Source organism: Lithobates pipiens, unplaced genomic scaffold, assembly GCF_037356315.1.
Source record: "Lithobates pipiens isolate NorthernLeopardFrog02 unplaced genomic scaffold, aLitPip1_a1.2 Scaffold_16, whole genome shotgun sequence".
Lineage (NCBI taxonomy): Eukaryota > Metazoa > Chordata > Amphibia > Anura > Ranidae > Lithobates > Lithobates pipiens.
In genome coordinates, this window is record NW_027507748.1 from 165,557,446 (window position 1) to 165,829,665 (window position 272,220).

A 272,220-nucleotide genomic window follows, 5' to 3' on the forward strand; every position below is an offset into this window, starting at 1 on the left:
AACCTTTGCAACCATTGAATCTAAATGTCTGTGCAAATATACTGTGTACATTGTAACTGGTCCTCTTCTAGTAAACAAACGCCAGGAAGTAAAGACTTCAAAAATAGACATTTTCCACACAGAAATAGACATTTTCCATCTACACAGTCTGTAGATTAATCATATTTACCTTATTATGAGCTTTTTTGAATAATGGTCTATTTAAATGTAGCGGGGTCTCTTTAAGGACTAAAAAACTACTGTTCCCAGAACCCCGCTGGTTCCCAGGATGTTTGGAGTTATGCCCCAGAGACTCATGGGGGAGGGCATATAAGGAGGGGGAGAGGCCTAGTTCTCTCTCTTTGGACACCCCCCCCCCTCTCCTAGCAAGAGGAGGTTTTGTGCTGAACTGCTGGAGGCACAAGGCCTGAAGCCTGGGCCTTTTGCTCTTTTCCAAAGAGCCCTTTGCCAGCCTAGCTGCACCTGAGAGACATTTTCTCATCCTTGCTGCAGTACACCAGAAGGATTGAAGACTCGGAGGTTGGTGGATTCCTGTTCCTAGACGAATCGGTGGAGAAAAACGGACTTGGACCTGTCCGGGTGGTGAGAGCTGTTTAAAGACAGATACTTTATCTTTGCACCACCGAAAGATTGCTAGCGAATATTGTTTCACTGGACTTCCATCTAGATCAGTCAGGCCTGACTGCATAGGTAGATAGTGCTGGGTGTTAGTTTACCCATGCGGGGAAGTAGCTGAAAAAGGGCAGCGCTAGAGTTGCATAGCAATACTTTATTATGCTGATTACTCTGTTTATCTTTATTACTGGTTACTGCAGGGACCTGCTTATGTGTTGCAAACCAAATGTTCGATTCATGTTATTCCTTTTATAAAACAACAAGTAAAGTCAGTTATATACTTTCAAAGATTGTCTATGAGCTTGAGTTATCCACCCACGCACACACATATTTAGAGTATAAGTGATTTAATGTGTATTGCTATATACTAACTGTGCCAGAGTGGGTAGAGCAGATTGCCGGGGGGGTTGGCGGAGTGGTGCTCAGGGCCCAAACCAAACTTGCGGCCCTCTTAAGTGAGGGTATCGCTATACGTGGGGGCTCGTAAATCCGGGATTTCAGAGACAGCGGTGAACACGCCAGAGGTACCGGCATGGACCCACAGGGAGTCAGAGCGTGGTGTGAAGTGGCTAAGGCCGACCCAAGTCAGTCAGTGGTCATTAGCCTCCCAGGGGAGAAATGGTCGACTGAGACCGTAGAGGAGTTAATGAAGTCAGTGTCCCCAGACCATGAACCATGGGTGATGGAGGTAAAATCAGACCCGGACATCTCATATCAGTACGCGCTAGTGGAATACTGGGATGGGATGCCGGAGGCTTGCAAGCGCAACTGTGTACGGACACAAGACAACAGATCCTATAGGTTGACGCACGCAACAAAGGAGGAGCCATCGCCAACGGGATCACCGCAGGCTGCGGCCCGTACCTCACCCGAGAGTCTCAGACCAGCACCGGCCACCCTTATCGCAGAACTGTGTGCTGTCCTGGGGGAGATTGTGGCCCAGTGCAAGAAGGATCCCACAGATTACCCGATGTCGGGGTACAGAAAACTCCGGATGTTTTCAGGGAGGAAACCTGTACCTTCGGAAGAAGAGGGATTTGAAGAGTGGTTAGATAGCGCAACTCAGGCACTAGAGGAATGGGAAGTTCCAGTGCAGAAAGAAGCAGAGGATTGTGGAAAGTCTAAAGGGGCCTGCTCTAGAGGCCGTACGCAACCTGAAGATGAGCAGGACAGACTGTAATGCGCAGGAGTACCTAGATGTATTACAGAATGTGTTTGGTGGGACAGAGAAAATCTCTGAGCTTGCTTATCAGTTAGAGCATTGCTACCAGAAGAAAGGTGAAAAACTATCAGACTACATGGGACGTTTAGATAAAATCCTGCATAGGATGATCCTAAGGAAGGGGATCAGCCCAGGGAAAGTAGATGAGGCCCGTGCTCAACAGGTACTGAGGGGAGCTCAACCCATGGATCCTATTGCATGGACACTGCGTGCCCGACAGGATGGGAAGAATCTGGAGTACACTGACCTCATCCGAATGATCAGATAGGAAGAGGCCCTACTGGAAGAGAAAAGGGAAGAACATCCCATCGAGCCCGTCGAACAACCGGTAGCAATAGTTACACCGGCCATGACTCCCGCTAGAGATAAGGAGGTGGACACTTTGAAGTTACAGATGTCCCAGGTGATGGAGATGTTGACTGCTATGATGGCGAAAGGTCAAGGGGGAGCCGAGAAACCAAGTCCTAGGAAGGAGTTGTTTCCAGATACACCAACACCAAGCCCCACTCGGGACCGAGAAGAGATGCTATGCTACAACTGCGGGGGCAGTGGCCACTTCGCCAGTAGATGTTCCAGTCCCAAGAAGAAGAAGATAAATAACCGCCAGCCGGCGGGAAACTCCAGAGGGCCCCGGTGAGGGAGTCAACCGGGTGCCCATGCCTTTCAGTGAACTCCAAACTGAATAGAAGGAAGAGAAAGAGAGAAAACCAGACCCCTCAGAAGGAATGTCTACAAATAAGAAACAATAACATCCCTCAGCGGGTTTGTACTCCCATTACTGTCGGGAGGGTCAATGCATACCAGGCTCGAAAAAGAATAAAGTCAAAAACCAACTGGATGAAGACGGGTCCCCAGAAGAAGGTGGCCTCAACCCGGCCCTACCCAGAAGAATTGGTCGGCCCGTCCCCCACTGTCTCCATCCAGGTGGAAGGAGTCTACACGAAGGCCCTCCTGGACACTGGAGCTCAAGTGACTTTGTTGTACAGAGACTTCTATGATAGGCACTTGAGCCATTTGCCTATACAGAAGATAGAAGAGCTGGAGATATGGAGCCTGGGAGCTCAGAGTTTCCCCTACGATGGTTACCTGCCCATAAAGCTGAACTTCGATCCATCTGTGGGGGGGGGAAACAGAGGTGTTTGACACCCTGGCAGTTGTGTGTCCTAGACCGCCCGGGGCCAGCAAGATGTCCCTCATAGGGACCAATACGGATCTGGTGCGAAGACTTCTGACCCCCCTAGTGAAGACGGGAAACCATCAAGATCCCAATATCCATCCCATGCTGAAGACAGCCTACCAACGGTTGGTCCTAGAGCAGAAGACCCCAGGAGAAGGGATAGGGAAGGTGTGGAGACTTGGGAGAGAAGGAGTGGTGCTGCAACCCGGAGAGATATCCTGCCTCAGGGCGACGGTGAAGCTTACCTGGGAGCAGCCTGGCCCCTTTGTCATGCTGGAATCCGATCCAAGGGAGGACCACTCAGGCCTGGAAGTGATACCGGAAGTGATTCCAATCAAGGCCCTGAAGAAGGCTCGAGGAAGAGTCCCAGTGAGTGTGAGAAACCCTACGGAGAGACCCATAGAGATCCCTGCCAGGATGCTGTTGGGGCAGGTGAGTCCTGCGGCCCCAGTCAGCTGGTCAGAAGTAAAAGGGACGGGTGAAGGAGGAGATGTTTGGGAAAACTTTCCATGGAGAACCCGGACCTACCTGGAGCCTGGAAGGAGAGAGCCAAGGCCCAGCTGACTAGATGGGAGAGGATTTTCTCAAAGGATGAGTTTGATGTGGGATGTGCCAGGAGTGCCACCCACCGAATCCGCCTCCACGAAGACAAACCCTTCAGGGAAAGGGTTCAGGCGGGTCCCTCTAGCTGATCTGGAGGATCTGAGGGAGCAGCTTGCGGAGTTGAAGAAGACGGTTGTGATTCGGGAGTCTAGAAGTCCCTATGCCTCCCCCATAGTGGTGGTCAGGAAAAAGAATGGGTCGTTGAGGCTTTGTATCGACTACAGGACTCTCAACAGGAGGACCATCCCTGACCAGTATACCACACCGAGAATAGAGGATGCACTACAGAGTTTGTCTGGTGCCAAGTGGTTCAGTGTAATGGACCTCAAGAGTGGGTACTACCAAATCCCCATGCACCAGGAAGACCGAGAGAAGACAGCTTTCATAACCCCAGTGGGATTCTTTGAATTCAACAGAATGCCTCAGGGCCTGTCTGGAGCCCCTGCTACCTTTCAACGCCTCATGGAGAAGACCGTTAGAGACATGAACCTCATAGAAGTCCTTGTGTACTTGGACGATGTCATTGTCTTTGGGAAGACTTTGGAAGAACATGAGGCCAGGTTGGAGAAGGTGTTGAAAAGACTCAGCGAAGAGGGACTCAAGCTTTCTCCCGAGAAGTGCCGGTTTTACCAATCCTCTGTGAACTATCTGGGACACATAGTGTCTGGAAAGGGAGTGGCTACAGACCCTGAGAAGTTGGAGGCAGTTACCTCTTGGCCAAGACCGACAACAGTCACAGAGCTCAGATCTTTCCTGGGGTTCTGCTCCTATTATAGAAGATTTGTGGATGGGTTTGCCCGGATTGCCAAGCCACTAAACGAATTGCTCAAGACTGAAGGAGAAGAGGATGGCTTGGGACCTAGGAGGGCCGGTGAGTCGGTTCAAGATCAGTGGAACCCAAGGTGTGAAGAGGCTTTCCGAACCTTGAGCAGAGGAGATAGGAGTCACCGCAGTGGGAGTCCCTCAACCCTACTGTGGGGTAACTCAACTAGCAGAGGAACTCCTGCCAAAGCTGTCCAGAAAGGAGCTGAGCTATGACCAATTGGAAGACCCCATGGGGAGATTGGTCCTTGAAGCTTTGGAGAACGAGAATCCAGAGGGACTTCGACATCACCCTTCCAAGGAGGCTGAGGAAAGAGTTGGATAAGCTACAAGTGCATCAGGGAGTGGTCTACCGAAGGGGCCCCTCTGATAACTCAGAAGATAAGTGGCAGTTGTTTCTCCCAGAGAAGCACCGAGAGACGGTACTAATTGCCTTACATGACCAGCATGGCCATCTAGGGGCGGAGAGAACTTTCCAGCTTGTCAGAAGCCGGTTCTATTGGCCCTGTATGAGGGCAGAAGTGGAGGAATATTGCCATTCTTGTGCACGATGCATCCAGAGGAAGACTCTACCGCATCAAGCTGCCCCAATGGGCCACCTACAGAGTCAGGGTCCAATGGATCTGGTGTGCATTGACTTTCTCTGCCTCGAACCCGATTTGAGTGGATTGGGAAACGTTCTGGTGGTAACCGATCATTTCACCCGCTATGCCCAGGCTTTCCCCACTAAAGACCAAAAGGCCTCTACTGTGGCCAAGGTGCTCATGGAAAAATACTTTGTCCACTATGGATTACCACAGAGAATCCACTCAGACCAAGGAAGGGACTTTGAGAGTCGTCTGATCCGGAACCTACTGGACTCATTGGGAGTAGAGAAGACCAGGACTACACCTTATCATCCACAAGGAGATGCCCAACCTGAGAGGTTTAATCGGACCTTACTAAACATGCTTGGAACTCTAGAGACAGAGAAGAAGCAACACTGGAGCCAACACATATCAGCTTTGGTGCACGCTTACAACTGCACCACAAGTGATGTGACGGGTTACTCCCCCTACCGGCTCATGTTTGGGAGAGAAGCAAGATTGCCGGTGGATCTGGCCTTTGGCATTTCCCTAGACCATGCCTCTGCTACCTCCCACAAGGGATATGTGGACCGACTTAGACACAATTTGAAAGTGGCCCATGAACGAGCTCAGGCGGCCTCGGACCAAAGGGGAGCCCGCAACAAGAGGAACTTCGATCTGAAAGTTCGAGTGCAAGACCTGCAGCCTGGGGACCGTGTACTGCTACGCAACCTGGGGATCCCTGGGAAGCACAAGCTTGCTGATAGATGGAGATCGGAGCCCTATGTCATTTGCAGAAAGCTACCTGGATTGCCTGTGTATAAGTTAAAACCAGAGGGGAAAGTGGGGCCCTTGAAGACTTGGCACAGGAATCATTTGCTCCCGCTTACTGAAGCAGTCAGAATACCTCCAGTGAGAAATCCACCAGAATCTGTTTCCATTCTGGATACCCCGGGACCTAGCACTCGGTCTCAGACCTCCCGGGTTAGAAATGGACAAGATTCCCAACAAGGTGAAGGTGGAAGAGGAGAGCTTGAGTGGCTGTGGCCTTCATCAACTCCAGGAAATTCTGCCATAGATCTCCCACCTACTGAGGATACACAGGATGGGACACTGAACCCAGAAGCTACAGAGTTCATTCCATCTAGTGGTGTGCCTGAATGCTGGGAGGACCTCCCTAGCATTTACTCAGAAGAGGAAAGGACCGATGTTCCAGAACCAGTGATGCTGTCAGAGTGTGTTCCTGAAGTAGAGCCTGTGGCACCAGAGCCTGAAGTCCCAAGAGAACAGAGAGCTCGCCGAGTTGTGAGACCCCCCAAGAAGCTAACCTACTCTCAAATGGGGGAGAGCTCTGAGGACTCTGTTGTGACTGCTAGAAGAAGTGCTGAACGCTCTAATCCCTCCACTGATCATTTGGTGGAGGGCAACCCCAGCTCACTCTCTGGCACAGTTAGGCAGGTCACTCATGCCAGTGTGACCTGTGGGACAGGGAATCCCACCTCTGAGTTCTGGTGGAAATTCCCTGTACCAACATCATACCCAGCACTTTCAAAATTGGTACAGGATATGTGTTAAAAGTTTATCTTTGGGGACCAAAGAGTTTAAGTGGGGGGAGTGTGTAGCCGGGTCTCTTTAAGGACTATAAAATTACTGTTCCCAGAACCCCGCTGGTTCCCAGGATGTTTGGAGTTATGCCCCAGAGACTCATGGGGGAGGGCATATAAGGAGGGGGAGAGGCCTAGTTCTTTCTCTTTGGACACCCCCCCCCCCTCTCCTAGCAAGAGGAGGTTTTGTGCTGAACTGCTGGAGGCACAAGGCCTGAAGCCTGGGCCTTGTGCTCTTTTCCAAAGAGCCCTTTGCCAGCCTAGCTGCACCTGAGAGACATTTTCTCATCCTTGCTGCAGTACACCAGAAGGATTGAAGACTCGGAGGTTGGTGGATTCCTGTTCCTAGACGAATCAAGGGAGAAAAACGGACTTGGACCTGTCCGGGTGGTGAGAGCTGTTTAAAGACAGATACTTTATCTTTATTATTCGTTTGGATTACAAAGTTGTTCTTCAAGTGCACCACCGAAAGATTGCTAGCGAATATTGTTTCACTGGACTTCCATCTAGATCAGTCAGGCCTGACTGCATAGGTAGATAGTGCTGGGTGTTAGTTTACCCATGCGGGGAAGTAGCTGAAAAAGGGCAGCGCTAGAGATGCATAGCAATACTTTATTATGCTGATTACTCTGTTTATCTTTATTACTGGTTACTGCAGGGACCTGCTTATGTGTTGCAAACCAAATGTTCGATTCATGTTATTCCTTTTATAAAACAAGTGAAGTCAGTTATATACTTTCAAAGATTGTCTATGAGCTTGAGTTATCCACCCACGCACACACATATTTAGAGTATAAGTGATTTAATGTGTATTGCTAGATACTAACTGTGCCAGAGTGGGTAGAGCAGATTGCCGGGGGGGTTGGCGGAGCTGTGCTCAGGGCCCAAACCAAACTTGCGGCCCTCTTAAGTGAGGGTATCGCTATATAAACAATTCCATTCATGGAAAAGATAGAATATAAATGTAGCAGCCATAACCCGTTGCAGGGCGACCTTGACTTAATGGGCTTACCGGTTACCTTCTGCTGGCCTGCTCCTCCGCATCTAGGGGTTCCCAGGGTTGATACCCAACAACTTGTACACTGACACAGATAAAGTCCTCTCAAAAGGTTTTATTTTGCAGTAGAACTTTCACAAAACACAGTCTCTTTGGGAACAGAGGGCACGGGTGAAGAACTCAGGTACCTTGAACTGCAGGTTTAACAAAGTCTCTACTTCCACCCAGAGAGTAGCCACTCGCAGCTGGGTATTTCAAGGCTAAACAGACCTCTAGCCAGAGGTCATGGCAGTCAGCACGTTGACTCAAACTTGAACAATCAACTGAAGATAAACAGGAACCTTTTTCCAACTGTACCTGGAACGTTTTCCGCTTCCTTTGATGTACTGGAAAAGTATCCTTCCCAACTCAGTAACCAGGCACTTCTCTGGATGCCACTTGTCGGCCCTCCTCTGAAGAGTCCTCCCCCGGTCACTTGCACGAGCTGTGGTGACCCTCCAAGCAGATAGCACACCCCGGACACTCTGAATCCTCCCTCAGTTACAGCACCTCGGACGAGCAGGTTCCGAGACTCGGGAACAGACGGGTCCCTACCCCAGACCAGTTGGGTCTAACAGGGGCCACTGACAGGAACATGTTGCGGGATGTCAAACACCCCGTGACCGGGACCCCTCGTGGGGCTACCCCGGTCCTGGAACCAGAACAGACCACAAAAGTCTTACGAACAACTCCAGAACCCCGAACACGTGACCCACACCTGCTTAAGTACCCCCTCCCAGACTCCTCAGCAGGCCCGGCACTCCCTCTGATTGGCTCCGAGAGGGCCATACCCAAACATCCACCGCTCACATGACCAGACAAAACATCAATCATGGCTTGGCCAGACTAGTGTTAAAGCTTACCTGCACAATAAACCCTCAGTACTGTAAGGTCCTGAGGCAAAAACGAAATTTACAAAGCGCGTGACATTCGGTCCCAAATGTCATCCACTACATAAACAATTAGATTAAATAATAGTGCACATCCTAATATATTTATTGTATTGTACTGTTGCGGTGCTGCTAACACATTCATTCTTTTGAACACATGAAAAGAAATGTTTTATGATGATATTTCTGTGTTAAGCCCATGGTTTACTTACCCACTAAATAGGTTTCTACATTTAAAATATGTACCAGCATTAGATAAATGCTAGGCAATTACTAATGAATTTGTAATATGAATATTGTAATCTGATTGTAATTGTTATAATGCAGACAACTCTTGTATTTGGGAGCGTATAGTGGTTTTATACATTACTTTAGTACATTACTTTAAGTATGGTTATCCTTGAACTGATGCTTCCAGCACCACCAACCTATGTGCTATATGTACCTTTCCTATACTAGTATATCTTTCTTTATTCTACCACATACAATCTCCATCCATTATTACAGTTTTTTTTAGAAAGCATTGCACAGTTGGCCTGATTTAACAAATAATGTGTGCATACACTGTCACGTCAATTGCACACAAGCAAAACTTATGCAAAGGATTTAGTGGAAGTTAAAGTGTATCTATGATCAAAATGTAAAATTTGTTATTCATTTTCACATCATATTTTGGTTATTTCTAGCCTATGCCTATTAATCTGAATGATTTTGAAGCTTATTAACATACTTTATGAAGATCCTCACACATTCACGTCCTTGACTATTCACTATGCCATGAGAGTATGCACTGCTGTGTCACACATTCCCCTGAGCCTGCCTTCTGAACTACAGAGGTGCCGAGAAGAGGGGTTTCAGGAGGTGGACTCAGTACAGGAATCATTGCTTGCAGAGAGCGTGGTACCATGGGATATGTGGGATGAGACCAGTCTGTAACGCCCCCCCTGAAGAGGGGTGCATATGGGCTGTGTTACATGACATTATCTCACACAGGGCATGAGCTCACAAAAGGCTGAGTGGTAGAGCCACCTGTTGGGTTGAACAAAAAAAAACTAGTGGTGTGTACTAGGCTTTAGAACAAGTAGGGGAAAAACCCACAACAAGCGAAGGGACCTAGAACAGGCTTGTGATGCATGGAAACTCAGAGCTATGTCTTAAGAAGCTAACAGGTCAACAAGCCCCAAGGACATGAACTCCTTGCTCAAGTTATCACCAGTTTGGGCTGTTCGCAAAGATGCTACGGATGCGTACAGGTAACCTGCGGCAGCCACCGTTTATTTAGGGAAAAGATGTTACTGCATGTTGTACATGTTCTGCTGAGAGTTCAGTAAAGTTGTTTCCACTACTGGAAGCCTGGTCTAAAGTTACTCAAGGGGTGTATGTGGGGTCCTGGCATCTCTCTATTGAACCAGAGTCTGAAATAGCACATTGAGGTCTGTGAAACATCACCACAACAAAAGGTTAACTTGCAAGGAAGTTGCTATGGGTAACCTGAAAGGAAGAACAGCAACCAGTCAATGGCATGGTACCTGAATAGGTGACAGGTTCTCTGGTAGTGAGGGGATTCTGTGTTCGGCTCCTTCCCCAGCCATGTGTCTCTGTTGATCACCAGGGGAGGATTAGCGTTCCGGAGATCTAATACTTGGTCATTTGGTACAAAAATAGAAGGGTTAAGTGGAACATGGATGAGGTTCATGCTATGTGCTCTGCAGGCTGCCACTCTGTTACTGGGAGTGAGGTAGCAGAGGTACGCTTACTCGTGGAGTGGGCATAGGCTCCTCCTCTGGAGGAACTCCACATAAAACACTACACATAAGTGGCTCATCTATGTACTTAGGGACTCCTTAGTGTTTGACTTTCACTTGACAGTAGCCCCTGCCTGGTCCCAGGGCATTGGTGAGCATGCCTTTGGGCAAGGTATTACTCTTATGCTAGGACGAGCGGCCATGTTCATCGTCTGGTAAAACCCAAAAGAATCCACCCTGGGGTAGCCCTCCTATGTGACCCACACTTGGCACCCAAGGAGTTAATGAGCATGTAGGAAGTATCACCAACCTGCCCCTACACATTTTATATATTTGAATAAATTGAGAAACTGAAAGTAAACAATAAAGGGAGGAAGCAGTAGAAAATGCAGGGAATCCAGAAAATTGTGTAAAGAGATGGCCACCAGGCAACACTCACAACATGAAAGGAGATTTTTCAAGTACACTTATATTGTATTGTCAAATATACAATATAACTGTATGTACAATATATATATAACTATTGTTGGTTATTTCTCTATTACAATGCTGATATTATAAAATGAAAGTCTATGCTGGGACCCCCAGATCACCTTTATGTGTCTTGATAGCAGCGTACTGTAATCCCCTGTGAAGCAGGACGCATGCTGGGAGAAGGAAGGTAAGCACTAGAACCCATCAGGTTCCTTTGCAGTGCACATGCTGACCATAGAGAACAAAGAGAGCAGAGAAATGACTTAGTCAGTATACCGTTGCTCCTTTATTGGCTAATCAGCATGCTGTAGGGCGTTCTTGAACTAGCTGTGCTGATGCAATGATGGTTAAAGATCTAGTTATTTTGTTTGGCAGGATTGCCTGAACCACAAAACTGGCTACACAGATTTACAAATTCTTTTCCTGTTGAAAAGGTTCCCATTTAGGAATTTCAACTATGTGGTAAAGAGATACCCCATTTTGAGAAAAAAAAAAAAAAACAATATTGCTGCAGATGCCTAACCTTTGTTTTTCTACAGAAGTAGCTGTTTGTTGGTCTGTGTCCGTGTTCAAAGTAAATGTGAATGAGAGGGACTTTGTAATTATCAATGAGCTGCTGCACTTGCGATGTTCGAAAGAGGTAAAAGAAAGGGTCTGAATCCCTTTAGACATTATTGATTAACCCTTTGGAAGTATCTCACAAAAACTGATTTATATCTTAGTCATAGGCGTGCACACAGGGTCTGCCAGGTATGCCTGGGCACACCCTAATCACCTAGTGCACATTAGCATTATCGCTCTGTGTAGCAGTGGGGAAATGGGAAAGATCTCCCTTTAACCGGCTGTGCCATAAGAGAAGTACTTACGTGCTTCTCTTTCACTGTGCTGGCAGGGAGGTCAATGTGCCAGGGCCGTATATACAGTATATAGACACACACACAGATGCATGTGTGTTTGAGCTTTGGGGTGCACACCCTAATGCAATAGGCTGCGCACACCTATGATCTTAGTGCAGACTTCAGGGAAAATCAGTGAGCCAATCATATACGTGGGAAATTTAATTTCTGGGGTGGGGGTACAACATCTGACAACAGAACGCCTCCAGGCAGCCATATTTCAAACACCATCTGAGCACAGAATGCCTCCAAGTAGCCATATTGCATTGCATTTTACAGAAAATTAGAGTTGTAGGTTGAAAAGGAAAAATAATAGAAATGGACTACCGCCGCACAAGGTACTTCCTATCTAAATTTCTTTGTTTGCTGCAACCTGGTGTAGAAGTGTCACTCTGTGAACCAATCTAATTCAAGTGTATATAAAGCATGGGTTGCGCTAACTTTTCTTTTTATTTAGCCAAAAGTGCTGTGCTCAAATGAAAAACATTCTTGCCTATAAAGAAAAACTCCTCTATCACAATATTGCAAATGTGCTGAACAGAAACCAAAAATGTTCAAAATATTCAAAAAGTATTGGTACCACTGCAGAGCTAGCCCGTCACCTGGGCTGGTCACCCCTGCAGTGATATCAAGTGATTAAAGTGCCTCATCAACAGCCTCTCCAAGTAGGAAATAGAAACCTCTCGTGCTATTTAGCTCACAAAAATATATAAGGGACCATCATAGTGCAGCAAGTCAAAACAAATTTATTAAAAAAGTTTTTTTAAAAACAGCCAAATTCACACTCACATATGCCTGTGCCGGCACCAAGCATGTCCAGCCATGTACGTAGGAATATGGATATGGTCTACCTCTCGGTATGCTCAAAGCCCTCAGCAGTGATCCGTGATTTTTGGGAATACGTCCCAATCCTCTTCCTCATCCACCGAATCTACTCAACGGGGGTCCCGACAGCCACTATGCGTTTCGCAAATGTAATTGTTGCATCATCAGGAGGCTCAAAAAGGTCGAAAAGGAAAGATACTTTCCAATAGTGTTACGTTACAACAGTGATTCTCAACCAGGGTTCCTAGAGAGGTTGCTAGGGGTTCCCTCAGCATTGGGCCATTTCTGCCTCTCGGATAAGTTCCCACCGACACCATTGATCTTTTTAGCTATCTGTAAGGAGGCAATTCTTCCCAATGGCCAAAAGTGTAATGCCGCGTACACACGACCAGACTTTTCAACATCAAAAGTCTGACGGAATGATTCCGGCAGATTATTCGATCGTTTGTGGGCTGCAGCGGACTTTTGATTTGCAAAAGTCTGACAGACTTTAGAAATGGAACATGTTTCAAATTTTTACGAAAGAACTCCGCTGGACCAAGTTCCTACCGAGAAATCCGCTCGTGTGTGTGCTAGTCCGACGGACAAAAAACGATGCGAGGGCAGCTATTGGCTACTGGCTATGAACTTCCTTATTCTAGTCCGGTCGTACGTCATCACATTCGAATCCGTCGGACTTTGGTGTGATTGTGTGTGGCCAAGTCCGTTCATTCGGAAAGTCCACCAGAACTCTGTCAGAACTCCGTCAGAACTCCGTCGAAAGTCTGTCGGACCTAAGTCCGGTCGTGTGTACGCGGCATTAGGACTATTCTTCCCAATGACCATCACACTAATGTATCATGATTGTAGATTCCTAATTTTTAGCTGGGGTTCCCCGAGACTGGAGAACTATTTCAAGGGTTCCTCTGTGTTGAAAAGATTGAGAAAGGCCGCATTACAATATGGCTGGTGTCTCGATTATGTATGCAATATTATTTTTTTTTTTTGTGATATTTTTTTCAATGTAAGTGAAGTTACCCTTTAAGCTTCCTGTCTGAATTTTTTCTTTATTCCAGTAACACTTAATACTTCAAAACACTCAGAAATGTATGTTCTGTGGCTGCTTCAAATTTTTTGCATTTAAAAATGTGAAAGTTTATTTTCATTATTGCTCAGGCTAGTTAAACAAGTTGTTCTAGTGTGGGTGCATACATATTTAAACAAGAACTGGAGGACAAGTCATATGTGATCAAAGGTAGTATGAGCTGGTGTGGGGAATACAGAACAGCTCATTAATGCTGTGTAGGCTGCCTGGACATTCAAGAAATAAAGAAGTATGAGAGAATGTGCAATCCCAAGCAAATCAAGTGGGAAGATGACCAACATGCAAGTGGAGAAAAAATTGGGGTTTGAAATATGTGCTGTTTAAATAACTTGATCTTGATTTTAAAAAGATGTAGCTATATTGGGGATTTAACTTTGTATAAAAAGTATCCTTTTAATATGCACATGTGTGGAAGGGGAAAGGACACCCATCCCACATTCCCTAGCCTGTACCCGTGTACCCATGCAACTAATAAAGGACTTTTATTCAAGAGCATCCGAGTCGCCAGCCCTTTTCCGATTCAAGTACTGCATTTTGGGCCTGAACATCCTGGCTATAGCACCGGTCCACAGTTCATAGATCATCATATTGGCAGTGGAGCTTGGGTATAATTTTGCTTCTCTAGAAAAATTACTTATTTACAAAAATGTACTGACAGAAACTAAGAAAAACTTTTTTTTCTAAAGTTTCTGTCTTTTTTTTTTGTAAAAAAAACCCAAATACCCAGCAGTGATTAAATACCACCAAAAGCTCTATTTGTGTGAAGAAAATGATAACAATTTCACATGGTTACAGTGTAGCATGACCATGCAATTGTCATTCAAAATGTGACAGCGCTGAAAGCTGAAAATTTGCCTGGGCAGTAAGGGGGTGAAAGTTCACTGTAGGCTTGTGGTTAAGCAGCCCATAGATGGTTCAAATCTTGGCCAGTTAAGCAGGAACCGGCCGAGATTCAAACCATTTATGGGCAGGCTGAATGTACCCAAGTTGATCAATCGATCAACGTGGGTACAACCAGTGTGTCAGATTTTACATGTAATTATTACTAGTGGCTGTTATAGCCTCTAGCAATAATCACTGTGTTCTCCCTTCTTATATAAAATCGCTCTGTCCATGGCTGGATTTAGAGCAAACATCAATTATGTGACAATTGAATTGATATTTGTCTTGCAAGATAAGGGAGATGCCAGAAATAAGTATTCTGTGCAAATACATGTATGCTTGGCTGGATGTGTGCATTATTATGTCATTATCTACAAAACAATTGTGAGACAGTTTGGCCCCTTTATTTTTCTTAGATACCAAGAAAAAAATAAAACTCATAAGATAAATAGAGACTAACAATTCTCCTCAAAGTGTGAATAAAAAGTAAGTGTGATAGTGCTTAATACTTAAAACTTATAAAGTTGCATTCAAATAAACATCTGATATATAATGTGCTTGTGCATCATTCCAGTGTCTAAAAATAAGCGAAGATGTGTCTAAGGCTATAAAGTGCATATAATTGATTAATATTGCAATATAGAAAAAAGGTGAAGCATCTGTGATTAAACTACAAACAAATATGTACCAATAAATCAATGTGATAAAATGATCTAAAAAAGATTCAATGGATACTTTAAAAAACGATGATCTAAAACGTGCAAAAAACAGAGAGAAGTAATATTATATTCCTTGATACAAAAGAAAACGGAGTAGCAGCAAAATAGCAATAAAAATGTGGATCTCGATAAAGTGTCCCATACACAGTCCAATCTATGGTGTATGGGACACTTTATCGAGATCCACATTTTTGTTGCTATTTTGCTGTTACTCCGTTTTCTTTTGTATCAAGGAATATAATATTACTTCTCTCTGTTTTTTGCACGTTTTAGATCATCGTTTTTTAAAGTATCCATTGAATCTTTTTTAGATCATTTTATCACATTGATTTATTGGTACATATTTGTTTGTAGTTTAATCACAGATGCTTCACCTTTTTTCTATATTGCAATATTAATCAATTATATGCACTTTATAGCCTTAGACACATCTTCGCTTATTTTTAGACACTGGAATGATGCACAAGCACATTATATATCAGATGTTTATTTGAATGCAACTTTATAAGTTTTAAGTATTAAGCACTATCGCACTTAATTTTTATTCACACTTTGAGGAGAATTGTTAGTCTCTATTTATCTTATGAGTTTTATCTTTTTCTTGGTATCTAAGGAAGCGCAACACACCCCCTTCCCCCTTCTTTTCTATTTTCAATTGAGAGTTCACTCAAACAGTGTCTGCTGCTCCGATCAGAACATACTTTTTACTTCTTTTCCAAAATTATTCTTTTTGCCATAGAGCGCAGGAGCCCCTCTACATACATATTGGCCCCTTTATTGCCATGGTGTGGCATACAATGAGTTGCACACTAAACATTTTTAATGCCATGGTGCACATTATTATTATTATTATACAGGATTTATATAGCGCCAACAGTTTATGTAGTGCTTTACAACTTGAGAGTAGACAGTACAAATACAATACACTTTAATACAGTAGGAATCAGAGGGCCCTGCTCCTTAGAGCTTACTAAGAGGGAAGGTCAAGAGATACAAGAGTTAATAACTGTGGGCAATGTGCTGATTAAGAAGATAAATGTACAGTTGTTAGGTAAGGGCCAGATAGGCTTCCCTGAAGAGATGAGTTTTCAGGGATTGTCTGAAAGTGGATAAAGTAGGAGAAAATCGGACAGATTGGGGTAGAGCATTCCAGAGGATGGGAGAGGCTCTGGAGAAGTCCTGACGGTGCGCATGGGATGAGGTAACAAGGGAGTTTGAGAGCAGGAGGTCTTGGGAGGAGCAGAGAACGATTAGGTTGGTATTTTGAGACTAGGTTAGATATGTAGCTGGGGGCCCGATTGTGGATGGCTTTGTAAGGTATAATTAGTATCTTGAATTTAATTTGGTGACTGAGTGGCAGCCAATGGAGGTATTGGCAGAGGGGTATAGCAGACGCTGAGCGGTTTGTGAGGTGGATGAGCCTGACAGCAGCGTTCATGATGGACTGAAGTGGGGATAGCCTATTTAGAGGTAATCTAATAAGGAGGGAGTTGCATTAGTCGAGGCGGGAGATGACCAGGGGTGGATTAGAAGCTTTGTGGTGACATTGGTTAGGAAGGGGCGTATCTTGGAGATGTTGAGAAGGTTGAGGTGGCAAATTTTGGATATCGATAGGATGTGGGGCCGAAAGGTTAGTTCAGAGTCCAGGATTACATTGGCGTGTGGGGACAAGTTGATAGTTGAGCCGTTGATATTGACAGGGAAATCAGGGGAAGCGGCACCTGAGGGAGGAAATATCATGAGCTCGGTTTTGGATAGGTTGAGTTTGAGGAAGTGATGTGACATCCAGGCTGATATGTATGGCAGTAAGTTGGTAATGCATGAGGAGACAGATGGAGAGAGCTGGGAGGTGGAGAGATAGATTTGGGTGTCATCAGCGTAGAGATGATATTTAAAGCCATGGGAGGCAATCAACTGACCCAGGGAGGTGGTGTAGATTGAGAAAAGGAGAGGTCTAAGAACAGAACCTTGGGGAACCCCAATGAAGAAAGGAAGAGGAGAGGAGGAAGTAGAGTTGTAAGTGACACTGAAGGAGCGGTGGGATAGGTAGGATGAGAACCAGCGAAGAGAACAGTCACGGAGACCAAAGGAGTGGAGTTTATTGAGGAGGAAGGGGTGGCCACTGTGTCAAAGGCAGCAGAGAGATCCAGGAGAAGTAGTACAGAATAGTGTCCACTGGTTTCAGCTGTTAGTAGGTAATTTGAGAGTTTAAGGAAAGCAGTTTCCATGGAGTGTTGAGGGCGAAATCCGGACTGAAGGGGATCAAGCTGTTTATTCATGGTCAGATGGTTACTTAATCGGTTGTAGACCAGTCTTTCAAGAAGTTGGAGGAGATGGCGAGATGGGAAGTAGGTTGTTAAGATTGATGGGGTCCAGTGAGGGCTTTTTAAGTATGGGGGTGACTAGCACATGTTTTACAGAGTTTGGGAAGATGCCACAAGAGAGGGAGAGGTTGAAAATGTGAGTTAGAGAGTGTAGAATTGAGTCAGAGGGTGAGCGTAGAATTTGCGAGGGGGTAGGATCCAGGGGGCAGGTGGTTAGATGAGTGTTAGATAAAAGTTTAGAAACCTCATAAATAGTAGCAAGGTTGAATGAGGGAAGTAACAGGCAAACGGGCTATTTAAACTCGGCCAGTGCTCAGTGCTGCTTTGTCTTCAGCTTTCTGTTTATCCTGTGTTCCTGTGGTTCTGTATCGCGATTCCAGTTGTTGACCAGGCTTGTCTTGACCACTCTATGACCTCTGCTTACACTGACCCCAGCTTGTCCCCTGACCTCAGTTTTTGTCTGCTCCAATGGCTCCTGCATCTCTGATTGGTTCCAGACCCAGCTTGTTTTCTGCTTGTGCCCTGTACCTGATCCATCCTGTCTGTGTATAACCTGGCCTGCCTGACCCGCCTACTCTGCCTGCTGTCAGTACCCACCTACCACCATGCTGACCTACTATCTGCTACCAGCAGCCATCTCAGCTGCCCACTTTCACCTGTGCCAGCCGGCCTCAGTCTGCTGCCCACCAGCTATCTACCAGCGCTTTCTTACTGGAGCCTTCTGACTTCTTCAGCTGCCCAGCATGGACACCTGCCCTGCTGCTAGCAAGACTTACAGGCACTCATGCCACTCTGTACTTCTCCCCCTCCTGTCTACCCTATCAGGAGCCTTGAGTCAGAGGTGTAAGAAAGACCTTCCTCATCATATCAGGCTCTGCTTTCAGGTAGGTGATACCCCTAGTGCACTAATAATAAGGCTGGCCTGCCCTGGAACATTACTTATGGTGTCCCTGTGCTGTCCATTCCTTGTCCTATTGCTGCAGGGACTGTTTTAGGAAGTAGCTGCAAATAGAAGAGTGTCCTCCCATTACTGTTTATTATGTGGACTATCCCACAGCTTCCTTACGCCCTATCCAAGTTAATCTGCAATACACTTTAAAAAAGGCAACCCCTATACTGTTTACTGAGCCAGAAGAATGAATGTTGCTGTTTGCCTGGCTGCCACTACACTAGTGGGGGGAAAACCTAGGACAAATCCAGCTGCCCCTGCGAAGGTTAGTGCTACATAAAGGTCAGTTTATAGACTACAGAGTTAAGGGGTGCTGCACTGTGGCCAGTGGGAGTAGAAAATGTCCTGACATCAGTGGAAGTAAACAATGCCCCATCATTGGTATTAGTGGGAGGAATAGTACTGCTGGTGTCAGTAGGAAGAAGAATGCCCATCATTTGTGTCAGTGGGAGGAAGAGCACCCCATTGTTGATGTAAGAGGAATAGTGCCTTGTATCACTGGGAGAAATAGTGCACCAAGGGCCAGATGAAGGCAAACAAAGGGCTGTACCCAGCCCGCAGGCCACAGTTTGGAGACCACTGGCATATATGAAGGCACTCTACCACCATGAGTATTAATACAGTATATGTTTGTTTTTGTGATGGAAATCTTTTTGAAAGTAATACTCCTAAGATACTAAGAGAAAATTGTCACATATAATGGACACACTGCACATATATTGATAAAAGGAACATCAAAGGGCCTGATTATCTTACATGACAATAAGGAACCAGTATGGTTTGGGTGCACAAAATAACAAAAGATGGTAATAAAGCATGCACTCATGCTCTTATCACCAAAATACTTTACTTCATCTATTATAGCCTAAGCGTATATGGTGTATTGTGTATCTCTCAATAGGAAGGAGGAATATCAGCTCATATGTATAGGGTAGTGTGTAGCATTTTTCAGCTGCATTAACATCAATATAAAATGGACAGGAATTAGAGCGATGAGGACATTTCTTGGTGGGCCAGTAGCCTGGTGTATTTATAAAAGATGTCAAGAAGTATAGCTCAAGAGGTAGTGGTAGAGGGGTGCTGGGCAAAGATTTTCACATTATCAAAATGTGGACAAAGTCATTACTTAAGACCAATTGGCCTGTATTCGGCAGCTCACCATGAAGACAGGGATCCCCCCCAGAGAAAACGTTCCCCAAGTTGAAAAACAAGTGTAATAGGTCAAAGAGAGTGCCAAATTACAATATCCTTAGGAGTCTAAAGTCTATATTGTTCAACTGGTTACAGCAAGCAGGGCAAAAGTCAATCAACATTTGTGGGCCACAAAATGCTCCTTCATCAATGCTGGGTGAATTGGCAGAGTGTTAAATGCACTCAAATGTGTTCCTAAGCAGACTGATCTGCAGGCAGAAAAAAGCCAGATATATTCCTAATAACATGTCAGTATAAAAACGTATATGGGTTCTAAATCCACTCTATACATACTATAAAACACAAAGTACATAAGAAAAAAAAGATTTATAATGATAAAAGTAATATTAATAGTCTTATAAAGTTGCATAAATACATTCTACATAATATATATATAAAATTAATCAATATGATAGATTCTTTTGATTAGTTAAGTAAATTCATATACATGCATATATACAACAGTATAAATATATACAATGAAAAATTAATTCTTTAGGTTGATCTAAAGGCTTTCAGTACCTAAAAGATACTGTCATCAAATAATAAATATCTATCTATTCTCTATAAAATATACTGTAAGTAAATAAACACAACTCGTGTATGTTGATTTTCCAGATATATTAGTGTTGGTATACAATTGATAATTATAAAATAGATTTTTAGTAGCATTTGTTTTTTCAAAATACATATAGACAACTATCAGCTGAACCTGAACGTAGGTCTGACAGATTGTTCTGCCAGGATCGTCTGATGCCACAAAAGGTCCTTTAAAAGCTCTGACCTTCTGATAGTTGTAGGGTCTGTAGTGCCCCTACTCTTATCAGTTTGTGTATAGAATGTCACATGGGTTTTACAGTGACTTCTGTTCCCTGCTTAGCTTATCTGGATAGCGTTATTACCAATACAGATTGTCTGTACAGATTGTTTTGCATGGTTTCCTGAAATTTCTGTCTATACTTGTTTTTACAGTTTTCATATGTAATTTTGGTTTCCCTTGAAACTTGTAGGAAGCTGATGTAAATGTGACTTTGCTAGAAGGAAGTGATAATTCGGTGTTATTTGAGATTGTGGGCTGGTACAACAAATGTGTTGCCTTGCGGAAATAAGATATCCAACAATTGTACTTGGCGGTAGCTAAAATATTAACTCATGACAGTAGTCAATGCAAGCATCATAGAAACAGCATAAAATTTCAGGATTTTGGCTGGACAAAAAAACGAACAAAAAAACATATAAAGTACATCTCCCCTTTGTTCTGTCTCTTTAATGAGGCGCTCCAGAAAAATGAAAAGTCAGCAGGTACAAATAGTGTAGCTGCTGACTTTTACAATAAGAACACTCACCCAGTGATTAAGTGCTGTCCTCAACTGAGCCAATTTTGTGGCCTCACAGCCGGTTTCCCACTGCACATGCACAAGCAGCGCTGTGCTTTATAATTGGCACTGCAGTATTCTGGGGCCTGTGGTCTGTCCCAGAAGGCTGCTGGGGATGGGGGGGGGGTGAATTTCCACTCATATCGCTGTAGAGATCCGACCAGAAGTGAGTACCTGCCAAAACCAGTATAATTATACTCACCCCTTAACTTAAATTTTTCACATTGACAGAGGAATACTCTTCTAAAAAGTTGGCAAAAGGATTCTACGGTCGAAGAGTTATCCAAAAATTTTATCTCAAAACTAGACCTCTAATCATTAGTGAAAACTGGAGAGAAACACAGTTTAAACATATGTACAGGACGTTTATCCCATTCCTAATAAATAAAACGGATCCTTCTATCTCCACCTGTTCCTGGTGTGGTTCATTCTGTCCAACTTTACTACACCGAATCTCAATATTTTGGGACAAAATACTGTGATACATTTTTGGAATTACATCAGTGCATATTCCCAAAAACAAGACAACTTGCCTATTTGGCTACTTCGAAAAAATAACACATATCCGAAACACCTTGCAACTCTTACATCTCCAAGTGGGCTATGTTATGCCTTTTAGCTGCTCATAAAGCAATACTAAAAATTTGGGCATCATTTACTTCATCAATGATAACGACAGTCAAAAATTATCTAAAGGCTCTATTGTATATAAAAAGGTTTCGACGCGATAGTCCAATCCTTTGGCCCAACCAGTCCTTTTTTTACAAGATGTAAACTTTTTATTGAGCAAACTCTCTCAACTTAGTAAATCACACACAACTAATGGACACAGTTTCGATACATGGACTGGTACCACAAAGCAACCCTCTCAAACTCTTTGGGCAGATTGAAACTTCACTAGGTCATCGACCCCCCCCCTTTATTCAGAGACAATTACATTTAAAAACTGATAGCTACAGTATGAAATTAAAGAGACTCTATTTTGTATTTATTTTTCTCCTGGGCAAACTAAACTATACTCTGATTGTTTTCTTTTTTGTTTTGCTTTGTTTTTCACTTATTTTTTTGTTTCTAGCTTATTTGATGTAATTTTTCATGTGGCTCTTATGAGAATTCTGCTATAAATGCCTTACTAAAGCAATCCTAATACTATGGTACATTACTTTAATACATTATTCTTTCATGCTTCGAGATTAAGCATAGCAATATCTTCAAAATCAGATATTATTTTTATACCTAAACATTGGTGCTTGTACTGTCCGATTGCTTGTTATAGCTTCTTCTTTGTAATTATGTTATATTTTATTCTATTTTCTGTTTGCTTATATTACTTTGTAATTTCTTGGAAAATAATAAAAATTACAATATACAAATACAGTCTAAAAAAAAAATTCTTAAAAATAGTTAAAAAAAAAAACGAAAAAATACCCAAATATGTTATACTTGCCTGCTCTGTGCAGTGGTCTTGCATAGAGCAGCCCAGATCCTCCTCTACTCGAGTCCCTCACCAGCGTTCCTTGCCCCTCCCTCCTGCCCCCCACACCAAGCAGCTTGCTATGGGGGCACCTGAGCCGAGGTGCTGCTCTGTGTGACCATTCAGACATTGAACCGTGGCTTGGCCCTGCACCCTCTCTCTCCTTATTGGCTGACTGACTTTGATTGACAGCAGCGGGAGGTAATGGTGCCCACTGCTGTGTTTCAGCCAATCAGAGGGGAGAATTCCAGACAGACGAGGCTCTCGTGCAACATCGCTAGATCGAGATGGGGCTCAGATAAGTATTAGGAGGGCCGAGGGGGCATAGAATGCATTAAGATAAAAAAAGTCTGCCTTTAGAACCCCTTTAAGTACACCCATGTGAACGAGGCCTAACTATTTTAAGTCAAGACTTAGCTGAACAACATATATTTCATTAGGTGAAGAAATTATATTTTTAAAGCTCTTGCTTACTGGCCTTGGTTTTTAAATTTAACTTGCATAACCAGAGAAAGAAGATTGACAGACATTTATTAAAAAAGGTATCCAATCTTGATTGAAGTAGGGAGTTCCAGAGGATGGGATAGGCTCAGGAGAAGTCCTGGAGTCCAGCATGTGAAGAGTGCTGTATACATTTAACCACCTCCCGACCGGCGCACGCCGATGTACGTCGGCAGAATGGCACGGGCAGGCAAATGGGCGTACCTGTACATCCTTTTAAATTTGCCGCAGGGGTGATCAAATACCACCAAAAGAAAGCTCTATTTGTGGGAAAAAAAGGACGTCAATTTTGTTTGGGAGCCACGTCGCACGACTGCGCAATTGTCAGTTAAAGCAACGCAATGCCGAATTGCAAAAAGTGGTCTGGTCTTTGGCCAGCAAAATGGTCCAGGGCTGAAGTGGTTAATGTACAGAAGACCACTTTTCATGCTTTAAAACTTTTTGTGATTGTATTCTCTACCACTGATGAAGTGCTCACAAGACTGGTATGCTCCATGTTGTATTCAGGAAATGAATACAAACATTTTTAACCACTTGCTGACTGGCTCCTGTACTTATACATCAGCAGAATGGCATGGCTGTGCGTTACTTTGAATTTCCTGCAGTGCACATGCATGCCACTGGCGTCACTTGCCTGCCGCGGGGGATATTTATTATAGTAAAATATAATTAGTTTTTTTCAAAATTTACGCTCTTTTTTTGTTTATAGCGCAAAAAATTAAAACCGCAGAGGTGATCAAATACCACCAAAACAAAGCTCTATCTGTGTGGAAAAAAGGAAGTCAATTTTGTTTGGGAGCCATGCCGTACGACTGCGCAATTGTCAGTTAAAGCGATGCAGTGCCGAATCGCAAAAAGTGGTCTGGTCTTTGGCCAGCAAAATGGTCTGGGGCTTAAGTGGTTAAAAAGAATTTCCAAAAAAAGTTAGCCAAATTTTGAAGACTTTGTCCTCTTAGAAAAAAGTTTGGGGTTTTTAAGGATGCATCAAATCAACCACAGCGATCTCTTGCCAGTACAGCTCGTGGTTTCTGCCAGAGCTTTGTTTTCCTGGGAAAAAAGCTTTACAAATCTTCATTGATCACACATTTGCAAATATATTTCTTTCCAAACTGTGCTTATATGACTATGGAAAATTCTTGATTAGAAGATATTGATTATTTCTCTTTTTCTCTTGCCAAAGAAAAGAACATACTACTTTACAGCAGAAAAAGAAAAAAAAATATTTGATGTAGAGCTCCAACAAAGTCTCATCTACTGATTTGGGGCAGAGCTATTCTTCCATAAAGCAAGATAAAGTGGTTGTAAAGGCTGAAGGTTTTTTACCTTCATGGAAACTATTGTACTCTTGATGATGCGTGTGTGCGCAAAACAGCTGCAGAGGTTCACTTATATTCACCACTAGGGATGGCCTTGCAGTTCGTCCGGCGGTCGGTTAGCGGTGAATTTTGCGTGTTTGCGATTCACCAAACCGGTGGACTTCTGGCGCTGTTGGCGCGGCGGACATATGCGTTTACATTGTGAAAGAACTTTGACCCATGATGACACATCCATCATGGGGTACAGGACAGCCAATTGAGACATTTCAGCACATGGACAATTGGACATTCCCCCTACCTTATAAATAGACCTGATATGGCGGCCATTTTACATTCTGTTTTTTTTCAGTGTAGGGAGAGGTTTCTATGTGGAGCAGGGACAGACTGTAGTGACACAAATCACTAGCTATTAGGTTCACAAAAGTCCTTTTAAGGACAGGTATAGGTGTACAGTATATAGGGTTCTGGTGCACTGCTGCTGACTGCTGTGCTGCTGATTGCTGAGTGCACTGCTGACCAATTCTGCAGCTGTCTTTTGTCAGTGTAGGGACAGGACGCTGTGTGGAGCAGGGACAGTCAGTTTAATCACTAGCAATTACTATTAGGTCCACAAAGGTCCTTTAAGGACTGATATAGGTGTACAGTATATAGGGTTGTATACATATAATAATATATTCTTTCAAATATAGAAAGCCTATTATACTTGACTGCTGAGCTGAGTGCTGACTGATTCTGCAGCTGTCTTTTATCAGTGTAGGGACTGAGGGACAGTCTGAAAATCACTAGCAATTAGGTCCACAAAGGTCTTTTTAAGGACTGGTATAGGTGTACAGTAAATAGGGTTGTACACGTATAATATACTTTCTTTCAAATATAGAAAGCATATTATACTTGACTGCTGTGCTGAGTGCTGACTGATTCTGCAGCTGTCTTTTATCAGTGTAGGGACTGAGGGGCAATCTGCAAATCACTAGCTACCTGGTCCACAAAGGTCCTTTTAAGGACTGGTATAGGTGTACAGTATATAGGGTTCTGGTGCACTGCTGCTGACTGCTGTGCTGCTGATTGCTGAGTGCACTACTGACCGATTCTGCAGCTGTCTTTTGTCAGTGTAGAGACAGGACGCTGTGTGGAGCAGGGACAGTCAGTTTAATCACTAGCTATTACTATTAGGTCCACAAAGGTCCTTTTAAGTACTGGTATAGGTGTATAGTATATAGGGTTGTACAGGTATAATATACTTTCTTTCAAATATAGAAAGCCTATTATACTTGACTGCTGAGCTGAGTGCTGACCGATTCTGCAGCTATCTTTTATCAGTGTAGGGACTGAGGGACAGTCTGCAAATCACTAGTTACTAGGTCCACAAAGGTCCTTTTAAGGACTGGTATAGGTGTACTATTTGGTGTGCAGTATATCGGGGTGTAATACACGTATAAAATACTTGCACATATAGAAAGCATAGTATAATGGATTTCCACTGTGCAGCATTGTGACTGCTGAGCAGTTCTGCAGCGATACTACAAAGAGTGACAAACGCAATTAAAAAAAAGTGTTATAACTGGTGTGATAGACCAGTGGCCCCCAAAAATGACAGATTGAAACGGGGTGTTATATACCTTCTTCCACATATATACTGCACTTCTCAAGAGACTTTTGTCACAGGGTCATTTAAAAAATGAGGGGTAGGGCAAGAGCAACAGACTTGAGCCAAAGTGGCAAATTGCAAAAGGTGCATGTGATTACGTCAAAGGACGCACCAGACTTGGTTGAGTGGCTCACTCAGCCTTACTCTTCTGCACCCTCCTCATCCTCTTGATCTGCACCCTCTTCAATCTCTGCTGTGTGCATCCCCAAAGACACTACCACCAACAGTGCTCTCTATCACGGTGCTGGTGGAGTGTCAGTGCTCTCTATCTCGGTGCTGGTGTCAGTGCTCTCTATCTCGGTGCTGGTGTCAGTGCTCTCTATCACAGTGCTGGTGTCAGTGCTCTCTATCACGGTGCTGGTGTCAGTGCTCTCTATCTTGGTGCTGGTGTCAGTGCTCTCTATCTCGGTGCTGGTGTCAGTGCTCTCTATCTCGGTGCTGGTGTCAGTGCTCTCTATCACGGTGCTGGTGTCAGTGCTCTCTATCTCGGTGCTGGTGTCAGTGCTCTCTATCACGGTGCTTTTGTCAGTGCTCTCTATTACGGCGCTGGTGTCAGTGCTCAATCTCTATCACAGTGCTGGTGTCAGTGCTCAGTCTCTATCGCGGTGCTGGTTTCAGACAGTGAGGAAGATAGCAGCAGAGAAGCCAATCAGCAGGCAGTGCCAGCACCATGGCTGGGGATCAGCACTGAACTGGCACCTCCAGACCACCGCAGTGGAGCCCTGCATAGGTGGGGGTAAGGGCCGCGCAGAGGGAGGGGCTCAAGCACAGGTTGGCACACTGGGACATTGGCACAAGACTGCACTGCCCTGACTGTGGCACTGATCATCTCCTGCACCCCCTTCATAGCCTGCCCTGACCTTGCCTCTCCTCCATGGCCTTCATGCGCTCCTGAATTGTCAAAATTTCACAGAGAAAAAAAGAATGCTTGTCGATCCCAGATTCACTTAATACTTTTGTTATGTCAGTGTCCATGTTGTGGGACTATGTGTGCACAGCCAGTAAGTATTTTGTGTTATGGATGTAGAGGTCTTATGGAGGATGCAGCAAGTGCTACCTGACCTTGACAATCCTGTTTCTGCACAGGACAATCTTGGATGGAGGAATGCATCTGTCCAGCAGCCAGATAAGGGTATGGGAGATGGAGAAGCTGCTCATCATTTGCAGTTCAATGGCTCAGGAGAAGAGGAAGCCATCCTCATTCCTCAGCCACATATCACAGAAAGTATGGATTTAATCAACATTTCATTGAAGCATGTAACATGTACTGAAATTCAAACTGAAGTGTTAACAACAGGGCAGAGCTCTGCTAGCCTCTTCCTAGCACCAGCAATATCTTCTTCGTCCCCAGACACCAGTTCCAGAGACTGGGGATTTAATAAACTTTTCTGGTGAGAAAGAACAACCTGGTGAGCCTCCAGCAGAAGAGTTGGCATCAGGGCCAAACATCACTGAGCTCTGCCCAGCACCAACAGCAGCTTCGGCCTTCCTGAGAGAAGAGGCAACCAGCCTTTCTCCCACAATACTGACAGAGACATGGGATTTCCTGTCAGCAGCATCTGTGGAGTTACAAGAAACTTCTCCAGCTGAAGCGCTGACAAACAGACAGAGGGTCCAAGACTTCTGCCCCACACCTGCAGCAGCTCCAGGGGCCCATGATGAGAAGGTGATGGTCATTCCTCAACAGTTAGCCGGAGTGGATGATGTGGAGTCCTCACCCAAGCGCTAACAGGGCAGAGTGCTGTTGGCCTTTGCACACAACAATCAACTCCGCAGGAACTCTAGGGAGAGAATGCAATTGGCACCTCACAGCTGCAGTTTGAGCTGATATTGGTGGATGGGACTGCAGTCTCCACTGACAGCAACCCAGTAGAAGGCCTGGCAACAGGGCAGAGTGCTGCTGGCCTCTGCCCTCAACTAAAAGAAGATGGAGTTCCTGTGAAAGTGGATGGGACTTAGATCTCCACTGACACAGCTTCAGAAAATGGTCCAGCACTGAGACAGGAGGATGTCAGCCATGCTTTGCAAGCACTCTGGGATTTTCATCTAGCAAACGTGGATGGGATTTGGTCTCCACCTGTATACCCCAAGGATGCTGGGCAGTTGGCCCAGATCACCAACAGCAAGACGGAGTGAGCCCAGCCACCCTGTCTTCTTCCCAGCAGCAGACATGTTCTACAAGAGAGGCAGAGGTTGGCTGGGTGAGTAATGCTCTGTTTCGGACAATGTGTTTGGGGTACTGTGTGGGTATGGGCATTGGGGAACTGGAAAAACGGACTAACTATGAAGTCAACCTATTTAGGGTCTCCTTCTGTGATAGTCTTCTGCCAAAAGGGGAGATGTGTGACGGGAGTCACTTTAGGCTGGGTGCTTGTGGAACCCTGCTTACCTTGGAGAGCACTGAAATCTCCTTGTCCAGCTCCCCCTGGCCCCTCCTATGTGTAAGTAACCCTGTGTCTATTAGGGGCACAGGGTGACCGAGAACCCCAGTCTGATCTGCACTAGTCAGGCTCACTGTACAATCACACTGAAATATTATATATATATATATATATATATATATATATATATATATATATATATATATATATATATATAGTCTCATATACTTGTGCAGACACTTTACTAGATAGTTTGAGGTGTGAATGTATCCCATTGTTCTATTGTTTTTGTCTGCCTTGGGAGAAATTTATGGGGGGGGGGGTTTCTCCAGCAGCCCCTCCCAAAGAAAGTCTATTGATGAGAAGTTTGAATACAACTGTGTCATGCTACTGGTGGAGTTAAAGTCTACCCCGCCCTGTTTCTTCATGCAAAGAAGAGGAGATTGTCCCTGAATGCATATCTCTGTGTGCCTTTGTTCAAATAAAGAGTTTATGTTCCAGTTCAGCAACCAAAACGAGTACTGCTTTGTTCATGGTTGCAAACGGCTGTAAAATCTAATATCTATATTCAGGCTGGATGAAGCAGTATATGACAAAAGCACTCAAGCAGAGTGTGGGACGTTCTGTTACAGTTGTTTTCTAATTCTTATTTTTTAAGGACCTGGATGGACTAAACAGATACAAGTAAATTTACATCAACCTGCCCAGAGACCCACATGGAGCTGAAAAACGGGGCAGGCAGACCCGATCAGACATCCTGTGTGAAAGGGTCCTAATGGGGAACACCTGCTTACACTTTGCTTTCAGAAATCAGTGTTGTAACACATCTTTTGGACTAAAATATGAATTCTAAAATGTGTGCAAAAATGCAAAAAAAACCTCTGGCAGCTAAATGTTTAAGGGCTCCTTTACACTTCATTTTAGGGCACGATCAGTGGTAGGTGTTTGGCTGGAGTAAGCCACTGCGAGGGAGAGGTATTATGAGTGTTTCAGCACATTACACTATTTACTTTGTTTTTATTTTATAACTTTACTTGAAGAGCACAAAATTAAACTTCATTCATGTCTTGCACACTGTACTGCTGAGTGGTACTTGTGCGCTGCACAGCTCACTGCACTGCACCTGCCTACATTGCAGTGTGAATGGGGCACATAGAAAGCATTGATCTTCTATGCGCCCTAGCAGTGACTGGCACTTACCCAATGCTGAAAAAAGCCCTACAACATGACACAATTTGAAATTTTGCAGAGTAGAGTAAGGACTGGCCAGATAGGGAATGCATTAGTCAGCTTGAACATGTATTGCAATATATACAAACCAAGTATCCCTGTTTTTGTGCAAAGGGTTAATTCAGAATTTTTAGTGGTCATGTGTGGTTGAACCCCTTTAGCATCTCATATATGTAATATATATAAATATCATATGTAAGCTGTGTGGAATTAAGCACAGACATACCACCTCCATTTCTATTGATCTCTGTACCCTGGTATAAGTAGTGCCGCCTTATTTGCAGAGGAAAGCCGCAGCATGTTCTTGAATATAATAAGTGATTCACAGGAGAAACTTTCAAAGTAGCGGCAGTTGGAAATTGGTACAAATAAAGAGAGAGACAGAGAGAGAGGTGTTTGCTTTGGGAATGGTTACTGTGTGCTGGGTTTACCATTTAACCCCTGCAACCCCAGAAGAATTTACCCCCTTCCTGACCAAAGCACTTTTTGTGATACAGCACTGGGTCGCTTTAACTAACAATTGCGCAGTCATGCAATGTTGCACCCAAACATAATTGACGTTCTTTCTCTCCTACAAATAGAGCTTTCTTTTGGTGGTATTTGATCACCTCTGCCGTTTTTATTTTTTGCTATATAAACAAAAAGTAGAGACAATTTTGGAAAAAAAAGCAATATTCTTTACTTTTTGCTATAATAAATATCCCCCCAAAAATGTAAAAAAAAATTTTTTCCTCAGTTTAGGCCGATATGTATTCTTCTACATATTTTTGGTAAAAAAAAATCGCAATATGCATATATTGATTGGTTTGCGCAAAAGTTATAGCGTCTACAAAATAGGGGATAGATTTATGGCATTTTTATTATTATTTTTTATTAGTAAAAGGCGGCGATCTGCAATTTTTATCATGGCTGCGACATTATGGTGGATACATCGGACACGTTTGACACTATTTTGGGTCCATTGTCATTTATATAGCGATCAGTGCTATAAAAATGCACTGATTACTGTATAAATGACACTGGCACGGAAGAGTTTAAACACTAGGAGGCGATCAAGGGGTTAAGTGTGTGCTAGGGGGTGATTCTAACTGTAGGGAGGATGGGCTACCTAGGACATGACAGCGATCACTGCTCCAGATGACAAGGAGCAGTAGATCTCTGTTATGTCACTACTCACTAGGCAGAATGGGGAAATGCCTTGTTTACATTCTGCACTCCGTAACACTATTGCAGGACATCGAGTCTGCGGGTCCCACGGTCACAGAGCACGCGGTGTGCGTGTGCCCACAATGACGCTTATTAAAGGGGATGTACCTGTACACCCATTTGCACAGCGTGCCATTGTGCCGACATATATCGTCGTTCACTGGTCGTTTAAAAAACTGTAAGTGGATACTTTACCAGTTAAGTTTTGGGAATTTGTGATTTTGTGCATCAAAATACACAACGGAATATAGTGCACTGGTCATGACAATGAGAATTGTAGAGGCTACCAATACTGGCATATTTCTAAAGATGTCACTTCCCTGGACTCAATACTTATTTCTCCCAAAGTAAGAAAAAGTCGGAATTCCTAAGTGTTATATTTTTTCCAGGCTAGTTTCTCAGCAATGCCTTAGCATTACCACAGTCAACGTTTTCAGAAGCAGTAATGGCAAATTTATTACAAGCCTGAACAAATCAAACTAGGTAAAGACTTGTGTTTACAGATGGGAAGGTCTGGAAAAAAAATCCAGAAAAATGTATTCCTTCTTTTTTTTTCCAAAGCCATTTTTTGTTTTTCTCTGGAAAAATGTAAAGTGCCCATTAGTGCCCATCAGCGTAGCTTATCAGTGCCCATCAGTGCAGCCTCATCAGTGTAGCTTACTAGTGCCCATCAGTGCAGCTTATCAGTGCCCATCAGTGCAGCCTCATCAGCACACATCAGTGAAGGAGAAAAATTACTTATTTGCTAAATTTTATAACAGAAATGAAGAAAACATTTGTCTTTATCTTAGCTTATCTTTATCTTGTCTGTCTTTTTCCATTTGTTTAGCAAAAAATAAAAAACCCAGTGGTGATAAAAAACCACCAAAAGAAAGCACTATCTGTCTTAAAACAATGATAAAAAATGTAATGTAGGTACAGTGTTGCATGGCTGCCTAACTGTCAGCTCTGAAAGCTGAAAATTGGCTTGTTCAGGAAGCGGGAGAAAGTGCCCAGTATTGAAATGGTTAAGGCAACCAGCTCTTTTGCTGAGCTGAGTGGAGCGGGCAGATAAGAGGTTTGTGCCCACTTGGGTTATGCAGAGCAGACACAGCTCTATGTGCAGCAGGATGTAAACGGACCAGCTGTGTGTTTAACACCTTCCTGCCCCATCCTATAACGGATTGACGGCCGGGCAGTGGCTTTACATATGATATATGACATATAAAATCCTGCCGAATGGGCTGCTTGTGCACGCCCCTGGGGGAGCACAGCATGGTGCTTGGTGGTGTGGTGTGCCCCTCTGAAACACAGCATCACCAATCGCAGTAAAGAGCCTTTGATGTAGGCTCTTTAACATGTGATCAACTGTGTCCAGTCACAGTCCAAATAGAAAATGACGGTTATCGGCTTTCCTCTCCTCACACTGACAGCACTTGAGGAGAGGGGAGATGCAGGGGCGTACCAAGCAGGGGGCGGGGGGGGCGTTCTGCCCCAGGTACCACACATTGAGGGGGGTGTAAGTGGCTGGGTGGCATTGCTATGGGGTTCACTCTGCACTCAGATACTGTCTGACAGTATCCTGAAGGGAATCCCTGGCTCTGGCTGCTCTGTTTTTTGTGAGTTTTTTGTGAGCTTGAACACCCCCAGCACTGTGGCCGAAATAGTATGGTCTAGTTTCTGTTTTCACCTGCTAGCTCCACCCACCACTGCTGAGCAGCCGAGCTGAGTGTGTCATCATTCAGCGCAGGGGTGGTTGCTGTTACACTCTGTGTCCACACCATCTTCCAGAGTCTAAACCTCCCTAGCTGAAGCTGAGAGCCGAGGTGAGCTGGTGATAGGGGGTGTGTGAGCTGTGAGAAGAGAAGACGTTGGAGGAGTGTGTCTGTCCTGCCATCCTTACTGTGCTGTTCTGTCATAGAAGGGGAAGGGGGGGGGGGTTGCTGTGTAGTAGGTAGTGTAGCTGACCTGATGGGGGGGGTTGCAGAATACAGGCGTGTGCTATGTACAGGTTGTAGACTCCAGATTTGTGCTATATACAGGTAGCAGAATACAGGCGTGTGCTATGTACAGGTTGCATAATGCAGGCGTGTGCTATGTACAGGTTGTAGAATGCAGGTGTGTGCTATGTACAGGTTGCAGAATCCAGGCGTGTGCTGTATACAGGTTGCAGAATGCAGGCGTGTGCTATGTACAGGTTGCAGAATGCAGGCGTGTGCTGTATACAGGTTGCAGAATGCAGGCGTGTGCTATGTACAGGTTGCAGAATGCAGGCGTGTGCTATGTACAGGTTGCAGAATCCAGGCGTGTGCTGTATACAGGTTGCAGAATGCAGGCGTGTGCTATGTACAGGTTGTAGAATGCAGGCGTGTGCTATGTACAGGTTGCAGAATGCAGGCGTGTGCTATGTACAGGTTGCAGAATGCAGGCGTGTGCTATGTACAGGTTGCAGAATGCAGGCGTGTGCTATGTACAGGTTGCAGAATCCAGGCGTGTGCTATGTACAGGTTGCAGAATCCAGGCGTGTGCTATGTACAGGTTGCAGAATGCAGGCATGTGCTATGTACAGGTTGCAGAATCCAGGCGTGTGCTGTATACAGGTTGCAGAATGCAGGCGTGTGCTGTATACAGGTTGCAGAATGCAGGCGTGTGCTATGTACAGGTTGCAGAATGCAGGCGTGTGCTGTATACAGGTTGCAGAATGCAGGCGTGTGCTATGTACAGGTTGCAGAATGCAGGCGTGTGCTATGTACAGGTTGCAGAATCCAGGCGTGTGCTGTATACAGGTTGCAGAATGCAGGTGTGTGCTGTATACAGGTTGCAGAATGCAGGCGTGTGCTATGTACAGGTTGCAGAATGCAGGCGTGTGCTGTATACAGGTTGCAGAATGCAGGCGTGTGCTATGTACAGGTTGCAGAATCCAGGCGTGTGCTGTATATTGCTGTGTGACTACCACCCACCTATAGTAGCTGAGCTGTGAGCTTACCTGGTAAGGGGGGGTGGTGTTGCTGTGTTCACAAACCAGGTATAGAGTATCTGATAAAGGGGGGGACTTACACCCACATCTTGCAGCCATCAGATCCGTCCAGCAAGCAGCAGGTCACAGCAGCATCTTGCCATCTTCCCTGCGGCCATCAGATCCCATCCACGGTCCAGCAAGCAACACGCCTTGTCAGTAGGTCAGTTCCCAAATCTGAATCAAATCATCAATGCCAATGCTGTCCTTAGGGACAGATCCGATCCAGAGATCGCCATACAGTGGGATCTCTGGATCAGATCTGTCCCTGAGGACAGTAGATAATGCAAAGTATGGGCCATACTTTGTATTGTCAGCTGTCTCCCCTTCTCACTCTGATGTCTCCCTCATAGCAGCTCCAGTCCAGCTCTCCACTTTCCTGACCTTGGCACAATCTGTCCAAAAATGTGGCATCTGCTCACACCTGAGTGACTGACACCTCTGTCCTTTCCCGTTTATTGTCACTGGCTACCATGGATGAACAGCATCCGCTGTTATTACAAGGAGTGGGAGGGGACGTCCCCATCCCCCCACAGCTCCGCCCAGGTCTCCCATCCCACCCGCAGACCTGAGCCACCAGCCAGCTGGCCAGAAATCCGAACAAAGCCAATTTTGCCTTTGATCAGGTCTCCGATGTAGAAAACTGGAAGCGACAGTACAGTGTCACTTCCGGTTTACTCGGTAGCCAACAGCGCCATTTAAAAAAGAAAGCAGAATTAAAAAACGCTGATCTTGGCAGAGGAGGGTGTTTTTTTGTGGGTGTTTTTACAGTTGGGGGGGGGGGTGCCAGATATAGGATGGGCCCTGGGTGCCAAATGCTCTAGGTACGCCCCTGGGAAGATGATAACCAACTTTCTTCAGTGGGGACATCTGCACTGATAGTCCGTGCCCTGATCATCAGTGCAGCCCATAAGTGCTGCCTATCAGTGCCCATAAGTGTCACCTAGCAGTGTCCATTAGTGCCACTTACCAGTGCCCATCAGTGCTGCACATTAGTGCCTCCTCATCAGCGTTACCTTTTCAGTGCCCGTCAGTGCAGCCTCATTAGCGCACATCAGTGAAGCAGAAAAATTTATCATTCACAAAATTTTGTAACAGAAACTAATAAAAACTTGTTAAAAAATAAAATAACCCAGTGGTGATTAAATACCACTAAAAGAAAGCTCTATCTGTCGCAAAAAAAAAAATTTGTTTAGGTACAGAGTGGCATAACCAAATAGCAACAGCACTGAAACCAAAAAATTGGCCTGGTTAGGAAGGGGGTGAAAGTGCCCTATAAGTCGTTAAACCCTCTGATCTGATCCGGCCACCCGGAAGGGAACGAGACCCCTTCAGTTCTTTTCTTCACATTGGAGCCAGAGGTAGCCAGGTGTAAATGGACATCCAGCGCTCCATAGAAGAGAGTAGAGGGTCCGATTGGGTCCAGCTGAAAAATGAACAGCTGGACCCAATCGGATCTCTCCTGTAAAAAGGGCCTCAGCTGTGCTCAGGTGTGACCGCAGACTAATGCCCTGTACACACGATTCGAAAATTGGAAACAGATCGTCAAGTCGTAAGTAGAAATTTAATAGGTTACTAAAATCACAAACAACTTGCGTACGACAGAAAAAAAAAATCTGAAGTGATGTCATGTGTTGTGGTATAATTGTATTGTATTTTCAGATGACAACTGCACCGACTAAATGAAAATCGTACGATCTGGTATCATATGAGGACATTTTTTGCGCTTGTCCGATTGTATAATATCGGATGCATGTCGTGATCGGCTATCTAAAGCTCTGTACTAACGATCAGATTATCATACGATCGCTTCGAAAGTGGTATTTTATCATACGATTTTCAGATCGTGTGTACAGGCCATTAGGCTGCCCATACATTATACCATTTTCTTATTAAATTTCCTTTACATTTATCTTAAACTTTGCAGTGTAAAGGCCTACTTGATTGCATACAAATTGAAAATGTTTAGGTTTGAGCTCATATTATATGATTTTGGTAAACCAAAGGCCTGGTTCACACCTATGCATTTTTTTGTGTTTTTTAAGTTTTGCAGAAACACACTACAGTCCATATAACATGCTTTCCTATGGATGTAGTTCACATCTGTGCATTTTATGTAAAGGACAGGGACTTTTCTAGTTTTTGGTTCCATAGACTTCAATGGATCAAAAGCGTGTATTGAAAAACGTAAAATGCACTCAAAATATGCAAAATGCAACCTGCATAGGTGTAAATCAGGCCTAAAGGAACATTGTACAGGAAAATTGTATAATATATGGCCAGCCTAACACCACTCTTTCCACAGATTGACAGGGATGCAGTCCAAAGGTCTCCATTGCTCCCCCATCCAGAGTGGAGACACAACTAAGGCTGGCCATACATGTTCGAATTTCTAAAGAATTTCCTTTTGAAAATCTGAAAATGTGTGCGTTTAGTGATCCGATGGTGCCACTATTGATTTCGAAATTCGGCCAACCAAACCTTCAATTACACCTTATGTTGCTACAGAAAATAATTTTCGGGGGGGGGGGGGGATCTTCTTTTCTTTCCGGGAATTTTCTTTTCTGGCACATGCGCATTTCTTTCTTGATTACATTTCTTACACGATTCCCCCATCATTGATTAGAAAATCATTTGTTTTTCAAGAAATTTCCAACATGTCCGATTACTCAAATTCGATGGCTGCACGAAAATCGGCTGTTGCTGCAGCCCACTAATGCTGCGAAATTCGTACGATAATTCTTAGATAAGATTTTTGAAAAGAAAATTATTTCGAAAAATTCGACCCATCTAGGACAAGAAGTGCCAGATCAACAGGTGAAAATACACTGGGATAAAAACCTAAAACAATACAGCCACCACATCTAATAAACCATGGGTGCTCAACATTGAACCTGTGGCCCTCCAGCTGTTGAGAAACTTCAAGCCCCATCATGCCTCTGCCTTTGGGAGTCATGCTTTTAACTGTCAGCTTTGCAATGCCTCATGGGACTTGTAGTTCTGCAACAGCTGGAGGGCCACAGGTTGAACACCTATGTAAAAAACGGCAATATATTAAATTTTTGCTTTTTTTTTAAGCAGGAGAAAAAATAACTATAGCAGCTTTCCCTGTTCCGATAGGACCTAGGTTATTGGAGCCGAGGACTGCATTCTAAGTGTTAATGTGGCATTAGTCACTTTCCCAGGTGTTTAAAGAGAGTAGAGGAGAGGGAAGGTGCCCTCTGCTGCAATCTTAGCATGGTGTCATGGTGTCAGCTCTCTGTAGTACTGAGAGTGGAGAGGAGGCTGTAGTATTAGGCACACCCTGCACCTCCCCTCACTGCTCCTCCAGCTGCTGGACTGTAAAGCTGCTCAGAAGGGAACTCTGCACAGGAACGCCATCCACATACTACACCACAGCTAGGGAAGCCACATTACCAAGTCACACAGGGACAATCACACGCCGCACAATACACACTCACACAACTACACTGCATACTATAGCTTTAATACTAGTAATACACTGGAGATAAAACCGATTCTTGTCATTTAGGAGAAAACTCAGCCAGCGTTTCGAAGAAATGGATTGATTTATACCAACGTGGGACATGTCACCTGTCAGGTTAGTTCTCAACGTGACTTTGTTTACTTTATTTAGGGTCTGATTTCTGATTGACCTTTGATTCTATTTCTGGAAAAGCGGCGTAAGCAGTCGGTATTATTACTATGAATGAGAGCCTTTCTGATTTAGGGCTGCCTCGCACTATCTCCGCTGAGTTGTGTTGATCTGCAATGATTGTTTTCTTTGCGCTCTGTTCACGCCACAATGCTGCCTCGAGGTGGGTTGTGATGTGCTGCGTTGCATAGACTTGAATGAAGTGTCATTTTGTTACACTTCATAAATGTTAGTACAAAATACTAAAAAATGTTTTTCTTTTTTAAATGAACATCTTCATAGCAATCTGTTCCCTATCTGTAGGGGTTATTTACGAAAGGCAAATCCACTTTGCACTACAAGTGCAAACTACAAGTGCAAAGTGCACGTGAAAGTAAAGTCACTGTAGATCTGAGGGGGGCATGCAAGGAAAATTAAAAACAGCATTTTAGCTCGCACATAATTGGATGATAAAATCAGCAGAGCTTCCCCTAATTTCAGATCTAATTCTTAGATATACAGCAACTGTACTTTCAAGTGTACTTTCAGTGCAATTTCAAGTGCACTTTACACTTGAAGTTTGTACTTGTAGTGCAAAGTGGATTTGCCTTTCATAAATAACCCCCAATATATAATTTACTAAATACAAGCAGTCCCCAAGTTACAAACATCCGACTTATGTACGATTCCTACTTACAAACAGAGGAAGACAAACAGGAAGTGAGAGGAAATCTACCCCTGGGAAGGGAAATTCACTCCTTTTCATGGAAAAAGGTGTCTCTACTGAAGCTTTACCACCAATCCTTGTTTCCACTTTAACCCAAAACGTTCAAAATCCACTTGTCACAGGAACAGAAAGTGAGGTAAAATCTTCTGAACAGGGGGTCACAGACAGCAAAACAAACAGGTAGGGGTGCACCGAATAGAAATTTTGGCACTGAAAGCAGAACGGAAAATTCAGGATGCACTGGCCAGAACCGAAAAATGGCAGTTTTTAAAAAATATATATATTTGTATATATAATTGTATTACAGGCATACCCCACTTTTAAGTACACAATGGGGTTTATTTACTAAAGCTGGGACGTGCAAAATGAGTCTCACTTCTGCATAGAAACCAATGAGCTTCCAGGTTTCATTACCAAAGCTTAATTGAACAAGCTGGGGTTAGAAGCTCATTGGTTTCTATGCAGAAGTGAGCCTGATTTTGCACTTTCCGGCTTTAGTAAATAAACCCCATTGTGTACTTAAAAGTGGGGTATGCCTGTATATTCAACTTTTTCATTAATATCATGAATTTGAATTCATTTATTGTCGACCATTATCGGCACCTTTAGAACAAGAAAAGCTCAAGAAAAATGCATCCCTTTAAATTCAATGTATGTCTTCACACTCCGTTGCGCTTCCATTGTGGTGTTAAAAATCTTGCTTGCTGCATTTTTGGTTAGTTAAAAAAAAACACACCTACCCGTTGAAATGCATTGTAAACGCAGTAAGAACGCATCAATAGCGTTTTTGTTGTAGTTTTTGAGGTACATGACCCATGAAAAACACACTATAAGAGCAGTAAAATCGTGGTAAAATCGCATGTGTTTTCGACACCATTATAAATGCCAAAGATACAATTTTCAGTTGATATGTTTCTGTGGCCAAAATTTCAGTGCATCGCTACTTAAAGGGCTGTTAACCCTTCCTTATGCTATCCAAAAATCTTACACACTTTTTTTTGCCTGTTCCTACTTACATATTCAACTTAAAGCAGAGTTCCACTCATTTGTAAGCTTATTAAAAGTCAGAAGCTACAAAAAGATGCAGCCACCCGAAGCCTCGCTTCTCTCCCCCTCCTCTCTGCGGCACCGTCACTGCAAGTGTGGGCACCCAGCTGTGACAGCTTGCGGCTTTACAGCTGGGTGTACACTGTGCATGTACGAGTCACACTGCGCTCTCTTAGTGGCCAGGCAATCTTCTGGGACCTGTGACATGTCCCAGAAGAATGCAGAAATTGAGGGGCCGCCTAGGGGGAGAGGAGGAGTCACCTAGGCAGCGAGGCGATGGAATGGGATTTTTTGTTTTTTACTTTTGTACATTTGGGTGGTGGTGGTGGTGGGGGGGGGGGGGGGTTGTGATATATCTGGGGTCTAAACAGACCCCCATATCTCTTTTTTTGAGACAGAGAAAGGGACTGAAGATAATCATTTTCTCAGTGGCACTTTAATTTAATGAATGCATGGAATCTGTATAGAGATTCCATTCATTCATAAAATGACAGTCTGATACATGGGGGGGTTATTTACGAAAGGCAAATCCAATACAAGTGCACTTAGAGGTGCAGTAGCTGTAAATCTGAGGGGTAGATCTGAAATGGGGGGAAGCTCTGCTGATTTTATCATCCAATCATGTGCAAGCTAAAATGCTGTTTTTTACTTTCCTTGCATGTCCCCCCCCCCCCCCCCCGGATTTACAGCACCTGCACTTCCAAGTGCACTTTTAGTGCAAAGTGGATTTGCCTTTCGTAAATAACCCCCATTGCAACACTCGTGGTTTACTATGTATCAGCTGTCAGTGGATATAGGAGCGATCATTGCCTATATCCATTGTATGGGGGGCGGGAGGGGGTTGGTAAACATGTTTATCAAGCCCCCCAACTTCACCCCCACCTGCACCACTCCTCCCCCCTCCCGTGCCATGATCTCCAGCCTGACAGCCAAGTGCAGGGAGAAGATACAAGCAGTGGGAGGGAAGTAGAAATGCGCTCAGAGCAGGGATGGATCGGGGGTGCGGGGGCAGTACGGGGGCTATCTGACTGGTGGGAGGAACACATCTGGGTCTGTGTGGTGTGTTGCCATTCATCCTGAATAGCACCCCAACACACAAGTAGAGTAAATGCCAACCAGCCTGTAGCTTACCTCAATGTACATTCCATGGGTTTGATTTACTAAAATTAGAGTGCAAAATCTGGTACAGCCTTGCATAGTAACCAATCGGCTTCCAGTATTTTTGTCAAAGCTTTATTGAACAAGCTCAAGTTAAATGCTGATTGGCTACCATGCACAACTGCACCAGATTTTGAACCCGTCAGTTTTAGTAAATCAACCTCCGTGTGTTGGGTGTTTGCTACCTTATGGTGTTTTGGTCACCTGTTTATAATGATGTAATGCAAAACATATTCAAGCTCATGCAATAATAATACTATCATCCAACTGGATATCTTTCAGCTATGCTAGGCTGTTATTTCATAGGGAAAGCTATGTCAAGCCACTCCAAAATTAGATCCAATACTGCCAGGTGATTTTTGAATCAAGCTGTAGAGCTGCAGATGAATAATAATTTATGGTAAAATTCAATGAATTCATGTTAAATTTGCATTACTTACATTACTTATTTTGCCATATTTACTACTATTTGACAAATATTAAAATATACAATAGCTAAATATATATATATATATATATATATATATATATATATATATATATATATATATATATATATATATATATAACATATTGTATATACAATGTAATAGGTTATTTACAAAAGGCAACTCCACTTTGTACTGCAAGTGCACTTGGAAGTGCAGTCGCTCTAAATCTAAGGGGTAGATCTGAAATGAGTGGAAGCTCTGCTGATTTTATCATCTAATCATGTGCAAGCTTTAATGCTGTTTTTTATTTTCCTTGCATATCTCCCTCAGATCTATAGCGACTTTACTTTCAAGTGTACTTGCAGTGCAAAGTAGATATTCCTTTAGTAATAACCCCCATTGCATCTAAAAATGAGGCTGCGAGTTGCCTAGATTTCCTTTGTATACGCCTGCTATGCAGAATTGTATTTATGTTTTATCTTTATTGCTCTGTGTCAAGTTATTTCGTTTAAAGCTGAGAGTGATTACTTCAAACAACTTGCTAAACCAGAAAAAGAAAGGTGTAATTTGTATGAGTCACTATTTTTGTTTTCATTCTTTTTCACATTGGTCTTAGTGGAGGTGTAAATCTAATTTTATCCCTTGTAATTACACCTTTGTGGTGTCGGTCGGAGATAATTTGCAGCTTGTGTGCAAATTTCACCTCATTTAGCACTAATTAATGGTTATTATGATCGCCGGATGTCCCATTGTGATAAGATGACAGCATGTCAATCCAATTTGTCCACGACTGACAAAAATCAGATTCAGAAAACATTTGCATTAAATTAAATTTTGTAAAATTCACAAAACAGATATAAGTAAGGCTTGGTACACACGGGCAGAATATTGGCTAGTATTGGCTGGTTCAACAGAAATCGGTCAACATTTGGCCCCGGTGTACATCAGCTTGTCCGGCAGAAGCTAGCCGTACGTTCAGCTTCTGTTGAATGGGCATGCTGGCCGTACATCCAGCTTCTGTTGAATGGGCATGCTGGCCGTACATCCAGCTTCTGTTGAATGGGCATGCTGGCCGTATGTCTAGCTTCTGTTGAATGGGCATGCTGGCCGTACGTCCAGCTTCTGTTGAATGGGCATGCTGGCCGTACGTCCAGCTACTGTTGAATGGGCATGCTGGCCGTACGTCCAGCTTCTGTTGAATGGGCATGCTGGCCATACGTCCAGCTTCTGTTGAATGGGCATGCTGGAAAAAACAGAATCTGATCAGCACTGGCAGCCAATGGAATGCAAATGCTGACTGGTGTGTTCTGGTGGGGGGGCAGTTCCCCTGTCAGAACACAACAGCTCAGCTGGGAGATTGCTGTGCTAATGTCACATAGTTAGTACAGCAACCTCCTCCCGAGCTCCTCAATTTTTTTCCGTTCAGCCTGCTAGGTTGAACAAAAAAAAAGTTGATCGCATATACCAGGCTTTAAGCTGGCTTTCAAGACTCAGATCTTGTCCAATTCCTGCTAACTCACCAAAGCAATGGGTAGCCTTGATGACACCACCTGGTTTGACAAAGGTCAAATTAAAAATTGACTGAGCTGGGTGAAAAATTCTCAGTCGAAGAAGGATCGTAGCCTATAAGATGTAGTCACTGTTTGGGTATTCAAATGTCACAGCTGTTGAATACAATAGCTGTCAGTAGAGATTCTCCCATATATACTGTTTGGCATTGATGGGGAATTGATTCATTCTCTCTCTGAACAATAGAAAATAAAACCTGTGTGGCCAGCTTAAGGCTAGGACTACACAGGCGATTTTAATAGCTTAGTCACGCTACTAATATCTCTGAGCTCGATCACCTTATTTGTATTACATTACCTTTAATAACACCTACTTCAAAGACATTTTTCTTGCAGGCACTGTTAGGGATTTATTTCCCATCCTCTCTTTCACAGACTTGTATAGGAGAAAAAGAATAATGGCTCAAAAATTGCTCCTTTAGGAGATTTATGGCCAGTTTTTTTCCCCCAAATATACTCTGCAAAATCTATCCCATAAGACTAATTTCCTAAATGTTCACCCTCTCTCTCCAACCTATATATGGGCCTGCATTTTTGGGCAAGTGAACCCCTTCTGCCCATGCATAATATTTTTTGTCGCTATATAGATGATTTGTTGTTTGTTTTCTCTAAAGAGCTGGGGGACTCAGATGCCTTTTTAACATACCCCATTCCCCAATGACAACCAACTGAATCTAAAATTCACTGGTTAGATGAGTACTAGTTCAATCAGCTTTCAGGATGTATTGCTCCAGGACCAGGATGATCACATTGTTACTAATGTGTAAAAAAAAAACCCTTGTTTGGTAATAACATCCGGCAAACAGATTCAGCTTTAAGGACCATTCCTGTAGAACAATGTTTGAGACTTCCAAAGATATGTAGCAATAATGAGGATTTTGGGTTGGAATTCATACTGATGTATAGGCGATTTCTCCAGCGGGGTTATCCAGAATTGCTAGTTGAGCTATGAACCAGGCTAAAACCACAGAAAGACATAGCCTATTTAAAAAAAAGCCCCCCCCCCCCAATATGGGAATATACATATTCCCAATAACTTTGAACTGCAAGTGCAAACTACAAGTGCAAAATTGAGAGCAAATGGTAGGACTTTGTATGAAGCACACAGCAGCACAAAAGAAAGTCAAGTGACAGGGAAATGCTGTTTATTCATGTATAAAGTGCACTTGAAATTGCACTGAAAGTGCACTTAGAAGTGCAGTCGCTGTAGATCCGAGGGGAACATGCAAGGAAAATAAAAAATTTTTTTTAGCTTGCACATGATTGGATGATTAAATCAGCAGAGCTTTCCCTCATTTCACATCTACCCCGTAGATTTACAGCGACTGCACTTCCAAGTGCACTTTGCACTTGTAGTTTGCACTTGTAATGTAAAGTGGCTTTGCCTTTCGTAAATAACTCCCACAGTGGCATCCTATCTTCCCATATTGTACAATGACGGCATATATGCCTGTATATTGTCTAAGGAAATTTAAACCGTTTCTAGGTGGGCTCTCTTTTTTGGTAGTTGACTCTCCTCTAGCTATTTCTCTTCTTCAACAATGTGGGGTGGCAGTTGGTTCCACTTGAAAGGCAAATACAGGAGCAGGTTGGACAAATGTCCATGCTGTCCCTGTATTTCCAGGCGTGACAGCTTTGTGTCTACAGTTAGGAATTAAGAGTTTGAAAGATCTTCATTAACTGTAACAACGAGATACGTTATCTACCTCATTATCTAAAGTCTTTGCCAATTTTTATTTTTTTTCCATGCTGCACGAATTAACTGCTCTTTTTTGTCTAGGAGATTGGAGAGCCAAGATATACTCACCTAATACTTTCATCCTCCCAGTGCCAGACCAGTCCCCGTGGCTCCTGACTAGCCACCCCGTATTCCAGAGCATTCTAATGGTCTTGTGTGGTGGACTGTTCCTGAAGTCATCACGCTCATAGACCTACCTGGTCATAAAGACATCAGGAACAGTTCACTGCTGAATGTGGGGGAGCACCATTTTCCAGAGGATCAAAGGATCGAGTGAGTATAGGCACTGTGTTCACCACCAGACAAAAGAAGCAGTTTATCCATGCAGTGTGGGCACAGTCCACTGCATGGGAAAACATTTTTTTGCCCGCAGTTTAGCTTTAAACAATATGTGGGAGGAACAACAAGGAGGCTGAGAAATCTCCTCCATGATCACATATATAACATACAAAAAGCTCAAAATACAAAACGTTCTTCTAATATAGCGAAACATTTTAATGTGTGTCATGGCAGTGATCTTTTAGCCCTCCGTATCCAAGGTATTGAAGAGGTGTTGAGTCCCAAAAGAGTAAGCAACTCATTCAGGTTGTTATATAAATGTGAGGTTTACCAGATATTTTATTTACAGACACGTATTAATGATGGCTCAACTTCAAATGGGATCTCACACACTGCTATATAGAAATTTGCTGGCGTAGAACATCCTAAAATAATTATGTATTATTTATATTTTTTTATTTCCAGAAAAAATTTTTTTTAGATTATATGTGGGGATTTCTCATAGGCTTATGGATTGTTTTTGATGTATTTTATGTGTATTGTGTTTTCTGCTTTTCAAGTGAGTGGTGTTTAAATTTTACTTTTAGGTGTTAAGTTTAAACTTTGTTTCCTTTTTTGTTTTGTAAATACATGGGGCCTACAAAGTAGCTGATCTGCCTTTTCTGGATGGACCTGTGAGCATTTGAATGGAGGTGGTTCTCCCATATAGAGTAGGCATAAGATCCATCCAGCAGGTTATGATTGAGACAGGCGTGCAATGCGTCAACCTTCAGTCTCTTACTGTTGTTTCTGTGCTGCTGCTTGTGATTTTAAGAATATGCTGGAATAAAGGTGGTTTTATTATCAGAGTGCAGCCATTCGGATTACCCTTCCTTGTTCTCATGCTGTTTTGCGAGTCGGGTGGCACCTGTATTGAAGGACAGTGTGCCAAGTATATAGAACTGACCTGGAGCAACATCCATCGCTCTTTGCATATAGACTAATTTCCTGTTTTTTTTCAGTATCTAAGATTAGAAATGGCCCACGTATACCTAGCCAACTTGGTCGAGACTGGGACAACTGATGATCTGCTCCTTCACTTTCTATACGATACTAACACATTTTTGGAAATCTTACCAATTGTACAATGTAGGAGTATCACAATAAATGTGTGCATATTTGACAACATGCCTGGACTCATTTTGGCATCGAGAGGCAAAGTTTCCAAACCTTATCCCAATATCCAGAGCAATGGCTGCCAATGTATTTACATTCCAACTACAGTTTGATGGTTATGATTAATAAATAAATGTCCTACTTATATAAAGACAATCTACCATTTACAAAACATTGTGACATGTGGAGGCTGATTTTCTAAAGAAGTTGAGAATGGTTACATATATTGTTTGCATATTCACTTCAATTAGCAAATGATGAGAAAAAAGCAAGTTCCCATTTACCAAACCCTTCCTGCCGACTCCCAGCCCTTTAAGGGTTCTAAAAGCCAGGGGGAGGACATTCGGGTCATGTGACCACTGTGATTGGCTGGCAAAGCGATCACTTGATCAGACAGCTCCTGATCGCTAGTATGCATCGAGAGCTTTCCAGTACACGCGGGCTACTGTGCTGGGAGCACGCAGGGAGCGCACTTTCAGGGCTGCATATATGTGGCCACTCAGCATTAAGGCCCACTTGCAGAGTGGTCGCATATACACTATATTACCAAAAGTATTGTGACGCCTGCCTTTACATGCACATGAACTTTTATGGCACCCCAGTCTTAGTCCATAGGGTTACATATTGAGTTGGCCCACCCTTTGCAGCTATTAGTGCTTTAATTCTTCTGGGAAGGCTGTCCACAAGGTTTAGGAGTGTGTCTATGGGAATGTTTGACCATTCTTCCAGAAGTGCATTTGTGAGGTCAAGCATTGATGTGGACGAGAAGACCTAGCTTGCAGTCTCCGCTCTAATTAATCCTAAAGATGTTATCATATCAGGTTGGGGTCAGGACTCTGTGCAGGCCAGTCAAGTTCCTCCACCCTAAACTTGCTCATCCATGTCTTTATGGACCTTGCTTTGTGAAATGGTGTGTGATTATTTTTCAGGGGTTGAGCTTGGCCCCTTAGTTCCAGTGAAGACAACTCTTAAGGTGCCAGCATACCAAGACATTTTGGACAAATTCATGCTCCCAACTTTGTGGGAATTGTTTGGCGATGGGCCCTTCCTGTTCCAACATTACTGTGCACCAGTGCACAAACAAGGTCCATAAAGACATAGATGAGCGAGTTTGGGGTGGAAGAACTTGTGTCTGCAGATGGGTTTTGTTGAGCTGCAGCGAAAGAGTTAAAGGATAACTAAACCCAAGAACAAGAAAACACAATGGGGGTTAATTACAAAAGGCGAATCCACTATGCACTGCAAGTGCACTTGGAAGTGCAGTCGCTCTAAATCTAAGGGGTAGATATGAAATGAGTGGAAGCTCTGCTGATTTTATCATCCAATCATGTGCAAGCTAAAATGTTGTTTTTATTTTCCTTGCATGCCCCCCCTCAGATCTACAGCGACTTTACTTCCAAGTGCACTTTCAGTGCACTTACAGTGCAAACTGTATTCTCCTTTAGTAAATAACCCCCAATATGTAGCTTACAGTCCTTAGATGTGGTGGCTGCATTCATTTTTGTGTTTATTTGTTTCAGGCTAAAAACATTTTTGGCAAATACAGAAACCGTCTGTTGGTCTTGCCAAAAATGCAGTGTCCTTGTCACTTTCTGTGTGCTGCATCAAAGAATGTCTTCCCTACTAGTGATCTTCTGAAAACTACCAATTGCCCTCCTTCCATGTAATAGAGATGAAAAATTACAAACATGTCGGTTGTCATATCAGGAGAGAAAACTAGGGTGACAACTATGGCTCTTTCCATAGATACAGTGGAGTAGTTATGTAGCCACCCAGAGACAGGAAATGTGTTATATGTAGAACTACCATGTGAAATGAAAGCAAAAAATGCTTGAAAAAAAAAAAAAGCAAATGTATCCAACACAGTGAGGACTAGTAAGCTGTAAGCTGCAATATGTTACATTTTTGGGTTTGGGTTTAGATACACTTTATGGGACAACTTTACTTATTTTTGCTCTCCTGTGACCCAGATGCAACCAAAGCCAAGATGTCACAATGCTAGCACAAGCTGGCATGCGGTGGGGAGAGCCAAAGCCAGCTGTGCCAGCCAGGCATTCCAGTGAGCAGAGAGGAGACTGGAGATTGATAGTCACTGCTCTCCATTCGGAGCAGACCGAGAACTGAGTGATCAGTGATTTTTGTTTTTTACTAACTCATACATCTCCTTTAATTATTCACCCCAGTTTATCCTACCTGGTAGTATACGGTACTTACCTTCTTTTCTGTTCCACTGATCTTCACTGTGTGGCCATGCCTGACTCCTTCCAACCTTTGCAGCAAAAAAGGTCCCAGCTGGGTCCTCATTTATTCCAATGGTGTCTGTGCTCCTAGGGGCCTTCAGCTGTCCAGTGGCGTATGGCTAACCTGTAGGAATGAAGTGGTCCACAACACATATGTCCAGTAAGAAGATGACCCTCTGGGAACCTGTATGAGGTAAAAGCTGTGAGGCACCAGGCAGGACCACAAAGTGAATATTGCTGGAAGGTAGGTGAGTTTTCTACCATGCAGCTATCAGGGGATGAGGGATTAATTAAGGGTCAAATGCATTAAAGGTACAGTTGTCCTTTACAAGTGAATAATACCGGAGATATCTACTTTTTGAAGGTGCAAGCCCTGGACCTGCCATCCTTATCCTCATGCCACTGATTAGCGAGGTATTGACCAAGATCAGTGTTTCTCAACTCCAGTCCTCAAGGCGCCCCAACAGGTCATATTTTCAGGATTTCCATCGGATGAAACAGCTGTGGTAAAATTACTAAGGCAGTGCAACTGATCAATTCCCCAATGCAAAATAATGGAAATCCTGAAAACATGACCTGTTGGGGCGCCTCGAGGACTGGAGTTAAGAAACACTGACCTAGATCATGCAAATAGCTAGTAAAGTCGGAGCTCCTGATGCTTATTTTTGTGCTGAGTCAGTGGGTATAATATACAGAAGTGTGACTTTAATGTTCACTTTAACATCCATTATGGAAAAAAGAAAATGAGCTTGTCCTTCATATACATGGATGTTTAAAGTGAAGGAGGTATGCTTTACCTTAGCTCACTGCACTTCACATTAGTAAATCAGGCACAGTGCTTTTCTAAAAAATCTAACAAATATATATATATATATATATATATATATATATATATATATATATATATATTTTTTTTTTTTTTTTTTTTTTTAACTGAAAGTGTTATTTATTTTGTACAGTGTTACACAGAAAAATGCATAGTGCTGCGGAAAAAGCAAATAAGTATACAATATGATCTGTAGCAGTCGGTTGTTTATTTTGTACAGTGTTACAAAGAAAAATGCAAAGTGCTGCAGAAAAAGCAAATAAGTATACAATATTATCTGTAGCAGTCCGTTGTCAGACATAGCGATAGTACAGTTGTATCAACAATACCAAAGCAGAGTTGGATCAAATATTCAATAAAACGAGGGAAAGGGGGAGAGGACGTTGGTTTTAAAAGCAGGTCAGCAATACCATTTACCCCACCCTTAGGTTCTTCTGTATGTAAAGCACTTGACACTGTTCTGCTTTTTTTGCACGCCACAGAGAATTATTTAAATAACAGCACTTGGGCAGGATATACATTAGTCGGCTTTTTTCGTTCAACCAGCGGGTACCATTGCACAGAGCAGGTAAGTTTACCTTCTTTTGTATTTGAATGCAGTGCTACCCCCAGAGGGTCTCTGGATTTGTGAGTCCCCCTATTCCTGCACAACCAAGCAACACACATTTTTAACTCTCATTTAGAGACAAGAATCAGTCCATGGGCTTGCTTTTGTTATTTTATTGGGAAAAATAACTTGGATAAGGTAAAGGGATTATGGGATGCCAAACTTGACTTAAAGAAGAACGAGGACAACTTCCTTCTCTATGCGCACCACAAAAGTGAACAAATCCTTGACTGGCTGCATTCGCTCCAGGACAGCAACAGTCTTTTGTGGACTTGGCAAAGGAAATCCCCCTTCTAGTTCTGTGTTCCCTCTAGGTAGAACTTTAGCAAAGTCCCCACTTGTAGGATCTCTATGTCCCCTCTCTTGAATATACCAGCCCACCTGGCTACTTGGCGAAATGTGCCAGAACAAGGTATTGGGTAATAGCCTGTTAGCACAGTCCCAGAAAAGCTTGTTGGATATTACATCCTGTAGCTTTAACCCTTTTTGGCCCTGGGGGTTTCGAGGTAATCACCCTGTCCTGGGATATTCTGCTGCTTCACAAGAGACTGCTGTTAAGACTTCCTGCTGTCCAGGTCCTTCCTTGCAAGCCAGGGTGTCTTCTGGAAGAGACTGTAGGGTAGTGGAGATCCCTCTGTGCTTTTTCTTTTCTTAGCTCCCAGCCTGTTGGCATAGCCCCCCTCAGTCCCTCCCTGGCTACAGGACACAGCTTCCTCACACAATCTTCCACCCGACTACCCTGATAGCCAGGCTCCACCATATTTATAGGCTTTCTGCCCGGAGATTGGCCAGATTACCATAAATATGCAGATCAGTTCCTCCTGGCCTCTACCCACTAACTTCTAGAAACTCCAAGCTTCTAGAACCAGGGGGAGGTACCAGAGGCCTGACCTGTAGAGCCCTCCAGCCTGACCTACAGTAACCTCTAATCATTTATCAGAAACACAACTACCATGAGCCAGAGATATGTTTTTCTATTCTAGACTGAGCACTAGAGGGTGCTACATTAAATAAAAAAAAAGCCTTTACAACCACTTTAGGTGTCAAAAAAGAACCACCATCCCTTTGTTGGTTGCTCAGAGATAATAGTTTGATTCCCTGACACTACTTGTCTCAAACACTTACCTGAAGTGTCCACCTTGTTCTTAATACTCCAGTAAGATCATCACTGTATGTTTTTAGGTAAAGGTATGGATTTTTTAAATCCACTCTTATTCAATCCATGCATCTTTGAGGAGTTGATACAAACTCAAAATCTTCCTCAAAAGAACATAGGTTGATGACTGCACTCCAATAAAAGTCCTCCTTTATTATAATAAATCCATGAAACAATACAGCATGGCACGAGAAAAGCAACTTCCAAATCTTTTTACGATACAGAGAGCTTAATCCTAGCATGCTAGGATTAGGCACTCTATAGCATGAAACTCGTTGGCAGGATTTATATTGGAGTGCAGTCATCCACCATTTGATGCCTCAATGGCAAGCTGGGCTGGCAACCACTGTATGGGTGGAGTAATGTGGACCCACCTGGAGCAGTATATAGTACCTTGAAGAGGTACCCATACCCCTTGACATTTTTTTACATTTTGTCATGTTACAGCCACAAATGTAAATGTATTTTATTGGGATTTTATGTGATAGACCAACACAAAGTGGCACAGAATTGTGAAGTGGAAGGAAAATGATAAATGGTTTTCAAAATTGTTTACAAATAAATATCTGAAAAGTGTGGCATGCATTTTAATTCAGCCCCTCTGAGTCAATACTTTGTAGAACCACCTTTTGCTACAATTACAGCTGCAAGTCTTTTTGGGGATGTTTCTGCCAACTTTGCATATCTAGAGAGTTCAATTTCTGCCAATTTTTCTTTCCAAAATAGCTCAAGCTCCGTCAGATTGGATGGAGAGCGTCTGTGAACAGCAATTTTCAAGTCTTGTCACGGATTCTCAATTGGATTTAGGTCTGGACTTTCACTGGGCCATTCCAACACATGAATATTCTTTGATCTAAACAATTCCATTGTATCTATGGCTGTATGTTTAGGGTCATTGTCAGGATTTGTGGAGTGCACGACTAATAGTTGTCCTGTGAACAGATTCTCCTACCTAAGCTGTGGATCTCTGCAGCTCCTCCAGAGTTACGATGGGCCTCTTGGCTGCTTGTCTGATTCATGCTCTCCTTGCCCAGCCTGTCAGTATAAGTGGACGGCCATCTCTTAGTAGGTTTGTAGTTGTGCCATACTCTTTCCATTTTCTGATGATGGATTGACCAGTGCTATGTAAGATGTTCAAAGTTTGGGATATTTTTTTTATAACCTAACCCTGCTTTAAACTGCTCCACACTTTATCCCTGACCTGTCTAGTGTGCTCCTTGTCCTTCATGATGCTGTTTGTTCACTCAGGTTCTCTAATAAACCTGTGAGGGCTTCACAGAACAGCTGACAACAACCTGGACTGAGGCTGAAGCCTGGACTGACCTGGTGATATACGTTTTTGTTGCATGCCTTGAGAGTTACCTAGTGTAAAACACAATGGGGTTGATTTACTAAAGTTAATACGCTATTCACTTTGCAAGGGCATTTTCCTTTACTGTAACGAAAAAGATGAAGCTCTGTTGATTTTCATCATCCAATCATGTGCAAGCAAAAGTACTGTTTTTTTTTCCTCCCTGCACATAATTAGGTAGTTTTTAAAAAGTGAATTTTTCAGAGAAAGAAAAATTCCCTTTCAAAGTGAACAGCCTTTTTTGCCTTTAACCCCCCTGGCGGTATTCCCGAGTCTGGCTCGGGGTGGAGATTCTGTACCAAAAGCGGTAACCCCGAGCCAGACCCGGGACCGCATCCCTGAATGCAGGGAGAGGTTTACTTACCTTGTCCCCTGGATCTAGCGATGTCCCCGCGCTGTACGAGCAAGCCATATCTCACTCGATCTATCACGATCTATCACGAGCGCTGCGATGCACAGGGACGAAGAACGGCGCCAAATTCAAAAAGTTAAACACACACATTACATACAGTATAATGTAATCTTACAGATTACATTGCTGTTTGTAATTATTTCACATCCCCATTGTCCCTAGTGTTCTGTCCAGTGCCCTGCATGCAGTTTTATAATATAAAAACTGTTCTTTCTGGCTGGAAACTGGAGATTGTCCATAGCAACCAAAACTGTCCCTTTACATCAAAAGTTACATAGTTACATAGTTACATAGTTACATAGTTAGTCAGGTTGAAAAAAGACACAAGTCCATCCAGTTCAACCTTAAAAACAAATAAATAATATAAAAAATAATCGTACAATCCAGATACCCAATTTTATGCCCACAATTGATCCAGAGGAAGGCGAAAAAAAAACCCAGCAGAGCATGCTCCAATTTGCTACAGCAGGGGAAAAAAATTCCTTCCTGATCCCCCAATAGGCGATCGGATTTTCCCTGGATCAACTTTACCTATGTTAGTACCTAGTTATATTATGTACCATCAGGAAAGTATCCAAGCCTTTCTTAAAGCAATCTACTGAACTGGCCAGAACCACCTCTGGCGGGAGTCTATTCCACATTTTCACAGCTCTAACTGTGAAGAAACCTTTCCGTACTTGAAGATGAAATCTCTTTTCCTCTAGACGTAAAGAGTGCCCCCGTGTCCTCTGGGTTGACCGTACAGAGAACAACTCAACACCAAGTTCACTATATGGACCCCTAATGTATTTGAACATGTTGATCATATCCCCCCTTAATCTCCTCTTCTCAAGAGTGAATAAATTTAGTTCCTCTAATCTTTCCTCATAGCTGAGTTCCTCCATGCCTCTTATCAGTTTGGTTGCCCTTCGCTGCACTTTCTCCAGTTCCCCGATATCCTTTTTGAGAACTGGTGCCCAAAACTGAACGGCATATTCCAGGTGAGGTCTTACTAATGATTTGAACAGGGGCAAAATTATATCTCTTTCTCTGGAGTCCATACCTCTCTTAATACAAGAAAGGACTTTGCTCGCTTTGCAAACAGCAGCTTGGCATTGCATGTTGTTATTGAGCTTATGATCTACCAAAACCCCCAGATCCTTCTCCACTATGGATTCCCCCAGTTGTACTCCCCCTAGCATGTATGATGCATGCATATTCTTAGGCCCCAAGTGCATAACTTTACATTTATCAACATTAAACCTCATCTGCCACATAGTCGCCCAATTAGACAGTGTATTGAGGTCGGCTTGTAAATTGGAGACATCCTGTAAAGACGTTATTCCACTGCATATCTTGGTGTCATCTGCAAAGACAGAAATATTACTTTTGATCCCAGACCCAATATCATTTATAAAGATGTTAAAAAGTAAGGGTCCCAACACTGAACCTTGGGGTACACCACTGATAACCTTAGACCATTCAGAGTAAGAGTCATTAACCACTACTCTCTGAATTCTGTCTTCTAGCCAATTTTCGATCCATTTACAAACTGATATTTCCAAAAAGTGGTTTTAGACCAGCAAGAAAACAGCGATAATAAATTGGAATCACTTGCTGAATTAAGCGATAGTGATTTGTGGGGAGATCCGTCATCAAATACTGAAAAGTAATGACAGTGACAATTCTGCAACTGAGCAAATTTCTGTGTTTTTGATTTGATTACATTATTAAATAATTTTTATTATTGTTATATTATTATTTGGTATAATTATTTATAGTTATTTATTAAATTATAATTTATGATTTCATTTTTCAAATTTTATCATACCCAGGATGTCTGCTAGACTCTGGTTTGGACAGATTTAAGTGAGTTGTTCCTAAGAATTACAGACCTACAATATAAAACGCCAAATTTCCATGTAAAATAATTGTACCGCTTTCAGCACCTAAAATCTGAAATAATCGTACCGCCAGGGAGGTTAATAAATCAACCACAAAGAGTCTGGATGGAGACAGACATATTCTCCAAATGCACATTCGCTAGTAAAAGCAACAGCTTCCATGTGAGTACAGAATTATTTCTTAATTTGATGGGTATAATACTATTGCCAACCAATATAATAATAATAATAATATAAATAAAATAAATGATAACTCCTGTGGATATTTCCTTGTGTTTTTAAGTTTTGGAGATACTACAGCAGCTTATCTATGTTTGCATTTAACAATAAAGCTGATGATTCACACCATATTCTAGCCTACTGTAACTCCTAAAGTGTCACCATTGCCTGTTCTCTATAATCCATTTTGTAAAGAGCCTGTGACTAATTTGATCTGCGGGTGCATCCTCAAATGTTTCTCCTAATGTTTCCAAGTCTTCTCAGAAGTATGTGTACGTCACTTTCTGGCACATCATCTGCTTATGAAACTTCCTCATCCATTTTGCTTGTTCCCCTTTGCAATCATTGTACCATAGATTCTATACAATAAACATAACTACCAATTCGCTTAATTATCCAACATATGTAACACAGCTTCAATGAAAAGGGAAATACCATAAGGTGTCAGTTGGTTATTTCCCTATTATGTACTTCCCTTCACTTCCCGAGTCACTTAGTTCAGTCTCATTGAAAGATAATCCCTGCTAACAACCTGTCAAGATTTCCCTGTTTTACTTAGCTGGACGAATTCCCAAATACATAGAGCTTTACGTAATGATTGATAATGAAAATATTCCTACTGAAAACCACAGATAGCAGCAGGTATGGCTGGATAAGATTTTTCAAATTGTTATACACATAATAATATTTCACATGAGCCTACAGAGGTTTGCTTGTTTACATCAATATGATAGTATGTGACTATAACACATTTGTGATTATATTTTTATAAAAGTTTGGTAAATGCATTAGATGCCAATGTTTTTTAACCTCCCCGGCGGTACGATTATTTTGGATTTTAGGTGCTAAAAGCGGTACAATTATTTTGCATGAAAATTTGGTGTTTTATATTGTAGTCCTGTAATTCTTAAGCCGCGTACACACGGGCGGATTGTATGGCCTACTTAGTCCGTCATACAATCCGACGGACAGTACGTCATACTTTCGAATGAACGGACTTGACCACACACGGATGCACAAACAGTCCGTCGAAAGCTTGCGCGATGACGTGTACAGCATGTACGACGGGACTAGAAATAGGAAGTCCAATACACAGCAATGCAACCTTTCGCCGTGTAAATCCTTTCTGAGCATGCGCCATTCTTAGTCCGTCGAACTAGCCTACTGACGAGCGGATTGTCCGCTGAAACCAAAGTATGACGGACAGTATTTCGGAAATTCCGAAATACTTAGTACGCCAGACTGCACGTTGAAAAAGTCCGCTGAAGCCCACACATGAGCGGAATGTCCGCTGAAATGTGTTTCGACGGACTAAGTAGGCCATACAGTCCGCCCGTGTGTACGCGGCTTTAGCAATAACTCACTTAAATCTGTCCAAACCAGAGTATAGCAGACATCCCTGGTATGATAAAGTTTGAAAAATTAAATCATAAATGATAATATAATAAATAATTATAAATAATTGTACCAAATAATAATATAACAATAATAAAAATTATTCAATAATGTAATCAAATCAAAAACACAGAAATGTGCTCAGTTGCAGAATTGTCACTGTCATTACTTTTCAGTATTTGATGACGGATCTCCCCACAAATCGCTATCGCTCAATTCTGCGAGTGATTCCAATTTATTATCGCTGTTTTTTAGCTGGTCTAATAATAATCTCCAGTTTCCAGGCATAAAGAACAGTTTTTAAATTATAAAACTGCATGTAGGACACTGGACAGAACACTAGGGACAAAGGGGATGTGAAATAATTACATACAGCAATGTAATCTGTAAGATTACATTATACTGTATGTATACTGTGTGTTTCACTTTTTGAATTTGACGCTGATCTCCGTCCCCGTGCGTCGCAACGCTCGCAGGGCACAGAGATCGGCTCCGTGATGAATCGAGCGAGACACGGCTCGCTCGTACAGCGGGGGGACATCGCTGGATCCAGGGGACAAGGTAAGTAAGCGTCCTCCTGGATCCAGCGATGCGGTCCCGAGTCTGGCTCGGGGTTACCGCTTTTGGTATAAAAATTCCACCCCGAGCCAGACTTGGGAATACCGTCAGGGGGTTTAACCAAATGTTTTAAATCAGTTTTGTATGGGTGTAGGACCCCTTTGTTTGTTTGTTTGTTGTATGTTTGGTCTGGAGTACTATTTCGTTTTTCCTCTCTAGGGGTCTCCTCTTTCCTAATTATAGGTTTTAAAGAGTAATGCCCCATACACGCAATCAGACTTTCTGAAAACAAAACAGTGGATTTTTGTTCGAAGGATGTTGGCTCCAACTTGTCTTGCATACACACGGTCACACAAATGTTGGCCAACAATTACAAACGTAGTGACTTACAAGACGTATATGGTATCTCCATTATGAATGTTAGTTTTACAAGACCGAGTGCTTCCGGCTCGTACTTGATTCAGAGCATGCGTGGACTTTTGTCTGACGGACTTGTGTACACATGATCCGAAAGTCCGACAACAAACATTTGTTGGCAGAAATTTGAGAACCTGTTAGCCAACATTTGTTGGTGGAAAGTCCGATAACAAATGTCCGATGGAGCATACACATGGTCGGACTTTCCGCCAACAAGCTCACATCCAACATTTGTTGTCGGAAAATCCGATCGTGTGTATACGCGGCATAAGTGGGCTGGGTCCACGGAAGTCATAGTTGATGGTAGTACGAAAATGGAGTAAGAATTGAGTGTAGCGAATGTCTAGGCTATGAAGGGGGGTAAATCTTTTGGAGGTCAAGTGGTTAAGCTGTGTGTTTAGCTGTTTGTCTATAGTACAGCTTTAGGGAAAAATTGTGGTTTATAACAAGTTCAGGTTAAATTGATAGGATTTCTATAATGGACGCCGTGGCTGGAACAGTTCTGATCAAGCCTACGCATAAGGGACGGGGTCCTGTCTCCCGGTGGTGTAACATTGGTATAGGGTGGCTGCCCCCCCCCCCCCCCCTAGGGGGAATAGCTTGCTTAAACTAGCCATTCTTATACATATCTACCTGTAATGTTGATTGTACTACTGAATGTACTGTATATCACAGTTTAATGACTTGTCCTGTTCTTTTAAACACCAGAATGTACTACGGTACCTGACTGTCAATTGTTATGTGATGTCTTCTCAATAAAGACCAACCTTGTTGTTAAAAAAAAAAAAAAAGACAATAAAGCTGTACTACGTTCTAAATTTAACACAAGCATAAAAAAATGGATTTTAAGCATATTCATTATTGTGACTCACAGAAGAAGCATTTCCACGTCCTACAGTCACAAACCATTCCTCATAGCCATGAGTCACTCACAGAGTCTGTGGCCACCACCCAACATGTTGTTCTCATATTTCAACTACCTGATGGGTTTATAATTATTTCAGTTGTGGTCTTGAAGCACTCACAGAAGAAACCAAAAACCATTTTTTTTTTTTGTCTGAAGCAGAACTGTGGAGTGTTTATAGAAATGGTACCTAATAGGTCTCCTACTTTTTCAGCAGTGGTGTACGATTTTAACTAAGTTTATCATAACTTTCTGCTCAGTCTGGTAATTATTCCCAACTGTCCAGACTTTCCAAACGCTGTGATCTGTTTTTTAGATGTTATCTCAGATTTTCCATTTTATTTTCCGAAAAAAAGACCCATTCTCATTGTCTGTTCTTACCATAAGCTTTGCAGATTGCGTTAAGAGGATAAATGGGGCTTATGCACAGAGATTAGGTTGGAATTTGCTGGGCATCATTGCCCAGCGCAGCACCAACACTGTGTTACAGGGATGTGCGCTGAAAAAAAAGGCTGAGTGCAGTACTGTATTCAGTGCAGCAGGCTGGGGCTGAAATTATTGCATCCCAACACTGCTGTGCTGATAGAACCTAAAGCCTAACTCCATGTTGTAGTGGAGCAAGCTGAGCTACAGTATGTACAGTATACTGCACTGTGCTCCGGCAGCAGAATGGGGAGCAAACTGGTTTAAACAAACTATTGGCTTCACTACCACATGAAGCAGCTGTCAGCGCTGTATAAGGTGTACAGTGTGTAGCTGTCAGAATCTGGATATGAAATTAGGACCTCAGCTGTATCTGACAGGTGCTCTTCCAGCAGAGCCACCTCTGGACAACTCCCTGCTTGATCCCTTGAACAAAGTTACTTTCTATCTTGTTTCTGGTGAACCTTGCACTCCTTGCTCCTCCCGTGAACTTCCTATTTAAGCATTTCCTTTGCACTTCCTGTTTTCCAGATTATCATGCTCTTCTTCAGCCAATATATTGCTTCTTATGCTCCTGTTGCCATCTGCATCTTTATTTCCATTTATTACCAACCTTTAGCTTGTTCCTCAGCTACACTTACACTTGATCCAACCTGCACTTGTTGCTGACCTCTGTTTTTTTTACCAACTTTGTTTTTGCTTGAGCCCTACCTGCTGCATCTGCTACCACACCCTGGCTTGCTCACCTCATGGTGGGGCAATCCTGAGGACCACAACTTGGTATTAGCATGCAGCAAAAATCATCTCCACCATCAGAAGCTCTGGTGACCCCATGTCTTGGTTGAGTCCGCATCACCCACCAGGGGAATCTACTCATGAATTTATTCTGCTGATTTCTGTATGAGCCTTTCCACTGCTAAAGCCACTGGCCTCTGAGCCTGACCCCTGACTGTGACAGTACCCTCAGCTAGATACAGTAGACAGCGCTGTGTTCCAGCAGTGGGAGAATAAAAAGTTTCCTCTGATTGAGGCAGCGATTGTGATGTCATCCCCCACCGCAGCCTATAAGAGGAAGCCTAGCATTCATTCAGAGAATACAAAGCTTCCTATGAATGACTGACCAGTGCACAGCCTGACTGGATTTTGTTCCGGAAAGTCCCCATCCTGCGGCCGGAACACAACGTTGTATACTGTATGTAGCTGAGGCTATATACAGTTCATACAGCACTGACAGCCGCTTTATGTGTTAGTGAAAGAAACTGTTTAAACCAGCTTGGTCCAAGCTAATTATTTAAATTCACTAAAACATGAACAGCCTTGTTCCCAGCTAAGTGGGGTGGCATAAATGAAAATCATCAGAAGCGAGATATATTACTGCGTCAGGTACTGGCCCCCCGTGTTCTGTAGTTGAATAAATGTGGAAAACATGGGGGCTACAATTGTTGATCCCCTTATTAAAATGCTAGGTACTGACCATGAGCAATCATCACTCTACTGAAGTAAAAATACCTGAGTACTTGTTTCATGTTAGTGACTTGGAAATCACTGAAGCCAGGAAACGAACATGTTCTGAAGAGGGTAAAGGCAGCCTATGTACTTCTCTCATGACAGGTTTTCTTTAAGTGACAAGGGCTAGAGGGACACTTCTCTGTAATTTTTTTTAACAGAGAAGTGCGCTTTCAACCAAAAGTGCAATTGCCATTTTGCACCTCTTCTCTGACCAAAACAAGTGTCCCTGTTACCTAATGCGTATGTACCTCCACCCAGAGCCCCTACAGCTTGTTTGCATCCTGTTTTGACCCTTATGTGTCCTGAGATCAGAGATGCTCAGCAGACAGCCCAATGGAAGTCTACTGTATTGGAATCTACTATGCAGTGCTGCTGATAGCTCCTGTCATTTTAAGGGAGTAGGATTGACGGTAAGGGTTTGATGACAAGTCTGGTATTCAGCTGAATAGTGTATAAATGTGAAAAAAAATTGTATCCTTGTTTCACATTTGACATTGTTTTTCTGTATGTCTTCTGATTGTTTAAAATGATATCTAACTTGGCTACAACATGTTACAAACCATTTTTTTAGACAAATCAGCAAATGATGTTACCTTATTGAAAAAAAACAAAAAACAAAAACAATAAAAACATATTTTAAACTTTAATCACTTACCTACTGGGCACTTAAACACCCCTCCTGCCCAGACCAATTTTCAGCTTTCGGTGCTCTCACACTTTGAATGACAATTACTCAATCATGCAACACTGTACCCAAATTAATTTTTTGTCCTTTTTTTCCCACAAATAAAGCTTTCTTTTGGTGGTATTTGATCACCTCTGGGTTTTTTATTTTTTGCGCTATAAATGAAAAAAGACTGCAAATTTTGAAAAAAAAACAAATTTTTCTTACTTGCTGTGATAAAATTATGCAAATTATAAATTTTTCTTCATAAATTTTGGCCACAATTTATACTGCTACATATCTTTGGTAAAAATAACCCAAATTAGTGGATATTATTTGGTCCTTGTGAAAGTTAGAGAGTCTACAAGCTGTGGTGCGAATCATAAAAAATGTATCACACCTGATGTACTGGTGGCCTATCTCATTTCTTGTGACCCGAACAAGCCAGGAAGGTACAAATACCCCCAAATGACCCCTTTTTGGAAAGTAGACATTCCAAGGTATTTAGTAAGAGGCATAGTGAGGTTTTTGGTGTTGTCATTTTTTCCCACAATTCTTTGCAAAATGACGATGTTTTATTTTTTTCCCCACAAAATTGTCATTGTAATAGGTTATTTCTCTCACGTAGCATGTGTATACCACAAATAATGCCCCAAAATACATTCTGCTACTCCTCCTGAGTATTACGATACCACATGTGTGGGACTTTTTCACAGCCTGGACACTTAGAGAGGCCCAAAATGCAGGGAGCGCCATCACGTGTTCTAGGAGCATAAATTACACATCTAACTTGTTGACTACCTATTACACTTTTGAAGGCCCTGGAGCACCAGGACAATGACACGTGACACTGACGTGACACTGATGGCAGATGGCACTGATACATGGCACAGATGGCACGTGACACTGATGTGACACTGATGACAGATGGCACTAATACGTGGCACTGATGACACTTGACACCGATGACAGATGGAACTAATATGGGACACTGATGACACGTGACACTGATGTGGCACTGATGACAGATGGCACTAATATGTGGCACTGATGACAGATGGAACTAATATGTGGCACTGACAGATGGCACTAATACGTGGCACTGATGACACCTGACACTGATGACAGATGGCACCAATACATGGCACTGATGACACGTGACACTGATGACAGATGGCAACAATATGTGGCACTGATGACACGTGCCACTGACAGGTAGCACTGATGACACGTGACACTGACAGGTGGCACTGGGGACACATGGCACTAGGGACAGGTGGCACTGGGGAGATGTGGCACTAGGGACGGGTGGCACTGGGGAGAGGTGGCACGTGGCACCGGGGACAGGTGGTACTTGGGACAGATGGCACTGTTAGATGGCACTGGGGACAGGTGGCATTGATAGGTGGCACTGAGGACACATGGCACGGATGGGTGGCACTGGGGACACATGGCATGGATGGGTGGCACTGGGGACACATGGCATGGACAGATGGCACTGGGGACAGATGGCACTGATAGGTGGCACAGGGAACAGATGGCACTGATAGGTGGCACTGGGGACAGGTGGGCATGTGTGTGTGTTTTACTGTGTGTGTGTGTTTTACTGTGTATGTGTGTGTGTGTGTTTTACTGTGTGTGTACTCACTGTTACTTATGCTGCAGCTGCAGCATGGAAGCTCTCCCTCCTCACATGCTGTCTCTGTGTGGGGAGGGGAGCCGGCGATGAGAGATGATCTCATATGTTTACATATGAGATCACCGCTCATTGGACAGGCCGATCGAGTGCTAAATGGCTGCTGTGATTGGCCATTTAGCAAGATCTGTGATTAGCTGTGTCCGAGGGACACGGCCAACACAGAACTTCCCCGATGCGCGCCCGCTGTGGCACGCATTGGGGAAGTAAACAGGAGGACTTCCAGGGACGCTCTCCCGGCAGTTAGCGTCTGCTCTGTAGCTGTCTTTTGGCTATAGGGCAGACGCAAAGTGGTTAATAATGTTCCATGCACTCTGATATAAAAAAATAACAAAGCTATTCATCCATTGAAAAATTATTCTGTGTGACTGAATGTTTTTAGTCAAAATTGAATGTTCTCAGTCTATATTCTCTGTAGATCTAATGTTATTCATTTAAAAATCTAGCATGAATGGGGAAATACCACATTATGGCCTCTGGATGGAGTTGAAGAGCATACTTATTTACTATGATACTCCGTTCTCCATACGCCATTTAGTGGCAATAATGCATTTTTTTCCCCTCTAACATTTTTGCTCAATGAATAACATTTGATCTTCACACAGAATGATATGACATGTAGTTTTGAGGAATAAACAATGGTGCATATTTTCTTTATAAATATACCCCTAAGCTGCTTAAAGAGGAGCTTCAATCCCCCCCCCCCCCCAAAACAAAGTGAAGTCAGCACCTACAAATTATGTAGCTGGACTTTTAATATAAGGACACTTACCTGTCCAGCACTGTCCTCACACGAGCCTGTTCTTCACTGGGCTTGGGGTCTCTAGCGCCAGCATCTTAACTAAGGGAAGCCAGCTGGAAAGCCTTCACAGCAGTACACCTACTGCGTATAAGCAAGCTGAGCTTCACTATGTGAATGGTCCTGTAGTCTTCTTCGTAGTCTATGGGAAAAGAGTGAGGGGGGTTGACCTTCGAAGTGGGTACCTGCTGCCCCCCAAAAAACAAAGTGCCAAATGATAAAGAGAAGGGTGGAGGAGGCAAATGAGCAGAACTTCTCCTTCAAGGTGATGTTCCACTTTAAGGGCATGAGATAACAACAGAAAGCAAGTGCATGATCCAAATAGTGATATACAATGTACTATAATGATTGCAACTAATTAGTACTCTTCTATTCATTTTTTCTTATTCTAATTTCTATGAACTGCTGAAAGCTGATATTTGCTTGGTTGTTACAGTTAATGCATATAATACTACTACTAATTATTTTTTATTATTATTATATTATTATATTTTATTCTTCTTCTTATTATTATTATTATTATATTATTATTTTGTTTTATTTTTATTATTATTATTATTATTATTATTAATAATAATAATAATAATAATAATAATAATAATAATAATAATAATAATAATATATGAGTTATTTAAAGACTGAAGTATTATAATAATACTGGTTTAAAAAGAATTGTAGCCTAGTTGGAGTGAAGAAATAGACAAGAAAGCTGTTTTTTGTGAACATTCTGGTATATCGCCAAGGTCATATCAAACAGTTGATCCTTCAGTGCAGGAAATTGGGAAATGTGAAAAACGTGGAGTGCCCAATTGTTATTCTGGTTGATAAATATGTTTATAAGATAAGATTTGAAGTTTATAAAATATAAGATATATTTCCAAATACAGAACAGTCTGGTTTGTTTAGGAGCAGCTTGTCTTGGCTCATTGTCGGCTGGGAGACTCCAGGGTGGGCCCAATTTTTAAATTGGCCGACTTTTCCTTCATATTGCAACGTGTTTCACCAGAGGATTTAGTGTCAGATAATTGGTAACAGTGATGCTTATTTACATCAGGGAATAGGAAGCATACATGGACCACAATAGTTTTCTGTATACCAAGTTGTATATTTATTAGAGAATTAGGCAGACTGCATATTATCTGTTAAAAATTAAAGTGTAGTCATATAATGCTAATATATTGCCAGTTTAACACCTCATGCACAGAAATGTTTCAGGCATAAAATATGGCTAGTGTAAAAAAACATGGAGAGCCACAGGGTGAGGGTGCACAGCTGGCCATAGAAATGAATGGCTATACACTCCTGTACTCGTGTAAACAATAACGTTTCTGTGCTTCGGCATTTACCCATACATGCCCGTGCAACATTTTTTTTTTCTAGAATGCGGAAGCTGCGCATGCTTGTACACGCATAAACCGGCAAACGCCAATGCACAGGAGCATCATCTTTACATGAGCACAAGGGTTTACAGCCATTCGCTTCAATGGCCCACTGTACCTCCCACCGGTGGCTCCCTGACTGTGGGAAAACGTCATCTTTTTTATAGTAGGCATGTTTTATGTCTGAAGGCATCTGCGTGCTCTTAGCCTTATCTCTGACTTACTTACAAAGGCTGTGAGCAGGGTGCAAAGTGCAGAAACAAGCTCTTAGAAAAAAAATCTTTAGAAATGACTTTAGAAATAAGTAGAAAAAAATGTGAAAATAGAAATAAATCTAAAAACTGCTCTTGTTTGTCTTCATATCATATAATTCTTTCCTTTACTAGAATTTCTATGGAGCAGGACACCTATGGGTTCTAGAGACTTTTTTGATGCCTGGCATGTACTAATTAAAATAATAACATTCTTTTTATTGTAATACTGTAATATGCTTTGAGCTTGTTACCTTCTTTCCTTTACACTGGAAGAGCGTAGGTTGAGTCTAATGATTAGACCCCCCGCCCCCACAAAGGCAAAGGTTAAATGCTTGTTATGTCTAAGGGTGGCACAATAAGTGGTAACACAATCCTTGCCTTGTTCCTTGTTACAGGAACTAGTGAGTGCATCTAGTCTTCTGCAGCCTCCTCTCCAAGGTGCTCCCAGCTGCGGTCACATTGTTGCCCCGCCACCCACATAAAATACGGGGCTGATAGCCATGCATTGTACACAGTGATATCATAGGAGCATGCACAGGCTTTGAGGAGAGGAGGGCACCCCACTGCAAAGGTAGATTTCTCCTAATTTCTGGAGTATTAACATCTTTTGTTTTTGTTCTCTATTTGTAAGTAAATGCTCTATATATATTTGCATTATTAAAAGAGAAGTTTGGGAATTTTTTGTAGCAATCATACTCACCTAGGTGGATGCAGCATTGGTTCCGATGCTGCATCTGTCCCCCGGCGGCTCTAAGGCTGAGAATTGAGTGATCAAACACTGTTGGTCGCTCAGTTCTCAGTGTTCTGTGAGCAGAGAGCTGGTGCCTTTTGGTCACTGCTGTCTGCTCTGCCCCTTCCCCCAAAGCTTACTGGAGCGCAAGGCTATGGAGGGGCTGGCTCAGGCTCTCGACGGACCTCTGACAGGCTGAGACAGCTTTTGGGCAGATCCCGACCATATGGTTGGGATTTTTTCAGAGCTTGAACCAGCTCTGTGAAGTCAGCCGACAGCAGGCTGAAAATGGGATGCAGAACGCACTGCACTCTTGTGATCCACAGGAGAAGTACAGCCAAACGGCTTTGACTAGAATGACACACATTTATAAACAACACCAGTACATTCCAATAAACTAGGATCTCTCAGATGTTCTCTAATAAAGATATGTTGCCATTTGTTCTTGTTAATAATTACAGGGATATGCAATTAGCGGACCTCCAGCTGTTGCAAAACTACAAGTCTCATCATGCTCTGCCTTTGGGTGTCAGGCTTGTAGCTGAATCTTGCTATGCCTCATGGGACTTGTAGTTCTGCAACAGCTGGAGGTCTACTAATTGCATATACCTGATTTAGAATAAGTAGAACAAACACGTTCTGTTTAAAATGTAGCGGTATATTTCTTGCCATCATCATGACTCACCATCAAAGAACAATTCAAAATACATTTTCCCAATCCTGACATTTATGTAGGAGGGCCCAGAAAGTATAGTGCGCATTTTGTTTTTATTCTTTTATTCTCTGTAAATGCAATGACCCTAAAGCTGCCCATAAACTGATAGATTTTTCTTTTGTTCAGCCTGCAGGAATCTAAAACTTGTGGACGAATCCACCCTGCTGGAGGTTGTTAAAATGCCTGAACAGTGGCTGCATCTGATTGGATACAGCCATTTTTTCAGTCGACAATTGTTTGCCCTGCTCCTTCGATTTTTCAATTGAAGAAGGTTGGGTAGAAGGGGCAAAGAGAATTTCACCCGGTTCATCAGAAACCAACTAAAATCCACATGGTATATAGCCAGCACTGGCAATGACACTAAATATAAAACTAAAAATAAAATCTTTTTTTATCCTAAGATTGTGTTTTTTATTTTGAATGGGCTGCCCTATGCACGACAAATGCACCAAAAGAGCGTATGTATAGAGCTTTGTAGATTTTTACAATGCATTTTAGCACATGTGAAAACACAAATTAGCTGGTCACATTTAGGGTGCCATTAATAATGAATGCAAGTTTTTTGTGCATTCCGTGAACTTTCACAAAAACACACGTGTTTTCACAGAATGCACATATGCGAATGGAGCCTAAGGCCAGCCATACACGGTTCAAACTGTTAATGGGCAGGCTGAATGTATCAAGTTGATCGATCGATCAGTTGGCTGCTATAAATGTTAGCAGTAATCACTGTCTTCCCCTGATTCTTGCTAATTCCCCTGTCAGCACTGCCAGTGTTAATGGGGGAATTGTACGAATTTCTTTCCTGCAACCCGTGATTGCAGGAAAGAAATTTTCACCGTGTATAGCCTGCCTAACTGTAACCTAGATGAAACCTCTTATGCAACTCTTTTTGCTCCTAGCAAGGAGAAAAGGATGCAATGGGGGTTATGTACGAAAGGAAAATCCACTTTGCACTGCAAGTGCACTTGGAAGTAAAGGCACTGTAGATCCGAGGGGGACATGCAAGGAAAATAAAAAACAGCATTTTAGCTTGCACATGATTGGATGATAAAATCAGCAGAGCTTCCACTCATTTCAGATCTACCCCTTAGATTCAGAACGACTGTGCTTCCAAGTGCACTTTCAGTGCACTTTCAAGTGCGCTTGCAGTACAAAGTGGATTTTCCTTTAGTAAATAACCCCCACTGTATCTTTTTCTCTTTGCAGAGGAGAAACAGTACATGGACAGGTTCCATTCACAGTGATCACAAGAAAGGGAGCTGGTCTTCCTGGCTTTTAATCATTAGTCTCAGACTAGGAGCTGTGAGGGGATAAGTCGCCCTCCCAGCACAAAAACGTAACTTCCGCAATGCCGCTTATAATGCAAATAAGGCTGATTTACCTATCATTAAGAAAACCTATTCCACACAGCTTTCAAATAATTAAAAAGTACATATACTGTACATACAGAACATACAGTGGGGTTTATTTCCTTTTTAATTTCCTTTTTTTTTATGACATTATATTTATATAGAGTATCTCACAAAAGTGAGTACACCCCTCACATTTTTGTAAATATTTGTTTATATCATTTCATGTGATAAGGACCCCCAAACACACCTCCAAGGCGACCACTGCCTTGCTAAAGAAGCTGAGAGTAAAGGTGATGGACTGGCCAAGCATATCTCCAGACCTAAACCCTATTGAGCATCTGTGGGGCATCCTCAAGTGGAAGGTGGAAGAGCGCAAGGTCTCTAGCATCCACCAGCTCTGTGATGTCATCATGGAGGAGTGGAAGAGGACTCCAATGGCAAAGTATGAAGCTCTGGTGAACTCCATGCCCAAGAGGTTTAAGGCAGTGCTGGAAAAGAATGGTGGCCACACAAAATATTGACACTTTGGGCCCAATTTGGGCAATTTCCCTTAGGGGTGTACTCACTTCTGTTGCCAGCGATTTATACATTAATGGCTGTGTGTTGAGTTATTTTGAGGGGACAGCAACTTTACACTGTTATACAAGCTGTACACTCACTACTTTACATTGTAGCAAAGTGTAATTTCTTCAGTGTTGTCACATGAAAAGAGATAATAAAATATTTACAAAAATGTGAGGTGTGTACTCACTTTTGTGAGATATATAATCTCATTAAAAAAAAGGAAATTGCATAAACCTATACAGTGAAACCTTGGCTTACGAGTAACGTGGTTTACGAACGTTTTGAAAGACGAGCAACTTTTTTTTTTTAAATTGACCTTGATCTGCGAGCGCTGTCTTTATATTCGAGTGTTTTTTTGTTGTTTTGTTTTTTTATGTAAAAAAAAAAAAAAAGAATTACACTCACAATGTGAAGGAGTCTGCTGCTCATCCATGTAAAGCCGATGTGTATATGTACAGTGAAGCCGCTGGTGTACAGCTTACAGTACAGCTTTGTATGTGGCCAGAGATTTGGGGGTGATAGTGGCTCCCAGCGTTTCCTGGAGACACCCAGACATTCCTAGCAGGAGCGGGCACACCCGGAAGTGATGTCAACAGTTCCCGAGTTTTCTAGGAAACGCTGTGAGGTGAACTTGTGACCACATACAGCGTTGTACTTTATACCAGCAGCTTTACTGAACATACAGTACTGTATACAGAGCAGCTTTAAATAGATGAGCACCAACCACTTGTCACATACAGAGCTGTGTACACCAGCAGCTTTACTCTACATACAGTATACAAAACGGCTTTACAGAATCCTTAACATTGTGACTGTGGACATTCTTTTTTTTTTTACCTTACAACTTTTGCAACACAGAGGTATAGTACACTATTCCTGCTACTGTACAGTACTGTATTTTGAAGTGCAGTTTTTTTTGTTTTATGTATACAGTACATTTTATACTGTATTTTTTTTTTTTTTTGCTGTTATCATTTTTATATGAATAAATGGTTGTGGAATGAATCATCGGAGTTTCCATTATTTCCTATGTGGAAATTCTCTTTGATATAAGAGTGCTTTGGATTACAAGCATGCTTCTGGAACGAATTATGCTTGCAAATCAAGGTTTCACTGTAGAATGCTTTGGCAATGTATCACAACCGAGTTGTGCAAATGCTGAGTCATTATTTACTACCTTTAAGTGATCTTCAGCTCAGGTGCTAGGGCAAGTCTGGGTGAGGCACAGGAATTCCATAGTACTAGTTTTACACCTTAAAATATTTACATGTGATATTTTCAGGATTTGGATTTCCTTGTTGTACTGTGTGACACCGATGCATGTCTTTCACTGTTAATTAATGTCTTTTTTGTGCCATACCTTAAATAAAGTAAGAGCTCATGAATGATTAACTATTCTGAAGTAACAGCACAGAGAATAGGTATTTTCATTCTTAAAGTGGAGTTCCAGGCTTATTAAAAGTCAGCAGCTACAAAAAGTGTAGTAGCTGACTTTTAATAAACAGACACTTACCTGTTCCACGGTCCAGCGATGCGACCGAATGGGGTGTCGCTCCTCTCCCCCTCCTCTCCGCCAGCGCCTCCATTGCCACTCTGGGCACCCAGCCATGACAGCTTTCGGTTTCACGGCCGGGCACGCATGGCGCATTTGCGTGTCACGCTGTGCTCCCTGAGTGGATAGGCGATCTCCTGGGACCTGTCGCGTGTCCCATGAGGTCGTCTAGAGGAAGGGGCCACCTAAGGCGAAAGGTGGAGTCGCCTTGGTGGTCCCTGGGCGGAAGAAGGAAGTGGGACATGAAGTTCACCTCCTAACAAAGCCCCACCCCCCCCCCAAAAAATGACATGCCAAATGGGGCATGTAAGGGGGCGAGGAGTGCTTAAAGCGGAAATTCCATTTTGGGTGGAATTCCACTTTAAGAAATAACAGTTTGAAGTCTACTTAAAGTGGTTGTTAAGCCACTTTATCTACTTTATCCCATCATGTCTGTTGAATAACCCTATGTGCCCCTGTGCCTGTGTTCTATTAAAATAAATAAGTCGTACTTTACCATAGCTCAGAGCACCGATTGCTGCTCACGTGACCCGCTGGCTCTCTCCTCCCCGTCTGACAGCTGCAGTGAGTGGGGCAGAGGATTCCCCATTGACATCAGTCGGGAGGGGAGGAGGAGAGAGGCGGCAGGTCATGTGAGCAGCGATCACCGTTCTGAGATATGGTAAAGAATGGCCTATTTTAATAAAAAAACAGGTACGGGGCACATAGGATTATTCAACAGACAGAATGTGATAAAGCTTTAAACTTCAGCAGCAGGAGGGGAGAGGGGGCAGGCACTGACACAGGAGTAGACAGGAGAGCTGCAGGTGGCGGAGGCACGTAAACTGAGCAAAGTGTCAGGACTCAGCAGCCTTTGTATACCGTGGTCAGTTTACAGGGAGGAGGGCATAGCCAGGCAGGATCAGTCAGGTTTTTTTAGGTGATAGATAGGGCCAAATTACACACCACAAGCACTGTGCTGTATAACACGCTTTAAGGGAACAGGGTAATAGCTTTAAAATGTTATTTTGGCAAACAAGCATTCTTTAATAATAGTTTGTTAAATGGAAAATTTTCTCTGTTGGGCTTTAAGCAACATTATTCAACTAGTACCAACATGATCTGCAACAAAATTGTCCTAAAGCCCAACTCCTTCTAAGTTTCATTTAATTTTGGATACAGTGGGGAGAGGTTGGAGCTTCTGTCATGATTTTAGTGGTATTTATCTTCTTATTGTTGGAACTTCTTCACTCCTGTCAGGAGAAGAAAAATAAAGGTAAAATGCATAAATAAACACATTTTAAGTAGAGTGTAAGGGTTTGAATATTTAACATTGTTTTTGCAGCGTTTTCAACTTTTCTTCAGTTGCGGCTTCCTTTCAGGCTGGGTTCACACCATTGTGAATTGTATGCAGGTTGCTGGCATCCAATTCACAATAGCAGGAGATTTTGACTGGCTCTCTATGGAGCCGTTTCCCACATCTCTGCAACGGCTCCGGTGCAAATTTGCACAGGAGCCCTGTGCGTCTTTTGGTCTGTTTCAGGCCCGAATTCAGCCAAAAATTCAGACTGAAATCAGACCTGAAACAGTAAAAGGGGACACACAGGTCTCCTGCTGGGAGCAGCATTGGTATTAGGTGTGAACCCAGCCTTAAAGTATGGTAAAAGTTAAGGCACCCCAGCCAGAAATTTAAAAAACATAAATGTTACTAATCAATAAGGAACCTAAATCTGGGACACAACCACCTTGATGAAATTAACTTCCCATCTTATCAGAGGAGCCCCATAACAAAATACCCCATCACATAAGTCTGCCCATCACCACAGAGTCCCCCCAATCACAAAGCTCCCCCCCACCCCAACCCAGTCACACAGTGCCCTCATCACTTCAGAGCCAAACGTTTCTCTCCAGCAGGAGCTGGAGCAGGTACTAGTGGTCGGATTGTCCATCCTCTTCTGAATGCTGGGGGATGTATGCCACTGGTCCTGGATCAGATTCATGGGTTGCCTTAATGCTGGAAGACTGGCTGCTATTACTATAGCAATAATTGATGCTGTGCATCCTGCCCTACACCATGACAACTTATGATGCCGATCCAGGGCAAACTGGGTCCCGTGCTTGTCCCCTGGTTGAAACCAAAATGGAATTTCTGTTGAAGAACACTCGTCTGATGTATATGATGAAGATGCATTTACTAAGATGAGTGAACATTTACTTACACAGTAAGTTTATTCATCTTTGTAAACGCATACTCTGTGCTCACACATTAATGCTCATACTCTGTGCTCACACATTAATGCTCATACTCTGTGCTCAGATTATGAGCATTAAAGGTTTCACATATTCTTAACAAGCAAAACAGAAGCATTAAAAGAGAAGTAACTCATTTGGGCTACTTCTCCTGTGATCATAGGAGTGCACTTAGTTCTACACTCCTGTGAGCCATATTCAGCCAACAGCAGGCTAAAGTCCACTGTCTGCTGACGTCAATCAACTGGTCCAGGCTATGGAGAGATCCCAGCTTTATTGTCAGGATCCACCCAGATGTCCGAACGGCAGCTGGCTCAGCCTCACAGCATGTCACTGGGAGACTGAGGCAGACGCTCCCACCCCCTCCACTGTCTGGCGCTCCAGTGAGAACTAGAGGGGCTCACCGAAGACAGAGTTTTTAAATGCTCAGTTTTAGGTCTTAGAGGCAGCAGGGGACAGATGCGGCATCGGACCCATGCTGCATCCACCAAGTTGATCCTGGAAGTTTTTTTTTTCTTTAATTCCCGAACTTCTTTTTTGAAAAAAGCCGTCCCTGACTTTTACTAGCTGCTTGTACTGTGCAGTTATTAATTCCCAAATATCTTTAACTTCTACTCACCCTCTCCTGGTAGCCCTTTAACTTAATGCTTAACCTCCCTGGCGGTAATCCTAAGTGTTACTCGAGGTGAATTTTCCCTGAGCCACACACTGGATTGCATTGCAGTATCCTGGGGAAAGTTACTTACTTTATCCCCAGGATCCTGTGATGTCCTCCCTCTGTGTCCTCCGCCCATTGTACTGTGTGTGGGGCTCCATTCCCTGCGGGCAACGCAACGCACAGGGACGGTGCCTGGTGCTAAATTCAAAAAGTGGAAAAAAAAAACAAAACACATACAGTACACTGGAATCTTACAGATTACATTACTGTATCAAATTATTTCACATCCCTTTGGTCCCTAGTGCTTTTTCCAGTGCCCTGCATGCAGTTTTATATTATATATACTGTTCTTTCTGCCTGGAAACTTGAAATTGTCCATGGAAACCAAAAAGTGTCCCTTTACGTCAAAAGTGGTTTTAGACCAGCTAGAAAGCAGTGATAGTAAATTAGACTCTTGTTTGGACAGATGCAAGTGAGTTCTTCCTAAGAATCATACCGCTAGGGAGGTTAACGCTTAGAGGTTGGACAAAATTCCTGCTTACATTATCACTGTGATTGGCTGTCACAGTGGTCACATGATCGAGAGCTTGTTCTACTGGTTTCTGATCATAAATACTGCACACAGTAAAACGCACTCCCAGCACAGAAACCTCAGCCACCATAGTCACATATGTGATGTGCCGGTATTAAAACCAACCCTCCCTGCTGCTGCATGCATGGATTACATGGCTGGCAAGAGGTTAAAGATCACAACAATGACTCCAAAGTTGAGTTCCAGTTGGCTTCTTGCAGCTTGTGAAATAGGATATTCCTATGATACTTGGCACCATTTAGTTTCCAAATGCAGAATTTTCCATTTTACATCTATGAAAATCATTCAACCAGCACAGGAAATAGCCTAATAACGTTCAATTGCACAGAACAAATGTAGAATTCCACTGGGTGAATTGCTATGCAGATCTTTTTCATAAATAGGCCTCTGTGTGTACATTGTTTCACATAATTTCAGCCTTGGACTTTCAGTGCATGTATTTATTTCAAGCTATTCGTTTTGTCTCAAAGCAGGATTAAAAAAGACTTGCTTGATGCTATTTTATTAGTTAGTATTACGTGGTTTAATAACAATGATTCCATGCTATTATTACATTAGATATTAGTAATTATGTGCCAGAAAGAAGAGGAATATAATGGAGCTTCTCATTTCCTTTTCTCTTTTCAAGCAGACCATTGCTTGAGGCGCCCATTCGGGTCACAGTCAAATGTGAAGGTCTTTGTTACCTACCTATTCAATTTGAGGACCTGAATAGCAGAGATTATCTCTGTGTAGAAACGTTCTATTACAAAACATTCTATTACAAAGCAAAACGTATTGTTCTGGGCTTACCTATGCCTGAATTCTTCAGAAACAGTAGCCAGTGATGACATTGCTCATGAGAGCTCGCCAAACTTTTTTATACCGGGCTGCTTTGACTAAACAGATATTTTGGATTAGGTTGGTTTTACTCAGCTACATGGAAGTTTCAGAGATTACTGTAATAAAAAACTTAGATCATTTACAACGTCACATGTGATAAAGGAGTCATACAATTCAGGATGCCCATTTCAAAGTGTAGTTGAGATTGCTGGAAGCAGAAAATTAGTACCTACTTCAGGCAATTCGGACTGAGCAAATGGGAACAACTTAGATGTGCAGAGTTTACCACTTATCAGTGTTAATTTTGTCGACTAAAATATAACTAAAACTAAAACAATTCTGATGACTAAAATATGACTTAAAGACTAAAATACGACTAATGCCGCGTACACACGATCGGAATTCCGGCCAGAATAAGACCAATGAGAGCTTTTCATCGGAAAATGCGACCATGTGTATGCTCCATCGCAATTTAGCTGTCCAAATTTCCGCCAGCCAAAAATTGATAGCATGTTCTCAATTTTTCAGACGGAAAAACTTTCTATCGGAAATTCCGATCGTGTGTATGCAATTCTGACACGCCAAAAATCACGCATGCTCAGAATCAACTACAATACGGAAGCTATTGGCTACTGGCTATTGAACTTCCTTTTTCTAATCCCGTCGTACCACGTTCTAAACGATCGGAATTTGGTGTGATCATGTGTAGGCAAGACAGCTTGAGCGGAATTCCGTCGGGAAAACTATCAGAGCTTTTTCCGATGAGAATTCCGATCGTGTGTACGCGGCATAAGACTAAAATGGCATTTTTTTCAAAACACTATAACTAAAACGAAATTGAAATTTGACATCAAAATTAACACCGCACTACCATGTAATAATAAGTAGATGGCATCTACTAAGCTGCTGAAGGAAAAAATAAATTAGGAAAAAGGCTTTTCTTGTTTTTTTCTTCATATTTAATGTTGGCAATATAAATTTAGGTAATATGTGCAATGGCATTACAGCCAATAGAGTTTACATTATATATATATATATATATATATATATATATATTTTTTTGTTAATGAACCTTGGTTTTATTTATAAAGATGTTATATATCACAACCACTAAATCTGTGTCTGTAGTGCATGGTAAAACCTTAATATCATAAATAATAACATGTTATTAGATTTTTACTCCAGGAGTATATAATGAGCTTGGAAATTCTAGAGAAATGCTTAAATAATGCGTTACAGTTTAAGTAAACCCATTAGAATTTAGCTTATATAAAATGTACTGGAGATTTTAGTAGACTAAAATGTACTGGAAAAATGAGTCGTTTGAATTGTTTTTGTTTTAGTCGTAATTTAGTTGAATAAAATATGACTAAAAACTAAAATGGCATTTTAGTCAAAAGACTATGACTAAAATTAAATCAAAATTCGATGTTAAAATTAACACTTCCAATTATAATGACTAGCAAATCCAGAGATAAAACCAGCTCCATAATGTACAGTATATTGCGTTTTTCCCATAAAAAAACTACCTCAATCTCACTTCCTTCTGTGCCTTAAAATTCCCTATTGGTCAGGTGAGTTCACTCGCCGCATTAAGGCTAAATTCACACTAGCATCAAGGCTCTGTTCACATCTCCACTTATGGGGGACAACAATCGTGGTAAAAACGTGCAAATAGAATAGCGGGACGCCCGTCGCCCAAAAGAAGCTCCTGTATTTCTTTTGGGTGATGGGCGTTCCACAATTCTATTTACATGTTTTTACCACGATTGTCGCCGGAAGAATTGTGGGAAAATCTCGTTACATTTGGGGTGCTATTAGAGTCATTGGGCAACACACCGTGAACGCACAGGCGTACCGCGATTTGCCGCTTTTGCGGTTCGCGGGCAGAATCGCGGCTATTAGCAGGCAGAATCGTAGGGATTCTGCCTGCAATTCAGAACGCGGAGGTATGAATGTAGCCTAATGCCTGTACACATGGTCAGACTTTCCGACAGAAAATGTGCAATCGGATCGTATTGTCGGAAAATCTGATCGTGTGTGGGCTCCATCTGACTTTTTCCATCGGAATTTCCAACACACAAAGTTTGAGTGCTGGATCTAAAAATTTTCCGACAACAAAATACGATTGTTTAAATTCCAATCGTGTGTAGACAATTCCGACGGACAAAGTGCCACACATGCTCAGAATAAATGACGAGACGAAAGCCATTGGCTACTGCCCTCTTTATAGTCCCGTCGTACTTGTTGTATGTCACCTCGTTCTGAACGATCAGATTTTCCGACAACTTTGTGCGACAGTGTGTATGCAAGTCAAGTTTGGGCCAAAATTCGTTGGAAATATCCGACGGATTTTGTCGTCGGAATGTCTGACCATGTGTACAGGGCATTAGGGCCCATTCACACCTGAAAGTTTTCATTTCGTAAAACACTAATCTCAAAAGTTCCAAAACAAGCAAAATCCCATTAATTTAAATGGCCCCTGTTCACATCTGAGCATTCTGTCGCCTAAAGCAAAATGCCTGAAGCTCAAAAAAGTAGAGGAGCTTCTCTTTAGGCTGCATTCACACCTGAGCGTATCGTTTACAGGCGATTTTTGCTGTGATTTTTACCGCGATTTAGCCAATATTTTGTATAGGTCAAAATATCACCAATGTAAAAAAAAGCAAAAATATGCCTGTAATCTGCCTAAAAAGAAGCTTGTGCACTTTTTTGAGCTTCAGTCGTTTTGCTTCAGGTGACAGAAGGCTTAGATGTGAACAGGGGCCATTTAAATGAATGGGATTTTGCTTATTGGGCATTTTGGAAGTTTTGATATGAGCTTTTTCCGAGCATTTTAAGAGCTGAAAATGCTCAGGTTAGAATGGGCTCTTAGGCAGATTACAGGTGTTTTTCTGCTTTTTTCATTGGTGACCTTTTGACCTGTACAAAATTGTAGCAAAATCGTTGCAAAAATTGCTGTAAAAACACGTGACTTTCCGCCTGAAAACAATACGCTAAGGCTGGATTCACACCTATGCCGTTTTAGTGCTTTTTGCATTTTGCAGATTTGCACTACAGTCCATTTAACATGGTTTCCTATGGAACGTGTTTTGTAGTGCAAATCTGAAAAATGCAAAAAGCACTAAAACTGCATAGGTGGGAATCCAGCCTAAAAGCAGACATTTGAGAGGTGTTAAATATGCCCCTCAAATGCCTATGCAAATGATCAAATGAACAGCACAGTGCTGTTCACACTATCAAAGCATGAAGCGCTAGTGTTGCGTTGCTTCAAAATTTAAGTCAGGTGGCATTTGAAGCCTTTCAACGCCTCCCATTCAAGTCTATGGTAATGCTTTGTGAATGCTCTGGCAGGCGGGGCATTAAGATTAGTTTATTTTCTGTAATGGAATAAGCATTTTGTGGAGCAGTTTTAACACTCATAAAACACTTCAAAACTACCCATAAGGCGTTTGGGGAGCATTTATAACTCGTTATTAAAGCGGAGTTCCATCCATTTAAAAGACAGCAGCTACAAAAAAATGTAGCTACTGGCTTTCAATAATCAGACACTCACCTGTCCCACTGTCCAGCGATGTGGGTGCACGAAGCCCCGCTCCTCTCCCCCTCCTTCTTGCGGCACCGGTATTGTAACAGCCAGGCGCACACTGCGCATGCACGAGTCAGGCTGCATGCTGTGATTGGTCGGGCAATCTTCTAGGACCTGTGACGTATCCCATAAGATTGCAGGGAGAAAGGGAGGAGAGGTGATCTTCCTTCCAGCACCGTGGCGCCAGGGAGTAAGTGGGAGCTGGGTGCCCATAAAAACAGGGTACCCGCTCCTCCCCCAAAAAAAGACATGCCAAATGTGGCATGTCATGGGGTCACCTACACTTAAAGCGTAAGGTACATTTTTGGGTGGAACTCAGCTTTAACGCTTGTAAAATATCAGTCTAACGGCCATACTAATGCTATTAAAGCATATGTTAAGCATTAGAGATTTAGTCAAGTGTGAACAAGCCTTAAAGGTTCACTAGAAAGGATCAGGAAGTGGGAGGTAGAGGGGGTGAGGTAATACTAGACATTTTGGGCTCGCAGCATAAGCGTGCTGGCATATTTCATTGGCCTGGAGCCCCTGATCTTCGTTCAGGATCTTATGTCTTAGGCACTTTACGCAAGTAGAGGCACATACCTGCATCCACCTACACCTATTCCTGTCTATGGGAAGCTGTACACAACACCAGGGGTTCCCAGACCCCAAAATATGCATGTAAGGTGCAATGTGCCCGTGTGCATGTGCTGTTAACGGATAATGGAAATAGCAACAAACATTATCCACTTGTAAGTCTCTGGATCTACTGGTCACTTTTTCTATTTAAACATTTTTATTGAAGAATTAGCAGAATTAAGAATTTCAAGAGGTGATGCTCCAGAGCAGTGGGATATGATGATATGAGTACAATACTTGGAAGAAATTAAACTTGGAAGAAATTAAAATACACTGAAAGGGCACTTAATACGTTTGAGTCTACTATTCACTTTCTTGCGTGTTTTTTTTTTATTGACGGTAACCTTTTGCTTTGTTTTTTTATCTCATATTCTTCATTTGATTAATCTAGGTTTGTGATAGGCTTACTTAAGGACTCATTCATTATAATGTGTAACAATACCTCTTATGTGAAGAACCCTGAGTCATCTCATTATAATATTGAACACGCAGTGCAAAATGCATATAGTCTCTGAGCTCTCTTCAAAAATATAGCATAGGCAAAAGCCATTACAATCTAGCTTTTCTTAAGTATTAACTGCTAAGAATTAGGTAAACTGTTAAAAACTTAGGAGTCTGTGTAAAAATGATTTAAAAATGGTTTCACACAGGATTCATAAAACTGTCACCAAGGATTCATACTTTTTTTTTCAATTGACTCCAAATAGAAAAATATGGGAATCTTGAATAAAAACATTTATAAATGCTCCCTTATTGTTTAATATGCATTCAGTACACTTTCTTTTCAAAATAAATTTTAAATGTATCTCTAAGCAAAACGTATTTTTTAGTTTTGGCCAGACTGAAGAAGGTTTAGCTGACTGCACACGGAGTAAATTTGGTCTGGCTCCTAAAGAACCGAGCAAAATTCAAGTCATGGGTGGCCTTGTTGGTGCCTTCCCACCAAGCATCCTTTGATCTAAGAATCAAAGGAGCTGGGTTGGAAAACTGTTGGCCAAACAACGGATGCATCCAATCAGATGCAGCTACTGTCAGATCCCAATGGCTAGCAGGGGAGGTTCCTCCATCCAAGCTGTTTACAGTATGTGGCCACCTTTTGACCCTCTTTCAAGTTTTAACACTGCCTGTGTGTCTATTGGGGAGATTCATCTTTCTATTTTTACTGGGAACCTCTGTCAACGATTATGAAAAAAAATGAGAAGATATCCCTAATTTCAGAATTGTCCCCAGAACAAGAATTTAGGAGAAATTGTCATGGGGGAAAATGTCAAATAGAAACACATCTGTCTAAGGAGGGAATTCCTCTTACTTTGGGAGATTTCCTCCAATGTCCTATTGTGTCTCTGGGACAAAAACTGATGGGAAATCACCCCAGTGTTACACAGATAGTAAAATAAAAAGCCTGGCAGGGGTTTAAACCTACCCCCACTTTATCCAAGACCAAAAAAAAAAGTTTGTCTTTACATACACTTTAACATATATAGGGAGGGAAGGGGGATAAATGGCTAGGAAATTTCCATTGGAACCATAAAGTCAATCAATGCCTGGCCTGCACTGATTGTACTGGATTGCATCATGAAATGTATTGTTGTATTGATCAATTTGTTACATAGGTCATTTTGAAATGGGCTAATTCATTTATAACTGTTTGTGTCTTTCAGGATGTTGCTACATGGCTTTCTGCATGCATTTACTGGGAAAAGCAAATATCATCTTGTGAAATGTAAACCTATTCAGCCAATATGGATATTATTGTACATTTTGACAACCCAAGGAATAGGTAAGTAATACAACGCTCAGTCACAAGAAAGTGATCTATATACATTTGACATGATAATGCTCTGAGCATTGTTACAGCAAAAAGTGAAGTAATCCATACATACATTTAAGTTTTCATTTCACCTGACACCAGAACTAGGAAAAAAATGGTGGGTTGCAGCACTATGTATGTCGCCATTATTCCTTGTACAGCTTTATTTAAAAAGTTCAGTTCAGTCTGGTACCAAGTCATGTTAGCTGTAGAATTTTAGGGATTATGGGTCTGAAACCATCTCTGAGATAGCATAACCAAGTCTTGTGTCCAAGGTTTGATGTAGCATTTGGCACAGTAGATTTGTGGCTATAGGCAAAGAAGTACCCTGGGTATTTTGTGACCCCCCACCCAAAATATCAAATTATATTTTGGCTACAAATACACTAAAAGTATTATTAGTGGACACAAACACAAAAAAAAAAATCCTGCTAAAGCTAAAACATAAAATTGTATTTAGTTAATAAATAAAGCTCTGTGTGTAAATAGGTCTCATTTACATGGGTGCTGTGGGCTCCTGTACAGTGGGAATCAGTGGTTTGTCTATGTGGCCGGAGCCGTCTGACACACGGGGGGGCCCAGATATCAGGGGGTGGAGGCACAGATACTTGAATAGATCCCCCTGCAGCACATCGAGAGGGAGGGAGAGAAAGTGAAGCTGGCACTGCTGCAGGGGATGCCACAGGAGGGGGGGGGGGCAGTGTCAGCAATTTAGGCAGTACGGCCAGCCCTCCAGCTTGACAGGTGCCCAGGCCCCCCCTTTCAACTGATGGGGTATGCACCTGGTAAAGGAGGTGCGGGTGTACCGCCTTATCAGCGGCCCTGACTAAAGGCAAAAAAATGTTTTATTCGTTTTTGGATAGAGAATTAGAAGCATTGTGAGGTTTTAATTGCTGTCTATGTTACTATTAGGGAAATTCTCCCTCTCCTTTTTCCGGGTTATTCTGTTTGATGAAAGTAAAGGAAAATTCCAAGTTTTGGGTTGTCAGCAGAACAGTAGTAGAAGGGGAATTTTCCAATCGGGAAACTTGTCCTGGTGACTCTGGTGAAAACCAGTGATTTCCTTACTTTAGAGTGATTTCCTCTCACTTCCTGGTGTGTCTGTGGGACAGAAAGTGAAAGGAAAGGAATGTATCACAACTGCAGATGGGAATAAAACTGATAGGAGCTATCACCCTCCCTTACACTATACAAAAGATTAGAAAATAGATCTGGCTAAAGTGTGGGGCGCCATCATCCCTGGGGAATATATATATATATATATATATATATATATATATATATATATATATATATATATATATATATATATATATATATATAATTTATTATACAGAAAGTTTTAAAAACATGTACTGAAAAAATGCAATACAACCATAGAAATGCAAATATAGTTATATGTTACAAAAGAAGATACTTGAGGTAATATATCCCTATATTTGCCATTCTATGGTTGTATTTTATATTTTAGTACATTTTTTTTTTTTTTTAAACTTTTTGTATAAAAAATTATATATTCTCCTGACTATTACTAGTGCCTATATAGTCCCAATCCTAGGGCCTTGTCTTTATAGTTCTACTTTAAGGGTCATCACACACTCCAAAGATTTGCTCTATTGGGCTGAATCTGCTAGTCCAGTTCAGTGTACAACCCCAGCCAATCTTCATTTAACTTTGGATAGACTGAGGAACCTCTGTTTTTTTTGTTGCTGTGTTTTTCCCACTGGAAAGATTCACCCTCACACTTAAGCCTCGTACACACGTTTGGATTTTCCACAGACAAAAACCTTGGACTTTTGTCCGAAGGCATGTGCCTGGATTTTGTCTTGCATACAAACGGCAAGGAATTGTCGGCCAACAAATTGGACGAACACAGTGACGTACTATGTGGTTTTTCAGCTTTTTATCACCACCCTTTGGGCTTCTTCTGCTAATTTCATGTTAGTAGAAGTTTGATGAGTGTTGATTCGCGCTTTTCAATTCGTGCTTTTCATTTAGTGCTTTTCAGTTTGCGCTTTTCATTTCTTGCTTTTCAGTTTGTTTCTGAATGGCCGTTCATCAACCAGCCATGTTGCGGAATCGGAGGAGATAACGCGTTATTTATTATTGGCCTTGGAGTTTTTGCTTTGACCCATGTCCAGTCCAGGAACAGGAGGAAGAGGATTTCTTGCACCAAAAATGTGTTGCTTTTTTAATTGTGACCAATTATGTCATATGCCTTTGCTGCGGGAGCTCCAGCAGAATAATCCAGATGATTTTTGGAATTATCTGACAGACCCCTGCGTTCACCAACTCTTGGCATTGCTGACCCCCTATATTAACCACTTCCTGACCTGCGCACGCCGATGTACGTTGGCAGAATGGCATGGGCAGGCATATTGGCATACAGGGACGTCCAGTTTTAAATGCCGCCCTGCCGGTCGGGACCCCCGTGAGTCCTGTCACGGGTCCCGCGGACTCAATCGCCGCGGTCGTCTCATAGGGCAGCTGAACGAGGAGATGCCATTGTAAACAGCATCTCCCCGTTCTGCCTAGCAACAATTGATGCTGATCTCTGCTCCATGTAACACGCCCCTAGGAACACTTAACCCCTACACTGCCACCCACTGGTTAATCCCTTCACTGCCAGTGTCATTTACACAGGAATCACTGCATTTGTATAGCAGTGAGTGCTGTATAAATGACAATGGTCCCAAAAATGTCCGATGTGTCCGCCATAATGTTGCAGTCACAATAAAAATCGCTGATCGCCGCCATTACTAGTAAAAAAAAATTATTAATAAAAACGCCATAAACCTATCCCCTATTTTGTAAACGCTATAACTTTTGCGCAAACCAATCAATAATCGCTTATTGCGATTTTTTTACCAAAAATATGTAGAAGAATATGTATCGGCCTAAACTGAAGGAAAAAAATGTTTTTTTATATATTTTTGAGGGATATATATTATAACAAAAAGTAAAACATAATGCGTTTTTTTCAAAATTGTCGCTCTATTTTTGTTTATAACGCAAAAAAAATGCAGGGGTGATCAAATACCACCAAAACAAAGCTCTATTTGTGGGAAAAAAAGGACGTAAATTTTGTTTGGGAGCCACGTCGCACGACTGCGCAATTGTCAGTTAAAGTGACGCAGTGCCGAATCGCAAAAAGTGGTCTGGTCTTAAGCCAGCAAAATGGTCCGGTCTGAAAGTGGTTAAGAAGCAGGACACATGCATGAGGCTTTTATTTTATTTTTTGGTTGAATAATAATGATTTGATTCGGTATATTTTCTATATTTTTGGATGCATAGAATGCATTTTTTGATTAAGTTCAATTGGAAGATAGCATGTCTAATTTTATTTGATTTCTTTTTGTAATGCACAATAAAATAATTGTGGAGAATAGTACTTGGCTTCATGTAAAATTGACAAGGGACACCAACATAGTTGTATCTTTGATCTTAAAAACTATGGGATAATGGTGTTGTGGTAACTTGCCCAAAAAAAAACAGCATAATAATATTATTCTTGATATCACTAGAAAAAAAAATCATTGAAAATTTGTTTGCAATAAGTCCATCAGTATCACCAGCAAACCAGCTTCATTATTATCCTATTAAAGAAGAAGAGAATGTGTGCTGCATTTCGAGATTTCAAAATTTGCCACGTCACAAATGTTAATTCTCCATTACGAGTGCTAGTTTACAAGACCGACCTCTTCTGGCTCTTCCTTGCATGCGTGTTTGTACTTTGGACTTTTGTCCGATGGCCTTGTTTACACACGCTCGGAAAATCTGACAACAGACATTTGTCCGTGGACAATTTTAAAACCTGCCATCCAACATTTGTCTGTGGAAAATCCAACAACAATTGTCCGATGGAGAGTACAAACAGTTGTATTTTCCGCCAAAAGCCTGTCATCACACAATTCCTGTTGGAAAATCTGATCATGCGTACGGGGCTTTAGTGTCCCAGGGACAGTCAGTGATAAAAGATCTTTCCAAATAGAGCAGAGATAGCAACAATAACATATTATAAAAAAGTGGGGAAAGGTTATGATCTCTGTCAGGTTTTCATCACTGTCTGTGCTGGTGACTCCCATCCCCCTAAACGTTTTGTTCTGGGGTCACAGGTACAGGAAATGAAGGGAGACCACTACAATGGGGTTAAAGGCGGCAATTTTAACATGACTGAATTCTCTTCCTTTCTTTATCCAAAAAAAATAAAAATAAATAAATAGCACTTTAAAAATAATAATACCTGGCTCAGATGTACGTTTTATTCGTCAACAGTATTCTGTATACACCCTACTAAAGAATGTAGTGCAATCTGCTTTGAGGAGAGTTGAGAAGTGCTAAGGTGCAGTAATGTGCTTAATCAATATCTTGTTGAACCTTGGCCAGTCTGTTAGGTAATATTTGCAGACGGAGATTATTTCTATTCGGCAAGAGCTTCAGGGAAAAGATAGAATGGATATACTAATAAATAGAAGCATGATATCCTGTGATACAATGCAGTACAGAACAAATAAATGTTGCTAGTAAATTTAAGTATTGAACTGTCTCATCATCATACTCATCTGGACGGTTACTAAATATACTGAGTACATTATTCTCAGACAATGCACAGGTGTGTACCGCTTTGGTTACTGTTAAGCAGAAACACAAGTTTTTGCCACATCGAAAATGCGTCACATGCGAACAATGCTTTGTTCAGAATGTATCCTTTCTGAATGTTTGAGAAGCATTGGAATGCGGTTGTATTTAGTGTAAATGTTAGTTATTATGGGGTGGGACAATACATACATTCCAAACCCTATTTTCTAGGAATCCCTCAGGAAAGAAATGAGCACATAACCAATGAATGTATGAGCTTTACATATAACTTTGACATTCTATTTCACTCAAAATGTCATCTGTTATACTAATACTTTTTTTGAGTCTGCAGTTTGGTGCACAAAAACAATACATCAAAGTGAACCAAAATTGCACGGGAAAATGTTGTCATATTAGTTAGCGCCTGTTTACCCAATGGGGTAAACAGGGATGTTACTATACTGTTTATTGATGCTTTATTTGATCATTTGTATGACTATCGTCCATTACTTTGATTGCGATTAGTATGTACCGTATTTATCACGTATAACACGCGCCGGCGTATAACACGCACCCCAAGTTTAGGAGGGAATTTTAAATAAAAAAACTTTTAGGAGGGAAGTTTAAGGAAAAATTTAAATGCCCATTAATGCAGCCTTGTCAGTGTCATTTGCAGCCTTGCATTGCAGCCTTGTCAGTCATTTGCAGCCTTGTCAGTGTCTTTTGCAGGCTTGCCATTTAAAAATGGCACCGCCGAGATACAGAGCGCATGTCCTGTGTATCTCTGCAGTGCTCGGTAGCTCTCGGCCGTTCTCGGCAGCTTTGGGCTTTTTTAGGCTATTTTCGGTTTTCGAGTGCGACCAAAAATAGCCGAAAATAGGCGAAAGCCAAACGGCAGAAAAGTCGCAGAGAAGCTGAAAATCGGTGGAGGATCGACGTATAACACGCACCCCCGATTTTCCCCTGATTCTAAGGGGAAAAAAGTGCGTGTTATACACCGATAAATACGGTAAATGTTTTACTGCTATACCTGATTGTTATATATCAGAACCAGCTGCCTTTAATTTTTCTGTTATTTGTATGGAAATTTCAATAAAAAATTATTTAATGACAAAAAAAAATTGCATGGGAACACACACACACACAAAAGTTCACTAGAGTGTGTCAAATCATTCACTACCGCACTAGGCAGAGGAGCAGCCCCCCCCCCCCCCCCAAAGCTGGAGAGGAAGAAACCTAATAGTCACACATCCTCCCCCTAGGCTTCAGGGCCCACATCTTACAATACTTGAGTGAAAAGGTGACACAAAAAAGGCACAGTGACAGACAGTGAGTAAAACATATAAGTATCAAAGTGAAGCCTGGTAACAAAAATTGCCCTGGTCATGGCCAAAAGGTATGGCCAAAGTGCCTTTTCTCACAATGAGGACCCAAAACCCTTAGTGATAGACAGAGTACCCCAGGGATGTTACTCCCAGGGGGTGCTTACAGTGCTGCCATCAGGGGGGGGGGGCAGCCCATATACTTGTAGGGGGCCCGGGCATCTCAAGGGGCCCGCTTGCTGGCAAGGCTGGGAGAGGGTAGGGGCTGGTGCAGAGGTGCTTTGTGGCTGCGCTGGCTTTCTATATTATTTGCGCTACAGAAGAGTCAGCACTTGCTGCTGCTTTGTGTCATTGAGCCCCCATCAGGCTCATTACTGCCACCTCTGGCTACTTCTTGCAGGTGCACGCCTTGTGTGCTGACTCTACTGTATTCTGGACTGTACCTGGATTCAGCTCCACTCTGTTTCTCAGCAACATGTGTAAACAAGAGCTGGGACTAGGAAGACCACCTTTACAAGTGGGCGTTGTGTGTATGAGTAAAGAAAGGGGGCTGTTTGTGTACAGGGGGACCAGAGCTGTGTGTGTTTGTGGGGGCTGACATATATACAGATGTGAGAGGGGCTGAGTTTGTACAGGTGTGGGGGGCTGAGTTTTTATAGGTGTGAGGGGGGCTGGATGTATACAGGTTTGAGGAGGGGGCAGAGTATGTACAGATGTGAAGATAGGCTGAGTTTGTACAGATGTTGGGGTAAGTGTGAATAGGTGTGAGGGCGAGCTGGGTGTGTACAAGTGTGAGAGGGGGTGAGTGCACACAGGTGTGAGGTGAGGCAGAGTGTGTACAGGTGTGGGGGGTGAGTACGTACAGGTGTGAGGAGGGGCAGAGTGCACAGCATGTGAAAACAAGAGCTGGGGCTAGGAAGACCAACTTTACAAGTGGGGGCTGTGTGTATAAGTAAAGGGAGAGAGTTGTTTGTGTACAGGGGGACCAAAGTTGTTTGCGTGTTTACAGATGTGTGTGTTTATGGGGGCTGACATATATACAGATGTGAGAGGGGCTGAGTGCGTACAGCTGTGAGGAGGGGGCAGAGTGCGTACAGGTGTGCGTGGGCCTGAGTGTGTACAGGTGCTGGATTGGGTTGTCTCTTTGCTGAATATATAGGGATGTCTCTTTGCTGCATTGGGCTGTCTGTTTGCTGAATATATTGGGATGTCTCTTTGCTGAATATATAGGAATGTCTGTTTTTATATATGGGGATGTTTCTTTGCTGGATTGGACTGTCTCTCTGCTAAATATATTTGTTGTTTTGGAGTTGTTTTTGTTTTCTTAGATCTGCTAGGGAAGGCTAGATTGGGTGCATTGAAAAGGTAGTGCGGTTAGTGTTAGTGTAGGGTCCCGCTCAAAAGAGTCTACATTGTTATGGTGGCAGGCTTCATATTTTGTATCCAAAATATGATTCCCTACTGTTAAATCTTGAAAGCACTTATGATGGAAATGTTGGTGCTCAGTCGGGGGGTGGGTTCAGGCCTATAGCTGTATAAAATGTCTAAAGGCTGCCCAGGGTGCTTAACAGCTTAACATCACTGGCTCTCTGCCTTACCGACCCTCAGCCAGACCAGGTAGCACAGTTCAAATCAGGAGGCACTGGTCCTCTCTGAATCCTCAACACTAGAAAAGTACTGCCGAGCCCCGCCTTATGTGGGGGGTGCTTCATTCGGGCTCCTTCCCATGAGAGAGATCCTTCAGGACCCCCATCACACCAGCAGGGATACTATACAGTCCCCTATCCCAGCTGAAAGGCCAGAATAATGGCGGAGCACCAATCCTGGAATAGAAACAGATACTACACTTGATCTAAGCTAAAAGACAGAGAAGCGATGTACTACATACATAATTTAAATAGCATTGACATTGTACCTGTGGTGTAACAATAGTCATAGCAACCCACTGGGCAGCTATGTACCTGGGGTAGAAGGAGGCCCTATTAGAGAGGCTGTTAGGAAAAACTAAAGTGTGAAGTTTCTAGTATAGAGGTGTCAGACCTCAGGATTGACTTTTCACAGATTCCCCTCTGTGCAGTTGCTTTATCTGTCTTACAGTGTAAGTTTATTGCCCTATGAACTTCTGCTATAGATTAAAATTAACCCTGTATGCCTAATGCAGTCAAAAATCCCAGCGTCTATACTCTGCTTTAAAGGACAGCTGTGGTTTGTAGTTTTACAAAAATGTATAAAGAAGCTAAAGTTTAACAAAGTTTGTATTAGGGTTATGGAGTAATTTGGATCAAGGGTAGTGATTTTACCTTATTATAAAATATCATTATGATTATTGTGGTAATTATTGCTACAACATGTATAACTTTTATACCAATTATCGGGCACTAGCAGTGTGCTGACTATGTTGAAAGCTCTCCTGCTTCTCGTCCTTGATTTACCTTACTTTATGTTAAAATGAAGCTAAAGGTAAAACCTAACAAGCTTTGTCTCTTTTGTGATAAAGAAAACTTACCTGTCCGTTCCCATTATTCTTTACAATTCACACGGAGCTGCTCATTTACAGCTTGTGTACATTTTTGGCACTGTGCCTATGTGCTGGAATGAATGAATTCCTGCAGTGGCTAATCAAAACGACCAAAAACCCCACAACCCACACCAGTAGGAACGCGTAGAAAAGATGGCGTGGAACCTCGCAGATGTTGGATCATTGGTGGGGAGGTATTTGCAGCTTTAGTTCCACTTTATGAACAATTATGGATATTGGGAACAGTGATTAGCTGCTTAGTCATGGAAGGGTGTTACATGCCCCATCAAACCTGGAAGCACCAGGTATTTTGTGGCATGGATTGTAAGTATAAGTGGGTTTAGGAGGGTGAGCTTTAAAGAAAGAAATGGCAACATGACATAGTTTAAAAAAAAAAAAAACAATACAAAATAATGAAAGAAATATGCAAAAGTGTGAATAATTGTAATAACTAAAAATGTGCTTGCTAAGAATACACTATACATTACCTGTAACCTAAACAATGTTTTCACTCCAAGTACCAACCAACCTTTCTCAACTATGGATGAGCCGAACACTATCCAGTTTTGTTTGCACCAGAACACGTGAACAGGCAAAAGGTTCTAGCGAATATGTAATCCCTATTTAAGTCTATGGGACACGAACAAGAAAAATCAAAAGTGATAATTTTAAATGCTTATATCCAAGTTATTGCTATAAAAAGTGTACGAGGACCTGGGTACTGCCCCAGGGGAAAAAAAAAACGTTTTTAAAACGACCTTCTTTTCAGGAGCAATGATGTTAATAATAATGCTAATGTGAAATACTAAAAATTAAAGATTCCTTTCAATATCGTAACTGAGGGGTCCCCTTAGCCTGCCTGTAAAGTGGCGCATCTGTGCGATGAGTAGAACAGTACCGCAGCAAAATGACATTTCTAAAGGAAAAAATGTAATTTAAACTTGTTTGCAGCAGTAATGTATCGGCAGCTCCTGGCAATATAGATGAAAAATCAAGGAAAAAAACAGCGTAGTGCCCCCCCCCCCCCCCAGTCCATACCCGGCCCTTTGGGTCTGGTATGGATTTTAAGGAGAACTCCACGCCAATATTTTAAAAAAAAATTGACGTGGGGGTCCCCCCCAAAATCCATACCAAACCCTTATCTGAGCATGTAGCCTGGAGGTCAGGATAGGGGGAGGGACGAGTGAGCGCCCCCCTCTCCTGAACCATACCAGGCCACATGCCCTCAACATTGAGAGGGTGTTTTGGGGTCAAAGGGCCACATCCGGCTCCCAGGTACGCAGTTTGGAGACCACTGATTTAGAGGAAGGACTTCAAGTTCCTGTGTAAACATTTTGTATTTGTTTCCCAAAGTAACTCTGCTAGTTTTGGTTAGCAACACATTTTTTGGCTTTATAAGTTGTGTGAATAATATATTCTTGCTTTTATTGGCTCTGCAAAACATACTCTTAATAAAGATAAATACACGTTGAAGACCTAAAGTGTATTCGCACCTTAATGTATATAAATGGGTATCAGTTTCCTTTATCCCCATATTCATAGTAAGTCTAAAACAAGTTTTAGACTTTACACACCTAGTTGAACCTGCCAGTCCCCTCCATTAATGTTTTCTTAATGCATCCTTGCATGATCAGTGTTCACCGCTGCCATCTTCCTGGGAGCTACAAGACATTGTACACATGCACAGCAAGCCTGTACCTTAATGGTTAGAATGCTGATGATATATTCCCCCTGCCTGTTTAACCCTGCCATCTGCTTAAGCCTAGCACACACAATGCGATTATCAGACGAATGATCATCCGCTTTCTTTTTGCATGCTAGTCTCCATTTTGAAAATGAAGAGGTTTCTAAAGTATGAAAATTCTCGTATGACAGAATAAAAATTTGGAAGTGATGTAATGTATTGTAATTTATTGGTATTGTATTTTCGGATAAAACTGTACCGATTAAACAAAAACTGCACGATCTGGTATCGTACGTAAAAAAAAATTGTGCTTGTCCCTTCAGAAAATTTCAGATGAAAGCGGTGTGCTAAAAATCAGGTTATCGTATGATCACTTCAAAAGCTGTATTTTTGTACGATATTCTGATTGTGTGTACAGGCCTTTAGGGATTACAGGATGCTTTGCCTAGCCACAGCATGCCTGCTCTCTCATGGTCAGACTGCTGCTGACACGAGCCCACCTAGTTTAAATGATAGTGGCTGGATACTCGGCTGATCACTGATCACTGATCACTGATCCTAGTAAGGGGCCGGTCCCGGCCCCTTACCATGTGATCAACTGTCACCCAATGGCAGCTGATCACATGATGTAAACAAAAGCTTGTGATTGTTTTTTTTTCTCCTCACGCTATCAGAAAAAAAAGCCAATCACCAGCTTATGTTAAAGGGACATCAGTTCCAAAGAGGAAGGAGGTAAAGATGCCTCCTCTGTGCCATTCAATACCCCCTGCCACCTATTATTGTCACCTGCCAGTGCCCACCAGTGCCACCTATCAATGCCCACAAGTGCCACCTATCAATGCCCACCAGTGGTGCTAATCAGTGCCACCTAGCCGTGCTGCCTGTCAGTGTATGGAATCAGTGCCCATCACTGCCACCCATCAGTGCCCATCACTGCCACCTATCGGTGCCCATCACTGCCGCCCCATCAGCGTACTTTAATGAAGGAGAAAAATTACCTGTTTACACAATTTTATAACAAAATATAAAAAAATATATATATTTTTTTTTAAATGTGGTCTTTTTCAATTTTTTAACAAAAAATAAAAACCGCAGAGGTGATCAAATACCACCAAAGAAAGCTCTATTTGTGGGAAAAAAATGATAAATTTCATTTGGGTACAGTGTTGTATGACCGCGCAATTGTCATTCAAAGTGTGACAGCGCTGAAAGCTGAAAATTGGTCTGGGCAGGAGGGGGGTGTAAGTGCCCAGTAAGCAAGTGGTTAAAGTACACATTGAACGTTGTAAAAAACTTGCTGCCTTCACCAGATTCATCAGAATCTAATTATAAAAAACTAATAATTTTCAGGTTCAATTGGAATTTGTCATCACTTGGGTGAAAGCCAAACACCACATTTATAAAGGAAACATTAAAATTACAGCCTTCAATCACCATGTGGCTTTTGGATCCAGCTATGGCAAATTAAAATAAATGTACTAATCTACAATTTCCATTCCAGACCCAGGACTATTTCTCATGAATGAATGATTCTTTGATATATGAAGACATTTCTTTAGGGCTCTGTATCCAGTAGACTGATTCAGTGGTGTTCAGTGTACATGTAGTATAGTATGTATACTGTACATGAAACATGTTTACAGAAGATAGAATTAACCTTAATATGGTGATGTCTGGTTTGGTTTAAAGGCAAGAAAAATGTATTCCTTTTTTGTGTTTATATGACGTACATCCACAAATTCTAGTCTATTTTGTTTCCTTAACTGCCTGATATTCTACTAAAATATTTCCTTATAGCATTATGCAGACTGTGGCATGTCAAGAATTGTGGCTTAGAAGTGGCTTAGATGGCGCTGGCAGATATATTGTCGATGCAACATTCGCTATTTTACAGGAACCATGTGGGACAAGAAGTCTTAAAAAGCAGAAACCCACAACTTAATTTTAATGTACTCTCTATAAATGTGCAAAACATTAAAAAATAGTTCATGTGCTACAATTTACCACTTACCTTGTAACTGACTGTAGAAGGCTGCTAAATCTCTGTTATGCTCTCAATGCATTGGGAGCATGTTTAGTGCTAGAAATTACAACGTTTGGTATAAACCTGCCATATCAAGTGTCTTTAAAGAAAAAAAAGTTATAAAAGAACAAAAAAGCGCTACTCTTTTAATTCCACCTAATCGCGGTATTTGGGTGAGACAATGATAGCTGGAATGAAACCTGCGGGACCATCAGTTTCACTAAATTAATTAATTTGCTTGAAAAAATTAATTGATTGCCAGATGAATACCCAATATTAGGAGGGGGGTGGTTAGTTCTGCATCAAAATATCTACTCTCCTACTATCTACCTACCGAGAGAAAATGGTTCTAGGCCAAAGGGAAATCTGTATAGTAAATGTTATGAGATCCAAGAATATACTCTGACATTCCTAAAAGCTGCTTCTTCACACTGCTTCAGCCTCCTGGGACGCTGACGTTTCTGCGGTATAAGGAAAAACTACACACCTCCTCTCCTTTCCCCCGCAGTGCATGATTGCGGCCTGAGCGACATTAATTCATGTGCTTATGTTAACTTTGTTTTAAAAGGTAGTGAACATACAAAATTCTCAAAGATGACCAACTGATTTTTCAGGAGAAGTTTGTAAGATGAAGTCATCACTTACAGCTATTCATGCATCGTAAACCAGCAGATGCAAGAGCAATCAAGTCTAAAGCTACAGTAAAGATACTTTCTTTTCTTTAGCCACAATTAGGTTGGCCATGAACAAGCAGGTTTTTCACGAAATTCAACAAAAGTTCAAAGATAATAAAGGTTTCTCAAGAAACAAAATAACTGGTTTCCAACTAATAACAGCAAAAGCCTTGTTCCTTATGATTAAAGTCTACATTCACGTTGTACTAATGCACAACACAAGGGACCCCATTGCTTTTAAAAACAAAAAACGATTTGTAGCTAAATTTCTGAGTTTAATTTAAGCACCATACCTGTAGGCCCATTGAAGTATACCTACAGCCTGGATGAAAAAGGAATAATGGGAGGGATCCGAGCAGTGGTGGCCCATTCATTAGGGGCCCACAGGCGCCACCCTCCACCCATGTATCCGCCCCCCTAAATCTACATGCAGGGCGCGGGACTATGGATTTTAATGAGGGGGGGTTAAGCACGTGATTAGAGCCAGAGGCTCAAATAGACTTTAAAAAAGGATGGGCTTGGGGAGCAGAGCACTGCGCTCCGAGCCCACCCAGTTTTGGCCACACTGATCCTCCTCCCGGCCAATCAGGGAGACCCATCACCCAATTGGCTGAAAGGACAGACGATCCTATTGGACTATTGGATGCCTAGGAGTAGGGAGGAGATGCACGGCTGAAGCCACCATGATGCAGAAGAGGAGGAAAGGACACAGGAGCCACTGCATGCCACCCGGAGGAGCCCAAACTGAACAGGCACCTGTTTGGACGAGGGGGAGATCATGACCTCATCAGTCTTTCTCTCCCCCTTGTCCAATCAGAGAACGTCTTGCATTCATTGAAAAAATACAAGGAATTCTTTGAAGGGACCCAGAAGATTGAGGTTCTTACTAGCAGTAGCACCAGCTACTACAGTATTTGACAGCTTCCCCAGCAGCCCCTTAAGCCTGGTACACACTGGCCGAATGTCGGGCGACATTGGTCGATTCAATAAAAACTGTCTGACATTCAGCCCGTGTGTATAGCAGCTAGTCCGACAAAAGCAGCTGACTGGCTCCTGATCAGCATCCTCAGCGAATGACTGACTGAGAGCGCTCACCAGAGTGTTCTGGTGGGGCTTCCCCTGTCAGAACACAATAGAACAGCAGGGGAGATCACTGTACTAATATCGGATTGTTAGTACAGCGGCTACAACCAGAGCTTTCAGTGATGTGTACTAGGCTTTAGGTATGAGATACACACACATACTTACGTTGTTTCAAGCTGGACCAATGTTAGTATGCAATAAAGATCATACCCATAGTTCAGCTTTAAGTGCTAACACAGGAAACACATCAAGGCTTTGCTAACTTGATCTTTTGTAAGAGCTTTACAAGAAGCAAAGTTGCAGGAGAATAGAGGGACCTTATCTATTTTTTGAGTAACAGATGTCCGTTGAAATGTTTCTTTTAAACCATTCTCCATAAACATAGATATTTTAAAGTCATTTTGTTCTAAGTATGTAAATCGATAAATGCTGATGTAAAAAAAACAAATGTATATGATTTAAAAAAATTATACTGTATAAGTGAATATTACTATTACTCATTGACTCTCATTAATTCTAAGGATATGATAATGTCCCTATCTTACAGCAAACTATTGTTATGATTGGGCTTATATAGGAATTTGAATGTTTATTCTTGAGTTATTATAACTGTGCACGCTTATCCATGAAGCATTTACAGTTTCCCTTTATTTAGCGTTACTTACTTTGTCTGAATCCGGCACATTAGTTGAAATATCAGATATCACCTGAGGTTTGACACTTGCTTCCCGACAGCTGCCTAACCTTACCTACAGCACATTGAAGTGGTGAGGAAGCTCAGAAGGTTGACAAACCAGCAATTGTCAAACTTCAGTTAACCTCTGACCCTACGATGGCCCCAGCAATGGAAGCTTCCTAATTTCTGTCATAACAGGTTTCTTTTAAAGTGTATGTAAATGTTAACAATCAACGTTTCTTATTTTTACCCTTTTAGTTTGGAAAATATAGCATTGACAGTGTTTGTTGTATCTGTTAATTAAGTGGAAACAAATCCTGCCAGGAATTTTGTAAGCTTATAATTTCCTGTATACTCTGATTCAATACAGTTCCCAACTTTGTCTTTCTCTGTGGACTACTGAACACATTTCTCCTATGTTATAGAGCAAGGTAGGAGGTGTTTTAGGTGTTTTGTAGTCCTAAATAGAGATGGAAGGTCTGGGGGGAAAAAAACTGAAAAAAGTCTGGGATAAAAAAAAACCTGATTTTGTTGCCTTTTTTTCAAAGCTCTTTTTAATTTTTATTTTTATTTTTCGAAAAAATTGGGTAAAGAATAAAGTGTGGGATATGCTTTTTTACATGTATTATATATATGGCATTATATTCAAACTATATAACATAAAGTCCTTAATGAAAAATTTCTCAGACTTTATGTAAAGTCTTAAATATTGAAAGTTCTCTCTGTTGAAAACAAGAAAATCCTGGAATACAGTTCATGTAACACTGTACTTCTCAATGCAGTTCTCAAACAAGAGAAATATGCATTTCTGTCATTAGGGAGCACCGCAGGGGAAAGGCTCCAGTTTAGTTTGCTTGTGGGCTACATCTTGTACCTCCTATTGTAGGTAGGGATAAAGTAGATGATAGTTTCTGTCCTCTCTGGCCATAATTGACAGGTAAGTGGGTGAATTTGCCTGACAAATACATTTATTTTTTCTTATCTTTATTTATCTCAATTTTACATCTCTAGTTCTAAAACAATTCCTAAAGTGATAGTGCGGATAAGTACAGTCAGTGAGCATTGTCACCCTAGGACAGTTACTAACAGGATCACTAGGTGAAAAAGGGAATACATCTGAAAAAGAAAACTGATGCAGCCACCAAATCTAAGGACTGCAAAGATATAATATTTTAATAATTTATTTAGATTTAGAGATACTGTATTTCATACAAGAACATAAATGCATGGATTGGGTTTCCCCAAGTATGCACGTTTATGCTTTTAGAGACAGGCAGGAATGTGTGGCTAGGCACCCCCTGCTCCATCCAATATTGGGGATAGCAGCAATAATTCAAATTGAACCAGCATGATTGATAGCTATTTTGCACAGGAACAACTTGCTAGGGGTGCATGGTGTACTGTGTTGGAGTTCATAGCAAGATAATAGTTGACCCATCTGACTTAAATAGACCATGCTTACATTTTATCTCTAGTGGACTACTACGATGGTGAAATGACTAATACATATACTGTGTTATTTATTACTTAAATCCATTTTTTTTTTTTTTTTTTTGTAGCTCAGGCAGCAAATTTTGGAGAATTCAAAGCAGTCTTCAACAAACCATGTACAAAAGTCATGACTCGGATCTCCCCTGTCCTCAACTTAACAGAGTTTACTCTATGCACCTATATAAAACTAGACTCTTCTGATCCCTGGACTGCTTTCACCTATAAGCTGAAATCCTCTCCAAGCAATGTATATGAAATTGGTTTACTCGGTGACAGCAGCAGTATAAAAATCTGGATGTTTGGAACTGCAATCAATGTCTATAAAAGCCTAAACTTGCTTACATGGTATGAAATGTGTATTACCTGGAGTGCCCAAACTCAAAACATGGATTTCTATATTGACGGTACTCTTGAAGATAAACGCACACTGGAAAACTACACCGAGCTACAAGGAGGTGGCAATGTGGTTCTTGGCTGTTCAGACCTTGATGAAACAAATTCTACGATATCTGTAGGATTGGTAGGGGAACTGTACATGTTTAGGATGTGGGGAAAAAATGACATTGGTTATTTTCAAAAGTGCATTGACGGGGATGTTATAAAATGGGTCACTGGATACTGGATCTACATTCCAGATGTCGTACAGCAAGATCTAACTCTCCATTGCGGTAAGTTTTCTTTCATTTATGTTTTTTTATTATGCACATTCCCTTGAGTTATGCATAGGCTCAGAGGGCTAATGGGGTAAACTTAAACTCTTGTTAAAAGGTAAGATATAGTTTGAGCACTGATGTAAGCTTAAATATAATTTCTGTAGAACATTTTCAGTTTCTCCGGTCTGTATGGATGATGCACTTAGTCAAAAAGAGGTGCAACAGTAATACATTATGATATTCAAATCTATTGCGCTTGGGTTATTACAAGAATGCTAACATATAGGCTATATCAGCTAGCACAGTATTGTTGGAGACAATAAACAGTGATATGTAGTGATGGTGCAGCTATGAACTAAATAAAGTCCATGATAAATGAACAGTTCATAAATATTCAAAGTGGCGTTCTTATGCGTTTTTATGCTGTGTAACAGTGATAGATGGAAACTGTCACCAACAACTGATCACACTGACTCTTACCCTAAGGTAAAGACATATAGGCAATAAGTAACATCTGATGGCAAACTCAGCAATCCTCTACTCAAAGGATATCACCTCCTCCAGAGCAAGATATCGCTAGTACCGATAATCAAGCAATGGATGCCAATTGAGAAGTATATTCCACCAACAGCCCACACGAAAGTCAATTAGAGCTTCTACCACGACACGAGTATCATTGTTGTTGCTGCTTCTGAGACATTCGGTTAATTAGACGTGAATTCCGAGTGGCCAGAGTAATTGTTTCCTTGAACTGGTACTCATTTTACTGGACAGGCAAATTGATGGGTTGGGAAGTCAAGGTAATCAAGCACTTGATACCAAGTTGAAACTAGAATGAGAAGGTTGCACAGATGAGGTATGCATAGCTCTGCAAATTGTTATAGGGTGTAATTGTTATGGTGTTTAAGGTAGACTTCATATGCTGTATCAAATACTGTATAGATACCTTTTCAATTTGGAATTTGTGTGACTCAGATAAAGCATTTACCTTAAAGGTGGTCACATAAAAGACGTTTTTTGCCAGAAGTCAGCTCTCATAAATGGTCTGTCTAGTTAGTAGTTAGATAAAAAAAAAAAAGTTAATGTGTTTTATGAAGGCAGCCATTTCCTGTTTTATTGCACTGTTAGGAATTCAAAAACTTTAGTCATCTGACTAATAGTACTTAGCGCTGATTTATTCTGTCCTAAGATGGTGCCATTTTAGTAAATTTTTTTCATACAACACAAAAACGACTTGGCACAACACCAAGTCGGACATTCGGCCAATATGGCCGGCAAAATTGTACAACTGCCATTTTAGGAACTTCACAAGCAGACAGGTAACAAATAATTGATACACAAATAAATGATTTGAATATTTTGTAACTTTTACTATACTAGTGAACTATGGAGATGTGTTTGATCTGTCATGTATGATGACATGTGTTCACCCTATTCTGAATATGTTTACATTTAGGCTGTATCTAGTATGTAAGGATATAGATAATCTAGTAAAACAAATGTATTGGTCCTCTATTATTTGATACAATTCACGAGGCTCTACAGACTCCATATTTCTTATAAATATTTTTTATTTTTTATTTAATAAAATAGTTAATTTTTTACAATCGGTTATATATGGGATATCAACATTCACAGTATCAGAAAACAGAAAACATATCCAGTTAATGAACATTAAGAATTAAATATGTTGAAAGGAGAGCAGTAATCCGAATAGGATATCACAAAAAAAAGGCAAAGAACATATAAATCAGCAACAAAGTATCTATAGTACTGTACTTACACTTAGAAAAGTCACTCATTTCCAGGAGAAAAATATACGTGGACAATATGGAAGCAGTACAATAACATAAGGTGAAGTATATTTATTGATTTCCTTCTCACACAGTATGTAGAGATCATGCCATGCTGTCCATGTATATGTCAGCAGTGAAAACTGCAGCCCAGTAAACCTAGCTCACGGACCAATATCATTGCTTTCAATGAGATCTTTTCCACAGCTCACACTTCAGTATCCATGCCATGAGTGAGGACTGCACTTCAATACAAATTCAGCTCAGTTTCCAGCATCCACCTCACCAGTGGCATCTGTACTATACAGAGCTCAGAACCTCAGAACCCATACTTCCCTGTGAGGTTTGCACTCCATCTTAAACAATTCACCCCCCTGCACCCATGGTATTCATGTCACCAATGAAATCTGCACTCCCGCTCACTCAGGTTACTCCCAAGTATCCATGTCACCAATAAATACTGCATTCCAGCAAACTTCCTTTCCCTGATATTCATGCCATCTATGTTGCATATGTGCTAAACACTCTAGCATACATATCTCACTTCCCTGTGTTAAAAACCCAAGTGAGTGTAATGTGAAATAAGGAAGTGTAAGGTCTGACTTAGGCCTTGTTAAAGCAGAGCTATACTTACCTTCAATTCAGCGATGTGGTGCCCTGGAGCTACCAGCCAGCAACCGACATCTTCGTGTACTGATCACCAGACCCTTTCATTGGCTGGGATGATTTCACTCCAGTGAATGTGAGGAAGTTCATTCATCTTGGCATTGCCAGAATTGTACAATGAGCTGCTTGTGCACAGCTCAGTGTACAGGGGTGGAAAGGCAGGTATGTAACTTTTAATGTAGAAGAGACATACAGTACTTGGAAGCAATAAACCACTATAAGGAGTGCAAAAGCCCATTAAAGTGGTATTAAATGTGAAAACAAAAAAGTTATATATTGTTGCTTACCAGTCCTTAAATGTAGTGGCTTTCTTTTTTTTTAAGGCTTATTTTATTTTTACCTGGTGATCCAGCCAGTAACACACTGTGGGGGTGGTTTACTAAAGCTGGAGAGTACAAAATCTGGTGCAACTCTGCATAGAAACCAATCAGCTTCCGTTTTTTTTTTATTGTCAAAGCGTAATTGAACAAGCTGAAGTTAGAAGCTGGTTGGCTACCATGCACAGCTGATTCTGCATGCTCCAGTTTTAGTAAATCAACCCCTTCCTGTCGTAGGGTGTCTGGAAGAAGGTGTAACAGGATCGCCTTTGGACAGCAGCATTGTCAGCTTTGTTAGTCAACTACATCTAAATCTGCTAGTACATCTAATGCCGTGTAGATACGACCGGACTTTCCGTCAAAAAAGGTCCGTCAGTCTTCCCGAGTTCCGATGGCGTTCCGACAGAGTTACGACGGACTTCCGACTGAATGGACTTGCCCACACACGAATGGACAAAAGTCTGTTAATTTTGAATGTGATGACGTATGACGGGTATAGAAAAGGACGTTCAATAGCCAGTAGCCAATAGCTGCCCTTGCGTCGTATTTGGTCCGTCGGACCAGCATACAGACGAAAGGTTTTCCCAATAGAAATTGATTCCGTTGGACAGATTTGAAACATGTTCTATTTCTAGGTCCACTGGAATTTTTGAAGAAAAAAGTCAGATGAAGCCCACACACGATTGTAATATCTGACGGAATGATTCCGTCTGACCTTTTCTGCCCGAAAGTCCGGTCGTGTGTACGTGGCATTACAAATGAAAGTTGAATTCCAGCTAACACTTTTTCAGCCAATACAGCAAACACATTTTTTCTTTTTGGCATAAAGGTTTTACATAAATGAATAAAAGCCAACCATTATAAGCATACCTGTCAGTGTGATTTGAATCAATCCTCTAAGATCCCTTTCACACCAGGGCGTTTTGCAGGCGCTATAGTGTTAGAAATAGCGCCTGCAATCCGCCCTAAAAAAGCTGCACCATTGTTTGTAGTGTGAAAGCCCGAGGGCTTTCACACTGTAGTGGTGCGCTGGCAGGACGTCAGCGAAAAGTCCTGCCAGCAGCTTCTTTGGAACACACCGCTCCTTCACCGCTGCTCCCCATTGAAATCAATGGGGCAGCGCTGTAATACCGCCGTCAAAACGACACTATATCGGCGTATTGCTAGCGGTTTTAACCCTTTCTCGGCCGCTAGCGGGGCGTAAAAGCGCCCCGCTAGCGTCTGAAATACGGCACAAATCCGGCGGTAAAACGCCGCTAAAAATAGTGCCGTTTTACCGCCGACGCTATGGGCGGTGTGATGTGAAAGGGGTCTAACTGCAACTTTTTCTGGGTCTGTTAAAATGAGGATGAAAAATAATAGACTTACCAGGAGCTGAAAATAAAGAAAAAAGATTAAAAAAAGAAAACTCAAATGCCATGTACACACGACCGGTTTTCCAGTCGGAATAAACTCTGAAGGTTTTTTTCTATGGAGTTCCGCTGAAACTGTCTTGTGTACACACAATCACACCAAAGTCTGATCGTCAAGAACGTGGTGACGTACAGCACGCACGACGGGACTAGAAAAAGGAAGTTCAATAGCCAGTAAAAAATAGCTTCCGTCTCGTACTTGCTTCAGAGCATGCGTAGTTTTTGGTCAGTCAGAACAGCGTACAGACGAGCAGTTTTCCCGATAGGAATTGGAAATATTTACAACATGTTCCATTTCTAGGCCAATCAGGATTTTCAACGTAAAAAGTCAGATGCGGCATACACACGATCGGAATATACGATGAAAAGCTCCCGTTTCTGTCGGACATTTCACTCATGTGTACGCGGCAATACAGCCACCACATCTAAGAATTGGAAAGATGCAATGTAGAACATTGCGGTTGATTTACTAAAACTGGAGAGTGCTAAATCTGATGCAGCTGTGCATGGTAGCCAATCAGCTTCTAACTTCAGCTTGCTCTATTAAACTTTGACAAAAAATCGGGAAGCTATGCTATGCAGAGCTGCATCAAATTTTGTACTCTCTTCTTTTATTAACTCAACCCCATTTGGGGTTAAATACCACTGTATGTATTATGACTAAGGCCTATGTACGAGGCTGAAATGCGTAAATATTTACAGGTATTGATTCCTTTTAATGGATGGATCTAATACAGTCGTATATGTTTTATTGTTAAGACATCACAGTGCCGGAATTTTTTTATTTTTATATTGGACGTTTGAATGCCTGAGTACTGGGATTATCCGAGCACATGAGTCTCCATTTCGTCCTGCTTATTATTAAGGGCTATTTTTGAGTAGCAGCATGATTCTAGGAGAAGTATAGAGGCATATATAGGCCTCACAGCTCTGTGAACTTGTCTACTAGTCCACTACTTTGTTTCAAGTTCAACCCATTTAACCAATGAGATTTTAATTTACTTTATTTAGAAATGATATTCAATTATTTAATACACATCGCCTATCACTTTATCTTTAATAAATAAACCAATTTGTCTGTTATACAGTAAGTGAAACAACAATTCCCAGCCCTTCCAAGTACATGTTACATTTGATTGTCAGTCTACTAAGTATTTTCTAAAAGATTTTCTTCTTTTTACCAATCGGCTATAATTTAGTAACATGTACTAACCTTCAGGAGAAATTTCAGTGGAAAATTTCTCTTTAACAGAGCAGTGTTTGGCGCCATGGGTAGCGAAAGAGGTAAGTATTTATTATTTCATTTACAGGTACTTCTTTTACTGGCAAATTTATTTAAGTGACATAATCCACAAGCTCTGAGCTTTTGAAACACACTACTCAGCTTTGGCCAGGCTGAAATCGAATAAATGGTGCGTTCAGCTTAGGGGTTTGACGATTGGGGCCAGCGGGGAAATGTGTTATTATTTTATTTATTTTAGTTCCACTTTAATCACACTTTATTTATATAGTGGAAAAATTCATCATTGGCAGTACAATGTCAAGTGAAAAGTATACATACAACCATAAGGAAGATGCACAAGTATACTATATAAAGAATAAATCCGTCAAGACTTATTCATTTGAGGGTTACATAAAGATTCTGTTTAGTGTAAATACAAATAAACATTTTCAGCATGAAATCATGTTATGTTACACAAAAAATGGATCCTTTGCTGTAATTATTTTAAATTTTCATATGATGTAATGTAAATTCTAAGGATATACATTTCTTTTTAGTTATTACCACAGACATGGTTCTTGAAAGTATATTTTGCTTCAGCTGAGCAGACCACATTCTAAAACCACAGTAACGATATCCTTCCTCAACATTACTAATTAAAAGCAGACTGCGCTCAAAAACTCTCTTTGACGGGGAGAGCAAATGGAGAAGTGATATTATGGAGGGAGAGAATACATTCAGTGTGGGTCATGTTGTGCATGCCTATGTGTTACATAGTTGACATGAATAAATTCAAATATATGCAGAGGTCAAAAATGTCCATTATTTACTAAGGTAGACTTCTTTAAAAGCAATGTGTTTTTTTCCCCCTCTAAAATCAATTTAACGCAAATTTTTTAAATGATTTACTGATTATAGCAAGAAAAGTTGAAAGTGGGAAGTTAAATACTGAGTTTACGGTAACCTTGATTTTTTCAAAGGTTGGATCCTCCAACTTTCATGTCAATGCCTAGACTAAAGCCCCATACACACTATCAGATTTTCTGCTGATTTTTGTCTTCGGATTTACCAAAACTATGTAGTGCAAGGGCCTGCCTGATTGGATACAAATTGAAACTCCTAAGGTTGGACCTCATATGGTTTTGGTAAATCTGAAGGAAAAAATCAGCAGAAAATCTGATTAATGCCCCGTACACACAATTGGATTTTCCAACAACAAATGTTGGATGTGAGCTTGTTGGCGGAAAGTCCGACCGTGTGTATGCTCCATTGAACATTTGTTGTTGGACTTTCAGCCAGCAGGTTCTCAAATTTCCCGCCAACAAACGTTTGTTGTCGGATTTTCCGATCGTGTGTACACAAAAGTCCACGCATGCTCGAAATCAAGTACAAGCTGGAGATATAACTAACGTTCGTAATGTATGTCTTGTATATCACTACGTTTGTAATTGTTGGCCAACATTTGTGTGCCTGTATGTATGTAAGACAAGTTGGAGCCAACATCCTTCGATCAAAAATCTAAAGGCCCATACACACAATCAGACTTTTTGACAACAAACATGCAAATTAGCTGTTTTGGAGCAACATCCGACCGCGTGTACGCTCCATCGGACAAACTTTTTTGGTTTTCATCGGACTTTTGTTGGCTGTGCGAACGGACAAACTTTCTGGCAACAAAAGTCAGATGGAGCAAAGTCTGATCGTGTGTACAGAAAACCATCGGACTTTTGTACAAAGTACAAACAGGCATGCTCAGAACCAATGCAAAAGATCAGATAACAATACAGAAGTTGACCAAAGGTGGCGGTAAAGAGCAGAAAAACCACATGATTTGGTGAAAGTTGGCTGAAAAAGTCCTGCTGTGTGTATGCAATACAAGATCTTGGCCGACGCCCTTTGTACAAAAATCCAAGGGAAAGTTTGTACAAAGTCCTATCTTGTGTATGAGGCTTTAGTCTAATCGTGTGAATGGGCATCAGTGTTTTGAACAATTTACTTTAAGTTTCTCTATAGACAAAATATTTGGGAACGTTTGGATCGTATAAAGAATGTTTCGAACACTGCTACATTTTTATTGATCTCTGTGTCCCTGGTAAGGACATTTACCATTTCTTTTTATTCTAGTTACCATTATCACTAAGATAGAAAGTAATGGAAAGATATTTTACAGTTTCTACTGAAACAGAAGATAAGAGTAATCTTTCCATTAATGGCCTGTACATGACCTGAAAATCGTACAAAAAATAGCATGTTCAAATCGATCGTACGATAATTTGATAGATTAGTACAGAGCTTTCGAGAGCCGATCACGATGGTTCTTATGATATTATCCGATGGGACAAGCATGAAAAGTTTTCTTGTATGATACCGGATCGTACGATTTTCATTTAATTGGTACAGTTGTCATCGAAAATACACTACAAATACATTACAATACATTACATCACTTCCGAAATTTTATTCTGTCGTACAAGAATTTTTGTAACTTTAGTAAACTCTTCATTTTCGATATGAGATTAGCATGCAAAAGATAATGAACAATCATTTGTCCGATAATCTCGTCGTCCGTACTAGGCATTAGGCATGGTTCACACCGCCGCGACCTGAAAGTCATGAGACTTACAGCATGACTTTGACAGGTGACTTCAATGCGACTTGATGAAACACTGAAGTGACTTGAAGCAACTTTGTAGCAACTTCAGAGGGGGCCTGGGCAATCTTCCTGTAATCTCAGATCCAAATCACATCAATCAAGAGGAGGATCCAACTTAGAGGCGACTTCCATTAAAGTCTAAGGGCACAAGTCGGCTAGAGGTCGACTTTCTAAAGTCAGAGCGACTTCAGTAGCGCTAATTAAGAAAATTTTAATTGACTAAAATGGGATTTCACATGTCATGTGACTTGGAGTCTCACAAGTCAGATCCCAGGTCGCGGCAGTGTGAAACGAGCCTAAGAGGCGATTTCCCCTTGTTTTGAGAGTATTTCCACTCACCTCCAAAACAAGTGGTCAGGGAATATCTCCCAGTAGGACACAACAAAAATAACTACTTTTAATACTACAGATGAATGATTAACACAAACATTTCTATATGCGTATTTCACTCAGTATCCTCTAGTGATTTTTTTTCCCCTTAAAATGTGTGTATTCCTCCCTGCTAAATCTTACAGACATATCAGTTGCTATCTCCATAGCTGACTACTTTTAAGCATGCTGTGCTTTTTTTTTGTCACTGCATCCTAATCTGCTGAAAGATCGCCCTAAATTCCTATACACATTTGAAAATTTTAAGCAAGTCAAAACTTGTACGGAAATACACACAATCCCACCATTGCCACATAGCAATCCTCCAACCTGGTAGTTGACCACACAGTTGACCACACAGTTGACCACAGGATAGTGTTTTATTTTCTCTCATGCTTTAGAATTACTTGGCATGGGGGAAATTTCTTTTTTTTTTCTTTAAATCAGCGGTGGCGCAAAAATAAAAACGGTAAAACCATTAAGTGAACAAAAAATGTGCATGTGAAACACACACTAAAAATTGCACTTAAGGGTACTTTAGTCCACACCCCGAAGGGGTAGAACCTCTATCCTAATCCCCCATGGCGCAAAGGCTCCTAAAAATGACAAAGGGTTTCCATGGTCTGCCTAGCCAGAAGGCCTAGCAGACACCGTTCTTCTAGGTCAGCCTAAGCCGATCATCGAATACTTGGTCGAGGGACTCTACCAAAGAGAGAACCCCCCAGGGACAGGGGAGGAAGGAACCAGAAGGCAACACATCCTCCCCCTAGATGTCAGGGCAAGCCCCTTCATCCTGGCGAGAAAAAAACACACACAAAAGTAAAAAGTGAGACAAATAGTGGGAGAAAATAAATAAAAGAAATAAATGGCCCTGCAATAGTGCACTGGTTGGACCCTGAGGCCTGGAAGACGAAGTGCTTGCTTTGGCATGGGGGAAAATGTGTGACCTGATTGTGGTTTAGAGCCATGGCAGCCTTGTGAGAGATCAGGACAAAGCAAAAGTGAGTACAGACTGCTTGGCCTCGTGCACACAAACTTATAAAAATAAGCAGTATTTTTTTCTGACAGAATTTGGCCGAAAAAAGCACCTCTAATGTTATAATATGTATAACATGTGTGCGCATTACGCGCTCCAGTGTAAATGCATTCTACTGGGCAGAATATGAATTTATTCCAGCCAATAGAATTAATGTTTAAAAAAAAAAAAGTATTTTAGCCATTGAATACATTTACACGCATACGCGCAGGTTTATGTGTGTTTAAATGCATATGCATTTTTTTTTTGCTTAAGAGCCCTTTCACATTGCCAGAGCCCGGGCATCAGCGGTAAAGTGCTGCTAGCTTTAGTGGCAGTTTACCGTTGTTTTTTGCAACGCTTTCCGGGGGCGTTTTTAACCCCTGCTAGTGGTCGAATAAAGGATTAAAAGCTCCCGCAAATCTTTGTAGGCGCTCCTGCGGCACTGCCTATTGATTTCAATGGGCAGGTCGCTTTAGGAGCGATGTATACACTTTTTTTGACGTCCTGGCAGTGCACCGCTCCAGTGTGAAAGCACTCAAGCTTTCACACTGAGATTGCAGATGAGGCTTTTTTCAGGTGCTTTACAGGCGCTATCTTTAGCGCCAACGCGCCTGAAAAATGGTTCCAGTGTGAAAGGGGTCTAAAAGTGGATTTTTTTTCCTGCCTGTAAACACTCTTCTTCAAATACTCCTGTAAGGCCCAGTTCACACTGCTGCGACTTCAAAGTCACGCGACATCCCAGCACGACTTTGGCACGACTTCCATATGACTTCTGTAACAAAAGTCAATGCAAGTCAAGCCGAAGTCAGACCAAAAGTAGTGTAAGAACCTTTTTCTAAGTCAGAGCAACTCAAGTCACTCCTATTAGAAGGGTTCCTCGTGCCACATCTAAGTGCAAGCCCAGTTACATAGTTACATTGTTAATGTCATTTGTGCAAGATAGATATAATAAACATTTATATATTTTTGATGAACACAGTGTTCATCTTCTGACATTGTTGATTATTTGCCATAAGGTACCTGCTCTCTTTATTGTGTATGACTGTGTACTTTGAAATATTTGCCATACCAACATTTTTTGTTGTAAACTTGGAATCTGAGAAAAGTCTAATAAAATTTGTGGAAAGAACGGTTCCATTGCACTTAATGGGGTGTGACATGTGCTCTCAAAGTCGGATCGCATTTCGCACCAGTGTGAAACGTGCCTTAATGCCTATGTCTACCTGCCCACAGGGGCAAACATAGAGGGGCTTTTACAGGCATAAAAAAAACAAAAAAAAACGTTGAATCCCTGTACAATCTGCACTTTTCAAGTTTCATGTGCTTGAGCCCTAAAACCTATTGTTAGATAAACTCTAATTGCAGTCCACACCTCCCTCACTTTTTCATGTCACCTCTCTGCCATTTACTAAAACCAGAATCTGGAGCATAGTACCCAATCAGCATCTAGTCTTAACTTTTTAGATTAAAGGGGTTGTAAATCCTCCTTTTTTTTGTAATAAAAATAAAAGACATGCCTATACCTGCTCTGTGCATTCGGTTTGCACAGAGCAGCCCCAAGCATCCTCTTCTGGGGTGCCCCGGTGGCGCTTCAGGCCCCTTCTCTTCATCGGGTGTCCACAGGGAAAGCCACTTTACCTGGTGGACCCCATGTGGGCTCGCTCCCTAATCCCGCTGCTGTCCCCATTGACAATCGGCCCTGCCTCCCGCTCCCGTGTCACTGGATTTGATTGACAGCCAATGGCTCCTGCTGCTATCAACCTGTCCAATGAGGAGAGGGACATCGGCTGGAGTTGCTGCTCTTCTGCACATTGCTGGATCGGATCGGGCTCAGGTAAGAAGAAGGGGGGTCTGGGGGGAGCTGCAGCACAGAAAGTTTTTTCACCTTAAAGCATACAATGCATTAAGGTGAAAAACCTTGAGGCTTTACAACCACTGTAAAGTGGAACTAGACTCACCTCTACTCCAGTGATGCTGTGTTTTGCTGGCCGCTGACATGCTTAGCAGGTCTTCTTTTGAGTTCTGCACTTTGGCCATTTTGATTGGCCGGGCTGGGCCCAGGATTATGTCACTCTCACACATGAGAGGTCATTTGTCTCAACAGGTGCCAAAATTACACATAGTATGTCTCTTCTGCATTAAAAATATTGCCTGTTTGCAAATATTTAACTACTTGACCCCCAGGCCTTTTCTGGAACTTTTGGCTTACATATAAAAATCTGTATTTTTTGCTAGACAGTTTCTTAGTACCCCAAACATTATATATATTTTTTTAAAGCAGAGGTCCTAGAGAAAAAATTGGTGGGTTTTGCAAATTTTTATGTCACACGGTATTTGCACTGCGGTTTTTCAAACTCAAATATTTTTTTTAAAATACACTTTTTTTAATTTTAATGCAAAAAAACACAATGCATCACCCAATTGTTTGGTAAAACCTAAAAGATGATAATACCCCCAGTAAATGGATACCTAACATGTCATGCCTTAAAATTGCACACACCCGTGCAACAGTAACACACAATATATATTTTACTATCCATAGGCCATGTTTAAAGGAAAAGTCCAGCCTGAGCTAGTTTGGCTGGGCTTCCTTCTCCTCTGGGTCACAGGAGTGCAATTCGTTTTGCACTCCTGTGACCCGTTTTCAGCAGAGAGCATTCTGAAGACTGCTCTCTGCTGACATCACTAAGATCAGTCGAGGTACCGCATCATTCCGACAATGAAAGCCTAGATCCGCTAGGTGCTTGGACTGAGGGCTGCTCCCACCCCTCTATAGCTCAGTGCTTCAGTGAGCGTAGAGGAGCAGAGCAGGCGAAATGCTGACTGACAGTGATCAGCTCTCCGCTCGGGAGGTGAGAGAACCGAGCCACCGAACACCACTGATCGCTCGGTTCTCTCACCTCCCGAGTGGAGAGCTGCTGACTGTCAGTCAGCATTTCACCTGCTCAGTGCAGAGACGGTGGGGGACAGATGCTGCATCCACCTAGGTAAGTATGAATATGGGATAAAAAAAAAAACATACTTCTCTTTTAAAAGCCTTTACAGATTACCACTTTAGATTTTCACAGGGAGTATGGCGCTAGAATTACTGCCCATGATCTGACATTTTCTGTGATACTTCACATGTGTCGGACGGTCGCTGTTTGCGTGCATGCGGGGCCCAACGCATGTGTTCACCTTTGCGCACAAGCATATGGGAACAGGGGAACTTTACATTTTTTTTCTTTTCTTTTTCTTTTTTTTTTTACGCTGTCATTTTTTAAAATAAAAGGTTTCATCACTTTTATTGCTGTCACAAGGAATGTAAACATCCCTTGTAACAGAAATAGGCATGTGACAGGTACTTTCTATGGAGAGATTTGGGATCTATAAGACCCCCAGATACCGCCTCTGCCCTTAAAAGCATTTGATCACACCGAGATCAGTTTGATCAAAAGCTTTTAATTTTTAAAAATGTCACCATTTACATCCGGGTAAACCTGAAGTGATGCCAAGTCGAACAAGGCCAATTCGGTCTTTGTTCAACTCTATGATCAGCCGGTGGAAGCGCCAGTGTGTTGATCCGGACTCCAGGTGGGATGAGAGATCCCAGTAAACCTGTGGAGGGCGGCGGGAGGGGGACACTCCCTTCTGCTGCTTGTAAAATTAATTCAGTGGCTAGTTAGCTGCTAGGATTGCTTTTACAAGAGAGCCAACCTTCAGCCCTTAAAAAGCGGTACTAGGATGATGCCTGATCATTCCAGTATAACCACTTGAAGCCTATAACGTACGGGTAGGTTACTGGTCAGCAAGTGGTTAAAGCTGAACTCTCTACCTTAATGTAAATATATTCCTCATTGGTTACAAAACATTCCCTTTATAGATCCACTTTGTGTTCACCGAATGCCTTTGCAAACCCAGATTTTACCTTGTAATAGTAGTAGTGACATTGTAGTTCATTGCGCTGTAACAGACCCCACACACTACAGCAGCCTTTCTCAACCTTTTCAACACAGAGGAACCCTTGAAATAGTTCTCCGATCTTGGGGAACCCCTGCTAAAAATGAGAAACCTACAACTCATGATACATTAGTGTGATGTCAGTGGAAAGAATGGTCCTTACACTTGTGGTCATTGGGAAGAATTACCTCCTTACAGATAGCTAAAAAGATCAACGGTGTCAGTGGGAACTTATCTGAGAGGCAGAAATTGCCCAATGCTGTAGGAACCCCTAGCAACCTTTGGAGGAACCCTGGTTGAGAATCACTTCACTACAGGCTGCCTGCAGAAAACTACAGGAGGGGGTGGAGACAAGACCAGTCACCCTGCACAAAAGAGAACAGCAGTAACCAGTCTTAACTGCAGGATGGATTATTCACGCTGGAGTATTGCAGAAGAATACACAAAGAATAACAAGATTCAAGTAAGAATATACAAGAAAATACAGTATATGTTTCTTGTATTTAGAGAATATTTGCTAATCCCAGAGTTTAACTCTAAGTAAAGTTGAAGCTTTGAAACTTAAAGTTAGAAGCTGATTGATTGTCATGTTCAGCTGCTCCAGTTACTTTTTGCTCTAGTCTTAGTAAAGTCCCCAAACAATGTTTTGCAATTCTCATGTGTTTCTACATACCGTACAAGTCCTATATAGACTATACCAGTGTAGCGGATGACATTTTGGACAAAGTGTCATTCATGTGTAAATTTAGTTTTTGCCTCAGAACAGTAGTGGGGTTCTGAGGGTTAATTATGTAGGTTAACTTTGACATCAGTTTGGCTGGGCTGTGTTAGAAGTTCTGCTTGGTCATGTGTACAGTGAAGTGCACATGACAAGCCAGAACCAGGCCTGGTTGGACGTTTTGGGTATCAGCTTCCTCAGTACCAATCAGTGGGTGTGCCGGGCCCCACTGAGGAGTCTGGGGAGGGGTACTTAAGATGTTGAAGTCACGTGTTCAGTAGGAGTTCATGAGGACCGAGCGGTCTGTTCTTGTTTCCTGGACCGGGGTAGCCACATGAGGGGTCTCGGTCATGAGGTGTTCGACATCCCGCAACATGCTTCTGTCCGCATACCCCCAATGGACCTGCCTGGTCTGGGGTACAAGCTGGTCCGAGTCTCAGAACCGGCTGTTCAAGGTCAGAGATTTTACAAGTTATGGAGGTAACCGGTAAGCCCAATAAATTAAGGCCGCCCTACAAAGGGTTATGGCTGCTACACCAGGGAATGAAAAGACACCACAAATCAATCAGTTGTGTATGTGGGTGTTTTTTTTTTACAGTATATTATGCAATTGCAATCTGGGTATGTACGTGTGAGTGGACGCAACAGGAAATGTGATATTTATCGAATACCAAAGGTTAGACTAACATCAACGGTTTTACCCGAGACTTCTCATCTAGTACGTCTTCAAGGTCCCCACCCAGTACATGACATTTTGACATTAGAAGATTTTTTAGATTGTGAATGCACATTTTTTTATCTGGTGCTTTTATTTTGCACTAAATATTAGAATTCTGTGAGAAATACTGTAAATGTCAGAAGTACAGATCCAGGCAGAAGGACAACATCGGTCATCTTGGGTGGAGATTTACTAAAACTGGAGCACTCAGAATCTGGTGCAGCTGTGCATGGTAGCCAATCAGCTTCCAACTTCAGCTTGTTTAATTAAAAGTTGACAATAAAACCTGGAAGCTGATTGGTTTCTATGCAGAACTGCACCAGATTTTGCACTCTCCAGTTTTAGCAAATCCCTTTCATTCCATTTACTTACAACAATCTTACCCTGCTATACTGAATGCAGTCAATGTTCCTAATGTATGGGCATCCCTGACCACTGCTTGAAGATCTAAATGACACAATCAAGTATGCGGGTTGCCAATGCAAGTGCTCTTTTGAAAATGCTTGTTGCCCGGCTGTTGAGTCTCAGAATCAGACAAGGGTTTCAGTAGAACGTTAATTTTGAATCCCACCTCAAGGTACCCATACTGCAATACAACAGAGTGCTTGGCATGCACATTTGGTGCACTTTGTCAAAAAATAAGGTATATGCATGTCTTTGTCTGCATTGTGGTGAGCCTGCTCAAAATTAATGGATTGCCCCTAATACAATGTATAATTTTTTAATCTTTTTATTGAGTTTGAGCATATATACATAGAATGTAGAGCAAAAGTGCCCATAAATGGGGCAGGGCCACTATAGAGCCCACAATGCAAAAAACTATGGAAAAACAACCAAAAGAACTCACTAAACAAGAAAACAACCCTATAGAGGGAGGTGGGGCTTATTCAGGCATGTTAATGCTCAAACAGTGTACAAAGGAGTAAAGTAAAACTAACAGGTCATTGCTGCCCTAAGTGAGACACCGTGCCAGGGCTTAGACTCTAATGTGCATCAGCAGTCACCATTTCACCAGTGGAGGTATCTTCTAGCCAACAGGACCAGATGTTTTGGAATTTGCAGGGGCACTCTCTGTTGGTATATGTGGCTTGGTAAAGAGGCAGATTAGTATTAATTAAAGGCTTCCAGAAGGACAATGTAGGAGGGGAGCACAATGCATAGATCTGAATGGGCCATGTTGGAGAAAGTGGCAGAATTCCTTATTTCTATATTTGCTCCAGGTTCGAACTTCAGAAAGCATTCATGCCAAAGCATCAGCATGACAGCCAAAGAGCTAACATTAATAAAAGAGAAATCAGCAGTATCAGGCCCTGTACTTTTCTCATCACTATACTAATAGCAACATTTAGAAGTATATAAGTAAGAGAGGAATGGCGCTCACTAAGCCTCCGGGCCTCAACAGGTGCTCCCGCCATACTGTGAACTCTCAGGTGCTGGCTCTGCACAAGTATGTAGAAACAAGAAGGTCCAGGATTGCCGCATTCCATAGAAAAGGCATCTTTATTTTTTGTTTAATAAATGTTTATTAAAGATAAACAACAAACATATACTGTAAAATCCACATACAGCACCCAGTCCCATATACCAGGGGACAGAAAGAAAAGGCATCTTTATTGTGAAAAATAAGATAAAATCCAATATACAGTCAACTCAAACGTGGACAAAACAGGGATCAATGGCTAATGTGTTTGATATCGTTTGATGCTTACTCATAGCTATGAGTAAGCCTCAAACAATGTGAAACGCATTAGCCATTGATCCCTGTTTTGTCCACATTTGATTTGACTGTATGTTGGATTTTATCGTATTTTTCACAATAAAGATGCCTTTTCTACGGAGTGCGGCGGCAGTCCAGCACCTTCTTGTTTCTATTTACAAATATATACCTAGTAAATTCACATAAGCTAGGGTTAGATATTGTGTTATTTCTTAAGTAGATATGTGTTGCTTCTTAAAGCCGGGTTAACATATGCGCGGCCGCGGTTCACAGCACGGGGTCCAATGCAGGGGCGGACTGACAACTCATGGGGCCCCCGGGCAATAGGAGATTATGGGGCCCCCAGGCAATCAGATATTATGGGGCCACACAGTATACACACACACAGTATACAATCACACAGTATACACATACATGTACACACAGTATACACAGATATGTTTCTATTGGCTGAGAAGGTACTGGAGAGGTGGGGCAGCTATAATCTCAGGATTTTTAGACCAAAAGGATGTCAGTAAGGGGCATTTTAGAGACAGATGTAAAAAAAAAAACACAGATTTGTCCCTGGTTTTACTGAGGCTGGCAACCCTGATGGGGCCCCCTAATGGCCCAGGGCCCTCGGGCATTGCCCGAGTGGCCAAATGGTCAGTCTGCCCCTGGTCCACTGTGTTCCTGTACACTGGTTGTTGTGCGATTCAGGTCAGAATTTTTGCCTGAATTCGCAAATGAACCTGACCCAAAGATGCACAGGACCCATTCGGCAATCCGGACCGTAGCCGCCCCGGATCTGTGTAAACCAACTCCACACGGTCACACTTGCCTGTAATGCGAATTAGATGTGGGGAAACCTGCATTCAGTTTGCATATGTGTGAACCCAGCCTTAAAGTTTAGCGACAGTATTGTTTAATATGATTTTATGGGTGGCCAAAAATACTCAACAGTAAATAGATTGGCAGTTCGTTAGTAATCACACCTATCCAGCAGGCATGGTCTGTGTTCTCCAAGCAAAGGGATTTATTTGAAAAGCACACTCCAAATAGATTCTGAGTATGTTATAAAGCATGAGCCAACACTGGCAAATTGATTCTTATATAACCCAGGGGAGTGATTGAAGAACGTTATTTCTAACAAATAATGCGTCTCGGGATAAAATGTTTGACTCATACATAGAAATGTATTGACGCTGGTGGAACACATCCAAATATTGAACAATGCTAATCTGTGTGCAAGATTGGGGGCCACATGTAGTGGTGAGTAGGCTAATGTATGTGCTCTCATACTTCCTCATATTTTACTTCCTTTGGGAAAAATGGCCGTTCACTATAGCCTGTGCAGTCCACTTCAGCTACAATTAAAAATGTAATTTAGCAGACTGGTAACTGCATCCTCAGCCTAGGTTCACACTGATGCGATGCGGGATCCAGCACGATTACAGCGCTGGTTCCTGCATCGCATTTCTCCCACAGGCAGTTCACACTGCCTTCTGTGAACCGCTGCGGGTGTTAATGACACCCCAAGATTGGTTCACAGTGCGAACCGTGAACTCGCACAGGAATCGGATCGCATAGCTAAGAACACTGATGCGATCCGATTCTAATGCGGGGAAAAACAAGTCCCTGTACTTTTTTCTGTACGAATCTAATGCGAGTTCAGCCATACAACTGTATGGCTGAACTCGTATCTCACAGACTTTGCATGTGATCAGCAGCGCAGGTGCGGGTGTGAATCACATGCGACGTCTGTGATCGCAGTAGTGTGAACCTGGGCTAAAATTTGTCTTCTTCTCTTTACTGAACTGAAACTGAACTCCACTATTTGTTTCTAGTTTTGGACAGAGTAAAGGCGGCCATGAACTAGTAGAATTTAATTCCAAATTTTTCATTTGATTTTCTAATCGTTGTTTATTTTAGATTACAGTGATGAGAAATTTTTAAGGAGCAGGATGGAAATTCTTTTCTCAAATGAACACATTTCTAACAGTGTATGTGGTTTCCATTCAGGAAATTACATTCATTCCAAAATCAAATGTTAAAAGTAAACAAAATTTTGAAGTACTTTTTAATGACATTTGTCAAGTCATACTGGGAATTTTCATATGGATATTCATGTGAGTATTCCTAAATCCCAACCAAGACACTACCTGCCTGGAGTTTGCATGTTCTCCCTGTGCCTGCATGGGTTTCCTCCAGGTACTCTGGTTTCCTCCCACAATCCAAAGACATGCAGGTAGGTTAATTGGCTTCTGTCCAAAATTGACCCTAGTATATGAATGAGGACCTTGGATTGTGGGCTTCTTGAGGGTAGGAACCAATGTGAGTGTGCAATGTACAGGGATAGGGACAATTGTAGACACTCACTCAGGTTGAACTGGATGGACTGGTGTCTTTATTCAACCTTACTAACTATGAAACTATGAAACGTTTGCTCAAAAATCTACTCACATTCAAAGAACACCCCCAGTGCTATGATAAGTACTTCACAATGTATACAGGAACTCGCCAATAACTCATACACATACAACCTTCACTGACAGTGTGGCTCTGCTGCTATACGCATTATGCCCAACTTAAAGTGTTACTAAACCCACTACAGTTAAATCAGTCTGTTTGTGCAGTAAAGCATGCTTGTTATATTCACTGTGGAACCTAAAGGGGTTCATTCTCTGCATTGTGTAAAAAGGCTGTTTGATCCTGTCTTCTCTGATCCTCCCCTTTTACTGTCCCCAATCCATCTGCTGATAGAAGAGAGCCTTGGAGGTGCTCTGCACATGCTCAGTTTGGTGTGTATTACTAGGGAGTTTTTCTTTGGAGAGGGAGAATGTGATCAGCACAGGTCCAACCAGCACTGTCCAGAGAGAAAGTCAGGGGTCATGCAGCCACATAGGACAGTCAGAGCAGAATGCAAAACTACTCCTACAAGCTTTAACCGGTGCTCAGCCAGGCACAGATAAACATCACAAGACTGCTATATACTGCTGATAAGAAAAAGTATTTAGCAGTTTATATTTACTAAAATAATTTCATTTCCATGTTCTGTGTACTGGTTGAGAGCATATATAGTGAATGCAGGCCCCTGGGTTTAGTAACACTTCAAGTAGGGTTAGAACACCTCCTAGATTTTTGTTGCCATTTGTGAATATTTGTCCTTACTTCCTGCTCTACAACAAGTCGCCCTGACAAGAAGACACCGACAGCAATAATAGAGTAGCATTTTTTACATTTTTAACCTTTTCTTGGTTTTGTAACTGCCTGTGCTTGAGATATTTTCCTATCCTGTGACAGACACAGGAAGTAAAGGTAAATCTCTTCAGTCAGGTATACAGTATATACTTAACAGATGTTACAGCCCTTCCCAGCTATATCTAAACTTTAAAAATAAATTTGGCTAGAGGTGGTCTTTAAAAAAAAAAAAGGGTAATTTTCCCAAATGATTATTTCTACAGTTATGACAAAAAGTGCTTTCAAAACAGATACACCCTTTGAATATGCAATTCAGCTTGATTTAAATTGCTGTTGCCTAAGGAAATGTTAGACCAACGCCATAATTTGTATAATTGAAACTTGATGCCAGTTATATACAATCTTTCCATGACCTTACATTATACTTTTTACATGTCTAAATATAATGTTTATTGAGAGATAATGGCTTATTTAATTTTTTTGGGATTGCACCAAAATAGCTGCTATTATTATAGAATATTAAGAACATGTTTTAAATAGGAAATACTACAATTGCCTGGAGGACTGAATCCTGTTAAATTTGTAATCTATACCAGCTGAAACAAACAGTGAGGTAACATAGAGAATTAGGAGTTTTAGCAAATGCACTTGGTTTGAAAACCGCTGACACAGAAAGGACGCGCCAAGCATGCCCTATGAACCTTCTAAGATAGAATGCTCAGTGCTAATATAGGAGCTAGCAGACTTGAAATTGGGTCTCTTCCAGGTTTCCTTTGCATCCTTCAGGTTAAAGTAGAAGTCCATCCTAACACTCAAATCCCAAAATCCACTGGCATTCACGATCTAAGACTAACCTTCCTAGCCCTGTAAAGAAGAAATCGCTGTACATACCATTTTTGAAGCAACTCCAGTCCAGTTCCACTCTGAGCTGTCAACTGTAGCTTCTCCATGGAGGCGGGTGCAGAAAGGGCAGCCGATAATGAAAGCCCTATAGTAACTCTATGGGTGATGTCACTTGCTATTAATTTTCCAGGCTTTGTCAGCTGTCTCTTCTGCAGAGCTTCCGCCACTAGAGACCGGACCGGAATGGCTCCAAAAAAGATATGTATAGCGATTTCTTCTTTACAGAGCTAGATAAGTTAGTCTTAGATCGTGGATGCCAGTAGATTTAGAGATTTTAGTGTTAGGGTGGAGTTCTACTTTAACCTGAAGGATGCAAAGAAATCGCTATACATACCTTTTTTGAAGCCTTTACGGTCTGGTCTCCAGGGCTAGGAAGGTTATTCTTAGATCATGGATGCCAGTAGATTTTGAGATTTTAGTGTTAGGATGGACTTCAACTTTAACCTGAAGGATGCAAAGGAAACATGGAAGAGCCCCAACTTCAAGTCTGCTAGCTCCTATATTAGTACTGAGCATCCTATCTTTGGGTGGACTTCTACTTTAATGCTTTATAATAAAAAAAAAAAAAAAAGAGGCCTCTATTGCAGGGTGAGTACAGCCCAATTTAAAGCAAAGCCAGGGTTTCCTCTTGTATCCAATCCTTGAGCTTATATTAGGTCAAAACCGCTATTGGATGCGGAGTTGCATTTGTGATATGACGCAAGTCTTTAGTAGGTCATACATTGGTATATTTTGCTACAATCTCATCAGTACTTTCAATAATGTCATCAGCAACTTGACAAATGTTATTCAAGACCACTTAAAAATTTTGTTTGCATTCAACATTCAATTTTGGAATGAATGAGATTTCCTGAAAACCACTTTTATTGTTTGAGAAAAAATGTAATTTGTTTAAGAAAAAAATTCCTTCCTGCTTTGATTTGTTTTATTACTTCATCAATTCAACCTCATTAAAGAGGAACTTAACTCCACTTTCTAATTTCTCCCCTTCCCCTTCTAACCATGCTGTGAAAAAAAGCATAGTCACACACCTGGCAATCCAGCGATATTCTCTAGGAATCTGCTGCTTCCCACACTACCTTCTTCTTTTGACATCTCCATTGGAGTCCAGCTGTCTCTTATGGGTTGAGCAGTGCTTGCAGTGCATTGTCAGGGGGGCAGCTGCAAAAATAATAATTAGTCAGTTAGCTCCAACCCCCCCCCCCCCCCCTCCATTGATGGAGCACAAGCACTATAGATATATAGATATATTTTTTGTTTTATTTGGTTTATTAACACTCAATTAAGATTCTCTATGCTCAACACCTGTTTCTTAGTGTGTTGTAAGTAGTTCCCACATATCCCACCCTTGAAAAAGATGGGAGGGATTTTTAAATGAGTGTAACTGGACTCATGGTGGTATAGAGCTTATACGGGTGATTTATTGTATTGTTTTGTATGAGATTATAAGTAAGCGCAAAATTTCTTTTGATTGTGCTCCATAGAGTGCTCTGTGGACTTCTGGGTCCCATTACGTGGATATCCCAAGAGACTGCAGACACTGTAAACATTATTCTGACCTAGGCCAGAAATAAGGAAGTGTGGGGAGGGGTCCCCAAAAAAAAGGTATCCCCACATGACAATTTAAATACATATTAATCTCTGTTAGGGATCAGGAGAGGATTAACTACTGGTATATGGCCAGCTTTTTGGTAGAAGGGTGCTAGTCTTAATGTAAACAGGTAGATAAGTCAAAGCTCTGTAAAAAAAAATGTGAATCTGAGCCTAATGCCACGGCTGGACTTTTCGACAGCAAAGGTCCGACGGAACAAATCCGTCAGACAATTCGACCGTGTGTGGGCTTCATTGGACCTTTGCTGTCGAAAAATCAGACAGACGTTAGATTTAGAACATGTTTCAAATCTTTCCGAAGGACTCGAGTCCGATCAAAAAATCTATTTGTCTGTATGCTAGTCTGTATGCTAGTCTGTATGCTAGTCTGACGGACGAAAACTGACGCTAGGGCAGCTATTGGCTATGAACTTCCTTATTCTAGTCCGGTCGTACGTCATCACGGTCGAATCCGTCTGACTATGGTATGATTGTGTGTGGCCAAGTCCGTTCATCCAGAAAGCCCGTCAGAAGTCCGTCGGGAAGACTGTCGGACCTAGTCTGCTGGAAAGTCTGGTAGTGTGTACACGGCATTAGTCCTGGGCACCTTCCCAGGCACAAAAGAACTGAACTGTAGACAGGCTCAGGTACTAGCAATCATTGCAAGTTTCTCAAACATGACCTATTATGTATCGTAAGTTTACACACTTTAGTAGACCTGCCAATTTTGTGTGTCCTGCATTTTTTTTTCAGTTTCAATTTTTAAGATACATAAACAGACCCTATAGAGCATACCCAGGCTCGGCACATATATATTTCAATAAAAACAAACAAACAAAACCAAGCATCAAAAAAACATACCCTAAGTGCCAAAATTGGCACTAAAACTAAACAACTTGCTCCATTAGCTACATATCTATCTATCTATCTATCTATCTATCTATCTATCTATCTATCTATCTATCTATCTATCTATCTATCTATCTAGAGCATGTATACTATATATATTTGTATGTTGTAGGTTATCAGCTACCAAGGTTCTTATTGAGCCTTGTTCTGGTAAGCTGGAAGTCACAGTTCCCTGGAGTATGTATGGTTCTCTACCATACTTAAATATTCTTTTAGCGCCTAGCAAGGTAATTTATTAACTGGTAGGTTCAGGGTCAGTATTAGTGAAAGGATCTTGGACCCAAACGCCCAAAACTTTGTGGTATTTCTTGGGGCAACCTCTCGCTAAATAAGTGGCTTTGTATAATGGCAGACTAGCATTGGTTCATTTTTTCCACAGGGTTAGAGTTGGTGTCAATGGGGATTTCCACTGGATCAGAATAGTTTTCCTTGCATAGAACAATAATAATAATAATAACCCTACCTAGTCCTGGAGGCCCTAAGATAGGCCAAAGTGTCCACCAGACCCAGCAAACATACTTCCACTCTCCGGGTAAAGAGATAGTGGTGACAGAGTGTATTACTGAAGCTACAGCTTCCCAATATGTTTGAATATGGGGGCATTGCCAAAAGATGTGAATAAAGTCCGCCGGGTCAGCTGAGCACTGCCAGCACTCCACAGGAGCGGATGGTTATATTCTGTGTAAACGTCCAGGTGTGAGGTAAATCCTGTGGAGGATTTTGTATTCAACCTATCCCTTGCAGAAAATAGCTGCAGAAAGGAACACTCCCACATTTCCTCCCAATCTTCATTGTCTAAGTTAGTGAGGTTTAATGCCATTGTTTTGAGTAATTTTGAGGGGACAGCAAATTTACACTGTTATACAAGCTGTACACTCACCACTTTACATTGTATCAAAGTGTAATTTCTTCAGTGTTGTCACATGAAAATATAGAATAAAATATTTACAAAAATGTTAGGGGCGTACTCACTTTTGTAAGATACTGTATATTGGAAAGTGGTTTGGTGAGGGTGTCATCTCTAAGTACATATTCAAGGGTAGAGGTATAGAAAGCTACTGGTTGCTGCCGAATTGTGCTTAAAAGCCTTAGTTGAAGATATCTAAAAAAGTATAGTTTAGGAAGGTCAAACTGTGTTTTTAGAGTATGAAAAGTCTTCAATTCTCCACCTACACATATCTGTTCCAGATATTTAATGCCCTTTACCACCCAAATCTGGGGGCCAGGTATAGAGGTAAATTCTGGTAATAATGGATTAAGCCATTAAAAGGGGTATGTTGGGAAATGTGTCCAGGGGGGTAGGACGTAGCGCTTGGGCCATGCTTTAAGACAGCTTTCACTGCAGCAGTCAGGGGCAGGGAGGTGGCTGTCCCTTTGTATATGAGGTTTTTAAGAGCTTCAAAGGAGCCTACACAGGATGCCTCTAGCACTACCGCAGCATTAGAATCATTCTTTATAAGCCAGTTGTGGGCATGTATGATCATTTTAAAATACTATTGCTAAAATATAGGGATCCATATACGTGCATGTCTTAGTACATATAGGAAACCCGGTAACAATTTAATTTTAAATATATTTAGGCACCCTATCAGGGACAAAGGGAGGTTAGCCCAAGCCTTCAATTTAGACTTCATGTTATTAAGAAGTGGGACTAAATTTAAAGTACAATAATCTGAGGGATCCGAAGAGATCTCAATACCAAGATACTTAATACTGATTGTCCATAGATGAGGTAGGGTAGGATCAGCACTGCATTGAGCCTCCCTCTCTATAGGTAGGATTTGTGTTTTCCCCCAACTGATTCTTAGGCCTGAGTAAACAGAAAATTCAGACAAAATTTGTACAGGATAAGATCAGCTACATATATAGCTATCTTCTTAATCAAGGTACCTATCCTACCCATTGCTGGCTCCATCACTATATCAAACGGTGCCGGAGACCATGGATTTTTTGGCTAATTGGGGTTGGGCTTTTACCATAATGTTTTAGTATGGCAAATTTAAAGATTGGACAAGCATTCTATGAGATCTTTAGGCACCTTAAAGGATAATTGGGGATGAGGGCTATATTAGCATGAAGGGTAGTTAATTGGGCAAAAAGAATAGGTGTACTTTGTTTCAAAGTGCATTTGTTGTTTAAAGCATAACTGTGGACAGACTAATCACATTCAGCTATTTGCGTATTCTTAACAAGCTTTAAATATTTTTGAAATTCTGACCTCTGTAGGTTCAGTCACTGTGGAATAATTCATCCTTTAAAGTGTTACTAAAAAAAGGAAAAGGAAACTTTACTGCTACTAAACCCAGAATATAAGAGAGAGAGGCACCTCTGAGTGTAGACTGTAAAATTCTTATTTAATGCACAGGTGGTTAAAAACACTCACATTAAGTAGTACATTAACAGGCAATGTAAAGATTCCAAACCGGAGGGAGACCCTCGATGTGTCATCTGTATCCCTTGCGCTGGGGGAGTCCTGTTGGCGTGTGTCCGCTCCTGGGGGCTGTATTGGATGTGCAGAGCCGGCCGATGTAGAGCAGTGAGCGTTAGTCCGAGGCGTGGAACGCACGAGGAACTCCGGGTGACGGGAGATGATGTCACAGGGGATGCAACGCATTTCCTGAGCTGGCAAGACCGTGTATGACAGGACGGCTGCGCTCCTTTATCAAGCTTGACCTTTAAAAAGGAGTGCAGCCGTCCTGTCATACACGGCTTGAGCTTGATAAATCCAATCCAATACAGCCCCCAGGAGCGGACACACGTCAACAGGACTCCCCCAGCGCAAGGGTGAGAAGGGTGAGCAGGGGGAGCTGCCAAAAGAACAACATCAGTGCTTCTGCTGTGAAGTATGAGAATGGATTGCCTGCAGCTACAGAGGTTACTAAGAGCACATTTTGCCGTTTGGTAAAAAAATGGCAAAGTTGGATGCCAATAGGTCACAGGTTCACGTTAAAGGGATCCAAAGTGGTGAATGATTGATGCTCTTGCATTAATCTAATGCAGTTCTAATGCAGTTAATTTAACCTGCTTCGCTCCAGAAGGCTTACCCCACTTCATGACTATGCCATTTTTGGCGATACAGCACTGCATTACTTTAACTGACAACTGTGCGGTCATGCGGTGCTGTACCCAAATAAAATGTATGGAATTTTTTTCCCACAAACAGTGCTTTCTCTTAATGCTATTTGATCACCTCTGCGTTTTTTATCTTTTGCGCTATAAACAAAAAAAGACCGACAATTTTGAAAAAAACACAATATTTTTTATTTTCTGCTATAAAACACATCCATTAAAAAAAATGTAAAAAAATCAAATTTTTTCATCAGTTTAGGCCAATATGTATTCTGCTACATATTTTTGTTAAAAAAAAATCACAATAAGCGTGAATTGTTTGGGGTGCACAAAAGTTAGAACGTCTACAAACTATGGGATATAATTATGGATTTTTAAAAAAAAATTATTTTTTACTAGTAATAGAGGCGATCAGTGATTTTTAGCAGGACTGCGGCGGACAAATCTGACACTAAGTGACACTTTTTGGGGACCAGTGACACCAATACAGTGATCAGTGCTATAAAAATGCACTGTCACTGTACTAATGACACTAGCAGGGAAGTGGTTAACATAAGGGGCAATTAAAGGGTTAAATGTGTTCCCTGGGAGTGCTTGCTCACTGTGGGGAGTGCTTTGACTGGGGGAAGACAGAGATCCATGATCCTGCTTAGCAGAAACACAGGATCTCCATCTTACCCTCTGACAGAATGGAGATCTGCCTATTTACATAGGCTGACCACCATTCTGCCTCTCTCTGTAACAATCGCCGGGTGCCGGAAAACTTTGTGTCCACCGGTTCCGCTGATTGGCTCCCACTGTGATTGGACACAGCAGGTCGCTGGCAGCGCGCACACCCAGCCCAAAAATCGAAATAACGTACAGGTCCGGAAGAGGTTAATCAAATTAAACAGCAGTGCATTACATGGGAGGTGATGTGTGAGGGAGCTATGTAAGGGTATTCACAGTTGTGTGTTTTGAACTTTAGTCCAGGTTCACACTGAGCTGCGAGAATGAAGCCGTGCGAGTTCAGCTGAACTCGCACAATATCACTCCCCCGCATGTCAGTCCTGATTTCAGCCACGATTTCAGAGACATTTGTGCAGTGTTTCTGCCCACATGTCAACGTAAATTGCAGCCCGAAATCGCAAAAAGTAGCACAGAAACTACTTTTTGAAATCGGTGCAGCACTGCAAATGCAGCGCTGCACCGATTAGGGCGGTGCCATTGCCGGCAATTGCCGCCAATTTCAAATGTCATACCAATGTGAACCAGGGCTTTTTTTCTTTTGGTATAAACATTTTTTGAACTTTGTAAAGCACGCATAGGTAAGTGAAACTTTGTGCATTTTTTCTTTTTGTATTTGTCTCCATTATGTTGATAATTATGTTAAAAACCTTATCTTTTCTGTCATTACAAGTGGTTTTGTGTGTAAGAAACGCCTTAAACATACCCTAAATACATGTGTTTTACCACACATTAGTTGACTTAGCCTGTTTTGGACTTGAACTGCAGTTTCCCCTTCAGTGAGGTTTACCACAGAGGAACACAGAAGTGTGAATTTAATTTATTGTTGCATTATCACATCGGCATTATTTTTAACTTTGTGGTAATTCAAAAGCTTTGCCTAATACCTTTGTGTATTAAAACCCAGAGCACTTTTGGTCCTGGGTCAGAAATTGGCATCAGAATCAAAAGCAAGAAGGTTGTCTGTTTTTTCAATATGTGAATAATAGACTGGGGCTAATATTTTCACATACTTATGTACTTAAATGCACATGCTAAAAACATTAATGCACTTGCTTTGTTTTGGCGTCAACGTTTGATTCCTTACTAAATCTGATGGGTGAAGCATTTTGGAAGATGCAATTAAGATATGAGCTAATATTCATCTGAGGAATAGTTAAACAGCTGTCAAGGTTCAAGTTACTATGTGATGTGATGAGAAAGTCTCTGGAGAAGACAATGTAAACCTTGGCTTTAAGAAAAAAAAAAAAGTGGGTTACGCTTTTCATGAAATTTATTAGATTGCATTATACAAACGACATTTTGGTGCAAGTTTGAAATGAAACAATATTAAAAAAAATTAATAAAATCAAAGCTATATATTAAAACTCCACTTTAGACAAAAAGGGTGGAGTGGTTTGATTTAAAGCTAACAATTTTTACATTGGTCCAGCTTAGACTGATTTAAGAATGTACCTGTGGGATCCCCTTGGAAGTTGGAAACAGTGCTACTACAGTAGGCTGCCCCTCTGCTTACCTAACTCAGAAGGTTTCTTGGTAAGCAAAAGTGCAATTCAGGGAAAATATTGCATTTTCTCAATAAAAGCAAAATCTTCTCTGATTGGATGAGGTGGAGATTGTGAGATCATTGCCCCACCTCATCCAATCATAAGAATGCTTTGCATTCATTGAGAAAATGCCCATGCTGAGCAAGCTACCTCCTGTGGTCACAATGCAGTAGGGCAGCTGCTCAGCACAGGACATGGGAGGTAGTGGAGATCACTGTAGTAGCGGTGCCTACTACAGTAATTTCCAGCTTCCAAGGGTATCCCATTGGTATGGCACATACATACCCACTTTGGACCAAGCTGGACCAATGTAACTATGTAAAAATGGCCATATCGAAACTTCAGCTTTAAGTGGTGTCCTTTATTGGATAAGTTGAGTTATTACAGATGCAAGCAAATAAAAAAAGAAAGAAATTACGACATTCATGATCACATTCAGAAAATCCCTAATGATTCATACACTTTGAGGAAGATTTACTAAAACTGGTGGATACAGAAGCTCCTAACTTCAATCCCCACCCTGTGTGCAACACTAATGCCGCGTACACACGACCGTTTTATCCATCAGAATAAACTTTGAGGGTTTTTCCAACGGAGTTCCGCTGAAACGGACTTGCCTACACACGATCACACCAAAGTCCGATAGATTAGAACGCGGTGACGTACAACACGTACAACGGGACTAGAAAAAGGAAGCTCAATAGCCAGGAGCCAATAGCTGCCCTTGCATTGCTTTTGGTCAGTCGGAACAGCATACAGATGAACGGTTTTCCCGATAGGAGTTGATTCCGTCTGAAAGATTTAAAACATGTTCTATTTCTAGGTCCGTCAGAATTTTCGAAAAAAAAAAAAAAAGTCAGCTGAAGCCGACACACGATCGGAATATCCAATGAAATTATTCCGTCTGATTTTTTGTGCCGGAAAGTCAGACCGTGTGTACACGGCATAAAGGTACCTAAAATACTTAAGTAATTCATTTTTCTGATGGAAAAGAGTGGTTTGAAGTGTAAGTCTGCTATGTTTGGAATTTTGCAGTGAAGGTACTTGAGGACTGATGTGTGTTTTGTAGAGGAACTTCAGGAACGATTAACCAGACTTAAGTGTATTTTAATAAGGCAGGCGTGTACTCACTGCCACTCTTTACTTAGCCCCCAAATGGCATGATTATCACAACTAATGGTTAAACTGGTTCCATTGCTTGCCAATATCAAGCCATGGATGAACATTATTCATCAACCTAGTCCTAGCACTCGATAAATGGAGAGCAAGGGAATGGCACTGGCACTACATCTTGATCTCTGTCATTTTACTAGTTTAATGTGTAAAAGAACTGAACTGCGGAAAAGTTAAAGTTGAAAAGTTACCTTTGGATAAAAAAACGAGAAGCTAGATAATGGCAAAGACTGTGTCTTGTTTGCATTAAGTTTCTTTTTTGTTGTTTTTAATTACTTCCCATATAATTTTTTTTTAAATTGAAAAAAGAAAGTGTAGACTGGGCCAGCTGTATGGTACCCAGCGCAAGGAAGCAGCACTCGGAGCCCAGAGGAGGTTCACAGTATATAAAAAAAAATGTAACAGTTTTTTTTTATTCAAAGTATGCACTTTAAGCATGGACAAGAGTACATACACAAGGTCGAATGTCAACCATACAAAAAACAGTCAAAGTAATTCAGGCTAATATCAGTAGTAAATACAGGATATCACATAATAAGTATCCAAGCATACTATAAAAAGGAACAGGACGCTCAGAACCTAATACAGTGCAATATCTCAAATATACTGTCTATTCTTGAGACTCGTGGAAAAAAGAAATTAACATAGAACTATACTACACTGCAGAAAAACACCTGCTTGTGTAAACTTTAAACAAGTGTAACCCTACATAGGCTATATCGTTAATACACTTTTCATCACCCAGCAAATCATACAGATTAGGAAAATGGCCATTGAGCACTCTACATCCAGATATATCTAAGTCCAGAGATCAGAACAATCCTAAACGGGGTCAGAGATCAAAGCTAACATAGAACCACTTGTGTCTTGAGTGTCTAGCCATGGGCCCCATACCTTATTAACCTTTCGAGTGCATCCCCGTGCCTCATATGTTAATTTGTAGATTGCCAGTGCTTTGTTAATATACCTGTAGCGGTACCCCCGTAGGGGCTGCTGAAATTTTGGATTGTCTGTCACTCTGCCCAGCCCGGCATTCACCTCTCAGAGACATAGAACAGTTCATATGCTTTGTTTTTTTCTTTTATTGAGGGGATTGAACTTGGATGGGGTAAGGGAAATATGGAATGCCCAGAAGAATCGGTAGCACTTGCTTGGGACAACTATATACAGTCCAATGTATACACTCCTCCTGCACATCACTTTAGCTCTAATCTTCAGCACTTTCTCCTCCAGCACATTGCCTCCTCTCTAATCTTCAGGCGCAGCTAGCACAAAGTGGATAGCTCTGACACTGGCTCAGTCAGGACTTTTGCAATTGCCCTTTACAGGCAGAGACCATGGACCTCTTCAGTTTAGCAAACAAAAAATCTCTGGTGCTAGCTGTCCCACAAGCAGCTACTGAGCCCAGTATCGAATCTTCAGGCCCTGCCAGCCTTCCTGGCTGCAGCTGCCTCTCTCCATTGCCCCTTCCACCACAGTCTACACTTCTGGTTCTGCACCCATCTCAGACTGCAAGCTCCCAGTCCTCTCAGGTGTTCCTCCCCAGTCCTCCTGACTGTGCCTCTCTCACCAGCCCTCCTGGCTGTGACCAATTGTCCTCCCTGGAATCTCTTAGCAGTGCTCTCTACCGCTGTCCAGGCCGGGAGTATGTAGTTCACAATGTTAGATATAGAGGGGGGAGAGGGCAGATAATTAACAAATAGCCCCGGTTTACATTATTAATAAATGAATTAAATGTTGATTTTAAATTTATAAAAACAATCACATACTCTACCAAAGAGAGTTTAAAATGTGAAATATAAAATCATGTTCAAGGTTGCAATAGCATTATTAACAATATTCACATAAAACACATCAATGAACAAACACACACACATATTTAAATCTACAGAAAAATACCCTTTTTAATTTTTCAAAACTCATCCATAATATCCATTAAGGTGGTATTCATTTTGGTGTATACTTGTAAAATTTATTAGAATATGATATGATTAAACATAAATAATAGTAATTAATATTAATTTATGTAGAAAGATAATAACTCATAATTATTAATAATTCTGACTAGAAGAACTCCCGTTTACACGAACGTGTAATCCTTTCACCTTCCAGAATTGACATAGTTATTGACTCTATGCCAAATAATTCCAAACCCTCTGTACTGCCCCTAAGTTTATGTTTAAAAAGGTGTGGAATGCTGCGTTGCTCAATTTTTTTCTCTATAAATCTACGATGCTTGCCAAAACCCGTATACATAGCTTGTACCATCCTGCCTACAGAAACCCACAAGGGCACCTCAACCCATAGTTAAAGAGTAAGGTGCTACAGCAAATTAACTGTTTTATATGGTAAATATGTTCATCTCTATTGGTAAAGCTTTTTTGGCCATGGGAAATCAACTTGCACGTCTTGCATTTGCTAAGCTTGCACTTATGGCACCCTGTAATATAAAACAAAATTTGGGATATTGTCAGTCTTTGAGGCGCTTTTTTCTCTTAGGCGACTAGGGGCAATATAGACAGACAACAAATGTGAAAAGTCTTATCGTCTCTAGTTGCCTAAGAGAAAAATGCATTGGGCTGAAGAAGGAGTGACCTGAAGAAGCAGGCCGAGCCTCCGAAAGATGTAGTCATAGCAACCGCCCACCTGAGGAGACGATTCACTTCCACTACTCCCGATGGCGGCCCTGAGTGATGTCACGCAGCGCCAGCTGGTCCGGGTGCACGCGTGGCTCTTTGTACCTTTCAAATGCCGCTATTGAGGTGCATTGCGGGCGGTTTTAACCTTTTTCTCGCCTGCTAGTAGGGTTTAAAATCGCACCACTAGTGGCGCAAATCTGACGGTAAAACACTGCTAAAAATAGCAGCGTTTTACCACCAACGCTATAGGCGGCGCAGTGTAAAAGGGGTCTAAAAGATGCATTTTTTATTTAATCAGACAAATAAACACCAGTGTTTTAGTACATGCTTATACCTTCATAACAAGAGAAAGGAGTGACTTATCTCAGCGGTAACAGTAGCAATTGCACAAGGTTTCCAGATCTTTTAGTAAATCTTTCCTCCCAAGCTTGGCTGACTGCTGCTCATAAGCTTAATCCTTGTAAAATCTGCTGGATTGGGCTATAGTCACGTTTCTGGCCAGAATGTTATAACTATTCTTAGCTGCCTGATCAGTTTGATAAATTAAAAAACGTGTAATAATAGTTACATATTATTTTAATAAACAGTGTTAGGGAAAAACAAAAAAAAAGCATCTACATTACGTACAGATAACTAAAGACAAATTGCATTAATTCTAAAAACTATATTTATCTGCTATAAAAAAGGGAAATTGAAAAAGCACAAACAATCCCACTCATTCTGCTTCTCTTATCTCCTTCGCCAGAGCTGTCTGCGACTATTCACTGTTATATTGTTTATCACTCTCTTCTAAAAGGTCAAAATCACGATTCTTATGGTGCTGGGTGAAAATGGGGTTTATTTATAAAATTGCCTGTACAACACAGAGCGCTGGATAATACAAGTCATTAGATCTGTATCCATTAAACCTTACACTGCAAAAAGTCACAGTCACAAAAAATACTTAAAATTGTTTTGTGATCAAATATAAAAAACATAGTTTTAATAAAATGAGGATAACATTACCATTATTAGTTTTCTTTCTCTCGGATTATGTTTACTTGCTTTGATACGTAATGGGTGAAGCTGAAAAACAATCTACTGACCTTTAGGTTCCATTTATGCCAGAACTCAGCATGGCGCAATTTGAAAAAGGTTTCTGTGCTACTTTGGTGCAACACCAGCCCGAAAGTCAAATCAAAATCAAATTGCAAATTGTGAACCCAGCCTTAAAGTAAACTTGCCACTAGTGTAGTTTTCAGTGAATATAAATAATTTATTTTTAAAAATTATTTTTTAACCCCTTCATACCCACGGTGAAAACAAACCTTAAGGCTACTTTCATACTGAGGCGTTTTTCAGACGCTGGGGCGTTGCGGGAGTAGTGAATACACCACTCCTAAAATGTCCCTGCCTTTAAAATCAATGGGCAGCGCTGCTGAAGCACCCGCAAAGTGCTTCGTCGGCAGAGCTTTGCGGGTGCTTTTAACCCTTTCTCGGTTAAAAGCTCCCCGCTAGCGTCCAAAAATCACCACTAAAATGATGGTAAAGCACCGCTAAAAATAGCGGCACTTTACCGCCGATGCCCCCTCTGCCCGAGTGTGAAAGTGCCCTAACACCCAGGTCCGGTTTTGCAACTTTGACATGTTAATATTACTTGTTCATATCACCACAACTACTTATTGTATCCAGTTGAATTATGCTGGCTTTTTTTTCAGGACAAATTGGGTTTTCATTTAATGGGAAATGTTTATAAATAACAACTATTTTTTTTTTAATATGTAAGGAAAATTGGTCCAAAATAGTAAAAAAAAAAAAAAAATCTTTTTGAAATTTTACCCTTATAGCTGTATGCCATTACTATGACCCTTCACCGAAAAAAACATCAAAATAAATTCTACTCCTAACAATCGCAGCGATACCACATATGTGTACATTATTTGTACCTATAGTAGGGCCATGAAGTAATACTATGCATTTTTTTTTTGTCCTACCCCCGGCAAAAAGCAAATGACCCTTATGTAAGGTACACACTATAAGAAAATCTGGCGAACGAGTGTCCAATTTTTCTTGTTGTTTCACAACAAATCAGAACCGATGAACGGAAATTTGTATGAAAATTTTGGTACAACAAAGGCTTTCTTTTGTTGTTTATTGTTTCTGATCATGCGCAGTGTTTCTTTTCAGATTTTTCTTGTACAAAAATTGTACGAAAACGGTACACTCTGGTCTGCCGGACTGAGTCCGCTGGATAGTCCGATCGTGTGTACGCAGCATAACACTCACTAAACTAGCTCAAGTCCTGAATTAGTTCATCTTTTTTTTTTCCAACAGATCCTTTTTTTGTTTTACAAACTTCCCTAGTGTGAAGGTAAAAATACAATGTATCTTTTCCTCCTCAACTAGTCTGTTGTTTCTCCTCTTCACAAAGGAGTAACAACATTCGGGTGGGCTACAAGATGAATGAAGTGATCACAAATCACTGTAAACCCAGAGGTGATCATGGAGATCATGTAATTGGGATCCAGTTCCCCCAGGACTCGCTCATGAGTATGAAACAGGGTTCTGACAGTCCTCCAGCACAAACTGAGGACTTATATGCAGTCATAAAAGAGTGAAATAAAAGTTATGTAGCCAGGTCCCAGACCCCTCTAGGCCTAAGAGTGTCCTCCAGAGTCAGGGACAGATGACATTCTTCTGTGTAGAGTGGGTTACGAGGCATGGTGGGTGCAATGCAAGGTAGATTAATGGGCACCGGACACTTCTTGAATGCAGAGAGCTTTATTGTCTCTTAACCAGAACTGTGGGAGAGAGGGTTAGGGCCAGGACACCCTTTAGTAGTGGCAATGTTAATTGGCAGACTCCGAGACTTCTACAGGTAAACAGCAGCCATGCAGGGAAAGGCACCCAGCTGGACACCATCTCTGCCTGTGTACATATGCTGTCTCCTATGGCAACAATCTTGAACAGTTTCTAACACAGGTGGTAATGAACTTTTTCACTTCTTTCACAATCTCCTTTTTAGATCTTAACTCAACTGATCTCCCAGTCTATCACTTAGACCCACTGATCCACTGCCACTGGATCTCCTGAGATCTTCCTCAAGCGTCACCCCCGCATCCCTGCTGGGTCCCTCACTTGGCACTCACAGATACTAGCGTCACCCCACTGACCTGCTAAGTCCCTGGCTTGGCACACAAGACTGCTCTGCAAGTGTCACCTCTGCTGGCTGGGTCCCTGGCTTGACACCTGCTGAAGTTTCCCAATTCTTCACCATCCCCTGTTAGTGAGAATACTGCTCTGGTACTTGCTTCAGCTACTCACGTGATCCCTGGTAACAAGGTGGATGGTCCCTTAGTTGTGGCAGCTTCCCCTCTACCTCCGACCATGATAGGTTCTCCGGCTGGCAGAACTGCCACTTCTGGTTGGACTGCAAGCCGCAGTCCCAACCCTGTATTGCTCTTCTGCATCTGGATAGGCTCTCAGACATACTAGCAGCCAGATGTCCCCAGGATAAGCCTCAGGCTCTGGCCTAGCAGCCCGGGGCAGTACAACACACGTCCACCCAGACAATCACCCAGATGGCACAAAACCCAGATCACCTGACTTCACCCAAATAAATAGGCTCTCCCAGCAGGTCAAGGGACCCAAGAAGATTCCTGCCCATTGGCTGAGATTCCCCTTCTATTCCTAATCTGTCCTTGCAATGACTTTGTCTTATCTAATGCCAACAGATACCTGGCCATCTAGCGAGAGAAGTGCAGCAATTCCAGAATTAGGGTGGAATCAATTGATCTCCTATCAATTGGTCAAGGCAACTATACATGGCAGGTAAATTTACTAGCAACCTTGCTGAAACATCAAGGTGCTACAGTTAGAACAGTCATTTACAATCCATATAATCAAAGTGTCAAATGGAAAGTCAGAACATTGCACAGTTTAGTTATCAATAATGACCTAAAGTAATATTCACATATGAAGGTAGTTAACAGGAGTACTTTCATACATGTATATAGGAGCATATTCATATCAAAGAGGTCTAATAGAATTTATTTATATTGTGTATTATTTATATAACTGAGCATTAACTGAGGATTTGGTTGTCTTCCGTTCTAATTACCTGCTTCTCTGCTGGTCAGAGCGTTTATCCCAACTGTGTTCCCAGAGTGGCAGCCTTACATCTCTTTTATGGCCTGACATTGTCCCTAGCAGTGGATGTTGTTATCTTGAGGGAGCAACCTTTTCTCACCCAATCAGATATGGTACTGAACACAATACCACCCTCCATTTTCCCCAAGTCAGCAACAAGATAACAACAAGATAGTTAGATCAAAAGCTTGTGTCTGTGCTAGGCATTTGTGGAAAGTGAAGATGACACATTTGACAAAGCCCAATCCTGACAGGATGAATGTAGAAATATTAACTAGTTTTCAAAGGACTTCTGTGTGAGGAGTCCCTGTTGTAAATGGTCTGGAGAGCAGTAGAAGGAATAAACATCTGTGAGACGGGTAGTGACCTGTGTTGACCTAGAGCTGACACATATACATCTGAAACTCTCAAGTTGAATTTTGTATTCTATAACTCCTATGGTAATGGAGCTACCTTCCTAAAAAGTGGCTACTTTAGCATACAAAAAAGATATCATTGAGTTGGATACTAAACACACCAATTATTACAGGTCCAAAAGCCAATGAAGCACACGAGACCCCTTAGAAATTAGACACACCACAGACCTGTCATATTTGGTATCTAACAAATCTTAATTTCTGCTAAATAATATGCTGGTTTTTGGATAATGAAACCTTGTCAGATGAAAATATAGATGTATCCAGGATAGTTTGCAATATGGGTGTGTCCGATGGGCATAATAAAATACTCCAACACATCTACAGCACTCTCCTCAGACCCTTTGATTGGGTAGAATTGGCTCTGTAACACCCTCTCTAGGGACAAGAAAAGATGGACATAAACCTGGGAGCTATTAAAGTTCACTGTTTCAAGAAAACTACCTACTACAGCTCCTTTAATGCATAGACAAATTTAAATAGTTGAAGCTTAAATGTTTATTAATGTTAATTAATTCATTTCCATACCTGTAGGCCAGTTTTCCCCTCCCGAAGCTTGGCCTTAAAAATTGGATAGTTAGCATAGCCCTGTCCTGCTGTATGGTAGGTACATTAATCAACATTTTTCAAAGCTGCACGCATTTTTTACCTACTGGGGCCCCTTGACAGCATAGGCGTTTTTTTAAAGTGAACTTAGCCTTTAAAGATTACTGAGAGCCACATTAAAAGGGCCAGCAACTCCCAGATTCGACTCTATCTCCCAGTGGTCCAAACTTTATTTTGCTTTTGCTTCTGTCTGTTTTTGTAATTCAATTTCTGTAAATATTTATTGCCCCATTCTTTTTTTTTTTTTCATTAAACAATAATTAAAAATGCTTAACTAGACCTCCCTGAAGAAGCTACCATAGTGTAAACTCTGCTACATTACTGTCTGGACATGGCAGTGAATGATGCAAACAATGTTTAAAGGTCAGAATCTCCACAGCGGATTCTGTGAGGGTTGCATATTTCTTTTAACCACTTCTCATTCGGCCAACAGCAAAATGACGGCCGGACAGTGCCTTTTCCGTTCTGACCGGACGTCATATGACATCATTCAGAACAAGACACTTGTGCACGCCCCCAGGGGCGCAGCATGGTGATCGGTGGTGCAGTGTGTTGCTCGGACACCCTGAATCTCCAATAACAGTAAAGAGGCTATGATATAGGCTCTTTACCTTATGATTAGCTGTGTCCAATCATAGCTGATTACAGTGTAAATAGGAAGTGCCAGTTTTCGTCATTCCTCTTTCACGCTGACAGCGCATAAGTAGAGGAAAGCCGATAAGCTGATTTTCTGACAGGATAGATCTGTGCTGCTAATCAGTGTAATGATTATCAGTGCAGCCCCATCAGTGATGCCTGCCAGTGCCCACCAGTGATGCCAATCAGTACCCATCAGTGATGCCTTTCAGAGCCCACCAGTGATGTCTGTCAGTGCCGTCTATCAGTGCCCATCATTGCCGCCTATCAGTGCCCATAAAAGCTAACCATCAGCGCCACCTGTCAGTGCCCATCAGTCCTGCATAGTAGTGCCTCCTCATCAGTGCCCATCAGTGCTGCCTCATCAGAGCCCATCAGTGCTGCTTCATCAATGCCCGTTAGTGCAGCCTCATCCATGCAGCTTAGTGCAACCTCACCAGTGAAGGAGAAAAATTACTTATTTGCAAAATTTTATAACAAAAATGAAGAAAACCTTTTTTTTTTCAAAATTGTCAGCCTTTTTTTCATTTGTTTAGCAAAAAAATTAAAAATTCAGTGGTGATTAAATACCACAAAAATGAAGCTCTATTTTTGTGGAAAAAATGATTAAAATGTCATATGGGTACAGTGTTGCATGACAGCACAATTGTCATTAAAAATATGACAACGCTGAAAGCTGAAAATTTACCTGGGCAAGAAGAGGGTGAAAGTGCCCTGCATTCAAGTGGTTAAAGCACATGGTGATGGCTAACATGTTTGAGAAGTGTTAACTGTTTAGTTGACTTGCACCAGTGATGTTCACTGTCAGCCTGCTGGTGCTCAGATTGCCGTCTCGTGAGCTGAGAAACCTCTGTGCGGGGAGAGGCTCAGAGTGTAAATGTCACAAAGGGGCTCATGAAATTTTATGATGTCTGGATATTAATTTGGCATATTAATGAGAAGCTGGTTATACGTAATATTTCGCAACAAAGCTCTGTATATAGAAAACCTAGCATTTAAAAAAATTAACGTTTCTTAATGAACAAAACGAGTATTCAGCTTTTGCAATTACGTAGAAAATATATGCCACTTTATCTTCATCTTGCTGGTAATGTGTGGACCACCACTGAAAAGAGCTGTCAGTTGTTAAAGTTACAATCTGGTTTGTTATATGAACTGTATTCATACTATTGATTTCTGTAGAAAAATAAAGTTGAAGCTAAAACTTTTTTTCTGTTTTAGATAGAGGGGAATAGTTAGAACTTCCATCATTTTTATTATTTTTATATTTTTTTGGGGTGTTTGTGTTCCCCTTTATTGTCACCTTGTTTCTGATCCCAATGACAAAGTTCTCACCAGGACAGAAAATTAAGGTTTTGGCTCAAGTTACACCTTAATGCAATACAGGTCTTCTGATTGCAAAAATTGCAAAAATAAATAAAATAAAAACTGAAATAAACCCAGAAATATATTAAAAAATATCCAAATTATTAAATGATTTAAAAAAAAGTTAGCATCAAGCAATTACGTTTACATTGAATATGGATGAATAAAAAAAGGCAGAATTTATAGATCTCCCTGACATAATTTCTGTTCTTCCCCACCTAACTGTCATGTATTTGCTAAAACTGTACTTCTCCTTGGCCTTGAAGGAGATCACAGTTAGAATTGGACAAAGGTTGCCCCCTTCTGGGAAACAAGGTTTATGCTTTATTTTAATGCTGTCATTTTTTTTCTCAACAGCTAATCAGTCAAAAGAAAACCCAGCAATCAGTAAGTGTTTTCTTTGTGATAAAATGTAGTAATAATATATATTATGTTAAAATGTAATATGTCTAAGGAAGTTTTGTGGAGTTCTCATTTGGAATGACCCAACACAGGAATTGTACTGTATTAACCTAAATCTAACACAATTAACAAGTCATGTTATATTGCTATGAAATCTTCCAACAATGCTGGATGAATCTGAATAATTATCAATAGCCCCTGCTTACACATTGATTGGTCTTAGTTGCACAGAAGTAAAATGGGTAACAGGTTAATGAACCTCAGAACAACAGGTAGATAGTGGCCTACCCATGCAGAAAATCCCTGGGATCTCCTAGCAAAGTTGTTTAAGTTCCTTAGAGCAGTCTCTGCAAGGCACTTACAGGTATCTGAAGACAATTAGCCAAAACTGCCATGTTCCCTACTCTGTGGTTCAGCTCCTCTCATCCCTCCGTTCTTTCCTATTGCCCATTAAGGCCACCCATTGTATGCATTAGCTGAAGGGATGTCATGGGAGTTGGGAGGAGATGACTATAGCATAACAATTCCAACTGTAATTGCTATTTGGAGAGGTAGGTTTTTGGATCTTGAGGTTGCTCTGGAAGTAATCTGTGAAAAATGCAGGCATCTAGTAGTGCCTTCTTTAACCTCCCTGGCGGTATGATTATGTCAAATTTACGCATCACAAAGCGGTAAATTTTTTTGCATGGAAATTTGGCGTTTTATATTGTAGGTCTGTAATTCTTAGGAATAATTCCCTTAAATCTGTCCAAACAAGAGTCTAGTAGACATCCCAGGTATGATAAAGTTTGAAGCACAAAATCATAAATTATAATATAATAAATAACTATAAATAATTATAACAAATAATATAATAATAATAAAATAAAACTGCATGCAGGGCACTGGACAAAGCACTAGGGACAAAAGGGATGTGAAATACTTTGATACAGTAATGTAATCTGTAAGATTACAGTATACTGTATGTGTTTTGTTTTTTGCATTTTTTTAATTTGGCGCCGTGCTCCATCCCTGTGCATCGCGACGCTCACAAAGAACAGAGCCGGACACACACAACATCCAGAGGACCAGGTAATGTAAGCCCACACATTGGCCCTAACAAATAAAGCAGTACTTCTTAGTCACTACAAATAGGGAGGGGGCATCCTCTATCTACCTGGCACCTGCATTTTTCATTACTTAATGTTCTATAATATCCACACTTAAATAAGTCATGGGTACAGTCTCTTTGTTTATACACGGTGGTAAATGTTACAATCACTCTTTCTTCATGAATGGATTCATTTATAAATGCTTTCTTGGGTTAGAGTTCTCTCTTTTTGCATTGCCTAAACATATTTATGAATATATAAAAAAAATTCTATGTGCTTAGGTTATATAAAGCAGCTAGCATAAATTGCTGGTAAAAATTGCTAGAAAAATGGAAAATGCATTCCTGAAAAAGTTCACAATCAAAAGGAACTCCCAGGATGTATAACAGAAATAAATGTTCCTTCCTATATGTAAAAGTCCATAGGTCCTTGGGGACACCCAAGGCCCATAAAGATATAATATACTGTAGGTGAAATGACATTCCTCCACCAACACGATAGTACACCTGGCCTCTTAGCCTAAGGTATGGACAACTAGATTATAGGTGCTCGTACAAGCCTTCCAAAACTCCTCTGGCTTGTCTTTAATCATCAATATTGGCATATATAGTGAGGGGAATTTGGAAGATGTACCCTCTCCTCTTGTTCTGGTGCCAACTTGAACATTTTGGATTTCCCCATCACTTTCTATGGCCAAATAGAGAAGGTGCATACACTTTAATAGCAATTGTGGATCTGGAAATACGGTTATAAAAAATCTTTGGTGGCTTCCAATTCTGGTGTATCATTGTGCATTAATGAAGCTCTGAAATATCTGTACTTGTAAGTTTGCTAGTTTGAGAGTCAGTCAACATCTCACCTCCACTAGACCCATGTTTTCTAGCAGACTATGCACTGATATAGTTATAAAACAATTCATACCAATGTTTTTTCACCAGTGTACCACTTGCCAGCCCATTTCCATTATCCCCCCATGCAAGGCTTTTGTTTTAGGCGGATGAAGTACCGGCACCTCCAGCACTGAATGTATGCAATGTCAAGGGGTGCTGCAGAGTCTATTAATGCTGCCTGCTGGGTAATCTATTGTTGCTGGAGGGGACGTATTTTTACACGGCAGTCTGTTGGTGCTGGGGAGATCTAATGTTGCTGGAAGAGATTTACTGGTGGGGGGGGGGGGGGATTTTGTTGCTAGCTGATGGAGAATCTATCAATGCTGGCTGCTGGGAGATCTTTTGCTGCTGCTGGGGTGGTATTTTGTTGCGGGGGTCAATTGTTGCTGGAGGGTCTCGTGTTTCTGGGCAAATCTATTGTTGCTGGGGAGTACTATTGCTGCTGGCTGTGGGGGGGGGGGGGGTCTATTTTATTACTTTTCTTGTTATCATTAACAAATTCCATACAAATTTCTTAGCACCACAAAATGTTACTTGGCTCTGTATTCTCTAAAAGGGGTGCTACTGGGAGATGGGTAAGGGGTGGAACCAAGGGAGAGTGCTGCTCAGAGGTGGGTAAGGGGCGGAGATAAGAAATGACACAGAAGATGGGAGTTCCTGCACCTATTCGCCAAGAAAAAAATGTATGTTGATAGATGCGGAATGCACTAAAATGTTTCCCTGGATCTGGGGCTCCTCCGGGATTTTAGAGTTTCAGTTGGTTGGAGAGTACAGTCTGGTACAAGGGTACAGACTAGTCCTGTAAATTTAGATTTATAAAATCACTCTTGCATGAGTAACTATGTTCTGTGGATTATTGCTCATCATGAGGCTTATTAATTACAGCCCCTGAAGCACTAGGCCTGGGGAGGAATATGAACAGCTAACTGCTGAGAATTACCAAACCAAGAAACCAGTTAAAAATACTCCCTACCCAATAATTGTGAAGTATTTAGATATCAGCAAAAGGACTGAAAAGTGTTCAGGGCCAAAAGCTCTTTTGAAGTAGATGGACATAGGATCCTAAAAAGAGTTATCCTGCATTAACACAGCAAAACTGCATGTGGAAACAGATAATGAAAGTCAGCAAATCTTTACCTTCCTATGGATACAGCAACACAACTGGATAGTCCTTTTGGAACCCAGCAACGCCCATGTAGAGCGAGCTAGCCCAATATTTTGAAAAGATTAAAATCACCAAAATCAAAAAAAAAACAAAAACAAAGTGCTAAACACCAATAAAGTCACCTAAATATAAACTAAAGTGTAAAAGCTACCCAAATGACCCTGATCAAAAGTTTATATACTCTGGTGATTTTGGCCTGATAACATGCACACAAATTGACACAAAGGGGTTTGAATGATTATTAAAGGTAATCATACTCACCTGTGATCTGTTTTCTTGTCATTAGTGTGTGTGTATAAAAGGTCAATGAGTTTCTGGACTCCTGACAGACCCTTGCATCGTTCATCCAGTACTGCACTGACATTTCTGGATTCTGAGTCATGGGGAAAGAAAAAGAATTGTCAAAGGATCTGCAGGAAAAGGTAGTTGAGCTGTATAAAACAGGAAAGGGATATATAAAGATATCCAAGGAATTGAGGATGCCAATCAGCAGTGTTCAAACTCTTATCAAGAAGTGGAAAATGAGGGGTTCTGTTGAAACCAAACCACAGTCAGGTAGACCAACTAAAATTTCAGCCACAACTGCCAGGAAAATTGTTCAGGATGCAAAGAAAAAAACACAAATGACTTTAGGTGAAATACAGAAATCTGAACATGCACGGCTCATGTGTAAGGTAAAGTCTACAGGTTTGGAAATATCTGTTTGTAAATGGATAGAAAATTGCCAAAAAGACAGAATTCATAGAGTAGTGGTTAATGACTCTTACTCTGAATGGTCTAAGGTTATCAGTGGTGTACCCCAAGGTTCAGTGCTGTGACCCTTACTTTTTAATATCTTTATAAATGATATTGGGTCTGGGATCAAAAGTAACATTTCTGTCTTTGTAGATCACACCAAGCTATGCAGTGGAATAACGTCCTTACAGGATGTCTCCAATTTACAAGCCGACCTCAATGCTCTGTCTAATTGGGCGACTATGTGGCAGATGAGGTTTAATGTTGAGAAATGTAAATTTATGCACTTGGGGGCTAAGATTATGCATGCATCATACATCATAGGGGGAGTACAACTGGGGGATCCATAGTGGAGTAGGATCTGGGGGTTTTGGTAGATCATAAGCTCAATAATAGCATGCAATGCCAAGCTGCAGTTTCCAAAGCGAGCAAAGTCCTTTCTTGTATTAAGAGAGGTATGGACCCCAGAGAGAGAGATATCATTTTGCCCCTGTTCAAATCATTAGTAAGACCTCATCTGGAATATGCAGTTCAGTTTTGGGCACCAGTTCTCAAAAAGGATATTGGGGCATTGGAGAAAGTGCAGAGAAGGGCAACCAAACTGATAAGAGGCATGGAGGAGCTCAGCTATAAGGTGAGATTAGAGGAACTGAATTTATTCACTCTTGATAAGAGGAGATTAAGGGGGGATATGATCAACATGTACAAATATATAAGGGGTCCATATAGTGAAGTTGGTGTTGAGTTATTCACTTTACAGTCAACAAAGAGGACAAGGGGGCACTCTTTAAGTCTAGAGGTTTTTTCACAGTAAGAGTTGTGAAAATGTGGAATAGACTACCTGCAGAGGTGGTTCTGGCCAGCTCAGTAGATTGCTTTAAGAAAGGCCTGGATTATTTCCTAAGTATACATAATATAACTGGGTACTAACATTTATAGGTAAAGTTGATCCGGGGAAAATCTGATTGCCTCTCGGGGGATCAGGAAGGATTTTTTCCCCCTGCTTTAGCATGCTCTCCTGGGGATTTTTGCCTTCCTCTGGATCATCTGTGGGTATAGAATTGGGTGTATGGGTGTATTGTATGATATTATTATTATTATTATTTTTTTTTGTGGTTGAATTAGATGGACTTGTGTCTTTTTTCAACCTGAATAACTATGTAACTATGTGGTGTGACTGTTTCAAGATGCACAATAAGGAGGCACTTGAAGAAAGATGGGCTGCATGATCGAGTTTCCAGAAGAAAGCCATTACTATGCAAATACCACAAAGTATCCCATTTACAATACACAAACAGCACAGAGACAAGCCTCAAACCTTCTGGCACAAAGTCATTTGGAGTGATGAGACCAAAACTGAGCCTTTTGGCCACAACCATAAACGCTACATTTGAAGAGGAGTCAACAACGTCTATGATGAAGGGTACGAAGGTGGATCGCTGATGTTTTGGGGATAAGTGCGCTACTAAGGCACAGGAAACTTGGTCAAAGTTGTTGGCAAGATGAATGCAGTATGTTATCAACAAATACTGGAGGAACATTTACATTCATTAGCTGGGAAGCTGCGCATGGGACGTACTTGGACATTCCAACGTGACAATGATCCAAAACACAAGGCCAAGTTGACCTGTCATTGGCTACAGCAGAATAAAGTGAAGGTTCTGGAGTGGCAATCTCAGTCTCCTGAGTTCAATATCATTGAGCCACTCTGGGGAGATCTCCAAAGTGCAGTTCATGCAAGACAGCCCAAGAATTTCCAGGAACTGAGGGCTTTTTGCCAAGAGGAATGGGCAACTTTACCATCTGAGAAGATAAAGAGCCTCATCCACAAATACCACAAAAGACTTCAAGCTTTCATTGATGTTAAAGGGGGCAATAGACGGTATTAAGAACTGGGGAATGTAAACTTTTGACCAGGGTCATTTGGGTAGTTTCTGTTGCCATTATGATTTAAAAAGAGTAAACACAGTTGATTGATAATAAATGGCTTCAGCCAAATACTAACCATGAGTGAAAGAAAAGTTTTTGTGTTATCATTCACATTCTCTGGAAAATGGCAATTTTGTAGGCATTTTTAAGGGAATTATTCTCAATAGTTTTATTCCCAATCGTTTTTGAGTTTATGTTTATCGGGCATGAGGTATACCCTTAAATTGTCTTTATCAAAATGTATTCATTCCAACCAATACTATGTTGATTATTGAATTGTAAAACCTTGTCTTCTAAAAATATGGATATGGTTTGAATAATTGGCATTAAGGGAGGGTCTGTTTAAGTATAATACAACACTTTGGCACACCTACATCACACCCCTCATGTGTTCTGATTGGGTGAGGGCTTCTAAAAATATGGATATGGTTTGAATAATTGGCATTAAGGGAGGGTTTGTTTAAGTATAATACAACACTTTGGCACACCTAGATCACACCCCTTAGCTGTTCTGATTGGACGAGGGCTTGGCTTAGCTACAACTTTTACAGAGTCAACAAAAAAGCTGGTTTACCACCAGATTAAGAAAGACTGCAAATCATTCATTCCGATGACCTTAATACATCTGATTGGACTTTGCAGCAAATTGGGCTATGCTGAAACCAAAGATCGGGCAAACTGCAATGTACCTTTCCCTTTTAATATTTCCTGTTCACATGATTCAAAGTGAACACTGTCTCATAATATTTAGTGATATTTACTTTACATTTGTAATTCAACTCCAATGTTTTAGGTGGAGTAGATTACCTAGGTTGTAGACTGCAAAAAGTATTTCTTGTTATCTAAATATGATTGTTACCGTATATACTCGAGTATAAGCCGAGATTTTCAGCCTCTTTTTTGAGGCTGAAAGTGCCCCCCTCGGCTTATACTCGAGTCATCGCTGTCTGCCTGCTCGATCAGCGTGTCGAGCAGACAGACAGCGGACATTCTACCCTTCAAACGCCGCGCCTCCGCCTCCGCCTTCGCCTTCGCCTGTGATAGGCGGAACACTGAATTTCCCAGCAGCCTGTGTTCCGCCTATCACGGACATCGTCTCATCCTCGTACTACGGACGAGGATGAGACGATGTCCGTGATAGGCGGAACACAGGCTGCTGGGAAATTCAGTGTTCCGCCTATCACAGGCGAAGGCGGAGGCGCGGCTTTTGAATTTTAGAATGGCCGCCGAGGCGCCGACGAAGAGCGGCGATCCTGGCAAGGCACGGGACGGAGGCAAGGCAAGGCACGGCACGGGACGGGACGGAGGCAAGGCACGACACGGGACGGAGGCAAGGCACGGCACGGGACGGAGGCAAGGAGGCAAGGCACGGCACGGGACGGAGGCAAGGAGGCAAGGCACGGGACGGAGGCTCAGGACACAGGCTCGGGACACAGGTAGGCTGGACACACACACACACACACACACACACACACACACATGGACACACACACACAGGGATGGATGGATGGATGGAGACACACACACACAGGGATGGATGGATGGAGACACACACACACAGGGATGGATGGATGGATGGAGACACACACACACAGGGATGGATGGATGGATGGACACACACACACACAGGGATGGATGGATGGATGGACACACACACACACAGGGATGGATGGATGGATGGACACACACACACACAGGGATGGATGGACGGACACACAGGGATGGACGGACACACAGGGATGGACGGACACACAGGGATGGACGGACACACACACAGGGATGGACAGGCATGTCTCACCCTCGGCTTATACACGAGTCAATAAGTTTGCCAGTTTTTTTGGGGGTAAATTGGGGGCCTCGGCTTATATTCGGGTCGGCCTATACTCGAGTATATACGGTAAATGTCTTCTTTTTAAATGCCCAGCCAGCCAAAAACCAGTATCTTGCTATGGGCATTTAAATATCTTTCTGTGTTTGTTATGTCTCAGCATGAGTTCACAGTAGGAAGAAGAAATTTGATGAAATTTGATGAAAAGTTGTCCTTAGCCCCACAAAATGTGCAAACCAGAATAAAAATCTGTAGCTTGCCAAATGCATGTTTTTCCTTGTTTTTGTTTTCTAATTGGCTCTGGCATGTATACAAGGCATTACTTCTCCTATGAAACACAGGCCTGCGGTTCATCTGGGTGACCAGGCTAAGGTCCGCTGTCAGTTTAAGTCACCCAGATGCCTGGACTGGCAGTTAGCTCAGCCTTTCAGAGAGCCGCTGAGAGCCTAATCCACCTTCTCCCACCCCCTCCACAGCTCAGCGCTCCAGTCAGCACTGGACAGGCAGATCACAGAGCAGTGACTAACCGCTCACTGAAGACTGAAAACTGAGCATTCAGCAGTCTTTGATCACTCAGTTCTCAGTCTTTGAAGAAGTGGGGTCAAATGCAGCTTTGGAGCAATGCTGCATCCACCTCTACTTTTTTAGAAATTGTAACCAGGGGGATAGGTAGCAGGAACAAAGCTCCTGGGATGAGCAGTCTTTTAGGCACAGATACCAAATCCAGTGAGTGTTTATTTGTGATATATACAAGTCTACATACAGGTGTTGCACAGTGTTTCAGAAAAACAAACAGAACAAGAAATAGCCAAACAACAAAGCCTAGCCGTGTCTCGGCACTAACTACACAATATATACAGGCCCAAACTACCAGGCTGAGCAAGCCTACAGCTTGTCAGCTTCCACACATACAGCTTAACAGCTTTTTACCAACCTTTTACTCTCACAGACCAGTGTTGTCTGTGTTTCCCAGGCAGAGAGCGAAGGCTATCTGTCACAGGTGAGTTTAAATCGGCCTGGAGGAGAGGGCCGAGATCCAAACTGTATTGTGGATCAGAGATCCCTGAACATGTATGAGAGGAGCCTGGGAGACATATAAACCCTGAACAGGACTTTTCCTGGCTCTCTCTGGGACGCCCTGCTACAAACCCCATACTTCCCTTTAAAACTATACCTTTAGAAAAATGTTTAATGACACCCAAACACACACACATAAAGGATTTATTGTCTTTATTTGTAAGGAAAATTCAAGCAGCGCAATATGCAAACTTCCAAAGCAAAACTCAAATTTTAAATAAAAAAAATAAAATAATGTAAAATAATTGTCATTGATCAGTTTAAAAATGCTTGTGAGATTTAATAATTACTTGCTTAGAGCGGAAGTAAACTGCCACTGTAAAAGTAAAATTTGTGGCCCCAAGTGCCTTTTTGCCATAATGTGCAAGTATTCATAGCAAATTTGCAAACTATGACACACTTGCCCAGCAAAGCGATCCCTTCCATACTCCTCCCCATGGCCAGTACTTCCATCGTCATCTTTTTGTCTTCCTGGTTTGGGGTCTTCGGCCATCGTGATTGGTAGGGCCAGAATGAGATAACACCTGTTCATGTGCTCAGGATTTACTTGTCCTAGAATAGAATTGTGCTGAGATGGTAAACTGAGCTGCACATGCAAGGTTCAGTGTACGCTCAGAAATAAAAATTCCCAGACAGTTAAGGAGAAGGATTTATGACGAGACATTCATAGTCTATTCTGACACAAAAAACCTACCTGTCAGTGTTTTTTTAATACAGGGGTATATTTCTGCTTTAAAGCTGACCTATATTAACAAATGCATTTTTAGTGTTTCAATAAACACTGGGCAAATGGTAATATTTTATGGATTAATATGTCAAGAAAAACATAGCTGTTAATTTTGTTGCTCAAAGGATTACAGTACTTCTTTCTTATTTACTTACGAGCAAAACTTGTTGTATCAAATTGTCTTGATACTGTATTTGATACTATTTATTCACAATACAAAAATGTTATAAAAACGCACAACTGTTCTAAAGACTGAAACACCCTCTAGTTTTGGTTTTGATCATGTGGCCATGCGCTCAAGGCTGATGAATTCTTAAAAGGCTTCTGCCTAATTTAATGTAACTGCTTTTTAGGACCCCTTTATACACACACATTAACTTGCATTGCATTAAGGCAGCTCATTCATTTCAAACACACATAAAACTAGATATGTGCCATTTTTTTCAAAACACAGATGGCTAAGCATCATTGTGTGCCCATGCATTAAGGTACACTGGCAAGGTGAATTTTGGTACCATTGAAAACGAATGGCACTGAAAATCACTTTACCGCAGATCATGTGTTACTGTGCATCATGGTAATATGTGATAAAACATATTTTACCGCAACATATAGAAATTAAGCCAGCCTAAATGTATTTCACGATAAACTATAAAGGAGATATTATTTTTTTAATTCTTATTAGAGCATTTACAGTTAATTTGCAAATAACTCTCCGATTAAAAAAAGCAAATACTAATAACCTTTTTATTATTCTACGAAACAGGTCAGATCCGCAAAAACTTTCACTTGTTGCACAAAAGAACAGCTGAAAACGGTAATACATTCATGTTTTGTTTATGACCTTTATTAGAATCCATATAATAAAGTGATTTATTTGCTTTCTAATCAGTCACGAAAACACATCAATACTTATCCTAACATTTGTATGGTTTTATTGTCCAATGACGCACAGTACTGATTACTGTGTGCTAGTTTCCTATGTATGGCATATAAAATAAAATAAAAATAAAATACAAGTGTTTCATTAAACATGAAAGTCCAGGGTGTATCTGAAATTGTGTTAAATGGTTAATTTCCTTAGCAAATAAAAAGTATGGGCAGAAAAGGAGCAGCTAAATACCTGCTGCAAGATTTCACACAACAGATATACTCTAATGCCGGCCATGCACGGTTCGAATTTCAAAAGAATTTTCTTTCAAAAATCCTATCTAATAATTTTCGTATAAATTTTGCACCATTAGTGGGCTGCAGCAACATCCGATTTTCGTTCGGCAAACAAATTTGAAGATTCAGACATGTTGGACATTTTTTGGAAAACAATCAATGATGGGAGAATCGTGCGAGAAATGTAATAAGAAAAAAATACGCATGTGCAAGAAAAGGAAATTTACGGAGAGAAAAGAAGATTCCCGACCACAAAAATTATTTTCTGTAGCAACATGAGGTGAAATTGAAGGCAGGGTCAGCCGAATTTTGAAAATCAATGGTGGCATCATCGGATCACAAAAAAACTAACTTTCTGATTTTGAAAAGAAAATGTGTTTGAAATTCTACCATGTATGGCCTGCATTACTCTTGGTGACAGTCCACTAATTTTAGTATAATTTTGCTTATTTTTTATATAAAATATTGTCGTATATTATAGCAGTTAACAAGGGTCACTGTCATGGCTTACATTCTTAAATCTCTAACACACAAATGCCCTTTTTGTTACTGATCCCTGAAGCACTGTAAACATTCTCTTTGCCCCATGACATCATAATTACATAGTTGGTAAGGTTGCATAATGGCATCAGCCCATCCAGTTAAACCTGTTATTGTGTGTTTGTATGTGTTTATGTCACAACCATATCTCATATCCCTGCATATTGCATTCACTAAGATGCCCATGTAAAAGATTTTTGAAAATATCAACAATCACCACTGGCACCACAAACTGTGGAAGGGAATTTACAATCCTTACTGCGCTAAGGCCCCTTTCACACTGGGGCGGGAGCGGCATCGGCTGTAAAACGGCGATATTTTTAGCGCCACTTTACCGTCGTTTTAGCGGCAGTATTCGGCCACTAGCTGGGGGGGGTTTACCCTTGGGGCTTTCACACTGGAGACACAGCAGTGTCTCTTTCAGTGCACTTTGCAGGTTCTATTTTTAGTGCTGTAGCCCCTGCAAAGTGCCCCAGTGTGAAAGGGGTCTAACAGTAAGGATGCAGTGTGTGATAAACCGCTTCTCATCCAACCTGATTGAGAGTCCTCTTAAAGCGGAGGTCCACCCTAAAGTGGACCTTCCGCTCAACGGAACCCTTCCCCCCTCCGGCGCCACAATTGGCACCTTTCAGGGGGGTGGAGATACCTGTACAGTACAGGTATCTGCACCCACTTCCGGGATAGCTCTCTGCGGAAAGGGGCGTAGATTACGCCCCTTTCCGCAAGTGCCCGCCCCTTTCCGCAAGTGCCCCGCTGCCTGCTGGGAAACACACAGATCCCAGAGGCAGCGGGGACCGTCCTTATTGCGCAGCGCGACTCGCGCATGCACAGTAGGGAACCGGGAAATGAAGCCGAAAGGCTCCATTTCCTGATTCCCATACCCAAGATGGCGGCGGCAGGACCCGAGAGATGATCTAGAGATCGGCTTCGGGTGCCGACATCGCGGGCGCGCTGGACAGGTAAAGCCGCGTACACACGGGCGGACTGTATGGCCTACTTAGTCCGCCGAAACACATTTCAGCGGACAGTCCGCTCGTGTGTGGGCTTCAGCTGACTTTTTCAGCGTGCAGTACGGCGGACTAAGTATTTCGGAATGTTCGAAATACTGTCCGTCATAATCGCATTTCGGCGGACAATCCGCCCGTGTGTATGCCAGTCCGCCGTACTTTTGAAATGAGCGGACTTTTCCCGCCCGGAGAAAAGTCCGCTCATTTCCAGCGGGTCTCCAGGTAGGCGGGGCCCGCGAAGGAGACGTCGCTGGCCCCGCCGCCTGGTATGGACTTAAAGGGGAACCCCAACGCCGAAAAAAATCGGCGTGGGGGTCCCCCCCAAGTCCACAACAGACCCTTGTCCGAGCACGCTACCCGGCCGGCCAGGAAAGGGGGGCGAGCGAGCGCCCCCCTCCTGAGCCGTACCAGGCCGCGTGCCCTCAACATGGGGGCGTGACCCCCCAAAGCACCTTGTCCCCATGTTGATGAGGACAAGGGCATCTTCCCGACAACCCTGGCCGTTGGTTGTCGGGGTCTGCGGGCGGGGGGCTTATCGGAATCCGGGAGCCCCCTTTAATAAGGGGGCCCCCGGATACGGGCCCCCCACCCTATGTGAATGAGTATGGGGTACAATGTACCCCTACCCATTCACCTGTAAAATAAAAGTACCAAAAAAAACACAACACACGAGATAAAATACTTTATTGCACAGCTCCGGGGGTCTTCCGTCTTCGGGGGTCTTCTCGCCGGACTCCTCCGCTATCTTCTTGTAGCTCTTTTGCTAGCGGAGGAGTCCAGCTTTCTTCCTCGCCGCCGGCCTCTTCTCCCGACTTCGGGGGTCTTGTCCCCCTCTTCGGTTCTTCTGCCGGGCCACCGCGCCTTCTTATAGCTCTTTTACAGGCAGTGGCCTGGTCTTCTGTCGCCGCCGCCGCCGCCGCCTTTCCGTTCTTCTTCTTCTTCTTCTTCTTCTTCTTCTTCTCCAGGAGATGTTGCCTCAAAGATCTCTCCGGCCGAAATGCCAGGGACGCACTGCGCGGCCACTTATATAGGGACAAGGGGCGGTGTCACATGGCTTTATGTCACATGGGTTGGTCACATGGGTTGATGTCACATGGGGACTATGACATCGTAAGGGGGCGGGGTCACCATGTGACACCAACCCATGTGACATAAAGCCATGTGACACCGCCCATTGTCCCTATATAAGTGGCCGCGCAGTGCGTCCCTGGTATTCCGGCCGGAGAGATCGTCGAGGCAACATCTCCTGGAGAAGAAGAAGAAGAAGAACGGAAGGCGGCGGCGGCGGCGGCGGTGACAGAAGACCGGGCCACCGCCTGTAAAAGAGCTATAAGAAGGCGCGGTGGCCCGGCAGAAGAACCGAAGAGGGGGACAAGACCCCCGAAGTCGGGAGAAGAGGCCGGCGGCGAGGAAGAAAGCCGGACTCCTCCGCTAGCAAAAGAGCTACAAGAAGATAGCGGAGGAGTCCGGCGAGAAGACCCCCGAAGACGGAAGACCCCCGGAGCTGTGCAATAAAGTATTTTATCTCGTGTGTTGTGTTTTTTTTGGTACTTTTATTTTACAGGTGAATGGGTAGGGGTACATTGTACCCCATACTCATTCACATAGGGTGGGGGGCCGGTATCCGGGGGCCCCCTTATTAAAGGGGGCTCCCGGATTCTGATAAGCCCCCCCGCCCGCAGATCCCGACAACCAACAGCCAGGGTTGTCGGGAAGAGGCCCTTGTCCTCATCAACATGGGGACAAGGTGCTTTGGGGTGGGGGGGCCGCGCGACCCCCCCTTCCCCAAGGCACCCCCCATGTTGTGGGCACGTGGCCTGGTACGGTTTAGGAGGGGGCGCTCGCTCGCCCCCCTTTCCTGGCCGGCCGGGTAGCGTGCTCGGACAAGGGTCTGTTGTGGACTTGGGCGACCCCCACGCCGATTTTTTTCGGCGTTGGGGTTCCCCTTTAAGTCCATACCAGGCAGCGGGGTCAGCGAAGGTCTCCTGGACGTTCCTCCGCGTGTGTGGGCGAATCCGTTCATTTCAAAAGTAGGGCGGATAGTATGGCGGACTTAGTACGCCGTATTAGTCCGCTCAAAAAGTGGTGTGTGTGGTCAAGTCCGTTCATTCGAAAGTATGACGGACTGTCCGTCGGATTGTCTGATGGACTAAGTTGGCCAGACAGTCCGCCCGTGTGTCCGCGGCTTAAGTGTCACTATTTTAAAAGTCAGCAGCTGCAGTATTTGTAGCTGTTGGCTTTTAAAAAAAAAAAAACGCGGAGTCCCGGCGGACTCCCGCTTTAAGCGACCTGAGACTGAAACGTTTTTTTCCTATGCTAGAATCATTTCCTATCCAGGGAAAATAGATTTAATGATTGTAAAGGCTCCTCATAACTGAAGTCCTCCAGCCCCCTTATTAGCTTTGTTGCCTTACTCTGGACTCCAGTTCCAGCACATCATTCTGAATACTGGTGACCAGACCTTGACAGCATACTCAAGATGTTCTGGACCAGTTTTATACAGCTATAGAATTATAGTCTTGTCTCTTGGGTACAGTATTTAGCCTTTTTAATGCATGCTAATAGTCTTCTAATTTTGCTTGCTGCCACATGGCATTGCGTTCTATAGTTTGCAGTGCCATAAAATATATATACAGTCTCCTACATATATATCCACTGCATTCTAGTCTAGCCATGCCTATATCTGACTGCAGGCCATTGCTGGTGTACATTTTCAAACATACTTTCAGGCAGGCAGGTAGGTGATTCAGTGATCTGCAGTACATAATATATATATATATACAGTCTCCTACATATATAGCCACTGCATTCTAGTCTAGCCAAGCCTAAATCTGACTGCAGGCCATTCCTAGTGTATTTTTTCTAGTAAACTTCAGGTGGTATTTTGCTAATAAAATTTTACAGCATGTCTGGAAGGCCACCAAGGAGAGGCAGACCCTCACAGGCCACTAAAAGAGGGCAAGCAGGCTCTGTGTCTACAGCCAACAGTGCTGATCATGGACACGGTACATCCTCAGCACGTGGCCATGGGGCACACTTGTCCTTTTTTTCAGCAGCTGGCTGTGTTGATCCACAACATGCAGAAGAGTTGGTAGAGTGGATATCTAAGCCATCCTCATCCTCCCCATCCTCTGTCACCCAGGCTCAGAGTAGTTTTGCCTGCCAATGCAGCTGCCAAAGCAGCCTATTCCATCGGCTCAATGTCATCAGTCATGCCTTCCCTAGCCCCACCATCATACACAGAGGAGTCCCCCAAACTGTTTGACCACAGTGTGGGGTACATGCTGCAGGAGGATGTGCAGTGCTTTGAAGGCTCTGATGATGGTACCCAGGTTGAGGAAGGCAGTAACGTGAGCCCAAAGAGAGAGGGTGCCCAGGAAGGACAAGAAACTGTCAGTCATTGTCCCCCAGCTGCAGCAAACTGCCAGGTTTGCTCAAGTGACGAGGAGGGAGGGGATGATGAGGTCACTGACTCTACTTGGGTGCCTGATAAAAGAGAGGAGGAGGAGGCACCACATCTCCAGTGAGACAGGATGCCCTCCAGGGGCCAGCTTAAGGGCAGCCATCTGACTGCATCACACTGCAGAGCTCCGCATGTGCAGGGCGCTGCTGACTCCCCACGTATTTTGAAAAGTTCTTTGGTGTGGGCATTTTTTGATACGTGTGCAGCAGATCGCACCGTTGCCATTTGCAACATATGTCTGAACCATATCAAGTGTGGCCAAAACAGCAGCCACTTGGGCATCACATGCTTGACCAGACATATGACGACCTCCCATGCAGTCCGTTGTAACAGTACTTAAAAGACCCACACTAAAGGACAAGGCGGACATCTCCTTGCTTCTCATCAGCTGGAATCTCCAACCCCACTATACCTTCAGTCCTCTCAGAAACCAATTAAGTAGCACAGTGTTTTGCCTTTTTCTATAATTTCTCTCAGAAACCTGCACTGAGAGGAGTGAAGGTGTATAATTAGGTGTGCCAATTACGTGCAGGCAATCTATTATCACTACACCAACATCCGATTGTAGCAGGCTAAACCGTAGAAAGAAGAAATTCGGTCCCAGCCACACACATGCTCAGCGGCTGAATGCTAGCTTGGCTAAATTGCTAGCACTCCAACTGCTGCCTTTTCAGCTGGTAGACTCTGCCCCCTTTTTTGAATTTGTGGAATGGGCAGTACCTCAGTGGCAGGCTCCCAAACACCATTTCTTTTCACGGAGGGCATTCCGGCTCTCTACCGGCATGTCTTGGCCTCGTTGGACAGGGCAGTCAGCAGTAAGGTGCATACTACCACTGACTCATGGTCCAGCAGGCATGGACAGGGCAGTTACCTTTCTTTCAAGGCACACTGGGTGTTCTGTCTCAAGGACATATAGCTAAACTTTTTTGTCCCATAAACTTCAGATACCCTATTTCTTTATTAGAGCAAGCCAGGTGAAACTAAAAAAATAACAGAAATAGACCTCAATAAGTACAATATTGCATACATTACAGCATACATTACAGAAATAACAATCTACAATATAGAAGGAGATAGTAAAAATGACTTTTTAAGTTCTCTAAGGGGTGATGATGATAGAATGAGAAATACATGTCTTGCTCTTCTAAAAGAATGGTGGCTGCTTCACTTCCTGTGAAGATTCTACCCAGAATTCCCCTGCTTACTAACAACTTCCTTAACTACACACAGTAAATCAAATAGACAGAACAACTGCAGCAATACCAAAAAAGAACGTTTGATGGAGCCTGAACGTCACATATGATTGTCTTATGTAAATTACAAACCTTACATTTAATTTTAACAACACAGGTACAGAAAATCAGCATAGATATCTGGTGGACAGAACACTGGGTAACTCTGCTGGCAGCTGGGAAGGATGCAGGACAGGGTGCATGAAATTACAATTCTTGATATAATATTTCACAGCAGGGCCCGTTCCTGCGCCCACCAAGAGTAACTGTGAGGGCTTACAGTGTTGTGGCACCACCACCACCAAAGGCCCAATTTTTCTGCCTCTGTTTAACAGGGGAATGTAATTACAATTCTTGATATAATATTTCACAGCAGGGTTCATTCCAGCACCCACCAAGAATAACTGTGAGGGCTTACAGTGTTCTGGTACCACCAACACCTAAGGCCCAATTTTGTGCAGAGTATATAGGGCAGGCCATATAGTATATACAGGTGGTCCCCTACTTTCAAACATCCGACTTACAAATGACTCCTACTTACAAACAGAGGGAGACAACAGGAAGTGAGAGGAAATCTACCCCTAGGAAGGGAAATTCTCTCCTGTAAGAGTTAATATGGGAAAAAGGTGTCTCCACTGATGCTTTATCACCAATCCTTGTTTCCCTAATAACCCAACATTTTCAAACTCCAATTGTCATTGGGACAGAAAGTGAGGTGAAATCTTCTGAACAGGGGCACAGACAGCAAAACAAATGTTACAGGGGTGATAACCCTTCCCTATGTTATCCAAAAAGCTTAAAAATAGATTTTTTGGCTGGAGCTACACTTTACAAAATGTACCTGTTTCAAATTACAAACAGATTATACTTAAGAACAAACCTACAGTCCCTGTCTTGTTTGGACCGCCTGTATACTGCTGTTCAGAGTATATAGGGCTTGGGGGCCCCACGCCTTTTTTTTTTTCTATTTGGGTGCGGGGTTCCCCTTAATATCCATACAAGACCCAAAGGGCCTGGTCATTGGCTGGGGGGGGGGTGCCCATGTCGTTTTTCGCAATAATTTTCATTCATATTTCCAGGACCCGACATTACATTACAGTCGCAAGCAGTTTTAAATGACTTTTTTTGCCTTTAGAAATGTAATTTTGTGCAGGGACTGTTCTAAACACGGTAAACACGCTCTACTTTACAGGCATACTATAGTTACCCACCAGGTATGATATTTAAAGGAATATTTCACTTTTATTTTCTCACTTAAAGCATTAATAAAATCACTGCTCCCAAAAAACTGCAGTTTTTAGAACTTTTTTTTGCAGTGACATATGTCCCCCAAACACTTTTTAGGACAATAACTTGCATATTAGACTTTAAAATTTGCACTTTAAATTTTTCACATTCGGGTCCCATAGACTTTAACAGTGTTTGAATGTTCATGCGAACTTTCGGTCCATTCGCATGTTCTGCCATGAACCGAAGCGGGGGGGTTTTCGCCTCATCCCTATCCACTATATCCAAAGGCATTCCTCTATCCTGATCGCAGCTTACTTCCTTATAGAATGTTAAAAAGTAGGTCTGGCAAGAGCGATCCTTCATGATACCATTTTCATCATAAAATCTTGTCTATGGTTCCCTCCAATAGTTTACATACTATTGATGGTATCCTCACTGGTCTATAGTTTCCATTTATCTTATCACTTTTTGAATATTGTTACCACGTTAGCGTTTCATCAATCATCTGGTACTATTTCAGTTTCAAAGCTGTCGTGGCTATAACATGGCTAAGTTCTTTAACCACTTCCCGACCAGCGCATAACGATGTACGTCGACAGAATGGCACGGGCAGGCATATTGGCGTACAGGTACGTCCAATATTCAATGCCGCCCTGCCATCGGGAGCGTGCCGCTGGCGGCGCGCTCCCACGCTGGTCGGGACCCCCGTGAGTCCGGTCGCGGGACCCGCGGACTCGATCGCCGCGGGCATCCCCGCGATCGTCTCACGGAGCGGCCGAATGGAGGAAATGCAGAGTAAACAGCATTTCTCCATTCTGCCTAGCAACTAGTGACGCTGATCTCTGCTCCATGTGATTGGAGCAGAGATCAGTGTTCACTAAATGAAAGCCCAACCCCCCCAAAGTTAGTAACACACCCCTAGGAACACTTAACCCCTACACTGCCACCCACTGGTTAACCCCTTCGCTGCCAGTGTCATTTACACAGGAATCACTGCATTTATATAGCAGTGATTACTGTATAAATGACAATGGTCCCAAAAATGTGTCAAAAATGTCCGATGGGTCCCCCACAATGTCGCAGTCACAATAAAAATCGCTGATCGCCGCCATTACTAGTAAAAAAAAAAATAATAAAAAATTATTAATAAAAATGCTATAAAACGATCCCTATTTTGTAAACGCTATAACTTTTGCGCAAACCAATCAATAATCGCTTATTGCGATTTTTTACCAAAAATATGTAGAAGAATACGTATCGGCCTAAACTGTGGGAAAAAAAATGTTTTTTTATATATTTTTGGGGGATATTTATAATAACAAAAAGTAAAAAAAAATGCGCTCTATTTTTGTTTATAGCGCTAAAAATAAAAACCGCAGGGGTGATCAAATACCACCAAAGGAAAGCTCTATTTGTGGGAAAAAAAGGACGTCAATTTTGTTTGGGAGCCACGTCGCACGACCGCGCAATTGTCAGTTAAAGCGACGCAGTGCCAAATCGCAAAAAGTGGTCTGGTCTTTGACCAGCAAATTGGTCCGGTCTGAAAGTGGTTAAAGACTCTTGAATGGAGATGTTAAATTTACAGAAATGTTAAAGCCATGGGGAAAAAAATTGTTTACCCGTTTTTTTTTTCCAGAACAAAATGGAAACTGTGGAGAAATTTAAATAAAAATATCAGTGGGGAATGGTTTTACAAATTGAAAGTCATTTTGTTACATTGGGAACAGGAAATGCAGTCAATATAAAAGTATTATGCTTGAAATAAAAATAAATGTACAGCTTTTTCAGTAAATAAACTAAACTTGGATTTTAAAATTTTATTTTTATTAAAAAATGGAATAACAAGGACTTTATATGTTAAGAACATTTCAACTATACCCCCTTCCCTTTGTAATATTTTAAAAGCTTCCTGCCAACATGCATTTTTAGTTATTAGCAATGCTGATCCAGAAGCATATATTGCTCTTGCAAGAGCTTGACATTCTCCTGATTTTCAGGTGTAATTTTAGCTTTAAATGAAGGAATTGGGGTTTATTTACTAAAACTGGAGGGTGCTAAATCTGGAGCAGCTCTGCAAAGAAACCAATCTGTTTCCAGGTTTTATTGTCAAAGCTTTCCAGAACAAGCTGAAGTTAGAAGCTGATTGGCTACCATACACAACTGCACCAGATTTTGCAACTCTCCAGTGTTAGTAAATCAACCTCATTGTGTATTTTTGTGAAGCAGTGGTTTGTAACACTACTTTCCTTGAAGATGCTCCTAGTGAAGAAACACTTTGTAATGATAAAGAAACAGCAGAAATAGTGTTTCTTGAATCAGAACTCTGGAGGGAAAAGCTACTTGCACTTTCATTCTGGTTCTTATCATTTCATTCCATAAAGTACACTGAGCAAAATTAAAAACGCAACACTTTTGTATTTGCCCCTATTTATTTATTTATATTTTAATGAGCTGAACGCAAAGATATGCAACTTTTTCTATGTACACAAAAGGCCTATTTCTCTCAAAAATTGTTCACAAATCTGTCTAAATCTGTGTTAATTGGCACTTCTCCATTGCTGAGATAATCCATCCACCTCACAGGTGTGGCATATCAAGATGCTGATTAGACAACATGATTATTACACAGGTGTCCCTTAGGCTGGCCACATTGAAAGGCCACTCTAAAATGTGCAGTTTTATCACAGAGCACAATGCCACAGATGTCGCAAGTTTTGAGGGAGCATGCAATTGGCAGTGCGACTGCAGGAATGTCCACCAGTGCAGTTGCCCTTGAATTTAATGTTCATTTTTCTACCATAAGCTGTCTCCAAAGGCGTTTCAGAGAATTTGTTAGTACATCCAACCGGCCTCACAACCGCAGACCACATGTAACCACACCAGTCCAGGACCTCCACATCCAGCATCTTCACCTCCAAGATCATCTGAGGCCAGCCACCTGGACAACTGCTGCAACAATTGGTTTGCATAACTAAATAATTTCTACACAAACTGTCAGAAACCGTCTCAGGGAAGCTCATCTGCATGCTCGTTGTCCTCATTGGCGGTGTCAACCTGACTGCAGTTCATCATCGTAACCCACTTGAGTGTGCAAATGCTCACATTTGATGGCATATGGCACTTTGGAGAGGTGTTCTCTTCACGGATGAATCCATGTTTTCACTGTACAGATGGCAGACAGCATGCATGGCGTTGTGTGGGTGAATGTTTTGCTGAGGTCAATGTTGTGGATCGTGTGGCCCATGGTTGCAGTGGGGTTATGGTATGGGCAGGTGTATGCTATGGACAATGAACACAGGTGCATTTTATTGATGGCATTTTGAATGCACAGAGATACTGTGATGAGATTCTGTGGCCCATTGTTGTGCCATTCATCACGGCCCCATGTTGCAAGGATCTGTACACAATTCCTGGAAGCTGAAAACATCCCAGTTCTTGCATGGCCAGCATACTCACGGACATGTCACCCATTGAGAATGTTTGGGATGCTCTGGATCAGCATATACGACAACGTTTTCCAGTTCCTGCCAATATCCAGCAACTTCGCACAGCCATTGAAGAGGAATGGACCAACATTCCACAGGCCACAATCAACAATTTGATCAACCCTATGCAAAGGAGATTTGATGCACTGCACACCAGATACTGACTGGTTTTAGGACCCCCCTTCCCAATACAGTAAAACTGCACATTTTAGGCCGCGTACACACGCGGGGACTGTTTGCTCAACTTTGTTCGTCAAACAGTTTCAGCGGACAGTCCGCTCAAAATTAGCATGGACGGACTTGCCCACACACGACGAACGAACAGTCCGCTGAAACCGTGCGCGATGACGTGAATGGCACGTACGACGGGACTAGAAAACGACGTCCTATACACTGCAATGCAACCTTCGGCGTGTAAATTCTTTCTGAGCATGCGCGAGACTTAGTTTGACGAACAAGCCTACACACGGGCGGACTGTCCCCTCAAACCAAGTTTCAGCGGACAGTTTTTCGGAATTTCCGAAAAACTTTGTTCGTCAGACTGTCCGCTGAAACTGTCCGCTGAAGCCCACACACGAGCGGACTGTCCGCCGAAACACTGTTCAGCGGACAAAGTTGAGCGAACAGTCCCCGCGTGTGTACGCGGCCTCAGAGTGGCCTTTTATTGTGTCTAATCAGCACCTTGATATGCCACATCTGTGAGGTGGATGGATTATCTTGGCAAAGGAGAAGTGCTCACGAACACAGATTTAGACAGATTTGTGAACAATATTTGAGAGAAATAGGTCTTTTGTGTACATAAAAAAAGTTGTGGATCTTTGTGTTCAGCTCATGATAAATAGGGGCATACACAAAAGTGTTGCGTTTATAATTTTGCTCAGTGTGTTTGCTAATATCTTTAGGGCACCTCTGGCATGCCAGAATGTGTTTTGTCATCCTTGTAGCATTTGGAAAATAATATTTCTTCCCACAATATTTGCAAATTGCAGCTTTGCTTTCATCAGAAATTGCACTGTGGAAATGTTTCAAAACTCTAAATGTTGGTCTCATCATATAGTGAGAGGAGGAAAAGGAAAAACAATTTACTGACTTCTTGTTTGAGAACTGCATTGAGAAGTACAGTGTTACTTGAATTGCCTTCCAGGATTTGCTTGTCTTCAGCTAACAGAACTTGCAATAATTTAAGACTTTACATAAAGTCTTAGAAATCTTTCATTAAGGTCTTCATGTCATATAGTTTGAATACCATTTCACTGATATATTATTTATCTTTGTAAAGGGACATATCCCACACTTTTTTTTATTTAAATTTTCCCAGAAAGAAACAAAAAAGAGCTTTAAAAAACAAGAAGAAAAAAAAAAATTTCAAATTTTTCAGTTTTTTTCCTAGGCCTTCCTATCTCTACTCTCGAATGTAAGCCATCTGGCCCTAGTGATTTATTAGCATTATGTTTTTCAAGTATTTATTTGAACACTGCCTTCTGTTAGTCATAAGGGTACATTTTGTGTCGTGTTACTAACTATAAAGTCTTTATTATACCTTTCTCTTTTCCTTTGTAAAAACCGAGGAGAAGAATGTATTTAATATAGTTGCTTTCTCCTTGTCACTTGTAACCAGCTTCTCCAGATTGTACTTTATGGCAGGGGTCTCCAAACTTTTTGCTATGAGGGCCAGATAGTAGATTTTACAATATTCATTGGCGTAAAAAGTCAGTTATTTATAAACGACTGAGTAAAGCTTTTTTGGAAAGCAAACTGTGTTACATAGATTTAAACTTTTAAAAGCTGTGTTTTCTGTGAATTTAAAATAACTTTGTGTTTGGTCTCATAGTGCTGACACAAATTCCTTCAAGACTGAAACCGTTTTGTTGCATATGAGACACAAGACTTTATCCCCTGCTTGTACATAAAAGTTCTTTATGCTACATTATTCATTAAACAGGCTGCATGCACAGTCCACTTTTCTTCTTTCCTTCCATAACTGAAGGAGATATCTGAACAAGGAAAAGATTTGAGAGTTTACCCTTACATCAGAATCCACATCAGAGTCCTCCTTACATGTCAGCCTCTGTCAGAGTTCTTCCTCACATCAAAGTTCCCCTTACAGCAGAGTCCCCCCCTTACACCAGTGTCCCCATCAGATTCCTGGACCCATCAATGTACACCAGAGTCACCATCACATTCCTCTCTCACATCAGAGCCCCCACCATAGTCCCTCCTTATGTCAGTGTCCCTATCAGAACCTTTCCACACGTCTGTGTCCCCGTCAGAGAATACTGCACATCTGGGTACCCATCAGAGACTTCCCCCACTTTCGTCTCCCCATCAGAACCTCTCTGCACATATATGCCCCCAACAGAGACTTCCCCCACTGTGTCAGAACCCCTCTGCACATCTTTGTTCCTTCCAGAGCCCCTCCACACATCTGTGTCCCCATCAGAGTCTTCTTGCTCATTTGTGTCCCCATCAGAGTCTCCCCGCATATCTATGTCCTCAAAATACAAAGAATATAACAGAATATGTAGAAATCAAGGCCACAAAAATGCAAAACAAACAATAGCTTGCAAAAGAGAGCAGGACAAACCCCCCAAAAATCTTCAAATATATTAATAGTAAAAGGTCAGGTCTGAGCAAAATAATCTGGAGTGAGTAACTGTGGAAAAAGAGAGGGCAAATATTTTAAATATCTTTTTCAGCTCTGTGTTTACAAAGGAGATGGGGAAACTCAAATCCATAATGAGTATTATATTGAAATAGCAGACCACGGTGAGGACCAAGTGATGATCCTGTCCAGAATGTCAGCCCGGGAGTCTGCAGCACTGGATCTCTGCTGCTGGATCTCTGCTGCTCAGCAGTCATTGGTTGCTGGCATCCTAACAACCAATGACATTGTGTGTTCCCCGCCCCCTGCAGCAAGCTTCTCTGCCAGCTCCTGCCCCTTAAAGCTTACTTCTTCTCCAGCTCCTGCTCCCTGCCTGCTTGACTACAGGGAAATATTCATCATGAAAAAGTTCACTGTTCACTTTGATGGGCTTTACCAGTCTATGGGTGCACTATGATGGATCACAACTGATGTATAAGGACACTCTAATGGGGAACCTGATTTATGGTTCAGCCTAGCAGCCAGTTACTCCCAGGATAGGCCTCAGGCTTCTGGCCTAGCAACCTGAAGCATTTTGACACACGTTCACCAAGACAGCTGTCCGGGTGGCACAGAACAGTGATCACCTGAGTCCTCCCAAATAAATAGGCTCTCCCAGCAGGCCCATTGGCTGGGACAACCCATTCATTCATAGTCTGGCTTCACTATGCCCTTATCATTCTAATGTTACCGGCAACAGTGCCACCCAGTGACAGAAGAGAGAAGTGAAGCAAACCCAGATTTAGGGAAAAATGTGTGGATCTTCTAACAATCAGCCAGAACACTTACTACCTGGTAGAATAAAGTTGTGAGAAGCCCTGCCTAAAGAAAGACCAGGTGAACATGAAAGCCCTGTCAACGCACTGCTGGAGGGCTTCGTTCTAAGGCTGCAGTTTACTACTGTTTTAACTGAACAAGCTGAAGTTAGATGCGGATTGGTTACTATGCACATCTGCCCCAGATTCTGTGTGCGCCTGTTTTAGTGAATCTCTCCAGAGTGTTCATACTCACAAAGCATTCATTTTGTGTAGAGTGAAACATACATGGTTGATCCTGCTTTTAGCTGTCACTCCCATCTTCTCTGTGTTCCCACAGTCTGAGAATGTGTAGACCAGTTGGTGTCCACTATGGAGCATGCTCCAATCTAAGTTCCCTTCTAAGCTCTTCATTTTCTCCTCTTTCTTATCTGTGCAGCCTACATGACTACAGAGTCACATGTATGGGCATATACACACAGGTAAATGACATACGCAGTTCTGGCACCTCCAGCACTAAATTTATGTAATGGCAAGAGGTACTGGGGTATGTTGGAGGGCCTATTGATGCTGGCAGGAAACTATTTTTTGTGTGGGTGTATTGTTGTTGGGGGAGGGTCAATTGTTGAGTGAGAGGTCTATTGTGGCAGGGGGGCCAATTGTTGAGGGAGGGGTCTATTGTTGCCGGCTGCTGGATGGTCTATAGATGCTGGCTGCTGGGAATCTGTTGTTGCTGGGAGTTTATTGTTGCAGAGGTGGATCTATTGTTGCTGGGCTGAATCTATCATTGTTGTTTTTTTTTCTGTAATGGGGTCCATTGTTGCTGGGGGCGTATAATGCTGTGTGGGGGGATCTATTGTTGTTGGGGGGAATCTATTGTTGCTGGAGTGGGTCTAGTGTTTCTTGGGGATATATCGTTTCTTGGATGATCTATTGTTGCTGGGATGGGTCAAGTGTTGGGGTTCTGCTATTCTGTTATTAATCTGTTATTGCTGGGGGTATCTATTGTTGCTGGGGGTATCTATTATTGCTGGTGGATCTATTGTTGCTGGGGTTATCTGTTATTGCTGGGGGATCTATTTTTGCTGGGTGTATATATTATTGCTAGGTGGATCTATTTGTGCTGGGGGAGTTCTATTGTTGCTGGGGTATATGTTATTGCTGGGGGTCTATTGTTGCTAGGGGTATCTGTTATTGCTGGGGGTCTATTGTTGCTAGGGGCATCTATTTTTGTTGGGGGATCTATTATTGCTGGGGGATCTATTATTGTTGGGGGATTTATTGTTGCTGGGGTGGGTCTATTGTTGCTGGCTGCAGAGGATCTAATTTACTGCTTTTCTTGTTATCATTAACAAACTCCATACAAATTATTTAGCACCACAAAATAATACTTGGTTCTGTTTTCTCTAAAAGGGGCTGTACTGGAAAGTGGGTAGGGGGTGGAATCAAGGGATGTGCTCAGAGGAGGGTAGGGATGGAGGCACAAAGTGACTCAGAAGTGGTGCGTTCCTGCACTTATTCTCTGAAAAAAGGCCCTGATTAGGAGAATAGGCAACTAACGTAAGGCCAGCCATAGATGGTTAGAATCTTGGCCGGTTAAGCAGGAACCGTGTATTGGCAGGCTGAATGTACCAAGTTGGTCGATCAACTTGGGTACAACCAGCCTGCCAGATTTTATTATATAGCTATTGCTATAGCCACTAACAATAATCGCTGTCTTCTCCTGGCGAGGATGGCTTCCCCCGCCAGCTGGAAGGAAACAATATCTCGGCAGGAGGGATTCCCCTGTCAGCACTGTTTATGTTGATGGGGAATCGTGCAAATTTCTTTCTTGCAACCCGTGGTTGCAAGAAAAATATGTGCACCGTCTATGGTCTGCCTAAGCAGCCAAGTACCTGACATCAATTAGGGCCTCATGCACACTGGACGTTTTTGAAAGTTTTTACAGCTGCTGTTTTTGGCTTCAGATGTTTTTTCTACAGTCAGTAAACTCCCCATCATGTTATCCTATGTGTCCACACACACATAGGCTGTTATCAACTGTTTTTGGCTGGGGCGTTTTTTGTCTGTAAAAAAACCCCTAAAACTAGTGTGTTCTGAGAGGAGTTTTTCAGCCTTTATCAGCTGTAAAAACGATCTAAAGTCAAAAAAACGCTGACCACTCACCAGCGTTTTTTAACGTTTTTGATTCATTGAAAAAAAATAAAAAATAAAAACACTAATAAACGCTAAAAAAAACACTATTGCAAAAACATTGAAAAACTCACTGCAAAGCTACTGCTGCTTTTATAATGTTATTTTAACATCCAGTGTGCATGAGGCCTTAATCTGACAAAAAAATATTTCTGGCACAGAATCCACATCAAAAATGAGTAAGGTGTGGTTAACTTTGATTCTTTTTCAAATACAAACACTTTTAAAATTATTACTTTAAGGCCTCTTTCACAATGTCGGACCATTCAGGTCCGCCTGTCAGTTTTGTCAGCGGAACTGAACGGGCGCTCCATGTTAGTCTATGGAGCGACGGATGTCAGCGACATGTCCGCTGACATCCGACCCGGTCCGATCTGGTCCAACCCGGTCCGATCCTCTAAAATCAGACGGTTGGCCCTACGTTCACATCCGTCCCTGTTGAATCGGATTGGGTGAGATCTGATGAAAACGGACATGCTGTCCGTTTTCGTCCGATCTCTCCATAGCAACCAGCGGCACTCGACAAGCCCCTGCCCGCTCAGTGAGCAGAGAGGGACCTGACATCCACCGGCTTGGCGGAGATCAATAGAGAGATCTCCCGCTGAGCCGGCGGACAGAGACGGACTCCATGGCAGCAGATCCGCCTTGTGGTAATGAAGCCTAAGAAGGATTTATTAAAGTGTACCTTTCAACCTTTTTAAACATTTGAAATCTCATATTGATGACTTTTAGGCCTCTTGCAAACTGGACATTAAAATAATTTATAAAAACACCAGTAGCTTTACAGTGTGTTTTTCAACATTTTTGCAATAGCGTTTATTAGCTTTTTTGAACATTTTTCTGCATCCGCGTATTTTTTTTTTCTTTTTTCAATGACTCTACTAGTTTGGGTTTTTTTTACAGCCAAAACACACCCCAGCTGAAAATTGCTGATAACAGCCTATGTGTGCGTGGACACATAGGATAACATGATGGGGAGTTTATTGACTTTCGAAAAAAAAACATCTGAAGCCAAAAACAGCAGCTGTAAAAACGTCCAGTGTGGCTTAGAGTGAACAATTTAAAGGGCTGATGGGTTCACTTTCAACACGCATGCATATGCAATAAGGTTGATTTACTGAAAGAGTAGAAGCTGTTCACTTAGAAAGTACATGTTCATTTTATGTATGTTAGGGTATGAGTATGAAGATGTGTTTACATTACATATTCATGTGCTAGATAAAAATACTTTTTTTTTATTTTATTTTTATTTCCCAATCCAATGAGCATTCAAAGAGAATTAAGCTTCCCCGTGTTCATTATACGTTTATTTTTGCAAACTGAGCATACAATTTACTAGGTGATCAGCCTCTACTTGTTTAGTAAACCAATCCACAAATGAGTCTACATTCGTTCCTATGGATAATTTTGGGGTGAAACTCGGACCCTCAAGCTATGTACCAGCCATAATTAGCTTGAATTCATTTTAATATTGCATTATGAATTCGGCCTTTATGTTTTAATTAGCTGATGAATATTCTCCTTTCTATTGTGATGAGCCATTCATGTCCTGCAATCATGTTACTTGTGTCACCCCGCCACCTACAACATATCAAATACAAGTTTAAGGCTTATTTGCCACTTGCCTGGTGATACAATCAACAAAGGTCTGATGAAGATCACTTTTAGGCTGGATTCACACTTATGCATTTTTGTGCTTTTTGCATTTTGCAGATTGGCACTACAGAACGTGTTCCATAGGAAATCATCTTAAATGGACTGCAGTGCAAATCTGCAAAATGCAAAAAGCACTAAAACTGCATAGGTGTGAATCCAGCCTAAGTTCACACCAGATACAGTTCCGTGCTCTTTTTTCTGCACTAAAACTGCATGCACAGTGTTTTCCATGTATTCCAATGGCTCTAGTTCACACCATGCAGTCAGTTTTCGTTGCAGAATCAGACCAGAAACTGACCGGAAGCTGACTGCACTGGTGTGAACTAGAGCCATTGGAATACGTGGAAAACACTGTGCATGCATTTTTATGGCCAGTTTACACCACACAAATGCACTCCGCATAGCTTCCAGATCAATTTTTGCTTACAGTTCACACCACACGCAGTTCCAACGCGATTGCCTTTTCGATACAATTTGCAATGTACCATTTAGGCTGGATTCACACCTATGCATTTTTTGTGCTGTTTGCATTTTGCAGATTTGTACTACAGAACGTGTTCCATAGGAAACAATGTTAAATGGACTGTAGTTCAAATCTGCAAAATGCAAAAAGCACTAAAAATGCGTAGGTGTGAATCCAGCCTAAAGCTCTGTGCAGAAAAAAATGCAGCATGCTCTACTTCATTTTCTGCACTGGAAACTAACTGGAACTGACTGCATGGTGTGAACTAGAGTTATTGAAATACATGGAAAACACTGTGCATGCATTTTTAGTGCAGAAAAAGAGCGCACGGAACTGCACCTGGTGTGAACTAGCACTTAACTTTTTTTTTCACAGACTGTCAAGTGATTACATCCTGCAAATGTAATTTTAATCCTTATTCTACCACTACCTCTTTGCTCTAACATTGTGATTTGTTGAATCAGGATCAAGTTCATCTACGAATCCGACAAATGACCAACCTGCCTACACCTCTACCACAGGTATGTACTGTAAAGCCTTTGTCAATGTGTAACCAACTAATAATCATCAATATTATACTCTAATATTACACATAAAAGCAGAACCTCTTATCTACGCTTTTAAAAAGATTTACAACCTAAAAAGTAAATGTCAGATTGCCTCCTGGGTGTATGATTCCATACCTTAAAGCTGAACTTTGAGCACAAATATGTTCCTTTAAATATATCCCATAATAGTAACAAAGTATATAAATCAATTTTGTGTACGCCAAATGCCTTTGCACACCCAGATATTGTAAATGTATCAGTGGCACCTTTACTGTGCTGTACATAGCCTGTGTAGAGAGCAGAGATGTGGGAGGGGCCTAGCAGGCTCTACCCACTACTGGCTGTCTGCAGAAAATGAAGGGAAGGGCGGAGACAAGACTAGTCACCCCGCACAAGAATAGAGAGCAGCAGTGACTGGTCTTTATTACAGGAAGCTCCTGTTTAGAAGTAAAGTTTCACACTGGATTACTGCACAGATCTGAGAATAAAATACATAAGTAAACACAAAGCACACCAAGATTCAAGTAAGAATACACATGCCTCTTGCATTTACACTATAGTTCCTCCTCTCGGAGTTCAGCTTTAACCTCCCTGGCGGTACGATTATTTCAGATTTTAGGTGCTGAAAGTGGTACAATTATTTTGCATGGAAATTTGGCGTTTTATATTGTAGTCCTGTAATTCTTAGGAATAACTCACTTAAATCCGTCCAAACCAGAGTCTAGCAGACATCCCGGGTATGATAAAGTCAGAAAAATGAAATCATAAATTATAATATAAAAAAATAACTATAAATAATTATACCAAATAATAATATAATAATAATAAAAACTATTCAATAATGTAATCAAATCAAAAACACAGAAATTTGCTCAGTTGCAGAATTGTCACTGTCATTACTTTTCAGTGTTTGATGACGAATTTCCTTTACAAATCACTATCGCTCAATTCTGCGAGTGATTCTAATTTATTATCGCTGTTTTCTAGCTGGTCTAAAACCTCTTTTGATGTAAAGGGACAGTTTTGGTTGCTATGGACAATCTCCAGTTTCCAGGCATAAAGAACAGTTTTTATAATATAAAACTACATGCAGGACACTGGGCAGACCACTAGGGACAAAGGGGATGTGAAATAATTACATACAGTAACGTAATCTGTTATACTGTATGTAATGTGTGTGTTTTACTTTTTGAATTTGGCGCCGTTCTCCGTTCCCATGCGTCGCTCGCAGGGAACGGAGCTCGGCTCCGTGATACATCGAGTGGCGTACGAGCCGATCACACTGCGGGGAGACATCGCTGGATCCAGGGGATAAGGTAAGCATACTCATCCTGGATCCTGCGATGCACCGCTAATGGTGCTGAATTTTCACCCTGAGCCAGACTCAGGAATACTGCCAGGGGGGTTAATTTCTTGTAAATCATCCACAAACACCAATTGTGTCTAAAAGTTGCTGATTTGATTTAGTTGATTTTCCCGTAATACCATATTAGTGGATACTCCATATAAGACATCATTTCAAAGTTCTGTACACTCATGTACACATTCTTAGCAGTATTTCAGTGTTTCTTTTGAATTCTGTAGTTTCAGGACTATTTTAAACAGAGCTCTACAGAAAGGTTCATTACAACTTCAGCATACCTCCCAACTTTTTGGTATAGAAATTAGGTACACCTATTAGCAAATGTACGTAGGCATAGGACATACACCTACCACGCCCCCTTAAAGAGGTTGTAAACCCTCATGGTTGTTCACCTTAATGAATTCTATGAATTAAGGTGAAAAACCTTCTGTATTGCTGCAGCCCCCCATTTTACATACTTGAAATCTGTCATCTTCTATCCAGGAAGGAGCACACCAGCTGGTGTCTCATGTCCTGATAGGATAGATTGATAGCAGCGCAGCCATTGGCTCCTTCTGCTGTCAATGAAATCCAATGACGCGGACCTGGGGGAGGGGCCGAGTCCTGCATTCTGTGTGAATGAACACAGATGCAGGACTAGGGAGCACGCCCGCACGGGTGTCCAAGGAGAGCAGTTCTCCTATGTGGACACTCGATGCGTGAGGGAGCTACCAGCACCAGCGGGGGACACCAGAAAAGGCGGATTGGGGCCACGCTGTGCAAAACAAACTGCACAGTGGAGGTAAGTATGACATGTTTGCTATTTAACCACTTCCCGCCTGGCTACCACCAAAAGAAAGCTTTATTTGTGGGAACAAGATGATAAAAAATTTGTTTGAGTACAGTGTAACATGACCGTGCAATTGTCATTCAATTTGCGACAGCACTGAAAGCTGAAAATTGGCTTGGGCAGGAATAAGGTATAAGTGCCTGGTATTGAAGTGGTTAAAAAAACAAGGGTTTACACCCCCTTTAAAGGAGAACTGAACAAAAAAAATACAAATTAAAGAGAATTAAACAAATATTAGTTCTTTTTTTTTTTTTTTTTACCACTACTATTCCTTAATACTGGCTTTTGAAATTTACAAATGCAGCAATTTTGAAATTGGACGAAAGGTTTAGCACCATGAAACACTTTCTGAAAGATAAATACTGCATTTTATTTACAACTATATAAATCAAACCAAAATGAGGAGGAAAGAGGAACAGAGGGACTTTGTTCCAAATCAGAGATAGTCTCTGGAAATCGGGGACAGTTGGGAGCTATGCTTCAGTGCCTAAAATGAATCAAACAATACCCTTTATTTTGGTACAATTGAGACCAGCCATGTACACAGCCTAAATAAGTAACAGGCCAATGTGTAAAACATCATAGTGTAGTGGTAGGACTGAATCATTCATTTATGTTAGATTTTTAGCTACATTTGTGATGCTAAACTGTATTAAAATGTATTTTGTGCTGAAATGAAATTAGGATAACTTATTTTTTTTAATTGTTGCAGCACCAGAAATAAGCAATACATCCATTGGCAATACACCACAGACATCATCAATAGGAACAAATGGTAAAAGTGGACACCGTGATTCTCTGATTCATTTATTCTGTTAACAGTTTACAGTTGCAGTGCACTAGTATGTCCGTTTCAGTATGGTAATATTGGGGGGGGATTTACTAAAACTGGTGCACACATATTCTGGTGCAGTTGAACATAGTAACCAATCAGCTTCTAACTTCAGCTTATTCAATTAACCTCTTTAGGACTGCATAGCATTGATCTGTGAACGTTGTGTCCTTTAGACACAGCTGATCAGAGATTGGGGTAAAGAGCCAATCACAGCGGTTCTTTACCATGTGTCCAATTACATCTGATCATAGTGTAAACATGATTTGCTGGTTATCGGCAATCCTTTGCTCATGCTGACAGTGCGTGAGGAGAGGAGTGTGAAAGGGGACATCTGCACTCATCATCAGGGCACTGATCATCAGTGTCCTGATGATCAGTGAAGCCCCAACAGTGCATGTCAATCAGGGCCCACCAGTGTTGCCAGTCAGTGCACATCAGTGCTGTCGTTCAGTGCCCATCAGTGCTGCCTATCAGTGCTCATTAGTGCCGTCTATCAGTGCCGTCTATCAGTGCAGCCTCATCAGTGCCACCTCATTAGTGCTGAATAGAAAACTAAGAAATTTTGTTTTTCAAAATTTCGGTCTTTTTTTCGTTTGTTTACCAAAAAATAAAAAACTCAGTGGTGATTAAATACCTCCAAAAGAAATCTGTCTAAAAAAAAAAATGATAAAAAATGTGTTTGGGTACAGTGTTGCATGATCACGCAATTGTCATTTAAGGTACTGGAAACTGAAAATGTTTTACTTTTTTACTGATCACTGTCCCCCTCATCTGTCCATCTACCTACAATACAATAATCTTAGAACAGATCTCAGCATCGGAAATGCACAGCGGTGTCTCCTCTTTTGGCTCCTGTGTACTGATGTAAACAGCCGAGGAGGGGGAGGCGGCTTTGGTTAGCTCTGCTGATAGAGGCAGAGAGACAGTCGGGGGCGGAGACCATAGTGACCTGGAATGCAGTGCCGGTATCAGTGTGTTTGGTGCTGCAGATACTGACAGGTCGCCCAGCATGGAGGGTAGTGGCGTGGAGGAGGAGAACGTTAGCTTCTCCTCCGCTTTGTGTGCTGGGCATGAGTCGCAGTTGGGACGTCACACATTTTCTAGACGCCAGGCGACTCTATCAAACAGTGGTCAGAGTCTCAGATGGAGGCAGAGTGAGTGCCAGCCCTATGGAGGGGTTTCCTCGTTCTGTCAATTTCATTCACTGTATTGTCCCGGAATGAAGGTGCCTGGCACAGGACAGACCTGCTAATTGAGGGAATGTCCCGGGCATTCCGGGACACGTTCACACACAGGGCCCTCTCTGTCTCAGTGCAGCAGCAGTAGGGGAGGAGAGAGACTGAGAGCAGGCAGACATACACAGCCCATTTTTCTGGCTCTTTCACATGACCGATAGACCTCTATGGAGTGTCCATTCAGGTCCACCTAAAAAATTGACAGGCGGACCTGAATGGACACTCCATAGAGGTCTATAGAGCGTCGGATGTCAGCGGTGACATGTCCGCTGACATCCGACCCGCTCCGAGCCGAAAAAGTGTGACGGAGGAAAAACCTATTTTTCCATCCGTCATCGGATCTGATGACAACGGACTCTGTGGTCTGTCCTCATCTGATCTCCCATAGGGGAGAGCGGCGCTCTGACAGGTCTGTCCCTGCTCAGTGTGCAGAGACACATCTGTTATCTTCCTGCTCAGCGGAGATCGATGGAGCGATCCCCGCTGAGCAAGCGGATGTTCACAGGGCGGATCATCACGGATCCGCCCCATGTGAAAGAGCCCTTCCAGCTGGCTACAATTAAATTAAGCTGATGCCTTTTTAAACTACTTAGTGAGCCAGTGACCTAGAATTAGGAAGATTTAGAAATTCCAACGCCAATTTTCTAGTTTTAGCCTCCCTGATCTACAAAATAGAACCTGGCAGGTCAGAAGTTCTGACTTCAGTTTCTTCGACCATGGTTCTGTCCAGGGGTTAAGTCCTGGGGGAAAAAGTGTGGGAACTCCCACCCAAGATCCACTCCCCCAGCAAAAAAAATGATACGCTCATATGCATATATATTTCACAGAAAATACAGTGCAACATTTATTGTAAAGTGGCAGTTTACAAAAACCAAATAAGTTAACTTAAGAAACAGGAGAAGCAAGAAAAAAGAAATAAAAAACTAACAGAATAATCACCACAAGAATGGAGGACGACAGCAGAAAACTGGAGTGGGACAGCAACAGAACGGAGGGGGGCAGCAGCAGAACGGAGGGGGACAGTAGCAGAACGGAGGGGGACAGCAGAACGGAGGGGGGCACGGAGGAAAACTGGAGGGGGACAGCAGCAGAATGGAGGGGGAGTGGGGGACAGCAGCAGAATGGAGGGTGAGTAGGGGACAGCAGCAGAACGGAGGGGTAGACAGCAGCAGAACGGAGGGGGAGTGGGGGACACAGCAGCAGAACAGAGGGGGAGCATGCTCACTGTAACTAATAAAGTGTAACACACTATCCTGGAAGTTTGTCAATGGCTCTGGCGGGCGAAAAAGTTGTGGCGGACCTCGTGGGCAGGAGGAATCGGAGGCTCAGCTCAGGAGAGGAGAAGTTGAACTGGAGAAGTCTGGCAGCTCAGAGTTGGGCTGCACTGCTAGCAATGTGCTACAGCGGCTGCGGGAGTAGTCAGCGGCGGCCCCAGGACTGCCTGGCATTGACTGGGCAGTGGGCATAGGCTGGATCCTTACCAGCAGTAAGTGTGGCTCTATCTGGTGTGGTGTCTGTGGCTGGCTGCTCTCTCTCGGAGGCGCTGCTCAGCCTAGTAACCAGTTACTCAGGCATATGCAGGACACAGCTGCTAACGGGAACTGAGTTTCTGTTGTGGAAAAAGTACAGGAACTCCGTTCCCATGCGTTCCCGCAGGACTTGAGCCCTGGTTCTGTCATGACAAAGTTCAAAGGAAAGGTACAGTATACATTATGAAATATCTGAAACATTTTTTTTTTTTTTCAGGTCTTACAGTAAGTGATGTAAGCTCCAGAACTCCTAACGATTCTCCTGCCACAAAAGACTTTCAAAACACAACTAGCGGTAAGCAGACTTTATAGTGTCACATTAAACAGACTGTTCCATTTTACATATCAACTGTTTTTAATGGGGTTGATTTACTAAAACTGGGGAGTGCAAAATCTGGTGCAGATGTGCATCCATTTCTAACTTCACCCATAGCTCCCAACTGTCCCTGATTTCGAGGGACTGTCCTTGATTTGGAGCAAAGTCCTTCTGTCCCTCATTCCTCCTCATGTGTCCCTCATTTGGGTCTGATCTATATAGATGTACAGTACAGACCAAAAGTTTGGACACACCTTCTCATTCAAAGAGTTTTCTTTATTTTCATGACTATGAAAATTGTAGATTCACACTGAAGGCATCAAAACTATGAATTAACACATGTGGAATTATATACTGAACAAAAAAGTGTGAAACAACTGAAAATATGTCTTATATTTTAGGTTCTTCAAAGTAGCCACCTTTTGCTTTGATTACTGCTCCGCACACTCTTGGCATTCTGTTGATGATCTTCAAGAGGTAGTCGCCTGAAATGGCTTTCCAACAGTCTTGAAGGAGTTCCCAGAGATTCTTAGCACCTGTTGGCCCTTTTACCTTCACTCTGCGGTCCAGCTCACCCCAAACCATCTCGATTGGGTTCAGGTCCGGTGACTGTGGAGGCCAGGTCATCTGGCGCAGCACCCCATCACTCTGCTTCTTGGTTAAATAGCCCTTACACAGCCTGGAGGTGTGTTTGGGGTCATTGTTCTGTTGAAAAATAAATGATGGTCCAACTAAACACAAACCGGATGGAATAGCATGCCACTGCAAGATGCTGTGGTAGCCATGCTGGTTCAGTATGCCTTCAATTTTGAATAAATCCCCAACAGTGTCACCAGCAAAGCACCCCCACACCATCACACCTCCTCCTCCATGCTTCACGGTGGGAACCAGGCATGCAGAGTCCATCCGTTCACCTCTTCTGCGTCGCACAAAGACACGGTGGTTGGAACCAAAGATCTCAAACTTGGACTCATCAGACCAAAGCACAGATTTCCATTTGTCTAATGTCCATTCCTTGTGTTCTTTAGCCCAAACAAGTCTCTTCTGCTTGTTGCCTGTCCTCAGCGGTGGTTTCCTAGCAGCTATTTTACCATGAAGGCCTGATTCACACAGTCTCCTCTTAACAGTTGTTCTAGAGATGTGTCTGCTGCTAGAACTCTGTGTGGCATTGACCTGTTCTCTACTCTGAGCTGCTGTTAACCTGCGATTTCTGAGGCTGGTGACTCGGATTGAACTTATCGTCCGCAGCAGAGGTGACTCTTGGTCTTCCTTTCCTGGGGCGGTCGTCATGTGAGCCAGTTTCTTTGTAGCGCTTGATGGTTTTTGCCACTGCACTTGGGGACACTTTCAAAGTTTTCCCAATTGTTCGGACTGACTGACCTTCATTTCTTAAAGTAATGATGGCCAATCGTTTTTCTTTACTTAACTGCTTTTTTCTTGCCATAATACAAATTTTAACAGTCTATTCAGTAGGATTATCAGCTGTGTACTGTATCCACCTCCTGCACAACACAACTTATGGTCCCAACCCCATTTATAAGGCTTGAAATCCCACTTATTATACCTGACAGGGCACACCTATGAAGTGAAAACCATTTCAGGCGACTACCTCTTGAAGCTCATCAACAGAATGCCAAGAGTGTGCGGAGCAGTAATCAAAGCAAAAGGTGGCTACTTTGAAGAACCTAGAATATAAGACATATTTTCAGGTGTTTCACACTTTTTTGTTCAGTATATAATTCCACATGTGTTAATTCATAGTTTTGATGCCTTCAGTGTGAATCTACAATTTTCATAGTCATAAAAATAAAGAAAACTCTTTGAATGAGAAGGTGTGTCCAAACTTTTGGTCTGTACTGTATATAAAATGCACTTTTTATCTATCCAAAAATGTTTTCCAGCAGTAAACCTTTCATCTCAAACTTTTCATCACCCTCATCCAAAGGAATGGTAGTGGTAAAAAAAAGCACTTGTGGGTTTAATCAATCTTGTTTTTTTGTAAAATTCTCCTGGGGGGGCGTGGCAAGGGGTGTGTCCTATGCCTACATACTTTTGCTGATAGGTGTCCTTCATAATTTAATACTATTAGTAAAAGAAATACTAATACATTTTTAAAGGTTTTCCTTTTTTGCTGCTTTTAGGTCTTAGCCCTTGTACACACGGTCGGATATTCCGACGGAAAATGTCCGATCGGACCGTGTTGTCAGATAATCCGACCGTGTGTGGGCTCCATCGGACTGTTTCCATCGGAATATCCGACCGACAAAGTTTTAGAGGTGGGCTATCAAATTTTCCGACAACATGATCCGATCGGACTTTGTCCAATCGTTTGTAGAGAATTCCGATCGGACAAAGTGCCACGCATGCTCAGATCAAATTCCTAAACCAAAGCTATTGGCTACTAGCCTGAACGTAGTCCCGTTGTAACAAAATAACGTCATCACGTTACGAATGATCGGATTTTCCGACAACATTGTCCGACCGTGTGTATGCAACACCAGTTTCGGACAAAATCCAATGGATTTTGTTGTCAGAATGTGCGACCGTGTGTACAAGGGCTTACAGTAAGTGATGTAAGCTCCTGAACCGCTAACGATACTCTTGTCACAGACATTTTCCTATTGATTATGATTATGTCAGATTGTTGATGGTCAAAGCGGTACAATTGTTTTGCATGGAAATTTGGCGTTTTATAATGTAGGCCTGTAATGCTAAGGAATAACACACTTAAATCTGTCCAAGCAAGAGTCTAGTAGATAGCCCGAATATGATAAAGTTTGAAACACAAAATCATAAATTATAATATAATAAATGACTGTAAATAATTATAACAAATAATAATATAATAATAATAAAAATGATTCAATAATGTAATCAAATCAAAAACACTGAAACTCAGTTGCAGAATTGTCGCTGTCATTACTTTCAGTGTTTGAGGATTAATTTCCCCACAAATCACTATCGTTCAATTCTGCTTGTGATTCTAATTTATTATCGCTGTTTTCTAGCTGGTCTAAAATCACTTTTGACATAAAGGGACACTTTTTGGTTGCTATGGGCAATCTCCAAATTCCAGGCAGAAAAAAACAGTATTTATAATATAAAAGTGCACGCAGGGCACTGGACAGACCACTAGGGACAAAGGGGGTGTGTATTTTTTTTATACAGTACTGTAATCTGTAAGATTACAGTACTGTATGTGTTTTGTGTTTTACTTTTTTGAATTTGGCGCCAATCTCCACTCCCGTGCATCGTAACGTCGCAGGGAACGGAGCTCGGCGGCACTCGGGCACTGTGTGAATCAAGCGGAGGAGCTCGCACACACAGCGGGAGGACATCACTGGATCCAGGGGACAAGGTAAGTAACCTCTCCCTGTATCCAGCGATGCGATCCCGAGTCGGGCTCGGGGTTACCGCTCGTGGTACTGAAATTGCAGCCCGAGCCAGACTCGAGGATTACCGCCAGGGAGGTTAAGGTGTGACAGTACTGGAAACTGAAAATGTTTTACTTTTTTACTGATCACTGTCCCCCTCATCTGTCCATCTACCTACAATACAATAATCTTAGAACAGACCTCAGCGTAGGAAATGCACAGCGGTGTCCCCTCCTTTGGCTCCTGTGTACTGATGTAAACAGCCGAGGAGGGGGAGGCGGCTTTGGTTAGCTCTGCTGATAGAGGCAGAGAGACAGTCGGGGGTGGAGACCATAGTGACCTGGAATGCAGTGCCGGCATCAGTGTGTTTGGTGCTGCAGATACTGACAGGTCGCCCAGCATGGAGGGCAGTGGCATGTAGGAGGAGAACGTTAACTTCTCCTCCGCTTTGCGTGCAGGGCATGAGTCACAGTTGGGATGTTACACATTTTCTAGATGCCAGGCGACTCTATCAAACAGTGGTCAGAGTCTCAGATGGAGGCAGAGTGAGTGCCAGCCCTATGGAGGGGTTTCCTCGTTCTGTCAATTTCATTCACTGTATTGTCCCGGAATGAAGGTGCCTGGGACCGGGACAGACCTGCTAATTGCGGGAATGTCCCGGGCATTCCGGGACACATTCACACACAGGGCCCTCTCTGTCTCAGTGCAGCAACAGTAGGGGAGGAGAGAGACTGAGAGCAGGCAGACATACACAGCCCATTCTTCTGGCTCTTTCACATGACCGATCCGTTCAGGTCTGCCTGTCAGTTTTTTAGGCGGACCTGAATGGACATTCCATAGAGGTCTATGGAGCATCGGATGTCAGCGGTGACATGTCCGCTGACATCCGACCCATTCTGAGCCGAAAAAGTGTGACGGAGGAAAAACCTATTTTTCCACCTGTCATCGGATCGGGTGACGACGGACTCTGCGGTCCGTCCTCATCCGATCTCACATAGCCACTCTGACAGATCTGTCCTTGCTCAGTGTGCAGAGACACACCTGTTATCTTCCTGCTCAGCGGGGATCGATGGAGCGATCCCCGCTGAGCAAGCGGATGTTCACAGGGCGGATCATCACGGATCCGCCCCATGTGAAAGAGCCCTTCCAGCTGGCTACAATTAAATTAAGCTGATGCCTTTTCAAACTACTTAGTGAGCCAGTGACCTAGAATTAGGAAGATTTAGAAATTCCAACACCAATTTTCTAGTTTTAGCCTCCCTCTACAAAATAGAAGCTGGCAGGTCAGAAGTTCTGACTTCAGTTTCTTCGACCATGGTTCTGTCATGACAAAGTTCAAAGGAAAAGTACAGTACACATTATGAAATATCTGAAACATTTTCCTTTTTTTTTTTCTTTTTTTTTTTTTTAGGTTTTACAGTAAGTGATGTAAGCTCCAGAACTCCTAACGATTCTCCTAACACAACAGACTTTCAAAACACAACTAGCGGTAAGCAGACTTTATAGTGTCACATTAACCAGACTGTTCCATTTTACATATCAACTGTTTTTAATGGGGTTGATTTACTAAAACTGGGGAGTGCAAAATTTGGTGCAGATGTGCATCCATTTCTAACTTCACCCATAGCTCCCAACTGTCCCTGATTTCGAGGGACTGTCCTTGATTTGGAGCAAAGTCCTTCTGTCCCTCATTCTTCCTCATTTGTCCCTCATTTGGGTCTGATCTATATAGATGTATATAAAATGCACTTTTTATCTATCAAAAAATGTTTTCCAGCAGTAAACCTTTCATCTCAAACCTTTCATCACCCTCATCCAAAGGAATGGTAGTGGTAAAAAAAAGCACTTGTGGGTTTAACCAATCTTGTTTTTTTGTAAAATTCTCCTGGTTGGGCATGGCAAGGGGTGTGTCCTATGCCTGCATACGTTTGCTGATAGGTGTCCTTCATAATGTAATACTATTAGTAAAAGAAATACTAATAAATGTTTAAAGGTTTTACTTTTTTGCTGCTTTTAGGTCTTAGCACTTGTACACACGGTCGGACATTCCGACGGAAAATGTCCGATCGGACCATGTTGTCGGATAATCCGACCGTGTGTGAGCTCCATCGGACTGTTTCCGTCGGAATATCCGACCGACAAAGTTTTAGAGCTGGGCTAAAAAAATATTTCCGACAACATAATCCTTGTAGAGAATTCCAATCGGACAAAGTGCCACGCATGCTCAGATCAAATTCCTAAACCAAAGCTATTGGCTACTAGCCTGAACGTAGTCCCGTTGTAAAGAAATAACGTCATCACGTTACGAACAATCGGATTTTCTGAAAACGTTGTCTGACCGTGTGTATGCAACACCAGTTTCATACAAAATCCGTTGGACAAAATCCAACAGATTTTGTTGTCGGAATGTCCGACCGTGTGTTCAAGGGCTTACAGTAAGTGATGGAAGCTCCAGAACTGCTAACGATACTCCTGTCACAACAGACATTTACCTTTTGATTATGATTATGTCAGATTTTTGATGCTCAAAGCGGTACAATTGTTTTGCATGGAAATTTGGCGTTTTATATTGTAGGCCTGTAATGCTAAGGAATAACACACTTAAATCTGTCTAATAGATAGCCGGAATATGATAAAGTTTGAAACACAAAATCATAAATTATAATATAATAAATAACTGTAAATAATTATAACAAATAATAATATAATAATAATGATTCAATAATGTAATCAAATCAAAAATGCTTAAACTCAGTTGCAGAATTGTCGCTGTCATTACTTTCAGTGTTTGATGATGAATTTCCCCACAAATCGTTATTGCTCAGTTCTGAAAGTGATTCTAATTTATTATCACTGTTTTCTAGCTGGTTTAAAACTGCTTTTGATGTAAAGGGACACTTTTTGGTTGTCATGAAAATCTCAAGTTTGCAGGCAGAAAGAACAATATATATATAATATAAAAGTGCAGGGAGGGCACTGGCGCATTAGGGACAAAAGGGAGGTGAAATAATTTGATACAGTAATGTAATCTGTAAGATTACAGTGTATTGTATGTATTGTGTTTTTCACTTTCTGAATTTGGCGCCGGGCTCCGTCCCCATGCGTTGCGATGCTCTCAGGGAACGGAGCCCGGAACTGTGATAGATCCAGCGGAGGACACGGCCCGCACACACAGCGGGGAGACATCGCAGGATCCCGAGGACAAGGTAAGAAGCTTTGCCTGGATCCTGCAACGCGAACCCTTGGGGTTACCGCTTTTGGTACTGAAAATTCACCCCGAGCCACACTTGGGATTACCGCTAGTGAGGTAAAAAACACAACTAGTGGTAAGCAGACTTTACAGTATTACATTACCCAGACTGTTCCACTTTACATATCAACTTTTTTTATTATTAATGTCTTTATTGAGTAAGGATGTTACATGATGTTTGGTAGATTCCATCTACCAGCTCAGTATGCCAGTGAACTAGAAGTTGGCAGATCAGAAGTTTTCACTTCAGTTGCTCCAACCATGATTCTGTTATGACAGTCTGGGTTCAAAGTAAATATGCTGTACAAACTGTGAAATATCTGAAAATGTAATTCTAGTAGTAAAACAAATACTAATAAATGTTTAAACTGCTGATTTTAGGTCCTACAGGAACTCCTAATGAAACATTAACAGCATTTAAAGGCACAAATAGTGGTAAGCAGACTTTACAGTATTACATTACCCAGACTGTTCCACTTTACATATCAACCGTTTTCTTACTAATGACTTTTTGAGTAAGGATGTTACATGATGTTTGGTAGATTCTGGCTTCCAACTCATTATGCCAGTGAACTAGATGTTGGCAAATCAGAAGTATTGACTTCAGTTGCTTCAACCATGGTTCTATAATGACAGTCTGCGTTCAAAGGAAATATACATTTACCGGCCACTTGGATACACCTTGCTAGTACCGGGTTGGACCCCTTTTGCCTTCAGAACTGCACCAATTCTTTGTGGCATAGATTCAACAAGCTATTGGAAACATTCCTCCGAGATTTTGGTCCATATGGATATGATAGCATCACGCAATTGCTGTAGATTTGACGGCTGCGCACCCATGATGGGAATCTGCCATTGCACCACTTCTCAAAGGTGCTCTATTGGAATGAGATCTGGTGAACGTAGAGGCCATTGGCATGGTTAAGAAACCAGAGATGATTTGAGCTTAGTGACATGGTGCATTGTCCTGCTGGAAGTAGCCATCAGAAGATGGGTACACTTTAGTCATAAAGGGATGGACATGGTAAGCAACAATACTCAGGTAGACGGTGGCATTCAAACAATGTTCAATTGGTACTAAGGGGCCCAAAGTGTGCCAAGAAACTATCCCCCACACCATTACACCACCAGCCTGAACCATTGACACAAGGCAGGATAGATCCATGATCCATGTTGTTTATGCCAAACTCTGACCCTACCATCTGAATGTCACAGCTGAAATTGAGACTCATCAGACCAGGCAATATTTTTCCAATTTTCTATTGTCCAATTTTGGTGAACCTGTGCACATTGTAGCCTCAGTTTCCTGTTCTTAGCCATCTGCTTCAAGTTTCGATGTGTTGTGCATTCAGAGATGGTAATCTGCATACCTTGGTTGTAACAAGTGGTTATTCGAGTTACTGTTGCCTTTCTATCATCTCAAACCAGTCTGCCCATTCTCTTCTGACCATTGACATCAACAAGGCATCTTCCTTGTACACACAACTGCCACTCACTGGATATTCTCTTTTTCAAACCATTCTCTGTAAACTCTAGAGATGTTTGTGAAAATCCCAGTAGATCAGCAGTTTTGTAAATACTCAGACCAGCCCATCTGGCATCAACAACCATGCCACATTCAAAGTCATTTAAATCCTCTTCGTTTCCCATTCTGATGCTCAGTTTGAATTTTAGCAAGACGTCTTCACCACATCTAGATGCCTAATTACGAGTTGCTGACATGTGATTGGCTGATTGACAATTTGTGTTACCAAGCAATTGAACAAGTGTACCTAATAAAGTGGCCAGTGAGTGTACAGTACGCATTGTGAAGTATCTGAAAAGTTGCAAAACAAATACTAATAAATGTTGTAAGCCCCAGAACTAACAATACCCTTGTCACAACAGACTTTAAAAACACAACTAGTGGTAAGCAGACTTTATATTATTACATTACCCAGACTGTTCCACTTTTATATATCAACTGTTTTATTATTAATGTCTTTATTGAGAAAGGACATTACATGATGTTTGTTGGATTCCAATTTCCAACTCAGTATGCCAATGAACTATAAGTTGGCAGATCAGGGGTTTTGACTTTACTTTAACAATGGTTTTATCATGACAATTTAAGTAAAACCTCTGCACTCCAAATAATGCTGCAATCTTCTTAGAATTGTATTCATATGATACAAAGGTAAGTACAAGGCACAACAATCTCGAGAGTCCCTGCTCCTCATTGCATGCAGTCTAATTGATAATGTGGATAATCCACTTAAATAGAAATAACAATGAAAGTTGAACAGAAGCCACTATACAGTATCTCACAAAAATGAGTACACCCCTCACATTTTTGTAAATATTTTATATCTTTTATGTGACAACACTGAAGAAATGACACTTTGCTACAATGTAAAGTAGTGAGTGTACAGCTTGTATAGCAGTGTAAATTTGCCATCCCCTCAAAATAGCTTAACACACCATTAATGTCTAAATCGCTGGAAACAAGTGAAATTGGGCCCAATTAGCCATTTTCCCACCCCGGAGTCATGTGACTTGTTAGTGTTACAAGGTCTCAGGTGTGAATGGGGAGCAGGTGTGTTAAATTTGGTGTTATCGCCTTCATGCTCTCATACTAGTCACTGGTAGTTCAACATGGCACCTCATGGCAAAGAACTCTCAGAGGATCTGAAAAATGAATTGCTGCTCTACATAAATATGGCCTAGGCTATAAGAAGATTGCCAAGACACTGGAACTGAGCTGCATCATGGTGGCCAAGACCATACAGCAGTTTAACAGGACAGGTTCCACTCAGAACAGGCCTCGCCATAGGCGACCAAAGAAGTTGAGTGCATGTGCCCAAGGTCATTGGTTCTTTATTTTTTTTTATTTTTTTTACAATTTAATTTTTTTGCATTTTTGTTTTCTATTTTTTCAAAATGCTTTTTGGGAGCCAGTGGAAGGTATCAGTAGGGCAGTGGATGGTGTAAGTGTCAATGTCTTTTATTTTTATTATTTTTTTAACAAATTATGTTTTTATTATTTTTTACAAAGTTATTTTTGTATTATTTTTTTCACAATGATTGGTGGTGGGGGTAGTGGACAGTGTCAATAGGGCTGTGGACGGTGTCAGTATTTTTTTTTTTATTATCTATTATTTTTTACAATTCTTTTTTTATTATTTGTCAGAAGTTGTTTATTTATTTTTTTTCAATTAAGTTTTTTTATCATTATATTACAATTACATTTTTTAAATATTTATTGCATTTTTAGTTTTTGTTTTGATCAGCCCTGTTGGTGGGCTTTGATGATATATCAGGGGTCTAGGCCCCTGACATCTCCCCTTTTAGACATGGAAAGGGACTGAGAACACAAATTCCCCAGTCCCTTTCTCAGAAGCCTCAGCATTGAAGATCAATGGACGGGAGACAGCATCTCCCTTTCATTCATAAACTGAAGCAGAGTAACACACAGTTATTACAGGACACAGGAGCCATCTATGTCCAATTCAGAAAAGAAAGGAGCTGGTAAATTACATATTTACTGGCTCCTTCCTCCGCTCTCCATCCTGACAGATCACCTGCACCCGGCGAGAGAGGAGGGAAGCCGCTTGTAGGGGGGTGAGGGGGCAGAGGAGGAGGACACATCGGCCAGAGGAGGAGAAGTACAAGGGGGCCGGAGGAGGACACGGAGGGCTGCCAGAGGAGGACACAGAGGGCTGCCGGTGGAGGACACAGGAGATAGCCTGGATGATCGGTGTGGCTAGGGAAAGTTACAAGCACAGATCTCCCTGTATGACTTTTCAGCTTACAGTCGCGGGAGGGAGGGGACAAGAAGATGCTGTCAGCTGAAAAGTCATACAGGATGGCTTGTGCTTGCAACTTTCCCCCCGCTGCACCGATCTTCCGGACTGTCAACCTAGGGATCATCCATGTGAGCAGTGTGGGTCACAGTGCCCCCCCCCCCCCCAGGGCCCGTGTGCAGTGAACACCCTGCACACATGGGTGATATGCTACTGGCCTGATCATTAGCCTCCCCGATTATGAGGATACTAGGGTGGTTTGTCAAGTTACTGTGCATTCTGGCACCTAGAAGATCCAAAGGTTTGCTACACAGGAGAACTCTAGTAAATATTGTTTTGATTTAAAATGGCCACGTAACATCATTTTGATTTTAAAACCCTGTCTTTGCTCCAGTTTATAGATGGTGATCCATGTTGAACATTTGTTTAAAACTGTTACATTTCATTTCAGAAAATATGACTTGTGTACAAAACTACAGCACTGAAGTTCAGAAATGTAAGTATCATTGTTATTAAATAAAATCATAAATGGACTTAACATAACTTAAGAAAAACCTTGTTACTTAAAGTGGACCTCCACCCTAAAGTGGAAGGTCCACTCATTGGAACCCTCCCCCCATCTGGTGCCACAATTGGTACCTTTCGGGGGGAGGGGGGTGCAGATACCTGTATAATAGAGGTATCTGCACCCACTTCTGGGACAATCTAGCCGCAGCTAGCAGCAGATGCTCCACCACCCCCAACCCCCCCCCCCCCGTTGTGTTTTGGGAAACACACAGTTCCCAGGACACAGCGGGGACCAGTGGAGATGTGCAGCACGACCCGCGCATGCGCCGTAGGGAACCGGGCAGTAAAGCTGCAAAGCTTCACTTCCTGATTTTCTGACAGAGGATGGCGGCTGAGAGACGAGCGATTGCTCATCATCTGCTGCCGACATCGCTGGACCCTGGAACAGGTAAGCGTCCATTTATTAAGGCTGCATTCACACCTGAGCGTAGCGTTTTTTGCGGCGTTTTTTACCACGATTTGCGGCGTTTTTTACCGCGATTCGCTGCGTTTTTTTACCGTGATTTGCCGCGAATGTGTGCAGGGCAAAAGGTCACCAATGTTAAAAGATGAAAAACGCCCAAATCAGCCCGATTCGTGCTTCAGGCGACTTGGAGTGGAGATGTGAGAATAATGGATTTTTTCCCCTCCAGCGTTTTTTCAGGCGTCAAGCTACAAAACGCTCAGGTGTGAATGGGGTCTCAAAGTCAGCAGCTGTAGTATTTGTAGCTGCTGACTTTTAATTTTTTTTTGTAAGGTGCAGCTCCTCTTTAAAGTATATGTGAACCCTCACCTTGTAAAACAACTCATTCATTTAGTTTAGTATAGAAAAGAAAGGCAAAACATTTGTGCATACATATAAAAAAAACATTATTTTACCCCTTTTTTTTTATAAGTGATCTCAATCTGTGTTCTCAGCTGCATAAAGAGCTCAAGGAGAAGAAACAATGGCACACTAATCTTTCCAGTGGATGACTGTGCAGGGATGGGGGATATCAACAGAAGTCTGATCATTGGAGGAAAGCAAGCTAAATTCTCAGCTCAGCTAGGGAATTGACAACGCTGTCCCCTCCTGCCTAGTGTGGTCAGTTTTTATAGGAAAGCAGAGAGACTGGCAGGAGCACAAAGGAAGCAATACAAAGAGAACAGGATACTTTTTCATACAAGTACATGGTACACCAGCAGGGCCAGCGCCAGCGTATACAGTAAGCGGCTTAGGTGCCAGGATTGAGAGAGGAGGCATGAAAATCTGAATCTCCAGTCCCAGGAAATGTGCTGGCGGTGGACAATCCCACATCTTGGCAGAAAAGAAGGGGCTGTGGGAGGTGCTAAGCAACAGTGTTCTCAGGTTTACCTGTGCAGCATTGAAGCTACCTGAGCAATTTTCTTCCTCTCGTCTCCTCCATTCCCCCGGCCATCTGGGAAATTCGCTGTACCTCCTCATTTCCTTTCTGCTCCTGATGAGGCCACCTCCAGCTCCTGTAGGGGAGAGCAGGCAGCATGTTCTGCTCGGTGCTGCAGCCTAGTCAGGAGAAGCTATCTGACAAACTCAGCATTCTCAATGACCCGGGAGTCGTCCGAAGGCGAAATATGTGTGCAGGCAGGGTCTGAGTCAGGAACCACTGGGGATGGCCAGGGATCTGCACACACAGGGGGGCTCCTGACAAAGAGGGGGACATTGAGACTGGGGGGGGAGATGCCCAGACTGTGTCGGAAGATTGAGGGGACACACAGGGGTGCAGAATGAGGAGCCCAGCTGCAGGAAGAAGTGAGAGGAGGAGGAATCCCTCCATGATTGTACAAATCACTGATCTACCATCCCTGATCACCAGCCGGGCATGAACTACACAAAGATGAGAGGTCCAGGGATCTGCCCATTGATTACTGTCATAGACAGACCTAGCCCTCACCTACACTAGAGCACTGTGCAGAAAACCCAGGATCCATGCGCGTTTCCCACAGCGCATTCATATTGTACTGCCCTTGCAATCTGCAGCTGGTGTCGGTGTTAATGAAACTCCAAATGCAGGTCGCAAATGCAGAGCATTTGCCTGCACTGTATCGCATGGTACAGTACAAATATGTAATCCAGTTGCAGTGTGGTTCCAAAACTGCATGCAGGACTTTGGTGTGTTGTGGCGTGATTAGAGCCAATTAAAAAAAAAATGGGCTCAGGTCGCACTGCACTGAATCACATGTGAATGCAGAGCGTTTCCTGTACAATTCATATACAATTCAGAGTACAAGCTGAGGCTCACACATGTGTAGTATGGGGAACGCTGTGATCCCTGTGCATTTCCTGCACCGCACTGCAAACCCAGTGTTTCGCAATCTGCGTAAGGTATCAATTCAAAGTTAACAACACCCCAAAAGCAGGTCACAAACGCAGTGCGTTTGCCTGAACCGGATCGCATGGTACAGAAAAAACCTTGTGAGCCAGGTCCAGTTTGGTTAAAAAAAGGTGCCTGCACTTTTAAGCTACGTGGCAATTTGAGTCCATTCAAAATTGGCTTTAATTGCACTGCACAGAACCGCATGTGAATTGCACAGGAATGAGGTGCAGTGGAGTGTTGGAGCAGAAAAATGCACCTTCGCCCGAGCAGACAAAATGCACTGCACCACCCCTGTACAGCAGGCACATATCAGAAATATGATATTTTGGGTTCACGTATTCTTTAGGTGCTGATAGAAAGTGAATTTTGCTTTAAATTAAATGAATAATTTAGTTTCTATTTTATATATTATGCATGTGATTGGCTGTTTCAAGAAAGCTTAAATTTTCAATGAATCTGAATGATTGCTTTCAGCCATAAAAACAGCTCATCCCTTATTTTTTCTTACATAGACAGTGATCTGGCAGCAGCATTATCTTTTGCTCATTACTTCCACACATTGGTTAAAAAGTAATACTAGTTATACACGTGGTAATTTTAAGCAAGCCACTCCAAAGCAATTTCTGATCACAAAAAAAATCATTACTGCATTTACACTCTGTCCATTTTTATCAGTTACAACTACAAAAACAATAAGTTAGCAGTACAGTTGTTCATAGCTCCCAACTGTCCCTGATTTCAAGGGACTGTCCCTGATTTGGAGCAATGTCCCGCTGTCCCTCTTTCCTCCTCATTTGTCCCTCATTTCGGTCTGATCTATATAGATGTATATAAAATGCACTTTTTATTCTTCAAAAAGTCTTCCCCAGTGCTAAACCTTTCATCCAATTTCTAGTATTTTTCAATTTTAAAAGGCAACATAAAGGAATAGTAGTCGTAAAAAAAAGCACTTGTGGATTTAAAACTTTTTTTTTTCCACTTTAAGGGGGCGTGGCTGGGGGTGTGTCCTATGCCTACATACGTTTGCTAGTAGGTGTCCCTCATTCCCATCTCAAAATGTTGCGAGGTATGCAGATGTATACCACAATCTATGGTGATGGACGGCATGACATGCACCTAGAAATGATAAACCTTCATATGCCTCTACTCACCTTTTTGATCCTTTCCTGCAAAGGGGTGATAAACATTCCAGATCCCAAACCAGACTGCCTGTATAAACAGTGTGATCTGTCAACAGCCGGACAATGTTCCTCCATGTGAGAACTGGTAATTCTGCAATACTACACTCTCAGTCATAGGGGTTGATTTACTAAAGGCAAATAGGCTGTTCACTTTGCAATGGAAGTTGCACTGTGCTAAGGAAGGTTTTCCCAGAACTTGGTGAATGTGGTGCCATTTCACTGTGCAAAGAATATCCAATCATGTGCAAGGAAAGAAAAGGAACAGCGTTTTAGCTGGCACATGATTGGATGGTGTCAGCAAAGCTTCTCCTTGTTCACTAAGCTCTGGGGAAAATTTGCCTTGCAAAGTGCAACTTATTTTCCTTTAGTAAATCAACCCCATGGAATATAATGGATTTCCATTCTTCCTAGGACTGAAAGGAGACAAGCATTTCATTATACTCTACTCTGTGGAATGCCTGTCTGCATATTTACTGTATCTAGACAGAGTTATACACGACCAAATCTGATTATATTAATACATATAATTTTTTAATTTGTTGTGTAATGATTTGACTTACCTAAGTGTTCCTGTCCTAATGTTAAAATGGCACCACCCTGAATGTCGAATAGGATTGAGCTCTGCTACAGAGTAAAGTTTTGATATATTATATAATTTGTAAATCTGGAAGTTTTAAATATGTCTAGTAATATATCTATGTTTTGTTTTTCTTTATAGTGTACAGTAATATTTGCCATTCAGATTTTCTATGTAAAGGCACAGGTCAGTTTCTCATTGTTCTTTGAAAATGTTTACATCTAATGAAATCGCATTTTGCTCTCCTATGCATACCTCCCAACTGTCCTGAATTCCACAGGATCATCCCCAAATTTCAAGTAAGTCCTGGGGTCAAACGGATCTGGGCTGGAGTCCTGGAGCACACTGCTGGAACAAGCTGCAGTACTGGGATCCACTTAGTTGTTGCATCCTTAATGAATGCAATGTGTGCTCTCACACACTGCATCATGCTCCCCTCCTTTTTGCAGTCATTGGTTGCTAGGACCGCTGGCGTCCTAGCAGCCAATGAAACACTTTGCAGACAGGCACATCACGAGGAAACCAGTACTGTGCCGCTCTGCTCTGCCTCCCAACTCCCCCCCGACTTCGGGTCCCACTTCTTGTCCACAGGCCGCTCGTCCAGTTAAGTAAAACTTATATGGGCTCCCACCACTTGATGTATTAGGAACACTTCCACCCCAGGCTGCTCCCACCCGGTGATATAGGAGGTTTGCTCCCACCCCAGGCTGCTCCCGCTTAGTGATATAGAAGGACCACTTCCACCCCAGGCTGCTCCTGCCCGGTGATATAGGAGGTTCGCTCCCACCCCAGGCTGCTCCCGCTCGGTGATATAGAAGGACCACTCCCACCCCAGGCTGCTTCTGCCCGGTGATATAGGAGGTTCGCTCCCACCCCAGGCTGCTCCCGCTCGGTGATATAGAAGGACCACTTCCACCCCAGGCTGCTCCCGTCAAGCAATGTAAGAGAACCGCTCCCTCGCCAGGCTGCACTCACCTGGTGATGTAGAAGGACCACTTCTGCCCAGCAACCTATGATTCCAGTATTTTCTCTGCCGGGTATAGTGTTTGCCCAGGGGTCCTTCTACTGTCACATTCTCCCCTCCTTTCACACTGCCCAGTTGCCCTTCTCCTGTCTTAGTTCCCAGGTGTCACTCTACTGTTACAATGCACAGGTGTTAGCTAAGTGTCATATTGCCCAAATGGAACGACACAAGTGGAACGGTACCTGCGCAATGTGAAAGGAGGAGGGCACTTGGGCAATATAGTACATTATATTCCCATCGCACACATTCCTGGGTGCGCTCTCAGATTTGGGTGCTGTAGCAATAACCAGCTGGATACTGGTTCAAGTCACGGTGAAGATATTTGCCAACGCACCATGGAACGACACAAATAGCGTTCAAGCGGGTGATTTATTGCATGATCGTGTTGTGATCATGCAATAAATTCACCGTGACTTGAACCAGTATCCAGCTGGTTGTTGCTACAGCACCCAAATCTGAGAATGCATCCAGGAACGTGTGCGATGGAAATATAAAGTACTATATTGCCCAAGTGCCCTCCTCCTTTCACATTGCGCAGGTACCCCTGTTCTCTCAAACTTCTAGTTCCCCTTCTTATTTCAGACTTCCAGGTCCCCCTCTCCTATCACAGTTCCAGGTCCCCCTCTCCTATCACACTTCCAGGTCCCCTTCTCTGATCACATTTTCTGGTCCCCTTCTCTGATCACATTTTCTGGTCTCATCTCCTATCACATTTCCAGGCCTCCCTTTGCTATCACACTTCCAGGTCCCCCTTCCTGATCACACTTCCAGGTCCCCCTCTCCTATCACACTTCCAGGTCAACTTCTCTGATCACACTTTCTGGTCCCCATCTCCTATTACATTTCCAGGCCCCCTCTCCTATCCCACTTCCAGGTCCCCTCTCCTATCTCACTTCCAGGTCCCCTCTCCTATCACACTTCCAGGCCCCCTCTCTTATCACACTTCCAGGTCCCCCTCTCTTATCACACTTCCAGGTCCCCCTCTCCTATCACACTTCCAGGTCAACTTCTCTGATCACATTTTTTGGTTCCCTTCTCCTATTACACTTCCAGGCCCCTGTCTCCTATTACACTTGCAGCCCCCCCCCCCCCATTACACTTCCAGGTCCCCCTCTCCTATCACACTTCCAGGTCAACTTCTCTGATCACATTTTCTGGTCCCCTTCTCCTATTACACTTCCAGGCCCCTGTCTCCTATTACACTTGCAGGCCCCCCCATTACACTTCCAGGTCCCCCTCTCCTATCACACTTCCAGGCCCCCCTCTTCTATCACACATCCAGGCCCCCCTCTCTTATTACACTTCCAGGCCCCCCTCTCTTATCACACTTACAGGCCCCCCTCTCTTATCACGCTTCCAGGCCCCCCTCTCTTATCACACTTCCAGGTCTCCCTCTTCCATCACACTTCCAGGTCCCGCTCCCCTATCACACTTCCAGGTCCACCTCTCCTATCACACTTCCAGGCCCCCCTCTCTTATCACACTTCCAGATTGCCTTCTCCTATCACACTTCCAGATCCCCATCTCCTATCACACCTCCTATCACACTTCTAGGTTTCCATCTCTTATCACACTTCCTGGTCCCCATCTCTGATTGTATTTTCTCATCCCCAACTCCTATCACACATCCCGGTGCCATCTGTGTCATTGTGCAGTCCAGTTCCTGTGCCCAGGGCTGGACTGGGACAGAAATTTGGCCCTGGACTTCATCCAGACCGGCCCACTTACATTTTGAGTGTCCCATCAGCACTCCCTTACATCAGAGTGTCCCATCACCAGCCCCCTTACATCAGAGTGTTCCATCAGCACTCCCTTACATCAGAGTGTCCCATCAGCACCCCCTTACATCAGAGTGTCCCATCAGCACCCCCTTACATCAGAGTGTCCAATGAGCAGCCCCCTTACATCAGAGTGTCCCATCAGCACCCCCTTACATCAGAGTGTCCCATCACCAGCCCCCTTACATCAGAGTGGCCCACTGAGCCATCGGCCCACCGGGAAACTCCCGGTAGTCCCGATGGCCAGTACATGCCTGCCTGTGCCTCATCCTCTTAGTATGCTGTCTCTTCAGCTCATACTGCACAGTCACCAGAAACTGCAACTCTAATTCACTGCATACTGGTACAGATCACTATGCTGATCCCTAAGAGCACCCAAAGAGGAATGAGCAAATTTCTTCTAAAAGGCAATGCACAGTGTATATAGAGTGAGTCTGTTCTGTTTTTTTTTTTTGTATTACATCACCATACAGAGTTCTAACTCCAATCTGTTAGATATAAAGTGGATGTGAAGGGGAGACTCCTGATGTGAAAGGGTGCTTTCGTGTGAAGGGGGAATTGCTGATGTGAAAGGGAGGACTTCTGATGTGAAGGGGACTCATAAATATGAAAGGGGGATTTCTAATATGAAAGGGGGACTTCTAACAATGCTCTTTTAAGCCATCCCAAAATTCTGCACATTTTAGCCACGTCCATTTTCCCTGCGATGCGTGCTTCTTCGTCCCTTAGTGTCCCTCATTCTCAAGTTCCAAAATTGGGAGGTATGCATATGCAAGGATCTAATAGATACAAAATGCAAACTGCAGTACAGTAAACCAATTTTCATTAGTTTCACACAATAAACTGCTTTAGATATATGTTTTCTTGGTTATATTTGCAATAGCAAAGCAGCAAAAGCAATTGAAACCTGGGCCAGATTAAGAGCATGGGTCTGGTGATAAGGATTTTGTTACCCACTGGAAATATAGGAACTAGAGAAAAGAATGGTGATAGTAAATAGTCCCAATAGTAAAAAATATGATTTATTAAAATGTAACAGTTATTTGTTTTGTTCATTAAAGGGGATTAAGGACAGTTCTGTGTCTTTTTCCCCCCAATGCAGACTGAAGGGAGGAGAAATATGAATCCTCCCTCCATCAGCTGCTGTTCCTTCTAACAGGAGTAACAGAAGTGGCCAACACGGCAGCTCGCCCCCTCAATACAGCACCCGGGGGAGTTGCCCGTTCTGCCCCCCTTGTCCTGGCTCTGTTGCCTGGTGCACGTAATTAATCCTGCCACCCAGCCTAGGCGGTGCATGCAGAATGCAGGGTCAGTCAGGGCAGATCTCTCCCTGCCGGTCCATTGCTTTCCATGCGTGGCCTGTTCTTTTTGGGTGGCCGGGCCTATATTAAGGTAGGGGCTTGGGGCTGCAGCTCCAATAGCATCTACCTTAATCCAGTCCTGATTGAAACAGATGTGGCTAAAGGTGATTAACTACACAGATCTCCAAAACTCGCAATCAGCCTACTGTCGTCTAAATGTTTAATTTCCCTCTATGGTGGTGACCATGGTGCATCTGCCCTGATCTCCTTAGAAGTATCAAGAACTAGGTGTTAGCAGGAATGCATGCAGATGGCAATTTACAGATATCTTTATTAACCATATGGAAGTATATGTGAGGGTTCCAATTTTGGCCTATTGGGAGGAAACAATGGTGATTTGAATAAGTGGACTGGACCATTAAATCGTAAAATTAGATTAGGGAGAAAAATTGTCATCAAAGCCTACCAAAATTGCTGATAGTGTGTTTTTGTTTCCCAACAGTTTATGAAGTCATTATTCAAGGCGTAAGTGTGTTTTTCTTATTGTGTTATAAAAAAAGTAAAAGCACTCTCTATACAATATGTTGGAAAAGTATGAAAGCAAATACCATTGTAGAAATTAAAACTTGTATGGGTTTACTATGGGTAAATATATAAAATGAAAATAGAGGATGGGATGGGCACCTCACAAATCCAGATCAAGCATTCAAAAATTAAAAAAAAATCTTTTATCTGCCAATGAGTTAGTAGCTGAAGATATTAGTAAAACCAAACAATGATTGTGCCAATAAATTTCTACAACTCTAAATTTGATCTGAAGTGCAGATCAGGAATAGCACTCAGTACAGTGACATGCACAACATCACTGACCAAAAACATTAATCAAACAAAAGGGCCATAACAGCAGGTGTCAGTGAAGTTAGTTTTTTAGCGGAGTAGGGTTCTTGAACATGATCCATACCAACCTGAGTAAACTTCTCTAAAGTATCATCATTGTTAGCAACCAATTCTTGTATATTTATAAAATCATTGAGAGTCTTAAGTCATTCAGAGAACAAATGAACGGTAGATTTCCAATGCCTAGGGATCAATTGTCTAACTAAAAATAAAAAATGAGAGTTCTTCACTTGAGGAAACAATTGAGGAAGGAGGGTTAAAAGGGCACGTTCAGGAGTATTGGAGACCAATTCCTGAGAAAAGATGTTATAATGTTATAAAGATGAATCACAGAGTCCGAAAGGTTATGGGCAGAGGGACAGGTCCCCCAGACAAGCAGAAAAGGGCCAGTGGAGGCCTTACAGTGCCAACAAGAGTCCAAGTGGGATGGGAAAATATGGTGTATTCTGGAACGGGTGAGGTAGTGAGTAATTTCAGTTTTAAATATGTTCTGGAATGGTGCAAGAAATGGATAGTTTGAGTGTTATTTTGGAAAAAAGCAAGGTATATGTCTTGGAATTGGAGTGGTCAGGGGAAGTAGGAGAAATACAGAGCTGCTTGAACAGAGTAAGAGGGCGATGAATATCAGTTCAAAGCTTTGCACTTGTAGGTATGTGAACCAAAGGCCCCATAGGGTTCCCATGTAAGGCTGATAGCTGTGAAAAATGACATGCGGGAGTTGGCATCCAGAACACACCATACATGTGGTCAAAAAGATTTATCCCAGCTTAGAAAAGTATCTGAATGGTGACCTACAGGAAAGGATGGGTTATCCAACAATGGGGTGAGAGAGGGCTCGGCAGAGACGATAGAGGAAGAGATTGCAGGTGTCGATACCATGACCATCATAATTTGGACCTTGTTTACATAAGCTTTGTCTTGTAAACCTTTGACTGAAAAGCAGTGTACAGTAATAATTAAGAAAGCATTTGCCAAGCTTTCAGCTAGCTTAAAGGAAGTTAAAGGAAGTGGGCCACAGGAAGAACCCCAACAATAACACAAACAATTAAACCTGATAGAGGCTTTAGCCTTTTCCCAGTTTATTTGAAACTGAAAAAATAAAGTCTGGTTGGAGTTGGACTTCAAATTACACCAACCCTTCTATACCACTTTCAGGCTTATTAAGTATAGAGACTGAGTGAGTTTCTTCATCCCGGATTTTTGTAGAGCTTTAGAAGTTTGTAGAACTGTAGAATTCCTGTAAATGCCTGATACACTACAGGAGTCTGTGTGTTCGCACTTTATACATTTTTGTACACCATTTATTTTTATTTGTCTGCAAAGAGTGACATATTTTGTTCTATGCTTTTTGTAGCTTGTGCAGAACACAAATAGATACACACATATAGGCTATAACCGAAGCACTATCAAAGCACAATATGATATAAACTTTCACAGTTATACTTAATATACATTTTTTTGTTGCAGAACTGTACAGCTGACAAAAAGTAAGTACATATTTTTATTCCAGTTTCAGTAGCTTATTCCGCTCCAGCGTTGCCAAAGTTAGGTGATGTCAAAAAGTTATTTATGCAAAATTCTATATATAAGAAAATTGTATAAAAAAATGATACAAATTATTGTTTTCAGTTATTAAAGTGCCCTGTGCACAGACGATGGACATTAAGGCTGCATTCACCCCTGAGCAGAATGATTTTTAGGCATTTTCAGGAGTCTTTATTAGGCTCGGTTCACACAGGGGCGACTTGTCCAGGCAACTTAGCCGCCTGACAAGTCGCGCTCCGGTCTGTACAATGGAACCGTTCTAATAGGAGCGACTCAAGTCGCTCCGACTTAGAAAAAAGGTCCCTGTACTACTTCAGGCGACTTGCATTGACTTTTATACAGAAGTCGTTTTGCAAGTCGCCGCTGATCGTGTACAGGTCGCGGCGCTCCAAGTTGTGCCACCCCTGTGTGAACCGAGCCTTAGAGCATTTTGCATGCATATACAAACGATATTAGAAGTGTATCGCTAGTATTGTACATGTGTATTCGAGCTTCAGGCATTTTGTTTTTAGCCAATGGAAGCAGTAGTGGGACAAGACCAGTTCTTACAGGCAAACTAAAATAAATGCCCGAAAAACACCCACAAAACTCAATTTGAGCATTTGCAGGTTTGCATTTAAGTTTATGGGGCCAAATCTGCCTCAAAGGTAGCTCATGTAGCTTTGAGAATATCAGGTATTGAGATACAGGTGCCTGAGTGCTCATGTGCGAACAGCCACCATGGGATTTTGGAGGTTGGACATTTTGGATCTTCAAGCCTAATACATTTACATATACAGTTTATGACAAGCAGCAAAATACTTTTTAAACCAAGCCTTGGTTTACTTCTTTAGCTGCTGGTACTGTAAAGCATTTAAAGTTGTATTAAACCCTCAGCGTTCTTTGAGCACAATAAAATAAACATCCCCCAGTAAACTATTTGTGAAAATGCTTTCCGCAGCACTTGCAATTTACAATTCTCAGTGCTGCTGGCCCCTGTTCTTTCAGTGCTACTCCCCTGAACATCTGGTCTTAACAGGAAAGAGTTAGGTCTCATGAACATGGACACTTAGCAGCTCCTGTGTAAAGAGGTGTAAAATCCCTGGAACTTTCTGGCAGGAGCCATATGTGAAGCATACAGCTGTTAATTCAAGGAAATTTCCATACACGGCAGTGCGTGCGTAACCGCTGATGACGCATTAGTGTTTACCCATACAAGCATATTTGGTGCTTCCCCCCAAAGGCACCACTTTCCTGTTTGGGGAGAAGCACCATACATGCATCTGTGGGTAAATGCTGATGTAGAAGACATTGGCATTTCCCCAAACACGGCTGCATACAGCTATTCACGTTTTTTTGGAGGCAGCACATTCAGCTCCCTGGATAAGCTGTCAGAAATCACGGGGGATTTTACACATCAGCACACAGGAGATATTAAGCATCCATGTGCTTGAGGCTTTGATTGAAACTAGAGTTATCAGCATTTTCATTTGCAGTTTTGTTTTTACTTTACATTTTAATTTAAAGTGATATTAAAGCCTTCAATTTTTTTGTAATTAAAATTATCATACCTAATTGTAATTTTCATACTTACCTGCTCTGTGCAATTGTTTTGAATGCATTAAGGTAAAATTACCTTAGGGCTTTGGAACCACTTTAAGTATTGTATAATGTTGTATATTGATTAGCATTGCAAGCTTATTAATATTTTTCATGTATTTATGTGTTTTTAGTGGAAAAAAGTTGCTTACGGATAACCGAATAAACTATACTTTGATACCCCTGTAAGTATATTTTGTTCCTTTTTTTTTTTTTCAAAATGTTTCTTGCTCCGCGCTCTCATGTGTGATTAAAAGTTGTATGCATCTTGTATTTTTTTTAAATCTAGATATATGAAACATGTATATATGTTTACATTTTACACCTTTGTTGTAACAATGAAACCATTACATGCACAGTGACATAAGCACTGATCCTCCCCTAAAGCTGGCTATAGATGGATCAAAATTCAGCCAGTTCAGCAAGGATTGGCTCAGTTTGAGACCATTCTTTGAAAGGTTTGGCACATCAGATCCGGCCTTATGCTTTATGGAATGTATGATCCCCTAACTATATGACCTCTAGGATCCACCCTTAAATGATATCTGTCTCTGGCCGAGCTGTGCATAAAAAAAACCTTCAGACCTTTTGGCTCTTCTTTCCTTATTGAGCTCCTATCCCTTGAGCTTCCTATTGCTATATGGGCACCTGGATACTTCCTGGTGGGTAAAAGATGTTTAATCCTTTGTTGATTTTTAATCCACTACTGTTTCTGTCCACTAGAATCCCCTGAAGAAGACTCTATGAGTTGAAACGTGTAGGGGTTACCATTGGGCTCTGTTGCCCCTGTGACAGATTAAGAGATCCAAATGTGTGGTTATTCTCAGATATTGAATGTGTTGATTTATATTTCTGCTCAATGTTTTTAACCTATGTTTATATAAATATTTTTTTACTTTTTATATACTTTTGTTATGGTGATTGGTGCCTACAAAGTCCCCTTCCAAGTAATGTTTGTCCAGCTTTTTTTTCAGTCAGCAGCTATAGCCAATCAGCTGCAATTGCTGATCAGTGCATTCTCACAGCGAAAAAGTCCTGTTGTCATCATGGCCACCTTTACTTACTTTGTTAACAGTGTGATTTATTCATATGTGTTTTTGTTGAAAATAATTTCCTCCATTCCTTATCTTAGTGATGGAATATCTTATCAAACACAAATAAAAACCTGACAGAAAAGCTAACCCCCCAGCTCTATTAAAATTTTTTTTAAAAAGTACAGATTTACTTTAGCAGAATATTTTTGCCATAGCCTTACAAATGTGTGGTGTTAATGAGGTAAAGGCTACTTGTGATAAAGAAATTGTCATTATGTGGAGGAGAGCCTGAAGGGAAGTATTACAATTTGAATAGAGCCAGATAGATGAAGATAACAATCACATCACCGAGATCTACATGTACACAAACGTTTGACTGTAAACATTATACAATCTCCCAATCTGGTTGTTTTTACCCTCTAATGTCTATATCCAGCTTATGCCAAAGCTTATTTATATGCTGCATTTTTTTGCTGGTCCTAACAACAAGTATGGGTTCCAGTACTTGCAACAGAGAGAGAGGTTCACCTAAATCACAGGTCCTACAACCCAGTGTACATTCTCTTCTCTTTGTTCATTGGTGAGGCTTGCTAACTTTCTTTTTCAGCAATACACACAAGCAACAAGTATCTCTGTTTTTAGCTAGTGGCAGCTGGAGGGAAGAAGGGGGTTCACACTGCTGAGTAGACGGTTAGCAATAGGGAGGAGGTTGGGCATTTTTTTGACCAACCTCCACACCAAGGCCCCAGGTAAAGATGCTACTCTCTTAATCAATTCAGCTGTAGGTTAGTATTGGCTGTGATTCTGTTCAGTTAAGCATTGCTGAGAGATATTAACTAGGGCCGTACAGACAAAAGCCAACTGTTAGTCCTAGCTGTCAGTCCGTCCCAGCTTGCTTCATATTTCAACAGATATAAAAGGGCTTTTATCTTTTTTTTTGGGTTGAAGTGCATGTTCTGACCTATGTGTTTTCCTGAGTATTTCACCACTCAAGAAAGTGAATTTACGTTGAAGCTGAATTCCATGCAGACATCTAAAATGAATATAAACAAGTTGTTTTATCTGCTAAAGGATTAGCATTTCAATCTATTCAGTCCTAAGCTTTACACAGCCCTGCTATGCACTAGGGATGGGCTGAACTGACCCCTGTGCGGTTCGCACCAGAACTTTCAAACGCTGTGAAAGTTCGGACCCGAATAATGAACCCCATTAAACTCTATGGGACCTGAAGTCAAAATACAAAAGTGCCAATTTTGAAGGCTTATATGCAAGTAATTGGGCATACAATGGTTATAGGGGTCCGGACCCTGCCCTGGGGGACATGTATCAATAAAAATAAAGTTGAATGAGTAGTGAGTTTTTGATTTTTAAAGGGAAAGTATAAAAATTGAAAAATTCCTTCCAATATAATGCCCGGGGGGTCCCCTTAGTCTACCTGTAAAGTGGCAGATCTGTACAAGGTCTAGAATCTGCTGCAGCAATAATTGCATTTATAAAGCCAAAAAGAAAAGACATTTTCCCTGCAAGCTGCCTTTATTTTGCTCAGCAACAGCTGGGGAGCCAGCGTGTATGATAAGACCACAATGGCGCCTTCCCACCATAACTCTATAGAGGTACTCTTGATGAAAGCAAGAATTGGCCTTGCTGTAAAAAATTGCAATGTTATGCACCTGTCAAACAGGTGCAGAAAAATTACTCTGTGAGTGGCAAGGGCGCCTTCCCACCATAACCCTATAGAGGTAATCTTGATGAAAGCAAGAATTGGCCTTGCTGTAAAAAATTGCAAAAGATATGCACCTGTCAAACAGGTGCAGAAAAATGACTCTTTGGGTGTCGGGGGACACCTTCCCACTGTAACCCTATAGAGGTACTCTGGATGAAAGCAAGAATTGGCCTTGCTGTAAAAAAATGCAATGATATGCACCTGTCAAACAGGTGCTGAAAAATTGGTCTTTGGGTGTTAATTGTGCCTATGAAACCTATACCAAAAACATTCTTCCACATGAAATGATTGAATACCCTCAAAGCTAGGCAGCCTCAAAGTCCTGTAGAGATTCCACATCCCAAAAAAATGTAATCAGTGACATCGGCATCAAGGCTTCATAGCTGGTAATCCAGGACTGATTCATTTTTATAAAAGTCAAACAGTCCACGGAGTCTGTGGACAGACATGTTCTATGATCAGTAATGAAACCTCCTGCAGCACTGAATGCCTGTTCTGAAAGCACGCTGGATGCAGGGCAGCCCAATAACTCAATAGGATACTGGGCAAGTTCTGGCCAGTGGTCTATTCTCATGACCCAGTAAGTCAGTGGATCGTCAGCTGAAAAGCTCCCACCTCTGTTTTGGCCCCCGAGGTAATCGTCCACCATGTGATGTAGATGCTGTCAATGGGATGTGGAAGCTGACAGTCCTGAGTGGCGAGGACTAAAATTATTTCCAAATGCCTCACTTAGCTGGACGCCTTCTCCAATGCTCCTCTCTTGACCAACAGAAGACTCAAAACTATGTTTTCCATAACACTGTAACTTACTGGAGTCAGGAAAAATGTTCAAAAAAATGTTCTTTAACATGTCCTCAAGATATTTTATCTTCTGCACTCTCTGTGGAGATGGGATGAGTTCTGAGACCTTCCCCTTATAACGGTGGTCAAGGAGGGTTGCCAACCAGTAATCATTCTTCTCCTTTATGCCATGTATTCTTGGGTCCTTTCGCAGACTTTGAAGCATGAGGTTGCCCATGAGACTCAAATTTGCTGAGGCTTGAGAAGCAGACTCCTCGGAGACACTCAGGATGACAGCATCTGGAGCTTCCTCCTCCCAGCCACGTACTACTCCCAAGGGTCCTGGGGTTGGAAAGCCATCGCTTACAGATTGACGCATGTCTTCCTCTTCTTCGAAGCCTATAAATGTGCCAGAATCCTCCTCACCCTCCTCCCCTCTCTCCTCTTGTGTGTTCTGTGACATAGGGATGATGGTGTCTGGATAAAGTGGGCCTTGTGAGGAAAGGAAGTCCTCCTCTTCCTCCTGCAGTTCTGCCTCCAGTGCCCTGTCCATAATGCCACGCAGAGTCTGCTCCAGCAGGAACACAACAGGGATTGTGTCACTGATGCATACACTGTCATGGCTCACCATCCTTGTGGCCTCCTCAAATGGTGACAATACTGTGCATGCATCCTTAATGATCAGCCATTGGCGTGGGAAAAAAAGCTGAGGTGGCATGAGCCTGTCGTCATGTCGTACTGGCACAGGTACTCATTGACGGCCCTCTTCTACATGTATAGCCGCTGAAGCATTCCCAAAGTTGAGATCCACCTGGTGGGCATGTCACAAATAAGGCAATTTATGGGCAGGTGGAATTCCCACTGAATTTCAGCCAACCGAGCAATGGCTGTGTATGACCACCTGAAATGGCTACAGACTCTTCTGGCCTGGTTTAGTACATCTTGCAGCCCTGGGTACATACTTAGGAAATGCTGCACCACCAAATTGAGGACATGTGCCAGGCATGGCCAGGCATGTACTGGCCATAGGGACTATAGGGAGTTTCCCGGTGGGCCGATGGCTCAGTGGGCCGGTTTCAGTGACAGCCAGTGGCATCGCTGGGGGGGACTTTTGGGGTTATAGCCCAGAATCTGGGGCCCATAGCCCCTAGTCAGTCCAGGAGTCCCCAACCACAGGGTCCCGGCCCACTACCTGCCCTCTTTCTGGTGACCCTGATGTAAGGAGGGGCTCTCTGTGGACCCGGATGTAAGGGGGGGCTCTGTGGGGACCCGGATGTAAGGGGTTGGCTCTCTAGGGACCCTGATGTAAGGCGGATGATCTCTGGGGATTCTGATGTAAGTGGGGCTCTCTGGGGACCCTGATGTAAGGGGAAGGCTATATTGGGACCCTGATGTAAGGGGAGGCTCTCTGGGGACACTGATATAAGCGAGGAGCTCTCTGGGGACCCAGATGTAAGGAGGGGCTCTCTGGGGACCCTAATGTAAGGGGGCTCTCTAGGGGCTTTTTTTGCGCAATTGCATACAGTTTATATACTGTTTTTTGCATGTTTGCAAAATTAAAATGGGCCGGTCTGGATGAAGTCCAGGGCCAAATTTTTGTCCCAGTCCAGCCCTGGACATGGCACATGTGTCAACTTTCCATGTCTAAGGGCGGACAGAAGGTTTGAGCCATTATCCGACACCAACATTCCTGGCTCCAGCTGGTGTGATGTGAACCATCTTTGGGCCTGTCCCTTCAGAGCTTCAAGAATATTTGCTCCGGTGGGGTTCCTGTCCCCTAAACACACCAGCTGAAGCACTGCATAGCACCTTTTAGCCTGACTCTGGGAATAGCCCTTTGAACGATTAGGGGGTACATGATGTTCATAGGACAATTCTGCAGAGGAGGGTATGGAGGTGGCGGAGGAGGGGGTAGAGCTCACAGGTCTGGCATTATCACCACCAGCTGTATGGAGACGTGGGGGCACAACAAACTGCAGCACTGAGCCCTGTCCTGCATCCTTTTGAGTTGCAAGCAGCATTACCCAGTGTGCTGTGAAGCTGTCAGCAGTAAGGTGGATTTTACGGCTGACTGCCTTGCAGAACGATGCCAAAACATTCTCTTCCATGTGATAGTAGAGAGATGGAACGGCCTTACATGTGTAGCGCTGGCTCCTGAGGGGCACGTGCTATATGTTTTGCAATTTGATGTTACTCTCAAAACCGCAGTTTGGTTTGGTCTAATTGTTCTAAATTTTGACTTCAGCATCAGTCTGACTGGACTGCAGGGTGTTCTGCCTGGCCATGGGGGGGCGCTGTCACTTTTGGCAGGCATGAAACACAGTCTAGTTAGGTGCATTAAGGTTGCTCTCTTTCGGAACCAGCCCAGTGGGAGTGTGTCTCTTGCTGTGCTTTCTGGGAGGGAGTACTTAAGGTGCGGACGTCACGTGTTTCGGAGGTTCCGTCCAGAAGCATGTTCTGACTGCATGGTCCTGGTCCTCCTGACCAGCCCCCAGGACTTCCATAGTCTGGGGTGCGGATCCACCTGACTTTATGTCTCGGAGCTGGCTATCCCAAGACTAGGAAACTGAGGGGAGGATTTGGAGGTGGTCTGGTGCCATCTCGGCTAGTGGAGAGGCCAAGCAACTTTGAAGTTATCCAGGGGAGGACTCTTTGGGAGAAGGCCATGCAAGGGTTGGCTTTTCAACAAGAGCCTGGAAAAGCTGAAGGACCTAAGCAAATCCCTTTTTTGTGCTCTATCGCCAGACCGGCTGCAAGATACTGGTACCACACGAGTGTTCTACAAGCTTCCAAGTTTCCCTCTTGTGTTTTATAGCAAAGTCTGTGGTAGAGACTTATTCCTGACTCAAACACCCTGTTGGTTGCTAGGACTGGTGAGAGAAGGACTATCCAATTAGGGTGAGGATCCAGTTGTGAATGGCTATTCTATGGATTTACTCAAAGTGAGAGACTGTTTCCTACTGAATTTAACTTTAAGAGTACCTGGACTTTTCACCTAAACCCTCTGATCCTATGTTGAGAGACTGTGTTGTTAACTAGTTTTTGCAAATAAAAATCCCTTCAAGTGGATCTGTCGTCAGTCTCTACAGTTCTTGGGCCATCAACCTCAGGAAACCCCTAGACGCATATGAGGTGAAGGAGGTAATGGTAAGTCCAATTAAATCAGCCACTCCTCTGGGAGTCAGTGCTTTACGTGAAAAATAAGAGCAACTGGGAAACTGCCATTGTGGTACAGCACATTCTGCAAATTCACAGAAGGGGGTAGAATCCATCAGGCTAAAAAGGCAGAATTTGGAGAGCCAACAGCTTTGACAGGCTTGCATTCAGACGCTGGGCATGTGGGTGGCAGGGACTGTATTTTCTTTTCTGCTGCAGCAGATGCGCAGAGAAATTTGCCAGCTACAGTCTACAGCTGGTGGTGTGCTGCTGGCAGATGTGCTGCTAGGACCTGGGACACCCTGTGCTATACCATCATCCCTGTCAGTGGAGGCTGCTAAGAGGTAATGACTTGGTATTGCAGGGGCAGACCGAAGGAGGAAGAGGAGGAGGAGGGACAGATTTGTGCCCCTTTTGTGTGGCTTTTAGGTGCTCTTGCCAAGGGGCTGAGTGGTTGGACATTAAATGCCTTGTTAAGCATGTGGTACCCAAATGGTTGGTGTTTTTGCCACGTTTGATGTGCCTGCGACACAGTTTGCAGATAACAACAGTGTGATCTGCTGCAGATTTGCTGAAAAGGCCCAGACAGCTGAGCTTTGTGGAGTGTGCCAGGAGATAACAGCTGCGGAATGTGATGGAATAGGGTGGTTGCTCTCTACTCTTTTTTGATGTCGGCCTCCTTGGGGTTGTGCCGTCTCACCTTCAGTTTCCTCATCTGCTCTATCTGGCACCCAAGTTGCATCAGTGATGTTATCATCATCATCTTCATCTCCATCTCCTCCATCTTCATCATTACCACTGGAGACAACTTGGCAATACGCTGCAGTTTGGGAACATGAAGGCCAATTTGTCTACCAGTGTTCCTCCCTCTCTCTAGGCTCATGTTCCTGTCATCCTCAACCTCAGAACCAACATCTGATTCCAGTAGTGGCTGGGCATCATCAAGGAGCAAGTGGCTGACATTGTGGTCAAATAACTAAGCTGACTCTTCAATGGCTGATGTTGGGGCTATGACAGGAATAGATGAGGACAAAGAGGCAGGTTTATCCACTCTGGCAACTGCTTGCATGACAGAGGATGAAGAAGGTTTAGTAAACCAGTCCACCACCTCTTCTGCATGCTGAGGCTGGATAGCACGGGAAAACTCACTAAACGGAGGAAATTATGCCCTGCCTGAGGACACATTTGTTGCTGGCCCGCATACAGTGCCAAGGGAACGTCTGCCTCTCCTTGTTGTCCTCCCAGACATTATTGGGAGGGAGGGGAAGGTGCTCATAAGCAAATGTAAAGAAGTAGTTGAAATCTGTACGTAGATGCACTGTAATCAATGTAAACAGGTGTTTGGTGCACTTTAAGTTGAGTACTCACTACACAGACACACTCCACGGATACACTATAATATACTGCAATATAATGTGTGGAACATACAGTGACGCACAGAATTATATGGCGTTAAACTGGCAGTAAGGCACACAAAAGTATGTGGTGTTAAACTGGCAGTAACGCACACAAAACTATATGGCGCTAAACTGGCAGTAACGCACACACAAGTAAATGGCGTTAAACTGGCAGTAACGCAATCAAATAGATGGTGTTAAACCGTCACTACACTGACACTATCTGAACTGTCCCTACTCTAGCTATACACTAATGTAAAGATTACAGACACGGTCTCACTACACTGAAACTATCTGAGCTGTCCTTACTCTACACTAATGTATGTATGAATGACACAGTCTCACTACACTACAGTGAAACTATCTGAGCTGTCCCTACTCTAGCTGCACACTATGCAAAGCTGAATGATGGTCCTCCTCACTACACTCACACTATCCCTAGACTGACACTAAACTAATATTCTTCACTGACAATTGAAGCAAAATAGCACAGTATAACACACTAAATAATAGCACTGAACAGAGCCCTGTTCTATCTCTTTCCACGCTGAAATCACACTGAAAATGGCTGCCATTGAAAGAATACTTTTTTACTGTGGGGCGGGAATAAGCCATAATTGGATAAAGTCATGTTTACAGTGTCCAATCATGACTGTGCTCTGTGCCCTAAATGGCTGAAGCTTTCACTGCTTCAGCCAATCAGGGATTGCAATGCACTGTTCAGCACCACAAAGCATTGTGGTCAGTTCTGGGGGGGGGGGCGAACAAATGGTCGAATGACCTGAACAATGAAAATTTGGCTGAACTTATGATCGGGCCGAACCATACGCCCATCCCTACTATGCATCCCTTCTATGCACCACAGTCCTGTTACAGCACTTTTTAAGTAACCATTAAAGTGGTAGTAAACACTACTTGGTGACTTGTACCTTCAAATAAGCTTATAATAAAGCTTACCTGTAGGTAAAAAGAATATCTCCTAAACATGCACCGTTTAAGAGATTTTCACAATTTCTTCAGCCAGTGAAGTCACCAACGCATGCACACTTTGCTCTGAAGTCAGGGCAAACTGAATGTGCCATAAATCCAGAGTAATGTGTCGCAATCGTGACCCCTGTGTGTATACATAGGAGTGACATTATCACGGCTCTGCCAAAGCCCCCAAACCCAGAAGGAAGACTGGGTGAAGATGGAAGCCTTGTCAACGGTGATAGCACGCAGCTGTCATAATGAGATAGTATGCAGTGCTTACTACCACATTATGCCATTTACTTTATTTTTTTTAAGACTTTACTACTGCTTTAAGTTACTGTATATGCTGAGGCTCTCACCCTGTTCCTAGCCTATTGATTAGATGGTGAAGGAGTAGCATGAGATCAATAATGTCAGCCCTCTCACTTACATTAGTAGTATTTAAGAATACAGGTAATGATTTATTATGGAATACAGAGCTGCATTAATTTGTGTTTTTTGCATCTCTTTTGTGTGAGTCCACTAACTGAGCAGTTTTCACTTCACCGTCAGTACATGGGCCAGTTTAGGTATACTTTCCATAACGTGGAGTGAAAGGTGCCCTTGTGAGTGATTTACCACCACATCTAAATTGCAAATTGAAAACCGATTTACCTGCAGTTTTTGCCAGGTCCTTTGCCTACTACATACGTGCTTCGGCCTCATTTTTTTCTATGTTGATGGTAGAGCAATGTAGGGAGTTCTGTCCTGTATGAGATAAGACAATTGTCTGCACTCTGAACAGAGATTTGAGACACTGAATGGAAAAGTTTAGCATGTGCCACTGTATTTTTTTTTAATTCCTCTCAAGCTAACGTATTTATTTTTATATTATTTTAAAACGGATTATCTTGCTTCTCTTTGTCTTCCAGCCAAGGTGGATGCAGTATCTTAATCAATGACACTTCTACTACCATTTGTTTATTGGAACTTGACAAAAACCTCAACCTATCCATAAATGCAACCTATATTATTGGTAGGTATCCGTTTTCCTTCTGAGATCTGTTAAATATTCAGCCTAATCACTTTACATACACTATATTACCAAAAGTATTGGGACACCTGCCTTTATACGCACATTAACTTTAATGGCATTATAGTCTTAGTCTGTAGGGATCAATATTGAGTTTGCCCACCCTTTGCAGCTATAATAGCTTTAACTCTTCTGGGAAGGCTGTACACAAGGCTTAGGAGTGTGTCTATGGGAATGCGCATTTGTGAGGTCAGGCACTAATGTGGATGAGAAGGCCTGGCTTGCAGTCTCCACTCTAATTCATCCCATGTTCTATCGGGTTGAGGTCAGAACTCAGTGCAGGGACGTCAAGGTCCTCCATCCCAAACTCGCTCATCCATGTCTTTATGGACCTTGCTTTGTGCACTGGTCCAAATCATTTGGCGGAGGGGGGATTATGGTGTGAGGTTATTTTTCAGGGGTTGTGCTTGGCCCCTTTGTTCCAGTGAAGGGCACACTTAAGGTGTCAGCATATCAAGACATGTTGGACTATTTCATGCTCCCAACTTTGTGGGAACAGTTTGGCATGGCCCCTTCCTGTTCCAACATGACTGTGCACCAGTACACAAAGCAAGGTCCATAAAGACATGGTAAGGTCCATTAAGAGTTCCCTTCACTGGAACTAAGGGGCCAAGCTCAACCCCTAAAAAAGAAACCCACAGCATAATCCCATCTCCACCATATGATTTGGAGGGGTGGCCCATTACTTTTGGCAATATAGTGTGGATGAGCGAGTTTGGGGTGGAGGAACTTGACTGGCCTGAACAGAGTTCTGACCTCAACCCGATAGAACACCTTTGAGATAAATTAGAGCAGATACCTTATACACACATGACCTTTAATAGCATCCCAGTCTTACTACATAGGGTTCGATATTGAGTTGGCCCACCCTTTGAAGTTATAACAGCTTTAACTCTTCCAGAAAGGCTGTCCACAAGGTTTAGGTGTGTGTCTATGGGAATGTTTGACCATTCTTCCAGAAGTGCATTTGTTAGCCAAACCTTCTCATCCAACATCAGTGCCTAACCTCACAAATGCACTTCTGGAAGAATGGTCAAACATTCCCATAGACACACTCCTAAACCTTATGGACAGTCTTCCTGGTAGAGTTAAAGCTGTTATAACTGCAAAGGGTGGGCCAACTCAATATCGAACCCTACAGACTAAGACTGGGATGCTATTAAAGGTCATGTGCGTGTAAAAGCAGGTGTCCCAATACTTTTGAAAATATAGAGTATTTTGTGGCCTGTAGACACAAGAGCAAGTGAAACAAGATGACAGGTTATTGGTATACTGTATATCGCTAGGTGTTTTCATTAAAAATCTGTAAGATGCCTGCAAACACTAGGCTTGTCAGGCATGCCAAATGAATGTTATTGCAAACAAATGTTGTACAGACAGGAAAATTCCTATAAGAAGCATCTGTAGTGTAGTTTAAAGCTATAGAACATGGTGGAGCTCTTGCGAGAACAACCATGGCTCACAGGAAGCAATTGTAATCAGATATGATCATGGCTTTCTTTGTCAGAGAATAGCTGCAGTTATTCCACCACCTTCCCTCCTCCTAGACCTATCCCCCCCACTCTTGCCTCCCCTCTCTACGTACCTCCCAACATGACCCTATTCTACACATCCTACTACCCGCCCCACTGACCCCCCCACCAAATAAAAAATAGTCTGATGCTCTGATGCCAGATGGTGGATTTGGCCAGATTGCACTAACAGTGATAAGGGCTAAAAGGGGACATGGTGAAATACCAAACAAAAAGGACACTTAACACAATTATTTAACAAATACAACTCTTCCTTTACATATGCTATTTAGCATACCCTATAGATCTTCATAAAATAGTCAGTCAGTAACTGCTGAGGCAAGGAACATTTTGGTCAGAAGCCTTGGTGGTTAGAAACCGATTGTGAAAATGAGGAGCCCCCTATCAGAGCCCCCTTTTCACATCCATTCACACCTAGACCCTAGATCCTTAACATCAAGGTTCAGCCCTGCACATCAGAGTCCCCCTTCATATCCAAAAGCTCCATTCATATCTGGAGCCCCCTTTCACATCAGGTTATCCCCTTTTACATCACATCTGAAAATCTCATTCACATCTGGAACCTACTATTCACATCTGAAGCCCTCTTTACATTAGGACCTTCTCCCTTCACATCCTAAAGCACCTTTCACATCTGGAGCCCCCTGATTCCAGCATGGCGAGGCAGAGGAAGAGACATAAGGGCTGAGCAGGGTTCTATGGATTTTCTATGGTCTGAACTGAGGCTGATGGGGTTGGGGAGGGTTGGCTTACATTGGAGACTGAAGGAGGGGGACTTGAGATGGAGAACACAGGCAGGTAGCAGCCCCTGCTGACCTAGCCACATCCTCAAGCACCAGTACCTTTACATCCAGGACCTGTGCCAAAGATGCTGTTAACTGCCAAAGGTCCCTGTATGGAGTTAAATTCTGGCTGAAAAAAGCCTCCGACAGGAAAACCCATCCCAGTCAATGTGTTCTCCTCCATGCAGACTTGGGCATTATGGAAGGCCTACGGACTTATGAAACTGCATGACCAGATGGGGCAAACATTCTCTATTATCTGTAGCAACCTTTAGTGTCCAAACCCCTGAATATATTCATTACTACATATTTACTTGTAGGCCAATTACATTTAGGCACAGGTAGGATAAAATTAAAACTCCCAGGCTTATTTGAGAAGATGCAAAGTCCAGTACAGTGTACAATATCAGATATCAGGTTGCTATAATCTGATGATGGAAAAAATAGGGTGTCTATGGGTTATACAAATCTTCATGTTCTACCAAATAATCCTAAATAGCTTTATGGCTGTAGACAAGTGTTGCCTTAATGTTTAATATTTCATTTTTAGAATACTGCTGCTGTGATGAGGCTTGCAGACAGTCTTCTACATGGTGAGTCTCTTGACACTTTTACAGATTTTTTTCTCTGCAATTTGCAGATCATTTAACAAACAAATTAGCTTTGTTAGACAGCATAAAATATAACTATTTATTATTGTTTATATAAATGACAATGTAGAAATCAGATGCACATAAACTTTTGGCTGCAAATTCTCAATCTTAGTATATCTGATCATGTATGTGAAATGGCACAAAACTTTTATTTTTAAGGTAACTAAGGCATCTACCAAGAAATTTGCATGGATTTATGATTAAATACAAAAAAATATATAATTGATTCTCCTGCAGCAGACTAATACAAATGGGCACTGCTTAACTGAACCGCCTGGCTGTCGTGGTGGTTCAGTGGCTTTGTTATATCCTAACTTCCTGACTTGGCACAAGTATGCAAGTTAATAGTCCACTCTTTGGCACTCTTGATCTGCATGCTTGTTCGGGGTATGTCTCAAAGTACTGAAGCCAGGGGCAGTCCAGAAGTAGCATTTTCAAAAAGAGGTAAGAAATGGTAGAGTTCATAATTTTCTCAGGTTTTAGTTAATGTCAGCTCATGAACACCAGTCTGAATGAGTTTTAGCAAAGCTGGTGATACACTGAGCGAATTTCATTTGGTTCCTGATGAACCAGACACAAAAACAATTGAGTGTTGTCAATGTACCCCCTTCTTCAAGGTCCAAGCAGTACTCTATAATCATCATAAGCATGATGAACCAGCCAAAATTTGCTGTGTAGGTGGCCCCTTTCAGCCAACATCCTTCAATTGAAAATTTAAAAAAGCAGCCAGAATCCAGGCAGAAAATTGTGTCTGCTGAACAGCACCAGAGCCTGATCCATCCATGCTGTATAGCATGGATGGAGAAATCTGTTATATTTTTCCTTTCACCCTGTTGGCTTAAGAATTTATAAAATGTTTGATGCATTGATGAGCTTTCTGAAAGCCTTTGAAACTATGTTTAGATTTGGTCTGATAGCGCTGTATACAGATCTTAATGGGAGTACTGACTATAGGTAAACACACTATTAACTCAAAACTAAATAAGGCCTCATGCACACGAGACGCAGTTAAACGCGTGTTCAGATGCAGTTGGACACTTTTTTCAACTGCCCCTGAACTCATTCAATGTTATCCTATGTGTCCATGCACACAGTCTCGTTTTTTGCAGTTTTTATGCAGTTGCGTTTAACCTCGTTTTTCCAGAAGCAAAAAAATGGGTTCAGACGCAAAAATGTCCACATTTCAGACGCTAAACGCGGCACCCGCGTTTAGCCACGTTTGCGTTTATAAATGCGTTTTTAAAGGAACCCAATTTTTTGGACCTGAAAACTCAGAAATATGATCTGAGAATTACATTTTGTGACCCGAATTTGGGGGCCCATATCTTGGGGCCACTTATTGCCAGGAACCCCAAATTTGGTATGCAGACATTGTGAATCTAGCACTACAACATGTCCAAATGTGGGGTTCCTATCACCAAGTGACCCCGAGATAGGGGGCCCCAAAGTCGGGTCGCAAAATGTCATGCACTTTTCTGCATCAGAGAATGACATTTTGTGACCTGACTTTGGGGGCCGATATCTTGGGGCCAGTTATTGGCAGGAACCCCAATGTCATGTCATGCACTTTTCTGCATCAGAGATACATGGCCTCAAAGTCAACTGTGACCATCTGCGGCAATGTAATTTGGTCATTAGGATTGGGTGTTATGGTAAGTGGTTATCCGTTAGGGTTAGGGTTATTGTTTAGGACTAAGGGTTGGATTAGGGTTAGGGATGTTTAGGGTTAGTGTAAGGGATAGGGTTAGCTGTTAGGGGTAGGGTTAGTGTTAGGGGTTAGGGTTAGTGGTTAGTGTTAGGATGAATGGTTAGGTTTAGGATTCTGGATATTTTAATAAGGCATTAAAAAATATTATACTACCATATACAGCAGCAAAGAATTAAAATATATTAATCAATACATATTTCACGATAAAAATATATTAAAAAATTGGCCAAATAAATTTAAAACAATTATAAAAAATCTAATTAACATAGATTTGCTTTTAAATAAAACAATTTGAACTAAAAAAAATTAATAAAAACATATATTAAGATTAAAAAATAAATAATTAACTATTTTAATATTGTTTTATATTAGAAATAATGAAAACATGTTAAAAATTGCCACAAGAAAATTTTAGATATTTTAAAAAATTGGATAATTTGCTATAAATAGACATTATTTTTTTTTAAATAAAGGACAGAGAAAAAAATTAATCTGTACATCTATAGATAAATATATTTTATAAATATATACACATACCTGATCGTTACCAACAGACGTTCCTCTGATGACACACTGTTTCTCATATTGGTGTCCACGAATGTCAGACCAGGTCGTACTTTTTCTAAGAGCAGATCAAATGTGACAATGGACATCCGGCTAAAATTAAAAAACTTGTCGGGGTAGGTACGCAGCTGCACATACATGTTTGTGAAATATCCAACGGACATTCGCTGTCCCATCAACGAATGGGTCCAATATCGATGAGCTCTGACTCTGGACCTCTCACGAAATCTGCGACGACGTTGCTGTCTCATCAAGAGCAACATCAGGAGTATTTCCTGACATATATTCAATATGGGATCCATTTCAAAATATATACCACAGAAAGAGAGGCAAATGCAAGTGTACAACTGCTCTCTATGCTGCTGCTGCTCACTCTGATCAAAATAGCAGAAATAGTTAAAAAAACATGCTTTGAGAGCTTGGGGAGGGTCTACATGATGTTATCTTTATAAACGCTTATAAACGCAAATGCGCCTAAACGCGGCTAAATGCGTCTAAAGAGTTTTCACCTGCGTCTCGTGTGCATGAGGCCTTAAATGCCTGCTGGACCTGATGCTTTTCAGACTTGAAAATGGACACGCTATTCGTTTTCATTCGATCACCCCATAGAGGAGAGTGAGAGAGGAGAGCGGGACTCTGACAGGTCCTTCTCTGCAAAGTGAGTAGAGACGGACCTGTCATTTGCCTGCTCAGTGGGGATCATCAAACCAATCCCCCGCTGAACAAAGTGTAGTCCGTTGGGCGGACCGCCCATGTGAAAAAAGCCCTTAGTTATACTTTAATTGATCAAGTTGAAGTTAGAAGCTGGCTACCATGCAAGGCTGCACCAGATTTTGCACTCTTTATTTTTAGTAAATCAACTCCATAGAAATTGAGAGATCCATTTTAATAACCCCATATTTTGGTTCCCATACCCCAAAGACTATGCAAACCCTAGTTAAAGCAGGTGTATCTTCTTCTGCGTGCTGGTCTTTGGGCCTCTTCATATACTGCCGGGGATGGGGGGGGGTGCATGTACAGTAGCTAGCCATCCTGGCACTCAGAGACTGTCCAGCATTATAAGCTGAGCTGTGTATGCGAAGCTCAGTTTGCAGCACCAGGGAGTGGTCAGGTAGGGGTATTTTATTACAGCGCATTTTTCTTCTGCAATAAAAGCCTGCCTACTCGTTGTTTATTATAGTCAAACATCAGTTCTGCTTTCAAATTTTACGTACAAAGGAAAAAATGTATTCATCTTGCATACTGTTTGCTAAAAAAATGCTATTTCCCTAAATTTTACACTGTTTTTTTTCTCAGCTTTGAAAAACTGAAATTTACCTGTAAAGAAGGTAGCACTGCGATCACCACCACAGGACTTAAGACTACAGGCTATAGCAACGCTGTTGTTACCATTAACAGTGGTTCTAGTACAACCACTAATAATATTACACATACAACCTTTAACAGTCAACCTTTTACAACTAATAAAAATGGACCTAACACCACAGTATGGCATACTGAATCTGTTTCAATGACCTCTACTGATTCTAATAGAACGATTAACAGTGAAACTACCATAATCATTAACAGCAGCACTAAAACAACTGTCAACAATGGATCTACTACATCATCTAACAGAATATCGAGCACAAAGTCTAGTACTTATCCCAAAAGGACTGGTTCCAATGGGCTTCATACAACGTTACCTGAATTCAGCATTTCATCCGGCACTACAAACCAATCAGTAGATTTAGGTAAATAGTAATATTTTCTATTAAAAGTAAAAAAAAAACAAAAAAACAATACTAGTGTGTTTATTATTGTTTATTATTTGGTTGAAATACTAATTTCATGTCCGATTTCTTTGTTTTAATCATTAGACAGGTAACAGTAGAATAGCTAGTCTATAAATATTATTTTTTTGTTCACTGGATGGCACAGCTCTGCTTTAGATAATCATAACCTAGGTATGGTGCTACCCACAGGAGACTAGGTGTAACTAAAAAAACAAAAGACAGACCAGGGATCAGCCCCTGCTGATGGTCAAACCTTCCCCCCTACCCCTCCGAATCAAGCCTGTAGTGAGTAAAACATTAGAAAGGGGCCATCCTAGGCAGGGCTGTTCTGTGCTGTGTCTGGCTTTACTAAAGTTGGAAGTGATCTAACATGATTGGTGTGCGACTTTCTGCTCTCTTGCTGAGTCTCAGAGTAGGATATAGAAATTTCCTTCTGGAAATCCTAAGTTTCTTCAGTTTTACTATATGCAAGTCACTGTCTGGGTGACAGGCCAAATAATATAGACTCTGGAAGTCTCCCTAGTTGCAACCACAGAGCACATGCAGTTTCTTGCCACATGCGGGCTCAGCTGCAGTGGCCCATTGGGGCATCTAGCAGTTTTTTTGTCCTGGAGGGCACATATAACTGGCCAGCCTGATAGACAGTTATAGTGCCCCCTCACAGGCCTTCAGCACTTCGGCTCTGGTTGGTGGTGGTCTTCAGTCACTGCAGCAGAGGCTGTAACTGGTGGCAAGTTTATTGCTGCAGGTGTGATGAGTAGTGTTCTTTCTGCCCCTCATCGTCTCATGCCCCATACCCTGCTCCCTCTCTTCATCGCACTGATGATAAATGTATTGGAGCAAATGTATTGGAGCAAACCAGGGTTTCTCGCAGTGAGGTTACTGCTGGGCTGCAGTTGAGAAGAATGCCAAAGATAGTAGCTGTGGCCAAGTGCTCAGTTGCTATGATGTGATGGTGGCTGAAAGTTCCTGCAGAAGGTTCAGAAGCCGTAAGCAACTAGCGTTCTACTCTTGTAGGTGGGACTATACCCAGTTAGTGATTGTCTAAAGCAAAGCTGTGTTCACTAATGAAAGCAGAGAACTGGTTTTTACGGTAAGAACAAAAAAATTCTATTTCAAAACTGGTTTTGGCCCCTTTCACTTGGGTGCTCTGTTTTTTTATCCATCTGTTAATAGTAGATACAACATGAACAGCAAGGCTTTCCTATGGGCAAACAAATTTAAATTGATGTCGTCCATTTACATCATCTTTTCGTCAAGGTTCATTTTTTTTAACAAAACAAGCCTGCACTTTAATTTCATTTAAAAAAAGAGAAGCTGATGAAAAACGGATGTAAACAGAACAGAACTAAATGGAAGGTTGCCGTTAATGGATCCAAACTGATGCAAACTGAATCTGTTTTTAGAAAAAATGTGATTGAATGGACAATGCCCATTTGAAATGGGATTAACCCTTTGAGGACCAAGGGACATATTTGTCCCATGTTTTTAATTGCCTGTATCATTTGATTAAGAACTTAAAATACTTATTTTTTTTGGTTTGAGTCAAAATATTAGTTCTTATCAACAAATGGTTGTCATAATTCCTCCCCCAAAAATGACACAAGTGTGGAAATGGTTTTATTTATTGTTCAAATAAATTCTTAAAGGGAAAAAAATCTAATTATTTTTATATTGATGAGGGTAATCTTATGGTCCTCAAAGGGTTAATAGTTATACTATGTTATAATTGTGAAAAGAAATATATTATATTTAGGTTATATAAGTGCATTATACTGTTTGAGTAAGTAGTAAAGTTGGTGCATAGAAAAAGAATGTAGTGTATTTCAGACATACAGTAAATGCTGTTTGTTTTGTTTTTTGCATTGTTTACTGTAAAACAAGATCTGAAATCCATTTTGTAAAGCACATACTGAACAGCTTTCATGATTTCCCATGTCAATAACTCCAGCTATGTAGCTTTATTACGCAGCAGCAGTTACAACACATAATATAGTATTTGTGAGCATTTAACTTACCAGACAGTTTATAAAGCTATGTTCAAACGGTGAAGCATTCATCCCTGCCATGCTCTGTAATTTTTAATTAGTTTGTTTTAGTTTATTTCGAACATGTAAAAAAAAAAACATGAAAAATAATCATTCAGTGGTAGACAATCATGAGACAACTAGTTACAAGAGGCAAAAAGACAAAAGACAAAAAAGAACTATAATTATGTATAAGGATGGTACTAACATTTTTCGGAGCTGAAATTATGCACACTTTAGGCCTGATGTACTAAAAAGCAAAAGAGCAGAGAGAAATTGCTATAAGAATATCTTGTACATTTGCAATTTCCTACACAACCTTTTTATATCAGCTGACTCTACATTGTGTCTACTTTGTTTTTGTGTCAGTAACTTCCGTTTTTACAGTATGTAGATGAAATGTGAATGTATTGCTTTTTAAATAATTTGTTCCATAGAAGAGATTCTGAATTTGTCTTTTGTAGGCAAAGATTTGTCACACATGGAAGACTTATTAGCTGGAGAAGTAAATGCTGATGTTGCAAAAGAGATGCTTGGAATTTTGAACTCCATTTTAAGCAGATCTCAGAATTTTTCTACAAGTGACTCCATGAGGTATTTATTCCAACTTCCCTTGCTAGTTTGTTTTTTAGTCCTAAAACTGTTTTTACGAGAATCGTGGATTTGCATATTGGCTTTAAATTCACTTAGCACAGATCTATTACCAGCAGCACAGCTGAAAAACTATTTTGGAAAACCTAGGGTTGCCACTTGTCTGGGATTCACACGCACAATCCGGGTTTTGAATCATGTGTCCGAGTTTCAGTCCACCTGAAACCCGGGCACATTATTAAGACAGGAATGTGTCTCGGAAGGGGGCTTGACTGGAGGGAGAGGGGGCACTATGTGCCCAGCATTACTATTCTCTTTGGAGTACCCAATAGTGTCCAAGGTCTGTTACAATCCTATAGTGCATACTAAAACCAAACATTGTTGCTGTGCATCGCTAAAGTGTTCAGGTTTGGCTTAAAGAAAAAGTGGCAACCCTACCATAGACCCAATAATATTCTACCATCTTATAAACTTCATTTTTGGGTATATGTCTATGTCATATAAAAAATAGATTTTTATAATGGAGAAAGATCTTGGAAGATTCTGCATGATGCAATCTATCGTTATATATGCCATGGAAACAATGACGTGACTCATACCCAAAAACCTATTTATTGGAAAGTGAAATGTTGTTCAAGGTCCTTCTTTATCATGCAGATACACTTTAGATGTTTCTTTTACAAAAAAAAAACATGAACACATAATAGTGCATAGTGGTAATTATTGTTAGACATGTGCACACTGAAATATTTTGTTGGGGAATTTGGTTTTCGTCCGAAAATTTAATTTATTTAGTTACTTCCTAAATTCGTTTTTATTTATTTTGTTTCGTTAAAAAATGAATTCTTCCAAAAATTCTGTCATTTAAGGCTTATGGTGTCTGTCGAATGTTCTAAGAAGATTCAACGGAGCAGCTAAACTGTACGATGCTGCAATCGTACATTTCCGGTCGAATATATTGCCTACAAGCTATAGTAGAATGTTGTATGACACTAGTAATAATTATATTTATTAATTATTATTACTAGCAACCAACATTAAAATTCATCTATAGCCTATTGGCAGAGCATTTGACCCTTGTCCACTCCCGGGCAACTGCTTTGTCGAATCTTCATGTGAAATCCTTTCTCTCTATGTCGAATAATCTTGGACTAATAGGGTTAGGCACATTTGACCTTTTTTGCGATTGAATCTATAATGTTGAATCTTTTCTCTCTATGTCAAATCTTTTCTCTCTATGTAGAATAATCTTGAACTAATAGAGCTAAGGTTAGGCACATTCAACCACAGGTTCGATGGACACAGATCGCTATTGTCAGCGTCATGTCGAATCTCCCATCTATATCGAACTGTTGTCGCAAAGAAAGCGAAAATAATGCATTTGTTTATGTCGGATCTTTCGGTTTTCGGAGTCTGCACGTTTGTTATCGTTCATTTGTTAAGACGATAATGAAAATACCCTAAATTCTGACAAAAATGCATTAGGGGAAAACAAATGCACATGTCTAATTATTGGTGGTACAATGCTTGCTGCAATCCCTCAATCAGGCAACCTTGGGTTTTCCCACTACCCTGCTGCACTTAAAAGAGACATCAATTCCTCGGGTCTTCCCTGGGATTTCAGGTCTGCTGAGTGGGGGTTTGTAATACCCTCCAAGCCACCAATAGATAAAAATAATATATGCCCTTTTGGACTGCATGGGCTCATCCTGTGCTGTATTTTCTTTAAAACAATAAATACTATTGAACCAGAAATAGTGAAGCAGGCCTGTTGAATAGGGAAGGTGATCATAGAATAACATTGGTGAATAAGTACACTGCTTGAGGCAGCCAGCTTACCCTGCCTCATTGCAGATAGCACATACGCAGAGTAAACGTAGGAGTCATATGTTGCTTGAAACTTGAGCTATGGAGCTATCTTTTTGAAATATATTAAACTAAAGAGGACTTGTAGATGTGCAAAAAGCACGTAGATACAGTCTTTAAAAATTGGGACATATGCATCAGGGCCCATAGAAGTTTACTTACACACCAGACAACACTGCTTAGGTTTTGCAGGATTAAATGTAGTCGTATTTACTCTGAGAAGTGGATTTTGATATTGATTCAAGTGTAAAGGGGCAGTACACCTAAAAGTGATATCTTATATATGGTGCCTAATAAGCTGAGTCTGGCCCGGGCCTTTATAAGTGTTGGATATTCCTGACTCTGTGTCCACCTAGAAGTTTTGGGAGTTTCTGCCTTCTTCAGCTCCTCCTGCTGCATTATCCATATCGATACACATAGAATGCAAAAGGGAAATTAAGAACCCTTCATAATGGCCACAGGTGGGTGGACCCAGTAACTGGAGGAAGAAGGGCAAAACGTTTTTTACATTTTGGATAGGGTAAGGAAGGGTTATAACAACTGGTAGACTGAAAAAAAAAAATGGTCTGCTTAATAACTCAATTGACTTACATGCAACTTGCCCTGCAGTGGCCCTACTTTATCTAAACCTGGCCCTGATGACAGTGAAGAACCTTCAAATGCACACCATATGTACAATGGTTTTTCAATTATTTAGTATCTGGCCGAAAAAAATCTCTTAAAGCAAAGAGTACTGAGGCAATTTTGTTTAATCAATATAATGTTTCCATGCTGCCATTTTCTCCCTTCTGATTATATTTTCTTTATATCTATTAGGTTAATTAAAATTGTGGATAAAATTGGCTTAAAGCTGAACTTCCCTGGGCAATCAATAAATCTGACCTCTCAATACTTGGCTCTAGCAGTAAATAAAGTCAATGCCAGCGATTTTCCTGAAACATCATTTGGTGTTGAGTCTTCTTCTGATTTACAGGTAGGATATTCAAGTGCATAGCTAATTATATACCACCTAGCATGGGCTTAAAATCGTATATAATTTTTGATTGTTCTGCTAATATAAAAACTATGATTTCATAATTTGATTATAATAATTTAAAAGACACCTTTATCCAGAGAAATATGTAGGCTGTGCTTGCTGACATATTTTTAAAGTTGCTAGTTACCTTACTACTATGCTTTGCGCACATACTTTGTCTTATACTCTGTACACACGATCGGATTTTCCAACAACAAATGTTGGATGTGAGCTTGTTGGCTGAAAGTCTGACTGTGTGTATGCTTCATCGAACATTTGCTGTCGGACTTTCCACCAACAAACCTTGGCTAGCAGATTCTCAAATTTTCCACCAACAAAATTTTGTTGTCGTAATTTCCGATCGTGTGTACATAAGTCCAACAAGCAAAAGTTCACACATGCTCGGAATCAAGCAGAAGGGGAGCACTGGCTATTGAACTTCCTTTTTCTCGGCTCGTCATACGTGTTATACGTCACCGCGTTCCCACATTCGTAATTATTGACCAATACTTGTGTGACCTTGTGTATGCAAGACAAGTTTGAGCCAACACCCTTCGAACAAAAATTCACGGTTTTGTTGTCGGAAAGTTCGATCGTGTGTACGGGGCATTAGACTTACAAAGTATTGGAGCCATTTGCTACTACACTCATGCAGAGGAGAATGCCACTACACAGATCAGACAAGTAAATCAGGGTTGCTTGAGTTTGTAAAAACAGTAAAAAAAAAAAAAGAAAAACAGCCCATACCACATATGTTCTGAATTCATGTCATCGCCACAGTGTTAAATAATTTTGCTAGGAGGGCAGTTGCTAGAAATTCAGTTCCTATTCATGTAGGCATGCACACCCCAGGACTACTTTTCCCAATAGTCCATTCTATACACACAGTTATCCCCAGCCTGACTCTGGGAGTCACTACAGCAGCATTGTTTTGCTGGGAAAGGAACAGGCAGGGCTAAAAACTCATCTTTGTGCAGAGGAAGCATTTTCAATCAACAGGAAGCTAAGAGCTCATTTGATTTCTGACAGGATGATCAGGTATTTTTCCGTACTGCATTGTTTTTAAAACAATAAATAAAAGGAAATGCATGTATTGCAGACATGTACTGCATCACTTTCTTTTATTTTGCCCAGACATGAATTTTAACAAAAAAAATGTAAAGGATAAGTTCACTTTTCGAGCATGTTACATGTAACACCCATATTTAGACTGTAACATGCTCCAGGTCTGCCCTCTGCACCCCTGTGACTGTGGGTAGGTGCAATACTCTGTAGGCTCCAATGGAAAAAATAATAAATACACATATTTTTCTTGCAAACATTTGTGCATTTTTATTTTATTTTTTTAAAGTGAACTTGCCCTTTAACAAAGTCTGACTTGTACTAATAAGTTCTGCATATTATTTTGGGGTATGTTGTCGTTTAGTAATTTTTATATTATCACTCTTTATTGCAAAGGTTACTTTGGATTCTCAGCTGCCAGAAAACAGTACCGGATCTGTCCTTCTCCCTGCCACCTTACTAAATGACTTGTCGGCTGCTGATAAAGATATAGCTTCTAGAATACAGTTTAACTTCTTTGCAAAGACTTCATTTTTTGTGGTAAGATTTTGGCAACCCATCATTCATTTCAATTTACTCCCTAAATAGTAAAGATTGCATAGACAGTCTAAGAAAAAAACAATTGTTTTACCTTTTCTCTAGTTTAGTAACACTTGACAAAAGCAAAAGAGGGCTGTTGTACATGTAATCCTAGAGGCAGCACTTGCAGAATTCTTCTATGCTGTATAGTACTCCCCATAGTGACAAGGCCTTTCCTTTTTTCCCTGTTTCTTTATAGTTTTGAGCGCTATAAGTGGTCTGCACACTATAGTACTTAACAATATCAAAGAGTCAGTTGTTGGAAACGGATCAAATTCATGGCAATTCCACTGCAAAGGCATTTTCACTCAATTTTCACCCCCATTTTGGTCTACTGGTATTTGTTACTGGGAACTGATTGCAAAAAGTGGGTTTTAGATATAACTGTTTAAATTATTGAAATAGGTTTTATTTTGATTGCAAATGTATGGAAAGCTCCCAGAACTTCCTAAATCTGTATTGTATAGCCAGCAATAGGGATATTGGCAGTCAGAAAGACTGTTGTCTCTAAATATTTGTCATTGGCCCTGATGACCTACTGAAATTCCAGGCTAAGTAAGACCTGTTTTTTTTTTTTTAAAGCATTTAATCATTTTGTACCTGTGGTTTCAGTACCACACCAAGTCTCACTGATACCAGTAGTTAGCATTATTGCTGTATTGGGCATGTAGACCCAGATACACAAGTTGGGATGCCGAAGCTGCTTTCAGGAAAGCATATTCTTTATCAAGAAAATACTTGTTATAATTAATTTGTTCCTGATAAAGTACAGTATGTTGGAAACCAAATTGAAAATGTTAAAGAAAAACTATAGTGACTGTAATTTTTACCTATTAAATATCCTAAAAATTTGAGACAAGAGAGATCACCTTTAGTTCCCCTTAGCACATTAGAGATTGTCACCTAATCGTAAAAAACGTCTAATCCAGGGGCAGACTGACCATTCGGGCACTGCCTGAGGGCCCCATGCCACTAAGGGGCCCCATCAAGGTTGCCAGCCTCAATAAAACCAGGGACAGTATGTAAATATCTGTGTTTTTGTTTAAATCCCAATATCATAGCTGCCCCGCCTCTCCAGTACCTTTTCAGTGTGTGCTTGTGTATTCTGTGTGTGTGTATATTGTGTGTGTGTGTATACTGTGTGGTCCCATAATCTATTGCCTGGGGGCCCCATAATCTCCTATTGCCCGGGGGCCCCATAATCTTCTCCTATTGCCCGGGGGCCCAACAATCTCCTATTGCCCGAGGTCCCCATGAGTTGTCAGTCCGCCCCTGGTCTAATCTAGTCCCACTTGCCTTGATATTTTCATATCCAGTCAAACACCTATTAAAATTTAAGTCAGTGTCTTGTATTTCTTGAACATCTTGTGACTACATATAGATAGGGCAAGCCGTCATAAAGACCAGTTAGCGGGGTTGCACCCAAATTTTTAACTTTATCTTACCCCAATCAGTTAAATGCTATTAAGCCGCTTTAAAAAAAATTACATCTTCTTAATTACCTTTATATTTTAATTTCTATGGGCACTTCCTGTCTCGACTCCCGTGGGAGTAGGCGTGTTTTATTCCTTTCCCCAGCCCCACAATGTTTCCTGGGAGCTTACTGTGTGGCCTCCCAAGATTCAGTGTGGACCGCCGTCATGCTCAAATCTCGAGAGATCTTGGAACCAACGGCGCTGCTCACTGTTAGCAATGAGCATGCGCAGGAACAAGCGGCGAAATGCTGGGAGCACAGCATTCACCGCGTCCCGGAAATAAATTGTGGGCTTCAATTGCCCACAAGCAAAATGATAACCGCCAGGATACAATTACCTAAGTTCTTCTTGTGGACGAAATATGACAGATGCAGCAATTCTAAAGCTAAACTGTGAGTATGATATTTGGAGCATGTAAGTTGATCAATGAAAGGAAAAAAAAAAAACGATAGGTCGCTGGAATCCCGCTTTAAAACATTTTTTTTTTTTTCGTAAACTGACCATTCCAATAGATTTTATCATCAATAAATGTGGATGATTTAAAAATCTTATACATGTTTGTGTTCTTTTTGGACCAGGACTCTTCCCTCACTGTATATCAGTACTTGGCTAGTAATGTGATATCAGCAAGTGTTGCAAATCTCTCAATTACTAATTTAAAGCAGAATGTTACTGTGACGCTGGAGACTTCAACGCGTAATGATTCAGTAAGTATGAAGCATTTAAATACCTGAATTATTGATGCATATAAAAAGTTACACTTTTAAAAAAAACTCCTTTTTTTTTATATATATATTTGTATTCTTGTTTTAACAGGGTGTACTAAAGTGTGTGTTCTGGGACTTCACCAAAAACAGTAAGTTGTCAAATTATTTCGTATTTAGCAAGCTGCTTTAAATTCCTGGATGGTTGTACTTGGTTTTATTTTTTTACCGACTCGGGCATGCAAGAAAAAGTCGGTAGCTAGTCATTATAGCTAAGTTCATCAAAAGGTATAAATATTATTGAAACGAAGGCATAGGAATAGACACAACAAAGTATGTAAGCACAGACAACCTGCCCATCTAATCAGAATGTAACTACTGTAATTTGTCCTGTTAAGTTCTGGTAGATATGATTTGATTGCTGATGCCCCTTATCCTCCACATCTCCTGAGCATGCAGTCACAAATGAAAGTGTACTGTTGATAGCACATTTCATAGTCTAGAATTAGGTCAGGGTTATAATAACCAACTTGGGAAGAACGCTATGGTTGAGTGTCAAAGAATTTCATCAGCTAAGCCAGGGGTTTGTAACCAGAAATCAATAGGCATAGCAAGTAAAAAAAAAAAAAATTTAATAGAGACAGATTTGGCATCCAACCATTGGTCTAAGCAGAGGTTTTATTTCTGGGACACTATTTGGCCTATAGAAACACCCTTGCTGTTATGCCTTGTACACACGGTCGGACATTCCGACAACAAAATCCATCAGATTTTTTCAGACGGATTTTGTGCCAAACTTGTCTTGCATACACACGATCAGACAAAGTAGTTGGAAAATCCCATCGTTCAGAACGAGGTGACGTTCGTTGCGTACGACGAGACTATGTAGAGGCTAGTAGCCAATAGCTTTGGTCTTGTAATTTAATCTGAGCATGCATGGCACTTTGTCCGTCGGAATTCTCTACAAACGATCGGAAAAAGTCAGAACATTTTAGATCCAGCTCTCAAACTTTTTCCGTCAGGATTTCCGATGGAAAAAGTCCGATAGAGCCCACACACGATCGGATTTTCCAACAACATAATCCGATTGGACCTTTTCCGTCGGAAAATCCGACCGTGTGTAGGGCATTCGATTTTGTGTTTGCCTGTACTTTGTTGGGACATATGACTCAACAAAACACTGGAAGCAACATATGAGGGGTACAACTAACACAGTTGATTTAGAACCAACGGGCATGAGAAAGAAGTGCAAGGAACAAATCACTTAGCAGAGGTATGGCAGGGAACAGGAAAGTATGGGTAACAAGAGCATGTCACATCTGAGAGATAGGAGGGGCGTAACCAGGTCATAGATTTAGCTCAAAGCTTCAGCTTCTGATCAAAATGTGATTATCAGTTTTTGGTGGATTGGCTATTTTATTTTTTTGACTTGGAAAGTTTAGCTTTAGATATTATGTTTCCATCTTTCAAAACAATAACTGCCATGTCCTATTTTTTATTTTCAGACTGCAGTTTATGGAGTAATGCATGAAGTGACTATCTGGGACAAAATTTGCATTAATGACTCTTTCTTCACAGGTGGAAATGGCGGCTGGTCATCAGAGGGCTGTACATTGAACAGTACAACACAAAATAATCAAAGCCAGACAGTTTGTAAATGCAACCATCTAACCAGCTTTGGTATACTGTTGGTAAGGATTATGTGATATACTGCACCTCATTTCCTTTTTATACATCCTGTGAGATCTATACATTATTTGATCTGGGCCCCTTTCTGCTCTCATAATTGTGGCAGATTATACAATTATTAAAGCTATGAGTTATTAAAATTATTTATTGCCACCTGGAAATAGCTAAGCTATTCGTGACAACACTGATTATGTGATCCTCCCTTATTACCCCAAAATCAGAGCGCAGTGTAAACACAGTTTGGGAGAGGTGGGATAGACAGAAAAGGACTTTGCGGTCATAATCCTCCTTCCATTTCTGCTTATGTTGTATGAGTTAGCCTGTTTCCAAGTCTTCCGCTAGTCCTAGTTGGAGTGCCTAAATGTCTGACCGTGCTCGATTTCCTATTTATTCTTATATTTTGATGTGTGCTTATTTTTTCAGGACATGACTCCTAATAACCCTGTAAGCCCAGAGGACAAATTGATTCTGACTTTCATCACATATATTGGCTGTGGTCTTTCTGCCATATTTCTTTCTGTGACTCTTGTAACTTATATTGCCTTCGAGTAAGTAATGGACCTACCTGAAAACCTAAAAGAAGGAGAAAGGGGGTTGATTTACTAAAGACAAATAGAATATTCCCTTTGCAAGTACAGATTATTTTATTAATTTATTACAGGTACCTTACTGTATATAATTCCGCCAATTTACACAGTACTTTACATATACAGTATGTTATACATTCACATCAGTCCCTGCCCTCAAGGAGCTTACAATCTAAGGTCCCTAACTCACATTCATACATACACATACTAGGGCCAATTTAGACAAGAGCCAATTAACCTACTAGTGTGTTTTTGGAGTGTGGGAGGAAACCGGAGTACCCGGAGGTAACCCACACAGGCACAGGGAGAACATGCAAATTCCAGGCAGGTAGTGTCATGGTTGTGACTTGAACCAGTGTTGCTAGGTGGAAGTGCTAACCATTTAGCCACTGTGCTGCCTGGACTCTGCAAGGGAATTAATCAAAGAGCTTGGTGAATAATGTGAAGCTCTGCTGACTTCCATCATCCAATCATGTGCAAGAAAAATGCTGTTTTTTATTTTTATTTTTCTTGCACATGATTGTGATTGTGAACTGTGTATTTGGCTTTAATAATTAAACTTCAATGTAACTATTTATACTGTGAGCCCCCCAGCCCTTCCCAGTTCTACTGAACAGTGTTGGAAAGACTTTGCTTTTCCTTACTGTTCTTCCTATATCAATGACCAGATGAAGGGGAACACAGTAATAATATCCTAAATAAGTCTCCTAACCCTTTCCCATCTTATAAATTCTAATGTAACATTTCCATTCTGTACAACTATAGATCAAAACGTAAATGCATGAAAGAAATACTAATATTATATTCAATGGCTGTAACTGCAGTGCTACCAAACTATAACTACGAATCAGTAAAAAACAAACCCTCAATTAAGCTGGCCATACATTGCACAATATTCTTTGGATTTATCTTCAACTATGTAGGGTAAGGGCCTGCCTGCTTGCATACAAATTGAAAGTGAGTTTAGGTTTGACCTAATATTTTATAGTTTTGGTAAATCTAAAGGAAAATTGTACAAGAAAATTGTATAATGAATGGGCAGCCATTTATAACCAATATGAAGTGAATCCCCATCTTATAAAACAAAAATAGGCAGTCTAATAAATATGTGTCTGTCATCTTGTTAGCTGTAACTGAAAGTATTGCATTAACCACGTATTTTATTTATTTTCAAGGAAAATACGCAGAGATTACCCATCTAAAATCCTAATTCAGCTGTGTGCTGCCCTTATTGGCTTGAATCTGACATTCTTGATGGATCCCTGGATTGCACTGTACAGTGAGATTCCAGGCCTCTGTATCTCTGTAGCTGCATTTCTACATTACTTTCTCCTGGTTTCTATCACTTGGATGGGTCTTGAAGCTTTCCATATGTATCTGTCTCTAGTAAAAGTCTTCAACACCTATATACGGAAATACATGTTGAAGTTCTGCATCATTGGTTGGGGTATGTATTTTTATCTGTACTCTTGACTTATCTTCAGACTAACAGTGAAAGTTGTAAATGATGAGTTATCAATATCTTTGTGTACTTGTGGTTAATACTATAGCAAATGTGAGCTGTATCCAACTGAAACACTGAACCAGTAAATGACAACTAAATGTTATTAGTAGTTTTCGGAAAATTTCTTTCCATGGTCCATGGGAAAGTTGCTCAGTTAGTTACTTTCCTTGGTGGAATATGTAGCTTTACAAGTAGACTATTTTAAAGACACATTTTCACCACAATTTGAAGACCTCAAGTGGGTCCAACAAAGTGCTTATAATATATGGGCAATGTTGAGGCTGGTATACCACCTTTTTATGTATAATTCTGCAATACTTTGGTAGAGAAATAGAAACAAATAGAAGCTTTTGAGGCTTACTCAGCCTTGTTTGCAGTACCTCACTGGACTGGCCCACTCCTGGTCTCCAAATAAGGTTCTTTAGCTCCCCTCAGGTTTGCTCACTCTTTCACAGACTTCCAGACTTCCTCCAGCCTCCTGGATCCACTTGCCGCTTTAGCTTTCTCTGACTCCCAGATCCTCTCTTGGTCTTCCAGACTCACATAGTTGGGAGCCAAATTTCCCAGCCCTTGGGGCAAGAAGATCCCCTCACAAGGGATACAGTCTCTGACCAGAACAACCAGCTCTCCTGCTTGCTCTGAAAAGCAAGAGCTACTGACCTGCTGCTAATAGGTTTAAAGTGGTTCTAAATGCTCAAGGTTTTTTTACCTTCATGCATTCTATACATGAAGGTAAAAAAAACCTTCTCTGTCCAGCAGCCCTCCAGCCCCCCTAATACTTACTTACAGTACCTGAGCCCCATCGTGATCCAGCGATGTGCACAAGAGCCTCGGCTCTCTGGGAACGCTCCCTCCTCATTGGCTGAGACAGCAGTGTCAATCACAGTCAGTAGGCCAATGAGGAGAGCAAGAGGACCAAGTCACAGCTCTGTGTATGGATAGACATGCAGAGCAGTGAATCAGGAGCGACCCTGCTTGGGTGCCTCCAAAACAAGTTGCTTGTCAGGAGGGAGGGGCCAAGAGCACTGGCGGGGGACCTGAAAAGAAGAGGATCTGAGCTGCTCTACGCAAAACCATTACACAGAGTAGGTAAGTATGGCATGTTTATTTAAAAAAAAAAATTCCTTTAATGTCACCTTAATTTAATTATTTTAGCAGTGGTTTCTCTGTGCGCACGTGTGCTTGGCTGTTTTTTTTACACAATTTTTTCAAATATTTTGCACTTCACTATGCAAAACTGCCTAAGCACAGCAACCTCTTAAAAAGGACTAGGAAAGATGGAATAATTAGGTCAGAAAGATAAACTATATCATGATAATCTGTGCTCATCATATGCAGTCACTGTGCCCACTAAATACAGCCACTGTGCCCACTGACCCCCCCACTTGCGGGGCTCATGGCTCTAGCAACACCCCCAACCCCCCCGCATGCAGCTTTGACAGACCCCCTACCGCTAGGCAGCAGCTCCTCTCCAAGTGAACCAGAGCGGCTGCGACCTCCGCTCCAGTGTGTATCTCCTCGGCTCCTCTTCCTAAGCGCCTGGCATCCAATAAGGTGGTCTGGCTCTTTGGTCAATCAGGAAACAGGTCTGATGCCCTGCCTCCTGATTGGCATGGAGGAAGGTTAGTGTGAAAATAGTGAAAATGTATTTGCTATCATCACACAATTGGGTGGGATCAGGGCGCACCCTCTGCGCCCCGAGCCCACCCTAATTTGAAGCCTGTTAGAGCCTCTGGCTCTAATCAGGTGCTTCAAAAAGTACCACCCTCTCCCATGCATCTGGTGTCCTGAAAGGGGTCGGGCGCATGGAAAGCTAATGTTCCCTATTTACATTCATACCCAAAATAACCATGCACATTTTATAAGAAATTGTTATGGCATTGCCTTGAAACATACAAAGATATATTAGGTTTGCATTTGATCTTTACACTTACTATTTGTGTTTGTACCAGGAGCTCCTGCTGTGGTGGTGGCAATTATCCTTGCTGTTAACAAAGATTTGTATGAGCTTCAAATAAGTACACCATATCCAAATGGGGCTGCAGATTATTTGTAAGTACAGAAAATGTGTTTAATTTAAATATTGTGCTTACTGTATACTAGAGGTGCGAGTTTGAATACATTTCCAATAAAATAAAAAGTTTTATGTATATGTAGAATTGTATTGTTTTTGTTTCTTTGACTAAGGTATGCTAAAGGGAATGTATTGCTTTTGTATTTCCTTAATATGGTTATAATTTAAAAAAATGTAATTTTTTCAAACTATTGTTATTCAAGTAAATAATAATTCAACTCAAGAAACTATGAGTTCACTCAAGGCCTGAAAACTCAGGTTTGGAGTTTGCTTGTATATAAGCAACTAAATACACCCAATATAAATTAAATATTAATATAAATTAATATTTGACCTTTTCCAATTAGCAAGTTAAAGCTTTAGGCTCTTTTCATGTATTATCTGCTTTGCTGAAAAAAAAAAATGTTGTATACTGAGTTTAATAGCCCCCGCCAGGAGAAAAAAGCAGCTGCTTGAGATTATCACAAGCGAATCCAGCAGGCTGGTTGTACCCAAGTTGATTGATCTATCAACTTGGTACAGCCTGCCCATTAATGCTGCTGAACCAGATGGGATTCGAACCATCTATTGCAGGCCTTAGAAAAGTGATTCATCAGTACTTGGGATGTCAGCACATTGCTGCACAGCTGGGTAAAGCAAATAGTGATGAAATAGTAACTTATTTAACAGCTAACCAAGCTAAAGCTGGCAGCACTGATTGTTTGGGGAAAACCCAATGGGCTAGTTGTTCAGAAGTTGATTGATAGAGCTACTTCTGTACAACCAGCCTGCCCATGGATCGAAATTCAGCTGGTCCATGTTAAATTGGTCGAATTTCGATCAATCTTTGGTCACCCTTAGAGTAGATGTCCCATCAAGTAGGTATCCAAAGACCCCTTTACAAGAAGGAAAGCAGGATGGAAATCCTACAGTATTGGGTAAATACTATGTTTTCCAGGACAGTGCATAAATTCTGGAAATATTGTGCTTATTATATTTAACTTTGTTATTTTTCACGTGTTTCCTCTCATTTCAGCTGCTGGATGAAAGGCATTATATACTGGATCACAGTGGTTGGATACTTTTGCATAATATTCCTGCTGAATGTCAGCATGTTTGTGGTGGTCCTTATACAACTCTGCCGCATTAAAAGACAGAAGCAGCTAGGCTACCAGAGAAAAACCATGCTCCAAGATGTTCGCAGTGTGGCTGGAATTACCTGCCTTCTTGGTATTACATGGGGCCTTGGCTTCTTTTCCTTTGGACCAGGGAAAACTGTCATCCAGTACTTGTTCGCCATCTTCAACTCATTGCAAGGTTTGTCCATCTACAGTTCTAGTGTGAAAACCTTGGGCCTTGCAACTAATACAGTACAAAGTTACAATCTTTATATTTGAGCTCTTCTTATAAACCAATGTATGTGTAATTCTGCTAAGCCAGGTTTGTGAGTCTACACCTATGTCCACTGCAAAGACAGCATTTATACTAGAAATATTTAAAAAAATAAATAAATTTGAGAACATTTGAACCTATGTATCATTGAACAAAAGGATGGTTTTAAATATATTACCTCCTCATTAAACTCCATTTTCGAAGTTTCAAAAGTCTTGCTAAGAGCAGATACCACAATATGCCACCTATTACCTTATTATTCAGAAACATCTCTTCTGTCTATAAAAGCCACTATCAATAATTGCATGCAAAATCTGACAGGCTGGTTGAACCCAAGTTGATTGATCGATCACTTTGGGTACATTCAGCCTGCCCATGAATATGGTTTAAATCTTGTCTGGTTCCTGCTGAGATTCGAACTGTCTATAGACAGCATCTAGAAGTATCCACTCTTGGGCTGGCCATTCATTATACAATTGTTTTGTGAATTTTCCTTTAGAATTCCCCAAAATTATATCATATGAGGTCAAACCTAAACACTTTCAATTTGTATCCAATCAGGCAGGCCCTTGCAGTTTTACTGAGGCAGAATGGCATGGCTGGGCGAAACAACGTTATGCAACGTCGCTTAGCTCTGTGGCCACTAGGGGCGCACACGCACCGCTGCTTGCCCCCGAAACCGATGTGAGTGCACGGCTGTCGTGATGACCGTCAGGCTCCCGTGATCGCTGGTGACACACCGAGAACTGGGATCTGTGTGTGTAAACACACAGTTTCTGGTTCTCTGAGGGGAGAAGAGACTGATCGTCTGTTCATGCAAAGTATGAACAACGATCTGTCATCTCCCCTAGACTGTTCCCTCCCCCCGTCAGTTAGAACACAGAGAGGGAACACAATTAACCCCTTGATCACCCCCTAGTGTTAACTCCTTCCCTGCCGGTCACATTTTTATTCACAGCATTTTTATAGCACTGATCGCTGTATAAATGCCAATGGTCCCAAAAATGTGTCAAAAGTGTCCGATGTGTCCGCCATAATGTCGCAGTCCCGATAAAAATTGAAGATTTCCGCCATTACTAGTAAAAAAAAAATAATAATAATAAAAATGCCATAAAACTATTCCCTATTTTGTAGATGCTATAACTTTTGCACAAACCAATCAATAAACGCTTGTTGCGATTTTTTTAACCAAAAATATGTAGAAGAATACATATTGGCCTAAACTGAAGAAAAAAATAGTTTTTTTACATATTTTTGGGGATATTTATTATAGCAAAAAGTAAAATATACAGTCCCTTGTGAAAGTATTCGGCCCCCTTGAACTTTTCAACCTTTTGCCACATTTAAGGCTTCAAACATAAAGATATAAAATTTAAATTTTTTGTGAAGAATCACCAACAAGTGGGACACAATTGTGAAGTGGACAGAAATCTATTGGATAATTTAAACTTTTTTAGCAAATAAAAAACTGAAAAGTGGTGCGTGCAAAATTATTCGGCCCCTTTACTTTCAGTGCAGCAAACTCACTCCAGAAGTTCAGCGAGGATCTCTGAATGATCCAATGTTGTCCTAAATGACTGATGGTGATAAATAGAATCCACCTGTGTGTAATCAAGTCTCTGTATAAATGCACCTGCTCTGTGATAGTCTCAGGGTTCTGTTGAAAGCGCAGAGAGCATCATGAAGACCAAGGAACACACCAGGCAGGTCCGTAATACTGTTGTGGAGAAGTTTAAAGCCGGATTTGGATACAAAAAGATTTCCCAAGCTTTAAACATCCCAAGGAGCACTGTGCAAGCGATCATTTTGAAATGGAAGGAGTATCAGACCACTGCAAATCTACCAAGACCTGGCCGTCCCTCTAAACTTTCAGCTCAGACAAGGAGAAGACTGATCAGAGATGCAGCCAAGAAGCCCATGATCACTCTGGATGAACTGCAGAGAACTACAGCTGAGGTGGGAGAGTCTGTCCATAGGACAACAATCAGTCTTACACTGCACAAATCTGGCCTTTATGGAAGAGTGGCAAGAAGAAAGCCATTTCTCAAAGATATCCATAAAAAGTCTTGTCTAAAGTTTGCCACAAGCCACCTGGGAGACACACCAAACATGTAGAAGAAGGTGCTCTGGTCAGATGAAACCACACAATGCAAATCGATATGTTTGGCGTAAAAGCAACACAGCTCATCACCCTCAACACACCATCCCCACTGTCCAACATGGTGGTGGCAGCATCATGGTTTGGTCCTGCTTTTCTTCAGCAGGGACAGGGAAGATGGTTAAAATTGAGGGGAAGATGGATGCAGCCAAATACAGGACCATTCTGGATGAAAACCTGTTGGAGTCTGCAAAAGACCTGAAACTGGGACGGAGATTTATCCTCCAACAAGACAATGATCCCAAACATACAGCAAAATCTACAAAGGAATGGTTCACAAATAAACGTATCCAGGTGTTAGAATGGCCAAGTCAAAGTCCAGACCTGAATCCAATCGAGAATCTTTGGAAAGAGCTGAAAACTGCTGTTCACAAACGCTCTCCATCCAACCTCACTGAGCTCGAGCTGTTTTGCAAGGAAGAATGGGCAAGAATTTCAGTCTCTCGATGTGCAAAACTGATAGAGACATACCTCAAGCGACTTGCAGCTGTAATCGCAGCAAAAGGTGGCTCTACAAAGTATTAACGCAAGGGGGTCGAATAATTTTGCACGCCCCACTTTTCATTTTTTTATTAGTTAAAAAAGTTTCAAAAATCCAATAGATTTCGTTCCACTTCACAATTGTGTCCCACTTGTTGGTGATTCTTCACAAAAAATAAAAATTTTATATCTTTATGTTTGAAGCCTGAAATGTGGCAAAAGGTTGAAAAGTTCAAGGGGGCCGAATACTTTCGCAAGGCACTGTATTGTGTTTTTTTTTTGTTTATAGTACAAAAAATAAAACCCACAGAGGCAATCAATAACCACCAAAAGAAAGCTTTATTTGTGGGAAAAAAGGATGTCAATTTTATTTGGGTACAACGTCGCATGACTGCGCAATTGCCAGTTAAAGCGACGCAGTGCCGAATCGCAAAAAGTGCGCTGGTCCGGAAGGGGGTAAAATCTTCCGGGGCTGAAGTGGTTAAAGGACAAGTTCACCTTTTGTAACATATTATACACATTTTCAGGGTATAACATGTTACAATTGCACCGGCCCACACACAACCACTGTTTTGACAGTGAGCGGGGGATCTCTTCCCCCCACTCACTGCCACTATCTCAAGAAAACATGGTTGACACATCATGCATTCAGTGTTCTGTGGTTTAGAAATCTACAAGTCCCAACAGCCTTTGCTACTGTTGGCTTGCAGTACTCAAATAACTAAGAGCAGATAGATATACTGACAAGTCTACAGGAGTCCTATATGGCACCCAAAATCTACTGATCATGGGCATAATGCTTTACAGGCTTTCTGTTAAAAAAAAAATGTAATAAAAAATATTATGTGCATTTATTTTTATTTTTTTTAAAGGTGAACTTATCCCTTAAGATTGTATAATGTATGGCCCACCTTAAGCAGGAAGTTTATTTTTAAAAACATAAAAAGTAGTAGTAGTACAGGTTCCTTTAAGCTAATTAGTTATCAAATTTGAATGGTTAGGTTGAATTTGCCAACAATTAACCCATATTTGGTTATAAAACAGCCCCAGTTGCATGGGCAGTGCAAGTTAATCATCTACCGAGGTAAATGTAGCAGGAATGGGAGTGCATTTAATTTTTTGTGATAATGATTCCAATAACATATCTTTCTCAGGTTTCTTCATATTTTTCTTCTACTGTGTGGCAAAGGAAAATGTCCGAAAACAATGGAGACGATATCTTTGCTGTGGAAAGCTCAGACTGGCTGAAAACTCTGGTAAGATTTTAACTGATTGAAATATATAAACTTCAACTCCAGACAACTCTTTTTTGGATAGAGCAGGGCTGGTTAGGGCTGTTTTCATTGCTGTATCTGTCTACAGAAGAGGAAGTGGGCATAACAATTTCCTGATGGTGACAATGTTTTTTTTCAGAGAAATAAAAAAAAAATTAGGATCTGTCTCAGGTTTTGATTGCTTAAATGTAATCATTTGAGGAAATCCCCCCATTCTTTCCAGGTGATAAGGGTAAGACCAAATAGGAAGTGAAGGAAAACTCTATAGATAGCATTTCAAATCCAACAGGGGTCCAAGCCTTCATCACCCCGATTAAAGATTAAAAAAAGATTGGGCTGGAGTTTTCCTTCAACAATATCCCAATAAAAGCATATCCAGTTACAATGTTTGAAAAACTAGAGGGAATTAATCATGATTTGTTGACTTTAAAGCTAAACTCCAAGCACAAAAACATTCATATAAATGTTATTCCTCAATAGCCCCAAAGGATAAAAATTGATTATGTGTGTGCAGATATCTTACCATCATTGTGCTGTAAATCGCCTGTGTAGTGGGGAGTGCTGTGAGAGAAGCCTAGCAGGAGATAAATAATAGGAAGGTGAGAGTAGTGTAGGATAGGTATGTGAGGGGGTCTGTGGTTGGGGGGTCCACGTGAATTATCAGTGCCAGCTGGGAGGAGTTTCAGTAAAGTCTTAGGGTTGGAGGTCCAAATTCAAGGGAAGATAGTGTTTGTGCTAAGAAAATATTATATTCCATTAAAAATAGAATATATACAGTGTATATATATATATATATATATATATATATATATATATATATATACACACACACACACACACATTTATTAAATAGTTTCCATATAATTTTACAAAATTTCCTTGGAAATCATTTTTTTGTAACATAAGCCTTTTGTATTTGCTGCCTTTAGACTGGAGTAAAACAGCAACAAATAAACTAAAGAAACAAACTTCCAAGCAGGGAGTGTCCAGTAGTTCCAGCAACTCCATTCAGTCAACAAGTAATTCAAACTCAACGACTTTGCTAGTATCCAATGAATACTCAATGCACCCCAATGGCAATGGTAAGTCATACTATACTTTTTTTTGGTTTTAACACTTACCCCTGCAGGTACCCCTAAATATGCTGGGTGGATGTATACATTCCTGACAAAAGGGTATCCCTGGAGGTGTCTACAAGTACCTGGCACCCAATTGTCAATGGAAGCCAGCTGTCATTGGGGCCCTTCTATAAGATGGTGCATGTGTAGCTATCCCTTTAAGAGTGTGCAATGCATGGCTGATAGCCTGCAAAAAAAAGAAGCTGTTTCTATTGCATTAACTTTGTTAATGTTGAGATAAGCACAGATGGTTCAGGTCACCCCTCCTGGAACACAGGGATCTGGTCCAGATCACTTTGTGTTCTGCTATCTCAGTCCTCCTTATCTAGTCCTCAGGTCTTCACTGAGGTAGGCACACACAGCAACAATTCTAACCTGTTCTGGTCCCAAATTACAGTGACTCTCTGTGGCTCAGTTTGTCGCTCTGGTCCTCAAAGGCTCTATCCTCTGCATCTATGGACACAGCAAGAATGCCCAGCTCCAGTCCCCACACACCAGGCTCTGCTCTCTGTTTAGGCATGCACAGAAACAGGTCCACGTGCACAGATTTCCCTGCACTGTGTGCCTGAATCTTCTGTAATTATACAGGGAAAAGTTTTGTGCCCTCCTCCTCCTTGTGGCAGGGAATTGTGGGCCTTAGAGTCTGCAGCCCCATTGGCTTCTATTGTACAGTTGCCCCTCTGGACTACACTTTCCCTAATCCATTGCAGAAGGCACAATCTGGTGGGAGGGGGCAGAATACACACACACGCACAATCGCCTGCACAGAGCCAGCTGCGGGGGGAAGAGGGGAGGGGCTGACAAGGGGGGGGGGGGGGGTTGAGTGGGGGATTGAGCACACAGCCAATCCAATCGGCATACCGGCTACATGGTGTTAATAGCAGATGTGAAATTTACTCAGCTTTTTGTTTATGAATATGGGATAATGTTGTAAATTAGAGTAACAAGGAGACCTGTAAATGGTGGACATGAAATACACAGTCATATCTCCATTGTGCAGTAAAATAATTACAAATACCTCTCCATTACCTACTTTAGTTACATGTTGGTTCTCTTACTAGGGTACCACTTGAAACTGACAACTTACAATGGCATTCACTGTCCTATTTGTGTTCTGTGTTTGCTGTTGTGGGTGAATTATGTATAAATCATGAATGAAAACATTTATAAAAACCCCTAAAGTTTGGACTTTTCACAAGCATACATTTTATCATTAAAGGCAATGTTTTCAAAGAAAGAAATGGAGTTACCTTCATGCCTCAGAATGGAGAAGTCCAACTGCAGGAGTTTCCAGGAAGACCAACCACCAGGAATGGAGATGACCAGAGAAATTCTATGAGAAGGACTAACCGTGGCAGTGTGCATTTTGTTGATCAAATCTAGTTTTACTTTTTACTCCCATGACTTGAAATGTTATTTCTCCATGTGTGAGAAACATTGGCTGTCCTATTTCTACATTCATTGAACGTAGCTGCCTTGGACTATCAAGAACAGCTGAAATTCACTTTTCTTTTGGGGATAGGACAGTCGCTCTTATTTTTTTTTATTGTGTCCTTGGAGTTAGCCAAGGTGGACAGAAGACATGGACATATTCATTTGTGTCTGTGTTGCTTGTCTGATGCATTTCTCAACCCATAATATTCTCCTTTACTGTTTATATATATATATATATATATATATTTTATTTATATATTGTCAGTTTTATTATAGATGTACAGTTTCATGTTGAAAACTAGATCTGTGAGATGTATGAAATAGCCAAAAAAAGTTTCTAATCCAACTGCAGATTTCTTGAAACTCAATTATTCTGGAAACAGGTGCATGTTCTCCCTTGGCAGTCATTTACATGTTGCAATTGACACAGCATGGTGCATTCCTCTTGTGCTAAAATTTTAACTGCCTGCCATTTTAAAAAGAAAATCAAAATATGCAGAGGAAACCTTATTCATCATGAAAATAATTATCTAGTGTGAATGTACACCTGCTTTCTAAAGTACCTACGTATCTGAAAAAAAGAGAAAATTAATCTGGGTAGCAATATCCTTAAAAAATAGATGACAGCATTGCACCCCCTGGGGAAAAAAGAATGATTAAAAAAATACAAAATTAAAAAAATAATCATAGAAATCCTTACCTTGGGATTCAGGTACTGCTGTTTCAGGGAGGCACAGGTGAATTGATTGTGGGTCACCACTGCATAAAAGGAGAGCTCAATGCTCCAGATCCCACAAGAATGTATTCCTTCATTGTGATGGAGCACATTTTTCTGGGATCTCATGACCCAGCTCTCTCGCTTTCCACCAATGAGGCATGTGACGTCACTTGCACCTACCATAAGCATCGGAAGCAGCGTTCCAAAGTATTTGTTACTCTTAAAATGTTATAATTCGTGTTTAGGTTTCATTTTTTCATACAGGTGGTGTGGAGCTATCATTAAGGCGGACCTTCCATGCAGGGTCACCTTTATAGCAAACCACCTGTACCCAGAAAAATCGTTGTCTGTCATTACTGAACTCTTCAAAATGCTACTTGCCTAGATGTTATGGGGCTGATTTACTAAAGGTAAATAGACTATAAAATTTGCAAGGGCAGTTGCTCCAGAGCTTAGTAAATGAGGTGAAGCTTCACTTTGCAAAGAATACCCAATCACATGCAAGCAAAAAAAAAAAGAGACGGCACAGTGGTGTAGTGGTTAGCACTCTCGCCTAACAGTAAGAAGGGTTGCTGGTTCAAATCCCAACCATGACAATACCTGCCTGGAGTTTGCATGTTCTCCCTGTGCCGGCGTGGGTTTCCGCTGGGTACTCCGGTTTCCTCCCACAAACCAAAGACATGCAGGTAGGTTAATTGGCCTCTGTCCAAAATTGGCCCTAGTATATGAATGGGGACCTTGGATTGTGGGCTCCTTGAGGGTAGGGACCAATGTGAATGTGTAATGTACAGGGATAGGGACAATTGTAGACACTCAGGTTGAACTGGATGGACTGGTGTCTTTATTCAACCTTGCTAACTATGAAACTATGAGAAAGCATTTTTGCTTGCACGTGATTGCAGGATGGAAGTCAGCAGAGATTCCCTTCATTTACTAAGCTCTGGAGCAACTGCATTTGCAAAGTGCATAGTCTGTTTGCCTTTAGTAAATCAACACCTATGGCGATCCATGTTGATCCATGTTTTACTAGCACCATGCTTGTCATAGCTGTGAATTAAAGTAATGCAACAGCCAGGTGACTATCATTTTCACAAGAAAGTTAGCAGTGACAGCCTCTTTATCTCAATACGGATTACCTTTAAAGTGAACTTGTCACTATTCCTACTAAAGTAATGCCTATTGCTTGTCTGATGATGGCAGGCACCTATGTGCCACTTTGGAAACAACCAATAGCCCACAGTGGAGTGAGAGTGGCCAGCAAGATCGCCTACGGCCACATCAACCAGAATGCGCCCAATCTCGTCTGATCTCGGATGCTAAGCAGGGTCGGGCCTACACTCCACAGTGGAGTGTATTTCCGCCCTTACATTGAGCACTTCCTGTACTGTTAACCAAGCCTCCTTCTCAATCCAACGTTTCTATAGCCCTGTAAATAAGCACTTACAAAGTTAAATGCTGTGATATTCCCTCCCTCCACATTGCATAATTTCAATTAAAAAGTTCTATGCCAATGCAACACAGCAACACATTTGACAAAAAATAAAGATATAAGGGTTGATTTACTAAAACTGGAGAGTGCAAAATCTGGTGCAGCTCTGCATAGAAACCAATCAGCTTCCAGGGTTTGTTTTGTCAAAGCTTAGCAGAACAAGCTGAAGTCTGAAGCTGATTGGCTACCATGCATAGCTGCACCAGATTCTGCCCCCTCTAATTTTAGTAAATCATAGTCCAGTACACTGAGGTGCCTGCTATGAGATGTTCAACAGACGTTACTATGGAAGGAGTACTGGCATATTCATTTTTATCAGAAGCTTCATACTAATAAGTGATGTATGTAGGCCTTCTTAATTTTTTTCTTAATACTTGCAATCAAATACCTGATTGAAGTGATCAGGTAAAACAAAAACCAACACTGCCACCTACCAGAAAGTTTGATATCTTTTTTACATAAATGGTTATTAGTGATTTGGGAGTTAGATACATAAAAAATATTGGTACGATAATAAAGATGCAAAGTCTTTGTTTGGGATATTGTGTGCAAAAAACACAAACCGTATTTGCATATTTGCACATATAAATGTTGGGCTAATATCTGGTACATATGAGCACTCTACATTGTCAGCAATAGCACCACATTCCTAGAAACATTGTATAACGTTATAATGTTTTTATCTAAGCGACATTTAAAGAAAGCACCATTCGGTCAATAGGAATGAAGTTTTATGATTTTAGCTTTGCCTGAGCCTGCTAGGGGTATGTAACAGATACCATAGATAATAATGGGATTTTAACTTAAAGGCTAATTGCATTTTTATGCACATTTTTGTCTTTGATATTCTGGTCCAGGGCAGTAAAATAATCAACTTTGTAATGTATTGGTTTATCTACTGGGGCCAGTTGAGAGTCTTGGAATTTTGCTTGTTGCCTCGTGGGAAACTGTAAAAACATTATAATGTGTTATCTGTGATTGTCAGCTTCCCCAATGATCCCTCATGAGGTCTGAGATATGCATACTTACATTTGTCCAAGCTGGACCAATGAAATTACTGTATGTAATAAAAACATACTTGGTGTTCAGCTTTACCACTCCATAGTGAACTAGTGAAAGCCCAATTCCGGGGTCACTGCCTTCTGATCCTGTGTAGTATATCTACCCCCATTTTTTTTTTCTCTCTGAAAAAAACAATAAATTGAGTATATTAAAGAAGATGTAAAGGCCTCCTCGTGGGATTTTTTAGCAGCAAATTGAGAGACGTCAATAAAAAATTCCAAAATATTTTATAAAATATTTTGGAATTTTGCCTTTACATCTTCTTTCATATACATTTTCAGGGTGTGCAGCTTTTTTTAAACCCAGTAAAAATGTTCAAACTTTGCCTTTTAAATTGAGTATAGTAACCACTTCAGCCCCGGAAGAATTGACCCCCTTCCTGACCAGAGCACTTTTTGCGATTCGGCACTGCGTCTCTTTAACTGACAATTGCACGGTTTTGCGCCGTTGCACCCAAACAAAATTGACGTCCTTTTTTCCCCACAAATAGAGCTTTCTTTTGGTGGTATTTGATCACCTCTGTGGTTTTTATTTTTTGTGCTATAGAGAAAAAAAGAGTGAAAATTTTGAAAAAAAAAAACAATATTTTTTACTTTTTGCTATAATAAATATCCCCAAAAAATATATTTTAAAAAATGACTCTCAGTTTAGGCCAATATGTATTCTTCTACATATTTTTGGTAAAAAAAATAAATAGCAATAAGTGTATATTGATTGGTTTGCGCAAAAGTTATAGCGTCTACAAAATAGGGGATAGATTTATGCCATTTTTATTATTATTTTTTTATTAATAATGGCAGCGATCTGCGATTTTTATCGTGACTCCGACATTGCAGCGGACACATCAAACACTTTGGACACTATTTTGGGACCAGTGACATTTATACAGCGATCAGTGCTATAAAAATGCACTGATTACTGTGTAAATGACACTGGCAGGGAAGAGGTTAACCACTAGGGGGCGATGAAGGGGTTTAGTGTGTCCTAGGGAGTGATTCTAACTGTGGGGGGGTGAGCTTACTACAACATGACAGAGATCACTGCTCCCGATGACAAGGAGCAGTAGATCCCTGTCATGTTGCTATTCAGAACAGGGAAATACCTTGTTTACATAGGCATCTCCCCAATCTGCTGCTTTGTATCATGATTGTGAGCCCCCGTCAGACATCGAGTCCGTGGGACCTGCAGGCACGCTCACGGAGCATGCGGCGGGAGTGCTTGCCCACTAAGCCACATCTTAAAGGGGACGTACAGGCACACCCATTTGCCCTAATTTCACTGCTATACCTACCTTCTGTTGCATGGGACTACATGCTCAACGATTCTTGGCAATTTATTCCTGTCCTTGGGCAGAATCATGAACTGGGTAGTTTGGGAAGCAGAGCTGCTAATAAAGCAGATAGACTTACTATAATCCTGCCCACATGACTCTGCACAATGACAGAATTATGCCAGGGCCAGAGTGGTGAAGATTACAGGGGCAAGTGAGGGTACATTTCCCCTTGAGAATAAAGAGTGGGCATTGTGACCCGTCCTCAGTATGAATGAATGTGCTTTTGCAGAATGCACAAAGAAAACAGATACCTACTGTATTTATTGGCGTATAACACTCACTTTTTCACCATGAAAATCGGGTGTAAAAAGCTTGTGCGTGTTATACACCAATACTTAAATTTTAGCTGCCTCGGAGGGGACAGGGAGGGGGCATGAGATGAGAGCCACCAGATCACATACAGTGAGTCACATACATCCTGTTTACTTGGCGGCCTCTGTAATAGGAAGTCTTGTCTCCTGGGCCACCATTGGACCAGTGTTCTGTCTATCATAGGAGATTCTCACTGTATGTAATCTGTCGGCGCTCATCCCACCCCCCTTCCTGTCCCCTCTAGGCTACAGATGGGCATCGATCAGGCAGCACAGATGGCAATGGTGAGGCTGCTGCATTGATGGCAATGGTGAGGCTACATTGATGTGGACTAATGAGGCTGCATTGATGGCACTTGTGAGGCTGCAGATGAGCATTGATCAGGCTGCATTGATGGCAATAGTGAGGCTGCAGATGGGCACTGACCCTCATATTGCTTCAAAGTTCCTTATTTAAAATTGAAGTTTTTTTTCCTGAAACTTCCCTCTTAAAATGAGTGTGCGTGTTATATGCCGATGCATACGGTAATTACCAATTAATTGTTAGATGTTAATTTTTGACCAGAGTAGAGTTTTAACTGTTGATGACTGATTCTTATACTTACAAAAAGAATCTTATCAGCTGGCCATAGTAGAAACTCCAATGCCTTGTATAAACATATTAAAGCAAATATAGGCAATAACTATTAAATGCAAAGGAGACTATTTGAATGTCCTGGCTGAGAATATCGTCCTAGCCAAAAAAAGTGTTAAAAAAGTGGAGTTACTCTTTCGGCAGTCCTTGTTCTATGTTATTTATATAATATTTATGTATCATTACAATAATTAAATGCTGTTACTAATTTTGTTACATGAAATATTTTATTATGTATTATTAATCTTATCAGCAATACATTTGTATCCAGAGACGGCCAATGCAAGAGTTTTGAATGATCAAAGACTTTGAAGATCTTTTCTCTTCATCTGACCTTCACTGTTCAATACAAGGCAGACAAGCTTCCTAAAGCAATGAACAGTGCCTCTGGCTTATGTCTGTGATAGCAATAAAGAACCACATTAAGACTTCCTACCTGATGGATCTCATCAGACAACATTCTCTGGGGTTATAATTTCAGACTGTCTGTACCCCATATGCCTTCTAGCTGCATATCACCTGAAATTTGTCATACTGGCCTATAACTTCATATGGATCCATCTGGATTTTTTTTAAATTTTAAACTGAAAGTTGACTTTTTCAGAATTAGCACTTTAACAACTCAGCCTTTTTATCAAGTATACTCATCCATGGACTTGTTCATACTCAGACATGGCATGCTGATGACTAAATAAATGTTTTTTTCTTTTTCTAAATCGTTGCATAGAAAAACTGTTAAAATTAATGTTGGAAAATGCAGTTAGTGAAATCTATCTAAACAGCTGGAATATCTATTTTACTTTTGTTTTGTTGCTGCTGAATAAATTTTAATTTGCCTTGTGTGGCTAAAGTTACTAAGTCTCTGTAAATGGTTTGATTTGTTTAAAGTGGAAATACATGGCTCTTCCTGTGCACCTACAGGCAGATTTATTAGAGGAGGTGCAATATGTAACGTGACAACTAATTTTATACTGTAGCTAATGAATCTCATCACTTACTATGGAGCTATTGCCACCTTATCTATTGCCCAAATTATGGCAAACTGGGGTGGAGAACTCAATAGTGAACTGTCTCTTGATATAGACAACCCTATGCTTTCTGCAAGATTACAGCTTTTGCTATTGGCCCTACATTTCTGTGTAGACACCTATGATTGACCAGAATGTCCTTACTTATTTTTTCATATGTGCAGACATTTATGGCTTAGAGCTTGGTCTGTTAACCCTGCTCAGGAAAGTTGCCTTTTTTGAATCCCCATTGGAGATTAACTATTCTTTGGAAATTCCCTTGAGGAATACATTGAGGCGGCGATCATGGGAATAGGGTTCCAACTTCATTATCTATAATCCATATCTCCCAATTGACATGTCCGCCTCTACCTTATAAAAACATTCTTTTCACCCCTTCAGGCATCATATTCTGCTGCAAGGCCATCTGTTTGTGATAAACCCTCTAGGTGCACTGGATCAACTTAGAAACCTTCTGCTGACTAAGGTTCTCGTTCACTCTAGGACATCTACTGACATGGCTTTATTTGGTACATTTGTCTAACTTTTTTACCCATATACTTAAGTTCTCTCCAAATTGAGCAAATCGTTAGTTCTTTACCAACATTTTATAAGAGAGCTACAACAATAAGTTTCAAATCCTCCTTTTTGGAGCCTTTATAAGAACTGGGCAAAGGCATCTTTCTCAGACTCCTGCACATGCACTTTTACTGCCAATGGTACCTAGGTTTAATCCTGACATCATTCTTATTCAGGTTTCCTTCAAAAAGACTCTGTGGCTGACCCCGTGTTCAAGAACATGCTCACATCTCCCCCCCACCCCCTCCTATTTCAGAAATCCTCTTGGATTATGCTGACAAACTCTTTGAGACAGACAATGTTTGAAATTTTCCCACTCACGGTCATATGTACCCCCCTCCTCATTAAGTAGTGAGGTTATATCCATTGTTTGGACCCAGTGTTACACTTATAAGCTTTGCCAATGACTTTAAGACACTGCTCTTATCTTTAAATATGCCTTTCTTACTGTATAAGGCTTGCAGACAATCAGGTTGCTTGTCTTCTGAGCTGAGAAGCTATTCTGCTCTTGCCGCCTTAAAAAAATTATCCTTTATAATGGTCAACTCCATTCACTGGCTTAGTACTGGTAGGGATCGTATTGCCCTTTTTTTTTTTGTCAAATACCCTCTTTAACCACTTCAATACAGGGCACTTTCGCCCCCTTCCTTCCCAGCCCAATTTCCAGCTTTCATCGCTCTAGCGCTTTCAGTGACAATTGCGCGGTCATGCTACACTGTACCCAAATGAAATTTTTATCATTTTGTTCGCACAAATAGAGCTTTATTTTGATGGTATTTATTCACGACTCAGTTTTTAATTTTTTGCGATATAAGCGCAAAAAAGCGGAAATTTGGAAAAAAAACAATATTTTCTTTTTTCTATTTTAAAAGAAATCCAATAAAATCAAATTTTGTCATAAATTTAAGCCAAAATGTATTCTGCTACATGTTTTTGGTAAAAAAAAAATCCGTTAAGTGTATAATAATTGGTTTGTGTGATCACGGACATATGTACGCAAATGATCATGTACATATGTGTGCAGGTGATCACGTATATACGTGTGCAGATAATCATTGGAACATGTGATTTTAGTGGGACATATGTGGGGGACATGTTTTTATTATTAGGGACATGTGTTTTTATTATTTGGGGACATGTATGTTTTGGGGACATGTATGTTTTGGGGACATATGTGGGGACTGTGTTTATACTGTGTGGTGTGTTGTGTGTTTATACTAGACTGGTGATCAGTGAGTAAAAAGCTGTAAAAAACAGCTCATACTCACTGATCATCAGCCGGCTGCAGCGATCTGCTCTCCTCTCCTCAGCGATGACTTCTGTGTAAGGAGAGGAGGAGCCGATTGCCTAGCAACCGGCTGTTTGTTTACATCACATGACGGCCGTGATTGGACACGGCAGTCATGTGATCAGGAGGGCCAATCAGAGAGCCCTCCTGCCGATCGGAGATGCGCCGTGTCCGGGTGACACGGGCGCATCGGGACTGCGCCGCTGCGCGGGCACGCGCGCGTGCGATCCCGCTCCTTCTGATGGACGTTCCTGAACGTCCTATCAGAAGTAGACGGCTCCCACCCGGCCGTATATGTGCATTGGCCGGGTGGGAAGTGGTTAAGCATCTGTTTTTCCACCCACATGCAGTTTATTGGCACTTGCCTAGCTTGCTTACAAAACACCCTCTGCTGTATAGCTGATTTACCATCATCTCTAATTCACTGATAATCACCACTGAAACACATTCCAACTTTTGGTTTGGTGCCCCCCCTTCAGAGTAGCTTGCATATCTCTCCCCCATACATTAAAATCTAACATGTGGGATAGTTACTAACTAATTTATTTATGGGAAAACTCTTCCCAGAAATTGGCTCCATTTACCATCATGAAGCATCCTTGGCTTGGAATTGCCAAACACCTAGCCCTGGGTTGTATGCAGGTCTTGATTTGGCCAAGTGAATCTTTTCCTAACATCCTGGCTAGGGATGAGCCAAACACCCCCGCACCAGAACCTTTGAACGGACCGAAAATTCGTACGAACTTTAGAACCCTATTAAAGTCTATGGGACTCGAACGTTCGAAATCAAAAGTGCTAATTTTAAAGGCTAAGGCCGCGTACACACGGACGGACTGTCTGTCCAACTTAGTCCGCTGAAACACATTTCAGCGGACAGTCCGCTCATGTGTGGGCTTCAGCTGACTTTTTCAGCGGACAGTCTGGCGGACTAAGTCTTTCGGAATGTTGGAAAGACTGTCCGCTGTCCGCGCGGCCCCCCCACCCCAAAGCACCTTGTCCCCATGTTGATGAGGACAAGGGCCTCTTCCCGACAACCCTGGCCGTTGGTTGTCGAGGTCTGCGGGCGGGGGGCTTATCGGAATCCGGGAGCCCCCTTTAATAAGGGGGCCCCTGGATACCGGCCCCCCACCCTATGTGAATGAGTATGGGGTACAATGTACCCCTACCCATTCACCTGTAAAATAAAAGTACCAAAAAAAACACAACACACGAGATAAAATATTTTATTGCACAGCTCCGGGGGTCTTCTGTCTTCGGGGGTCTTCTTGCCAGACTCCTCCGCTATCTTCTTGTAGCTCTTTTGCTAGCGGAGGAGTCCGGCTTTCTTCCTCGCCGCCGGCCTCTTCTCCCGACTTCGGGGGTCTTGTCCCCCTCTTCGGTTCTTCTGCCGGGCCACCGCGCCTTCTTATAGCTCTTTTGCAGGCGGTGGCCCGGTCTTCTGTCGCCGCCGTCGCCGCCGCCTTCCGTTCTTCTTCTTCTTCTTCTTCCTCTTCTTCTTCTCCAGGAGATGTTGCCTCGATGCTCTCTCCGGCCACAATGCCAGGGACGCTCTGCGCGGCCACTTATATAGGGCCCTTGTCCTCGTCGACATGGGGACAAGGTGCCTCCGGGCCCCCCCTTCCCCAAGGCACCCCCCCATGTTGAGGGCACGCGGCCTGGTACGGCTCAGGAGGGGGGGCGCTCGCTCGCCCCCCTTTCCTGGCCGGCCGGGTAGCGTGCTCGGACAAGGGTCTGTTGTGGACTTGAGGGGACCCCCACGCCGATTTTTTTCGGCGTTGGGGTTCCCCTTTAAGTCCATACCAGGCGGCGGGGCCAGCGACGTCTCCGTCGCGGGCCCCGCCTACCTGGAGACGCGCTTGAAATGAGCGGACTTTCCTCCGCGTGTGTGGGCGAGTCCGTTCATTTCAAAAGTAGGGCGGATAGTATGGCGGACTTAGTCTGCCGTATTAGTCCGCTCAAAAAGTGCCGTGTGTGGGCAAGTCCGTTCATTCGAAAGTATGACGGACTGTCCATCGGATTGTCTGACGGACTAAGTTGGCCAGACAGTCCGCCACGTGTGTACGCGGCCTAATATGCAAGATATGCAACAGACAACACCAGCAATAAGGGGTATCTTCAGGTGTATACTGTGCTGGGGGCAAACAACACCCACTTTAACTCCTGCAGATGCCTATATTAGAGAACACCAGCAATAAAGGGTAGATACAGGTGTATACTGTCCTGTGCTGGAGGCACACAACACCCACTAACTCCTGCAGATGCCTGTATTAGAGAACACCAGCAATAAAGGGTAGATACAGGTGTATATTGTGCTGGAGGCACACAACACTCACTAACTCCTGCAGATGATAATATGTAAGATATGCAACAGACAACACCAGCAATAAGGGGTATCTTCAGGTGTATACTGTGCTGGAGGCACACAACACCACTTTAACTTTAAGATGCCTGAGAAAAGAACACACTGTCCCTGCCTATCTAGCTCTTTCCCTGCACGCCGGAACATTTATGGCTCTCCTCGCTGCCGGAGCTGTGATTGGCCAAGCATGCGGGGTCACAGTGCATGCTTGGCCAATCATGAGCCAGCAATGCACTGCAATGGCGTAGTGCATTGTGGGCCGTTCGTGCCACACGCATTTGGTGCGAATGGTCCACAAAGTTCTGAATTCGCCGAACAGGCGAACGGCCGATGTTCGAGTCGAACATGCGTTCGAGTCGAACACCGAGCTCATCCCTAATCCTGGCTTATTTGCCCTATGTTGCAAAGTTGGCTCTCCTTGTTGCCTGTTGCAGCCTGCTGTATCCCTATGGGACATTATTGAGTGCTCTTCCCATAGTACAGCACTCCCTTTCATAACCTAGGCATCAACTCAGTATAAGATTTCTTTATGAAAATAGGGCCTTATTCTCCTTCTGGCCCCTTGCAGCTGTAGGTCTGCCTGGACTCCCCTTACTTCTGGGAGCCATCTATTTTTCCTATGCTAAATGAGGACAATATGTCTATAAATACTAGAGCTGCAACTAACGATTAATTTGTCTGTCGACTAATCTATCGATTATTTTTTCGATTAGTCAACGACTATCCGATTATTATTTTTAATTTTTTTTAAATTAATCTAGTGTGTTCTTTTTGTGATTAGATAATAATCCTTTGGATAACTTTACAAAAAAATTATACTTCTAATATAATATTTCAACTTTTATTACGTTTTTTTCCAAAAAGTACTTCAATGTGGTAAAGTTTTTACAGTATAAAAAAGTGCCAAAAATAAAATGTAAACAATACTTTAGCATCAGGCACGAATAATGACATTGCCATTAATTCAGAGCCAGAAGCATTAAAAAATTCCATATAAAAATGCTACAAAAGCACTGCTGCTCTGCACTGCTGCTCAACACTGTGTACAAAACACATGAAAGACATAATATACAAAAAAAGTGCTCAACCACACATAATGCCTTCAGAATGCATCTTTTGCAAAGTGTTAGGCAGAATTTATATGGCATTACGCCTCTTGACCTAAAGCGTTGTTGTTTAACACCACAAAAATGCTGGTCAACATACAATAACACTATGTAATTGTAATCATCATTGATTGAATACATAGTGTTATTGTAGAGTGCTGATTGAGCAGTATTTATGTGGTGTGTTACTTTAATTGTAATGTAAAACATACCTAAAGGAGGTAACATAGTTTTCAAGAAGGAGGCGGAGCCATATCCACAAAAGCACTGCTGCTCTGAGTCTGAAGTCTGAACTGTGTGTGCAAAAACACAAGTGCCAAAAAATACAAGGTAACGCTTTAGGGCACGAGGCATGAAAATGCCATATAAATTCTGCCTAAAACTTTGCAAAAGATGCATTCAGAAGGCATTGTGCAATGTGTGGTAACCTTACCTTACTACTTAATCACACATAATGCCTTCAGAATGCATCTTTTGCAAAGTGTTAGGCAGAATTTATATGGCATTATGCCTCTTGACCTAAAGAGTTGTTGTTTAACACCACAAACATGCTGGTCAACATACAATAACACTATGTAATTGTAATCATTGATTGACTACATAGTGTTATTGTACAGTCGGAGTGCTGATTGAGCAGTATTTCTGTGGTGTGTTACTTTAATTGTAATGTAAAACATACCTGAGGAGGTAACATAGTTTTCAAGAAGGAGCCATATCCAACAAAAGCACTGCTGCTCTGAGTCTGAAGTCTGAACTGCTGCTCAACACTGTGTGTGCAAAAACACAAGTTCCCAAAAATAAAACGTAACGCTTTAGGGCATGAGGCAAGAAAATGCCATATAAATTCTGCCTAACACTTTGCAAAAGATGAATTCAGAAGGCATTGTGCTGTGTGGTAACCTTACTACTCAACCACACATAATGCCTTCAGAATGCATCTTTTGCAAAGTGTTAGCCCTTGTACACATGGTTGGAGAATCCGTTGGAATGTGTCCTTTTGGACCGTGTTGTCGGATAATCTGACTGTGTGTGGTATGCATCGGACTGTTTCCGTCTGACCAAATTTTCAAACTTGCTGGAAATATTTTCCGACAAACTGCTCCGATCGGACATACTCCGATCATGTGTAGAGAATTTCGATCGGACAAAGTGCCACGCATGCTCAGATCAAATTCCTACATCAAAGCTATTGGCTACTAGCCTGAACGTAGTCCCATCGTAACGAAATGACGTCATCACGTTCTGAAAGATCGGATTTTTCGACAACTTTGTCCGACCGTGTGTATGCAACAGTTTCAGACAAGATCCGACGGACAAAATCCGACTGACAAAGTCCGACGGATTTGGTTGTCGAAATGTCTGACCGTGTGTACAAGGGCCTAGGCAGAATTTATATGGCATTATGCCTCTTGACCTAAAGGGTTGTTGTTTAACACCACAAAAATGCTGGTCAACATGCAATAACACTATGTAATTGTAATAATCATTATTACTTACATAGTGTTATTGTAGAGTCGATTGAGCAGTATTTTTGTGGTGTGTAATTGTAATGTAAAACATACCTGAGGAGGTAACAGTTTTCAAGGAAGGAAGCAAAGAGGAACCAAGCCCACCAAAAGCACTGCTCAACACTGTGGCTGTGCAAAAATATGGCCAATACACTGAAGGCAGCCATGAGCCATCTCAACATAAATACACTAATACAGCCCAATAAGAACAGTCATGAGTGCAAAAGGTTGGGGGCCTGTGTTACTTCCTCCATTGCAATGCTATATTTTAGCATTGCAATAGAGGAAGGTTAGCATATCGACATGCTCTGATGTTAGGCTTGCTCTTTTTTTAGTCACAATGTTGCCAGCAACTGAGAAAAGCCTTTCAGATGGGGTTGATGTTGCAGGCACAGACAAGTAACTCTTTGCCAGCATGGCCAAGATGGGAAACCTCTTTTCATTTTCCTTCCACCATTTCAGCGGATTTTCTTCCTTTGAAATAGCCTGCTCACTGAAATACATGTGTATCTCATTCCGCACAACTTCACTGTGGGTTTCTTGATCTTGGATGTGACCAGTGTCATCCTCGCCATTACTGTGGTGGTCATCTGAATCTGAAGAACCGACCAAAGTGTCTAACTCTCAGAAAATGTCATGTCTGCACTCAGTGCACTGGCTGACCATTGTTCCTCACATCGATGTTGCATTTGCTCTTCCTCATATCTTCTTTTCACTTCAAGAGCAAGAGCTTGGACCTTGAGGTGAACTTTTAAACTGTCCTCTGCTGGCAGGAATTTTAGTTTGCGGAATCTGGGGTCCAGGGCTGCTGCAATAAGACATATATTTGCTCCACCATCATCTCTGAATTTAGTTTCCCGCTCCCATCTTGATGTCATCTCCTGTGCAGCAACACTTTGGAAAGCTTTGACTGCTGCTGTCTTGCAAATTGTGCTCTGTATGGATTTCTGGAGGCCCTTTACCAAAGGAGGTAGAGCGGAAGCAGTCACATAGGACTCTCCACTCAAGAAAACAGGAGCACACTCAAATGGCTTCAGGACTTGTTCCACTTCCTCCAGTAAGCTTCACTGATCATGTTTTAAATCCAGGAAGCGCTTCCCTCATGGTGTGACATCAGGATCGGAAAGAGTTGCAGTCACAGGCCACCTCTGTTCAAGCAGACGGCTGATCATGTGTAAAGTACTGTTCCATCTTACGGATACATCATTTATTAGTGCATGCTCAGGGGTACCCATTTGTTGCTGCTTTGCTTTAAGCTTTGTAGTGGCCAGCTCACTTTTTTTTAAATGTTCCACAAGGCACTTTGCAGCCCTCAGGGTCTTGCTGATCTGGGGATCCCTCAGGACATGGTTGACAACTAACTGCACACCTGAGAGAAGAGATGCCATGCTTTTCTTCCAAAATACGCAGAGCAGCGACAACATTTGCAGCGTTATCATGGACAACTACATTTACATTGGCCATGGATATCTCAAACTTTTCAGCTGCTTTTTCCTCCCAGTTAGCAATGTTTTCAGCTGTGTGCTGATCTTCAAGTGGTATAGTGGTCAGATTGTACTATGTAAGATTCCAGTCTTCATTGATGAAGTGGCATGTGACACCCAAGTATGCCTCTGTGGCAATACTGGTCCATGCGTCTGTGGTGAGAGCTATTTTTGATTTCACATCTTTGAGTGATGCTTTCAATCTTTCAAAATTCTCCTCATATTTCTTCTCCATCAGCTTAGTGAAATGGGACCTGGAGGGAAGTGTGTATCCTGGGTAAAACGTGTTGATCATCTCACGAAATCCTTGACCGTCTACAATGGAAAGAGGTCTCATATCTTTTACAATCATGTTGAGTATGCTATTGGTATATGCAACGGCCATTTGGGGTGTGCAAACAGTGACATCCTTTTAATGGAAGAAGAACTCCTGTACACAGCTTTGCCTCTTCCTGAGAAAAACAAAACAAAAAAAACACACACAATAATAATTAACATTTAGGAACCTGAACCAAGTTTAACCAACATGAATGCTCAATGCTAATCATGTACTTGTACTGTGTATTTCAAAGAGGGTACAGGTAGGGTAGTAAATGTCTGCAATTAAATAAATTAATATTATATTGTTGCTGCTCTGTGTATTGGAAGAAAGGCATGGCATCTCTTCTCTCAGGTCATACATTGCAGGAAGTTGTCAAATTCAATGTCATTGTCAAACATGCCCTGAGGGATCCCCAGATCAGCAAGAACACTGAGGGCTGCAGTGCAAAAAGTGCCTTGTGAGTGAATGTGAAACATTTAAAAAAACACGAGATGGCCACTACAAAAAAGAAATTAGCAAAGCAGCACAGCAACAAATATGTACCCCCTGAGCAAATATGTACCCCCTGAGCATGCACTAATAATGATGTATCTTGTTTACTAGCAGTAGCAGCATGAGCATATAATATATTAATAAATATTGACCACAAATTACTCCCATACCATTGTCTCCCAAAACGAACAAAATAGTAGTACTTACAAAGATGGCTCGTCCGTTTGAGGCCGTAGTGCGCCAGGATGTTTTCTTCTGAGGTGCTCGTGCATCGCAGTAGTGCTGCTGTGGTACATCATTTCGGTTTTGCAGAGGGAACAAAGGACCATTTTATCTGACCTATGTTTAAAGAATTCCCATACCTTTGAAGGTCGTGGTCTGGCTTTTCGTGCTGCACCGGAACTTTTTTCCCCATTCCCGGGAGCAGGGGGAGCAGGAGCATCAGCAGCAGCTGCCACCGCCGCTGCCATTACCGCCATTTACCGCCATTTACCCTCGAGATGACACGTGCGTGACGCGTCGACGGCATTCACGCACATCGACATATTTTCGTAGTCGATTACGTTGACGCGTGGTGGCAGCTCTAATAAATACCCATCTATAAATACCTGATTCACTTTATGGATGGCATCAGAATGGTCATCTATACCTACCTGCCATGTCTCCCTTGGGAACTGATTCCTTTTCAGTTCTTTTCCAGTCTGGTCCCTCTATGGGACGCCTCCCTTCTCTTGCACCCAGCTGAGTGGATATCTCGGCTTGCTAGGCAGTGTGCCATCTAAGAATGATTTCTTTCTTCCTACCTGGGTCCATTCACCCTAAGATGTCAAGGTTTTTATGGGCCTATTCAGCATCAAGCACCTGTTTTTTTCACAAGTTGTGGGGCCACTACCTCTGTTCACATTTTCAAAACGTTTTTGCAAGGTGGCTATTTGAGTCTGTTAACCCTTTTTACCCACCCCTCAGATTATTGCTTGGGGACATCCCATGGTCTAAGAATAAAGTTCCTGTGTCTTGCATTGTTAACGAGGAACTACAGTCTGCCCATATAATTTGTAATAAAAACATCTTTGAAATTCTGAAGCTTCCCTCCAACCACTTTGCATATTATTTTATATATACTGTGCTTTCATACTTGCCAAATATTCTGCAGAAATCTCCCTCCTCTGTCTGGAGGTTGCATCTATTTTAACTTTGGGCAGCTGAAGCTGTCTGTTCACTTCCTGGATTTACACGCCGCCAGCTCTGCAGCTCTCATTGGCCCTCTTATAACTCATCCTCCCCCATCCTGGTAAACTCTCTCACGAGTGAGCATGATGTCATAAACCTAGGTTCTTTTACCAGACAAGAATCAGGAAGTGGGCTGTATAAGGTATTTACTGGCAGAAAAAAAATGTTTTACTATCCAAAGTTAAAACAAAGCCATTTAATAGATGGAAAGATGAAAAAATGACTGAAGTTCCACTTTACAATAATAGTCATTTTGACTTACCTATAAATTCCATATCTTGTAGTACAGTACAGGACACAAGTACCTCTCTTCTTTTCCTTCATGGTCACGTTACTGCTTGCTGACAAAACAGGAACCTCACGAAGTGGGTGGGGTTATATAGATTCTGCAGAGGGCTTTCCTGACAAAGCTTTGCCATTATCCAATTACTTAACGGTAACGGCATATAACCCATGGTCTAAGAATAAAGTCCCTATGTCCTTTACTGAACTCCAAGATATGGAATTTACAGGTAAGTGTTCCCCCCCACATTTTTGCTTTTCTTCCCCTTTATATAGTAAAGAATAAAAAAAAAACAGTGGTTAATAAATACCACAAAAACATATTGCAGTGCAGCAGTTCGTTCACTTTTTAAGTTAAGTTTTTTAATAAAAATAGCAAAGAGAATCTATTCACATCATAATACTGTGGTTGAGCACTGTGCGGCACTATTTCATATATTCTCTCCCACGTAGATGTTCATGCCACTGTAGATGCCAGTTTTGGAAGAAAGGTCTGGAGGGGGAATTTATAGTATTTTGTAGTAGGGTTCTCCCCTAATCTGTTCTAGAGTTTGGGTGTATTTGACCTTGTTACCCTGTTGCCCACCCCAGTGCTTTGGGATATCCCACATAGTTATGAATAGGGATGAAATCGGCTGTTCGCACGTTCGGCGAATACCGAACGTTATGGGCCGTTCGCGTCAAATTCATGTGGCGCTCACGGCCCACAATGCACTGCGCCAGCGCAGTGCATTGCTGGCTCATGATTGGCCAAGCATGCACTGTAACCCCGCATGCTTGGCCAATCACAGCGCCGGCAGTGAGGAGAGCCATGATTGGCCACAGGCCACAGGCCAATCATAGCTCTGGCTGTGTAGTACACGCCCCACACTATATAAGGCCGCCAGCGCGGCGGCCTTGTGTAGTGCGTTGGCGTCTGTAGGAGTTAGTGGGTGTTCTCTGTGTACCTTCAACGCAGTATACACCGTTCGTTATCAGCCGATTTAGCATTCTTGCTCTTCTGCAATTGAGCTTTTAGCAATCTGCAGGAGTTTGTGGGTGTTGTCTGCGTGCCCTGACCGCAGTATACACCATTATATCCACCTATATAGCTAGCTATATTGCTCTTTTGTAATAGAGCTTTCAGTCAGTTGTAGGAGATTGTGCGTGTTGTCTGCGTGCCCTGACCGCAGTATACACCATTATATCCACCTATATAGCTAGCTATATTGCTCTTCTGTAATAGAGCTTTCAGTCAGTTGTAGGAGATTGTGCGTGTTGTCTGTGTGCCCTGACTGCACTATACACCATTATATCCACCTATATAGCTAGCTATATTGCTCTTCTGTAATAGAGCTTTCAGTCAGCTGTAGGAGATTGTGGGTGCTGTCTGCGTGCCCTGACCGCACTATACACCATTATATCCACCTATATAGCTAGCTATATTGCTCTTCTGTAATAGAGCTTTCAGTCAGTTGTAGGAGATTGTGCGTGTTGTCTGTGTGCCCTGACTGCACTATACACCATTATATCCACCTATATAGCTAGCTATATTGCTCTTCTGTAATAGAGCTTTCAGTCAGTTGTAGGAGATTGTGCGTGTTGTCTGCGTGCCCTGACCGCAGTATACACCATTATATCCACCTATATAGCTAGCTATATTGCTCTTCTGTAATACAGCTTTCAGTCAGTTGTAGGAGATTGTGCGTGTTGTCTGCGTGCCCTGACCGCAGTATACATCATTATATCCACGTATATAGCTAGCTATATTGCTCTCCTGTAATAGAGCTTTCAGTCAGTTGTAGGAGATTGTGTGTGTTGTCTGTGTGCCCTGACCGCAGTATACACCATTATATCCACCTATATAGCTAGCTATATTGCTCTTCTGTAATAGAGCTTTTAGTCAGTTGTAGGAGATTGTGCGTGTTGTCTGCGTGCCCTGACCGCAGTATACACCATTATATCCACCTATATAGCTAGCTATATTGCTCTTCTGTAATAGAGCTTTCAGTCAGCTGTAGGAGATTGTGGGTGCTGTCTGCGTGCCCTGACCGCACTATACACCATTATATCCACCTATATAGCTAGCTATATTGCTCTTCTGTAATAGAGCTTTCAGTCAGTTGTAGGAGATTGTGCGTGTTGTCTGTGTGACCTGACCGCACTATACACCATTATATCCACCTATATAGCTAGCTATATTGCTCTTCTGTAATAGAGCTTTCAGTCAGTTGTAGGAGATTGTGCGTGTTGTCTGCGTGCCCTGACCGCAGTATACACCATTATATTCACCTATATAGCTAGCTATATTGCTCTTCTGTAATAGAGCTTTCAGTCAGTTGTAGGAGATTGTGCATGTTGTCTGTGTGCCCTGACTGCACTATACACCATTATATCCACCTATATAGCTAGCTATATTGCTCTTCTGTAATAGAGCTTTCAGTCAGTTGTAGGAGATTGTGCGTGTTGTCTGCGTGCCCTGACCGCAGTATACACCATTATATCCACCTATATAGCTAGCTATATTGCTCTTCTGTAATAGAGCTTTCAGTCAGTTGTAGGAGATTGTGCGTGTTGTCTGCGTGCCCTGACCGCAGTATACACCATTATATCCACCTATATAGCTAGCTATATTGCTCTTCTGTAATAGAGCTTTTAGTCAGTTGTAGGAGATTGTGCGTGTTGTCTGCGTGCCCTGACCGCAGTATACACCATTATATCCACCTATATAGCTAGCTATATTGCTCTTCTGTAATAGAGCTTTCAGTCAGCTGTAGGAGATTTTGCGTGTTGTCTGTGTGCCCTGACCGCAGTATACACCATTATCCACCTATATAGCTCTTCTCTAATTGAGCCATCTGCCATCTGCAGGAGTTAGTTGGTGTTGTTTGCCTCCAGCACAGCACAGTATACACCAGTATCTACCCTTTAATTCCTGTTCTATAATAAAAGCATCTGCAGGAGTTAGTGGGTGTTGTGTGCCTCCAGCACAATATACACTACCCAATTGCTGGTTTTCCCATCTCCATTCAGGCCATTACCATGTCTGGAAGGCCAACAAGGAGAGGCAGACAGGCACGAGCCGATAAAAGAGGGCAAGCAGGCTCTGTGTCTAGAGACAACAGTGCTGGTCGTGGATGCGGTGCATCGTCATCATCAGCACGTGGCCATGGGACACGCTTGTCCTTATTTTCGGCAGCTGGACGTGTTGAGCTGCATCATGCCGAAGACTTGGTAGAGTGGATGACCAAGCCCTCTTCATCCTCCTCATCCTCTCTCACCTAGGCTCAGGGTACTAGCAAAGCAGCTGCCAACGCATCCTCTTCCCTCGTCTCAATGTCATCATCAGTGACTCCTTCCCTAGACCCACCACGTCCTCCTGAGGAGTCCCCTGAACTCTTTGAGCACAGTGTTGGGTACATGCTCCAGGAGGATGCCCAGTGTTTTGTAGGCTCTGATGATGATAGCTAGAGGAAGGCAGTAGCGTGAGCTCAGAGAGAGGGGATGCTCAAGAAGGACAGCAATCTGGCAGTCATGTTCTACAAGCTGCAGAATACTGCCAGGTTTGCTCCAGCGATGAAGAGGGAGGGGATGATGAGGGCACTGACTCCACGTGGGTGCCTGGTAGGAGAGAGGAGGAGGAGGAGGAGGCAGGATGCCCTCTGGGGGCCAGCTTAGGGGCAGCACACCGACTGAATCACACCGCAGAGCTCCGCCTGTGCAGGGCGCTGCCTCTGCGCGTTATTCTAAAAGTTCTTTGGTGTGGGCCTTTTTTGAGACAAGTGCATCAGATCGCATCGCTGCTATTTGCAACATATGTCTCAAGCGTATCTCGCGTGGCCAAAACATCAGCCGCTTGGGCACCACATGCTTGACCAGACATATGTTGACCTGCCATGCAGCTAGTTGGCAAGTACTCAAAGACCCACACCAAAGAACAAAGCGGACCTCTCCTTGCTCCTCATCAGCTGGGATCTCCAACCCCACTAGATCTTCAGTCCTCTCTGAAACCTGCTCTGAGAGGAATGAAGGTGTAGAATTAGGTGTGTCACAGCCAAGTGCTTCCGGGCACTCTGCTAGCAGTACACCCACGTCCGATTATAGCAGGCAAATTTCCTTGCCACAGCTGCTGGTCCGTCAAAAGAAGTTCACTCCCAGCCATCCACATGCCCAGCGGTTGAATGCTAGCTTGGCTAAATTGCTAGCACTTCAACTGCTGCCTTTTCAGTTGATAGACTCGGCCCCCTTCTGTGAGTTTGTACAATGTGCAGTTCCTCAGTGACAGGTCCCCAAACGCCACTTTTTCTCACGGAAGGCGATTCCGGCTCTCTACCGGCATGTGGAAGGCGATGTCCTTGCCTCGCTCGACAGGGCGGTCAGCGGTAAGGTGCATATTACCGCTGACTCATGGTCCAGTAGGCATGGACAGGGATGTTACCTGTCTTTCACGGCCCTTTGGGTCACACTTCTGGCAGCTGGGAAGGATGCAAGACAAGGTGCAGTAGTGTTGGAGGTTGTCCCGCCACCACGCCTCCAAAATGCTACTACTAGTTGTGACACACCTCTCTCCTCCACCCCCTCCTCTTCTTCTTCCTCCATGGCCTCTTCCAGTGCTCTGTCCTCAGAACCAGTGGTACTCCGTAGGCGTTCAAGGGGTTACGCAAGTACGCAGGCAAAACGATGCCATGCCGTGCTTGCACTGGTTTGTTTGGGGGACAGGAGCCACACTGGAGCAGATATTTTGTCAGCTCTACTGGGGCAGGCCGAGAGGTGGTTGATGCCACGCCAGCTTAAGCCAGGAATGGTGGTTTGTGACAATGGCACCAACTTCCTCTCCGCTCTCTGACAGGGACAACTGACCCATGTGCCCTGTGTGTCTTACGTCCTTAACCTGGTGGTGCAGCGGTTCTTGGGCAGGTACCCGGGCTTACAGGATGTCCTGAAGCAGGCCAGGAAAGTCTGTGTGCATTTCCGCCGATCATTTAATGCCTGTGCTCGGCTGGCTGAGCTCCAAAAGGAGTTGAACCTGCCCAAGAACCGCCTTATATGTGACATGCCCACCAGGTGGAACTCAACGTTGGCCATGCTGCAGCGGCTGCACACGCAGCAGAGGGCCATCAATGAGTACCTTTGCAACTACGGCACCAGGACAAGGTCAGGGGAGCTCGGTTTTTTCTCACCACACCAGTGGGGTATGATTAGGTATGCATGCACTGTCCTGTCACCATTTGAGGAGGCCACAAGGATGGTGAGAAGTGACAGTGCATGCATCAGTGACACTGTACCTCTTGTCCACCTCTTGGAGCATATGCTGCGTGGAATAATGGACAGGGCACTTGAGGCAGAACAGAGGCAGGAAGAGATGGACTTCCTTGCCTCTCAAGGCCCCCTTTATCCAGACAGTGTTCCTGCTGTCCCACCCATCACACAGGAAGAGGATGAGGAGGAGGAGGATGATTGTGTCAGCAGGGAGGTGGAGGCTGGCACTCAGCATCAGCTGCAGCAGCAGTCTTGTAGGGATGATTTACAGTCCCAAGAAACCCGTGGACTTGTACGTGGCTGGGAGGAGGTAGCTGCGGATCATGTTGTCCTTAGTGACCCAGAGGACTCCGGACCGAATGCCTCAGCTAACCTACGCTGCATGGCCTCCCTGATCCTGCAAAGCCTGCGGAAGGATCCTCGTATTCTTCGGATCAAGGAGAGGGACCATTACTGGCTGGCCACTCTCCTTGATCCACGGTACAAGGGTAAGGTTGCCGACCTTATCTTGCCGTCGCAGAGGGAGCAGAGGATGAGACATCTCCGGGAGGCCTTGCAGAAAGGACTGTGCAACGCGTTCCCAGAGACTGGGAGGTTACAAACTCCTGGTCCTGGACAACGTGTTGCTGAGGCATTGGTCAGAAGGAGCGGTGGAGAAGGTGGCCATCTGACTGATGCGTTCAGACAATTGTTTAGTCCGCAGCCCCAAGGTATGATCGGTTCCAGCAACCATCGCCAGCGTCTGATTTACATGGTGCAGGAATACCTAGGGGCAAGGTCAGACTTGGACACCTTTCCCACCGAAAATCCTCTGGCTTACTGGGTCTTGAGGATGGATCTCTGGCCAAAGCTTGCACAGTATGCAATTGAGCTACTGGCCTGTCCTGCATCCAGCGTTCTTTCGGAATGTACCTTCAGTACTACTGGTGGCTTTGTTACCGATCACAGGGTGCGCCTGTCCACCGACTCAGTTGATCGACTGACTTTCATCAAGATGAATCAGTCTTGGATCACCCACAGCTACCAAGCACCTGAAGCTGATGTAACCGAATAATTTGTTTTTGAAATATCACATCCCTTCAAGACTGCCTATGCTGATGCTGAGTGACTGTCCTGTTATGTTGATTGTCTATTCTCTTCCTTCTCTGCTGATATCTTGGAAGAACATTTTTGGTTCTGGGTGATGCCACCAGCCCAAATTTTAAGCCCGTGTTTAACAGGGGCGTTTAATTACAATTTTTGATGCAATGCTTTGCAGCAGGGCTCATTCCAGCACCACAACTAGAGTATAAGGGAGAGGTTGCAGTGTCGTGGCACCAGCACCAGTGCCACCAGCCCAATTTTTCAGTCCCTGTTTAACAGGGGCGTTTAATTAAAATTTTTCATGCAATGCTTTGCAGCAGGGCTCATTCCTTCACTACAACTAGAGTATATGGGAGAGGTTGCGGTGTCGTGGCACCAGCACCAGTGCCACCAGCCCAATTTTTCAGCCCCTGTTTAACAGGGGCATGTAATAACAATTCTTGATATAATATTTCACAGCATGGCCCATTCCTGTGCCCACCGAGAGTAACTGTGAGGACATATAGTGTTGTGGCACCAGCACCAGCACCACAACCACCAAAGGCCCAATTTTTCTACCACTGTTCAACAATGGCATGTAATTACAATTCTTGATATAATCGTTCACAGCAGGGCACTCCAGCGCCCACCAAGAGTCACTTTGAGGGCTTACAATGTTGTGGCAACACCAACACCTTGTTCCGCCATTTCTGCAGAGCATATAGGGCAGGCCCCTACTTTCAAACATCCAACTTACAAATGTCTGCTACTTGCAAACGGAAGGAGACAACAGAAAGTGAGATGAAAAAAGACGGATGGCAAAACAATTATACAGGGGTGATAACCCTTCCCTATGTTTTCCAAAAAGCTTAAAAATTTATTTTTTGACTGTAGCTACACAAACAGATTCTACTTAACACAACAAACCTACACAGTCCCTGTCTTGTTTGCACCGCCTGTATACTGCTGTTCTGAGTATATAGGGCCTGGGGGCCCCACGTATTTCCTTTTTTTAATATGGGTACGGGGTTCCCCTTAATACCCATTCAAGACCCAAAGGGGCTGGTAATGGGCAGGGGGGCTACCCATGCCATTTTTCTCAATGATTTTCATCCATATTGCCGGAACCAGATATATTTAGACATAGTTAAATGTAATTTTGTGCAGGGACTGTTCTAAACACGGGAAACACGTGGCATTTCACAGGCATACTATAGACACCCCCCAAGCACGATATTTAAAGGAATATTTCACTTTTTTTTTCACTTTAATCATCATTAGAATCAGTGCTCCTGCCAAAACGGCCATTTTTAAAAACATTTTAGGCATTGGCCCATGTCCCCTGGGGCAGGAGCCAGGTCCCCAAACCCTTTTTAGGACAGTATCTTGCATATTAGCCATTAAAATTAGCACTTTTTATTTCGAACGTTTGAGTCCCATAGACTTCAATTGGGTTCTAAAGTTCGTACAAATTTTCGGTCCGTTCGAAAGTTCTGATGCGAACCGAACCAGGGGGTGTTCGGCTCATCCCTAGTTATGAATATGAAGTTCTCCATGTTCTGTGATGTATGTAGTGGCGGCCGCCCCCCTATACATGCATCTGGCCCCCTAATCTACATGCGGAGTGCCGGACGCATGGATTTCAGTTGGGATTTTTTTTTCTTATGAAGCACGTGATTAGAGCCAGAGGCTCTAATAGGCTTCAAAAAAGGGTGGGTTCGGGGGCCAGAGTTATGCGAGCCCACCCAGTTGTGTGACAAAAGTGAATGAATATTCGCTATTGTCACACAGATTCTCCTCCCGGCCAATCATTGAGACCCATTTCCCGATTGGCCAAAAGGAGAAGTGTTCCAATTGACCTAGGAGGAGGAGGGAGACGCAAGGGGAAGCCGTCGCCCGTGCCATATATGGGGTAAATGCTGGGCTGGGAACTGTCCAACCGACCAAAAGGGGGGTGTCTGTGGGTGCACTGTTTGCTGCCCCCCCAAGAAATATACCACCAGCCGCCACTGGTAGAATGATTAAAAATTTGGGGTTTTTGATTTACCTGGAAAAAAAATTTTCTTGGAATACACCACAGGGCACATAGACCTTCTTCCCCTACCTTCCCTTTTATATTCATCTTTTCTTTCTACAAAACTGAGGAGAGCTGAGGGGTTGGGATACCTGCCTTTTTGGATGGTGCCCATTCACCTCAAGGTGGCAGCATAACCAAGTACATGAATATGAAGTCCTCTGTGTCCAGTAATGTATAGAGTTAGGCAAACGGTTCGGGCTGAGCAAAAGTTTGGTGCCAGGAACCATGAATTAGATGGAGACAGAAAATGCAGTAAAAATCACACCTTTTAATATAATGGTAAAAATGGTACAAATATTAAACGTATTCAAAGCCAGGGTACAGTAGCCAGAAAAATCAGGAAGCCAGAGATCAGTGCAGTTGGAGGCTGCAGACAGGATCAAGAACCAGTAGGGACGTCAGCCAGGCAAGTCTTCAACAGGAACACAACAGAGAGTCTGTTTGACCAAGGCAAAGGTACAGAAGAAATTAACAAGGCCGTTTAAATAGCCAGAAGGGGCTGGCTGTAGGCTGGACTGACAAGCAGTAAATGATCACCAGGTGAGCCACTGTGGAACGATGACTACTGGCAAGCGGTTGTAAACCCGCTGAATTATTAATTTTTTCCTCACCTGCAAAGGAAAAGGCATAATGAGCTAGTATGCACCGCATACTAGCTCATTATGAAATACTTTAAAAAATAAAAAAATATGTGTAAAGTTGCGCTGAATATACGTGAAATATATAGTGTAAAAAGTAATGAAACCCAATATAGATTATATATAACATGAGTCAAAAAATACAACAGATAAGAAATTCTAATATTCAATCTCAAAGGTCCTTATACGAAAAGAAATCCTGGTTATGATTTAAGTTCCCAAATTATAGAGAACAGGGAAATCAGTCCTTCTCAAAAGTTTGATGAGACCTTCCTGGTTTTGCCAGTATAACTTCCAGACCGTAAAAAACATGGACTCTTACCGCAATGGATGGACTCCAAACCAACGGAGTCGTTAGCGCTGGCAGACAAACCCTCTGCAGGGATCACAGGTGCGCACTTCGCTCTCGCACGCCGCTGAGGGCGTGAGCACGTACGGATCTTCCGAAGGTTATTGAGGTGGGCCGAAAGATTCCGGAACTAGCCGATCGTCCTGCTTTTCTCTCAGTCAACGTGAAGCAAATGGGCAGGGTGGCCGTCCAATCACTGTTAGTTTCCGGAGTTTTGCAGAGCTCTCCGATAGGCTATCATGTACGAAGGTTCTTCGATGAGCACACCTCCCAATTTTCTGAAATGGGAATGGTTCTTTCGGCCCGCCTCGATAACGTTTGGAAGATCCGTACGTGCTCCCGCCCTCAGCGGCGTGCGAGAGCGAAGTACCCACCTGTGATCCCTGCAGAGGGTTTGTCTGCCAGCGCTAATGACTCCGTTGGTTTGGAGTCCATCCATTGTGGTAAGAGTCCAACTTTTTTCCGGTCTGGAAGTGATACTGGCAAAACCAGGAAGGTCTCATCAAACTTTTGAGAAGGACTGATTTCCCTGTTCTCTATGATTTGGGAACTTAAATCATAACCAGGATTTCTTTTCGTATAAGGACCTTTGAGATTGAATATTAGAATTTCTTATATGTTGTATTTTTTGACTCATGTTATATATAATCTATATTGGGTTTCATTACTTTACACTATAGATTTCACGTATATTCAGCGCAACTTTACACATAATTTTTTTTCTGATTTGATCCATAATTGATATTTGATGGTTTTTTAGTTGCAGCTTTTAGGTTTTGCCCCAGCGCGATATTTTTGTTGTTTTTTTGTTTATGCATTATCAAATACTTACCTTAGAACGAGGGCCCGACAACTCAATCAATTGATAAGCCACACAGTGAATCACAATCAATAGTTGGCAGTTAGGATCTTAAGTTATGATTGGTTTCTCTGTTTCTACATTGATCAAATAATATTTAAAGCGGTTGTAAACCCGCTGATGTGTTTTTTTTTTCCTACCTGCAAAGGAAAAGGCATAATGAGCTAGTATGCACCGCATACTAGCTCATTATGAAATACTTACCTTAGAACGAGGCCCCGACATCTGGTCCGATCCACACAGAGGGAGCTGACATGTTCCCTCTGCGTTTCTTCCGGGTATCGCGGCTCCGGCGCTGTGAGTGGCCTGAGCCGCGTTATCGTCACTCCCACACATGCACGCGGGAGATTTCTTCCCGGCAGGGTCCGGCGTCTGCCGGGCTTCCAGCCAAGAATCCCCTGTGCGCATGCACCTCTGCAGTCAGCGGCGCATTGCGAGGGGAATATGGTTTAGGAGATATTTTTTTTACCTACATGTAAGCCTTATTATAGGCTTTCCTGTAGGTAAAAGTAAAAAAATTACTTTACAACCACTTTAACCCAACAGCTGAGCACTGAGAAGGGAGGGCTGAGAGACAAGCCCTGACATTTGGCCTACACATCGCCTGGCCAGTGAACACCCTAATTTGCGTGTTGTGCAGTGCATTCTAAGCCCTGATTGGGCAAAGTTTTGCCCAATCAGGAAGCAGTGAATGGCTGGTTGTTAAGAAGTGGGACCTTGAAGCCAGCCGCTACATCCTTAACAACCTTCCATATGCTTCCATTGCTTCCAGATTCTGATAAGCCCCTGCGCAAAGACCCCCAAGCCCCCTGCGCCCAGTGTTGTCCCAAAGAGGTCCTTGTCCCCATCAACATGAGGACAAGGTGCTTTGGGGTGGTGGGGGGCAGAGCCTTGCATGTGGCCTGGTATGGATCAGGAGGATGAGGGGGGCACTTGCTCACCCCCTTTCCTGACCTGCCAGGCTGCATGCTCGCATAAGGGTCAGGTATGGATTTTAGGGGGGACCCCACACTGTTTTTTAAAACATTTTTCTATTGCTGGCAATGGTATTGTATTGCCGGAAATTTAAATGTGATATTTAGACATGTCAGTTTTGCTACAGTAGGTTCTATAACCACTTTACAGGCAGACCAAGAGGACCCCCCAGGCACTATATTTAACCACTTCAGCCCCAGAAGAATTTGCCTCCTTAATGACCAGGCCATTCTTTGCGATGCAGCACTGCGTTGCTTTAATTGACAATTGCGCGGTCGTGCGACATTGTACCCAAACAAAATTGAAGTCATTTTTCCCCACAAATAAAGCTTTCTTTTGGTGGTATTTGAACACCTCTGCATTTTTTATTTTTTGCACTATAAACAAACAAAGAGCATCAATTTAGAAAAAACAATTCTTACAACTCGCCCTCCTTGCGGATCCCTTCTCAACCACGGAGGTCCATGCGCTTATTAAAAAGCTCCCCCTTCACAAAGCCCCGGGCCCCGATGGACTACACAACGAATATTATAAACGTTTTCCCGACCTCCTAGTGCCTCACCTCTGCAACACATACAACCAACTCGCAAGTACCGGTAATGTCCTTAAAGAGTCCCTAGATGCATTAGTAGTTACCATCCCTAAACCTGGAAAACCCACTGACATCCCCGCCAACTACAGACCAATCTCGCTCCTCAACACAGATACTAAACTGTATGCTAAACTCCTTGCACTTGGCGATTCATTGATTTAATCCAATGGGTGGAGCACCGTCGAACGCCTTCTCTCTTCCTCTCTTTGGACGCAGAGAAGGCGTTCGACAGAGTCTATTGGCCCTATATGGAAGAAGTTCTTCGTAAATTCGGAATTTCAGGCACTTTCCTTTCGGCAATACTCGGTCTATACGCTCAACCAACCAGACGGGTATGGACCTCCGGGGTTGTATCCACATCATTTAAAATCACCAACGGCACCAGGCAAGGCTGCCCCCTATCGCCCCTTATATTTGCCATGGTGATGGAACCACTAGCTCAAGCCATCAGAGCTGAACCGTCAATCTCAGACATAACAGTTGGAAAAAACAATCACAAAATCGGTCTCCATGCCGATGACGTTATTGTCGCACTAACAAACCCTAAGGTCTCCCTCCCTGCAGTCCAAGTAATTTTAGACTCATTCAGCAAGATATCCCTGTACAAAATAAATTACAGTAAATTGCTCATGCTCAGCTTAGGGTTAGATCAACCAACAAAACAATTTATTACCACAAATTTTCCCTTTGCTTGGGCCCCGAATGCCTTCTTACCTTATCTCGGAATTCAGTTAACGTTCCCCAGCAAAATTTTGCTCAGAACTAATTTGGAAGACCTTGTGAGCAGACTGACACGATTAACGAGAGAACTGGGCCATGTTCCTGCCTCTTGGGCTGGAAGGATCGCCCAGTCCAAAATGTATTTGTTACCACATATTTTATACCTGTTTCGTACAATTCCCTTACCATTGCTACAAAACCAAATAAAGAAACAAAACTTCAAGGAATTATCAATAACTTTATATGGCAACAGCATCGTCCTAGGATTAAGAAAGCCTCGCTCGTCACCCCTGTCCAACACAGAGGACTGGGTGCCCCAGACATTCAAGCGTACTATCGCGTAACAATCCTAGATCAGCTAAAAGTATGGTGGTCAGACCAGTCTCAAACCACATGGAAACAAATAGGAGCAACTGCACTCAAGGCGGACCTTAAATTAGCCCTCCCCGTAACATGGCTTAGCCCAAATTCTAAGCTCCATTTTCTGGACACCATTACCTGTTCACTCAGGGTATGGTCTGCACTATCACAAAAGGAGGCTTCCATCTCAGCTGACATCTTACCTGCACTTCCCATTGCATTTCTAGCCCTTCTAGCGCCTGACCTACCCCTGCAGCAGTGGTCAGAGGCCGGGATCTGTAACCTGGCAATGCTTGTCTCCTCGTCCGGCCTCTACCCCTTCTCCCATCTTCAACAACAATTCGGTATATCCCCCAAAACCTTTTCTCTCTATCTCCGGATAAGGTCCCTTCTCTCCAAACCACAGTGGTCGACTACTAGCTCCCTCGCTACACCTCTACTAAAGTTCTACAACAAAGACTCTAAAGTGAAAGGAATTTCCCTTGATTACAAATTGATTACTATACCTGCTCCAGATCTCCTAACCTCGGCCATGCATTATTGGTCATCATATGTGGATCGACTATTCCCAGAATCCCTATGACTGAAGGCTCTCTCGCTTCCCCTATGACTCTCTCATTGTATAACACATTGGGAATCGCTCCAGAAACTGTTTCACAGGTGGTACCTCACCCCAGAAAGGCTTGCAAGGATCTACCCATCCTCTTCCCCTAAATGTTGGATGGGATGTGATGATACTGGATCTCTAGTCCATATCTGGTGGGATTGCCCTGCCATCAAGAAATTCTGGGGGAAAGTCGAACGACTAATTCAATCTTTATGCAAAGTGTCTTTCCCGTTATCTCCCTTAGACCTACTCCTAGGTCTGTCCATCCCCTCCTGGCCCAAACAGGAGCAAACACTGGTGACTCATATCTTAATTGCTGCCTGCCTGGCAATTGCAAGAAACCGGAAGTCTACCCAGGCCCCTCTCTTAAAGGATGCAATCCAGATACTCAACCAACACTTCCAAATGGAACACTCATTTGCAAGAGCCAACCAGTCCACAACCTCCTTCATTGAGCTCTGGAAACAGTGGATTGCTGACCCAAGAAGCACGCCTATGGGGTAGGCACAACTTCCACCCATCCGTTACACAGACTCTGTCGACTGTTCTCTTTTAGTAGTAAGTGGTCCAGTTTATGCGTAATTGTTTATCTGTACTCTTGAATCTTTATGTACACTCCGCCAGGGTATGCCCAATTGGCGCTGTTTTGTGAAACCACCTTTTTTTCTTGAACCAATAAAAAATATCAAAATCTAAAAAAAAAAAGGAAATAAAATGTTCTCCAGCTTGGAAAAAAAAGAAAAAACTATTCTTTGTACTTTTTGCTTTAATACATATCCCCCCCAAAAAAAAAAAAAAAATATATATATATATATATATATATATATATATATATATATATATATATATATATATATATAAAACGAATTTATTCATCAGTTTAGGCCGATATATATTCTTCTACATATTTTTGGTAAAAAAAAAAACGCAATAGGCGTATTTTGATTGGTTTGCATAAAACTTATCGTGTCTACAAACTACAGGATAGATCTAGGGACTTATATTTGCTTTTTGTTTTTACTAGTAATAGTGGTGATCTGCGATTTTTAGCAGGACTCCAACATTGCAGTGGACAAATATGACCCCAAATGGGTCGAAATCCATTGGTTCAGCAGGGAGCGACTGAATTTTGATCCATGTATGGGAAGGTTGGTTGGATCTACCGATCGACTTCTGTCCAACCCGCCTGTTGTTTTTTTTCCCAAATGATCAGTGCCGCCGGCTATGGCTGGCATCACTGATCAGGGTGTTCTGATGGTGGGAAAGCTCCCTCTGTCAGAATGCAATAATTAAGGGGGAGTGATTGATTGGCACTTGATGTGGATGGGGGAATTGGGTAATTTTTTTCATTTAACCTACTGGTTGAATGAAAAAAAAAATGATTCATGTATAGCCTGCCTTACAACTATGCACTGCAGTTTAGTGTGAAAGGGAAACTCTATGGACCTATTCAAACCTTAGCATATGAGTTACCATATATACATTTGTTGTACAAATGGCACAAACATTCACCCCAGTTGCACATTTTATCCTTGTATTTTCTTTAATACTATGACTTCCTATGATCATCAACTTCATCTAGTGGCCCACATGCTGTATATTTTCTTTTTGAGATATTTCAGAAAAATGTACCACATTATGGCCACTAGATGGAGCTAACAATCATAAGAAGTCCTATTATTAGAGAAAAGACGAGGAAATTTGTGCAGTCTGGATGAATGCTTGTGACGTTCTCCGAATGCATGCTTTATAAATAGACCTAAAAATCCCCAAACACCTACGCGGGTATATAGACTTGCATGCAGACTTGTTTTTTCCATAATCATACTTACCTAGGTGGATGTAGCATCGGTCTGAAGCTGCATCTGTTCCCCACCGGCTTTAAGACTAAGAACTGAGCATTCAAATAACGCTGATCGCTCTGTTCTCAAAGCTCCCTGAGCAGAGAGGGACAAATGAGGATGGAAAGGGGACAAAGGGAACTTTTTTTCTAAATCAGAGACAATCCCTTGTAATCAGGGACTAGAGGTCGACCGATATGGGTTTTTCTCTGGCCGATGCCGATATTTAGAAATCATGGCGGCCGATAGCCGATATATGATGCCGATTTTTTAGGGCCGATATGTTAGGCCGATTTTATTTTATTTATTTATTTATTTTTAATCCCCCTTGATCTAACACACCTTTCCCACTGGGGCGTTTTAAGGCGCTTTTGGGCTAAAAATAGCGCCTGTAAAGTGCCTGTAAAATGGCTCCCCTGCAGTCTGTGTGAAAGACAGAGTGCTTTCACACTGAGGCGATGCGCTGGCAGGATCTTAAAAAAAAGTCCTGCAAGCAGCACGTTTGGAGTGGTGTATACCGCTCCTCCACCACTCCTGCCCATTGATATGAATGGGCACCACTGCCGAAGCGCATGCAATGCGATTTGGCAGCGGTGCTTCATGGGCGCATTTAACCTCTTCCTTGGCCGCTAGCTGGGTTATATGTGCCCCACTAGCAGCCAAATAGCACCGCTAAAATGATGGTAAAGAGCCGCTAAAACTTGCGTTTTACCATCAACGCCTGCCCGCTCCAGTGTGAAAGCAGTCTTCATAAGTGATACAGAAAATTTCTTACACTTAAACATTTATTAAACAAAACAAACCTCCAATCAGTTTACTTGTATGTATGATTTAGATAAAAAAAAAAAAAAAAATATATATATATATATATATATATATTAAATAAAAACAGGTAGTCAAAACTTTTGGACAAAAAAAAAAATGGGCTAACTTTACTGTTTTTATTTTATTTTTATTTTTTAAATGGTGTATTTTTTTCCCAAAAAAATGCATTTGAAAGACCTCTGTGCAAATGCCGTGTGACATAAAATATTGCAACAACCGCTATTTTATTCCCTAGGATCTCTGCTAAAAAAATATATATCATTTTTGGGGGGTCTAAGTGATTTTCTGGCAGAAAATAAAGGATTTTTACTTGTAAGCAACAAGTGTCAGAAAAGATTTAGTCTTTAAATGGTTAAACTGAGAACTTCTACACACTGAGATGACTTCATTCATTCAAGTGTAAACATTGTATCATTTAGTTCTTTTCTTGGCAGTCTGCCCAGAGAGGAGGAAAGGGTTGCTATGATGACTCAGTCAACTTAGACTGACTTCTATACAGAAGCCATTTCAAAGTCCCGCTGTAGTTCTAAATCGGCTTTTTATCAGCACAAATCGGCCGATGCCGATTATTTAAAAAACGGCAAATATCGGCCGATATATCGGTCGACCTCTATCAGGGACAGTTGGGAGCTATGTTTCATGAAGTTCCATTGGCCACTGCATAGTGCGAGCCGGTGGATTGCTTTGCACTGCACTGAAAAAAGATACTACATGCCAGTGGCGGCTGGTGAAGTTTTAAGATGGGGGGGGTGCCAGACCCCGCCCTTCCTTTTTGACCCCTCCCACTTGGTGAAAATGGGCGCGGTTTGAGCGAAATAGTGGGCGTGGCTCTAAGGTGGTGTGGTTAGCGCCTGAGATGAACGAGGGATGGAGGGAGAGGTAGGGAGGAATGAAGGGAGAGAGGAATGAAGGAACAGCAGTCCCAGATCCTACACAACAATAGAAATGTGTATTCTAGAACGTTTAACAATCAGCAGATAAAGATACTCCAAACACCTGGTGTTAGCACTTCAATCATCTCAGCACCATGGTTGTTATGGTGTCAGGATGATTGAAGCACATTATTTATATTATTACATTGTAATATAAAATTAAATCATTCAACTCACCATAATGCAGAATCAGTGGGAGCCCTGAGTGTGTCACTAGCCACGTCGGCTACAACCAAATGCCATCAGGTGTCCCCAGCAGAGTCTGTCCTTACATCAGGTGCCCCCAGCGGAGTCCTTCCTTACATGCAGCCTGTGTCACATCAAATGCAGCCTTTGTCACATCAAATGCAGCCTCTGTCCCACCAAATGCAGTCTCTGTCCCACAAAATGCAGCCTATGTCCCACCAAATGCAACCTCTGTCCCAGCCTCTGTCCCACAAAATGGCACAAAATGCAGTGGCGGCCCCTATGGATGGGCCACCACTGCTCAAACGGAAGGTGGAGGAGCACAAGGTCGCTAACATCCACCAGCTCCGCAATGTCATCATGGAGGAGTGGAAGTGGCAACCTATGAAGCTCTGGTGAACTCCAGAGGAGAGGGAAGTACTGAGGTAAAAGGGAGAGAATGTGCTGACAGGAGACAGAGGAGAGGAGATTGCAGAGGGAGACACTAAGGCTCAAAAAGTCCTTTTCTGGGACACAGTGACACTTAATAGTGAGGAGAGGAGGAGTGTGTGAGGGGAAGGAACTGAGGTGCCAGAGTGAGGAAAGAGACACACGCTGACACCAAGAACTGTGTGCCCCAACAGAGGAGGAGGAATATTCTGAAGCCCGGAAATAGAGTCTGTGAGGAGAATAAGGAGAGTGGACTGAAGAGAGAGAGAGTGTGGTGAGGTGACAGGTGTGAGGAAAACCGCTGAGACTGAGGAGACTGAGAGAGAGAGACTCTGGCAGCATCAGAGGGGTAGAAAAACAAGTTTTTCAAGAGACTGCCAAGAGAGTGTTGCTTGGACACGGAGAATTGAGGATGCCTGAGGGGAGCCAAGAGCAGAGACAGCCACGTGGTCCACTATTATTTAGTCCAGGGACCCTACTCAGCAGCCCAGCAGCACTCAGCTCAGCAGAGACGACCCATGCCTTTCAGGGATCGAGATACCCATCCGGGTATCGGGTCAGTTGCTGCTTGTTCACTTTGTGAGTTTTGCTACCAGTCATCTCGATCAGCCATCAACAAGAGATCCAGTGCCTTACAACATCGCTAGGAGTATCAGGAGCCTGAACCAGCACCTGGGATTATTGTTGTATCATCGCACAGAGGACCGGTGAGCGGGTGTAAAACCAACTTCCTTCTTGACACCATACTGACACTGCATGCAGACACCAATTTCCCTTTTTAGTGTCATGGAATGCTTGTTTGGAGCTGCCATCTCTAGTAGTTTGCCCTTTTAAATCTCTACCTAACAGAACATGCTAGATGATTACTGCTCCATGCAAGCTTGTCTAAACCTACTCTTAAAACAAGGGCCCCATCGTTTGCTAGCAGAAGACACTAGTATTCATCACCTCAGGACCTGCAACATTACAGAACTGTGCTTACTGTACTTGTGTTACCCTTTTCTTTTCATTGTGTGTTTGCCTCTCAAAGGTGTTTGTGGCCCAATAGGAGCTGAGAAGTTAACAAGTCTTCTCTCCTCCCTCTCAGTGCCTGTGTTAAGGGCACATAGATTACTGCCCTTTCTATACCTGCAGTTGCTAAATATTGAAGGTTCTCTTTTCTAATGTATTCACTATTTGTAGCAAGGTTTAACAGTGTTATAAGTTTCTATATGCTTTAAATCGTGCTACTGTATTCAACTTGTTTATCACTACCAGGTATGTGTCTATTTTTGGTGATAATCCACTGCCAGGTACGGGTAAACCAATCATTATACGCTCATTGGATTTTTTTTAACAAAAATTTGTAGCAGAATACATATTGGCCTGAATTTACAAAGAAATTTGATTGTTTACATTTTTTTATTGGATATGTTTTATAGCAGAAAATATAAATAATATAGATTTTTTTTCTAAATTGCTGGTCTTTTTATGTTTCTAGCGCCGTGGAGGTGATCAAAAGAACGCTCTATTTGTGTAAAAAAATTACATACATTTTATTTGGATACAGTGTCACATGACCGTGCAATTTTCAGTTAAAGTAACGCAGTGCCTTATCGCAAAAAGTGGCCTGGCCATGAAGGTGGTAAATCGTCCGGAGGACAAGTGGTTAAAGAGGTTATAAAGGCTCAAGGTTTTTTAGCATTGCATGACCGCTCAATTGTCAGTTAGGGCTAGTTTACACTTGCTTCAAAGCAAGGCTTCGGACACACTTTGTTAAAGCTCTCTGGATGCCAGTCAAAGCTCTGGTCACTAAATAAAATGGTTAGCTTACAGTCCTGTTTACACCTGTTTGCACCTTGCTTTTGCTTGGTGCTTCAATGAGGCTTCGGTGAGGCTTTGGTGGAGCTTCGATGAGGCTTTGGTGGGGCTTCAAGCGAGCTTTGCCATAGAGGCTTTTGTCCAAAGCCTTGTTTTGAAGCAAGTGTAAACTAGCCATTAGGGCTCAGTTATACTTGCTTCGGCTTCAACAAGGCTTCGGACATGCTTTGTTAAAGTTCTCTGAAAGCTAGTCAAAGCCCCTGTCACTAAATAAAATGGTTAGTTTACAGTCCTGTTTACACCCTGCTTTTCTTTTGTTCTGGCTTTG

General features: G+C 42.2%; 1 protein-coding gene across 6 annotated transcripts; it reads left to right on the top strand.

Annotated features, from left to right (window-relative positions):
- Positions 1 to 37,041: 37,041 nt before the first annotated feature.
- Positions 37,042 to 241,599, top strand: ADGRG2 (adhesion G protein-coupled receptor G2). Of its 6 annotated transcripts, XM_077480745.1 has the most exons (32): positions 37,043 to 37,352; positions 79,266 to 79,384; positions 95,532 to 96,131; positions 135,903 to 135,932; positions 146,156 to 146,206; positions 165,686 to 165,742; positions 168,674 to 168,736; positions 171,778 to 171,855; positions 174,018 to 174,152; positions 176,662 to 176,739; positions 178,882 to 178,935; positions 182,734 to 182,778; positions 187,061 to 187,105; positions 191,525 to 191,547; positions 193,387 to 193,406; positions 195,177 to 195,227; positions 205,016 to 205,119; positions 208,041 to 208,083; positions 211,712 to 212,148; positions 214,682 to 214,811; positions 217,491 to 217,647; positions 219,148 to 219,291; positions 221,384 to 221,512; positions 221,622 to 221,661; positions 223,088 to 223,200; positions 223,622 to 223,746; positions 224,961 to 225,232; positions 227,242 to 227,341; positions 228,379 to 228,659; positions 232,527 to 232,628; positions 233,576 to 233,728; positions 234,984 to 241,599. In XM_077480745.1, the coding sequence occupies exons 1-32, from the start codon at positions 37,339 to 37,341 to the stop codon at positions 235,145 to 235,147; spliced, it is 3,957 nt and encodes a 1,318-aa protein (XP_077336871.1). In that variant the 5' UTR covers positions 37,043 to 37,338; the 3' UTR covers positions 235,148 to 241,599. The 6 variants fall into 6 exon arrangements, with proteins under 6 accessions (XP_077336872.1, XP_077336871.1, XP_077336874.1 ...); XM_077480746.1 differs by lacking the exon at positions 168,674 to 168,736 and having other exon boundaries at positions 37,042 to 37,352; XM_077480748.1 differs by lacking the exon at positions 174,018 to 174,152 and having other exon boundaries at positions 37,044 to 37,352; positions 176,671 to 176,739.
- Positions 241,600 to 272,220: the final 30,621 nt, after the last annotated feature.

What these genes read in the sequence shown, in the direction of transcription:
- ADGRG2 (XM_077480745.1), top strand. An exon ending in AGTCTTCTTCTGATTTACAG is followed by an intron (nt 217,648 to 219,147) that starts GTAGGATATTCA and finishes TTTATTGCAAAG; the next exon opens with GTTACTTTGGATTCTCAGCT. An exon ending in CCAGCTTTGGTATACTGTTG is followed by an intron (nt 223,201 to 223,621) that starts GTAAGGATTATG and finishes TTATTTTTTCAG; the next exon opens with GACATGACTCCTAATAACCC.